This window comes from Saccopteryx bilineata, chromosome 4, assembly GCF_036850765.1.
Source record: "Saccopteryx bilineata isolate mSacBil1 chromosome 4, mSacBil1_pri_phased_curated, whole genome shotgun sequence".
Lineage (NCBI taxonomy): Eukaryota > Metazoa > Chordata > Mammalia > Chiroptera > Emballonuridae > Saccopteryx > Saccopteryx bilineata.
Window position 1 is genome coordinate 80,333,403 of NC_089493.1, and position 265,692 is coordinate 80,599,094.

Genomic DNA, 265,692 nt, shown 5'->3' on the forward strand with positions numbered 1-265,692 from the left:
GTGCAATAGTACATTATCATGTTAACCTTTTCTTTTTATAGTGTTTTTTTTCTGATATGATTTCACTGGCATGTTATTCTGCTTCTTATTCTCTCTCTTTTTCTCTTGTAGGTTTGTCTGGGATTTGAGTAGCACATTTCTCTGTTGTCCATCTATATAAATAAAAATGTAAATGTTTGATTGTTCAAAATCTTAAATCTCCGAAAGTTCTTCACTGACTGCTTTGAAATTTTGACACAACATTGCATTCAAATATGCACATGTTTTTATGTTTTTATATACCTACTCTTATATAGATGTCACACCTGTGACAGGTAAAAACATACTTTTTTTGAAAAACAGCGCCATCTGTTGGACGTAAAAGCAACATATGCTACACTAAATATTGTACGATTCCATTTCAGTGTTATGGGAGAAATATAAATCACACATGGCTGAAGACATTTTCTGTCAAATACACAAGGAAAATTCAAATATAAACATGGATTTCACAGCAGAAATCTACAATGAAGCGTTGATAATGATTGAAGATTTGTGCTTAGAAATCACAAAGTTCTCAGCTGAACAATCAATTGGGAATGCCATCACTGAATTCATCTGCTGCTGTTTCGTTCAATGTGGAATTGCGTCATGAACAAAATTACAATGCAGGTGATCTTTTGTCATATGTGCAATCAAATATTCCTAAGCTAACACTTGAGCAAAAAGGCATTTATGATTAAATAATGCAAACTGTCAATAACGGAGTTGGAGAAATCTTCTTAGATGTGTCAGGAGGAACTTGTAAAATGTTCCTAATTAGATTGATTCTGGCAGCAATTCGATCCCAAAATGACATAGCCTTAGCTCTTGCATCATCTGGAATAGCTGCGACATTGCTACCAGGTGGAAGAACTGCTCATTCTACTTTGAAATTGCCATTGAACATGCAATTCATTGAAACTCCCATGTGCAACATTTCCAAAGCATTCGTCATGGGAAAAGTATTACAGAAATGCAGACTTATTGTTTGGAATGAATGCATAATGGCGCAGAAAAAATCACTCAAGGCTCTTGATCGATTACTGCAAGATTTGCATGAAAACATCAGACCATTTGGGAACGCATTAATATTGCTTGCAGGAGATTTCAGGCAAACATTACCTGTAATTCCTTGATCGACACCAGTAGATGAAATAAATGCTTGCCTGAAATACTCTACTTTGTGGCGACACATAAAGATGTTAAAATTAACTACAAATATGCGTGTCCAGCTGCAAAACAATTGATCAGCTGAGATATTCTCACATCAATTGCTAGAAATTGGGAATGGAAAGGTGCCGGTTGATCTGACCTCAGGAAGAATTTCATCGCCTCATAACTTCTGCAAATTAGTGACATCAAAAGAAGAATTGATTGAAAAAGTATTTCCCAATATTCAAACCAATTATAAGGATCACGATTGGCTGAGTGAACAAGCTATTCTTGCGGCCAAGAACAAAGACGTCTACGAACTTAACAATATTATTCAGTCTAACATTCAAAGCGAGGCAGTTACATACTAGTCCATTGACACTGTTGTGGAAGCAGATGAAGTGGTTAATTATCCAACAGAATTTTTAGGCCCTGGCTGGTTGGCTCAGTCGTAGAGCATCGGCCTGGCGTGCAGTAGTCCTGGGTTCAATTCCCGGCCAGGGCACACAGGAGAAGCGCCCATCTGCTTCTCCACCCCTCCCCCTCTCCTTCCTCTCTGTCTCTCTCTTCCCCTTCCGCAGCCAAGGCTCCATTGGAGCAAAGTTGGCCTGGGCGCTGAGGATGGCTCTATGGCCTCTGCCTCAGGCACTAGAATGGCTCTGGTTGCAACAGAGCGACGCCCCAGATGGGCAGAGCATCGCCCCCTGGTGGGCATGCCGGGTAGATCCCAGGTGGGCGCATGTGGGAGTCTGTCTGACTGCCTCCCCATTTCCAACTTCAGAAAAATACAAAAAAAAAAATTATCCAACAGAATTTTTGAATACACTCAATCTGCCAGGGATGCCACTGCACGTATTGCAATTGAAAATTGGTGTGCCAATTATTATGTTGTGAAATATCAGCCAGCCAAAGCTTTTCAACGGCACATGGCTTGCAGTAAAAAAATTAATGAGCAACGTCGTAGAAGCAACAATCTTGACAGGACCTTTAAAAGGTGAAGATGTCCTCATTCCTCCCATTCTTATGATTACAACGGATATGCCATTTCAATTTAAAAGATTGCAGTTCCCAATTCGATTGGCGTTTGCAATCACCATCAACCAAGCTCAGGGCCAATCTTTAGAATTGTGCGGTTTAGATCTAGACACAGATTGCTTCTCACATGGACAATTATATGTTGCGTGTTCTAGAGTCTGCAAACCAGACAGTCTCTATACCTGCACAGACAATGGAACAACAAAAAATATTGTATACCCACAAACATTGTGAAATTAAACATATTAGAAATACACACTTTCTCTTTTCTTTCTTTTCCATTTAACCAGACTGAGCCACAGCAACGCGTAGCCAGGTACAGCTAGTATTTATATGAAATTAGTTTTTCTACAAATTTGGAAGGAGGCTTGGTTTGATCTTTTTTTTTTTTTTTTTTTTTTTAAGCTTCACAGAGCTCCCTCTTTTACTGTTTTTGTACAGTGTTAAACGAGGATGGTTTGGTTTCTGAAATTTCCTGGCTCTATTTTCATGCTCCACTTTCATCTGGACTTTCTCTTTCCTTTTTTCTTGTTGTCCCTGCCCTGCTCAATTTTGATTCCATTTCAGCAGTTTGTTCCCAGTGTGGGACCCTGTCCTGGAAAGGAGCCATGGTGGGTTATTCTCTAGAGAATAGGGTCTAAACTGCTCTAGCCTTCAAAGACCTTTGTACTGTGATATCCTTATACTCACTTGCTTTTGGGGTTTTGCCCTTAACACTTCTAGTAAAGGCCTTATTGGCTATTTTAGGATTTTCTTGTAAGGGCTGTCAAATGCCTCATTGCTCCCTTCTGCCTTTTTTTTTTCTTCTGTGGATGACAGTAGCTCCTTGCAGTTTGTTCTCCATCTGCTTGTTATTTCATGTTTAAGGGATAGCTGGTCACCTAGTTTTGTTGTAAATACTGTTCAAGGGTTTTGGGTTTTGCTATCTAATTCTTGTGTTTTTGTGGGGGAATTTGGGATGATCTAAAAACTATGCCACCATAACCATTGCTGCTATCTTCCCAGAATCTTGCTATGTACTTTTATTTTCACTAAACGGTCTGATACTGTGGCTTCCTTTTTGAGTGCACTCTGTCCCTCAGATCACTTGTTGAGGGAAGTCAGCTGCCATGTAGGAAGGACACTCAGGCAGCCTTGTGAGAGGTCAACCTGGCAATGATCTGAGGACTCCAGCCAACATCCTATGAGGAACTATGTCCTGCCAACAACCACATGAATGAGCTAGTAAGTACATCTTTCCCAGTCCAGCCTGTAGATGACTGCAGGACCAGCTTGACTGAAACCTCATTAGAGACTCTGAACCAGAACCAATCTGAGATTCCTAATCCTCAGAAGCTGTGAGACATTTGCTGCTTTAAGTGCTAAATTGTAGAGTAATCTGTTACCAAGCAATGGAGAACAAATACATTTATGAACAGACGATTTCATTTTGTAGGCCTATATGTTTTGCTCACTTCAATGATGTTTCTTCAACATTTATTATAGAACTTTCAAACATGCAGCAAAGTCATATGATTTTACAGTGAATAACCATATACCCTCTACCTAGATTCTATAAAAAATTTTCTGTGGCTTTAATGGCATCATATATAGAACGTGTAGGAAAACATTACATTTGAAATATTTCAAAATATTTACCAAATTATGAACTCTATAGGGCCAGTGGCCACCACCATGGCCATGCAGGTTCTCACTGGATTCGGGTAGATGGTAAAGGAACTGTGGAGCCAGAAAATGGTGGGCCATTCCATTTATTAAAGTCTCATAACGGCGGACAAGCAAACAGGCAGGGAAGACCACTTCCCTTTCCAGACTCACTGGACTCATAGGCCCCCACCAGCCTCAGCACTCCCCAGACAAATTGGCCTGGCCAAAATCTCAGGGCTTCCAAGCCCTTCAGCTCTCTCTCTCTCTCTCTCTCTCTCTCTCTCTGGACTCTCCAGCAAAACAGGCCAGGCAGAATAGCAAACAATCACCCCTCCGCACAAGCAGGTAGTCTGCAATTTGCAGTCTGCCTCCCTGAGGGCAAGTACCACAGCCTTCCATAGACTATACACACATGGCGCTGCCCCATACAAGTGAGCAAACCTAAGAACATTTGTTACAAACTTGTTTGCCCAACAAACTTTGAGATTGTCACTTTATTTTTAAATGTTAAAAAAGTTATTTACTGATTTTAGTGAGAAAGGAAGGGAAAGAGAGAAACAGGAACATCAATCTCTTCCTGTAAGTGCCCTGACTGGGGATTGAATCAGCAATCACTGCACTTTGGGATGAAGCACTAACCAACTGAGCTATCTGGCCAGGGTCAAGATTGTCACTTTTCAAGGCAAACGATTCCCCCTTTCAGTCTATTTTATTTATTTATTTATTTATTTTCCAAGTGAGAGGAGGGGATATAGAGAGACAGAGTCCTTCATGTGTCCTGGTCAGGATATACCTGGCAGCTCCCATCTGGGGCCATGCTCGCAACTGACCTATTTTTAGCACCAGAGGCAGAGGCTCCATGAGCCACCTCAGTGCCAGACTCATGTGCTTGAATCAATTGAGCCATTGCTGTGGGAGGGGAGAAGAGGGGGGGAAGAAGGGCGAGGGTGGGGTGGAGAAGCAGATGGTCACTTCTGCTGAGTGCCCTGACTGGAAATCTGACCCAGGACATCCACACGCCAGCTGACACTTTACCACTGAGCCAACCATCCAGGGCCAGACAGTTTGCTTATTTAAATATTCTTTCTTATTTTGAATTTAAATTTGTTTTACTTAATTTTTCATCTGTTGATCCTACCATGGTGCCATGGAAAATAAATTCATTCCCTCTCCCATATGATAGACATTTGACTATTTGGAGAAAACTGTTATGACTTCTCTGAATCCCCTTTCCTCTGTAGTCCCTTCATTTCTTGCACTTGACCCGTTCTCTGGTTTCTGCTGTTTTTCAGCTGATTCCAGATAATGAGAAGCACTGGTTTAAGATTAGGAAGGGAGAAGTCAGAATATTCACTATTTACACAGTCCCCCTCTTTCTGCCCTGGGTGGAATCTCCAACAATGACTGCATGTGCTCCATGGTTTCATTACCAGCTTGACAGTCCTGCCATGGTTTCAGCTTCTACAGGGTGATCCTCTTCCCAGTAATACTACTTCCTCTCTGTTTCTCCAGCCTAGGTGTAGTAGAGTCTTTCTTCTGTTGATAATCTCTGGGCTACCTAACAGTAGATACTGTTGGCTTCTAAACTCCATCAGCTGTGTAATTCATTTCCTGCATTAAATTCCCTCTGTTTCAAATACTTAGATTGCTTTCTGTTTTCCTGATCAGATCCTGACTGATAAAAGGGTATCCCACATAATATTTTAAAGAGGATATGTCATAAAAGGGTATCTACAGTGTTTACAACAATCATCTGTGATTTCTTTCAGAGTCAGGAAATTATATTGCATGGATATGCTGTCTTATCTGTGCCCTGACACTCCAGCAACGCCTGGAGGTATAAGAGAGACCCCGTTTCCAGAGAAGCTGTTTAAATTAGTTGATGAAAACTTACAATAATAATATTTTGGAAAACAACTTATTAATGAGTTGTAACTGTAGGAAAGGAAGTGGTCTTTGGAATGATGTCCTGTAAATAAAATTAGAAGAAACTTGATAAGCAAGGAGAAATTAGGAAATTAAAGTCAGGCAGAGGACCAAAGAGCTGAATGTACAATGAAAATCTACCTTCAGCCTGACCAGGTGGTGGCACAGTGGATAGAGCGTCGGACTGGGATGCGGAGGACCCAGGTTCGAGACCCCGAGGTCGCCAGCTTGAGTGCGGGCTCATCTATCTGGTTTGAGCAGAAAGCTCACCAGCTTGAGCCCAAATTCGCTGGTTTGAGCAAGGGGTCACTCAGTCTGCTGTAGCCCCCCAGTCAAGGCACATATGAGAAGGCAATCAATGAACAACTAAAGTGCTGCAACAAAGAATTGATGCTTCTCGTCTCTCTCCCTTCCTGTCTAACTGTCCCTATCTGTCCCTCTCTCTGACTCTCTCTGTCACTCACACACACACACACACACACACACACACACACACACACACACACATCTACCTTCAGTATGAAAAACAAAAAAGACCCAGTCATGAATGAAATGTAAACACCAGTAATACTATATGACTCATTGCTAATGTTTAAAAAACAACAGGGAAATCAAAGCATCGTCCATTAGTGTGCTTCTAATATGACATAGATTAAATATTCTATTTATTGTAATTTAAAAATCTCAACAGTATGTCATTGTTATTTTTATTCATCTCCATCTACACTGCAGGTGCTGAATGCATAGTAGGAATTAGGGAAGAATGAGGATTAATACATGAATTTTTAAAAAATGTATCTGGAAATCACCATCGTGCAACTATGATCTCAACATTCAATAAAATAGTGGAATAAATATTTAAAAAGAAAAAATGTGTAAGCCTCTAAAGGATGAAGGATTCTGACTAATCAACAGCAATGATGAATTATAAATAGCAGACTTTGCCAGACTGGTGTGAGTGGTTTTCTGGGGGGTTTCTGAATTATGAATTCCAGGAACAAGAGGAGAAGAGAAGTATTAGATATTCTAGACTGGGCTATCAGGAAAGCATTTTGGTCTATCATGTTGTGAAATCTGAATTACGAAATTAATTTATAGTGATTTCCAGGTGAGAGTGATAACTGGAAATTTTCAAGGAAGGCTTAGAGGAACAAATGAGCAATGACTGGGAATTTTTAAAAAACCTTTTAAATTGTGAAATGTACATAGAAGTTTATATAATGAAAATGCACTGTTTAAAGAAAACTTGAGGCGCTGGCCAATTAGCTCAGTCAGTTAAAGTGTCATCCCGAAACACCAAAGTAGTGGATTTGATCCCCAGACAGGGCACGTACGGGAAGCAAACAATGAATGCACAACTAAGAACAACAAATGAATGTGTGTGTGTGTGTGTGTGTGTGTGTCCTTCTTGTCTGTCTCTCAAAAATCAATCAATAATTTTTTAAAAAATAAGAAAAATCAAAAGTAAATACTTAGTTCAAGAAGTAGAACATTGCCCATACCATAGAATCTATTCATTTTCCATCACAACTCCTTTCTACCTTTCCCACTCCCAGAGATAGCCATTATCCCAACTTTTATGACAATCATGTCCTTGCTTTTTCTTTTTACAGCATCACTGTCCACCTATGAATTCCCCAACAGTAAAGTAGCTTTGCCTGTTTTGAACTTTATATACATGGAATCATACTGTACATAATATTTTGTATCTGTTTTTTGTATTCAATATTATTTTGTTGTTATATGTTGTGTGTGTCAATGGCTCATTCATTTTCACTGCTGTATGGTATTCCATCTTTGGTATATATACCATCATTTACTTACTCTTAGTTGTGTATTAGCTTTCTGCAGTAAACAACCCTTCCATCACACTGGCTTCAATAACATTTGCTTCTTGCTCTTGAGACTTTTATACTGTATAAATTTCAGTTCTTTTCCATGAGTTTTGTCATTTAAGGACACAGACTAAAGAAGCAAACTCTGTCTGGAACAGAGTATTTTACTTTTTTTTTTTAAGCAAGAGGAGGGGAGATAGTGAGACAGATTTCCGCATGCACCCTGACTGGGACCCACCAGGCAACCCTGTCTGGGGCTGATACTCAAATCAACTGAGTTATGAGCATGCATTTAAAAAAATCTTTTTTATTTATTGACTTTAGTGAGAGAGGGAGGGAGAGAGAGAAAGAGAGAGAGAGAGAAAGAGAGAGAGAGACAGACAGACAGGAACATTGATCTGTTCCTGTATGTGCCCTGACCAGAGATCGAACCAGCAACCTCTGTGCTTCAGGAGGATGCTCTACAACCAAGCTTTCTGGCCAGGGTTGAGACATGCATTTTTGTGACAGAGGTAGAAGCCATAGCTTTAACAGAGATTCATTAAAACTCTTATGGATGATATATATATTAGGTCTGCTCTGCTCACATTCTATTGACCAAGACATGTCTCATGGCCAAGCCAAAAGTCAGTTTGATGGTATGTATACTTCTCCCACAGGAGGCATGGAAGTTCACATGTTAGGGAGAGATGTATAGTTCTTTTCAGAGCAAAGGTGGTGCAGTTTGCCACCACTATCAATGCTCCCATATTTGGTCAGCACAGAGTTTTCTTGTGTATATATCCTGATGCAAATGTGTATGAATTTTTCCAGGAGTGGAATTGCTAGTTATGTGTGTTTTCAACTTTTTTTAGATGATGCAAACTGTTCTGCAAAATGGTTTCCTTGATTTATACACTAAGAGTGTAAGACAGTTCTAAATGTGACACAGTCTCACTGACTTTAGGTATAATTTTTTAAAATTTTAGGTAATATAATTTGTTGAATAAGCGGTTGTAGCTTGATATGGCTTTAATTTGCATTTCCCCAAGCACTAATGAAATTAAATAGTGTTTTGACTAAGAATTTTTAAGTGCCTGTTCAAATCTTTTGCCCATTTTTCTGTTGATGATGTGTCTTTTACTTAATGAATTTTGGGAGTTCTTTATTCTATATAAATATGTTCTTTGTCAGATATAGTATTGCAAATATTTTCTCCTGCTCTTTTAAAAATATTTTTTAAACTTGTTGATTTTAGCGAGAGACAAGGGAGAAAGAGAGAGAGAAACATTGATATCTGTTCCTGTATGTGCCCTGACCAGGGATGAAACCGGCAACCTCTGCGCTTCAGGATGATGCTCTAACCAACCAAACTATTCGTCCAGGGCTCCTCTCTTGCTCTTTTAGTTCCTTTTTCACTAGTAATGGTATCCTTTGATGAATGGAAGTTTTGAACTTTGATGGTGTCTGATATATCATTGCTTTCTTTCATAGTTAGTGCTTTTGTCTTGTTTAAGAAATCTTTTTTTTGCCTGACCTGTGGTGGACCAGTGGATAAAGCATCAACCTGGAATGCTGAGGTCGCTGGTTCAAAACCCTGGGCTTGCTGGGTGAAGGCATATACGAGAAGCAACTACTATGAATTGATGCTTCCCACTCCTTCCCTCTCCCTTTCTCTCCCTCTCTTCTCTCTAAAATCAGTAAGTAAAACCTAAATAAATAAATAAAGAGAGAGAAAGAATTTTTTTTTTTACTTCAAGGGTCTGAAGGTATTTCTTTTGTTATGTTCTTTTTGTTTTGCCACTCACACTTAGGTCTATAATACACCTGGAATTTACTTTTAAATATAGTATGATGTCTGTATCTAATTTTACCAATTTCTGTATACAAAAACTTGTTTGGCACCATTTACTGAAAAACTGCAGTGTGCCTACTATCATATATATAGTGTTGCTAAATCCAGTGCTGCTAAACTCTTCTGTTTATTGGATTTTTGTCTATCTCATGTCAAAAAACAGTCTTAATTATAGTCTCTTTATAATAGATCTTGATGTTCCAAAAACCAACTCATTATTCTTTTTCAAAAGTATCTTGGCTCTTCTTGGCCTTTTGTATATCCATAAAAATGTTAAGCATGTAAGCCCTGGTAAAGTAGCTCAGTTAGTTAGAGTGTCATCCCAATATGTCAAGGTTGCAGGTCCTATCCAATGAATGTATGTATGAATTAGTGGCACAGCAGATAGATGCTTCTCTCTCTCTCTCTCTCTCTCTCTCTCTCAAATCAACCAATAAGTAATTTTTTAAAAAATGTTAAGCGTATAAATTCCACAAAACTTTTAGAGTGTTGCTTGGGATTGTAGCGAATCTATAAATACTTTGGGGGGAATTGACATCGTTATGAAATGATGAATTCTAAAACATGAATTTGGTATACCTCTCCATTTATTTAGGTTTTCTTTAATAAGTCTCTATGAAGTTTTGCACCATTTCCCATAGAGATCTTACACATCTTTGTATCTAGAAGATTATATGGTACATGCAACGTGCTCCATAAATGTTTATTTAATAAACGAATAGGCAAATCTATAGAGACAAAAAGTAGATTAGTAGTTGCAAGGGGCTAGAGGGGAAAAGAATGGTTGCAGGGTTTTTTTTGGTGGGGTGATAAGAATATTTAGGATTTAGATAGAGGTGATGGTTGAACAACCTTGTGAGTATACTTAAAACCTCTCAACTGTACACTATTAAAGGGTAAATTTTATATGTGAATTATCTCAAAAAATTTTGCCTTTAGTAGAATAAGTTATTAGCTCTGGCCAGTTGGCTCAGTGGATAGACCATCAACATGGTGAGCAGACGTCCTGGATCTGATCCCTAGACAGGGAACACATAAGAAGCGACCATCTACTTCACTTCCCCCTCTCTCTCCCTTTTCTCTCTCTTCCTCTCTCACAGCCACTGGCTCGATTGGTTCCAGCATCGGCCCCAGGCACTGATGATAGCTTGGTTGATTTGATCATTGGCCCCAGACAGGGGTTGCCAGTGGATCTTGGTTGGGGAGCATGCAAGAGCCTGTCTCTCTGTCCGCCCTCCTCTCATTTAAAAAAATAAAATAAATAAAATAAAATAAAAAATAATAATGCTACTCTCTTTTCTGAGTACACATAAACAGTCCTTAAGTAGAATAGAATTTTATGAATGCAGCTCATTTTATAAACCACACCCCAACCTTATAAATAGCTATTTCAGTTCCTCAGTAATCAAGGACTGTGGGTCAGTTCCTCAGTAATCAAGGTCTTGAGATGATACATGCATTTTTTCCTTCTCATTAAGGTTTTTAGAGCAGTTTTAGGCTCACAGAAAAATTGAGCAAAGGTATAGAGAGTACTCCCTGCTCCCTCACATACAGAGCCTCCTCCATTAACAACACCCCCACCAGAGTGATATATTTGTTACACTTGGTGAACCTACATGGACACATCATAATCACCTTAAGTCCATAGCTTACATAGGGTTCACTCACAGTGTTGTACACTCTATGGGTTAGGACAAATGTATAATGACATGTATCCATCATTATAGCATATGTAATTATCTTCCCTAAAAATTGTCTTTGCTTCACTAATTTATCCCTCCTCTTCCTTCCACCTTTGAATCCCTGCCAACCACTGGCAATTTTACTGTCTCCATAGTTTTGCCTTTTCCAGAATGTCATATAGCTGGAATCATACAGTATATAGCTTTTTCAGATTGGCTACTATCACTTAGTAATGTGCATTTAAAGTTTCTGCATGTCTTTTCATGACTTAATAGCTTATTTCTTTTTAGTACTATTCATCTATTGAAGGATGTCTTGGTTGCTTACATACAGTGCAGGTTTTCGTGTGGACATAGTTTTCAGCCTCTTTGGGCAAATATTAAGGAGTGCAATTGCTGGATCATATGCTAAGAGCATGTTTAATTTTGTAGGAAACTGCAAAACTGCCTTTCAAAGTTGCTATACATTTTGCATTCCCATTTCAATGAATGTTTCTTTTCTTCCGCACTTTCACCACCATTTGGTGTTTTCAGTGTTCCAGATTTTAGCCCTTGTAATAGGTATATAGTGGTATCTCACTGTTTTTTTAATTTGCATTTCCCTGATGACATCTGATGTGAAACATCTTTTCACATACTAAATTGCCATCTGCATGTCTTCTTTGGTGTGTCAAGGTCTTTGGCCCATTTTAAAATCAGATTTTTTCCCCCTTTTTATTAGCGAGCGAGCGAGCGAGAGAGACATATAGACAGGGAGGGAGAGAGATGAGAAGGATCAACTCATAGTTGCGCCACCTTAGTTATTCACTGATTGCTTTCTCATATGTGCCTTGACCAAGGGGCTTTAGCCGAGCCAGTGACCCCTTGTTCAAGCCAGCAACCTTGGCCTCAAGCCAGCCACCATGGGGTCATGTCTATGATCCCACGCTCAAGCTGGTGAGCCTGTGCTCAAGCCAGTGACCTCGGGGTTTCAAACCTGGGTCCTCAGCATCCCAAGCCAACGCTCTATCTATGGCACCACCACCTGGTCAGGCAGATTGTTTGTTTTAATGTTGAGTTTTAAGAATTCTTTGTATATTTTGGCTTGCAGCCAGTCCTTTATTAGTTGTGTCTTTTCCAAATATTTTCTCCCAGTCTGTGGCTTATTGTGGGACAGTTGTGTTAGGCTTGCTCACAGGTTTACCAGCTGCAAGCACTTTGCTTGATTAGTGTGTGAGCACATGGCAGAGGCACGTGTGCATAGCCTATATAAGGCTATGGGTGCTTACCCTAGGCGGAGATTCTTCCAGATCACTCTCCCATCATTGTGAGGTGCAGTTGTCCTTGCTCCCTTGCCCTTACTACAAATAGCAGATTTTCCTTTGTTTATTAGCTCTTTCACTTTTGTTGTTTATTTGCTTGCCTGTCCTTGTGAGCCTCCAATAAACAGCTATGGCCTGACGATTTCCGGCTCTACAGTTTCTCCACCGTCGGCCCAAATCCAATGTGGACCTGCCTGGCCTTGGCCACTGGCATACACTTATCTTCTCATTCTCTTTTCATTGTTTTTCACAGATCAGAAGTTATTAATTTTAATGAAATCCAGCTTATCAATTATTTCTTTCATGGATCATGGCTTTGGTGTTGTATCTAAAAAGTCATCACCTTCTCCAAGGTCATCTAGGTTTTATCCTATATGTTCTCCTATTTTCTCCTTTATAGTTTTGCATTTTACATTTAGGTCCGTGATCCATTTTGAGTTAATATTTGTGAAGAGTGTATGGTCTGTGCCTAGATTCTTTTTTCTTCCTTTTTTTTTTGCAAGTGCATATCCAGTTGTTTTAGCACCATTTGTTGAGATTTTATTATAGCTATATAACATTTTATATAGCTATATATATTTTTCTGCTACTGAGTACCAGTCCCTGCTTCCTCTTCCCTCTCAAATTTTAAAAAGATCACAGACGAAAGTAAAAAGAACAGCCTCCGTGGAAACTGTTAACCGGAACGAGCTGGGTTCAGGGCAACTGATTGTATTCAGTCAATCAAAAGAGACAAACTGGACTAAGTATGTAAGAGTGTCTTTGATTCAGAAATACTGGTTCCCTGGAAGGCAGGGGAGTCCTGTCCACAAAGCTGCCTTAACACTCTCCTAGTGCTGGCAGTTTTTATATGGTTCAGGAAAAAAGAAAAAGAAGTAAGAAGTCTATGCAGTTAGTCACGTAACAGTGTTCAGGAGGTAGAATGTTCAGCTGCAGAAACATTTCCTCGGCAAGTTCTTCTGACGTAGCACAGGCCTAATCAGCATGGCCCTATCTGATGTTCTTGGTAAATCTTTTTTTTTTTTTGTATTTTTCTGAAGCTGGAAACGGGGAGGCAGTCAGACAGACTCCCGCATGCGCCCGACCGGGATCCATCTGGCATGCCCACCAGGGGGCGACGCTCTGCCCATCTGGGACGCTGCTCTGCTGCAACCAGAGGCATTCTAGTGCCTGAGGCAGAGGCCATGGAGCCATCCTCAGCGCCCAGGCCAACTTTGCTCCAATGGAGCCTTGGCTGCGGAAGGAGAAGAGAGAGACAGAGAAGAAGGAGAGAGGGAGGGGTGGAGAAGCAGATGGGCGCTTCTCCTGTGTGCTCTGGCTGGGAATCGAACCCGGGACTCCTGCACGCCAGGCCGATGCTCTACCACTGAGCCATCCGGCCAGGGCCCTTGGTAAATCTTCAAATCAGCATAGGTCAGGTGTCTCCCAGGAACAGCTGAGACCTGGCTCCTCTGGAACCATCTGCCTCTGGGAATTATCTGTGAAAAAAAAACCTCCCTGTTTTCTTAGGATACAAAGTAAAGATTTAAACCTGACCAGGTGGTGGCACAGTAGATAGAGTATCAGACTGGGATGCAGAGGCCCCAGGTTCGAGGCCCCAAGATCGCCAGTTTACGTGTGGGCTCATCTGGTTTGAGCACAGATCACCAGCTTGAACAACCCAAGTTACTGGTTTGAGCAAGGGGTCACTTGGTCTGCTGTAGCCCTCCAGTCAAGGCACATATGAGAAAGCAATCAATGAACTAAGGTTTTGCAACAAAGACTTGATGCTTCTCATCTTTCTCCCTTCCTGTCTGTCTGTCCCTCTCTCTGTCTGTCACACACACACACAAAAAAAGATTTAAGATTGGTGAACTAAGTTTTTTTTTTTTTTTTGGTTTTTTACAGAGACAGAGAGAGAGTCAGAGAGAGGGATAGACAGGGACAGACAGACAGGAACGGAAAGAGATGAGAAGCATCAATCATTAGTTTTTCGTTGCGCATTGCAACACCTTAGTTGTTCATTGATTGCTTTCTCATATGTGCCTTGACCGTGGGGCTTCAGCAGACCGAGTAACCCCTTGCTCGAGCCAGTGATCTTGGGTCCAAGCTGGTGAGCTTTTGCTCAAACCAGATGAGCCTGCGCTCAAGCTGGGGACCTCAGGGTCTCGAACCTGGGTCCTCGGCATCCCGGTCCTATCCACTGCGCCACCACCTGGTCAGGCAGATTGGTGAATTAAGTTTTAATTACTGTATTTCCCCATATATAAGACATACCCATTTTTAAAAAATTTGGGGTCTAAAAATTAGGTGTGTCTTATACAGTGGTTGTGGCATTTCCAATGCCATAGATGGAACTGAGGATGAGGCAATATATGAAGACAGTGATTCATCATCAGACACAGATGAGGACAAGCTAATGAATTTTATGATGAATAAAATTTGAGTTCAATAACTTTATGTAATACATTTTTTGTTCAAATTTTGGACCCCCAAATTAATGTACATCTTATACATGGGGAAATACAGTAATTTCTAGGCCTTAACTTTTCACAGAAAATCCTATAGCTAGGCTTTTACAAACAACTTTTGTGATTTAAACTCCCCTAATTTTCAGGTCTTTCCCCAATGTAAGCTTTCCCTGACATGCCTGCAAAGGTAAACTTTTTGCTACATTTCAAAGTTTAAGGCTAGAAAGCCATTAAGAGAGACTAGCAAGCCGGTTAACTATTTCCTAACCCTTACATATCTCCTACTCATTACAACTAAAAGGCTACTTATTACTGAAGCCAAATTTCTCACTTTTGGGCTCCCTTATCAAAACTGGTATGACCATTTGAAAGGTCAACTTAATAATAATGTAAGAGATATAAAAATGTTTGAACTCGTTGATTTGTAATTCCATTGGATAAAAAAAACAGTTCTAAGAATTTAAATGTAAACGCATACACAGATGTTCACCACAGCATTACTATTAACTGTGAAAAAATTTGGAAATAGCCTAGCTTTTATGGGAATACTTCAACAAATTACGGTAAGTCTAAATGATGCATTCATTAAAATGCTTTTGAAACATTTTGATAATGTGGAAAAATGCTCATACTATATGATGTTTTAGAAAGCAATAGTCAAAATTACAATCAATTTGTTTTTAAAAAATCTATATTGGAACAAGGTGGGAAGAAAATGCACTCAAACATTATCAGTGGTCATCTCTGAATTGTAGAATTATGGCTGAGTTTTTTTAAAGCTCTTCATACAATTTTTCTATAATGAATACATAGTAATACTTTCTTTTTTTAAGTGAGAGGAGGGGGAGATAGACAGAGTCCCACATGCACCCTGACTGGGATACACTCAGCAATTTCCTTCTGGGGCTGATATTCAATCAACAGAGCTATTTTTAGCACCTGAGGGCGAAGATACATCCTCAGCACCCAGGGCTGACACTTGAACCAATTGAGCCACTGGCTATGAGACAGGTAGAGGGATAGAGGGGGATAGAAGCAGATGATGGCTTCTTTTGTGTGCCCTGACTAGGAATTGAACCTGGGATGTCCATACGCTGGGCCAATGCTCTATCCACTGAGCCAACTGGTCAGGGCCATAGTAAGACTTTTTAAATCTGAGTGTGTACTGGAAAAAAATCATATCTCTTGTTAGGTAAATAATGTTAAAGCCAGGAAGAAATTGTATACAATCAAGTATGTGTTCTTGGTTCCCCATCTCACCACATTCTAAGAAGAAATCCTTAAGTAATTGTATAATAAGTTCCGGAGAGACCTCAGGATTGGAACAGCTGTTATCTTCTACAACTAGGATAATGTTTATCTATTATGGCTGATTTGCTAATGTTTTTTCAGGCTAGTAAGCTTGATTTGTCTGGGTTGATAGCACTTAGGTAGTTTCTTGAGTGACAGTGATATAGTCTTACAGGTTTTCTAAAGTGATTTATCTGAGGAAAAGAGGATTGTGCCTTACAGTTGGTGGTACAATGGATAGAGCGTGAGCTGGGAACACTGAGGTCCCCTGGCTTGAGCACGGGACCATCGACATGATCCTAAGGTCTCTGGCTTCAGCCCAAGGTCACTGGCTTGAGAAAGGGGTCACTGGTTTGGCTTGAGCCCCCCAGTCAAGGCACATATGAGAAGCAATCAGTGAACAACTAAAATGATGCAACTACAAGTTGATGCTTTTCATCTCTCTCCCTGCCTGCCTGTCTCGCTCTCTCAAATCAATTAAAAAAATTTTTTATTTTATTTTATTTTTTCATGCATTTAATACTTAAATAAGAACAATAAAGGAGGTACACAAAACTAGATTATGTTATAAGAGTTTTAAAATATTAATGAAAAAATATTAAGAAATACCTGACAAACACAATAAAACTGTTATTCAAGTTATTTTCATATGACATCCTCACTTGTGATTTTTTTTTTTTATAATTTTATTTTTTTAATGGAGTGACATCAATAAATCAGGATACATATATTCAAAGATAACAAGTCCAGGTTATCTTGTCGTTCAATTATGTTGCATACCCACCACCCAAAGTCAGATTGTCCTCTGTCACCTTCTATCTTGTTCTCTCTGTGCCCCTCCCCACCCCCTATCCCTCTCCCATTCCCCCCTCCCCCCCGTAACCACCACACTCTTGTCAATGTCTCTTAGTTTCAGTATTATGTCCCACCTACGTATGGAATAATACAGTTCCTGTTTTTTTCTGATTTACTTATTTCGCTTCGTATCATGTTATCAAGATCCCACCATTTTGCTGTAAATGTTCCGATGTCATCATTTCTTATGGCTGAGTAGTATTCCATAGTGTATATGTGCCACATCTTCTTTATCCAGTCATCTATTGATGGGCTTTTTGGTTGTTTCCATGTCTTGGCCACTGTGAACAATGCTGCAATAAACATGGGGCTGCATGTGTCTTTACGTATCAATGTTTCTGAGTTTTGGGGATATATACCCAGTAGAGGGATTGCTGGGTCATAAGGTAGTTCTATTTGCAGTTTTTTGAGGAACCACAATACTTTCTTCCATAATGGTTGTACTACTTTACATTCCCACCAACAGTGTATGAGGGTTCCTTTTTCTCCACAGCCTCTCCAACATTTGCTATTACCTGACTTGCTAATAACAGCTAATCGAACAGGTGTGAGGTGGTATCTCATTGCCGTTTTGATTTGCATTTCTCTAATAGCTAAAGAAGATGAGCATCTTTTCATATATCTGTTGGCCATTTGTATTTCTTCCTGGGAGAAGTGTCTATTCATATCCTCTTCCCATTTTTTTATTGGATTGTTTGTTTGTTTGTTGTTGAGTTTTATGAGTTCTTTGTATATTTTGGATATTAGGCCCTTATCTGAGCTGTTGTTTGAAAATATCATTTCCCATTTAGTTGGCTTTCTGTTTATTTTGTTATCAGTTTCTCTTGCTGAGCAAAAACTTCTTAGTCTGATGTAGTCCCATTCATTAATTTGAAGGTAAAAAAATTTTTAATAAAAAAAGAAAGAGAGGATTGAAAACTCCTACTCACCTTTCAAGTCCAGTCCAGATATTCTGTCCTTCAGGAAAACTGTGATGCCCACACCACCACCACCATCCTAGACTGGGTTAGGTGTATCATTTAGCTCTTCATACTCATTAGTTTGGAGCTGGTAGAGTGGGGCTGGTGTGTGTGTGACTGGAGGATCTGTGCCTACAAATGTCTGGGGCAGGAGCTGGATAAAACTGGAAGCAGTTCATGTAAGAATGTGATTTTGTGTAAGAAAGGTATAGATCCAAATTGACTGGAGTTAACAAAAGAGAAGTGGGAGTTAGGATAAGTTTCTTGAATGAGTGAGAATTTGAAAAGAACTTGGAAACCAGACTAAGTATAAAATGAAACTTACTGGTCTGAGTTAACAAAGTCACTTCTGGAGCCTTTCTTATTCTTAGGAGGTATGTAGCAATTCATTAAAATCTTGGCCCACTGACAGAGTTAAATATTTTCATTGTGTGTATGCAATTGAATCCTAGAATTTTTCAAAAATCCTGAAAGTATGCCATTTAATTCCAGTGACTTTTTCCCAGGTATCTTACTATTAAAAATGTCAAATACGCACAGAAATTATTTTACAGTTTTCTGGAGATTTGTCTAGGTTGTTGCATGCATCAATAGTTCCCTCTTGCTGAGTAGTATTTCATGGTATTAATCTACCACAGTTTGCTTAACCATTCACTGTAGAAAAACATCTGGGTTGTTTTCAGTTTTTTACAATTATGAATAAAGCTGCTATAAATATTTGAGTACAGATTTTTCTGTGAACCTAAAGAAATAAGTCTTTATTTCTCTGGGATAAATGCCTACATGTGCAAACTACTGGGTTGCATGATTGTGATAGGTTTAGTTTTTTTCTTTTTCTTTCTTTTTAGAAACTGCCAGGTTGTTTTCCACAGTGGCTGTACCATTTGCATTTCCAAGAGCAATGTATGAGTAATCTAGTTTCTCCAAATCCTCAGTGACATTTGGTACTGTCTGTATTTTTTTCCTTTTTAATGAATTTATTGGGATGATACTGGTTAACAAAATTATACAGGTTTCAGGTGCACAATTCTACAGTATATCATTTGTACACTGTATTGTGTGCTCACCAGCCCAAGTCAAGTCTTCATCCACCACCATTTATTCCTCCTATACCCTCTACTACCTGCTACCCCCATCTCATGCAATCAGCACACTGTTGTTTAGGTATTGTCTGTACTATTTATTTTAGCAGTGTGAGTGCAGTGAGGTGGTATCTCATTGTGATTTTAGTTTGCATTTCCCTAATGGTTAATGATGTTGAACATCTTCATGATCTTGACATCTGTTTATCTTTTTCTTTAATTTTTAAAAATTTTTCTGAAGTGAGAAGCAAGGAGGAGGGGAGGCAGACTCCCACATGCACCTGACTAGGATCCACCCAGCATGTCCACCAGAGGGTGATGCTCTGCCCATCTGGGGCACTGCTCTGTTGCAGCTGGAGCCATTCTGGCAGCTGAGGCGGAGGCCATGGAGCCATCCTCAGTGCCCGGGCCAACTTTGCTCCAGTGGAGCCTTGGATGCGGGAGGGAAAAAGAGAGATAGAGAGGAAGATGGGGAACGGTGGAGAAGCAGATGGACACTTTCTGTGTGCCATGGCTGTTAATTGCACCTGGAACTTCCACATGCTGAGTTGATGCTCTACCACTGAGCCAGCTGGCCAGGGCCCGACATCTGTTTATCTTTGTTGAAATGTATCTTCATTTCTTTTGTCCCTGGATTGTTTGCTGTTTGGATAGTTTCCTTTTTTACTTTTGAGTTTGTTGTTTAATGTACAAAGAACTAGCATCAATTATTTGTCTGCTAGATGGCTGTGATGATCCATTCAAAGAAGATTGCTTAGTCTATCATGATGAAATCTATAACCTTTGCATACTGATGTGAACACTGATGGCACTTATTGAGTCCATATTTCCAGATCAGATTGTGCTGGTTTGAGCACAGGTGGCAAGAGTGAGAACCTTGGCTGAATTTTCCCAAGCGGCCCCAGTAGAACTGTTGGTGACTTACTTTGCTTTCATGGGTAAGTAGAGACAAAATGCTGCTGTTGAATTTTGAGAATTTTTAATGTGTTTTAGGTATTTGCTTTTTTGTCATATATGTGGTTTACAAACATTTTCCTCTAGTCTATAGCTTGTCTTATCTTTTCTTTAAATTAATAAATAAATAAGTAAATTTCTTTTCCAAGCGAGAGGAGGGGAGATAGACTCCCACATGCACACCGACCAGGATTCACCAGGCAGCCCCCCCCCCAACCCCAACCCCCTGCATCCACCCCATCTGGGGCCATGCTCACAACCAAGCTATTTTTAGCACCTGAGGTGGAAGCTCCAAAGAGCCATCCTCCGCACCTCAGCACTGGAGCCAATCGAGCTATGGCTATGGGAGGGAAAGGAAGATAGAGAGAAGGGAGAGGGAGAAGGGTGGAGAAGCAGATGGTAGCTTCTCCTGTGTGCCCTGACCCAGGATTGAACCTGGTGCATTCACACTTCCAGTGAACACCTTACCACTGAGCTGACAGGCCAAGGCCTGTAGTTTGTCTTTTCATCCTTTTAACAGGCTTTTAAAAGAGCAAATGTTTTTCATTTGATGCAGTAAAATTTATCAGTTTATTTTTTTGGATAATTCTTTTGGTTTCAAGTAAAAAAACTTTTTGCCTAGTTTTATATTTCAAAGGTTTTCTGCTACATTTTCCCTAAAAGTGTTATGATTTTACAATTTACATTTAACTCCATGATCCACTTTGAGATTAATTCTGCAAATGGTGTGAGACTCACACCGAGGTTCATTGTTCTGCCCAGAAATGCCCAGTCCCATTCGTTAAAAAGGCTGCTTTTCCCATTGATTTGCTTTTGCAATTCAATTGGCCTTTGAGACCTTGGATTAGGCAATGACTACCTAGATATCACATCAAAGCACAGGTAACAAAGAAAAAATATATATGAAGTGTACTTTATTAAAATTAAAAACTTTTGAACTTTGTAGGACAAAATGTTAGATTTATACCTAAGTATTTTTCTTTCTCTTTGAGTGATTTAAATGGTATTGTATTTTAATTTTGGCATCTATTTGTTCATTGCTAGTATATAAAAACTTAGTAATTGAGGCTGACCTGTAGTGGTGCAGTGGATAGAGCATCCAGCTAGAACATTGAGGTCGCTGTTTTGAAGCCCTAGGCTTGCCTGGTCGAGGCACATATGGGAGTTGATGCTTCCTGTTCCTCCCCATTTCTCTCTCTCCTCTCTAAAATAAATAAGTAAAATCTTTTAAAAAGATTACTAATTGATTTTTGTATGGTTATCTTGTATCCTAAAATCTTGCTGACCTCACATACTAGTTTTTAGATTTTTTTTTGGTAGAATCTTTGGTTTCTGTGTAGACATTCATGTCACCTGCAAACGGAACAGTTTTATTTCATTTCTGCCTAAATAGCTTTTATTTCCTTGACTTGCCTTATTGCACTTCTCAAACTTCCAGCATTCTGTTTTCTTAACTATTACTTCTACATATACTTAGAGCATCAGACAGTGATTACCTTAGTCCATTTGGCCTGCTATAACAACAACAACAACAACAACAAAAACCATAGAATGAGTAGCTTATAAATAACAAAAATTTATTTCTCACCCTTCTGGAGGCGGATAGTCCAAGGTCAGTGTGCAAGCATGGGCAGGTTCTGGAGAAGACCCTCTTCTGGGTTGCAAAATGCCAACTTCTTGCTGTGTCCTCATGTGCTAGAAGGGGATACAGAACCCTATGGGGTTTCTTTAATACAAGCACTACTCCCCTTTCTTTTCTTAAGTGAGAAGTAGGGAGGCAGAAAGACAGACTCCTGCATGCATCCCGACTGGGATCCACCCAGCAAGCCCCCTACCCGGGGGTGTTTTGTCCATCTGGGGTTGTTGCTCCTTTGCTCAGCAACCAAGCTATTTTAGCACCTGAGACAAGGCCATGGGACCATCCTGAGCATCCGGGCCAACTTGCTCCAACCGAGCCATGGCTGCGGGAGAAGAAGAAGAAGAAGAAGAGGAGGAGGAGGGGGGGGGGAGGAAGAAAAAGAAGGAGGGGGAGGGTGAAAGGAAGAAGAAAGAGAGAGAGAGAAGCAAAAGGGGAGGGGTGGAGAAGAAGAGGGACGCTTCTCCTATGTGCCCTGACTGGGAATCAAACCTGGGATATCCACACACCAGGCTGACGCTCTACCACTGAACCAACCAAGGTTGTATTTTTCAATTACAATTTACATTCAATATTATTTTGTACAGTATAGTGGTTAGGCAATCATATACTTTACAAAATGACTCCCCAATATTTCAAGTACTCCCCTGGCATTATACATAGTTATTACAATGTTATTGACCATATTCCCTATGCTGTACTTTACTTCCCTGTGTATATTTTGTAACTGCTAATTTGTACTTCTTTTTTTAGTGCATGTGAGAGAGACAGAAACAGAGACAGAGAGAGATAGAAAGGGAGAGAGATGAGAAGCATCAACCTCATAGTTGTGACACTATAGTTGTTCATTGATTGCTTTCTCATATGTGTTTTGATCAGAGGGCTCCAGTTGAGCCAGTGACCCCTTGCTCAAGCCAGTGACCTTGGGCTTCAAGCCAGCAACCTTTGGACTAAAGCCAGTGACCAAAGCCAGCAACTCCATGCTCAAGCTAGTGAGCCTGTGCTCAAGCCAGATGAGTTTGTGCTCAGGCCAATAACCTTGGGATTTCAAAAGTAGGTCCTCAGCATCCCAGGTTGACACTATCCACTGTGCCACCACCTGGTCAGGCCAATTTATACTTCTTAATGCCTTCACTTTTTTCACCTAGCCCCACAATCCTTCATGGTTTCTGATAAGAAATTCACTGTTATTCAAATTGTTTTCCCTGAATAGGTAATGTATCATCTCTGATAATCTTAGTGTTGGCTTCTATTGATTGTCCTTTTTTACTCCAGTTGAGATTTTGGATCTTGGTGATTTTCCATTGAAACATGACACTTCCATATTATATCTTTAAATATAATTCTGGGTCTTATTTATTTATTTTAAATTTATTGATTAATTTTAGAGAGAGAGGAATGGAAAGAGAGACAGAAACATCGATCTGTTTCTGTATGTGCCCTGGCCAGGGATTGAACCAGCAACATTTGCATATTAGGACAATGCTCTAATCAATTGAGCTACCTGGCCAGGGACTTATTGAAACTTATTTTAGCCTGACCAGGTGGTGGCGCAGTAGATAGAACATTGGACTGGGATGCAGAGGACCCAGGTTCGAGATCCTGAGGTCGCCAGCTTGAGCCCAAGGTCTCTGGCTCGAGCAAGGGGTTACTCGGTCTGCTGAAGGCCCACGGTCAAGGCACATATGAGAAAGCAATCAATGAACAACTAAGGTGTCACAACAAAAAACTGATGATTGATACTTCTCATCTCTCTTCGTTCCTGTCTGTCTGTCCCTATCTATCCCTCTCTCTGACTCTCTCTGTCTCTGTAAACAAAACAAAACAAAACAAAAAAACAAAAATAAAAACAAACAATCAAAAAAACCAAAAAAAACCCTTATTTTAGTAGGCTTTCTCTTACAGTATTCCAAGAGAGGTTGGGGATTATACTACCTTGTTACTACTAGTTAGGAGTTAGAATTCTGGATTGCCACATGGTCTCTACTGATACTATGAGGAAAGGAGTTCTTGTTATTCCTATCTGGGGATGAAAGGCCTGGCTCCCTACTTGGCTTTCTTTGATGCCACTTGGCAGGGGTGTTGAGGTACCTGGTTACGGAGTGGAAGAGTAGAAGTCTTGGCTCCCTATTCAGCCTTTGCTGGCATGGATGTGTGCTGGGCCACAGTTTTTTTCTGTGGAATTTAGCTGAAGTAAAGTGGTTGTTGTGTAAAATTTTTTTTTCTTGTTTGACTGCCCTTTTCTTGGTCCTTTGGCTAAAGAAACAGGCTTTTGTTGGGATTTTTTTGTTGTTGTTGTTCATTGAGAGGAGGGGAAGCAGAGACAGACTCCCACATGCACCCTGACCGGGATCCACCTGGCAATCCCTAGGTGGTGATGCTCTGCCCATCTTGGGAGGTTACTTCATTGCTCAGCAACCAAGCTCTTCTTAGCGCCTCAGGTGGAGGCCATGGAGCCATCCTCACTGCTTGGGGCCAACTCGCTTCAATTAAGCCATGAAGTTACTATTTTACCTTTTAAGGTTAATAAGTGTTTGTAGGGAAATACTTTGAGACTGTGCTAATATCCTCTTACTCTTCAACCTTTCATCCACTAGTGTTATTATCAAACACTGATGACATTTGTCTGAATCAACTATTATGATGGTTTTCGAATGATAATTTTCCAATTCTATCATTCCTTTGTTATTTATTAATTCATGTTTATCCAAAAGAAAAGCCTTTCTTTTTCTACTATTCATTCACTCACTCATTCATTTATCTGTATATCTATTTATATCAGGTGGTAAATTCTTTTTTTTTAAGGTTTTATTTTTTATTTTTATTTTAGAGAGAGAGTGGCAGAGGAAGGAGCAAAAGTTTAATTCTTTGAAAACACTTTTTTTACTTAAAATTATTAGTATTTCTTGAGTTTACTGAGAGAGGAAAGGACAGAAAGTGAGACAGAAACATAAATCTGTTCTTTTTGTTTTGTATTGTATTCTTCTGAAGTGAGAAGCAGGGAGACAGAGAGACAGACTCCCGTAAGCGCCTGACCGGGATCCACCTGGCATGCCCACTAGGGGGTGATACTCTGCCCATCTGGGGTGTTGCTCCATTGCAACCAGAGCCATTCTAGCACCTGAGACATAGGCCATGGAGCCATCCTCAGTGCTGGGCCAACATTGCTCCAATGGAGCCTTGGCTGCAGGAAGGGAAGAGAAAGATAGAGAGAAAGGAGAGGGGGAAGGATGGAGAAGCAGATGGGCGCTTCTCCTGTGCCCTAGCTGGGAATTGAACCTGGGACTTCCACATGCCGGGCCAATGCTCTCTACCACTGAGCCAACCGGCCAGGGCCCATAAATCGGTTCTTGTATGTGCCCTGACTGGGGATTGAACTGACAACCTCTGTACTTTGGGATGATGTTCTAACAAACCAAGCTATCCAGCCAGGGTTTAAAAAAAATTATGGGAGAGAAGGAGAGAGAGAGAGAAGAAAGAAACATCAATTTGTTGTTCCATTTATTTATGCCTTATTGGTTGTGTGCCCTGATGGGATCGAACCTGCAACCTTCTCATATGTGCCTTGACAGGAGGGGGTGAGCTCCAGTGGAGCCAGCGACCTTTGGGCTCAAGCCAGCGACCATGAAGTCATGTCTATGATCCCACATTCAAGCCAGCGAACCTGTGCTCAAGTCAGATGAGCCCACTCTCAAGTCAGTGACTTTGGGGTTTCAAACCCAGGACCCTAGTGTCCCAAGTTGATGCTCCATCCACTGCACCACCACTGGTCAGGCCTAATTTTATTCTTTGTACTTCTCTGAGATTCCCCTCACAATTGGCTGCTTTTCCTTCTGAAATGACTTGAATCTTTCGCTGATGCCCATTCTAAAACTGTCAAGAAATTCCATCTTCTACTTTTAACATGCCTCTCCTTGAGTTTGACTTTCACTGCACCTTAACTATTATGTGATAAAAATTCATCTCATCATTTCAACTGGGGTAGTTCCTTCATCAAATATTTCCCAAGTGTTGCCTGACCTGTGGTGACACAGTGGATGAAGCATTGACTTGGAATACTGAGGTTGCTGGTTCAAAACCCTGGACTTGCCAGGTCAAGGCACATATGAGAAGCAACTACTATGAGTTGATGCTTCCCACTCTTCCCTCCTCCCTTTTTCTCACTCCCTCTCTTTTCTCTCTAAAATCAATAAATAAAATCTTTTTAAAAAATTTCCCAAGTGTTGTTATTATTCACAGAGCACTTTCAGTTGAAGATGAATACACCCTAGATGAAAGATGGAATATACCCTAGAGAAACTTCCGCAAGTGCATGAGAAAGATGTACGTCATAAAAGATAAAACAACTCTTACAATTTATTTATTAATAAATAATACAAAATAGCCTGACCAGGCAGTGGCGCAGTGGATAGAGCGTCGGACTGGAATGCAGAGGACCCAGGTTCAAGACCCCGAGGTCACCAGCTTGAGTGCAGGCTCATCTGGTTTGAGGAAAAGCCCACCAGCTTGAACCCAAGGTCGCTGGCTCCAGCAAGGGGTTACTCGGTCTGCTGAAGGCCCACGGTCAAGGCACATATGAGAAAGCAATCAATGAACAACTAAGGTGTTGCAACACGCAATGAAAAACTAATGATTGACTGACCTGGGGTGGCGCAGTGGATAAAGCGTCGACCTGGAAATGCTGAGGTCGCCGGTTTGAAACCCTGGGCTTGCCTGGTCAAGGTACATATGGGAGTTGATGCTTCCAGCTCCTCCCCACCTTCTCCCTCTCTGTCTCTCTCTCTTCCTTTCCCTCTCCTCTCTAAAATGAATAAATAAAAACAAACAAACAAACAAACAAAAAACCTAATAATTGATGCTTCTCATCTCTCTCCGTTCCTGTCTGTCTGTCCCTGTCTATCCCTCTGTCTGACTCACTCTCTGTCTCTGTAAAAAATAAATAAATAAAAATTAAAATCTTTAAAAAAATACAAAATAATATCTGAGACTGTAAAATAATTAGGAATAAATCTAACAAAAGTGGTCCAAGGTTTCTATAGAAAAAACTATAAAATGTTGTTAAGTAGTAGTAAAGTGGATCTAGATAGAAAGATTTAATATCATGGAATGTCAGCTCCCTTCTAATTGATCTATGGTTTCAATGAGAAAAATAAAAATACCAACCATATTTTTCATCAAAATTTAGATAATACTAAAACTTAAATGGAATAGTAAAGCACCAAAAATAGCCGAATACTTCTGAAGAAGAAGGGAAAGGGACTTGCCTACCAGGTATCAGAACTAATATTGAAATTGTGGTAATTAAGTCAATGTGGCATTGGCACAGGGAAAGACAAACCAACCACTGGAATAGAAGAGAGTCCAGAAACAGACCATTGCAGTGTGAAACTTTAGTAAACAACAGATTGTATGTTGGAACAGTGGGAAGGAGGGACCAGCTGTTCACTAAATGGCTTTGGAAAAAATAGATATCTATATAGGTAAAGACATAATTGGATTCTTATCTTACAACATATTTTTAAAATGCAATTGGATTAAATATTTAAATGTTACAAAATTGAAACTCTTAGTAGAAAATATTGGGGGATTTAAATTTTTTAAAATTCATTTTAGAGAGGAAAGGACAAAGAGAGAGACATTATTTGTTCCACCATCTATGCATTCATCGGTTGATTCTTGTATGTGCTCTGACCAGGATCGAACCCAAAACCTTGCTGTATTAGGACAACACTAACCAAAGGAGCTACCCAGGTAGGGCTGGTGGGTTTTATAAACTTGATATAGAGAAAAGTATCTTAAGCAAAATATAAAAGACATTTAATATAGAAGAAAAGATTAATAACTTTGACTATTAGTGTTTCCTTTACATTTAAAAAGACACTAAAGGCCTGACCTGTGGTGGTGCAGTGGATAAAGCATCGACCTGGAAATGCTGAGGTCGCCGGTTCGAAACCCTGGGCTTGCCTGGTCAAGGCACATATGGGAGTTGATGCTTCCAGCTCCTCCCCACCTTCTCTCTCTGTCTCTCTCTCCTCTCTCTCTCTCTCTGTCTCTCTGTCTCTCTCTCTCTCTCAAATGAATTAAAAAATAAATAAAAATAAAAAGACACTAAAGTGAATAGATCACTAGCAAACTGGGGGAAGATATTTACAACAGACAGAAGTAGCAAAGATTTGTATCAAGAATAAATTAAGGACACCTACAAATCAACTTGAAAACACACACATCAACACACACACACAAATAACAATACAAACACAGGCAAAAGGCATAAACAAGAATTTCACAGGAGCAACAGAAATGATCAATAAATATTTGAAGAGGTGTTCAACATTATAAGTGATCAATACAAAATTTTGGAGAGCAATTAACCCATAGGATCTATTTTTTATTGCTGATGAGAGTGTAAATTTGCACCACTACTTTGGAATATGATTTCCAAGTATTGTTAATTATTTCCTATACTCAAACACTCACATATCCATGATTCTATAAGCCTACTATTATGTGTACAATAAGAAAAACTTTTGGACATACATGAGAATGTCGATACAAGACTGTTCAAACCAACACTAGTCATGACAGCAAAAACCTGGAAAATATTCCAAATATCCACCATTGGGAGAGTGGATAAATAAACTGTAGCATAAACAAAATAAAATTATACAATATTAAAAATTAGTGAAATAATCTATAGATACAGAAATATTAGTGATTACTTGAGGTAGAGGGGGGTTGGGAATGAGGAGTGAAGCTAATGGATTTGGGTGTTTTTGGAATGATGAAAATGTTCTAAAATTAGATTATAGTGATGTCTGCATAGCTCTGAAGTTACTAAGAACCACTCATGCCCCCCCCCCCGCCTTTTTTTTTTTTTTGACAGAGACAGAGAGTAACAGAGAGGAACAGATAGGGGCAGACAGGCAGGAAGGGAGAAAGATGAGAAGCATCAATTCTTCATTGTGCACCTTAGTTGTTCACTGATTGCTTTCTCATATGTGCCTTGACTGGGGTGCTAGAGCTGAGCGAGTGACCGCTTGCTCAACCAATGGCCTTGGGCTCAAGCTAGTGACCATGGGGTCAGGTCTATGACCCCACGCTCAAGCCAGCAAACCTGTGCTCAACCCAGATGAACCCGCACTCAAGCTAGCGACTTCAGGGTTTCGAACCTGGTCCTCTGCTTCCCAGTCTGACGCTCTATCCACCGTGCCACTGCTTGGTCAGGCTGAACCTCTTGAATAGGTGAATTTTTCTGGTATGTGAGTTATATCCCAATAAATCTGCTTTTAAAAGTACAAACTCCATACTTACCTGGCAGAGGAGATACCATGATCATGAGGGTGGTTTTCCCAGGATAAGGCTTATCCATTGCACTGCACTTGGATGTGCTGACCTCTTTGATTTCCCCATAAGTGGAAAACTAGACTATATACCGTAATTCTGGTATGCGGAAAAATAAGTTAAAGTACAAACTGCAGGAATACCTAACAGTTGTGATAAATTTCATCAATAGTAAATATATAGAAAAGTTAAGTCCCAAAATGTTACATATAACAAGGTACATTTTAAACTATATTTTGACATAATTTTAGACTTAGAGAAAAGTTTCAAGAATATCACAATTGTCTTACACCTTTTACCTAGATTTCCCAGATATTAACATTAATTATTTTTTTCTCTCTTTGTATCTTCTCTCACAAACACATACACACACAATTTTTGTATAGATATACATTTTTGCTCAATTGTTAGTTTCAAAGGTGAATGTAATGGCCCTTTACCCCTAAATACTTCAAAGAATAAATTTCTTTAAAACAAGGTATTATTGTCCCTGGCTGGTTGGCTCAATGGTAGAGCGTAGTCCTGGTGTGTGGATGTTCTGGGTTTGATTCCTGGTCAGGGCATACAGGAGAAGTGGCCATCTCCTTCTCTACCCCTTCTCCTTCTCTATATCTCTTTTCCCCTCCCACAATGCTGCTTGATTGATTTGAGCACATTGGCCTGGGGCTCTGAGGATGGCTCCATAGAGCCTCTGCCTCAGATGTTAAAAATAACTTGGTTGTGATCATGGCCCCAGATAGGCAGAGTATCAGCCCTAGATGGGGGTCACCAGGTAGATAGATCCCAGTCGGGGCACATGAGGGAGTCTGTCTCTCTATCTTCCCTCCTCTCACTTGGAAAGAAAGAAACAAACAAATAAACAAAACAAAACAAAACAAACCCAAGGGATTATCTTAGGTAAGACAATTATTAAAATAAAAAAATTAACATCAATAGATTACTATCATCTAATCTACAGATCTTACTCAAATTTTTCCAGTTGTCCTATTAATATTCTTTATAGTGCCACCCCCCAAAAAATTCCTGGGTCACTTATTGCATTAAGGTGTAATATATCTTAAGTTGTAATATATCTATTACTGAAAATATTAGTTTTGATAATGTGGGTTAAGATGATGTATATCATATCTGTGTGAAGATATTTTGAGACTATGGTGCTACCATCTTTTACATCGGTTAAAACATCTAAAATTGGCCCTGGCTGGTTTGCTCAGTCGATAGAACACCGACCTGGCATGCGAATGTGCCAGGTTTGATCCCTGGTCAGGGCATACATGTGAAGTGGCCGTTTGCTTCTCTTCCCCTCCCTTTCCCCTTCTCTCTTTCTCTTCCCCTCTTGCAGTCAGTGGCTCAACTGGTCCAAGATCAGCCTCAGGTATTGAGGATAGTTTGGTTTATACAAGCTTTTTCCCCAGATGGGGGTTGCAAGGTGGATCCGATCCCGGTTGGGGCAAATGCAGGAGTCTGTCTCTCTATTTGCACTCTTCTCACTTAAAAAACATCTACAATTAAAAATATATACTTTTTATAAATATACATAGATCCAATGGAAAGCAAGAGAATGATGAAGATGTGATTCAGGATGATGGTTATGTCAGGAGGCAGAGGGTAGAGTTTTGGGTTGAGATATGGTTAAACGCAATTGGTTGTCCCGGGCCTAGATTTTGTTTATTACAATATTAAAAGAAAGCTTAATAAAAAGGAGCCACTGACAGACCTCTGATATGTCATGAACTAAGGATTGTGATTAATCCAATTTTATGAACCTGAAGCTATCCCACCAAATTTAAAAATAATAAAAATATAAAATAAATCAATTAAAGTTTTACATATTAACATGGATAAATATCAAAATTATAATGACTAAAAAGAGCAAGTGGAGAGATGACGTCAGAGTAATGGCGGAGTAGGAAGCGATACCGATAAATCTCCCCCAAAACTCAACAAGATCTTCAACCAGAAACAGAAAAACCTATACTTGGAGCTTCCAGATTCTTCGCAATACACCCAAAGGTATGATTGAGTGAAAAATTGGCTAAATATATAACCAAACCCCGAAGGAAATAGGGAGTAAGAAATGCTCCGCCTTCCTCACTAACCTAAACAGGGCGGCTTTCTCTGGTAACTGTGAATATAGAAACTGAGGCGGGCAAAGGGGGTGAATAGATCCAGGCCGCCGCAGCAAAAACGGCTGAACCAGGCTGTGGCCCAGAGATCCAAGCCAAGGAAAATCTGATCCTGTGGCAACCCGGGCAATACAAGCTAACACTCGCGCCAAACCCAAACAAAGAAAGACAAGCGGAGCGGCCATTTTACCCGGTCTCCTGGTCGGTGCGCAGTTAGTGGAAGAGAGATTTCTTCCTAAGCCGCGGAAGTGGGTGCCCGTGTTGCCCCACGGAGAGGCAGGGTCAGAGGCCTTTCTGTGGGCTGAGGGCAGAGTCTCTGGGCAGCCCCAGCGCCCTGGGAAATCCACGCACGGGAGGGAGTGAGAACTAATCCCAACGGTGGAGATTTTCCGTGCTGGAGGCTGTTTCACTCAGAGGGAACCGCGGCTGGCCTCATATCCTGGTTTGCGCGCGCAGATAAGGAGTGAGCGATTCCTCCGAGTGCCTCGGCAGTGCGCGCCCGTGTTATCGCACAGAGGGGCAGAGTCAGGGGCCTTTGTGTGGGCCAAAGCGGAATCTCGGGCCGCCCCAGCGCCTTGCAAAAGCCGCACACGGGGACGGAGCGAGACTCAATTCCAACGCTGCAACTTTTCCCTGCGGTTGGGGGTTTCACTCAGAGCGTGAGACTGCTGGCCGGATATCCTGGTCTGCGCGCGCAGATAGTGAATGAGAGTTTCCTCCAAGCGCCCCCCGGAAGTGGGCGCCCGCTTGTGTTACCGGATAGAGTGGCAGAGCCAGAGGTCTTCGAGTGGGCGGAAAGCCCGCCTGATTATGCTAGCAGCTCTGACTGACTGAGCCTTACCCAGAGCCCTGTGCTGAGTGGAAATAGAGTGGGGAGTTGCCAGCAATTTGAGCCTCTTACTATCCAGGCAGAGGCAGCAGCAACCCCATACCTGGACTATCAGGCTACTAATTGAGGAAGGAAAGACTAGGAGAAAGGCTCCAGGAACACGGACTCTCTCACTGTCGGAGCCTATAAATGCTAATGAGCCTCGACTCCCAACGAGAATAAAGCACAATACATGACATTGCCATAGAGACTTATCAACTGCAAACCTCTACCTGAGCGTGCCAAAGGGGCAGAACCCGGGGTACAGAGTCACCGACCAGGAAGAGGGAGAGAAAAGAAAAAGCAAGAAGATAACCTCTCAAAATCAAGAATAATCTGCAGACTTTATAACCTATCCCATTTTATTATATTTGTTCGTTTGTTTCTCTTATCTTCATTCTTGAGACTTTTTTTTCCTCCTCCAATTTGGCCGATTAACTCTCTACCGGTCTTACTCTCTCCTCTCCCTGAACTACACTACCCATAAGTGTTATATCTCCCATTATCATTTCTCTTCTCTTCCTTTCTCTCTATGAGGGTTGCACTCCAAAACCCTTAACTCTCTCTCTCTCTCTCTCCTTTCTTTTTTCTTCTTTTAGTGGTTCCCTCTTTTTTTCTCTCTCTCTCTTTCTTTTCTCCCTCTATATTAGTTTCTTCCTTTCTCCTTTACATCTCCTCTCATTCAAACCTCAATAACAAACAAATTATCTTATCTGGGACTCAAACCTATGTTTGTGGCATTTTGGGGGGTTTTTACTTCACCTTTTTAACTCACTAGCTGTGCTCCCATCCCTGGCTCTCCATATTATCTAGTTCTTGTTCCACTAAATACAATAGTAAGTTTTTAATTTGTCCCCCCATTTTTCCATTTTCCTCTTATTCCTCTCATCATAACTCTTAGAAAACCAACACCTAAAAGCAAATCATTTTATTCTTGACCCAAATTTTTTCCTTATTTGCTTTTTGTGGGTCCATACGCTCTTTTTTTTTTCTTTTTTCTTTTTTTTTTTTTTCCTTTTTTTTTTTTTTTTTCTTTCTCTCTTTTTTGCCCCTTTATTACTTTTCCCCAATTCAGGCCCTCCATCACAGGCATTGTTTGTTATAACTCACAGTCCACCACAAGATTTTCTCAAGAAAGAGGGGAGAGGAGAGGAGAGGAAAAAAAGAGGGGGGGAATAATTTCCTTTTTTAAAAAATTTTTATTTTATTTTATTTTTCTTTATTTCATTATTAATTTTTTTTAAAAAAAACAACTCTTTTCGATTTGTTATTTTTTTTAACTTTTTATTCTTTATTAAATCTCATTAATACTATCAACAAAACCACCCTCAGATGCCATTAAGGAAGAGAAAATCGAATATCATGGATACAAAAGAAAGAGAGGTAACACAGCTAGATGAGGAAAAATCTATGGAGAAAAAATTTAATATATTGGAAACCTTGGAGCTAAATGACAGAGAATTCAAGATAGAAATCCTAAAAATCCTCCGAGATATACAAGAAAACACAGAAAGGCAATATAGGGAGCTCAGAAAACAACTTCATGAACACAAAGAATATATGGCCAAGGAAATTGAAACTATAAAAACAAATCAAACAGAGATGAAAAACTCAATTCACGAGCTGAAAAACGAAGTAACAAGCTTAGCTAATAGAACAGGTCAGATAGAAGAGAGGATTAGTGAAATAGAAGACAAGCAACTTGAGGCACAACAGAGAGAAGAAGAAAGAGACTCAAAAATTAAAAAAAATGAGATAGCCCTACAAGAATTATCTGACTCCATCAAAAAGAATAACATAAGAATAATAGGTATATCAGAGGGAGAAGAGAGAGAAAATGGAATGGAGAACATACTTAAACAAATAATTGATGAGAACTTCCCAAGCCTGTGGAAAGAACTAAAGCCTCAAGTTCAAGAAGCAAACAGAACTCCAAGTTTTCTTAACCCCAACAAACCTACTCCAAGGCATATCATAATGAAATTGACACAAACCAACAGCAAAGAAAAAATTCTCAAGGCAGCCAGGGAAAAGAAGAATACAACATATAAAGGAAGGCCCATTAGATTATCATCAGATTTCTCAGCAGAAACTCTACAAGCTAGAAGAGAGTGGACCCCAATATTTAAAGTCCTGAAAGAGAGGAACTTTCAGCCACGAATACTATACCCATCAAAGCTATCCTTCAAATACGAAGGAGAAATAAAAACATTCACAGATACAGAAAAGATGAGGGAATTTATCATCAGAAAACCCCCACTCCAGGAATTACTAAAGGGGGTTCTCCAATCAGATACAAAGAACAAAAAAAAAAACAGAGCCACAAGTAAAAGCTCCAAGAAGAACACAATAAAACCAAATTTAAACTGTGACAACAACAAAAAGAAAGAGGGGGAGAAGACAGAGATTAACAGTAACAAAGGACGATGGAGTGCAAAAGTACTCACAAAATAGTTCGCTACAATGAACAGGGTAGGGACCCTTTTCATTACTCAAAGGTAACCACCATTGAAAAAACCACCACAGAAGCACATGAGATAAAAAAGATAGCAACAGAGGAAAGATGTATGGAATACAACCAAATAAAAACAAAAGATAGAAAAACGAAAGAGAAGGATCAAACAAGACACAAAACTAACAGAAAGCAAGATATAAAATGGCAATAGGGAACTCACAAGTATCAATAATTACACTAAATGTAAATGGATTAAACTCACCAATAAAAAGGCACAGAGTAGCAGAATGGATTAAAAAAGAAAATCCAACTGTATGCTGCCTACAGGAAACTCATCTAAGTAACAAGGATAAAAACAAATTCAAAGTGAAAGGCTGGAAAACAATACTCCAAGCAAATAACATCCAAAAAAAAGCAGGTGTAGCAATACTCATATTGGATAATGCTGACTACAAGACAGGAAAAGTGCTTAGAGACAAAAATGGCCATTTCATAATGGCTAAGGGGACACTGAACCAAGAAGACATAACAATTCTTAATATATATGCACCAAACCAAGGAGCACCAAAATATATAAGACAGCTACTTATTGATCTTAAAACAAAAACTGACAAAAATACAATCATACTTGGAGACCTCAATACACCGCTGACGGCTCTAGATCGGTCATCCAAACAGAGAATCAACAAAGACATAGTGGCCTTAAACAAAACACTAGAGCACCTGGATATGATAGACATCTACAGGACATTTCATCCCAAAGTGACTGAGTATACATTTTTCTCCAGTGTACATGGATCATTCTCAAGAATTGACCATATGTTGGGCCACAAAAACAATATCAGCAAATTCAGAAAAATTGAAGTTGTACCAAGCATATTTTCTGATCATAAAGCCTTGAAACTAGAATTCAACTGCAAAAAAGAGGAAAAAAATCCCACAAAAATGTGGAAACTAAACAACATACTTTTAAAAAATGAATGGGTCAAAGAAGAAATAAGTGCAGAGATCAAAAGATATATACAGACTAATGAAAATGACAATACGACATATCAGAATCTATGGGATGCAGCAAAAGCAGTGATAAGAGGGAAGTTCATATCGCTTCAGGCATATATGAACAAACAAGAGAGAGCCCAAGTGAACCACTTAACTTCCCACCTTAAGGAACTAGAAAAAGAAGAACAAAGACAACCCAAAACCAGCCGAAGAAAGGAGATAATAAAAATCAGAGCAGAAATAAATGAATTAGAGAACAGAAAAATTATAGAAAAAATTAATAGAACAAGGAGCTGGTTCTTTGAAAAGATCAACAAAATTGACAAACCCTTGGCAAGACTTACCAAGGAAAAAAGAGAAAGAACTCATATAAACAAAATCCAAAATGAAAGAGGAGAAATCACCACGGACACCGTAGATATACAAAGAATTATTGTAGAATACTATGAAAAACTTTATGCCACTAAATTCAACAACCTAGAAGAAATGGATAAATTCCTAGAACAATACAACCTTCCTAGACTGAGTCAAGAAGAAGCAGAAAGCCTAAACAGACCTATCAGTAGAGAAGAAATAGAAAAAACCATTAAAAACCTCCCCAAAAATAAAAGTCCAGGCCCTGACGGCTATACCAGCGAATTTTATCAAACATTCAAAGAAGACTTGGTTCCTATTCTACTCAAAGTCTTCCAAAAAATTGAAGAAGAAGCAATACTTCCAAACACATTTTATGAGGCCAACATAACCCTCATACCAAAACCAGGCAAAGATGGCACAAAAAAAGAAAACTACAGACCAATATCTCTAATGAATACAGATGCTAAAATACTAAACAAAATACTAGCAAATCGAATACAACAACATATTAAAAAAATAATACATCATGATCAAGTGGGATTCATCCCAGAATCTCAAGGATGGTTCAACATACGTAAAACGGTTAATGTAATACACCATATCAACAAAACAAAGAACAAAAACCACATGATCTTATCAATAGACGCAGAAAAGGCTTTCGATAAAATACAACACAATTTTATGTTTAAGACTCTCAACAAAATGGGTATAGAAGGAAAATATCTCAACATGATAAAGGCCATATATGATAAACCATCAGCTAACATCATATTAAATGGCACTAAACTGAAGGCTTTCCCCCTTAAATCAGGAACAAGACAGGGTTGTCCACTCTCTCCACTCTTATTTAATGTGGTACTAGAGGTTCTAGCCAGAGCAATCAGACAAGACAAAGAAATAAAAGGCATCCATATCGGAAAAGAAGAAGTAAAGGTATCACTTTTTGCAGATGATATGATCCTATACATCGAAAACCCCAAAGAATCCACAAAAAGGCTACTAGAAACAATAAGCCAATACAGTAAGGTCGCAGGATACAAAATTAACGTACAGAAGTCAATAGCCTTTCTATATGCCAACAATGAAACAACTGAGAAGGAACTCAAAAGAATAATCCCCTTCACGATTGCAACAAAAAAAATAAAATACTTAGGAATAAACATAACAAAGAATGTAAAAGACTTATATAATGAAAACTATAAACCATTGTTAAGGGAAATCGAAAAAGATATAATGAGATGGAAGAATATACCTTGTTCTTGGCTAGGAAGAATAAATATAATCAAGATGGCTATATTACCCAAAGCAATATACAAATTTAATGCAATTCCCATCAAAATTCCAATGACATTTTTTAAAGAAATAGAGCAAAAAATCATCAGATTTATATGGAACTATAAAAAACCCCGAATAGCCAAAGCAATCCTAAAGAAAAAGAATGAAGCTGGGGGCATAACAATACCTGACTTCAAACTCTATTATAGGGCCACGACAATCAAAACAGCATGGTATTGGCAGAAAAATAGACACTCAGACCAATGGAACAGAATAGAAAGTCCAGAAATAAAACCACATATATATAGTCAAATAATTTTCGATAAAGGGGCCAACAACACACAATGGAGAAAAGAAAGCCTCTTCAATAAATGGTGCTGGGAAAACTGGAAAGCCACATGCAAAAGAATGAAACTGGACTACAGTCTCTCCCCCTGTACAAAAATTAACTCAAAATGGATCAAAGATCTAAACATAAGACCTGAAACAATTAAGTACATAGAAGAAGACATAGGTACTCAACTCATGGACCTGGGTTTTAAAGAGCATTTTATGAATTTGACTCCAATGGCAAGAGAAGTGAAGGCAAAAATTAATGAATGGGACTACATCAGACTAAGAAGTTTTTGCTCAGCAAGAGAAACTGATAACAAAATAAACAGAAAGCCAACTAAATGGGAAATGATATTTTCAAACAACAGCTCAGATAAGGGCCTAATATCCAAAATATACAAAGAACTCATAAAACTCAACAACAAACAAACAAACAATCCAATAAAAAAATGGGAAGAGGATATGAATAGACACTTCTCCCAGGAAGAAATACAAATGGCCAACAGATATATGAAAAGATGCTCATCTTCTTTAGCTATTAGAGAAATGCAAATCAAAACGGCAATGAGATACCACCTCACACCTGTTCGATTAGCTGTTATTAGCAAGTCAGGTAATAGCAAATGTTGGAGAGGCTGTGGAGAAAAAGGAACCCTCATACACTGTTGGTGGGAATGTAAAGTAGTACAACCATTATGGAAGAAAGTATGGTGGTTCCTCAAAAAACTGAAAATAGAACTACCTTATGACCCAGCAATCCCTCTACTGGGTATATATCCCCAAAACTCAGAAACATTGATACGTAAAGACACATGCAGCCCCATGTTTATTGCAGCATTGTTCACAGTGGCCAGGACATGGAAACAACCAAAAAGCCCATCAATAGATGACTGGATAAAGAAGATGTGGCACATATACACTATGGAATACTACTCAGCCATAAGAAATGATGACATCGGAACATTTACAGCAAAATGGTGGGATCTTGATAACATGATACGAAGCGAAATAAGTAAATCAGAAAAAAACAGGAACTGTATTATTCCATACGTAGGTGGGACATAATAGTGAAACTAAGAGACATTGATAAGAGTGTGGTGGTTACGGGGGGGAGGGGGGAATGGGAGAGGGATAGGGGGTGGGGAGGGGCACAAAGAAAACAAGATAGAAGGTGACAGAGGACAATCTGACTTTGGGTGGTGGGTATGCAACATAATTGAACGACAAGATAACCTGGACTTGTTATCTTTGAATATATGTATCCTGATTTATTGATGTCACCCCATTAAAAAAATAAAATTATATAAAAAAAAAGAAAAAAAGAAAAAGAAAAAGAAAAAAAAAATAAAAAAATAAAATTATAAAATAAAAAAAATAAAAAATAAAAAGAGCAAGTGAAGATATAGATATGTATAGTGTTAGTTTTATGAATATATACACACACACACACACACACACACACACACACACAAAACATGGAAGGGTATTGCTGATAATAAATTCAGGATAGTGGTTACCTCTGGGAGTGGGGAGAAAGGGGCCATGGGATACAAAAAGACTATATAGACAGTGTCAACTATGCTTGTATTGTTTTATTAGTAAACAAATATGCCAAAATATTAAGATTTGACAGATCTGGTGGTGGATATTCAAATGTTTATTTTATTTTTCTCTATACTTTGTGCTGGTATATACTTCACAATTTAAAAATGAAACAAAGGAGTGATAGTATCAAAGATTACAGATAGGTAACCAAGTAAGTATAGCAAATAGAAGTGATGAAAGCAAATGTTTGGTGTAAGTGTAAGAATACAGAATTTGGCATCTTAAGACCTGTGTTGAATCTCTGCTTTATCACTTTATGTCTGAGCTCAAACATGTTTCTTAGTTATTACTTAATGATGTTAAGCTTCAGTTCTCTCTTTGTAAAATGCAAATAAAGGGCTTTTATACAGGTTAAATGGGTATTTCTCCTAGAGCTTTGCCCAGCAAATTATAGTTAGCTGCTATTATGTTTGTGTTTTCATAACAGTATTTACTAACTCATACTAGTTAGAAGAAAAACCATCTCAATGATAGTGACAAATTCAAATAAACAAAAACTATCTTTTTTTAATTGTAGGAATTGCAAACTGAAGTCTCTGCAGAAGCTGGGCATTATGGAGACAGTGTCAGTGGATTGGGTTTAAGTAGTACTGTTACTATAGTAATTGGGACTCAGGTGAGTGAGAGAGCACATGCTATGTCCAAAGGAAGAAGCAACTATTCACTATTCACTTTCATTCAGTGGTTGGACTGACACTGTTAGATCTTTTTAGTAAAAAAACAACAAAAAAACAACTTTTAAAAATAAAAAAAAATAAAAACACACACCTTGAGGGCAGTTATAGCCAAAGACCAATAGTTTCTGGCCCTTGTTTCAACGGTTAAAATATGTCTGCTGCAGATTCCAAGCAGAATGCATTTGCTCTTCACCTGCTTGTCGTCTTAGAATTCCAGATGGCAGTCAGGATTGTGGGAACTATCCACTTTGGAGTTGGTGGTTGGTGGGTGCAGCTTCATGATTATTGTTGTTCAAATTGTCATCTCTGTTATATCTGAAGAAAGCTTGAATTTATACTTCTAGCTCCTCATAAGTGAAGTCCCCTTGTTTTTCCTGTGATTTCAAGTTAGGTAAGGACTTTGAGAACAGTGTGTTTTAAAATATTTTTCTACCATTATGTAGTTCCTGTCATTCCATAATTTGTCAAGACCAGAATCTATGAACAGTGTCCAAAGAGCAAGAGTGTCTTAGAAAACTAGGAGAACATCTTGATTCAAGAAAATACAGTATTTCAAGAATATATGAATACAGTTGGTAAGTGAAATGGAATAAAATTTTTAAAAACTTTTTATTTTGAATTAATTTTAGATTTACAGAAAAGATGTAAAGCCTGACCAGGTGGTGGCGCAGTGGATAGAGTGTTGGACTGGGATGCAGAGGACCCAGGTTCAAGACTCTGAGGTCGCCAGCTTGAGTACGTGCTCATCTGGTTTAAGCAAAGCTCATCAGCTTGGACCCAAGGTCGCTGGCTCGAGCAAGGGGTTACTCGGTCTGCTGAAGGCCTGCAGTCAAGGCACATATGAGAAAGCAATCAATGAACAACCAAGGTGTTGCAACGTGCAATGAAAAAAACTAATGATTGATGCTTCTCATCTCTCTCCGTTCCTGTCTGTCTGTCCCTATCTATCCCTCTCTCTGACACTCTATCTCTGTAAAAAAACAACAACAACAAAAAAACCCACAAAAAACAAAGATGTAAAAAGATTTCCTTTATATTTTTACCCAGTTTCTTCAATGTGAACATCTCACATAACCTTAGTACAATGATCATAACAAGGAAATTAATATTGGTGCAATATTATGAACTAGAGACCTTATACAAATGTCACCAGCTTTTCCACCCATGTTCCTTTTCTGTTCTAGGACTCTTTCCAGGACTCTACACTGCATTTACTTATTATTTCTCCTTAGTCTCCAGCAATCTGTAAGAGCTGCAGTGGTGGGATTCAAATAATTTAACCACTGGTTCTCTGCCCCAATAACCTTTTTATTTATAAAAAAATGATATACCAAAAGGTACTTTATTATTTCATGCATTTAATACTTAAATAAGAACAACAAAAGAGGTACACAAAACTAGATTATAAGAAAGTTTTAAAATATTAATGGAAAAATACTAAATAACACCTGACAAAAAATAATAAAACTGTTATTTAAGATATACTTCCATATTGCTTCTTGATTGGCATCCTCACTTGCAATATTTTTCACCTATGGACAAATGAACAGGTGCTTAGAATATGCTGTTGGGCAGATGAACATTAAAAAAGAGTAAGGAATGTAAATTTGTGATTTTCACATTGGATGGCTGCCCAGGCTCCCACCTTAGAGAGAACCGTGATTATAAGTGCCATTTTAACAACCAGTTTGCCAAACTCAAGAAATTAGGTATCACCCTGGCCAGTTGGCTCAGTGGTAGAGCGTCGGCCTGGCGTGCAGAAGTCCCGGGTTCGATTTCCGGCCAGGGCACACAGGAGAAGCGCCCATCTGCTTCTCCACCCCTCCCCCTCTCCTTCCTCTCTGTCTCTCTCTTCCTCTCCCGCAGCCGAGGCTCCATGGGAGCAAAGATGGCCCGGACACTGGGGATGGCTCCTTGGCCTCTGCCTCAGGCGCTAGAGTGGCTCTGGTTGCAACAGAGCAACGCCTCGGAGGGGCAGAGCGTCGCCCCCTGGTGGGCGTGCCGGGTGGATCCCGGTCGGGCGCATGTGAGAGTCTGTCTGTCTATCCCCGTTTCCAGCTTCAGAAAAATACAAAAAAAAAAAAAAAAAAAAATTAGGTTTCAGTTCTGCCAAGTGTGAAATGGCTGAATCCAACCACTGAAGAGCTACCACATCTTTCCAGGTCTTTCATTACCTTGACAGTTTTGAAAAGTATTGATTATTTTTTGGAAAGTCCCCCAATTTCAGATTGTGTAATTTTTTTTCATGATTGAACTGAGGTTATATATTTTTAATTTTATTGATTTTAGAGAAAGAGAAACGGGGGGTAAGAGAGGAAGGGAAACATTAATTTGTTGTTTCACTTATTTATGCATTCATTGGTTGATTCTTGCATGTGTCATGACCAGGGATCAAAACCACAACCTTCATGTATCACGACAATGCTCTAATACATAGCTAAACAGCCAGGGCCTGAGGTTATGTATTTTTAACAATAATACCACAGAAACAATATTGTGTCCTTCTCAATGCAAAATATCAAGGTACTCATGATGTAAATATGTCTTGTTACTGATGATGTTTACCTTGATCACTTGGTTGAGGTGGTTTCTTGTTTCACCATTATAATGTTACTATCTTTCCCTTTGTGCTAAAATATATCATGGACGAGACACTTTGACTCTGTAAATTCTGGTTTTCTGCAACAGTTATTACTGTGGTGTTTGCCTAATGGTGACTTTTTTTGTTATCTTCTTTTCCTTGTCCTTCTACATTTATTAATTGAAATTCTCTAGCTCTGGCCAGTTGGCTCAGCGGTACAGCGTTGGCCTGGCATGCAGGAGTCCCAGGTTCGATTCCCGGCCAGAGCACACAGGAGAAGCGCCCATCTGCTTCTCCACCCCTCCCCCTCTCCTTCCTCTCTGTCTCTCTCTTCCCCTCCCGCAGCCGAGGCTCCATGGGAGCAAAGATGGCCCGGGCGCTGGGGATGGCTCTGTGGCTTTTGCCTCAGGCGCTAGAATGGCTCTGGATGCAACAGAGCAATGCCCCAGAGGGGCAGAACATCGCCCCCTGGTGGGCATGCTGGGTGGATCCCGGTCGGGCGCATGCGGGAGTCTGTCTGACTGAACCCCCCCCCCCCGTTTCCAGCTTCAGAAAAATGAAAAAAAAAAAAAAGAAATTCTCTAAAAGGAGTTGCCCCTTCTCCCCCATTCATTTAAATAACCAATTATTTATATCAATATGGGTACATGAATATTAAAAATAAATGTCCATGGGTTTATGGATCATAATACAATACTATCATTATTTATTCTGTAGCTTTGGCCATTAGGAGCTCGTTCAGGTTGACACCTGTGTTCTTGTGACATCCTTTTTATTTTTGTGACATCCTTTTTTGAGCATTATTTTCTGGCACAACACAATAGTTTAGGCTCATCTTTGTTTCTTTTTATTTTACATTTCATTTTTTTATTTAAAAGGCATGAGAGGCACTGGCTGGTTGGCTCAGTGGTAGAGCGTCAGCCGGCATGTAAAAGTCCTGGGTTCGATTCCTGGCCAGGGCACACAGGAGAAGTGCCCATCTGCTTCTCCACCCTTTCTCCTCTCCTTTCTCTCTGTTTCTCTCTTCCCCTCCTGCAGCTAAGGCTCTATTGGAGCAAAGTTGGCCTGGGCACTGAGGATGGCTCCATGGCTTCCGCCTCAGATGTTAAAATGGCTCCAGTCGAATTGGAGCAATGATGCAGAGCATTGCCCCCTAGTGGGCATTCTGGGTGGATTCCAGTTGGGCGCCTGTGGGAGTGTTTGTCTGCCTCTCTGCTTCTCACTTCAGAAAAATACAAAATAATAATAATAATAATAATAAATAAATAAATAAATAAATAAAAGGCATGAGTTGTGGCCTGATGTGTGGTGGCACAGTGGATAAAGTGTTGACCTGGAATGCTGATGTCATTGGTTCAAAACCCCAGGCTTGCCAGGTCAAGGCATATACAAGAAGCAAGTACTAGTTGATGCTTCCTGCTCCTCCCCCACCCCTTTTTGTTTCTGTCTCTCCACTCAAAACAATAAATAAAATCTTTTTCTTTTTTTTTTTTAGCGAGGGTGGGGGGGGGGAAGGAGAGAGGGAGGAACAGAGAGGGACAGACCAACAGGAAGGGAAAGAGATGAGAAGCATCAACTCATACTTGTGGCACCTTAGTTGTTCATTGATGGCTCTCTCATATGTGCTTTGATGGAGTGGGGGTGGGAGGCTGTAAGCTCCAGCCGAGCCAGTGACCTTTGCTCAAGCTGGCAACCTTGGTCTCAAGCCAGCAACCATAGGGTCATGGCTATGATCCCATGATCAAGCTGGTGACTCCACACTCAAGCTGATGAGCCCGTGCTCAAGCCAGTGACCTCAGGCTTTGGATCCTGGGTTCCCAGGGTCCCAAGCTGACACTCCATCTACTGTTCTACCACCTGGTCAGGCAATAAATAAAATGTTTAAAAAAAAAAAGGAGCAAGTTGTGTACAGGCAGTTAAATGCTTTATAGACAAGGGAATAAACTGTGCTAGAACTTACTCACCATCTTCTTCATTGTCATTTACTTTATCTTCCTCCTCTTCATTTTCATTGTCTTCTTCTTTTTCTTGCTTTTTTCAGCCTTTTTTTTTTTTTTTTTGCTGCACTAGGCTTTCCTTTAACTCAGTATGCAGCAATATCCTTTTCATATTTTTCCTTCAGCTTAGCAGCCATTTTCATAAGGCTGTTTGTCACCTGCAGCAGTGGTACTCCACACATCTCCCAGCTTCTTTGCAACATCACCAATGCATAGGCAAAGAGGCTCCCCTTTGATTTTTGGGCAATACGCAGAAGAAAACAAGAAAAAGGCCAAAGGAGGCCTCTTGGGTAACTGGGATCCTTGAACTTTCTTGTTTCCCCCTTAGGAGGGACATAGCTTTCATTTCTCTTTCATAATGGGCTTTGTCTGCCCTTGCCATGTCTTCAACATTTCCTTTCTCTCTCTCTCTCTCTTTTTCCCTTTAAGTGAGAAGCAGGGAGGCAGAGAGACAGACTCCCTCACGTGCCCCAACTGAGATCCACCCTGGACTGGGTGATGCTCTGCACATCTGAAGCTGTTGCCCCGTTGCTTGGCAACTGAGCTATTTCAGTACTTGAGGTGAGGCTGTGGAGCTATCCTCAGTGCCCAAGGTCAACTTGCTCCAACAGAGCCATGGCTACAGTAGGGGAAGAGAGAGATAGAGAGAAGGGAGAGGGGGAGGGATGGAGAAGCAGATGGGCACTTCTCCTGTGTGCCCTGAATGGGACTCAAACCTGGGACATCCACATGCTGGGCCAACTCTCTACCATTGATCCAAGTGACCAGAGCCAAAATTTCCTTTTTTGTAAGCAGACATGGTCTTTCAGTTCTTGGAACACTTTTTAGAAAACTCTGAGAAATTAACTGAAGCATCCATGTGTTGCTTCTTGTGCTCTTCCCGGCAAATTTGCACAAAGGAAGCATATGATGACATTTTTGCCTCTTGGCTTCTTAGGATCTCCTTTACCCATATTTAATGACTTTCCCTCAGTGAGCATAGAGTTTCCCAGTGCCTGTCCAGCTCGCACTTGCCCTGGTACTGTCTCTGTGGAGTTCAGTGTACTGTAGTGTTGTAAGACTAGGCTCATACTGTATTTTCCTTGCCTCAGCTCAGGAATCAATTATTTCTCGAAGGTTCTTCTGTTCTTTTTATTGGAGAATGGTGTTTAGAAATAAATATCTGGGCCCTGGCTGGTTGGCTGAATTAATAAATGGCATAGGCTATGCAGATTAAATATGATAGAATAATGTGTACAACAAACCTGTTAGTCATGGGAAAGTTGTACACATTCTTCCATGGCTTCTGAAATGGGCAATAAGATAACCCTTGAAATCTATAGGTTTCTTGTATCCTCACTTCCTATTTGTTTCACCTTTGGGGAACACCAGCACACTCATAATATCTTGGGGGAATTTTGGGTGTAACAGAAAGCTGAAACAAATGACAGCTTGTCACTCCCTGGCTCTTTGGCACTTTTTCTCTTTACATTAGGTTTGTTTACTGAAGTAATAAATGTGAGGGAATTACAATGTAGCATTTCATTAAAGGTATAATGAGTTTTATGAAATAGATAAATAAATATTACAAACTTAGTTCCATCAAATTTTTTTCACCTATGGACAGAATAAACATTACTACGGATATTTAGAATATGCTGTTGCACAGATGAACATTAAAAAAGAGTATAGAATCTAAATTTATAATTTCCACATTGGGTGGCTGCCCAAGTGCCCAGCTTAAAGAGAAACTTGATTACAAGTGCCATTTTAATGACCGGTTCGCTGAACTGAACAAAAAATTAAAATTAGGTATCGGTTCTACTGAACCAGTGCAAACTGGCTGAATCCCACCACTGCTTTGGTGTGAAAGTTATAGATCAAAGATATAGTAAGTTGTACATCATAAGTTCTATGACAGAGGGGGGAGCAGAATAATGCCTTTCCACCCCCTTCTAAGGATGTCCACAGGACCTGTGAATATGTTAGGCTACTTGGCAAAGGGAAATTAAAGTGACAAGTGGTATTAAGGTTGCTAATCACTTGATTTTAAAATGGGGAGATTATCCTGGGTTATCTGGGTGGGCCTGATGTAGTCACAAAGATCCTTTTTTTTTTTTTCCTTTTAGAGGGAGCAAAAAAGAGGACAGACAGGAAGGGAGAGAGAGGGAGGAGAGAGATGAGAAATATCAACTCATAGTTGCTTCTCTTTACTTGTTCATTGCTTCTCATACATGCCTTAAGGAGCTCCATCTGATTCAGTGACCCCTTGCTCAAGCCAGCAACCTTAGACTCAAGTCAATGATGCCACGCTCAGGCCAGCGACCCTACACTGAAGCTGGCAACCTCGGGTTTCAAACAGGGAACCTCAGCATTCTCAGTTGATGCTCGAACCCCTGCACCACTTCCAGTCAGTTGTCACAAGGATCCTTTAAAAAAAACATTTTATGCCTGACCAGGTTGTGGTGCAGTGGATAGAATGTCGGCCTGAGATGCTGAGGACCTAGGCTCGAAACCCTGAGGTCGCCAGCTTGAGTGTGGGCCCATTGGGTTTGAGCATGGGATCAGTGGCTTGGGTGTGGGATCATAGACATGACTCATAGACGCTGGTTTGAGCCTAAAGGTTGCTGGCTTGAGTAAGGAGTCACTAGCTTGGCTGGAGCCCCTTGATCAAGGCACATATGAGAAAGCAATCAATGAACAACTAAAGTGCTATAACAATGAGTTGATGCTTTTCATCTCTTTCTACCTTCCTGTCTATTTCTCTTTTGCTAAAATATATATTTAAGTTTTTAAATTAAATTTATTGTGGTGACATTGGTTAATAAAATTATACAGTTTTCAGGGTTAAAAAAAGTTTTTTACAAGGATCCTTAAAAAAATAAGAGTTGGTCAGATTTGTGAGATGGACCCAACCTTCCATTGCTGGCAGCCTGCAACCAAGGGATGCAAGTGGCTTATGGAAGCTAGAAAAGAAGCTAAATTCCTCCCCAGAGCTCTACCAATACCTGGATTTTAGCCCAGTGAGACTGTTGTCAAACTGAACTCTAAGATAATACATTGGATTGGTTTAAGCCACTGTTTGTGGTCATTGTTAGCACAGCAAAAGGGAATGAAAACAATCTACATTTGAACTTTGGAGACTGGTCTCTGTCTAGATTACTTTCTTCCTTTTATTCTTTTCCTTTTGGTCTATGCAGAAGCGACAGCTCATTGTTACTGATATATTATCCTATTGGGCTGTAGGTGTTCATTGTGGGGTGGGGAATATGAAACATTACTGTGGTTTTAACATGCACTCCAATACAAAAAGATTTGCTAATCCCTCATCAACTCTCTACCTTGTTCTCATCCCTTCCCTTCTTCCTACTTTTTCCATAGAGGAAATCCATCATTTTAATTTCTGGTCTATTCTTGCATTTCTTTCTCATAAATGAGCAGATAGGGGAGTTTTCTTATGTTCCCTTCTTTCTTACACAAAGGGTAATATTTTGCCTTTAAGCAAATTTTTTTTAAAAAGTCCAGTGAATTTAATGCTTAATCTTAAGCAAATGCTGTTATGCTTACATACTTGAAATGAATTAAAGATTGAGACTCAAGGTAACTGAAACAGCAGTTAACTTCCAGGAAGTTCGAATCCTTATCTGGAGTTGGGTTACATACGTGTATATAGTTGGTCTTCTCATTACAGAGCCTGGTAATTCAGTTCATTAACTTAAATAAATAGAAGTAGCAGGGGGCTCAAACTGCCGAGTTGGCAGAGACAAATCAATTATTGCCTTTTCAGAGGCTCATTGGGTGACAGATCTGTGTTCTCAAGTCCCTGAATCCTAAAGCCCTCACTTAGACGTCTTGCCTAACATTGTAACAAGATCGCAGTGTTGCTCTCTGAGCCTCAAGAGGAACCCAATATTAATGTATAAGATTGTCCCACAAAAAAAAAAAAAAAAAAAAAAAAAGCTCTTCACAGCAGGCACTTCCCTGGCGATGTACAACCCTGCCCAAAAGGGCCAGAAACAGAATATTACAACCAAACCTATCCTTTCCCTTAAGTGGATCTTCCCGGTGTTTGGTCACCCCTAACACACCGGTAACAAGAATCCTCCCATCTTCTGCCTGTAGGAACGAGTATCCCCTGGATCTCAGGCCGTTTGGACTGACGTTACTTCCGGGAAAAGTAACCTTTCTACGGCGGTTGCAAGCCTGGAGAAGTCTCGCGACACTTAATCCCGCGAGATCTGCTTGCTCACTCTGGCGATGACATCCTCCTCCTCCTCCCCGCCGCCTTTCGGCAATCTTCGCCAGTTCCAGCCCCGACCAATCTGCACTCAGATGGCATGGATCAGGATTTCCCCCCGAACCCCGGTCCACGACGGGCGTCAGGCGGCAGCGGCGGGGTGCGAGCTGCTCGAGGCCGACGGTAGCGGCACTGAGGGAGGCCACGGGCTGGCGACGAGCAGTGAGCGTGGGCGGAGCAGCGGTAAGCCAGCTGAGTAGCGGCTCGATTGTTCTGGCCTGGCTATGGCGCCTCTCCTCCCCCCCGCCATGGCTCCCCGTGTCCCTGCTCCGCTCCTCTCAGTGAGCGAAAGTGGCCGCCGCCGCCGCCGGCCCAGCGCCCGCAGCCGCCTCAGCGCCGCCGCCATCTTGGGGTCCCAGGAGCCGCCGAGGGAGCGGGCTAGGAGTGTCCACGCCCAACGCAGTCACCGGCCTACGGCCTCTGAGGGCGAACCGCGGCTCCACCGTCGGCGGGCGACCCCCCCCTCCGGACCCCGCCCGCACCCCGCCCCCCCTCCGCCGCCGCCGCTGCGGCGGCGGGGCCAGGCAGCCCGAGGTGAGGCGACTAGACGTGGGCGGGCGAACGGAAGGGGGGTTGTGTAGGCCCGGTTGTGCCCCTCTCAGCGGGCGACGACTGGGCCGCGTCTTAAAGGGGCCGTCGCCCCCGGCCCTTGGATTTGTTGGGTTAGTGGGGAGGATGGGTGTGAACACTCTACGCAGGGTTGGGACCTCAGGGATCTGGGCCTTGGCCTTGTCCTTCTTCTCTCATACCTCCGGAGACCAGGGGTCACACAGTGACCTCAGCCAGTCGAGGAAGCCCGTGGGGCGCCCACATGTGGGGAGTGTGTTAGACCAGGTGCACGTGGGACCCGATGGGGCGGTGTCGGGCTAACACGTGTGTGGGTTTGGGGGTGGGATGGGGCAGGGCGGGCGCTGGTTGGGCTCGAGTGGTAACTCGGGGGGTTATACCTGTCCTTTAAAGCAGTTGAGATCTAAGGGCTTGGTGGTGGGTGAATTTATGGGGAGGAAGCTGGGATATGGGGCTACGGTGCATGCTGCTTGTTGGTGTTGGGTGGGGGCAGCCTAACACGTGCACAGTCTTAGGAGTGTGTAGGTGACACTCCTGGTCTTTCAGGCTTTCGTAGGGCGTCTGTCTAGGCAAGTGTCATTCTATCTGACATTCCTTCTTGAGCTTGATGATGAAAACTACTACTTCCGCAATCACCGAGGCTAGAAGCCCCCTACAGTTTGGGAGTGATAGAGCCTAAGAAGGCACTCACTATTTTAGTTAACAGCCAACTCTGTCGAATTCTTCTTTGATTCATACACTTGAGTTTCGTGTTCCTATACTTGGTAAGAACAGGAGAGGGAATTAGGGGGTGACCTCGCTAACATCACTAGTAATCAGCTTACTTTTCCCCATCTGTGATGTCCGTGATTTTCTTTTCCCAAGGAAATTTTCATTGTGGTTTACTAGTGGGGGCTTTTAATTCATTTTTTAAAAAATGTAACTGCTTTATTAACATACAATTCACATGCCAAAAAACTCACTTTTTTGGAGTGTACAATTCGGTGATTTTTAGTGTGCTCGTAGACTTGTACAGCTGTCACCACTGTCAGATTCGCCACACCAGAAAGAAGCCCCTTTAGCAGTCACTCCCCATTCCTCCACACCACAGCCGCTAGCAACTAAGCTATCCTCTGTCATTGTAGATTTGCCTATTCTGGATATTTTGTATAAATGGAATCACATGTGTACTTTTATGACTGGCTTCTTTTAACAGGTTTTCAAGGTTTATGTTGTAGGCATGTTTAGAATTTTGTTCCTTTTTATTGCCAAATATTTACATTCATATTGTGTTTTATGTTTGAAATTGGCAAGCTTTTCATATAAAACAATTTGAAATTATTATATATGTTAAAAGTTGTACCTACTATATTCTAAAGTGAATTTGTTTTTTAGGATTAAATTCCACTATTTAAGTTTACTGTGTTCTTTTCCTCTACATTTTTGTTTCAAAATAATCCAAATCAATTTTTAAAGATCTTTGTTTTTTGATGGGAAATAACTGTTAACAGCAAAAATGTGATTAGAAAAGTGTATGACTAATAAAAACATTTTGAGTACATCAAGGTGGAACTGTGATTGTCTAAGCAACAGCTCATAAACAACGGTGTTATAATTTCACTTAATAATTTGTCATAGTTCTACTGAGGAAAGGTATCATATCAGCTTCTGACTGTTACTTGTGTAGACATCGGGCTAGGAAAAGACACCTCTTCTGCCCACAAGAAAGTTAAAAGTGGCTTGGGGATTTAACCTGTAAGCATACAAGTTTACATAAGACATAAATGCTGGGATGCAGTGGATTTTAGAGAGGGCAGAATGAAATAGTGTTAATAGGAGACTTTGACTTTTGTAGGAAAAATAAGTGAAATTGATGAGAAGTTTTAAAGGTGCATCTTAAGTATAGGGATCATCAAATTACAACACATTTCCAGTTCCTACAACAGTGATTTAACCTGAATTTTGGTATAAGTCGAAACACACCCTAGCCTAAGTCACTTACCTATCCTAACACAGTTGTAAAATCATAATTTAGAACGTAAAAACACAACTAAGCCACAGAAAAAGGAAAAGGACCTAAATATATTGTACTGTGGACATAAATATACTGTACTGTATACTGTACTTATTCACAGAAAAAATGACAAAAAAATGAGTGTAATAAAAGTTCCTTACCTTTATTTTTACAGTTGGCTTGTACACTGGAAGGGGCCAACTCCCTCACTCACATCCTGCATTACTGTGTAGTCTTCCTCTGTGCCCAACAAACTAGTTTGCCCACGTAGTCCGTAAGTAAGACGCTAATGGTATAAGCCAAAACATTCACGTCTCAAATTTTTTAAGTTTTTATGGGTCTTGGCTGGTTGGCTCTGTGGTAGAGCATCGGCCAGGCGTGTGGAAGTCCTGATTCAATTCCTGGTCAGGGCACACAGGAGAAATGCCATCTGCTTCTCCACCCCACCCCCTCTCTCTTCTCTTTCTATCTCTCTCTCTTTTTCTCTTTTTCTTCACCTCCTGCAGCCATGGCTCAATTGGAGCGAGTTGGCCCAGGGCACTGAGGATGGGCTCCATGGCCTCACTGCCTCAAGCCCTAAAAAGAGCTCGGTTGCTGAGGCTCATGTGGGAGTCTGTCTCTGCCTCCCCTTCTCTCACTGAATAAAAAAAAAAAAAGTTTTTATGGGGGTGAGTAAACTCAAAATATTGTATGTTCAGACTGTCTAACCAGAGGACCCCCGTATAAGAATTTTGAAATGATAGGCTATAGCAGGCAGAGGATGAAAAGAGCATTAGTTGCTAATACTTACTTAAATACATTTTATGGGCACGAATCCTAATCATGAAGGCTTCGATCCCACCTCCTGATAACATTACCTTGGGGGTAGGATTTCAACTTGTGAACTTGGGGAGGGCACAAACATTCAGACCATGGCTGTACATTAAGTCAGAAATTCACTTAGGCATTGGATTCACTTGCTAATGATGATACAGTAGGTTTGCTTAGGATTGAAAAGTTGGTCATGAAGATGTTTACTGCCTGTGTTTAATAACTGCATAAGAGGCCCTGGCCGGTTGGCTCAGTGGTAGAGCATCGGCCTGGCGTGCAGAAATCCCAGGTTCGATTCCCGGCCAGGGCACACAGGAGAAGCGCCCATCTGCTTCTCCACCTCTTCCCCTCTCCTTCCTCTCTGTCTCTCTCTTCCCCTCCCGCAGCGAGGCTCCATTGGAGCAAAGATGGCCCGGGCGCTGGGGATGGCTCCTTGGCCTCTGCCCCAGGCGCTAGAGTGGCTCTGGTTGCAACAGAGCAATGCCCCGGAGGGGCAGAGCATTGCCCCCTGGTGGGCAGAGCGTCGCCCCCTGGTGGGCGTGCCAGGTGGATCCCGGTCGGGTGCATGCGGGAGTCCAGCTTCAGAAAAATACAAAAAAAAAAAAAAAAAAAAAGAACTGCAGAAGAGATTTTTGTATATGTTAGGTCAGAAGTAGAAAATCAGTAACAGTAAATGTAGTTGACAACTTAAATATTAAAAAATAACAGACCAAATGTTACTCAGATTTGAATGGACTAGAGGACAGTGAGTAAACTGTAACATGCTTTTATAAACCTTCACTACCAAGGATTCACAGACAGCCTGTGTGATAGTCTCTAGAGCATGCAGGGTTCTTTTTGTGTGTGTGTGACAGAGACAGAGAGAGGGACTGAGAGGGACAGACAGACAGGAAGGGAGAGAGATGAGAAGCATCAATTCTTCTTTGTGGCACCCTATTTGTTCATTGATTACTTTCTCATATGTGCCTTGACTGGGGGGCTACAGCAGATCGAGTGACCCCTTGTTCAAGCCAGTGACCTTGGGACCTTGGGCTCAAGCTGGTTAGCTATGTTTAAACCAGATGAGCCCGGGCTCAAGCCAGTGACTTCGGGTCTTCAAACCTGGGTACTACACGTCCCAGTCCGATGCTCTATCCACTGTGCCACTACCTGGTCAGGTGAGCGTGCAGGGTTCTTATAATTATTTTATTTTTTAAGTGAGAGGAGGGGAGATAGACTCCCACATGAGTCCAAACTGGGATCCACCAGGCAACACCCATCTGGGGTCGATGCTTGAATCAACTAGGCTATCCTCAGCACCTGGGGCCAACACTAAAATCAGTTGAGCCACTGGTGGAGAGAGGGGAAGAGAAGCAGATAGTTACTTCTTGTGTGTTCCCTGATTGGGGATCAAACCTGGGATGTCCACATACTGGGCCAATGCTCTACCCACTTGCCAACTGGCCAGGGCTACAATTTTTTTAGTATTTATTTTTTTGATTTTAGAGAAAGAAAGGGAGAGAGCGAGACAAAGAAATGTCAATCTTTTCCTGTATGTACTCTGACTAGGGATTGAATTTGGCAACCTCTGTGCTTCAGGATGATGATCTAACCAACCAAGGTATCTGGTCAGGGCCTTTATATATATTTTTTAATGTGCCCTGGACCCCTTTGCAGTCTAAAGAAGCCTGTGAACCTCTTCTCAGAATATGACTTTTAAGTTCAAATAATTAAATTTATGATCTAAGAAATATACTTTTACTATTGAGTTAAATAACAAACTAATGATAGTCCTGCTAATAATATTGCTGTGGTGTGCTGCCTACATTCAGAATTGAAGGAAATGCTAATTTCAGTTATAGTTTAGTGAAAAGGATGTACATTTTTTTCATCCTAATTCATGGGTCCATAGTTTCAAGATTCATAGTTGGTATTTTTTTGTGACAGAGACAGAGAGAGGGACAGACAGTCTGGAAGGGAGAGAGATGAGAAGCATGAATTCTTCGTTGCGGCACCTTAGTTCATTGATTACTTTCTCATATGTGCCTTGCCTGGGAGGCTACAACAGAGCGAGTGACCCCTTGCTCAAGGCAGTGACTATGGGGTCATGTCTGTGATCCCATGCTCAAGCCAATGACCCCATCCTCAAGCTGGTGACCCTGCGCTTGAGCTGGATGAGCCCCTGCTCAAGCCAGTGACCTTGGGTTTCAAACCTGAATCCTCTACATCTAAGTCCCATGCTCTATCCACTGCACCACCACCTGGTCAGGCAGATTATGGTCTGTTAAATTCATGTTCACAGAAACATGACTTTTTTTTTTTTTTAATTTTTTTATTGAGAGGAGGGGAGGCAGAAACAGTTCTGCATGCGCCCAGACCAGGATCCATCTAGCAAGCCCATCTAGAACATCACTAGGGGGGTGATGTTCTGCCCACCTGGGGCTGCTGTTCTGTTGCAACCAGAGCTGTTTTTTAGCGCCTGAGGTGGAGGCCATGGAACCATCCTCAGCTCCCAGAGCCAACTCACTGTAATCGAGCCATGGCTACAGGAGGAGCAGGGAGAGAGAGAAGCAAGAAGGGTAGGGGTGGAGAAGCAGATGAGTGCTTCTCCTGTATGCCATGACTGGGAATCGAACCTGAGATTTCCACACGCTGGGCCAACGCTCTACCACTGAGCCAACCAGCTAGGGCAGGGGTCGGGAACCTATGGCTCGCGAGCCAGATGTGGCTCTTTTAATGGCTGCATCTGGCTCACAGACAAATCTTTAATAAAAAAAAAATATATAATAACATTAAAAATAGAAAACATTCTCATGTATTACAATCCATTCATTTCCTACCGCTCATGTTCATGGTTGTGGGTGGCTGGAGCCAATCACAGCTGTCCTCTAGGAAAACACCAATTTTTATTGGATAATGCGTAACATACACGGGTCATTGTATGGCTCTCACGGAATTACATTTTAAAATATGTGGTGTTCATGGCTCTCTCAGCCAAAAAAGTTCCTGATCCCTGAGCTAGGGCCTGAACGTGACTTCTTACAGGAATATCAAAGATAGTTTAAGGAGAAAACTGGTTGTATACTGGAAAGACAATGGTTTTGGCGATAAAAAGACTTGAGTTTGAGTCCTGCTTACCACTGGGTAAGTTACAGAACTTTGAGTTTTAGTTCTCCTTATCTGTAAAATAGAGATAATAATTTTTAGTTCTTAGATTAAATGACATATTAATTAATAAACTTTTTTTTTAAGTGAGGGAGAGATGGACAGATAGGGACAGACTGACAGGAAGAAGCAAGATGAGAAGCATCAACTCATAGTTGTGGTACCTTAGTTTATTGAGTGCTTTCTCATATGTGCCTTAATGGTGTGGGGGGTGGAAGGCTAATTGAGCCAGTGAGCCCTTGCTCAAGCCATCAACCTTTGGGCTCAAGCCATCAACCTTTAGGCTCAAGCCATCATGGGATCATGCCTGCACTCAAACTGGTGAGCCTGAGCTCAAGCTGGATGAGCCCATGCTCAAGCCGGCAACCTTGGGGTTTTAAACCTGGGTCCTCAGCATTGCAGACTGATGCTTTATCCATTGCACCACCTCCTGGTCAGGCTGAAACAGCATATTGAATGTTGATTTATTTTCATCTCTGAAGAAATAAACATACCAAAGGCTGTCACAAACATTTAGTTTTGATTTAGAAGAGGGGAAACTTGTTATGTAGTAGGAAGGAATAATATGTATGACATGTAGAGTTTTCTCAGGGTATTCAAGTAGAGTTCACCTTTTGGTCATGGTACTAAAACTGTTCTTAATTCTTGTGAAAGAACAGATAAGGTGCCTTCAGTTTGCATGTGATGACTAGCTTTTCAGGGTAAGTTAGTAGCTAAGTAGGATAAACTGGGTGAATCTCATATTGTTGTGTATAAACAGAAAAATGGCTAGTGACCATGAATATGGTAAAAAGAATACTAGGCCAAGTGGTCACTTGGGAATGTTGCCTGAAAGGCCAACAAAATATCAGTCATTCCCAAGAGAGGTATGGAAAGTAAAATTTAAAAATGGACTGCATTATCTCCATATGAAACCGCAGTAGACTATTCCACTCTTAGACTATTGAATGGGTTCTAATTGTACCTCAGGGAAGAGCAAATTAAGCAAGAGGGAAGTTTCCAGAAAACAGCATTATAAATGATGTAGGCAATGGTGAGGCTTTTGTATGAAGATAAAGAAATGAGACTCGACTGACCAAGCCGTGTCGGACTGGGACATGGAGGACCCAGGTTTGAAATCCCAAGGATACCAGCTTGAGCATGGGCTCATCTGGCTTGGGCACAGGCTTACCAGCTTGAGATGGAGTCACTGACTTGAGCAAGGGATCACTCACTCTGTTGTAACCCTCTGGTCAAGGCACAAATGAGAAAACAATCACTGAACAACTAAGGTGCTGCAACAAAGAATTGATGCTTCTCATCTCCCTTCCTTTCTGTCCCTATCTCTCCCTCCTCTGACACTCTCTCTGTCTCTGTCAAAAAAATAAATAAAATAAAATAAATTAGACCCTACAGTGGAATTATGAAGACTGAAATAAACTGTGATTAAATTGTATTGAATTAGGAAAAGCATATATAATAATCCTGGAAAATTAGAAGTAGCTTGAAAGAAGAAAATAGTTTGACAGGACTTGAGTAATGAATGAGTGATTCCATAAAAGGCAGAGACTTTTGTGATCCAGTCCTAGTGCATTTCAGGTCAATCAGACATTTAATTAATGATTTACCTTGTATCTAATGCTAATAAAATTCCTTGTTCTGTTCATTCATTCAATAAATATTTATTGGAATGCCTGGTGAATACTTTTTGATCTTTCCAGTAACAATTTGCTGAGCATCTGCCACACTCAAGGGACTATGGTAGACTTTAAGGGTATATAGTGGATCAATAGAGTTGTAACATTATGTATGGAGGGTACAGAATGGCTCTGCAAAGATGCAGTTATTCAAATTTGAAGTGTTGTGGAGAAGTATTAACCTAAAGATTTCTCTGAGATATTTATGCCTTACCTAGGGTTTTAAAAACAAACAAACATTGAAACATTTTTTTCTTTTATTTAAAGGCCCTACTCTGCCTTGTTGACAGAAGCATTATAAATTTTGTGGCAGTGTGGTATGACCAAACCTTTTCTGGGTCCCAGAGTCAGGTAACCTGGGTTCAAATTTTGGCCATCTTATTAACTGTGGACGCTATTTAAACTTCAACTTCTTCATCTGTTAAATTGGGATAATATAGTACCTGCTTCACAGAGATAAGTGTGAAAAAACAAAGAGTAAATGGAACTACTTAGAATGGTACCTGGCTGGCAACAGTGTTTTCAACAAGTGTTAGCTATAATTAGCCATTTTATTTTGACAGTTTAATTAAGAGTTTATAGGGTTTGCCTGACCAGGTGGTGGTGCAGTGGATAGAGTGTTGGACTGGGATGCAGGTTCGAGACCCCGAGGTCACCAGCTTGAGTGCGGGCTCATCTGGTTTGAGCAAACCTCAACAGCTTGGACTCAAGATCGCTGGCTTGAGCAAGGGGTTACTCGGTCTGCTGTAGGCTCACGGTCAAGGCACATATCAGAAAGCAATTAACAACTAAAGTGCCACAACGAAAAATTGATGCTTTTCATCTCTCTCCTTTCCTGTCTGTCTATCCTTCTCTCTGACTCTCTGTCTTTGTTAAAAAGACAAACAAACAAAAAACAGTTTATAGGGCTTTATAGAAATCAGGACCTTTTTGTTATGAATAGAAAATATCTCAAATCTTTTTTTAGGTAGGGCAGAGAAAAATATACCAATAAAGAAAAGAGCAATTATGCATTAACCTTTGTGGTTATATAATGAATACCAGTAGATCTTAATATAAATATTTTTCTATTTAAGATTATAATTCAAAACAAGGAGCTGGTGTTTTTGTAACAGAACTTTTTAATTCAGGCTCTAAAATATTTCTATCCAGGATATCATTCTAATGTTCTAATACTTTGGCCTTTTTTTTTTTTTTAAGATTTCTTTTTTATTTATTCATTTTAGAGAGGAGAGAGAGACAGAATTGGGGAAGAGCAGGAAGCATCAACTCTCACATGTGCCTTGACCAGGGAAGCCCAGGGTTTCTAACTGGTGACCTCAGCGTTCCAGGTCGATGATTTATCTACTGCGCCACCACAGGTCAGGCTACTTTGGCCTTTTAAGAATCATTCTCAGAATATAATAGGCCAAACTTCTAGAGCAGGGTTTGGGAAAGCTTTTCTCTAAAGGGTTAAGTAATAGATCATAGGCTTTGCTAGTCTTGCTTTCTCTGTTGCAGCTACAACTCTCATTGTCGAATGAAAGCAGCCTTAGTCAATATGTGAATAAGTAGGGCTGTGTTTCAAGAAAACTTTATTTATAGACATTGAAATTGTATTTTTTTATAATTTTCATGTGTCATAAAATAAGATTTGCCCCTCAATTATTTAAAAATGTAAAAACTATTCTTACCTGTCAGGGTTTACAGAAACGGACAGTGGGCTGGATTTGATATGCAGACCATACTGTGCTGACTCCTACTCTAGAGTCTTGGCTCTACAACTCCCTGGTGAGGTGATCTTGTGCAAGTTAATATAAATATTAAGCCTTAATTCCATCTTTTAAATATGGGATGATAATAATAGTATTTATTTTATACAGAGAGTTGTTAGAAATAAGTGAGGTAATCTATTTGAAGCACTTAGCACCATCCCTGACACATAGTAAAGGTTTAGTAAATGCTGTGTATTATTATAATCTAATTGAACCCCCTCATTTTACAGTGAGGCTCTTGGGACCTTGAGAGGATAGGATAGCTGATTTTTCTAAAGTCTGTTTATGGCATTAAACTCATGGCCTTTTTTTCCCTTTTTTTTCTTTTTTTTTTAGTGAGAGAGAGGAAGCAGACAGGCAGAGAGAAAAATGAGAAGCATCAACTTGTAGTTGTGTCACTTTAGTTGTTCCTTGATTGTTGGCAAGCCTGTGCTTAAGCTAGATGAGCCTGCGCTCAAGCCGGCGACGGCTGGGTTTCAAACCTGGTTCCTCAGCGTCCCAGGTCAATGCTCTAGCCACTGCACCATCACCAGTCAGGCGAAACTCACAGTTCTTGACTTAAGCTTCTCTTTCTACCCAACCATGATGCTTTCATAGAGGACATAATTCAGTTAAAATATCATACCATTTAATTCAGTTTAAATACTGCTTGATAAAAACTATTCTATTGTATTCCATCATGATGGATACCTGGTATTATGCGTTTATCAAAACCCATAAGAGAGGCCCTGGCCGGTTGGCTCAGTGGTAGAGCGTCAGCCTGGCGTGCAGAAGTCCCGGGTTCGATTCCCGGCCAGGGCACACAGGAGAAGTGCCCATCTGCTTCTCCACCCCTCCTCCTCTCCTTCCTCTCTGTTTCTCTCTTCCCCTCCCGCAACCGAGACTCCATTGGAGCAAAGATGGCCCGGGTGCTGGGGATGGCTCCTTTGCCTCTGCCCCAGGCGCTAGAGTGACTCTGGTCGCAACAGAGTGATGCCCCGGAGGGGCATAGCATTGCCCCCTGGTGGGCGTGCCGGGTGGATCCCGGTCGGGCGCATGCAGGAGTCTGTCTGACTGTCTCTCCCTGTTTCCAGCTTCAGAAAAATACAAAAAACAAAACAAAACAAAAAAAACCCATAAGAGAGCCTTACCTGTGGTGGCACAGTGGATCAAGTGTCAACCTGAAACAATGAGGTCGCCGGTTCAAAACCGTGCACTTGTCTGGTCAAGGCACATATGGGAGTTGATGCTTCCTGCTCCTCCCCCCCCTTTCTCTCTCTCTCTCTCTCTCTCTCTCTCTCTCTCTCTCTTTCTCTTTTTCTCTCACTCACTCTCTCATTCTCCTCTCTAAAAGGAATTAAAAAAAAACCCAAAAAACAAAACAAAAAACCCGTAAGAGCCTGCCTGGTCAGGGCACATACGAGAAGCAATTACTATGAGCTGATAATTCCCACTTTTTCCCCTTCTCCTTCTTTCTAAAATTAATAAAATCTTAAAAAAAAACCCATTGGGCTTTACAGCACAAAAAGTAAACTCTAATGTGTACAAATCAAGCAAAAATCAGTTAGGAGGTATGGGATTTCAGAAAGGAATGCAAACTGACAAGAGAATCTAATTGAATTACAAATGTATGAAACTTTACAGGGGAAGAGGGTAGTGTTGACCTAAGTAACCTAGGAAATAAGTGGAATCTAAGACAAAAGGAACTGCACATCAACACTGTTTAATTGATAAAGTTGTATCCCATGGGGATACAGGTTAATCTGATACTGATATATACAGTGGTCATGGTGCACTTTTGACCAGTCACAGGAAAGCAACAAAAGATGATAGAAATGTGAAATCTGCACCAAATAAAAGGAAACTCTCCCAGTTTCATACCTATTCAATGCAGTTCGATGTGGGCTCACGCACAAATATTTTAGGGCTCCTTAGGTAGCTATCCCATAAAGCCTCTACAGACTCGTCACTAACTGATGGCCTACCAGAACGGGGTTTCTCCATCAAACTGCTGGTTTCCTTCAACTGCTTATCCCACCGAGTAATGTTATTCCTATGTAGTGGCGCTTCATTATAAATGTGCCAATATTCACGTTGCACTTTGGTCATGGATTCGAATTTAGTCAGCCACAGAACACACTGAACTTTCCTCTGTACCGTCCACTTCTCAACTGGCATGGCCGTGGGCTGCTCTGCTATATACATGGTGTTACATCATCATCTGCGCATGCGCACATGCTGCCACATCATCCTACAGAAACTGGGAGGGTTTTCCTTTTATTTGGTGTAGATTTCACATTTCTATCGTCTTTTGTTGCTTTCCTGTGACCAGTCAAAAGTGTACCCTGGCCCTGACCGGTTGGCTCAGTGGTAGAGCATTGGCCTGGTGTGCAGGAATCCCAGGTTCGATTGCTGGCCAGGGCACACAGGAGAAGCGCCCATCTGCTTCTCCACCCCTCCCCCTCTCCTTTCTCTCTGTCTCTCTCTTCCCCTCCTGCAGCCAAGGCTCCATTGGAGCAAAGTTGGCCCGGGCCCTGAGGATGGCTCCATGGCCTCTGTCTCAGGCACTAGAATGGCCCTGGTTGCAGTAGAGTGATGCCCCAGATGGGCAGAGCATCGCCCCCTGGTGGGTGTGCCGGATGGATCCTGGTCGCATGCATGCGGGAGTCTGACTGCCTCCTCATTTCCAACTTCAGAAAAATACAAAAAAAAAAAAAAAAGTGCACCATGACTTTACAGACACATTGTATGTATACTACAATTGAATAATGAAGGAAATGGATAGTGGGAGACAGGCTTCTGAGAGTAGGAATTTACAGATAACACTGGGGAACAATTTTTTTTTTCTATTTTCTGTTGTATGAGGTTTTAGAACTGTTTCTATATATTTCTGCATCGCTGATTCCAAATCTGAAATCTGTTTTTTGGTGCATATTCTAGTTTTTATGCAATTTTAATTTTTTTTACAGTTAATGGTATGCATTGGTTTTTAAATTGGAGTTAAAGGGCAACGGCTTGGATTTTATATAACCACAAAGCAATTAATGTTTTACAAACATCACTTTTACATAATTGTAGTTGTTTTTAAACGTAAAAAATTATTATCTGATAAAAACACCCTCTTATTTTGTTTTAAGATTAAATCATGGCTTTTTCGAGTAGGTGTAAATGTAAGAATAGTTCTGACACCTTCTGTTATATATGTGGCTATTACACACTTCAACGTCAAAGACGCAATATTTAATCATTTGTGACACGTGCATATATTGCCTATTTTCAAGTTTCCCTTGGCAATCAAGACAAGAATTGGGCTCCTCATATTGTGTGTCATAATTGTGCGGAAATGCTTCGTGACTGGACAAAAGGAAAATGCAAATGAATGCCTTTTGGTATTCCCACAGTTTGGCGTGAACCTAAGGACCACAGCAGTGACTGTTATTTCTGTCTGATCCATACAAAGGGCATCGGCAAGAAAAAACGGCATACGATCGCATATCGTAATATTCCTTCAGCAGTATGACCTATCCCACACTCTGAGACACTCCCGGTTCCAGTTTTCAATGGTTTTATTTCTTCTAAGGATGAAGAAAGTGAACATGGTGATCAAGTGTATTTTGATAAGATGCATGAGGAAATGGTTGTAGAATCTGAAGGGTCTTCTGATGCCAAGCAGTCATTAACCCCTCAGCAGTTTAGCCAACCTGAATTGAATGACTTAGTAAAAGGCTTGGGCCTATCAAAGAAAGCAGCTGAATTATTAGCCTCCAGACTTCAAGAAAACAATGTACTTCACAGGTTAGCTAAAGTATCCCATTTCAGGAAGTGTGAACAAATTTTTGTGGATTTTTTTTCCTAAGAGAAACACTTTTTTTACTGTCATGGTATCAGTAGTCTTAGCCAGCTAGGTGTTACCACTTAGAGTCCAACAGAATTGCGGCTATTTCTTGACAGCTTTAAATAGAGTCTGAAATGTGTTCTCCTACACAACGGTAATGTTTATGCAGCGGTTCCAATTGGTTATTCGACTCACCTGCGAGAAGATTATAATGACATAAAAATTGTCCTCGACTTTCTGAAGTATGAGGAGCATATTTGGATCATTTGTGTGAATCTTAAAATGGTAAATTTCCTGCTAGGACAACAGAGAGGTTTCACAAAGTATCCTTGCTTTCTGTGTTTATGGGACAGCCGAGCTCAGGAGAAACACTGGACACAGAAGGAGTGGCCGAAATGTAAAGCTCTTGAAGTAGGGATGCACAATATTGTGAATGAACCTGTAGTTAATTGAGACAGGATCATTTTTCCCCCACTTCACATCAAACTTGGCTTAATGAAGCAGTTTGTTCAGGCTTTGAATAGAGGAAGTGAATGCTTTCACTTTTCACTTCTGCTTTTCGTGCGTTGTCTTTCAAGAAGATGAAAGCAGGTATATTCGATGGACCTCAAATTTGAACCCTCATACATGACAAAGAATTTGCCAGGAAGATGAATAAGGAGGAGAAAGCAGCATGGCAGTCTTTTGTGGCAGTTACAAAGAACTTCCTTGGCAACAAAAAAGAAAACTATGAACTTCTGGTTCAAAGGATGCTGTTGGCTTTCCGCGACATTGGATGTAACGTGAGTGTTAAGATTCACTTCCTGAACAGTCACCTTGATAAGTTTCCCGAAAATCTTGGAGCTGTTAGTGATAATCAGACTACTGCTGGAGCATCAAATGAGATTGTCCTCAACAAGTACATAAACGCAAGAGCTACAAATGCAAATTTTTGCCTGAATAGAATTTAAATAAATTTTGCACAAATTTTATTATCAAAATAAGTGTTTTAATATGTTCTATTTTGAAATTGTAGATAAATTCTGATACAATCATATCTTTTAGTGTATTTACTGCATTATATAAGTTATATTTTCACAAAGATGATGCCCAAGAAGACATTCTACTTCATTATATTAAACTAAATGTTGAAAATTTTACAATAAGATGAAAACCTAAAATCTTGAATTGCAAAAGAACTGTAGCTTACAGAGAAAAACTAATGTCAGATTTGAGATCAGCACACTCGAGTTAGGTAAGAACAAGTGTTTTTTGTGGATGCAACAAAAATTTAGTTCCCCAGTGTAAGCAAAGGGAGGAGGCCTGAATGCTCCATGTGGTGATGGATTAGTTGGAGACATGAGTATGAATCCATGTTTAGCTTAATACAGATATAGATGGTTACATATGGAATATTTACAGATAAGTATACACATTGAGGTTTATATACAGATACATTTCTGTGCTCTTATCAGCTGAGAAAATTAAAAGAAGTCCAGGAGCACACCCGAATACCCAGATCTTGATTTCTAATACCATTGTCCAGTAAAAGGAAGCCATTTCTCTAGCTCCTTGGAAAAATGACTGATTCTAGAACTGGGGCAAGAAATATACAAGATGAGCCTGGAGCATCTTATGGTGCCAGAAAATAGGGAAGTTCTTCAACCACCACAACCACAATCCCATATTGATGAGGATATGTCAAAGGAACACAGGAGACAACTGAAAGAGTTCCCAATTGCCAAAAGTGAGACAGTTTGAGCAGCAGACTAAACAAAGCAGCATTGGATTATATAACCCATAATATAAAAATATTTAAGACTTTATAGTGACCTAAATAAATGATTGAATAAATGAGTATACTGTTTGGAATATGCCATTAACCTGATTTTATGCATTAGGAGCCTCTGCTTCACTGGAGGTCCTTCAGACAACGTTGGAGTTATTAAGTATGTGGGATTTTGAAGTTAGACTTCTCAGATTCCAGTCCTGGCTCTACCATTTCTGGCTGTGTGTCTTTGGTTAGTACTTAAGCTCTCTATCTGTAAAACGGAGGTTATAACAGTGTCTATGCTATAAAAGGATTAAATAAGTTCATGCATATATAAAGCAGACATACATATAAAATGTTTGGCACATAGCTCAAATGAATTTATATACAGCCTTACTACAGCAGCATTCAAAGAATTTGGATTCCCACTTGGAATTCTTTGTCATTGAGTCTCTCTCCCCAATACTCCAAGTTGCTGCTGCTGCTCCTCCTTCTCCTCCTCCTCCTCCTTCTTTTTTTCTTTTTAACAAGAGAGATAGATACAGACAGAAAGACAAGAAAAAAAAGAGATGAGAATCATCACCTCTTAGTTGTGTCATTTTTAGTTGTTCATTGATTCCTTCTCATACGTGCCTTGACCCGGGGATGGGGAGGTGCTCCAACCAAATCAGTGACCCTTTGCTCAAGCCAGAGAGCCTGGGTTCATGTTTATGATTCCACACTCAAGCTGGTGACCCTGTGCTCAAGCTGTTGAACCTGAACTCAAGCCAAGGGACCTCGGGGTTTTGAACCTGGGTCCTAAGAGTCCTTGGTTGATGCTCTATCCACTGTAACACCACCTGGTCAGGTTTAAGCTTTTTGCTTGAGGAAAAGTCTAACTTTAATTCCACAAATGTTTATTGAACACCTAGTCTGATGTAAATATACCTGTCTTGTTTAAATTGACAGTGTAGACTCTATAGTGAAGAGAATAATATATATTTGGTGTTATTAAAATCATCACACATCTAAATGACTGGAATATTCAATGATTGAAAAGTAATATCCATTTAACATACAATTCAACTCATGTTTATTTACACATGATTTGTCCCTAGGATGAATTACCTGAGCTAATTTTTCAGGTTTCCTTGGAGAACACAGTTCTACATAACTTCTTTGTTACCACCCACACCAGATAATGTATTTATTCTTAAAAGAAAACTGACTTTTAGTATAGGAAAGCTAAATATAAAAGTAACTTTTGGCCTGACCTGTGGTGGCGCAGTGGATAACGTGTTGACCTGGAATGCTGAGGTTGCCAGTTCAAAACCCTGGGCTTGCCCAGTCAAGGCACACATGGGAGTTGATGCTTCCTGCTCCTCCTTCTCTCTCTCTCTCTCTCTCTTCTTTTCTCTCCTCTATAAAAATGAATAAAAATTAAAATGTAAAAGTAACTTTTGGAGTATTAGCTGTTTATGGATGTCTCTTAACATTTTATTCTCAATAATAACCTCTCACCATTACTCATGTAATAATGTAGAGTTAACTATACAGAACTGATAATTAAAATTTCCCAGTGCTTTATGTGGATCTTTGTTTTTCACATGTAACTATCAAGTAAGCTAATGTTACCTTATCTTTGTTGAGGAATGAACTGAGTTGCCCAAGACTTTGTGGGCTGAGAATTCAGTCCTTTACATCTTCTGCAGGAGCATTTTTTTTCTTAGCTATCTCATTCCCTGAAAAAGTAAGTGTTTTTATGGCTCTAGCTGTGAAAGTTGTTGAAGTTACTGGTTCTTTCATAAGGAGGATTTTTAGCTATGTTCTCAAATTTTTTATGTGAAAAATTGTTATTAATTCAGATAGGGTGCTTTTCACCAGAAGACTTATGGAATTTATAGCCTAGGGACCTTCTAACATAGCCTAACTAAAAAAAAATAAAAATTTGACCCTGGCTGGTTTGCTTAGTGTATAGAGCATCAGCCTGGTGTATGGACATCCTGGGTTCAGTTCATAGGACACACAAGAGAAGTGACCATCTGCTTCTCTTCTCCCTCTCCCTCTTCTCTCCCTCTTCCCCTCCTGTAGCCAGTGGCTCAGTTGGTCCAAGCTTGGCCCCGGGCACTGAGGATGGCTCCATTGGTCCAAGTACATCAGCCTCAGGCACTAAAAATAGCTTCCTCGGTTGAGCATAGGCCCAATACCAGGTTACTGGGTGGATCCCAGTCCAGGTGCCTGCAGGAGTCTGTCTCACCATCTCCCCTCCTCTCACTTAAAAAAAAAAAAAAAAAAAAAAAAAAAATATATATATATATATATATATATATATATATATATATATATATATAAAATTTTTTTACTTACCATGTGAAAGGTCTGCCAACTACCTCAGGAAACATTTCATCCCTTTTGGATTTTTTGATTTAGTGATATTTAGAATTCAAATGCTTAATAAATAGGGATTAAACTTGTTTGACTAAATCCTCTCTGTGGGTATAAAGAACTTTCTGGAGGCAGTTGTGCTAGTAAGGCTATTTTATTACTCTGATAAAATATTTTTGTTCCTCGTTGTGGTAAAGACATTCTAGGAAGTTGAAATAATTCCCAGAAGAAAGCAAATGCATTGTAATTGATTTTTAAAAAACAACAACTTAGTAACATCCTCTTTGGCAGGGGCCCCCAAACTTTTTACACAGGGGGCCAGTTCACTGTTCCTCAGACCGTTGGAGGGCTGGACTATAAATAAAACTATGAACAAATCCCAGTGCACACTGCACATTTTATTTTAAAGTAAAAAACCAAAACGGGAACACATACAATATTTAAAATAAAGAACAAGTAAATTTAAATCAACAAACTGACCAGTATTTCAATGGGAACTGACCAGTATTTCAATGCTCCTCTCACTGACCACCAATGAAAGAGGTGCCCCTTCTGGAGGTGCAGCCCATGGGCCGTAGTTTGGGGACCCCTGCTCTTTGGTATAATATTCCAATTTCATTAAGGTTGAAAAGTAGGAAAGGTAAAATGTGCATAAGCATTTTTTTCTTTCTCACAATATACCTATGAAGTAGGCAAAAATACTTTCCCTTTGCCAATTGAGAAATTTATGAAAGGACCACCATTTTAAAGTCAGGAGTTTTTCATTCTATTTAAATGCAGGTGTTATTTTTACCTCTGAAACTTTCTGCTTTGGATAACTCTGGGCTTAATTGCTAGACTGTTATGGTGATCTCTTTGGTTGAGCAGGTTGTTTTCAACTCCACATGTGAGCTCTGTTAACCTCTGCTCCTTGGGGGCAAGATCTTTTCTTCCTAGTGTTTAATTCAGTATCTGGTATATAGTAGTCTCAGTAAATATTCAGTGGTCTGAATGGAAAGTTTGGATTCATGCCTGACTGGTGGTGGTGCAGCTGATACAGCATGGACCTAGAATGCTGAGGTCACCTGTTCAAAACACACAAGCTTGCTGGCTCTGAGCGCAGGTTTGTCAGCATGGGGTCTCTGGTTTGAGCAGGGGATCATCCACCCGATCTCAAAGCTTGCCAGCTTGTGCCCAGTTCTCTGGCGTGAAAAGCCCAAGGTCTCTGGCTTTAGCAAGGGGACACTGGCATGGCCCCATCATGGCATGTATGAGAAGCTCTGTGTACAACTAAAGTGAAAGCAGCCACAAGTTCATGCTTCCTACACCCTCTCTCCATTCCTGCCCCCCTCTCAAAAAAACAAAAAAGAAAGTTTGAGTTCAACTAGAATATTTAAAAAGTACTTTGTGATTTACTTACCTCCTATTTGCCATGTGTAAGGTGACCAAAAATTTATTGTTCAAAATGTGGATACGTTTGAAAGCATAGGGAGAGTAGTGACTATTAGTAATTATGCTTAGGACAATAGGTATAAGCTTGAACTATCTTGACAAACCATCTAGGCAGTTTGGTCACCCTAGTCATAATGCTTTTTTATTTTGTTATAGCAGAGTCTGGGGCTTTTAGAACCGGGGCTTTGGAGTCAGTGTTAATAGAATTGTGTTCTAATTTTAGCTTGGGCAAGTTATTGAACTTGACTAAAATGAGGATAAGATTTAAATTATTATGAGGATTAAACAAGCTTGTATTATTAATATTAAAGCACCTACCCAGGACAGAAAAGCCCCTCACTCTAGTATGCTCTTACTCAGCGTTAGGTCCCTTGTTCTCTCTTTCCATCATGCCATAGCTCGTTTTTACTTTAGACTGAGGCTGGCTTTGAAAGCTTTTGTTATGGTTCAGATTAATTGAAACATTTCAGGGAATGAAGAAATGTTTTTTAGCTGAGCTGTTGAGGTTGGTTTTTGTTAAAGTTGTATAATTTATGGTAGGAAGAATTGAATGCACTATCAAACCTAATTAACACTCTCAAAATATTCATGAAAAACTTTTTCTCCTAGTTTTTTTCTCAGAATTGCTAAAAGGTATATATATATTTTTTTGTATTTTTCTGAAGCTGGAAACGGGGAGAGACAATCAGACAGACTCCCACATGCGCCCAGCCGGGATCCACCCGGCACGCCCACCAGGGGCGAAGCTCTGCCCACCAGGGGGCGATGCTCTGCCCCTCTGTGGCATCGCTCTGCCCCTACCAGAGCCACTCTAGCGCCTGGGGCAGAGGCCAAGGAGCCATCCCCAGCGCCCGGGCCATCTTTGCTCCAATGGAGCCTTGGCTGCGGGAGGGGAAGAGAGAGAGGAAGGAGGGGGGCGGTGGAGAAGCAAATGGGCGCTTCTCCTATGTGCCCTGGCCGGGAATCGAACCCGGGTCCCCCGCACGCCAGGCTGACGCTCTACCGCTGAGCCAACCGGCCAGGACCAGATATCTTAATAGTTTAGCGAAATAGAGAAGTCACTGATAATCTTTATATTCAACTAAATGGAGTGATACAAATTTTATTGGTTAGTGAAAAAAATGATTTAGATAAGAATTTTATTATCATTATACTATCAGAATAATGTATTTTGGTATTTGAATTATTTTCCCCCTGTATTTTTTATATTTTGCTAAGTTTATCTATATTATTATTATTATTATTATTGATTTAATTCAGTGAGAGGAGGGGAGGCAAAGAGACTCTGGAATGCACCCCAATGGGAATCCACTGGGAAAGCCCACTAGAGGGCGATATTCTGCCCATCTGGGGCCATGCTCTCAACTGAGTTCTTTTTTAGAGCCTGAGGCAGAGGCGATGGAGCCATCCTCAGGGCCTGGGGCCAACCTGCTGCAATCAGTCCATGGCTGCAGGAGGGGAAAAGAGAGAGAGAGAGAGAGAGAGATGGGTGAGAGGGGAAGGGGTGGAGAAGCAGATAGTCGCTTCTCCTGTGTACAATGATGGGGTATCAAACCCAGGACATCCACATGCCAGGCCGACACTCTACCACTGAGCCAACCAGCCAAGGCCTATTTAAATTATTTGTAATTTGCCTTGGTTAGATAGCTTGGTTGGTTGGAGCATCATTTCGAGATGCAGAGGTTGCTGGTTCAATCCCTGGTCAGGGCACAAACAGGAACCAATCTATGTTTCTTTCTCTCTCTCCCCTCCTCTCTCGTTAAGTCAATTAAAAAATATATTTTTTTAAATATTTGTGATTTTCAAATAAAAGAAAGCTTCAGTCCCTAGTCAGGTCGCATGTAGGAACAGATCTATGTCTCTCTCTCTCTCTCTCTCTCTCTCTCTCCCTTCCTCTCTCTATAAAATCAATTTAAAAAAGAAAAAGGAAACTGTAGAAAAGTAGTTTTTTTATACTTTGTTCATTAGTACAAGTATCTGCATTGTGAACCAAGGGGAATTATTCTCATACTAAGACTTGGCTACTTCTGGTATTGCATAACATTCTTATTATATAGACAGCTAAATAAGATAAAGGTAGAAAGACCTAAGTGTAAAGAATAATAAGAATGGTAAAGGCCCAACTAAGAGAACTAAGAGAAATGGGGATTATTTGCCCATTAAGTATACAATAAATACCTGCTTTCTTAAAATATTGGAGAATTATGCCGGTTCAATCCCTGGTCAGGGGACATACAGGAACGCATAGATGTTCTTGTCTGTCCTTTCCTCTTTTGCTAATATCAATAAATAAAATATTTTAAAAATATATATTGGAGAGTTGGTAAAGATACTTTTACTTTTTTTTTTTTTTTTTTTTGCACTGATAAGCACAGCATATGCTATGGGAGTTTTAGTGTCCTCCTTAGACTGGAACTGGAGAACAATACTTTTAAGGGCCATGGTTGAAAATTGAATCTTAATCTTAGCTGCAGAAGAAAGGGTGAACTGGGATCTTCTGGAATAATTCTTGGTGGCTCTAGAACCCATCAGACTTCCATTAGAATACTGATAAGATTATGATAATTTGTGTTAGAGGAAATTTGCACCTTTTTTTGGTGGAGTTCCAAAGGTGGCGACTTAGTCTGACTTCATATTATTTGCAGTGCTCTCTGCAGACTGATTTTTTAATACCCCCTGAAAACTGATAAAGAGTAAAACCAAGCAAAAAGACATCGAACACTTTTTTTAATGAGAAAGTTTTTAATTTTGACGAGATCAATATTTTCTTTTGTGGTTAGTGCTTTCTGTGTCCTAAGAAAATTTTCTCTACATCTGAAACTAACACAAAATAATATTGAGTGTAAACTGTAATTAAAAAACTATATTAGAAAATTTTTTACTTCATGGTCAGATATGTTCTTATGTTTTCTTCTCCTGTGTACAATGATGGGGTATTAAACCCAGGACATCCACATGCCGGGCCGACACTCTACCACTGAGCCAACCAGCCAAGGCTTTCTTCTGAAGCTCTATCATTTTACCTTTATACATATTGAAATCTGTGATTCATCTCTCAACTTCATTTTTGTCTATGGTATGAGGTAGGGGTTTAAGGTTTACCATTTTCCTCCCAAATGGATTTTCAGCAACATTTGTTGGAAAAACTATTCTTTCCCTATTGGATTGTTTTAGTGCTTTTTTCAGGTATTAGTGTGACCAAATGACTGGGTCTCTTTCTGGACTCTATTCTTTTTTTTTTTTTTGTATTTTTCTGAAGCTGGAAACGGGGAGGCAGTCAGACAGGCTCCCACATGCGCCCGACTGGGATCCACCCGGCACGCCCACCAGGGGGCGATGCTCTGCCCATCCAGGGCGTCACTCTGTCGCGACGAGAGCCACTCTAGCGCCTGGGGCAGAGGCCAAGGAGCCATCCCCAGTGCCCGGGCCATCTTTTTGCTCCAATGGAGCTTCAGCTGTGGGAGGGGAAGAGAGAGACAGAGAGGAAGGAGAGGGAGAGGGGCGGAGAAGCAGATGGGCGCCTCTCCTGTGTGCCCTGGCCGGGAATCGAACCCGGGACTTCCGCACGCCAGGCCGACGCTCTACCACTGAGCCAACCAGCCAGGGCCCTGGACTTTATTCTGTATCATTGTTTTATTTGTTAACCCTTGTGGCAGTACAGTATCATCATGATTAACTTTTTATCAGTCTTGAAATCCAATAGTATAAACAACTCTGTTCATCTTTTTCATACTTGTTTGGACTCTTTTAGCCTCTGTATTTCTGTAAAAAGAAGCTTATTAGCTTTTTTAAAAAAAACTCTTTTGGGCCCTGGCCAGTTGGCTCAGTGGTAGAGCGTTGGCCTGGCATGCAGGAGTCCGGGTTCGATTCCCGGCCAGGGCACACAGGAGAAGCGCCCATCTGCTTCTCCACCCCTCCCCCTCTCCTTCCTCTCTGTCTCTCTCTTCCCCTCCCGCAGCCAAGGCTCCATTGGAGCAAAGTTTGCCCGGGCGCTGAGGATGGCTCTGTGGCCTCTACCTCAGGCGCTAGAATGGCTCTGGTTGCAACAGAGTGATGCCCCAGAGGGGCAGAACATCGCCCCCTGGTGGGCATGCCGGGTGGATCCTGGTCGGGCGCATGTGGGAGTCTGACTGCCTCCCTGTTTCCAGCTTCGGAAAAATGCAAAAAAAAAAACCCAAAACCCAAAAACCTCTTTTGTAAAAAAAAACCAAAAAAAACTCTTTTGGCCTGACCAGGCATTAGCACAGTGGATAGAGCATCATACTGGAACTCAGTGGACCCAGGTTTGAAAACACAGGGTCGCTGGCTGGAGCCCAAAGGTCACTGGCTTGAAATTCAAGGTTGCTGGCTTGAGCAAGGGGGTCACTGGCTTGGCTGCGCCCCCCCCCCTCCCCCCGTCAAGGCACATAACAGGAAGCAATCAATGTGCTGCAACGAAGAATTTATGCTTCTTATCTATCTCCCTTCCTGTCTGTCTGTGCCTCTCTGTCTTCCTGAAAAATAAACAACCCCAGAAAAACCTCTTCTGGGATTTGATTTGGAATCTGTAGATGAATTAAGGGAGAATTGATACCTTAATCATAATAAATACATATTTCAGTTCATTTATATATAGTGGTAGTAACCTGGCAAAGGAATTGTATATGTAATGTATAAAGGACTTCTAAAATTCAGTGATAATTTTTTTCAAATGTGGTAAAAAAACTAATAGACATTTTTACAAAGGACGTTTTACATATGGTTATAATACATGTGAAATGATTCTCAACTTTATTAGTCATTAGAGATGTACAAATTAAAACTACAATGATTTTGAGATTAGAGATACCATTAACACCAAGTGTTGGCAAAGGTGGGAAGCCGCTAGGCCTCTGTTGGTGGGAGTATAAAATAGTAGAACCATTTTGGAAAATTATTTGGTGGTTTCTTATAAGGTAAAACATATACCTGCTTTGATCTAGTAGTTCCATTCCCAGGAATTAACCAAAAGAATGAAAATCTAAATATCCATCAATAGGTGAATAGATAAATTGTGATTATATTCATTCTTATAATGGAATCTGATCCAGCAGCAGAAAGAAGTGAACTACTACTGATACGTACACTAACATGGGTAAATGGCAAGAAATGCTAAAAAGAAACAAAACACCCAGACATAAACATATACATGCAGTGTGAGTCCCTTTATATAAATTTCTAAAGTGTACTTGAAGAATTTTTAGCCTGACCAGTGGTGGCACAGTGGATAGGACATCAACCTGGAACACTGGGGTCCCAGGTTCAAAACTACGGGGCTGCTGGCTCAGAACCCAAAGGTCATTGGCTTGAGCAGGGGCCATTGGCTTGGCTTGAGACCCTCCCCACCCATCAAGGCACATATGGGAAGCAATCAATGAACAACTAAACTGAAGCAACTACGAGTTGGTGCTTCTCACTCTCTTTCCTCTCTCCCTCTCTCAAAGTCAATAAAAAAATTAAAAATTAAAAAATGTAAAATAAAAACATAATTAAAAAATAGAGAGTAGAGGTCTCTTTTAGTTTAATTTCCAGAAATAAACCCCTTCGCTTATTTGGGGTATAACTTTCCAGACATTTTCTAGTCTTACAGTATAGTGGTTAAAAGTGAGGGGTCAGATTATCTGGATTCTAATCGACATTTTCTGTTAAATTGTGTGAATTTGGGCAAGTTACTTAATGTTTAAGTTTTTTGGTTTCTTATCTGTAAGTGGGATAATAATAGTAAAAATCAGAAAATTATTGGGTTGGTTCTCTGTGCTGGTTGTGTTATATACTACTACAACTAGAATTTTGTAAGAATTTAAATTTACAAAGTGTTGAATATATTTTTCTTAATTTATCATTTAATTTCTAAGTATATTTGTTTTTTTTCTACACAGAAGTGATTCATTAACATGTTTCTTCATGTTTATTGAGATATGATTCTCAGTCTAAAAAATTCACCTAAAGTGTATATGGTTTTAATACATTCATTGATTTTAGCCTACTATGTTCACAGAGTTGCAACAATCATCATAGTCTAAGTTTAGAACATTTTCTTTTCTTTTTTTTTTTTCATTTTTCTGAAGCTGGAAACAGGGAGAGACAGTCAGACTCCCGCATGCGCCCGACCGGGATCCACCCGGCCCGCCCACCAGGGGCGGTGCTCTGCCCCCCAGGGGGCGATGCTCTGCCCATCCTGGGCGTCGCCATATTGCGACCAGAGCCACTCTAGCGCCTGAGGCAGAGGCCACAGAGCCATGCCCAGCGCCCGGGCCATCTCTGCTCCAATGGAGCCTTGGCTGCGGGAGGGGAAGAGAGAGACAGAGAGGAAAGCGCGGCGGAGGGGTGGAGAAGCAAATGGGCGCTTCTCCTGTGTGCCCTGGCCGGGAATCGAACCCGGGTCCTCCGCACGCTAGGCCGACGCTCTACCGCTGAGCCAGCCGGCCAGGGCCCAGTTTAGAACATTTTCATCAGCCTCCAAAGAAACTACTACCCATTAGCAGTCACTCACCCCGCCTCTCCTCTCTTCTCCCCACCTCTCCTCTGCCTTCCCCACCCCTCCCTACAGTAATCCATTTTCTGTTTCTATAGAGTTGCCTTTTCTGGATATTTCATAGAACTAGAATCATACAATATGAAGCCTTTGTTGACTGGCTTGTTTACTTAGCATAATGTTTTTAAGTTTCATCCATGTTGTAGCATCTATCAGTATTTTATTCCTTTCTATTGCCAAATAATATTCCATTATATGGGTATACCGCATTTTATTTATCCACTGATCAGTTGATGGACATTTGGGTTGTTTACCCCTTTTGGCTATTGTGAAATATGTTATGAAGATTCATGTCTAAGTTTATTTTGTGGATAAGCATTTTCAATTCTCTTTGGCATACCTAGAACTGAAATTGCTGGGTCATATGGTAACTATGTTTAACCTTTTGTGGAACTGCCAGACATTTATGAAATGGCTGTACCATTTTATATTCTCTCTAGCAATAGTATGTGAAGGTTCCATTTTCTCCACATCCTTGTCAACACATTGTTACAATATATTTTATATAATAATCCTAGTGGGTAATAAGAAGTATCTCATTGTGGTTCTGATTTTTATTTACATAATGGTTAATGGTATTAAAGCATCTTTTCATGTGCTTATTAGCCATTGGTATATCAGCTTTGGAGAAATATCTATTCACATCCTTTACCCATTTTAAAATTGGGTTATTTGTTTTTTTATTATTGAGTTTCAAGAGTTTTTAAAAATAGCCTGACCAGGCAGTGGCTCAGTGGATAGAGTGTTGGACTGGGATGCTGAGGACCCAGGTTCAAGCTCTGAGGTCGCTTGCTGGAGTGCAGGCTCCTCTGGCTTGAGCACGGGCCCACTGGCTTGAGCGTGGAATCATAGACATGATCCCATGGTTGCTGGCTTGAGCCTAAAGGTTGCTGGCTTGAAGCCCAAGGTCACTGACTTGAGCCCAAGGTCTTTGGCTTGAGCAAGAGGTCACTTGCTCTGCTGTAGCCCCCCATCCCCCTTCCAAGGCACATATGAGAAAGCAGTCAATGAGCAACTAAGGTGCTGCATCGAATAATTGATGTTTCTCATTTCCCTTCCTGTCTGTCTGTCCCTATCTGTCCCTTTTCTCTGTTTCTCTGTCTCTGTCACTAAAGACAAAAAAAAGTTACCCTGCCCAAGTAGCTAAGTTGGTTAAGAGTGTTGTCATGATATATCAAGGTTGCGGGTTTGATCCTCAGGTCAGGGAAAATACAAGAGTCAACCAATGAGTGCATAAATGGATGAAACAGTGGATTGATGTTTCTCTCTCTTTCTAAAATCAATACATAACATATATGTATATTCTGGTTATCAATCCCATATATCAGATACATGATTTGCAAATATTTTCTCTTGTTTTGCATTTTTAATTTCTTAATATTATCATTTATTGCCACTCTCAAACTGGCAATCTTGGAGTTTTGAACCTGGATCCTCCGTGTCCCAATCTGATGCTTGATCCACTGCACCACCACCTGGTCAGGCTAAAGTAAATTTTGATAATGGCCAGTTTATCTATTTTCGTCATTGCTTTTGCTATGGTATAATATTTAAGAAACCATTAGCTTATCTAGGCTTATGAAGATTTACCCTGGTGTTTTCTTTTAATAGGTTTATAGATTTAGCTCTTAAGTTTAGGACTGTGATCTTCTTTGAGTTAATTTTTGTGTGTAGTGTAAGGAAGAGGTCCAAATTCATTCTTTTGCATGTAACTACCAGTTTTCATAGCAGCATTTGTTAAAAAGGCTATTCTTTTCTCCATTGAATTATTTTGACACCCTTGTTGGAAATAGTTGACTCTAAATATGTTTATTTCTGGACTCTGAATTCTCTTTTATTCATCGATCTATATGTCTAGCCAATATCAGTACCATACATCTTAAATCATAAGTATGAGGCCTCAAACTTTGTTCTTCATTTTCAAGATTGTTTTGTTTATTCTAAGTCCCTTGCATTTCCATAAGAATTTTAGGATCAGCTTGTCTATTTCTGGAATAAAAAAGTTAGCTTGGATTTGAATAATGACTCATGAATCATGAGATGTCTTTTCATTTATTTAGTTATTTAATTTTTTTCAACAATGTCTTGCTTGACGTGTGGTGGCACAGTGGACAAAGCATATACCTGGCTCAGGTCACCATTTCAAAACCCTGGGCTTGCCCGGTCAAGGCACATACGAGAAGCAACTAGTGTGAGTTGATGCTTCCCACACTTCCCCCACCCTTTCTCTCTCTCTGCCTTTGTCTCTCTCCCCCCCCCCCTCTAAAATCAATAAATCTTAAAAAAAAATAAAACAATGTCTTGTTTTCAGTATATTTAACTCTTTGGTTAAATTTATTCCTGTGTTTTGTTCTTTCTGATGTTAATAGAATTATTCATTACTAGTAAAAAGAAACAATTGATTTTTGTATCTCAAGCTTGAACCTGAAAAAATTACTGAGTTTATTTATTTAGTTTTAATTTTTATTTATTCATTTTAGAGAGGCAAAGGGGAGAGAGCAAGGAGTGGGGCGAGGAGCAGGAAGCATCAACTCCCATATGTGCCCTGACCAGGAAAGCCCAGGGTTTTGAACCGACAACCTCAGTGTTCCAGGTCAACCCTTTATCCACTTTGCCACCACAGGTCAGGCCCTGAGTTTGTTTATTTTAATCATTTTTAGCACATGATCTCTGTATATAAGATCATGTCATCTGTATATATAGTTTTCTTTCTTTCCAATCTGAAGGCTTTTTTATTTCTTTTTTTTTTTTCAATTGCTCTGGCTAGAACTTTGGTACAGTTTTGAATAGAAGTTGTGAAAGTGGACTTTGTCTTGTTTCTGATTTTATGAGGGATAGCTTTCTGTCTTTCAACATGATGTTAGCTGTGAATTTTTCATAGGTACTCTATCAGGTTGAGGGAGTCCCCTTCTAGTCTTTTTTAGAGTGTTTTTATTTTGAATAGTGTTGGACTTTGTCAAATAATTTCTCTGTGTCTATTGAGATGATTAAGTGGGTTTTATCTTTTGTTCTATTAATGTCTAATATATTGATTGATTTGTAGATATTGTACCATCCTTGTATTTGTAGTGTGAATTGTATTTAATAATGGTGTTTAGTCCTTTTTAAATGTTGCTAGATTCAGTCTTTAATTTTATTTATTTTTTGTATTTATCCAAAGTTAGAAGCTGGGAGGCAGACAGACAGACTCCTGCATGTGCCTGACTGGGATCCACCCGACATGCCTACCAGGGGGCGATGCTCTGCCCATCTGGGGCGTTGTTCCATTGAGGCCAGAGCCATTCTAGCATCTGAGGCAGAGGCCACAGAGCCATCCTCAGTGCCCGGGCCAACTTTGCTCCAGTGGATCCTTGGCTGCAGGAGGGGAAGAGAAAGATAGAGAGAAAGGAGAGGGAGAAGGGTGGAAAAGCAGATGGGCACTTCTCCTGTGTGCCCTGACTAGGAATCGAACCCCAGACTTCCACAGGCTAGGCAAACGCTCTACTGTTGAGCCAACCAGCCAGGGCCAGTCTTTAATATTTTGTTGAGGATTTTTGTGTCTGTATTATAAAAGAAATTATCTTATAATTTTTTTTTTTTTTTTGTATTTTTCTGAAGCTGTAAACGGGGAGAGACAGACAGACTCCCGCATGCGCTGGACCGGGATCCACTCGGCACGCCCACCTGGGGCTACGCTCTGCCCACCAGGGGGCGATGCTCTGCCCCTCCTGGGCGTCGCTCTGCCGTGACCAGAGCCACTCTAGCGCCTGGGGCAGAGGCCAAGGAGCCATCCCCAGCACCCGGGCCATCTTTGCTCCAATGGAGCGTTGGCTGCAGGAGGGGAAGAGAGAGACAGAGAGGAAGGAGGGGGGGGGGGTGGAGAAGCAAACGGGCGCTTCTCCTATGTGCCCTGGCCGGGAATCGAACCTGGGTCCCCCGCACGCCAGGCTGACGCTCTACCACTGAGCCAACCGGCCAGGGCCTATCTTATAATTTTATTGTGATGTCTTTGCCTGGTCTGGGAATCAGGGTAATACCAGACTCATCGAATGATGTATCACATGTTCTTTTCTCTTCAGTTACTTGAGTCTGTGATGGATTCATATTAATTCTACTTAAATGTTTGAAAAAATTCACCAGTGGAGCCATTTGACCTGGACTCTTCTTTGTGGGAAGTTGGAAGTATTAAATTAAATTTTATATGATCATATTCATCAGACTTTCATTTTGGTTGTACATACATGGAAGACTCTTCCATCCTAACCTGCAGTTTCCTCATCAAGTTGTAAATATTTATAAATAATGCAGTCAGTAGGAGTTGGAAATTCCTCATATAACATTTAACATGGTGGACCACTCATAAGTAATTCTCTTCCTGAACTCTCCTGGCACTTTATACATCTTTTAAGTACTTTCTGTGTACTTTTTATTGTTATTTATGTTCTAGCCTTGCCTCCTCTAGTAAAGGTAATTCTCTGAAGGAAATACCTTTTCCTATACTGCACTAGAGTTCAACAATTGAATGGCTGAGTGAATGAGATGTTATTCTAGTGTTTGTCTGATAATACCTTCTCACTTTTTTGGGTCTTATTTCCATCTATTAAAATATTTTAAAATTCATTTATTTGATTTTGTTATTTTTTGCCATAGTGCTGAAAATTATCAGCATAACCTGTGGATCTGATTTGGTAAGATCATATTTAGTCATGTTAGGTTTTGCAGTGTTTCCCAACGTGGGGCCCATGCCCCACAGGGCAATTCGATAGTTAAGGGGGGCAATTTGAAAATGGACTCGACAGGACTTTAACTCTTTCTCCCCGGGCCTTTTAAATGCAATGCTAGATATCGGTGCCAAATTTAACAAAAAATGCAATTCTTAAGTAATTGAGGTAAATAATTATTAAGTATAATTTCGTTTGACGAGACCAAAATATCAACTGGGTGATTGGCGTCGTCAAGTAAACTTCGTCCTGGGTTCACCACGGAGCGTGCCGTCTGCCGCGGGGAACCCCGGACGTTTTAAAAACTCGCTAAACAATGCAGTTATTCTCACCTAATTGGCCCATCACAACTTCTGTAGTGTTTCACATCATTCAGTTGGTGTTAATTTGAAATAAGTGTCAGTCAAAACTGTTGTAAAAGCTCGTTGCTTTAATAAATATACATATATATATTGCATAGATATAATTGGTAAGTATTTGATTTTATTTTTATCAATATTAAACTCTTTATTAAGTACTTCTTGCATCAGGGCTAGAAAGCAATAATATTTTATAAATATTATTGGGGCTGTAATAGTGCATGCATGACAATTTTAATTTTAGAAGCATAACTTTCCAGAAAATTTTGTCAAGTGGAAAAAATATAGATACCTTTTGATTTGCGGTGGTAGTGTAGTAAATGTGTTATATACATTTAAATAAATATGAATTTTTAGTATATGTTTACTCTATGTCACATTGAATATATTTTCACACATATTTTAATATTAGTTTTTAATTGATCTTATTTTTATTATAGCCCATAGTAAAGTGAGTGGTGCAAGCAAGAAAAAAACTCGTCAATATTCAGAGGAATATTTAAAATTTGAGTTCATACCCGCTGTTCACTATGAGCGGATTCCTTTTTGTCTTTTATGCCAGCAATGCTTGACCAATGAATCAATGAAACAAAGTCGTCTTGAGGCGCATTTGAAGGCGAAACATAGTGCTCATATTAATTCAGATTTGAGTTACTTTAAAACTTTATTTTTTTTTATTTATTTATTTTTTTTTTTAAATATTTTATTGATTGATTTTTTTTAGAGAGAGAGGAGTGAGAGAGAGAGACAGAGAGAGAGAGAGAAGGGGGAGGAGCAGGAAGCATCAACTCCCATATGTGCCTTGACCAGGCAAGCCCAAGGTTTCGAACCGGCGACCTCAGTGTTCCAGGTCGACGCTTTATCCCACTGCGCCACCACAGGTCAGGCCTACTTTAAAACTTTAAAGAAAATTTTTGAAAAAAGAACATTAAAGACTCTATTTACTGCTCATACTTCAACTAATAATCGTGTTCTTGAGGCTAGTTATCAAATTTCTTTATTCATTGCTAAAACTGGAGAAAATCACACTATAGGAGAGAATTTAATAAAACCGTCAATATCAGCATTTCTTAAAACAGTTCTTGAAAAAGAGACAAAGATGTAAAAGCTATGCCACTCAGTAACAATTCTGTTAGCAGAAGAATAGACGAAATGAGTGAGGATATTGAAAAACAACTTATTGAAAAGCTGAAAACAAGAAAATTCTCCTTGCAGATGGATGAATCAACTTGGAGAGACAGTGAGGCAGTATTGATAACTTACGTAAGATATATTGATAAAGGACATTTTGCTGAAGAAATGTTGTTCTGTAAAAGATTAGAAAGCACCACTACCTCCAAAGATATATATATAATATGCTAAAAAACTACTTAGATGTCAATGATATACCAATGAAAAATATAACATCTTGTGCTGCAGATAGTGCTCCCAATATGATGGGCAAGAAAAATGGCTGCTTAAAATTGATGAAAGATGCGAATCCAGAAATGATTCTTGTGCATTGTGTTATTCATAGGAAAAACTTGGTAGCTAAAAACATCTTGCCTGTTCTGAATGAAGTATTACATAGAGTAATAAAGTGTGTTAATGCTATTAAAGCTAGTGCCAAATGTGAGTGTCTTTTCAAGCTATTTTGTGAAGAACAAAATGAAGACCATGTGAGACTTTTACTTCATACTGAAGTAAGATGGCTATCTAAAGGAAACTTTGAAAAGATTTATGGAACTGTTTGATACCCTTAGTGATTTTTTAAGTGACAAACCTGAAATGAAGTATCTGTTAACAATAGATGGTAAAGCATTTGTGAGTTATTTAGCCGATATCTTTGAAAAACTAAATATATTAAATAAGCAACTTCAAGGAACAAATAAAACTCTTGTCGATGCAAAAGCAAAGATATTTGGTTTCATTACCAATATTGAGTTATGTCAGAAACATATTAACAACAAAAACTTGAAACAGTTTCATTGGCTCCAAAAATGTGAAGTAACTGATACCGCTTTACTTGTTATTGTCAATCATTTGAATATTCTATCGGCTGATTTAAAAGAAAGATTTTCTGATTTAAAACAAATTGATTTCCCAACATGGATGATGCAGCCAATGTTATGGATTTGTCTGATATATCAAATATACAGTATCAAGAAGAACTCGCAGAATTGCAAAATGATGAGTCAGTTAAAGCTTTATTTAATATCAAAGGAGCGATGGCATGGCTTTGTGAGGAAACAGAAATCAAATACCCAAATTCAACCAAATGTGCAAGAAAACTATCACTATTGTTTCCATCTTCATTTTTAACTGAATGTGGATTTAGTGCTGTCAATGATTTACTGGTAAAAAAAAGAAATCGGCTGGATATAACACAACGTGGAGACTTGAGACTAAAGCTAACCAAATTGGAACCTACTATGAAATCTCTGTGCAGCAAGCATGAAGTACAAGGATCACACTAAATTAAAATAATAAATTAATAAAGAAAAATCTGTATTAAAATTATTTGGAATTTAAATTTCTGTTTTTCTTTATATGTTTTGAAATTTTACTTACTGTGTTTTGTTAACAATTTCATAGTGATTTCTTCCTAGAACCTATCATTTATGTTTATTAAGTGAACAAATCAATTTTTTAATGTTAAAAATTATGTATGTTACATGGGGGGGACATAAAAATTTTAGAAAGGTTAAGGTGGGGCATGGCACAAAAAAGGTTGGGAAACACTGGGCTAAAGAGTGTCTGTGTTAAAGGAAGCAGAGGGGAACTCAGTTATTTTGTTCCCTTAATGTTTGACTTTTGTGTGAGCTACAGCACATAACCTACTCAGACTATGTTTAGTCCTTTAAAAGTTTTGAAGCTATGGCCTGACCAGGAGGTGGCGCAGTGGATAGAGTGTCGGACTGGGATGCGGAGGACCCAGGTTTGAGACCCCGAGGTTGTCAGCTTGAGCACGGGCTCATCTGGCTTGAGCAAAAAGCTCACCAGCTTGGACCCAAGGTTGCTGGCTCGAGCAAGGGGTTACTTGGTCTGCTGATGGCCCGCGGTCAAGGCATATATGAGAAAGCAATCAATGAACAACTAAGGTGTCGCAATGAAAAACTGGTGATTGATGCTTCTCATCTCTCTCCGTTCCTGTCTGTCTGTCCCTATCTATCCCTCTCTTTGACTCTCTCTCTGTCCCTGAAAAAAGAAAAAGTTTTGAAGCTATACTTCTCATAGGAGCTGTACCCTTATTCAGATTTTCTGTACTAATCTTGGTAAGTTTAGGATTTACGTTTTAAAGGCAGATATGATTGAATTCTTTTTAGTTGACTAAATCAGTGATTCCTAATCTGGTCTTCTGAGATATTTTTATAGGTGTTTTGCCAAAGTATGGACAAATAAGTTTGGAATTTTTCTTAGAGAAATACTAAGAGCACATTAGGCAATTGAGGACTAAAACTATTAGATCTATTAATGCTTTAATATTTTTAATATTAATTAACATTTGTTAATATCTTGAGCTAGTTTTCAGAAATGCTTCTCTAAATGATTGGTATGAAACAAGTTTTAGACAGCATCTATAAAGAGAAATGAGAAGTTGAAAAAACACTTGGAAAAACTAAATGTGTAAATCTTTTTTTTTTTTTTTGTATTTTTCTGAAGCTGGAAATGGGGAGAGACAGACAGACTTCTGCATGCTCCCGACCGGGATCCACCCGGCATGCCCACCAGGGGCGACGCTCTGCCCACCAGGGGGCGATGCTCTGCCCCTCCGGGGCGTCGCTCTGCCGCCACCAGAGCCACTCTAGTGCCTGGGGCAGAGGCCAAGGAGCCATCCCCAGCGCCCGGGCCATCTTTGCTCCAATGGAGCCTTGGCTGCGGGAGGGGAAGAGAGAGACAGAGAGGAAGGGGGGGGGGGTGTGGAGAAGCAAATGGGCGCTTCTCCTATGTGCCCTGGCCGGGAATCAAACCCAGGTCCCCTGCACGCCAGGCCGACGCTCTACCGCTGAGCCAACCGGTCATGGCCTAAATGTGTAAATCTTAGGACAAATATTTATTTAAAGGCTGTCATTGTAATTATAGTGCTTTATGAGGTGGTCAGTATATAATATTTTTAAACCAAACTAAAAACTGTTAGACTCGGCTGCCATTGGAGCAGTGTGTCTTAGGTCATCTCCAGAGATGGGATGGTTTTTTCTCTAAGTAGATATCTTTCTTAGGCTTTTCATTTGGAAGAAGATGAAAATGTTATTATTCTAAGGTAAAAATTGGCAATTGGTGCAGGTGTCCTTAGGTCAGTGGTCTCAAACTTTTTGAAATCAGGGCGCATTTAAAATCCCACAAATAATTGTAGGTGCACTATATACAAATTTCTGAGAAATATGTTATAATAATTAAGTCAAATATTAAAAAAATATAAAGTCCAAGCGTGCTTTTATGGTACTTAAACAAAATAAATACAACAAAATTAAATTTATTCTGACATTAAAAAACATTTTTATGTTACATTTTTTGAGTTATGCTTTTTAGAATTCGTAAAAAAGGGGTTAAAAATTAAAAAATGACAAAAATGTTAACTTTTTATATATATAGATACATTCTTAGTAAGAATTAGTAAATTAGGCGGGTCCTGGCGCTAATGTGTTAAGTTTTTCATTCTTGTGTTTATGAGAAACATGAGCCTGATGTGTCCTAGTGATTTCTTCAATGTTTGGGCATATATTAGAAAGGCAAACTCTCATTTCCTTGTCAATACATTGAAGAATTCCTCTCTTTTTACTCTTAATTGTATTGAGGGTAGAAAATCCTAATTCATATAAATAGGATGTTGAACATTGTAGTAAAATGTTCAAAGGTTTTTAAGATATTGTCACATATTCTTCTTTTATAGAAATCCAAAAGGCTTCAAGAGACAATTCCTTACGTTTAATCATCAATCCAAAACCCCCACCATAATATCATCTTAACTTTACACCAAACAAAGGATAAAAGAAACTTGCCTCCAGTCTTTCCAGGGAACGTGGGCAGTAGTGTAAACAATCCAGCACCACAGCTTAACAGCCTTTTGCAACCTAATCAGGCAAGTGAGGTGGGGGGTTGGGCAGACTTGTCAGCTGACAGCCAATTCCCCACACCTCTGTCCCCCAAAAATCTAAACTCCGAAAACCCTGTTGGTTTTTTTGTCCCCAACAGGCACATATTTCTCTGGAATACCATAGGCCACACCTGGAAATCTTCTAGTGTGCATCAGTATGCCCTGGCAAACACTTTGAGAACCACTGCCTTAGGTTGTTGTCGAGAAGTAACATCTTGATCGCTCATCTCCCAATATTTATTGGTTGACCAAAAGACAATTTTTCTGGAGGATTGTTTGAAAGATTGTCAGTTCATGCATCCTCCTGTCCTTGTTTGTCAAGGTTGGATAATGAATGATTTGAGCCCATTCTGCTTACATTTTTGTTACCTGACCTTTGTATCTTTTGATTTTTTAAAAAAAGATTTATTGATTTTACAGAAAGGGATGGGGAGCGAGAAGAATCAACTCATAGTTACTTCACTTTAGTTATTCATTTATTGATTGATTGTTGTATGTGCCTTGAGCAGGCAAGCTTAGGGTTTCCAACCAGCATAAGTGTTCCAGGTCGGCACTGTTCATTGCACCACTACAAGCCAGGCTCTTTTGATTTGTTTTATTTAAACTTTTGTCCCCAAATCATGTGTCCAAGATGAGGGTAGAGGCCCATGACCATTGACTACAGATTGTCTTTATGTAGAATGTAACATAAGAACTGAGTTTTATAATCTTGACATTTAAGACTATGCATGTAAAAGCAAGTTAATATGCCATTTGTAAATATCAGGACCAAATATGTTCATGAGGTAGGGACTCTTTCCTCAGATAGTTTATAGTTTAGTAAGGGAGAGAAGCCATGCATGTATATGGTAAGCAGACAGATGGCTCTCGCATGCACCCAACCGAGATCCACCCAGCATGCCCACCATGGGGCGATGCTCGGCCCCTCTAGGGCGTTGCTCTGCTGCAATCGGAGCCATTCTAGCGCCTGAGGCGGAGGCCATGGAGCCATCTTCAGTGCCCAGGCCAACTTTGCTCCAATGGAACCTTGGCTGTGGGAGGGGAACAGAGAGTAAGGAGAGGGGGAAGGGTAGAGAAGCAGATGGGCGCTTCTCCTGTGTGCCCTGGCCGGGAATTGAACCCGGGACTTCCACATACCAGGCCGATGCTCTACTGCTGAGCTAACTGGCCAGGGTGAAAATATAAGGAATTTATAACAACACAATGTGTATTTTAAAATATGACTTCATGGACACGACTCACTGTAAATGAAATTAAAAAATAGTCATATCTTTGCATCAGTATGCAAAATCACTTTGAAGAATTATGAATATAGATTGATAAAGTCTACTTGTATTTGAGATTAATACACCACAAATATTAAGAACGGAAAATAGTGCCTGACTGGTGGTGGTGCAGTGGACAGAGCATTGACCCGGGATGCTGAGGACCCAGGTTTAAAACCCCCAGGTTGCCAGCTTGAGTGCAGACTCATCTGGTTTGAGCATAAGATTATTGGCATGATTCCATGGTTGCTGGCTTGAGCCTAAGGTTACTGGCTTGAGCAAGGGGTCACTGGCTTAGCTGGAGTTTCCCCAGTCAAGGCACATATGAGAAGCAATCAGTGAACAACCGAAGTGCTGCCAGTACGAGTTGATACTCTCTCCTTTTCTCTCTCTTTCTTGCAAAAAAAAAAAAAGTGAGCTAAGGTGGAATAAAAAGGATGGAGAGATTTGCTTTTCAAGCCTTCCCAATATGAAAGGGAATAAGTTTAGAATTTTGAGGAAGAGGGAAATGATTGAAATAATCTTTGTAGAGAATGAGAAACAGTTGATAAGAGGTGGGTGAAAAGAATTGTTAAGAAATATCGGCCTGACCTGTGGTGGCGCAGTGGATAAAGCGTCGACCTGGAAATGCTGAGGTCGCCGGTTCGAAACCCTGGGCTAGCCTGGTCAAGGCACATATGGGAGTTGATGCTTCCTGCTCTTCCCCCCTTCTTTCTCTCTTGGTCTTTCTCTCCTCTCTCTCTCTCTCTCTCTCTGTGTCTCTTTCTCTCCTTTCTAAAATAAATAAAAAAAGACCAAACAAACAAAAAACTTTAAAAAAAAAAAAAAAAAAAAGAAATATCATATGGCCCTGGTTGTTGGCTCAGTGGATAGAGTGTCACCCTGGTATATGGACGTCCTATGTAGGATTTCCAGTCAGGGTATACAGGAGAAGTGACCATCTGGTCCCCTGCCCCCCAACCAGTGGCTCTATTAGTTCAAGCATAGCCCTGGGTGCTGAGGATAGCTCTGTTGGAGTGCATCAGCCTTAGGTGCTGAAAATAGCTTGATACTCGAGCATCGGTCCTAGATTGGGTTGCTGGGTCAATCCTGGTTAGGGTGCATGTGGGAGTCTGCCTAACAATCTTCCCTCCTCTCACCTAGAAACAAAGAAGTGTGATGTGCTCTGTGTAAGTAACAACAGTGGGTCAGGTTAGCATGACCCTATAGTTTTCTTGTAGAGAAGGACAAAAATATAGGAGTTGAAAATATAGATTATTAGAGTAGCAGCTTTTAACAAACTAGCTAAGGCGTCTGGGTTAATAGAGGCCACCAATCTTAGGAGGTTAAAAAAATAATTAAGGATGGTGGTGATGGTTGGCACAAGAATATGAATGTACTTAATGCCACTAAACTGTACATCTCAAAATGATTAAAATGGTAAATTTTATGTTATGTGTATTTTACCTCAATAAAAAAATCTAACTGAACACTTGAAAAATATTCCTTGACTCTCCAAGTATCATAAGACTTCTTGTGGATATGTGCCAAGAACTTCATGCTTATAGATCCTCCTCCTTTTGGCCTAATGGTAATAAGGGAGTGTATCACGGTTGCAATTTCAGCCATCAGTGGTGATATGGTATAAGGATAATTCTGGGAGAATCAGACTACAGGATTGATGTATATTACATATTGGGTGTCACGAGAGGCCATATATTGAGTGTAGTAACACCGTAAAAGTAACTGATCTTTTCTGGACAAATTATTTTTTAGAAAAAGTGAGAGAGAAAGAGGAGGGAGAAGTGAGAAGCATCAGCTTGTAGTAGTCACTTCCGGTGTGTGCCTTGAGCAGGCAATCCCAGTATTTCGAACCAGCAACCTCAGTGTTCCAGGTCGGCAATTTATCCACTGCACCACCACAGGTTGGGCTGGAGAAATTGGTTTTGACTTCTTTGGTTGTATACAGTCTAGTTAGTGAGAAATTAATTTTGAAAACGGTCAGTTCTGTTTAATTATCTAGTGCTACTTTGCAGTCAGACCTTCATACCCCTTAAATTAGGACCATTTTAATTATCAACCAAAATAAACTGAACATGAGAGTGCTTATTTTGTAACAAAACCATATGAGGAGCTAAGCAGCAATTTTATATGCTTTCATTTATAGTATATGTACATACATCAAGATGAATTATGTATTCTATAATTAAGAGAGTTTTGCTGTATTTTTAAAACCAGGTTTCTTTGCCTGTGGTGACACTGGATAGAGCTTTGACCTGGAATGCTGAGGTCACTGGTTCGAAACTCCAGACTTGCCGGGTCAAGGCACATATGAGAAGTAATTATAAGTTGATGCTTCTTGCTCCCCTGCCCTCCCTCCTGTCATTCTTTCTAAAATCAATTTTAAAAATTATTTTTAAAGTTTCTTTGAAAACCTTTGGAATGGGTATGTGTTAAATGTCACTTTGAAAAGTAGGACTATTGAAGTCTTGAAAAAAACTTTTTTTAACATTCTTTTTTCTTTAACCATGTTACCAAGACTGGTGTTTTACATACCATGAAATTCACCTTATTTAAATTCAATTCAGTGATTTTTAGCACATTTACAGAATTGTGCAACTATTACCACAATGTGAGTTTAGAAGATTTTCAATGATTCTAAGAAAGATCTCCCTTATCAATTTATAGTCAATCACCTTTTGTACGCCCAGTCAGTCACTAATGTACTTTTTGTTTCTATAGATTTTCTTTTCTGAATATTTCATATAAATGAATTGTACATTATGGTCTTTTGTGTCTGGTTCTTTCATATGTGTCTTGACCTGTGGGAGGGGGTTGCTCCACCAGTGCCAGTAACCCCTTGCTCAAGCCAGTGACATTAGAGTCAAGCCAGTGACCTTGGGCTTCAAGCCAGCAACCTTCAGGCTCAAGCCCGCGACCATGGGGTCATGTCTATGATCTCATACTCAAACCAGCAACCCCACGCTCAAGCTGGTGAGCCCATGCTCAAGCCAGATGAGCCCGTGCTCAAGCTGGCGACCTCAGGGTTTTGAACCAGGTCCTCAGCATCCTACCTAGGCCAATGCTTTATCCACTACACCACTGCCTGGTCAGGCAGATTATTTCACTTTTTGACTATTATGAATAATACTGCTATGAACATTCACAGAAAATGCTTTGGGTGCATATATCTTTTTATTTTTCTTGAGTAGAAAACTAGGAATAGAAGTGCTAGGTAATGTAGTAACTTTATATTCAATATTTTAAGAAACCACTAAACTGTTTTCTGTAGTGACTGTAATGTTATATTTTCACCAGCAATGTATGAGAGTTTCACATCCTCTCCCGCAAGTGTTATTATATATCTTTTTATTTTATTTTTTCAGTGAGAGGAGGGGTGGCAGAGACAGGCAACTGCATGCGCCCTGAGGGGGGTCCACCCATCAAGCCCACTAGGGGAGATTCTCTGCCCCTCTGGGATGTTGCTCCATTGCTCAGTAACTGAGCCCTTCTTAGCTCCTGAGGCGAGGCCATGGAGCCATCCTCAGCTCCATGGGCCAACTCGCTCCAATCAGGCCATGGCTGCAGGAGGGGAAGAGAGAGAGAGGTGAGAGGGGAAGGGGTAGAGAATCAGATGGGCACTTCTCCTTTGTGCCCTGATGGGGATCGAACCTTGGATAGCCGCCACATGCCGGGCTGACGCTTTATCACAGAGCCAACTGGCCAGGGCTTACCTATATTTTTTTTAAGTAATTTTTTTCTTTTTAGATTTTATTTATTAATTTTTCAGAGAGAGAGAGGAAAGAGAAAGAAAAGAGGAGGAGTAGGAAGCATCAACTCCCATATGTGCCTTGACCAGGCAAGCCCAGGGTTTTGAACTGGCGACCTTTGTGTTCCAGGTCAACAGTTGATCCACTGTGCCACCACAGGTCAGGCAGGGCTTACTTATTTTTTATTATAGTCATTGTAATTGCTGTAAAGTAGCATCTTGATGTAATTTTAATTTACTGTATTTTTTTGTTCCATAAGACACTTCCCCCCCCCCCAAAAAAAAAGTGGAGGGGAAAATGCCCATGCGTCTTATGGAGCAAAAAATATGGTATTTTATTAAATATTTTAACCCACCATTTGTTTCAGATTTTTTTTTTTTAATTTTACTCCTTAAAACCCTAGGTGTAAGTTATGAGCAGGTGTGTCTTATGGAGCTAAAAATACGGTAATTTTTTTGATGTTGAGCATCTTCATATATCTATTAGCCATTTGTATATCATCTTTGGTGAAATGTCTGTTCAAGGTCTTTTGCCAATTTTTAGCTGAGTTGTCCTCTTACTGAGTTATAAGAGTTCTTTAGCCTGACCTGTGGTGGCCCAGTGGATAACGCATCGACCTGGAAATGCTGAGGTCGCCGGTTCGAAACCCTGGGCTTGCCTGGTCAAGGCACATATGGGAGTTGATGCTTCCAGCTCCTCCCCCCTTCTCTCTCTCTGTCTCTCTCTCCCTCTCTCTCTCCTCTCTAAAAATGAATAAAGAAAAAAAGAAAAAAAAAGATTAAAAAAAAAAAGAGTTCTTTATATATTGTAGATAGAAATCCTTTTTCAGATACCCAACTTGTAGATATTTTCTCTTAGTCTGTGGCTTCCTTTGTTTTCTTATTGGTATCTTTTGAAACATAAAAGTTTAAAATTTTGGTGGTCTTAATTTATCAGGGTTTTTTTTTTTAATGGGTTGTGCTTTTGAGGTTATATGTAAAGACATACTTTTGCTTGCCCTGGGTAGATAAGAGATAGCTCAGTTGGTTAGAGCATTGTCTCAATACACAACGGTTGTGGGTTTTATCTCTAGTCAGAGTATATACAGGAATAGAATGATGTTTCTCTCTGTCTCCCTTGATTCCTCTCTAAAATCAATACATTAAAAAAAATTTTTAAAAACTTACCTTTGTTTAACCAAGATCATGAAGATTTTCTCCTATGTTTTCTTGTAGAGAAGTTTTACAGTTTGGGGCTTGACACTTGTCTTTCAGTCTTTAGATATGTGACCCATTTTGAGGTGCTTTTTGTGCATGGTATGAGGTGAGGGTTTAAATTGATCTTTTTAAATGTAGATAGCCAGTTGTCCACAATTCGTTGAAAAGACTCCTTTTTCCCATTGAAACTGCCTTGGCACCTTCATTGAATATTGACCATAGAAATTCAGAGAGATGCAGGCCTGCCTTAAGAAACAAGAAAAGTCTCAAAAAAAAAAAATGAAACAAGAAAAGTCTCCATTAAACAATCTAACCTTACTTCTAAAGGAACTAGAAAAAAAAAAGAACAAAATAAAGCCTAAAGTGAGTAGAAGGAAGAAAATAATAAATATGAGAGAGGAAATAAATGAAATAGAGTCTTAAAAAAAAAAAACAGTACAAAAGATCAATGAAACCAAGAACTGGGTACTTGAAAAGATAAACAAGATTGATAAACCCAGACTTAACAAGAAAAAGAGAGAAAGGAGCCAAATAAATAAAATGAGAAGTGAAAGAGAAGTGACAACTGATGCCACAGATATAGAAAGGGTTATAAGTACTATGAACAATTAAAGAAATGGATAAATTCCTATAAATATACAATCTTCCAAGACTTAATTAAGAAGAAGCATCTGAATAGACTGGTAAGTACTAACAAAATTGAATTAGTAATCAAAAAACTTTGAATAAACAAATGTCCTGGATTAGATAGCTTCACAGGTGCATTTTACCAAGCATTCAGAGGAGGATTAACACCTATCCTTCTCAAACTATTCCAAAAACTTGAAGAATAGGGAAGCCTCCCAAGCTCATTTTACGAGGCCAGCATTACCCAAATTCTAAAACTAAAGATGTTACAAAGAAAATTTTTGTAAAAAGGAAAGAAATTATAGGCTAATATCCCTGATGAATATAGATGCAAAGTCCTCAACAAAATATTATCACACCAAATTCAACAATACATCAAAAAGATGATACACCATGATCAAGTGGGATTTGTTTCTGGGATGCAAGGTTGGCTCTATATCCACAAATCAGTTAACATGATGCACTACGTGATAAGACTGTATGATCATATCAACAGATGCACAAAAAGCACTTGATAAAATTCAGCACAAATTTATAAAAAAAACACTCTAAGCAAAGTGGGAATAATCGGAACATGCCTCAACATAATAGAGGGCACATACTATGACAACCCACAGCTAACATAGTCAACAGTAAAAGCTAAAAGTGATTTTCTTAGGATTAGAAAGAAGACAAGGATGTCCACTTTTACGAAACATAGTATTGGAAGTCCTAGCCACAGCAATCAAACAGGAAAAAGAAATAAAATGGCATTTTGCCTGAGCTGTGGTGGTGCAGTGGATAAAGCATTGCCCTGGAATGCTGAGGTCGCTGGTTTGAATCCCTGGGCTTGCCAGGTCAAGGCACATACAGGAAGCAACTACTATGAGTTGATGCTTCCTGCTTCCCCCCCCCCCCCCCACTTTCTGTCTCCTCTCTCTAAAAATCAATAAATAAAATCTAAAAAAAAAAAGGCATCCAAATTGGAAAGGAAGACATAAAACTGTTATTATTTGTAGATGACACAATACTGTGTAGACAGAATCCTGAAGATTCCACCAAAACACTATTAGAAGCAATAAATTCAGTTAAGTGGCAGGATACAAAATTAGTATTCAGAAATTGGTTGCATTTTTATTCACCAATAATGAACTATTAGAGAAATTAAGAAAACAATCTTATTTTTAGATGATTAAAAATACACTTAATAAATTTAACCAAGGGGGTAAAAGACCTGTACTCAGAAAATTATAAGACATTGAAGAAGTTGAAGAAACTATAAATAAAAGGAAGTATCTGCTGTGCTCATTAATAGGAAGAATTAACATTCTTAAAATGTCCATACTACCCAAAGCAATCTATAGATTCAGTGCAATCTCTATAAAAATATCAATGGCGCCTGACCAGACGGTGGCGCAGTGGATAGAGCGTCGGACTGGGATGCGGAGGACCCAGGTTCAAGACCCTGAGGTCGCCAACTTGAGCATGGGCTCATCTGGTTTGAGCACAGCTTCACCAGCTTGGACCTAAGGTCACTGTCTTGAGGTTGCTCAGTCTGCTGAAGGCCCACGGTCAAGGCACATATGAGAAAGCAATCAATGAACAACTAAGGTGTCGCAACAAAAAACTGGTGATTGATGCTTCTCATCTCTCCATTCCTGTCTGTCTGTCCCTGTCTATCCCTCTCTCTGACTCTCTCTGTTAAAAAAAAAACAAAAACCAATGGTATTTTTCACAGAACTAGAACAAATAATCCTAAAATTTAGATGGAACCATAAAAGACCCCAAATAATAGCCACAGCAATCTTAAGAAGAACAAAGTTGGAGGTATCATGCAACCTGATACCAAGGCTGTAATACTCAGAACAGCATGGTACATGCATTAAGACTGACACATAGATGAATGGAACAGAATAGAGAGCCCAGAAATAAACCCATGCGTAGAGGGTCAGTTAATGTATGACAAAGGAGACAAGAGTATACAATGGGGTCAAGACAGTATGTTTATTAAATTGTGTTGGGAAAACTGGATAGATAAATGCAATATGAAACTAGATCACTCTTATACTATATACAAGAGTAAACTATTTTTACTTATTAATTTTTTAAGTGAGAGGAGGGGAGATAGACTCCTGCATGCACCCTGACTAGGCTCCACCCAGCAACCCCCATCTGGGGCTGATGCTTAAATCAGCCCAGCTATCCTCAGCACCTGAGGCAGATGTTCTGACCAACTGAGCCATCCTCAGTGCCTGGGGCCAGCACTCAAACCAATCAAGCCACTGGCTGTGGAAGTGGAAGAGGGAGATAAGGGGGAGAGAAAGGGGGCGAGAAGCAGATGGTCGCTTCTCATGTGTGCCCTCACTAGGAATCAAATCCAGGATATCTGTATGCCAGGCTGACACTCTATCTACTGAGCCAGCTGGCCAGGGCCACAAGAATAAATTCAAAATGGATTAAAGAGCCTGACCTTGAGTGGTGCAGTGGATAGAGTATCAACCTGGAATGCTGAGGTCACCAGTTTGAAGCCCTGGGCTTGTTTTAAGGGGCATACCAAAAACAACTATGAGTTGATGCTTCTCGCTTCTCCCTCCCCCCATTGCCCCCCCTCTCTCCTCCCTAAAATCAACAAATAAAATCATTAAAAAAAGAAAAACTTGGGAGGGGTACTTTCTTTTTGTCTTTTTTTAATGAATTAAAAACTTAAATATAAGGTCTGAAACCATAAAACTTCTAGAAGAAAACAGGCAGCCAACTTCTTGACATCGCTTTTAGTAATATTCTTTTGACTATGTCTCTGCAGGCAAGGAATACAAAAGAAAAGGTAAATAAGTGAGACTACATCAAACTAAAGAGTTTTTGCACAGAAAAGGAAAACGACAAAACAAAGACATCCTACTGAATGGGAGCAGATATTTGCCATGATACATCTGATGGGTTAATATCCAAAATATATAAAGAATTCCTACAACACAACCAAAAAAAAATCTGATTTAAAAATTGTCAGAGGGCTTGAGTAGACATTTCTCCATAGAAGACAATCAGATGGCCATTCAACATGAAAAGATACTCATGTCACTAAAAATCAGAGAAGTGCTAATTAAAACCACAGTGAGATACCACCTCACACCTGGAAAGAATGACTATCATCAATAAATCAACAAACAAGTGACAACAGTTGTTGGTGAGGAAGGGAACTTTCATGCACTGTTGTTAAGATTGCAAATTGGAGCAGCCCCTGCAAAAAACAGTTTGGAGGTTCTTCAAAAATTTTAAATTCGAACTACCATATGACCCAGCAGTCCTACTTCTGGGTATTTATTTGAAGAAATCCAAAACACTAATTTGAAAAGATATATGTATCCCTATGTTCATTGCAGCAGTCTTTATAATAGCCAAGATATGAAAGCAATCCAGTGTCCATTGATAGATGATTAGATAAAGAAGAGGTGTTACATATATAATGAAAAATTATTCTGCCATAAAAAATAATGAAATCTTTTACCATTTATGACAATATAGATGAACCTAGAAGATGTTATGCTAATTGAAATAAGCCAGATAGACAAATACCATGTGATTTCACTTATCTGTAGAATCTAAAAAACAAATGAACAAACAAAATCAGAACAAACTCATAGATACAGAGAATAAACTGATGGTTGCTAGACAGAAGGAGGTTTGGAGAGCTGGTTGAAAAAGTGAACAGCTTGAGTGTGGGATCATAGACATGACACCATGGTCCCTGGCTTGAAGCCTAAGGTTACTGGCTTGAGCAAGGGGTCACTGGCTTGGCTGGAGCTCCCCCACCCCGTGAAAGCAATCAATGAACAACTAATTAAGATACCATAACTACATGTTGATGCTTCTCATCTCTCTCCCTTCCTGTCTGTCTCTATCTCACTAAATTAAAAAACGAAAGTGATGGGAATGTATATTGTAATAATTCTGTATGGTGTCAGGTGAGTATTAGATTTATGGTGGGATTATTTTATAAGTTATTTAAATGTCTAACCAGCATGCTGTACACCTGAAACTAGTATAATATTGAATATCAACTGTAATTGAAGAAAATTTTAATTACAAATGAAATTATTTTAGAATTAAAAAAATAATTGACATTATGTAAGGGTTTATTTCTGGATTCTTAGGTATGTTCTATTAGTTTATGCTGTTATTCTTATTCCAGTACCACACTGTCCTGATTACTGTGGCTTTAAAATATGTTTTAAAATCAGGAAGTGTACATTGTCCATCCTTATTCTTTTTTTCTTTTTTAGTGTGCTGAGAGAGAGAGACAGACAGACAGACAGACAGGAAGGGAGAGAAATGAGAAACATTAACTCGTAGTTGCGGCACTTTAGTTGTTCACTGATTGCTTTCTCATGTGTGCCTTGACACAGGGGTGTTCTAGCCGAGCCATTTGGGCTCAAGCCAGCAGACTTGGGCTTTAAGCTAGCGACCTTTGGGCTCAAGCCAGCGACCATGGGATCATGTCTAAGATCCACGCTCAAGCTGGCAATCCCACACTTGAGCTGGTGGTGAGCCTGTGCTCAAGCCGGATGAACTCATGCTCAAGCCAGTGATCTCAGGGTTTTGAACCTGGGTCTTCAGTGTCCCTGGCCAATGCTCTGTCCACTGAACCACTTCCTGGTCAAGCCCAACTTATTCTTTTTAAAAATTCTTTTAACTAGTCTGGTTTCTTTGTGTTTCCATATAAATTATAATAATCAGCTTGTCAATTTCTGAAAAAAAAGCAGCTGAGAAATTGGTGGGGTTGGTGTTGAATCTGTAGATCAGTTTGGGGAGATTTCTAACATTCCTGTAATCAGTGGTTCTCAACCTGTGGGTCGCGACCCCGGCGGGGGGTCAAACGACCAAAACACAGGGGTCGCCTAAAGCCATTGGAAATACATATTTTATTTAGGCGACCCCTGTGTTTTGGTCGTTCGACCCCGCCGGGGTCGCGACCCACAGGTTGAGAACCACTGCTGTAAGTAGAAAGATAATATTAGGAAGTTTAAAAGAAATATAATAAAAAGGTGATTACTCAAGGTAAAAGTATAGTTTCCTTTAAAGCTTATATTTTAGTTTGTTAGCTTATGAAGTTTTGAAACATTTACCATTTATTGGTCAGATGGAAGTCTAATTACTCTGTGTTAATCCTGACTTAACCTCTTAATTTTTTGATAAAATGGTATAAGGCAGAATATATTACATGGAAGTTGGAAAGTTGATTTATTGTTTCTCTAGTGTAGATATTCTGACTCTAACATTGTCTTTAACAACTTAAAGTAGCAAAGAGAACTCTCAGGCTCTACCTATGTTTCTCATTCTCACTTTTATTCTTTTTGCTCCAGTTTTCTAAATCATTTATTTTTTTTATGTTTATATTATTACTTTTAAAGAGAGGAAGGGAGAGACAGAGACAGGAACATCAGTCTGTTCCTGTATATATATGCCCTAACTAGGGATCTAGTCGGCAACCTCTGCACTTTGGATGACACCCCAACCAGCCAAGCTATCCAGCCAGGGTTCTAAATCATATCTAATTCTTATACTTTATGGCATGTTTACAAGGAATTGTAAAATACTCTGCCAATATCCCTTGTGAATGGAATACCTCCCACATATGTACAAATGTAAATACAAAATGAAAAAAGGGAGCAGCTGTTTTGAAGGTGATGCCAAGAACAATGTGGTAATGCTTTTCTATGAGTTGTACAGCAATGAGCTAGCTTGTGGTTTTTATTTGGATTAATGTGAGTAATTGTAAATTGTAGGGCAAAAGAGAAATAGGTAGACATTTTAAGGTATTATTTCAAAAAAGTGTACTATGAATTTCCATTGCAACTTATGACAGTTTTTTTGTAATTTTGATGTTCTCATCCTTTTAACTTCTGCCTCTACATTAGAAAGCAGTGCCTGTTGTGAGCTTTATAGTGATCTTTCTGCAGACAAGGTCTGATTTCATTTTCACATTGGTAACAAGGAGGCTAGGTAAAGGGAGAATAATAGTATTTCATCTTTCACTACTGATTTCTATTCTACAGCCGAGCAGTCGGAGACCCTTGTGCATGAAGACAGATTTGTTCTATGGCCTCGGAGTTGGGTGCCGGGGACGATGGCGGCTGCACTGAGCTGGCAAAGCCCCTCTATCTTCAGTACCTGGAGAGGGCCCTCCGGTTGGACCATTTCCTGCGACAAACATCAGCCATCTTCAACAGGAATATATCTAGGTGTGCTAGTCCATCTTCCCACTTTGAAGTTCAGCTGTATTCCTGATTCCCGTTGTTGCTGTAGATTTTAGGGTTAAAATACTTTATGGTTTTTAGCATGTTTGATATTCTTTTTTTTTTTCAAATAAAACATGGTGAACTTATTTAAAGGATCAATTTCTTCTATAAAATGTTTAGTCTAGCCTGACCAGGTGATGGCGCAGTGGGTAGAGCGTCGAACTGGGATGTGGAGGACCCAGGTTCAAGACCCTGCTGAGGTTGCCAGCTTGAGCGTGGGCTCATCTGGTTTGAGCAGAGCTCACCAGCTTGGACCCAAGGTTGCTGGCTTGAGCAAGGGGTTACTCTGTCTGCTGTAGCCCCACGGTCAAGGCACATATGAGAAATCAATGAACAATGAAGGTGTCGCAACGAAAAACTAATGATTGATGCTTCTCATCTCTCTCTGTTCCTGTCTGTCCGTATCCCTCTCTCTGACTCTCTCTCTGTCTCTGAAAAAAAAAAAAGTTTAGACTACTAAATATTTTGCTGGGTTAGCTCTGATTGTGGATTTACTATGCTTCAATTTATAGTGATGAAAGTGAAGATGGACTGGATGATAATAATCCCTTATTGCCTCAGTCTGGGGATCCCTTAATACAAGTTAAAGAAGAACCTCCAAATTCATTGCTTGGTGAAACTTCTGGAGCAAGCAGTTCTGGAATGTTAAACACCTACTCACTAAATGGAGTTCTACAGTCAGGTCAGTGTGGTGCGAGATCCCTCTTGAACTATCAGTTCTTTTGAGGCAGTCATCCTTTTATTTTATTATTCTTTATGTTTCTTTACACAGAATCAAAATCTGACAAAGGGAATTTATATAACTTCTCTAAGTTGAAGAAAAGCAGGAAGTGGCTAAAGGTAAGAGAAGACAGATTGTTTAGAATTCCAGTAACCTACTAACTACAAGTAAAAGGGAAATAGATTGATGCATTCTGGTACAGTGGCAGAGATTTTTGTAGACATGAGTCTTTTATTCTGAATGTGGTTTTTTGCAAAGATTACAGAGAAGAATCTATAGAACTCAATGAAGTTCATGTTAGTAAACATTGTTGAATACGAAGCACTGTGAATCAAGGGAGTACAAGTATATATTCGATCCTGCCGTCAATGGCTCGAGATATTTAATCTACTTTTCATCAGACCTTGAGTAGTTTATTCATTCACTACATGTTGATTGAGCGTATCCTATGATCCATATCCTATTGCACATAGACAGGATTCCTGCCCTGTGGAGCTTACATGCTACTGGAGGGAGGAGTAAGTAATCCTGTAAACAAATAAATATGTCTTTAAAGAAGTAACATTTTGCTTGACCTGGGGTGGCACAGTGGATAAAGCGTTGACTTGGAATGCTGAGGTTGCTGGTTTTAAACCCTGGGCTTTCCTGGTCAAGGCACATATGGGAAGCAACTACTATGAGTTGATGCTTCCTGCCTCTCCTCCTTCTCTCTCTCTCGCTCTCTCCCCCCCCCCTATCTTAAAAAAAAAAAATCAATAAAAATAAGTAACATTTCGGCCCTGGCTGTTTGGCTCAGTGGTAGAGCATCGGCCTGGCGTGCAGAAGTCCCAGGTTCGATTCCCGGCCAGGGCACACAGGAGAAGCGCCCATCTGCTTCTCCACTCCTCCCCCTCTCCTTCCTCTCTGTCTCTCTCTTCCCCTCCCGCAGCCGAGGCTCCATTGGAGCAAAGATGGCCTGGGCGCTGGGGATGGCTCCTTGGCCTCTGCCCCAGGCGCTAGAGTGGCTCTGGTCTCAACAGAGCGATGCCCCGGAGGGGCAGAGCATCGCCCCCTGGTGGGCGTGCCGGGTGGATCCCGGTCGGGCGCATGCGGGAGTCTGTCTGACTGTCTCTCCCCGTTTCTGGCTTCAGAAAAATACAAAAACAACAACAACAAAAATAAGTAACATTTCAACGGATGTCTGAATGATCAGACAGAACTATGTGAAGGTTTAAGATGTGAGCATTTCAGTCAGAAGAAATGACTACAGAATTTCTGAGAAAGGAAGCAACTCAACATGTTTGGGGGAGAAAGAAGGCTGCAATGGCTAGAGGAGAGAGAATGAGGACATGGTAGAAGATGAGGTTAGAGAGCCTGATCTTTTAGGGCTTTTGTACACCATGTGAAGGAATTTGTATTTTACTCTAGTTACATTGGTAAGCCATTGAAGTCTTTATAAACAAGGGAGTGGCACCATCTGGTTAACCCTCTTAGAAGATTACTATAATTGGCCAAACTGAGTTAAGGATAACATTTCTGTTGAAATTAATTATTTCTCTGTTTCATAATTCTCTTGTGAAGAGTGCAAAGTAACTTAAAGATATTCTTTTATTATTGTCACTAGGCCCTTTAAAAAACTTATGTGTAAAAGACCCGATTTGCTTCATATGAGGCTTTAAGTTCTTGGGAATGCAGAAAACTTTGCTTAGCCATCACATTTAAAAATTGAGGTGTAATTCCATAAAATCTACTTTTTTAAAGGGTATGATTTAGTAATTTCTAGTATATTTATAAAGTTTTGTGCATCTATCACTACTTTCTAATTCCAGGACATTTTCATCAGAAACACTTATGAAAGAAAGAAAGCTTGTACACATTAGCAGTAATTCTACATTCTCTACACCAACACTAATCTGTTTTCTGTCTCTACGATTTTGCCTATTCTGGACATGTCCTATACATGGAATCATGTAAATATGTTGCCTTTTGTGTCTGGTTTTTTTCACTTAGCATAATGTTTTCAAAGTTCATTCATGTTGTGGCTTATATTAGTACTTTATTCCCTTTTATCAATGAATAATATTTCATTATCTGTTTAATAACACATTATTCATCGATTCATCAGTGGATTTGGGGATTGTTTCTTTATTGGCCATCACATCTCACTTTCTACATTTCTTTATATCATATAGGTAGTTCTTTTGTATAGGTTTTTGTTTTTTTTTGCTTTGGTATTTGACATTTAGTTAAACTATCTTATGTATAGGGTAATTCCTTAGTAAAATCTAGCTTTGTTGATGTTTATAGTATTTTTCATGTTTTAGTGCTCTTTAATTTGTGTCCACTGGGGTTAATTGGTATCATGTTGTTTTTCAGTTGAATTGGCAAAGAATAGTATTAGGGAAATTGGAGTGACTGTCCTCCAGCTTTTTTTGTGATTATTTTGGGATCTGGGGAAAAAAGCTTGTATTATAAAGGAATTGCTTCATAGCAGAAGTTCCATTTCCATTTCCTCCCTTTTTCAGAGCATTCTGCTAAGTGATGAGTCCAGTGAGGCAGAGTCTCAGAGTGAAGACAATGATGAAGAGGAGGAGGAAGAAGAAGAAGAAGAAGAGGAAGAAGAGCTCAATCTCAGTAGAGAAGAACTTCATAACATGTTGCGGCTGCACAAATATAAGAAACTTCACCAGAATAAGTACAGTAAAGACAAGGAGGTAAGAATTTCTGGAGCCTCCTCAGATCTTCATGCTGGGTATTTATTCCTTGGGTTACATTCATTGAAGATACATTATTTTAACTTTATGTTTAGATGGTGGTGAATGACAGCTTTATTAATATATATTTCACATACCAAAATAATTTCAGCCTTCTAATGTACACAGTTCATTGGTTTTTAGTATATTCATAGAGTTTTTTTATTTTTTAGAGATACAGAGAGTGTCAGAGAGAAGGATAGATAGGGACAGACAGGAATGGAGAGAGATGAGAAGCATCAATCATCAATTTTTCATTGTGACACCTTAGTTGTTCATTGATTGCTTTCTCATATGTGCCTTGACCGTGAGCCTTCAGCAGACCAAGTAACCCCTTGCTCGAGCCAGTGACCCTGGGTCCAAGCTGGTGAGCTTTACCCAAACCAGATGAGCCAGCACTCAAGCTGGGGACCTTGGGGTCTCGAACCTGTATCCTCCGCATCCCAGTCTGATGCTCTATCCACTGTGCTACCTCCTGGTCAGGCTCATAGAGTTGTTTAACTGTTATCACTATCTAATTCAGATTATTTTCTCTAAAAAGAAACTCTACTTTCCTTAGCTGTAGTCCCCATTCTCCTTTTCTTTTAGCTCTAGGCAGTCATCAGTTCACCACTTGTCTCTATAAATAAACTATTCCAAATAGTTCCTACAAATGGAAAACTATGTCCTTTGTATCAGCTTCTCTCACTTAGCACAATGTTTTTAAGGTTCACTTATACTGTAGCATATATCAGTACTTTGCTTCTTTTTATTGCCAAATAACATTCCATTGTATGGGCATACCACATTTTATTTATCCATGCATAAGATGATGAACTAATTGGGTTGTTTATACATTTTGGTTTTTATGAGTCTTATGTATGAATAGTGAGTTGCTTCCACTTTTGGCTATTACGAATAATGCTGCCATGAAGATTTAATTTCAAGTTTTTGATATGGACATTTTCATTTCTCTTGAGTATATATATATAGGAGAGGAGTCACTGGGTCATAAAGTAATTTTATGCTTACCATTGTAAGGAACTATAGACTATTCTCTAAAGTGGCCACACCATTTTAAATTTAGTGGGCTTTTTCTTTTAAATATGGTTGTTCTTTGGAAGTATTCTGCCTTGAAAAAAACTCCCTTTCTTCACACACTGATATGAGATTGATGATAGTTTTAAATGGCAGTTATTTGAATGTTGTTACCAAAACCTTCTAATTCTTTTTAAAAACTTTTTAAAAACTTTTTTTTTTAATTTTGGGGTAAGGAGAGCAAGAAAGAGGGAGACAGAGAGAGAGAGAGAGAGAGAGAGAAGGGTAGGAGGAACAGGAAGCATCAATTTCCATATGTGCCTTGACCACAGGCCTTCAGCAGACCAAGTAACCCCTTGCTCGAGCCAGCAACCTTGGGTCCAAGCTGGTGAGCTTTTTTTTTTTTTTTTTTCTCAAGCCAGATGAGCCCGCGCTCAAGCTGGCAACCTCGGGGTCTCGAACCTGCATCCTTCCTCATCCCAGTCTGATGCTCTATCCACTGCGCCACCACCTGGTCAGGCAAAGACTTTTGATTTTTGACAGAAGTGTAGCACTTTGTACATAATGAGCAATATAGCATATTTGAAAATCTAAAAACTTCCCAGCAATTTGTTAAGGTTCAGAGTGAGTTCAGGAAGCTTTGAATAATATGCTAAAGGTTGTAAGCTTATAGAAGTGATAAAAATAAGATATCTGACTGTTTTAAGACAAAGAGTTTCTTCTTAAGGTACAGTGCTAAAGCATTCAATGCTCGAAAAAAATAATTTTTTTTTTTTTGAGAGAGGCAGGGGGAAAGACAGGAACATCAAGTTGCTCTTGTATGTGCCCTGACTGGGAAATTGAACCGGCAACTCTCGTGCTCCAGGACAACACTCCAACCAACCGAGCTGTCTGGCCAGGGCTTAATTTTTTATTGATTTTTAGAGAGACAGTGTAAGGAAGAGAAGGGGGGGGGGGGACGGGAAGCTTTCATTTGTTGTTCCACTCAGTTGTGCATTCTTTGGTTGCTTCCCTTGTGTGCTCTGACCGTTGATTGAACCTGCAACCTTGTTGTTTTGGGATGACACTTAACCGACTAAGCTACCAGCCAAGGCTTTTTTTTTTAATTGAAGTAAAAATGTACATATGGGAAAGTCCACAGATTTTAAGTATACAGCATGATGAATGCTCATTTAATTTTGACCTTTGGCAGAGAACCTTGTAAGAGTTCTCGATGTCACTCTTCTTTCCTAATTTCAGTCCTTGAACAACTCATTTGGCTATAATTCAGGAAAAGAGATTTGATAGTAGATGACCTAATTTTAATTTATATTCATATTTACTCATTAGTAATAAATGTGATGGAATTAATGTGAGAATTGGTCATCAATTTGAATGAAATGTTTAAAAGGATTAACTACTCCCAGGAAAGAAAAAAAAATAGATTATTCATATGTTATAATTCTGGCAATTATAGGCACTATTCATAATACTGTCAGACTCCCTTAGTGGGAGATGAAGAGAGAAGACTTGAAAGATTGAAGAGTTGGGATGCCTGGTAATCATTTGAACCAAATGTAAGACTATAACAACAGGCATCAGAAATCTTGGAGAATCTGAGGACCTGTTGGTAACAGAAATATGATTTATATCTTGTTGATGAATTTCAAAAGGAGATCTTTCTGCGATGAATTGCATCTCAAATACAGAGTGGGGCAAAAGTAGATTTATAGTTGTAAGTGAAATACAGAGTTTATTCTTGTAGTATTATTTATTATTATTATATCATTTTCCAAATGAACAACTGTAAACCTCTTTTTGCTCCACTCCTGGTGTGTTAAGATGAAGTAAATACTCTGGTGGAGATTCAGAAGCATGAGAGTTTTCCTTTCTTAATTTCCAACAATTTGCCATGTGCATAGCTGATGAATCCATTTTGTTTTGAAGTTTAGGAAATAATTCACTTTGATGAACTTAATCTTTATTGGTCTCTTTATGGAAAGAATACTAGTATTTAGGAGCTATGGTTTTTCTCCGGCTCAGCTTTTTGTAGTAAAGATGATTGGAAGACTGGGCTATAGAACACAGGCCTTATAAGGATCACTGTCTTTGCCTGCTTCAGTTGCAGCAGTACCAGTACTACAGTGCAGGCCTGCTCTCCACGTATGACCCTTTCTATGAGCAACAACGTCACCTTCTTGGACCCAAAAAAAAGAAATTTAAGGAGGAAAAAAAACTTAAAGGTGAGCATATTGACCTGCCTTCCACATTTACTCATTCTTAGTTCCAGGATTTTGTATGGCCTCCTGATACATTTGGACATTGAACATAATCCATTTACTTTATCTGAAAAACATTAGTCTCCCCTATCTAATTAGGGTTTTTTTGTTTGTATTTTTGTTTTTTTGGGTTTTTTTTGTATTTTTCTGAAGTTGGAAATGGGGAGGCAGGCAGACTCCCGCATGCGCCCGACCCGGAATCACCTGGCATGCCCACCAGAGGGCGAGGCTCCGCCCATCTGGGCCGTTGCTCTGTTGCAACCAGAGCCATTCTAGCACCTGAGGCAGAGGCCATAGATCCATCCTCAGCGCCTGGGGTCAACTTTGCTCCAATGGAGCCTTGGCTGCGGGAGGGGAAGAGAGAGACAGAGAGGAAGGAGAGGGGGAGGGGTGGAGAAGCAGATGGATGCTTCTCCTGTGTGCCCTGGCCGGGAATCGAACCCGGGACTCCTGCACGCTAGGCCGACGCTCTACCACTGAGCCAACCAGCCAGGGCCTATCTATTTAGTTTTAAGTATTATTAACTTTATTTCATATTTGGTTTATGATCTTTTCTGGAATTATGAAGACAAAAGAACTATGGATTTCTAGTTTATTTCAATTAGTTTATTTCTTTTTTTTTTCTATTTACTCTTCAAATGTCGAAAATGCTCTGGGAGTCGAAGAAGTTGGTTATGCACTAAAGAGAAACCTGAAGTGTTGGGAATAAGTTATAATTGTTGCTATATGTGGTGATTTAAAAGACATGACCTGATACTTTTCTGTAGTATTCTTTGCATGTTTGCCAGGAAGTATCCTTTCCTGTCTTACTGAGCTTTAAGCTGCTGGAAATCAGGAAGGAAATAGGAAGGGAAAGTTAAACTAGCTGTACAAGGTTGATTTTATTCCCTTGAAGGTATGAACTCAGACTCTTTTCAGCCTTCTTCCCTTCTTTCTCCCACACCTCCTTGTTTATCTCTCTTTCCTCATCCTTTACATCCTCCTTCTCCAATTAAGTTTTTGTTCCATGTGTAATTTTCTCCTCACAGGTTAGCATCATATTAATACAGTTTTTCTTTTGTTATTTCTCTTTATAGTTACCTTACACTGCCACCAAGTAGAAATGTTGCCTTCCTTTTGACCATTATTTGAGCCCATTATACTTTGTAAACTTTATTTCCTGTTGTTGAATTAAAAAGAAATTCAGTTTCTAGGTTTTATGTATTCTCTGTCATGTAAATAGAGGGAGTATCCAATATTCCCTCCAAGGCAGTGAGATCTTCCTCTTGGAATGTTCATAGGCCTGAATAGATAAAGGGATAAACATTGTCAGCCTCAGGTGGAATGAGGGAAGAATCTTGAATTTTCTGAAAAGTGATGAGGTTGTTTTATTGCTGTCCCCTGTGGAAGGGAAGAAATGCAGGTTTCTGAGAGTCTGTTTCCTTTGCAGCCAAGTTGAAAAAAGTGAAGAAAAAAAGGCGAAGAGATGAAGAACTTTCCTCTGAAGAATCCCCTCGTCGCCACCACCACCAGACCAAAGTCTTTGCAAAATTCTCTCATGATGCACCTCCTCCTGGCATCAAGAAGAAGCACTTATCCATTGAGCAGCTTAATGCTCGTCGCAGGAAAGTATGGCTCAGCATTGTGAAAAAGGAACTACCAAAGGTAAATGAGTGCCTCCAGTTATAGCTGACGGCAAGAGTGTTTTCTCTGCCTGCCTTTGAAAGAGGAGCTGTGAGAGGTAGATACCGTCACACTTCAGAAGGGAAACTCATCTGCTGGAATGAAGAAAATGCTGAGAAGTACTCTCTTCAGTTAACTATTTTTCTAGAACTTGATTAGAATTCACAAGACACATAATTGTGTGATGCTTCTTGGCCAAAAAAATGGAGAGAAAACTCCGTGAGGAAGAAACTCAGTATTTTTACATACAGCAATAGAGATTGACTATAAATAGATAGGTAATAATAGAGGAAATGAAAATAAAATGATGGAGATAGATTTCTTAGAGAATTTACAAACATTTGGATGTTACTGAATAATCTTAGGCATTAGAAAACAGTATGAATGATTCAAGGGAAACGTATGTAAGCATTTTTTGTTGTTGTTATTTCAGTAAGTGGTGCTGGTACAACAGGGTAGCCATGTGGAAAAATATAAAATTAGATCTGTGTCTCCCACTTACAGTCCGAATGGATTAGGGATTGCCATGTAAAAAAATGAACGAAACCATCCAAATACTAGAAGAGAACAATTGCATTCCTGTTTAACCTTTGCTTAGAAAAAGAGTTTCTAACTGTGATTAAGCATTCAAAAACAGTGAAAGAAAATATTGATATATTTGACTACACAGAATTTTGAATGAAGAAAGACAACTGGCAAGCTAGGAGAGGTTATTTACAGTATATATACCACTAGAAAACCCGGCGGTCATACGAAATGACCGCTGTTCTAGATATTATAAATTGTAATTAAAATGATTTGTGCAAAGGTGTCTGCTAATTCAAACTGAATTACCCAGGGCAGGCGGCGAGGACGCCCCTTTGCTTAGTGCCCCACGGGGTTTCCCCCTTCTGCTTGCTTAATTGCTTAAAGTAGAGTGCAATGAAGGAAACCACTGGTGGTACATTTCTTAAGAGCCACCGCTAGCTCAATAAATAAAGGTGATTTAAATATGTTTTAATCCTTTTTGTGTTTCGGTCAGCATTACTCTGTCATTTTTTTTGCATTTCTCTCCTGCCTTTGTTCAAGGGACTCATTTTGTCGAGACAGGCTTTTTTGTCTTGCATCTGAGGCAAGCCTTGTTTCTCTATGCTCATCAGTCTCATTTTGCCGAGAAAGACGCATTTGCTCTGCGACTGAAACAAGCCTTGTCTTTCTCTGCTCAGTGGTTTCTTTTTGTCGAGAAAGCCATTTTTGTGCAGCTTTAGCTCTTTTTCTGTCCTCTTCAGTGCTGTATTTTCTAGGAGGCATTCTTAAAAGAAATTACATTAAGACGTAGTTTTTATGTAAAACAGATGATTGCCAGTGCAAACAAATGTTCACCTTCCCCCTGACATGCTCAATTTGCATTCAGCCTTAAATTGTTTCAAAAGCAGATGATTGCCAATGCAAACAAATGTTCACCTTCCCCCTGACCCGCTCAATATGCGTTCAGCCGTAGCAACTTCACCCCATTGGCTAGTACAGTTACGCAAGCAACCAATAAGCTATCGGTGACAGACACTTAAGCCGCATATAATAAAGATGTCAAAGAGCAATTATTGCTAATATATAAATAACTTAAAATTTTAGGGACAAAGGACCACAAATTCAGTAGACAAATTGGAAATGACATAAATAGACAATTCACAAAGATATAAAAATGACCCTCAAACATAGTAAAAATTTTCCAAATCCCTCATAATTGGAGTAATACAAATTAAAATAACATATATATACCATTTGTTATCTATTACACAGGCACAAATTTAAAAATATGAGAACACATTCTGTTAAGGAGGCTATAGGGAAATAGGCACTCTCATGCAATGCAGCTAGGATTGCAAATTGGAAGGAAAGTTGGCAGTACCTAGCAGTCCACATATGCACTTACCTTTCAAACTAGCACTTCCATTTTAGTAATCCACCCTGAAACTTAACCTTCAACAATACAAAATACATGTAAGCAAGGTTATTCATTGCAGCATTATAGAAACATTCCACATGTCCATATATGGGGCTTGAATTAAACAATGGTAGATCTACACAGTGGATTATTATGCTGCTGTGAAAAGAACAAAGACAACCTCTCTGAACTAATATGAAGAATTTCATATTGTTATGTGCAAAAAAGTAAAACACAAGTATTTACCTTTTTTATTTTAATTTATTGATTTTAGAGAAAGAAGAAAAGAGAACAAACATCAATTTGTTCCATTTATTTATGCATTCATTGATGTCAGAGATAGAGAGGAAGGGGAGGTAGAGAGAGGGGGAGAAAAAAAGAAGGACAGGGAACCATTGATTTGCTGATTCACTTAGTTTTGCATTTAACGGTTGCTTCCTGGCCCGGGGTCAATTCTGTAACCTTGATGTATCGGGACAACACTCTTAACCAACTGGACAAACTGGCCAGGGCTAATTTAGAGTAGTAATTACCTTTTATATAAGAAAAAGAGAATATAGAAAATGCACAAGTATATGCTCATTTGTACAAAATAAATTCAAGAAGGATAAACCAGAAATTAAAGTGATTGATTCCTTATAGGAAGAGATGGGAAAAGGGTAGGAAAAGGGAAGGAATAGGAACAGGGTAGCAGGGATCAGGAGGGAGTCTTTGGGTATATCTGTTTGTATAGTGCTGATTTTTAGAACCATAGTAATGTTTTACATAGTCCTGATATATATCCCCAAAATAAACAAAAGTTAAACCAACCAAGATGTAGGTGGAGATGGAGGTTGGTTGTATATGTAGATAAAAGGAATAAAAGCAGGAAAAAATGAACTGAATTATATTAGAAATGATTAACACTCAAGTTGAGTGACTGGGTAATAAAAAGACTCACTTAAGCCCTGGCCAGGTAGCTTAGTTGGTTAGAGCATTATCCTGATAATGCCAAGGTTGCAGGTTTGACCCCTACCTAGTCAGGGCACATACAAGAAGTAACTGATGAATGCATAAATAAGTGGAACAACAAATTGATGTCTCTCTCTCTCTCTAAAATAAAAAAAAACTCACCCAAGTGAGAACAGTATTTTGACCGAATATGTAAAGCTAAAGAACAAAAGAGCTATACATAAATGCCATGACTGACAAAGTAAAAGTGTTTCTCACAGGCAAATGATTTAGCACTTTTGAAACTACTTTACCTGGCTGGCTGGCTCAGTGGAAGAGTGTCAGCCTGACATAGAAGTCCCAGGTTTGATTTCTGGTTAGGGCAGATAGGAGAAATGACCATCTGCTTCTCCACAATTCCCCTTCTCCCTCTCTCTTCCTCCCCTTTCCCACAGCCATGGCTCAAATAGTTGGAGCAAAGTTGGCCCCTGGTGCTGAGCATGGCTCCAGGGCCTCACCTCAGGCACTAAAAATAGCTTGGTTGCTGAGAAACAAAGCAGCAGCCCCAGATGGGCAGAGCATCGCCCTAGTAGGAGGCTTGCTGGGTGGATCCTCATCAGGGTGTATGTAGGAGTTTGTCTTTCTGCCTCCCCGCCTTTCAGTTAAAAACAAAACAAAACAACTAGTTTATATATAATATACATATTAGGATTGAACAAATAAATATATTGTAGTGAGAGCCTGTTTCTCACTGTTGAAGAAAGAAATTATAAGTAAGGAAAAGGGAAGAGGAAAGATAAAATGAAATTTGTGAAGTTTAGAACCAGAGATATCAGTATAAATTCATGTTTTTTTCCTTTAAAATTTATTGTGTTTACATGGTTTTCATGTGTCCCACTCAGTATAACATCCTCCACACACCGCATTGTGCTCCCCTACATATATATAGTAAATACAGAAATACAGATGTGTATGTATGCATGGATTTAGTGTGCATTTATTTTTTTTTCTAACTGTTTGCTGAGAGGGCCTAAGAGCAGTGACACCCCAGTAACAATGTGTACACCTAGCATCTAGACCTTGATTTCTAAACACCTTATATTCTCTAGTAAAAAGAACTAGGGCCTGCCTGGTGGCAGCGCAGTGGATAAAGTGTTGATCTGAGAACTAAGGTCCCGGGTTTGAAACCCCGAGGTTGCCAGTTTGAGCGCTGGCTCATCTGACTTGAGCAAGGGGTCACTCGCTCAGCTAGAGCCTCAGCTCAGGGCACATACGAGAAGCAATCAAGAGAGAAAAAGAACTAGTGCTCCTAGTTCCTGGAGGAGTAGTTTATTCCAGAACTTGGCAGGGAAAATACAAAGTAAGCCTTAAACATCTGTGGTGCCAGAATGTAAGGGAAGGCTTGAAAAAAGATGGGGGGAGGGGTTGTCAGAGCACAGGAGCTGAATTGAGGGAGCCACTTATGACCAAAGTTAGAGTTATTTGAGCAACAAAATATGATAATTCTGTATTTTAACCCATAGTATAAAGAAATATTTTTGAGTTCATACTGTTATAAATAAATGAATAAACAAAAAGATAAGGTAGAAGGAACAACTCTTCTTTACAGTAGAATTCCAATGAATACGTATAGAAGGAAGGAATGCAATATAGAATCATTATGCAGTAATAATTATTGCAGACTGAATCCATTGATGAGTGCTGAAATTAGAGAGCAAAAGTTAAAGGAGAAAGCACTTGCGTAGACTCAAAGCATCTGTCCCAGCATACATAGTAGTACAAAGGGAAAGATAGTAACTAAGTGTAAATGGTAAAAACTGACAGAATGCACTTTAACCAAGTGATCAATGTAAACATCACTAGTAATACAAATTTTGACATCATGAACTCCTTGATGTGATGTGCTGAGAATAATACATCAAATTCTGTGGAGTTCTGCCAAAATGCATAATGTCATTTCATTCATGAGGAAATACCAGAAAACCACAAATTTTGGGACATTCTAAAGAATAACTGGTTGGTGCCTTTCAAAAGTGTCAAAGACATGAAAGAGATTGAGGACATGTTACATACCGGAAAATACTAAGGAGAATAGCATCTAAATGCAATGTGGGAATCCTGTATAGAATCATGGATCAGTAAAAGGATATTAGTGGAAAAATTGATGACATTCAAATAAGACTTGTGGTTTAGTTAATATTTTACCATTATTAAATTCCTTTCTTAAAAATTGTACTATGGTTGCCTGACCTGTGGTGGCGCAGTGGGTAAAAGCATCGACCTGGAACACTGAGGTCGCCAGTTCAAAACCCCAGGCTTGCCTGGTCAAGGCACATATGAGAGTTGATTCTTTCTGCTCCTCCCTCTGTTCTTTCTATCTCTTTCCTCTCTCTGTCTCTTTCTCTCTCTGTGTCTCCTCTCTCTAAAAAAATGAATAAAATGTAAAAAAAAATAAATTGTAAAAAAATAAAAGAATTATTAAAAAAATATATTGTACTATGATTATATAACGTGCTAAAATTAGGGAAAGCAAGTGAAGGGATGTAAGGGAACTGTACTACACTGCTCAGGGGGATACTTCAAAATAAATATGAAGTGATTAAAAAAAGAAGCATTTGATTTTTTTTTATTAAACAAGAACATTAGAAAAGCAAACAACCAGTCAAAGTTGTTCAATTATGCAAATGAGTTGCAAAACCAACTTTTATTTCATTGATGAAAATATACTATACAAAAGGCTGAAAGTACTAAAGTGTCCACGCTTTCATATTCATTTTGAAATACCCCTAATTTTTGTGAGCAGTATTTTTTTACAAATTTTCTATAAGTCTAAAATTAGTTCAAAACAAAAAGTTTAAAAAAATATATGGAAAGAATAAAACGAGGAACTGCCAGATACCCTTTACTCATATATGGCAATTGTTTGTGTCATTTGCTTTTTTTACATAAATAAATGTGTCCTTTTTTCTCCCCCATTTTGAAAGTTTGAGACTTTGTACTAAACTCACTCCTAATAATTCATTGTGAGTTTCCTATGAAAAAGGACATCTTGTCATATATAACCAGAATGGAGCTATAAAAATGATGTGATCCACAGACCATATTCAGATTTCATCAGTTGTCTCAACAATATTCTCGACAGTGCTTTTTTTCTTGACTGATTTAATCCAGGATACAGATTCAGTCTAGAACAGGGGTCCCCAAACTTTTTACACGGGGCCAGTTCACTGTCCCTCAGACCATTGGAGGGCCGGACTATAAAAAAAACTATGAACAAATCCCTATGCACACTGCACATATCTTATTTTAAAGTAAAAAAATAAAACGGGAACAAATACAATATTTAAAATAAAGAACAAGTAAATTTAAATCAACAAACTGACCAATATTTCAATGGGAACTATGCTCCTCTCACTGACCACCAATGAAAGAGGTGCCCTTCCAGAAGTGCGGCGGGGGCCGGATAAATGGCCTCAGGGGGCCACATGTGGCCCGCGGGCCGTAGTTTGGGGACCCCTGGTCTAGAACTACATGTTGCATTTAGTTTTCAAGTCTCTAATCTCCTTTAGTCTAAAACAGTTTCTCAGATTTCATTTTTCATGTCATTGTTAATTTTGAAGAGTATAGGCCAGTTATTTTGTAGAATGTCTCTGAGTTTGGGTTTGTGTGATGTTACCTCATGCTTAGATTTAAATTATGCATTTTTGGCTAAATTACCAGGATAGTGACGTGTCCTCTGTATATCACATCAGGAGACACATATTGGTGTTACTAGCTTTGATCCCTTGTTAATGGTGGTTTTTCTCTATTGTACAATTACTACTTTTCCTCTAGAAATTTATGAGTATTCTGGAAAGAGCATGTATGAGTATTGCTGAGAAAAGTTATGAGGAAACATGCTTTGTATCTGCTGTAGAGGCTTCAGATGATGTCCTTTCTATGATAAGGAATTGAATGGAAATATTTGAGATTCTTGTTTTTAAAGTGACAATAGCTGCTTAAGAATTAGTAAGAGAAAGTTTTGATAAAATGCCTTAAAAATTCCTTAAGCAAGGCCCTAGCCGGTTGGCTCAGTGGTAGAGTGTTGATCTGGTGCGTAGATGTCCCCATGTTCAATTCCTGGTCAGGGCACACAGGAGAAGCGACTATCTGTCCCTTTTCCTGTCCCTTTCCCTCTCTCCCTTCTCTCTTTTTCTATCTCTTCATCTCACACAGCTATGGCTCAGTTGATTCAAGTGCATCAGCCCCAGGTGCTGAGGATGGCTCCTCCACCTTCGGTGCTTGGTTACAAGCATGGCCCCAGATGGGCAGAGCATCAGCCCTAGACAGGGTTGTTGGCTGGATCCTGGTCGGGGTGCATGCAGGAGTCTGTTTCTCTATCTCTCCTCCTCTAACTTGGAAAACAAGAAAAAAAAATTCCTTAAGACAGTGAGTTGGGAATATTATATATAGAAACAGTTTCCATGCCCTCTGTAACTTTGAACTCATTGTTTCTTCAGAATCAGAGGGAGAGCTCATTAATAGAGAGCCACTCAGCTCTGCCTCTTCGGTTTCTTCTCCCATGACAAATGAACCGTCATGGGAAATTTGGTTTTTTATTGAGATTTTTTTTTTAACTGAAGAGGAAGACATAAAAAAATAGCTTGAGGTTGCTGAGTCATCTTCTGTTAGTTCTGCCTCAGAATTTTTTGTTGTAGAAGAGGTTGCTTAAGTGGTGGCAGAAATTGAGTAATAGGGGCAGCAGGTTTGCCCTGACTGGAGGTGGGGCTAAAATCACAAACTGGGAGGCTAGTTTACCTTCTAATAATTTTTGTATCTGAGTGCCCTGCTATCTCAATTTCTTTGCAGATCGGCCTAGGAAAGCAGTATATTTTAATCAGGATGATACTAGGGTTAGAGTGTGGTATTAGATTTTCCTAGGCCACTTCAAACCTTAAACTTAAATTCTCTCCAAAAGTGTACATACAGAGGACTCTAGGGCAGTGACAGCACCAGGTTCTTCTTCTTTAGTAGTTTTATGTGTGGTTCTTGAGTCAATAATGTATCTTGAATATGCTTCACTTGATGCTTTATTTTTTAATCCTCAAGTTGAATAAAAGATAGTGTTAGTACATAATCTCTTCTCAAAAAGGAATTCTAAATGAAATACTGTTTTTAAATATTTTAGGCCAACAAACAGAAAGCTTCAGCTCGTAACCTGTTTCTCACCAATAGCCGAAAGGTAAAATTGTAGTTTTATATTTTCCATTTTATATTTTGCTGGAATGTGTTCTTGTTCTTTGGATCCATGCTTGCTGCTCCTATCTCTGGTGACCTACGTGAATTACCTAAGAGAGTTTCTACATGTTCTCAATCTATTTTATAAATAAAATGTTCTTACTCACATTTCTGGTAATTGAACTTTTTCTGGTAAGATCATAACCCACTCCAATTCCTTGGGTAGGCCACGGAATCTTCCTGTGCTCAGTCTCTTTTATCTAAGAGATGGTGTTAATAATACCTTCCCTGAGAGGGCATTAACACAGCTTCCTATGAGAGTTGTAAGGCTAAGATGAGGTAGTGTTCGTAGTTGATTTTCCCTGTAAAATGATGATAATAATAACTTCATAAACTTTTTGTGAAGAATAAATTAGCTTAATATATGTTAAGCTTAGAATAGTATTTAGTGTATAATAAGCATTGATAGTTATTATTATTAATATATGTGATAACAATTTGTAACTTCCCAGCACATCTCAGATCATTATACTTTTTTTTCATCTTCTAAGGCATTATGTCTACAAATTTTTCATCCCTGATACTACCTTGGGGTCTGGGACTGAATCATGCTACTATATAGGGTTGTTAATCAGACTAGGGAAGAAAGAGATGTGGCCATAGGAGGACTGTGTGCACTGAACAGAATGAGTAGTGCTGTGGTTTGGAGCTTAGGGATCACTGGCCTCTTGTTGGGTCCTCCATTGTGATAATATTGCCATCTGCAGCTCGCCCACCAGTGCATGAAGGAGGTGCGTCGAGCCGCCTTGCAGGCCCAGAAGAACTGTAAGGAGACCTTGCCTCGTGCCCGCCGCCTTACCAAGGAGATGCTTCTATACTGGAAGAAGTATGAGAAGGTGGAGAAAGAACACCGTAAGCGTGCTGAGAAGGAAGCCTTAGAGCAACGGAAGTTGGATGAGGAAATGCGGGAGGTAGGACAATAGCATAAAATTTTGAAAACTAATTGCTGTAGCCATATCAAGAGATTGGTTTGCCCTTTATAAATTATAAATCTAACCAATGAAATTTTGTAAAAATGTTTTAAAACTTAACTTTGAGGATAGTGATTTTAGTCCAGGAAACCAATTCTGTTCTTATTTTTTCAATAAGGTCCTCTCCCTGGCCTTCTCCTTTCTATGTTCATTTCTTCTATTCTTTGCAGCCTATTCCTTTGTATATTTTTAGAAGGCCAAAAAAGAAAATAAATAAAAATGAATAAAAATAAAAGAAAATAGCTTACAGCTTATCTTGTCTTGGTTTCAAGAGCTGGCTACAGTTTTGATTTGTTGGAAGATAGAGGCTGGTTGTCAAATTTAGGGCTAGATGGGGACAATGGACAACTAGCCTGTTTCCTAAGACCCACTCCCAACCTATTTTGCTGTTTTAACTTGCAGATACTACCTTTGTTAAGTCTGATGTCACCTCATGTAGGCTGCATATATTGTTCAGGGAAACAAGGAGGAGAGAATAAGAGGACAAAGTTACTGTGTTCCCACTGATAAACCAGTCGGGATGAGTAGAAGGAAAGTTGAGGTCTGGAGAAGGATTAGATGTTTTCTTTCAGTATAGGTAGTACTCTTGCCAAAGCAGAACACTGGAGCTTCTCCTGAGATTTTGATTGTCCTTCCTTTATCATGCCTTTGAGATTGAATATGGATTTTACCCAGTTCTCTTAAGTCCCCTGAGTAACTCGTATCTTTGCATGCAAGATAAACATATGTCTTAGTTAACACTGATGCTTTTGGGGATACTTACTGAGTTTAGAGGCATTTAAGAGTTAGTCACAGCCTGACTGGGCAGTGGCTCAGTGGATAGAGCGTTGGCCTGGGATGCAGAGGACCCAGGTTCAAAACCTTAAGGCAGGGGTCCCCAAACTTTTTACACAGGGGGCCAGTTCACTGTCCCTCAGACCATTGGAGAGCCGGACTATAAAAAAAACTATGAACAAATCCCTATGCACACTGCACATATCTTATTTTAAAGTAAAAAAACAAAACGGGAACAAATACAATATTTAAAATAAAGAACAAGTAAATTTAAACCAACAAACTGACCAGTATTTCAGTGGGAACTATGCTCCTCTCACTGACCACCAATGAAAGAGGTGCCCCTTCCGGAAGTGCGGTGGGGCCGGATAAATGGCCTCAGGGGGCCGCATGCGGCCCGCGGGCCGCAGTTTGGGGACCCCTGCCTTAAGGTTTCTGGCTTGAGTGCGGGCTCATCTGGCTTGAGCGCGGGCTCATCCCGGTAGAGCACCGGGTTGCTTGCTTGAGCATGGGATCATAGACATGACCCTATGGTCTCTAGCTTGAAGCCCAAGGTCGCTGGCTTGAGCAAGGGGTCACTGACTCGGCTGTAACTCCCTCCCTCTCCCCACCATCAAGGCACATACGAGAAAGCAGTCAGTGAACAATTAAGGTGCTGCAACAAAGAATTGATGCTTCTCATCTCTCTCCCTTCCTGTGTATCTGTCCTTATCTGTCCCTCTCGCTAAAAAATGGAGGGGGAGAGGTTAGTCACAGATCTTAGAGTTTTGAAAGGTTTGTGAGATTCTCTTAATTATGTTGGTAGCTAATCGATGACAGTTTCCTGTGGTTATGTTGACTTGCATGTCTTTTTCTCTGAACTTTTAAAATAAAACAGTTTTTTTCTTTTTTTCCAAGTGAGAGGAGGGGAGATAGAGAGATAGATTCCTGCATGTGCCCTGACCAGGATCCACCCGGCAACCGCCATCTGGGGCCCATGCTCTGCCCATCTGGGGCCATGCACTCAAATGAGCTATTTTTAGTGCCTAAGGCGGAGGCTCCAGGGAGCCATCCTCAGCGTCTGGGGCCTATGCACTCAAACCATTCAAGCCATGGCTGTGGGAAAGGAAGAGAGAGAGAAGGGAAAGGGTGAGGGGTGGAGAACCACATGGTCACTTCTCCTGTGTGCCCTGACCAGGAATCAAACCTGGGACATCCATACACTGGGTCGATGTTCTACCACTGAGTCAGCTGGCCAGGGCCAATAAATCTGTTTTGATGGATCTTTATTGTTCCTTTAATTTATCTTGTTTATTTAAACATGTAGTAGTTGCCCTCTTTAAAGTGAAAGACATTACTGTTTTGTTTTTTTTTATTTAGAAAGGTTTTCTTGACTATACTTCAGCTTTGGAACATGAGCATTTGTATCTGTTATGAAAACTGTTTTCTCAAACTCTTTCAGATTTTTTTTTAATTTGAATCTGGCTCAAGTGCTGTAAAACCCTAAGAAAAAATTTTATGTGGCATACTTTGGAACTTGTGTTCTTTCTTGGCTTTTTTACTTATATTATTGCCTGTTTTCTTTTGGAGTAGATCATAGCATAAATCAAATACACTTCATAGGAATTTTATTATGAAATAGTTAATGAAAAATAATGACTTTAGTTTCGTATTTATTGTGTATACTATATTCCATATAATTTGGTCTTTGGGAGTATTTGTTTACTTGTTTTATTGTTTATTTAAATGAATGATTTTATTGACAGTAATTATTTTCCTTACTGTGTTATTTCAGAGGCACTTTGAATTTAGCTTTTCACATTTAAGAAAAGTATGTTTGTGTGTGTGTATGTGGTCTATATTCATATATTGTAACTGCTATTATCACAGATAAACTATAAATTGTTTTCGGAGAGCATTTTCTTCCTTTGATTGGCTTCTCGGATACCTCCTACAATGACTTTAAGAATAATTTATAGCTCCCAGTCACTTTGACTTTTGGTGATAAAGATGAGTTTTTGACAGGTTTACATTTTTTTAAAAGAAAGAAGCTCTACAAATGTATCTACCACCCAGGTTATAAAATAAAATATGTAGCTTGAATTTAGTTGGTATCGTAGTGCCACTAAAAAAAAGTAATACAGTAAAGAAATAAACATTTTAGACAGAAGCCTAATGGAGAAAAGATTTCATATTATAAAGAAGAGCAAAACTTATTTGCTTTTAGTACCACTGACTTGGTTATTATAAAATTATTCATTAGCAGTTTTTACATTTCTAAAGGTAAAGAATTTGTAAAGGAATTATATGCAAATTCGATTCTATATAGGTTTGGTGAATTCTGTTGACTACTTCATATATGTGATTAATGATGTGACTGTATTTTCACTTCAACTTTTTGACTTAGGCCAAGAGGCAACAGCGAAAATTGAACTTCCTGATCACTCAGACAGAGTTGTATGCCCATTTTATGAGTCGCAAACGAGACATGAGTCATGATGGGATCCAGGAAGAGATCCTGAGGAAACTGGAAGACAGTTCTACCCAGAGACAAATTGACATTGGTGGAGGGGTGGTAGTTAACATTACACAAGAGGATTATGGTGAGTCCTAAATCAGGAGTTAGAGGAAGCAGATACCCTCAATTTTTTCACGTTAATTCTTGCAAGTTTTGTCTTGACTGATAGGCAATATCAATTAGTAAATGTGTATTTATTGTACTGGAGTAGGAAAATGTGAATGTTTCTATCAAACAAACATATAAAATAACTTAGTAAAGAATTTCAAAAGAAAATGGTCAGGTTATATGATATTATAAGTTTGGGAGTATTTTATATGTTTTTATTTGTTAGTAGAAATAGAAGGTACTAAATCAGGAGACTTTGGTGAACATGTTTCAGAAGAGAACATCATCTCACATTAAAAGGCTGTTGGTGATGCAAGTTAAGCATGAGAAAGAAACTGCTCAGTTTTGGTGTTTTTGTGACCACATGGGAAGGAGGAATGGAGGAAGTTTGAGAGGAATTTCACAGAACAGTTATCAAGGTCATGTTGAGCTACAATAAAAGAGAATGAGGGAGCTTCAGGGTCTCTTGGGGGTTACATGTGTCTGTATTTCTTCTTTTGGAATAATTTTACTAGGTATAAATATATCACAATTTTGAATCCTTATTGTCTTGCTTTCCTGGCTTTGGCATTGCTTCCTGCGAGAAACCCAGGATTGGAATATTGGAGCTCAGTCCCGGAGATTTTTGTGAGCTGGCTTTGGCTATTGGAGATTGTGGCAACCCTCTGCCTCCAGTGCCACTTCCAGGTCCTTACCTCTGACAAGTAATTTGAGCCTTTCTGCTCCCTCATTCTCTATGAACCTAGGGATAAGTAGAATGGGGGAATCAGGGATCCAGACATGTTGATGTGAATTATATCTTTGAATGAGATCAATTTATGAGGTAGATAATCTATAAATTTTCTTTTTCAGATAGTAACCATTTCAAAGCCCAGGCCCTGAAGAATGCTGAAAATGCTTACCATATTCATCAAGCTAGGGTGAGTCTTAAAAATGAAAAGATAGTCTGACCAGGTGGTGGCGCAGTGGATAGAGCGTCAGACTGGGATGCGGAAGGACCCAGGTTTGAGACTCCATGGTCGCCAGCTTGAGCGCAGGCTCATCTGGTTTGAGCAAAGCTCACCAGCTTGGACCCAAGGTGACTGGCTCGAGCAAGGGGTTACTCGGTCTGCTGAAGGCCCCCAGTCAAGGCACATATGAGAAAGCAATCAATGAACAACTAAGGTGTCACAACAAAAAACTGATGATTGATGCTTCTCATCTCTCTTTGTTCCTGTCTGTCTGTCCCTATCTATCCCTCTCTTTCTCTGTCTCTGTAAAAAAAAAAAGGCCCTGGCCGGTTGGCTCAGCAGTAGAGCATCGGCCTGGCATGCGGGGGACTCGGGTTCGATTCCCGGCCAGGGCACATAGGAGAAGCGCCCATTTGCTTCTCCACCCCCCCCCCTCCTTCCTTTCTGTCTCTCTCTTCCCCTCCCGGAGCCGAGGCTCCATTGGAGCAAAGATGGCCCGGGCGCTGGGGATGGCTCCTTGGCCTCTGCCCCAGGCGCTGGAGTGGCTCTGCTTGCGACAGAGCGACGCCTCGGAGGGGCAGAGCATCGCCCCCTGGTGGGCAGAGCGTCGCCCCCTGGTGGGCGTGCCGGGTGGATCCCGGTGGGCGCATGCGGGAGTCTGTCTGACTGTCTCTCCCCGTTTCCAGCTTCAGAAAAATACAAAAAAGAAAAAAAAGAAAAAAAAAGAAAAGATAAGCTGTGATGAGCCCTAGCAATACCCCACAACCTTTTACTTGGGTGTTCTTCCTTTAGACTTACTCATATTTTCAATTCATAAAAACATTGGCGAACCTGACCAGGCAGTAGCACAGTGGATAGAGCGTCAGCCTGGGAGCAGGTCCCAGGTTCAAACCCCAAGGTCGCTGGTTTGAGCGTGGGGTCACTGGCTTGAGTGTGGGATCATAGTTGTGACCCCATTATCACTGGCTTGAAACCTTAGGTCGCTGGCTTGAGCAAGAGGTCACTAACTCAACTGAAGTCCCCCCCCACCCTGGTTAAGGCACATGTGAGAAAGCATTCAATGAACAACTAAGGTGCCGCATTGAAGAATTGATGCTTCTCATCTCTCTCCCTTCCTGTCTGTCCCTATCTGTCCCTCTCTCTCCCTCTCTCTGTCTCTATGTCTCTGTCTCTCTCTCAATAAAAAAATAGAAAATAAAAACATTGGCAAATCTGTTTATATTATAGGTATTTGAAGAAAGATGGAAAATAAGCATTCATTTGTTTAAACTTCAGGAGTGTGTTGAGTGAAGCTACTTTGTATATATTGCATATATGCATACATACATATATATATATTTTTTTTATTTTTTATTTTTGTCCTCTTGAGAGATCATGGGAAACAGTAGAAAATCTATCATGGTTGTTTAGTGAAAAGATGACATTCTTGTTTGTTAAGAGTGGTATACTATGCCTTTAAGAAAACTGCTAAGGTTCTGGCCAGTTGGCTCAACAGTACAGTGTTGGCCCAGCGTGTGGAAGTTTCAGGTTTGATTCCCTGCTAGGGCACATAGGACAAGCGCCCATCTGTTTCTCCACCCTTTCCCCCTCCTTTCTCTCTATCTCTCTCTTCCCCTTCTGCAGCCAAGGCTCCATTGGAGCAGAGTTAGCCTGGGCGCTGAGGATGGCTCCATGGCCTCTGCCTCAGGTGCTAGAATGGCTCCAGTTGCAATGGAGCAATGCCCCAGATGGGCAGAGCATCACCCCCTGGTGGGCATGCCGGTGGATCCCGGTTGGGCGCATGCAGGAGTCTGTCTCTCTGCCTCCCTGCTTCTCACTTCAGAAAAATACCAAAAAAAAAAAAAAAAAGATAATTGCTAAATTAGTACCTTCTTTCACTTCAGTAATAATTTGCTTATTCATGATATAGTCATAATTTAAATATAACCAGAAAGAAACTGCAGTTAGGTTGAAAAAAAAAACAACAGTTCAATATATTGCATGGGAACCCATATATGACTTAACTTCAGTGGCATTCAAGTCAAGGATAGATACAGAATTAATCTTTTTTCCACAAACCCCAACCAAATTTTATATCAAAACTTTAATAAATTTTTTGAAGAAGCAAGTAATTACATATAAGGCTAAGTATCTGCCTATCAAAAGTTTTTTTTTTTTTCTGAAGTTGGAAACGGGGAGGCAGTCAGACAGACTCCTGCATGCGCCCGACTGGGATCCACCCGGCATGCCCACCAGGGGCGATGCTCTGCCCATCTGGGGCGCTGCTCTGTTGCAACCAGAGCAATTCTAGTGCCTGAGGCAGAGGCCATAGAGCCATCCTCAGCGCCTGGGCCAACCCTGCTCCAATGGAGCCTTAGCTGCAGGAGGGGAAGAGAGAGACAGAGAGGAAGGAGAGGGGGAGGGGTGGAGAAGCAGATGGGCACTTCTTCTGTGTGCCCTGGCCGGGAATCGAACCCAGGACTCCCACACGCCAGGCCGATGCTCCACCACTGAGCCAACCGGCCAAGGCCAAAAGCATATTTTTAATATAATTGTTAAATTGATTTAAAAATAGTATATGCTTTATTTATATCATATGATATATTATTTTACAGTACACTATCAGATTGTATCAGATTTTGTTCTAAATTAGCTCAAAAGAGATATGTTGTCGTGAATTTTATTTGGGTTTTATTTTATTTTCTTACGTATTTTTTCTAATACATTTTTATTTTCCAGACAAGGTCATTTGATGAAGATGCGAAAGAAAGCCGAGCAGCTGCTCTGCGAGCAGCAAACAAGTCTGGCAGTGGTTTCGGAGAGAGTTACAGTCTGGCGAATCCTTCTATCCGCGCTGGTGAAGATATTCCACAGCCCACAATTTTTAATGGCAAATTAAAAGGTTATCAGCTGAAAGGCATGAATTGGTTGGCAAATCTCTATGAACAGGTAAATTTTAGAACTATGTTATACCCATTCTGTTTTGCTTGTTGCCTGTTTTTCTTAGGTCACAGGTTCAGCATATTGTAAAATGAGCACAGGGTAATGTTTTAGATTTCATTCCTTTTAAAAGCTTTGTCCTGGTCCTGGCCGGTTAGCTCAGTCAGTTAGAGTATTGTTCTGAACACCAATCCCTGGTCAGGGCAAACAAGGGAAGCAACCAATGAACACACAACTGTAAGTGGAACAATAAATGAATGCTTTCTTCTCTCTCTTTGTCTTTCTCTATCCCCACCCCCCTTCCACTCTCTGTCTCTCTAAAATCAATAAAAATAAATAAATTAAAAAGCTTCATCCTTTGACAAGAATCAAAAAGATATCTCTCTCTATATTTTTTTTAAATAATTTTATTTTTTTAATGGGGTGACATCAATAAATCAGGATACATATATTCAAAGATAACAAGTCCAGGGTATCTTGTTGTTCAATTATGTTGCATACCCATCACCCAAAGTCAGATTGTCCTCTGTCACCTTCTATCTTGTTTTCTTTGTGCCCCTCCCCCTCCCCCTTTCCCTCTCCCATTCCCCCCTCCCCCCCGTAACCACCACACTCTTATCAGTGTCTCTTAGTTTCACTTTTATGTCCCACCTACGTATGGAATAATGCAGTTCCTGGTTTTTTCTGATTTACTTATTTCGCTTAGTATCATGTTATCAAGATCCCACCATTTTGCTGTAAATGTTCCGATGTCGTCATTTCTTATGGCTGAGTAGTATTCTTTTATGGCTGAGTAGTATTCAAATATCTCTATATTTTTAACCTGGAGATTTTATTGGAGAAGATTTGTGTCATATATATAGGTTGTCTTAGGTGGTCTTAGTAAGCTTTATGGTTTGCATTTGTGCCTTGGTTACATTAGCTAAAAAACTGGCTTCGTGATTCACAGTTATAGCTGTGGAGTTGGCAAAAGGAATCATTATAGCAGTGGATAAGGTGCTGAAACTGGGTATCTCTAGTTACTTTTGTTTGAACAAGTTTAACATTTTTGTTAGTTCTTTTTGACATTAGGTTGAACCCTGTATAATGGAATGTGAGAGGTGTTGACTCTGTGTGTTTTTTCCCCTAGGGGATTAATGGCATTCTTGCAGATGAAATGGGCCTTGGTAAAACGGTACAGAGCATTGCCCTTCTGGCCCATCTGGCTGAGGTGGGTAGTTGCTGTCTTTCCATTTTTCTTCCTCTAGATCCTGCGTTCATTTTCTGTTGAGAATCAGCTATTATCAAGCACTATGTTAGGTTCTGTAGCATACCAAGACAGTAGGACTTGCTCCTTGCTTTCAGGGCCTTTACAAAGTGACATAATGTAGTGAAGGATTTTTATTTTTAAGAAGACTAGGACAATTTTTGAGCATGTGTGGTTTGGAAACCTCCCATTACCATATCTGTCCCAATTGAGAACCACCAGGGTGGTGTCAAAGACAATTCCTGATTAAATCAGAGGACCTGAATTCAGATCTCAACTCTACACTTAATAGCTGTGTAGACTTGGGCAATTCACGTAACTTCTTTGACATGACTTTACCTTAACTCTCTGAGGTGAGAATTAAATGAGAAAATATGTGTAAAAGCATTTTGAAAAAAGCAAAAGCTCTGTACCCATTAGATAATAGTGAAACTGTTATGATCATCTAGTATAGGGGAATGTAACAGATACAAGTCCATATGTTCTAAGTACTTTCTTTGTGAATGATACAAATTTAGCCTGACTAGGCGGTGGCGCAATGGATAAAGCATCAGACTGGGATGCAGAGGACCCAGGTTCGAGACCCCGAGGTTGCCAGCTTGAGCGTGGATTCATTTGGTTTGAACAAAGCTCACCAGCTTGGACCCAAGGTCGCTGGCTCGAGCAAGGGGTTACTCGATCTGCTGAAGGCCCCCAGTCAAGGCACATATGAGAAAGCAATCAATGAACAACTAAGGTGTCGCAACGAAAAACTAATGATTGATGCTTCTCATTTCTCTCCGTTCCCGTCTGTCTGTCCCTATCTATCCCTCTCTCTGACTCTCTGTCTCTGTAAAAAAAAAAAAAAAAGAAAAAGGTACAAATTTAAGGCCTATTTGAGGTGGCAGGGGATGGCAGTAATAGCTTGCTATTTTTTCTCAAAGTGTGTGTGAGCAACTTCCTTCCTATGTAATTATTAATGTAGAATATTGTAGATTATGCAGATAATGGTGGATAAACACCATTTCTCTTGTTAACAGTGTACTTCCTATTCTTAACTTGCTCTGGTCATTAATTGTAATTTTGAATTTAAGTATCATCAGTTTTCCTGCAGTTGGCTAACCCATTTTTTCTGTTTCAGAGAGAGAACATCTGGGGGCCTTTCTTAATAATTTCACCTGCTTCTACACTTAACAATTGGCATCAGGAGTTTACAAGATTTGTTCCTAAATTCAAGGTAAAAATCACTCCAACAGAAAATTCTATTGCTTTTTAAAGTTTCTGACATTTTGCTGCCTTGCTTATTTAATTAGTCATAATAATTTTTAAATTTTTTTCAAGTAACTTGCATACAGTTCCTGTTAAAGTCACAATGGGAGCAATAAGAGAGCATATTACATCTTTATGCATCATAATTGAGAAAGCCAAAGTCCATTTTGAAGGATTTTGTACATTGGCCACGAGAATTGATGCTCTTGGTCGAATTACCATAATAGAAAATATGTACTTTGCTGGTTTAACCGTTTGAGTAGTACAAACGTTCATGTATGTCCTCGTGCCTCCTGACCACCCAGAGTATGATCGTACATATATGATGGCAACATTAAAAAAAGCAAATGTATGTTCTTGTTCCCATACATCGGTTATCAAACAAACATGATTTTAAGTTAATAAAACTGTAACTAGAACTAATTTCATTTTTTGAAAAAAAAAACTCACTCCCGGGGGTCAGCGAGCATGAAAAAAACTCACTACTCAAAAGGTTAATGTAGATTTTTGGCAAATCATCATCAGGGCACATATCTTAAAATTTGTGGCATTGTCATCTTTCCCCTACCCCCATATATTCATAAATTATCCATTTTCTTATTTGTGGCATTGTCATCTTTCCCCTACCCCCATAGGTCAGTTAAATATAGTCTTTGGGCCAATTCCAGTTACCACTTGTTTGTCCCAATTTTTAAAAATTGTGATAAAATACACATAACAAGAAATATACTAGCCCTGGCCGGGTTGGCTCAGCGGTAGAGCGTCGGCCTAGCGTGCGGAGGACCCGGGTTCGATTCCCGGCCAGGGCACATAGGAGAAGCGCCCATTTGCTTCTCCACCCCTCCGCCGCGCTTTCCTCTCTGTCTCTCTCTTCCCCTCCCGCAGCCAAGGCTCCATTGGAGCAAAGATGGCCCGGGCGCTGGGGATGGCTCTGTGGCCTCTGCCTCAGGCGCTGGAGTGGCTCTGGTCGCAACATGGCGACGCCCAGGATGGGCAGAGCATCGCCCCCTGGTGGGCAGAGCATCGCCCCTGGTGGGCGTGCCGGGTGGATCCCGGTCGGGCGCATGCGGGAGTCTGTCTGACTGTCTCTCCCCGTTTCCAGCTTCAGTAAAAAAAAAAAAAAAAAAAAAGAAATATACCAATTTAAGGACCTGGCTGGTTGGCTTAGTGGTAGAGTGTCGGCCCGGTGTGTGGATGTCCTGGGTTCGATTCCCGGTCAGGTCACACAGGAGAATCAACCATCTGTTTCTCTACCTTCCTCCTCTCCTTTCTGTCTGTCATCTCTCTCTCTCTCTCTCTCTTTCCCCCTCCCACAGCCAAGGCTCCACTGGAGCAAGTTGGCCCCAGGCCCTGAGGATGGCACCATGGCCTCTGCTTCAGAGATGCTAAAATGGCTCTGATTGCAACAGCCCCAGAGGGGTCAAGCATCGCTTCCTAGTGGGCTGCCAGGTGGATCCTGGTTAGCTGCATGCAGGAGCCTGTCTCTCTGCTTCTCACTTAAGAAGAAATTAAACATATACCAATTTAAAGTGTACAATGAAGTAGCATTAAGTACATTTACACTGTGGTGCAGTGATCACTGGTATCTGGTTGCAGAATCTTCTCTTCATCCCAAACAGAAATTTACTCCCAGTTAAGCAGTAACTCTCTAATTACCCCTTTTTTACAGACCCTTACTGCCACAAATCTTCTTTCTGTCTCCATGGATTTGCTTTTTCTGGATATTTCATATAACTTTAATTATACAAGATATGGACTTTTACATCTGGCGTCTTTCCACTTAATGTTTTCAGGGTTTATCTGTGTCATAGGATATATCAGTACATCATTCCTTTTTATGACAATAATATTTTATTATCTGGATTTACCTTACTTTGTGTATCCATTCATCTATTAATGGATACTTGTGTTGTTTCTAGTACCTTTTGGTTATTGTCAATAGCACTGCATGAATATTCATGTACAGGTTTTTGTTTGAACACCTGTCTTGTTTTCAGTTCTTTTGGGTATATACTTAGGAGCAGAATTGCTAGGTCATTCTGTATTTAACTTATTGAGGAATCTGCTACCTGTAGTTTTTATACAGATTGTATGCTAGGAATAGTTTTTACATTTTTAAATTGTTGATTAAAAATACTTCATTACAAATTATATATGAAACTTAAATCTCACGTATTGGAACATGGTTATGCTCTTTTGTTAATGTATTATTCATGGCTGAATTCTCACTACAACAGCAGAGTTTAGTAGTTGTGACAGAATACATGGCCTGCAAAGCAGAAATATTTACTCTCTGGCCATTTACAGGAAAGGTTTGATGATCTCTGCTCTATCAACTCATTGTTTCTACAGGTATTACTTCTTTAGATTATCAGAAATATGTTCACTTCCCTACAGAACATAGCTGTAGACTCTGCTCAGCTTTATAGTTACATTCAAACGATGCTTAGATCTATAATGATAACATCTGAAAGCTCATTTTATTTGGCAATTATCTGAATAACACTTGCTTTATACTTCTAGTATGGTCAGTGCCTCTGAATTCCTCCTTTTTTGTGAAATATGATCTATATATATTTTTTTAACTGAGGAGGGGTGATAATAAGACAGACTCCCACATGTGCCCTGACCAGGATTTACCCAACAACCTCATCTGGGGCTGACTCTTGAATCAGCAGAGCTATTTTTAGTGTCTGTGGCTGACACACTCAGACCAACCAAGCTCTCCTCAGCACCTGTGGCCATGCTTGAACCAATCAAGCCACTGGCTGTGGGAGAAAAGAGGGGGAGAGGGGAGAGAGGGAGGCAGAGAAAAGTAGATGGTTATATCTCTTTTATGCCCTGACTGGGAATTAAACCCAGGGTGTCCATACACCAGGCCTATGCTGTATACCCTAAGCCACCAGCTAGGTCCAATCTGGGTTTTTTTATAGTTAATGTACCACTTTTCATCCCTGAAATTGGTAATTCTGTATGTTTTTGTTTTTTTTACAGAGACAGAGAGAGTCAGAGAGAGGGATAGACAGACAGGAACGGAGAGAGATGAGAAGAATCAATCATTAGTTTTTTCTTGCGACTCCTTAGTTGTTCATTGATTGCTTTCTCATATGTGCCCTGACCGTGGGGCTACAGCAGACTGAATAATCCCTTGCTCAAGCCAGCGACCTTGGGTCCAAGCTGGTGAGCTTACTCAAACCAGATGAGCCTGTGCTCAAGCTGGTGACCTCGAGGTCTTGAACCTGGGTCCTCCGCATCCCAGTCCGATGCTCTATCCACTGCGCTACCGCCTGGTCAGGCTCTGTATGTTTTCTGTTTCATTTATTTATTATTCTTGTCTATTTCTTTGGTAAACTTTTAAATTTTTCTGATCTTGAATTGGAGCTTAGATTGTTGGTTTTCAGCTTTTTCTATGCTTTCTAAGCATGACTACAGTCACCCAAAGGTTTGATGGGTCACATTTTCGTTATTTTTTTTTTAAGTGAGAGGAGGGGAGATAGTGAGACCAACTCCCATGTGTCCTGTGACTGGGATTTACCAGCAACCATGTCTGGGGCCAATGCTTTAATCAACCGAGCTACTTTTAGTGCCTGAAGCTGATACAGTAGGAACAACTGAGCTGTCCTCAGCGCCTGAAGTCATGCTTGTACCAATCAAGCCACTAGCTGCAGGAAGGGAAAGGAGAGAGAAGGTAGAGAAGGAAGGGAAGAGAAGCAGAAGGTCTTGTGTGCCCTGACTGGTAATTGAACCTGGGATGTTTATACGCTGGGCTGATGCTCTGTCCACTGAGCAACCAGCCAGGGCCTCATTATCTTTCAATTCAAAATAATTTCTAGCTCCTACTGCAAGTTCTTATAGACTCATGGGTTATTTAAAAGTGTGTTTCTTAATTTCTGAACAAAGGATAGTTTGCTAGATACCTTTTTATTATTAATTTATAGTTTAAACCCACTGTTATAAGAAAACATATTTTTTGTTATTTTAATCTTTTGAAATTTTTTGAACTTTGCTTTTATGGCCCAGCATATGGTCAGTTTTTATAAAAATCCTCTATGTATTTGAAAATAATATATATTCTACAGTTGTGAACGTGGTGTTGTTTATATGTTGATTAAGTCTGCCTTTCCTATTACTGACTGAAAGAGGTATTGTTAAAAATTTCCACAGTTAGGCCCTAGCTATTTTGCTCAGTGGATAGAGCATCAGCCTGGTGTGGATAGCTTGGTTGATTCAAGTGTTGGCCCCAGATGGGGATTGCCGGATGGATCCTGGTCAGGGTGCTTACAGGAATTTGTCTATCCCTCTACCTCCCCTCCTTTTACTTAAAAAAAATTTTTTTCCTCCCACAATTACAGATTTATTCATTTTTGCTTTATATAATTTGAGGCATTGTGTATATATACAAATTTACAATTGTTTTATAATCCTGTTGAATTGAACCTTTTATTGTTATAAAATTCCCCTCTTTAAGACATTTTACACCTGACAAGGTGCTGGTGCAGTGGTTAGAGCATCGGACTGGGATGCAGAGGATCCAGGTTCAAAACCCCGAGGTTGTTGGCTTGAATGCAGCAGAGTCACTGGCTTGAGTGTGGGATCATGGACATAACCCCATGGTCACTAGCTTAAGTCCAGGGATTGCTGGTTTGAAGCCCAAGGGTGCTGGCTTTAGCAAGGGCTCAGCTAGAGCCCTCTGGTCAAGGCACATATAAGAAAACAGTCAATGAACAACTAAGGAGCTATAATGAAGAATTGATGCTTCTCATCTCTCTCCCTTCCTGTCTGTCTGTCCCTCATTCATTCTCTCTCTTTCTGTCTCTGTCACCAAAAAACCCCCCAAAATCTTCTTACTTTAAAACCTATCTCTCTGATAGCAAGTAAATTAACGTTTTGGGGGTTTTTTGTTGTTTTTCTTTATTTTTGTATTTTTCTGAAGTGAGAAGCAGGGACACAGAGAGACAGACTCTCACATGTGCCCAACCGGGATCTATCCCCTGGCAAGCCCACTAGACAGCAATGCTTTGCCCATCTGGTTTTAGGTTCTTTTTAATCTTTCTGAATGACATATATGTGATGATAGTTTTTAGATTATTAATAGGAAATAATCTATATATTGGTCCTTTTCCTAGGTGCTACCATATTGGGGAAATCCTCATGATAGAAAAGTTATAAGGAGGTTCTGGAGTCAGGTAACTTTCAGTTTACTGTATATATATATACATGCACTCACATATACATATGCAATTATTATTTCTTCAGGTGATTTAATTTCTCATGTATAAAATCTTCTTATATATTCCTGGGTACTAGGCAAGTGCATTCTTTTTCCCTTTTACGATATTACAGTACTTTTACTGTTATAGATAGTTGGATTTGAAGTCTAAGATTAAATAAGAACTTTTTTCTTTAATAAACTGAATGCTTGTTTTTAACATGACTTGTGATTAAGGTTACTATTTTAAAAATAGTTGTGGTTTATACTTCTTGGCCTTAGAAAATATAATCCATTCTTTATTTTCTTATGAATTGTTAGGTATCTCTTTTCACCTTTGCCCTCTTCTATTTACAGAAGACCCTTTACACTCAGGATGCTCCCTTTCATGTGGTTATCACCAGTTACCAGTTGGTGGTGCAGGATGTGAAGTATTTCCAGCGGGTCAAGTGGCAGTATATGGTACTGGATGAGGCTCAGGCTCTCAAGAGTAGTTCCAGGTAACATGGCTAGCAGAAACCAAGCTCCATGGACTGAGGCTATATAGATGTATGATATATAGTTGACCCTTGAACAATCCAGTGGTTAGGGGTGCCAGTATCCCCTACTCGCTGGAGTTGAAAATTCATTTATAAATTTTGACTCTCCAAATACTTTTATTAATAGCCTACTGTTGACTGGAAGTTTAGTCAATAACAAAGTTGATTAACACATATTTTGTATGTTTTATGTATTGTGTACTGTATTCTTATAGTAAGCTACAGAAAAGAAAACGTTACTAAGAAAATGATAAGAAAACATGAATTTACTTTATTGAAAAAATCTACACGTTAGTGGACCCTTACTATTCAAACCTGTGTTTTTCAAGGGTTGCTGTTGTATCTGTTTGATACATACACATATGAAAATAAAGATCAGAGAGATTTTAGAATGTGTCATGATATGATCTCTCCATAAAGGCATGTATCTGACCAGAAGTCAAAAATTCCTTTTTGCATTTTTCATGTAACAAATGCATTAATGTTTTGAATACAAGGATATTTCTCAGCATCTATCTTTGTTCTCGATAATTTTGACATTTTGACATATCTTTGTTCTTCAAGGAGAATTTCTGTGGAGGAAGGGGTGTCTTCCCTTTCCTTGAGGGATTATTTTAGAAAGGAAGTCTTAGTAGGCAATAGAATGTTGCATTATGTGGATTGCAGATTCTCACTGCTTTATGCAAGTTGTCCTAGTCCCTGGATGGTTATTAGAATTCCTCAAGAATCCTTTTATTGGATGCTATATGTTTAAAATATTTTAATACCTTGAAGGTCCCAAACTGAACAGTAAATGAGTGCTTGACTATATAGTGTTATTTAGTGATATTAAATCTTGGGTTTGATGTATTTTTATTAACTGTTGGTGAGTGCATAGGACTTCCTTAAAGGTTCATGTTAACTGTCAGGATGGTATTTTCCATGGAACTGTCACCTAGAGGGTATTACTTCATACTGTACTTTTTTTGAAGTAGGACATGCTCAAAGCCATAGACTCTCAATTGCATTTGCTTCTCATATGCTTCCCCTTTCTTCAGTGCTCTCTCCAAACTCACTGGAAGCACACAAATCAATAATTTTAAAGTTCCTACTACAGATAAGTGCCTTATAATGAAATGGTTTTTGTTAACATGAAAAGGACTTTATCAAACCAGAAAGGATACTACTATACCTATTTGAGGGCTTTTTTTCCTAAACCCTAATACCATATTTTCAGAACAGAGGAGTCAATTCCTTTGAAATTTCCTGTTCTCAGCTTTGTTGAATAATGTTTTTCAATTGCGTACGTGGGAGAGTACTAGATTCTGAGTGTTTGTTGCTTTATTTTTTGGAAAACATTTTTAGAAATATGGGGATCTGGTAGGGCGGAGAAAGGTTTATTGCTAACTTGGAGTTTGTAATTCCTCTTATTGAACAGTGTACGTTGGAAGATCCTCTTGCAGTTCCAGTGTCGGAATCGGCTTTTGCTAACTGGCACCCCTATCCAGAACACTATGGCAGAGGTAGGCACTAGAAATGGTCTCAGTTTCAGGTCTACATTAAACAGAGTGGTTCCAGCAGTAGAATTCTTTACCCATGCCAACCTGGAGTGTTAATGCTCTGTACAAATTACAATCCCCACAGAAGAGGAAGAATTTGAACGTAGCTTGCTCTAACTGGTTTTTCTGGCATCATTCCTATTTTCTTATTCTCTGGCAAAAAGCAATAAATTACTTTATTTCTTTGTACTTATATAATATATAATAAATAGTGACTGCATTTGGAATGCTACCCATCCAGTGCAGAGATGTTTTTATGCTAGAATGAAAGGTAACCTTCTTTAACACTGAAAGGAACTAAAATAATTTCTTTCAGAAAGATAATTGACCATCTACAACAAGGGTCAGAAAATTTTCTGTAGAGTCAGATAGTAAATATTTTAGACTTTACAGGTCATACAGTCACTGTCACAATTATTTAACCTTGCTGTTGTAACATGAAAACAGCCATATGATACATAAATGAAAAAATAGGTGTGGTTATTTTCCAATATAACTTTATTTGTAAAACTAGGTGGCCAACCAGACTTGTCACCACAGATTATAATTTGCTAACTCCCGATTTAGGGTTATTATTAGCAAGTTATGCTACCTCAGATTGTGTACAATTTTGGGATAGATTTTTAAATATTTATAAGACCTTTAAAACGAGCGCAATGCAAAATCTGAGCTGGACTTGCACTTTCCAACTTTTAGTTTGAAATTAATTGAAAAAAATAACTACATCTTGCTATAGCATCTTATAGAATTAGGGTTGGTTGATGAGGCATGTTCTTGTACACTGTTTCTGTCTCTCTTATTCACTCGCACATGCACATGGACTGAGACACAAACATACACTCATACCTGCAACTTCACTGTCTCTCCAAACCCTCATTATATCCTTACACACTGTCATTTTGTTACCCTACAGAGATTTCACTTTTCTTTTTTCCCAGCTCTGGGCTCTGCTGCATTTCATTATGCCAACGTTATTTGATTCACATGAAGAGTTTAATGAATGGTTTTCCAAGGACATTGAGAGCCATGCTGAAAACAAATCCGCCATTGATGAGAGTGAGTATTTTTATGAACTTTCTTCTACATATCAGTATAAGCAACCACATAATAGTATGTTTTTTCTATATGAAGAATTTTTCTCCTAGTATACTTATAAGGATCAGGGGGGAAAGTTTTTTCTGTTATAAAATAATTGTGTACTTTATGTTTAAAAGAATTTTTTAAATGGCCTGACCAGGTGGTGGCGCAGTAGGTAGAGCATCGACCTGGGACGCTGAGGACCCAAGTTTGAAACCCTGAGGTCACCTACTTGAGCTTGGGATCATAGACATGACCCCATGGTCACTGGCTTGAGCCCCAGGTCACTGGCTTGAGCAAGGGGTCACTGGCTTACCTGGAGCTCACCCCCTTCAGCAAGGCACATATGAGAAGCAGTCAATGAACAGCTAAAGTACCACAACTACAAGTTGATGCTTCTCATCTCTCTTTTTTTCTGCCTGTCTCTTTCTCACTCCCTAAAAAAAAAATTTTAAGTGACTTCTTTAGGTTATGTTTCTGTATTGTTGGCTAATCAAGGCAGAACATGCAGAGTCATAAAGTACCACATTTTAGCTTACAGAATCCTCATTTTCCACATAGATTCTGAAAAATTCCTGTCAGAATTATGTTCTCTGTGGAATGATATAAGGCTTTCCTCCTATAATTAAAACCCAAAAATACTAGAAGGGGACATTTTTAATAGTTTCTGAAAAATTTCTGTTAGAATTATGTTCTTTGTGGAATGATGTAAAGGCCTTCCTCCTGTTATTAAAAACTAAAAATATTAGAAGGGACATTTTTGTTAGGTTCTGTGTATATTAGAATTTGTTTCTACTGGGAACATTTTTAACCTTGTGTATCAATACTTTTGACCTTATTAAATGTTACCTTTTAAGAGAATCATAAGGTATTTATTATATAGACATGAAGTGACATGTTAACTATTAGAAAAGTCCTTAGGGCCTGATTAGGGGGTGGTACAGTTAATAGAGCATCCACCTGGGATGCTGAGGTCCCAGGTTCAAAACCCTGAGTTTGCCAATTTGAGCTGGGATTATCACCTTGAGCCAAAAGGTCGCTGGCTTGAGCCCAGTGTCATTGGCTTGGCTGGAGTCCCTCCTCCACATCAAGTCATATATGAAAACAATCAATAAACAACTGAAGTGCCGCAACTATGAGTTGATGCTTCTCCTCTCTCCCCCTTCCTGTCTGTCTCTTTCTCTCTTGCTTGCTAATAAAAAAAAAAAGAAAAAAGGAAAAAGAAAAGTCCTTATGTATTTCTTATACTACAAGTTGTTATTTGCTATTATACTTTGAAAAAATTATTTTGGGGAAACACTGGGAGTCACAGATAGCTTGTGTTAGACCAATTATTGATTAAAATGTTCCTTAAACACTCTACATGTGAATTCTAGTAAAAATAAGGTGATCTTGTCTGAGCGGTGCTGGCGCAGTGAATAGAGCAGCAACCAGGAACTCTGAGGTCCTAAGTTCAAAACCTCAAGGTCAGTGGCTTAAGCGCAGGCTTATCAGCTTGAGCATGGGATCATCAACTTGATTCCATGGTTGCTGGCTTAAGCCCATAGTTTGCTGGCTTGAAGCCCAAAGTCACTGCCTTGAACCAAGGGGTCACTGTCTTGACTTGAGCCCCTGGTCAAGGCACGTGTGAGTAGCAATCGATGAACAACTAGAACAACTAATGTGCCGCAACTATGAGTCAATGCTTCTTATCTCTCTCCCTTCCTGTCTCTGTCTCTCTCACTAAAACTCAATCAATCAATCAATAAAAATAAGGTGGTCCTTGTTCTGAGAGCAAAATGCATTTACCCAATTGACTATAGGAAGATGCTGTGGAAAACTCAGATTCCTTGGTTTCCTACTTGGAAAAAAAAATTGTTTCAGTCTTTTTTTTTTTTTTTTACAGAGACAGAGTCAGAGAGAGTGATAGATAGGGACAGACTGACAGGAACAGAGAGAGATGAGAAGCATCAATCATTACTTTTTCATTGCAACACCTTAGTTGTTCATTGATTGCTTTCTCATATGTGCCTTGACCGTGGGGCTACAGCAAACTGAGTAACCTCTTGCTCAAGCCAGTGACCTTGGGTCCAAGCTGATGAGCTTTGCTCCAACCAGATGAGCCCGTGCTCAAGCTGGCGACCTCGGGGTCTTGAACCTGGGTCCTCTGCATCCCAGTCCGATGCTCTATCCACTGTGCCAGGTCAGGCTGTTTCAGTCTTGCAGAAAATCATTAAACCAAAAGTTGTTAAAACAATGTAATGAGAGATGTTTGACTTTTGTTTGTATTAAATTAATAGAATGTATTACTTATGGGGGGCCTTCTGGCATTTCAGATCAACTCTCTCGCTTACACATGATCTTGAAGCCATTTATGCTGAGGAGGATCAAGAAAGATGTAGAAAATGAATTGTCTGATAAGGTAAGAGGAAAGAAAACGCCATGAGTATATTAAGCACCAACTTAGGGTTCCAGGGAGAATAAAGTTCCTTGATAAATATTTAGTAGAAGAGTCATTAGCTTGTTTGACAGGAGACCTTAAACCTCAGTAGATCAAAGGAGATTTAATATGAGTCAAATAATCACGGTAAGTAATATTTTTTTCATTTTGTTTTATACTTGTTATTTTGAAACATTACAAAAGTGGAAAGCAGCATAGTATATTGAACCTTCTTGTAACCACATTACGGCTTCAACAGTTATCAACTCATGGTCATCCCCATCCTTCCATATTATTCTGAAACAAATCCCAGTTGTCTATTTCATTTAAAATTTTTATATGTATCTCTAAAAGACTTGGTCTTTTAAAAAATATATAACCACAAATCATTATTGCCTGTACTGAAAATGACAGTTATTTTATTGTAGTATCACATACCCAGTCAGTGCTTAGGTATCCACAGTTGTCTCTGTATCTCTCCTTTCTCTTCCCTCTCTGTCTCCTTCCCTCCTTCCCCTCCCCTCTTCCTCTCTCCCATCCCTTTCACCCTTTCTACCTTTCTCCCTCTCTCCCTCTCTCTGAATTATATTTTTGAAATCAAAATCCAAGCAAGATCCTCACATAGCATTTGGGTGACATATCTCTTAAATATCTTTTAATCTGTCCCTTCTGTTTTCACTTGCAGTTTTTTCTGGAAGAAACTGGGTTATATGTCCTGTAGAGTTTCCCATATACTGGATTTTGCTAATTACATCATTGTGGTATTAAACATGTTCCTCTGTCTCCAGTGTTTCTGCAAACTCAAAGTTAGAGTTAGAAGTTTAATGTGCTTTGGGTTGTAATATTTTTTCTCATACAAAGCCAATAATTTTGGTTTATAAATATCTTTTTTGCTTCTTTTTTTGTTGTTGTATCTTTCTGAAGTTGGAAACGGGGAGGCAGTCAGACAGACTCCCGCATGCACCCGACCTGGATCCACCCGGCACGCCCACCAGGGGGCGATGCTCTGCCCATCTGGGGCGTCACTCTGTTGCAACCAGAGCCATTCTAGCGCCTGAGGCAGAGGCCACAGAGCCATCCTCAGCGCCTGGGCCAACCTTGCTCCAATAGAGCCTTGGCTGCGGGAGGGGAAGAGAGAGACAGAGAGGAAGGAGAGGGGGAGGGGTGGAGAAGCAGATGGGCGCGACTCCTGCACACCAGGCCGATGCTCTACCACTGAGCCAACCATCCAGGGCTGCTTTTTGACTTCTGTTATTTTCTCTGATCTCCTTTGAATTCTCTCTATATCCTCCTTCCTTTTTTTTTCCCCTGCCAGTTCCCAGTCCTTTGGAGTTTTTCCCCATATTCCAAAAAGTCCTCCTGTTTCTCACAATTCTCTGTGCCTAAAAGGCAGCTTTCCAGATCCTTCATAATATCAGGTAGTTCTTCTCTATCACTATCAGAAGGATGGATTATTTTGAAATTAGTAACTCTTTGGAAGATGGTGGTGGGGATGTTTACCTTCAGAGAGAGAGACATGTACCTTTGTTTTATTTCTTTAAAAAAAATCTTTGTGGCTATTTTGTGAAACTGGCATAGTATAAATTTCTTAAACATCACTAATGTTTATGATCTGTTAAATAATATGCTTATTTATTGAACTCATATTGCTTGCCATCCACTGGTACATGAAGATGCCTTCTCCAACTTCTGTTTAGATTTCCAAGGGAGATAAATACATAAATAACTATAATACTTGTCATAGAGATATAATAATGATATGTATAACTATAATGGGAACATGGATAGGGAGTGGTTCTGTTCGGGAAGGTTAGAGAAGGCATCAGAGCAGATGTGAGGTGGATCCAGAATAATGAGTTGGCATTTACTAGGAAAATATGATTGAAAGGGGGTGTTAGGCAACAGTAGTGTGAACACAGGTAGATCAACATTGAAATATGCAGTATGTTTGACAAACCTTATTCAGACCATAATTGCTAAGGTAAATAGGAGGACATGATAATGAGACTGGGACAATTGGGTCGGTTAGATTATGGGAAGTCTTCTGCACCTATGGAAGAATTTTTAATATTTTACTATAGGCAATAATATACATTGAAGGTTTTTTAGCAGTTGAATTGCCATTCAAGATTTGTATGGAAAGTTTCTTAGAATCAGGAGAGAATAGAGGCAGGAAGACTCCAAAGTAATAGCAGGCTAGATTAATATGATGAGATTCTTCAGTAAGGTAATGGCAATGGTCAGAAAGGGTGGTTAGAAGTGAATTTTCTAGGTTGAACAAAGTGACTTAGGAAATGATAGAACATGGGGTATGAGAGAGAGAGAAATCAGACTTGACTAAAGTTTCTCTTTGGGCAACTGAATGAATGGTATGCTGTTAATTTAGTAAATTGTGGAAAAGATTATTTTTTCTTATATGTCACGTATAAAACTGCTGCACACTCTCTGAGTGGTACTGTTATAGTAGGTAGTTCAAAGTATGGGGGTAGGGGAGTATAGGAATATATTTTTGTTGTGATGGGTCCGTGGTCGGCAAACTCATTAGTCATCAGAGCCAAATATCAACCCAGTACAATGATTGAAATTTCTTTTGAGAGCCAAATTTTTTAAACTTAAACTATATAGGTAGGTACATTGTTATTAACTTAATTAGGGTACTCCTAAGCTGGCCAAAGAGCCGCATGTGGCTTGCGAGCCACGGTTTGCCGACCACTGTAGATGGGTGATAATTGGTACTATTAGAAATGTAAGAGATCAGCACAGGAACAGCATGTGGATTGAGTTGACAAGGGAAAGAGGATCAAGGAAAAAAACATTTTGGATAATTAACCACATCACAAATTTAGAGTTACTGTGTTCCTAGAGATACATATATTGTTTTCTTCAATAATCTGGCTTGTATGTGTTTTCAACTTTATGTTGATACTGAATTTTCTTTAAACTGTTATTCAAAATATAAATGTTCTCACTGATTTTTAGATTGAAATTTTAATGTATTGCCAACTGACCAGTCGACAGAAGTTGCTGTATCAGGCACTAAAGAACAAAATTTCTATTGAGGATTTATTGCAGTCTTCTATGGGTTCTACCCAGCAAGCTCAGACCACCACCAGCAGCCTCATGAATCTGGTCATGCAGTTTAGGAAGGTAAGAGCTTGGGTCAGCTGCCTGGGAGTTATCTTTATTAATGCAGTTCAAGAAAAGGCCTCTAGCCTGACCAAGTATTGGTGCAGTGGATAGCTTCTTGGACTGGGACGGAAAGGACCCAGGTTTGAAACCCTGAGGTTTCTGGCTTGAGCATGGGATCATAGACGTGACCCCATGGTCGCTGGCTTAAGCAAGGGGTCACTCGCTTTGTTGGAGCCCCCCAGTTAAGGCACATATGAGAAAGCAATCTGAACAACTAAGGAGCTGCAAGAAGAATTGATGCTTCTCATCTCTCTCCCTTCCTGTCTGTCTGTCCCTATCTGTCCCTCTCTCTGTCTCTGTCACAAAAAAATAGAAAAAAGAAAAGGCCTCTAGCCTTGATGCCAAATAAATGCTGTTAAAAAGAGGTGAAAATGCGAAAGTATTTATTCACAAAGGTAAACATTCAGGGTTTGGGATGCCCCAACACTTCATAGAGTGATGTCTGCACATAACAATGTTGTCTTCTTTTTCTTTCTCTTAGGTGTGTAATCACCCAGAGTTATTTGAAAGGCAAGAAACTTGGTCTCCATTTCATATTTCCTTAAAGCCATATCAGATTTCAAAGTTTATCTACCATCATGGACAGATCAGGGTTTTCAACCATTCACGAGACAGGTGAGTAAATATTAAGATCTATTTACTTCTAAGAGTGTTTTTGGTATTTAGGAAATTGTGGAGATAAATTTAGTGGAGAGTGTTTTAATTCCTCAACAGAAGATGATTAAACAAAGGGTAGACAACTATTTGTTGAAGGATCTTGTGGTAGTAGAATCTGTGCACTTCAGGGGTTTAACTGGATGACCTTAAAGGCCCTAACCACTTCTAGTTGCTTTTGCAAATGAGGAATATGCACCTGTGCACAAATACATACACCAAAGGAGATCAGCAAATGTCTGTGCCCTGGTGTTGGATTTGCTTTGTGATGACTTCTTTTATACTTGGAATAGCACTTGTGGGAAAACTGATTGGATTTCAAATTAATCAAATTTACCTTCTCAGATCAGCAATGACAGATTTGGGTAAAGGTGAAGTGCTTATTAATGGCAATATGCTAGCCATTTACTGAGAAAAGAGGTGTGTAGGTCCATCCTACATCTGTGAGGATGGTTGTGACTTCTGGGGTTTTTTTAACAGGCTCCCAGAGGATTCTTATGAACTCCCACATTTGAGAACCATGGATTTAGAAAGCTCCTTCTGAAGCAAAACAATATAAACAATACTATCAAAATAATTATTGACAACATTTAGCCTAATGAAACTGAAATTGAGAAATTTCTTGGGTTTAATTTTAAGAATTCTACGTCTGTGATAGCTCCAGCCTAATACCTGACTAGATAGATGAGCAGAAGGAAGCAGACAAGAGATGTAGTGCTTTCTTTTATAGTGTATGATAAGTTTAGAGTGCTAACATATTGAGTATCTGAAATAAGACTGCTTTAAACTTGTATTATCTTCTTATACCTTTATTAAGTACTTATGACTTCTGACATTTATGCCATGATTTTTGCCTGGTAATAACAAACTTCTTAAAAGTATAGTGAGTTTCAAACCTAAAAGATTACTTTTAGTTTGGAACCTTCAGTCTAACTTCCCAATATTAATGTTTGGATTTGGATTTATTTTACTTACCTATTTTACAGGTGGTTAAGGGTTCTTCTTTCTCCATTTGCACCAGACTATATCCAACAGTCTCTCTTTCACAGAAAAGGTAGGTGTTTTTATCTTTGGGAAGGAAAGTATGCCAAGAATTTACCAGATGCTTTTCTTTGTTTTGCTGAGTGGCTGATTTGGAACTAATAGTGGTTTGCCTGCATGCTGGGTTTATTTTATTTTATTGTTATTTGTTGATTGATTCTAGAGAGAGAGGAAGGGAGAAAGTTAGGGAGAGAGAGAGAAACATTGATTTGTTGTTCTACCTATTGATGTATTCCTTGGTTGATTCTTTTATGTGCCTTGACAAGGGATCAAACCTATAACCTTGGTGTATTGGAGGATGCTCTAACCAACTGAGCTACCTGGCCAGGCCCTGCATGATAAGTTTTTATTTATGAAGTCTTGATAAGATTTGAGTAAATTAGCCTGACCAGTGGTGGCACAGTGGATAGATCATTGACCTGGGACACTGAAGTCACAGGTTCGAACCCAGAGCCCTGCTTGAGCACAGGCTCACCAGTTTGAGCATGGGATCATCGACATGACCCCATGGTTGCTGGCTTCGGCCAAAGGTCACTGGCTTGAGCAAGGGGCGACTGGCTCAGATGGAGCCCCCTGGTCAAGGCACATATGAGAAATAATCAGTGAACAACTAAATCAGTGAATCAGTAAAGTGCCACAACTACAAGTTGATGCATCTCATCTCTCTCCCTTCCTGTCTCTCTCTCTCTCTCTCCCTCTCCAAAATAAATAAATAAAGATTTAAGTAAATTAGTCATCTTCATCTATAGGTGCTATGATTTGTGACTATAACAGGAAAGCAAAAAAAAATTATTAAATTGATCTTCTGTCTTTATTTTATACCTGACTCTTAAGAATTTTTTACACTCTTAAAATTGATGTGCAGGATTTTTTTTTAAAGATTTTAAAAATGTATTCATTTTAGAGAGGGAGGAAAGAGAGAGAGAGAGAGAGAGAGAGAGAGAGAGAGAGAGAGAAGGGGGGAAGAGCAGGAAGCATCAACTCCCATATGTGCCTTAACCAGGCAAGCCCAGGGTTTCAGACCGGCAACCTTGGTGTTCAGGTTGACGCTTTATCCACTGCACCACCACAGGTCAGGTGCAGAATTCTTATTAATGTGGCTTAGTTCTCTCTCAGTCTAAGGAAAAGAAGCTGCTCAACTTAGAACATTGTCCAAAGTATTAGACAAAGGTTCAGAATCTTTTACCTCTGTCCTTTCCTTTTTTTTTCTCTTGACACAATAAAAAGAGGAAGGCAGGCAGTTAACTAAGGATCCAAAAACCCCAAACATAACTGATGAGCCAACTTCACTCTCTTGATTTATGCCTTTTACTTACGATTATAGTATAAGATAGGACATTCTGACTTTGATTAAAGTAGCTTTTGTTCAGAACCTTTAAAAATACGTTTTGATTATTAAGCCCAAATTGAGCAGTTCAGCAGTCAGGCTTTAGTTGAGTATTGTCTCTTGGTTTGCTGAGTTTAAGTTTGTCCTTTGATATTCTAGGTGTTAATGAAGAAAGCTGTTTCTCTTTCCTTCGCTTTATTGATGTATCTCCAGCAGAAATGGCAAACCTCATGCTTCAGGGACTTTTGGCCAGGTGAGAAGTTTGCTCGTTGTTTGATGAATAGCCATTGGAAAGAAATAAGAACAAAGGTTGAATACTGTGAAGCTTAAAAAGTTAATGTTATATCATCTTAGAGAACTCATTCTTTCTCTGATGTTAAAAATAAAAATTTTCATTAGAGAATCATAATTTTCTCAAAATTAGGGGATCGTTTAATAAATTACGTGATGCCTTGTGATATACCTTACATAAAAACTATTCAGGCTCCTCTCCCAAATGCTACCAGGCTGTCAAGTCTTCTTAATTATAGTTAAACAAAATTAGTCTACTGTATTTTATGTGCTTCCTATAGGACAAATGATGGCTGATGATTCCTTTAGTTAACAATGATTGCAGCATAGCCTGCCTTAAGTGTTTTGGGAAACTTAGTTCTTTGTCCTTATTCTTTGGAATAACGGCTTTCACTTACCTTACTACCTCTCTATTTCTGTAATAAATAGTGGCCTCATTAGAAAAGACTCTCCCAACTATGACGATTTTTTTATGAGTATTTGTGATAGAATTAAATACAGAGATGGGCTTTTACAGAGGATTTTAGTTCTCATATTAGCAAACCAAGTCATGCCAAAGTTAGAATTTATAGAACAAAATAGGAAAGAACTGTTTCTAAAATGCTCAGGATTTACAAAAGAGTCATGTTAATGAGAGACAATGTTCCTTGCTGCTTGCTATATAAACTACCTTCAAACCTCCACAGAGTACTGAATAAGCATGTCTGCTGTGATTTGTTTCAGATGGTTAGCTCTTTTCCTGTCTCTGAAAGCCTCCTACAGGCTCCATCAGCTGCGTTCCTGGGGAGAGCCAGAAGGGGAGAGCCAGCAGAGATATCTGAGAAACAAGGATTTCCTTCTTGGGGTTAACTTTCCACTCTCCTTTCCCAACCTTTGCAGCTGCCCTTTGTTAAAGGTAAGTGGTTATTTCAGCATCAGCTATCCACATAGTATCCCATTCCCTTTTCTTTGAATCAGTAAAAGTAGCAATAAAGTAAATGATGGCCTAATAGAGCCAAAAACTTCCCAGAGGAGTAGGAGCAGTATATTGATTTATGATTTACTATAAATATCTTAATAGACATTTTGTGTTTGTATATGTGATATGTATATATATTTGTGTGTGTTAAATATATATTTTGTATATAACTTTACTGTAACGCAGATCTTAAATGTACAACTTTCTGAATTTATACATGTTTAAAACACTGCGAGACAGCTATTTACATTAAAGTATAGAATATTTTCAGCAACCAGAAGTCTCTTTCATGCTAATTCCCATTTAATACCAGTAATTCAGAACAAACCAACAAATACAGGTACTTACTCTTGTATTTCTGTTATCACAGATTATTTTTGCCTGTTTTTGAACTTTAGCAAATAGAATTTTCTAGTATGTACTCTTTTGTGTCTGTTTCTTTACTTCAATATTATATCTATGAGATTCGTCCATGCTGCATTATACTATTCTTTTTTTTAAAAAAAAGCATTTTAATTTTATTTATTTTGTGACAGAGTCAGAGAGAGGGACAGACAGGAAGGGAGAGAGATGAAAAGCATCAATTCTTCGTTGCAGCACCTTAGTTGTTCATTGATTGCTTTCTCATATGTGCCTTGACCATGGGGCTACAGCAGACTGAGTGACTCTTTGCTCGAGCCAGCAACCTTGGGCTCAAACTGGTGAGCCTTGCTCAAACCAGATGAGCCCATGCTCAAGCTGGTGACCTCGGGGTCTCGAACCTGAGTCCTCCGCATCCCAGTCTGACGCTCTATCCACTGCACCACTGCCCGGTCAGGCTGCATTATAGTATTCTTTTTTAATGCTAGAAGGGTTGCATTGTCTGAACAGACCACAGTTTAACTTATTAATCTATTCTTCTGTTGGTGGGTATTTAGGATGCTTCCAGTTTGGAGCTATCATGAATAAAAGTGCTATGCATATTCTTGTTCATGTCTTTTTATAAACATAAGCACTAAATACTTTGGGGTTTTTATCCCAAAGGAGTGAGGTTGCTGTATAATCAGGTATGTGTATGTTTAGGTTTAGTAGCCACTGCAAAACATTTTCCAGAAGGGTTTTACAATTTACACTTCCAACAGCAGTGTGAGAAAATTGTTGTTATGTTCGTCATCCTTGCCTACACCTGGTATTTTCAGCCCATCTTTTTGAATTTGTGGTGGTATCTTGTGATTTTAAATTGCATTATCATGCAAAGTAATGATGTTGAGTATTTTTTCATATAATTGTTGGCCACTATAAAGTAAGTGGATAGGAAAGTGACAGGAAATAAGGTAATAGGTGTAGGTCCAGATTCTATGGGGCCTCACAAATTATTACTAAGGATTCAGATTTTATTCTGAAAGAAATGGGTGGCACTAGAGAGTTTAAAAGCAATTTGCATATTTATATTATAGTTCAACTAGATTAGAAGGTAGAACCTTTTTTCTTGTATCTTTTGGAACATTTAATGGGTCATGATCTTTTTTTTTGTTGTTAGTGAAAGACAGACAGCAAGGGAGAGAGATGAAAAGCATCAACTCATAGTTGCGGCACCTTAGTTGTTCATTGATTGCTTTCTCATATGTGCCTTGACCAGAGGGGCTGCAGCTGAGTCAGTGACCCCTTGCTCAAGCCAGCAACCTTGGGCTTCAAGCCAGCAACCTCTGGGCTCAAGCTAGCAACCATGGAGTTATGTCTGTGATCCCTCGCTCAAGCCAGTGACCCCACATTCAAGCTGGTGAACCTATGCTCAAGCTGGTGACCTCAGGGTTTCAAAACTGGGTTCTCAGTGTCCCCAGCTGACACTCTATCCACTGTGCCATTGCTTGGTCAGACAATGGGTCTTAGTTTTAACTGTTATCAAGTGCAGTATGTTCTTTGGCTTGATCTGGTGTGTACCCTGTACATTGGAGAACCCATATGATTTTTTTTTTTTTTTTTTTTTTTTACAGAGACAGAGCAAGGGGGGGGGACAAACAGGAACGCAGAGAGATGAGAAGCATCAATCATCAGTTTTTCGTTGTGGCACTTTAGTTGTTCATTGACACATTGTGTTACGGACACATTGCTTTCTCATATGTGCCTTGACCGTGGTGTTATAGCAGACCAAGTAACCCCTTGCTCAAGCCAGCAACCTTGGGTCCAAGCTGGTGAGCTTTTGCTTAAACCAGATGAGCCTGCACTTAAGCTGGCGACCTCAGGATCTTGAACCTGGGTCCTCTGCATCCCAATCCAACACTCTATCCACTGTGCCACCATCTGGTCAGGCTGATTTCTTTCTCTTCTGTTTTTTCAGTTGGATTCTCAAGCATTGCTCCATGTACTTATTTGGACTCTGGGGATAAGATCAGTAGTGCAAAAAGGGAATGGTATTGGGCTCTAGCCTGTTTGGAATAATGTCAGTGGTAACAGAATGACTTCCTACTAGTGCAATATTAATATGTCTGATGAATTGGTCCTTAGACATTGGGTAATATACAGTGTGTCCGTAAAGTCATAGTGCACTTTTGACCAGTCACAGGAAAACAACAAAAGACGACAGAAATGTGAAATCTGCACCAAATAGAAGGAAAACCCTCCCAGTTTCTGTAGGATGATGTGGCAGTATGTGCGCATGCTCAGATGATGACATAACACCATGTATACAGCGAAGCAGTCCACGGCCATGCCAGTCGAGATGTGGACGGTACAAAGGAAAGTTCAGTGTGTTCTGTGGCTCGCTAAATTCAAATCCATGACCAAAGTGCAACGTGAATATCGGCACGTTTATAACGAAGCACCACCACATAGGAATAACATTACTCGGTGGGATAAGCAGTTGAAGGAAACCAGCAGTTTGATGGAGAAACCCCGTTATGGTAGGCCATCAGTCAGTGACAAGTCTGTAGAGGCTATACGGGATAGCTACCTAAGGAGCCCTAAAAAATCTGTGTGTGAGCCCACATCGAACTGCACTGAATAGGTATGAAACTGGGAGAGTTTTCCTTTTATTTGGTGCAGATTTCACATTTCTATCGTCTTTTGTTCCTTTCCTGTGACCGATCAAAAGTGCACTATGACTTTACGGACACATTGTATATAACACTACAGTTATTAAAACTTACTAGTTTTACTTTTGCTACAGAAAGCACCATCCTCCCAAAGGTTTATTATACCCTTTTATGTAGACACCTGCATCTTATTTAACACTCAAAGATATGCATCAGTTATTTGTATATTTATGTTTTATGAAAATATAGTAGTGTGTTCAGAGCACCTGTTCAGTGAGGCCTTTATATCAATGAATTTCCTGAGAAATCCAGATGTGGGCAACATGCTTTATGGGAAATCGATAGTGAAATCTGCAAGTTTTTCTAATTGAAGTTAGATTCACTTCCATTTCCTCTTTTTAAATTTTATTTTCTACTGTAAATAGTAATTTGCTCTTGTAGTGGCTTTAAATATACACTGAGTTACAGGTAGCTGAAAGCTAATTATATAAGTGTAAAAACACTCTTCAGCTTTTGATCTCCAACATACATATACTGAAATTACCAACCATGCAGTGTATTTTGAAGTTTGTTGATATATCTATTCTAAGAGATCTCTGCTTTCAAATAAGCAGAATGATCTTTTTTTTTTTAAGATTTTATTTATTGATTTTTGGTGCAGCGAAGTGGGAAGCATCCACTCCTAGTAGTTGCTTCTCTTAGGTGTGTTGACCAGGCAAGCCCAGGGTTTTGAACTGGCGATGTCAGTGTTCCAGGTCAACACTTTATCCACTAAGAATGATCTTTACATGGTACCTAGCCTAAAATGTTAGCCTACGTTCTGAAAAAAGAATTATGTTGTTGAAGCTTCATGTGTAACAATTATTAAAAATATAATAAAGCCTATTATATCTGTGGCTATTGAAGTGTGATCATGACTCAATTCAAGAATGTTTTGCTTTGGCTGGATAACTTGGTTGGTTAGAGCACCATCCATTGTGCAAAAATTGTGTGTTTGATCCCTGGTCTGGGCACATTCAGGAACAGAGGAACAGATGTTTCTATCTCTCTCTCTTTCTTTCTCTCTAAAAATAAATAAATAAAAATTTTTAAAAAGAATATTTTAGCCCTGGCCGGTTGGCTCAGTGGTAAAGCGTCGGCCTGGTGTGCAGAAGTCCCAGGTTCGATTCCCGGCCAGGGCATACAGGAGAAGCACCCATCTGCTTCTGCACCCCTCCCCCCCTCCTTCCTCTCTGTCTCTCTCTTCCCCTCCCGCAGCGAGGCTCCATTGGAGCAAAGATGGCCCGGGCGCTGGGGATGGCTCCTTGGCCTCTGCCCCAGGCGCTGGAGTGGCTCTGCTTGCAACAGAGCGACGCCTTGGAGGGGCAGAGCATCGCCCCCTGGTGGGCAGAGCGTCGCCCCCTGGTGGGCGTGCCGGGTGGATCCCGGTGGGCGCATGCGGGAGTTTGTCTGACTGTCTCTCCCCGTTTCCAGCTTCAGAAAAATACAAAAAAATAAAAAAGTTCTGCCATTCTCTAGGGCCTGGCAGACCTCTTGGTTCTCTGCAGAAGGCCAGCAAGAGAGGGAAGAAATAGGATGGGGGACCCTTCAAGGGTCTTAGAGGCCAGGCCTGGGGATGGCTAACTAACACACACACACACACACACACACACACACAAAATATTTTATATTGCTACTGGTATGCATGTAGATATACCAGATATACATACACAGTTTTTAAAATATTTACAAAACAATACCCATATATACAATACACCCTGGTTATTTTTTATTCTTTTTTTAAATGATAATGGGAACCTACTAAAAAATTATATGACTATCACTACTCGCAGTTTGAAAAATACAGCATTAGATGACTGCACAATATTAGAATAGCTAGCTAGAATAATGGAGAAGTAGAAGATTGATGCCAGTTGGCCAGTGATGCTATAGGGGTATTCTACTGGCTGTCCTCTGATTTATGTTAGTGCCATTAGGTCTGTGACTAGCAGCCAGAACAGGCATGGACTGAGTGGGCAGAATGTAATGCTGCGTTATTTTGAGGTGTGCAGTATTGGGACGATGGCAAGGATTAGAATGGATAAGACTAAGACTAACACTCCTAGATTGTTGGGGATAGATCATAGGATGGTGTAGGCAAATAGGAAATATCATTCTGGCTTGATGTGTGGGGGAGTGTTTAGTGGTTTGACAGGGATGTTATCTGGGTCTCCTAGTAAGTCAGGGGCAAATAGGACTAATGCTAGGAAGGCTGTTAGTATTATTAGGAACCCTAAGTTGTCCTTGATTGTATATTAGGGGTAGAAAGGGATTATGTCTGTATTAGAGGGGATGCCTGTTGGGTTGTTGGAATTTGTCTCATGAAGGAATAATAAGTGTACTATAACTAAGGCTGCGATGGTGAATGGAAGGAGAAAGTGGAAGGCCAAAAATCGGGTTAAAGTGGCTTTATCTACTGAGAAACCACCTCAGATTCATTTTACTAGATTTGTTCCAGTGTAAGGGATAGTGGAGAGTAGATTCATGATGACTGTGGCACCTCAGAAAGATATCTGTCCTCATGGTAGAACATATCCTATAAAGGCCATTGCTATAACTGCAGCTAGTAGGAGGATACCCACATTTCTTGTTTCTGTGAAGGTGTAGGATTCCTAGAAGAAGCCTCGTGCTACATGAAGATACAGGCAGATAAAGAATATAGAGGCTCCATTTGCATGGAGATAACGAAGTCATTAGCCATAATTCACGTCTTGACAGATGTGTTACAGAGTTGAATGCTGTGGTATCTGAAGTGTAGTGCATGGCAAGATATAGGCCTGTTAGAATTTGCACTGCTAGACAAACTCCTAGGATGGAACCAAAATATCATCAGGAGGAAATGCTTGAGGGAGCGGGGAGGTCAACGAATGAGTCATTAATAATTTTGAAAAGTGGGTGAGATTTTTGGATATTGGTCATTTATTCTTAGAGTTGAAATATAACCATGATTTTTCATGTCATTGGTCATGGATAGAGGTCATGTAGGAATTATGATGACATACATTGCATTTATTATAAGTGTGATTTTTATAATTGATACTGTAGGGCTTTCTTCTAAATCTTTGCTGATCTGTCGGGGGTTGGGGTTCATTGTAAGAGGAGGGGTTGAATGTGGTATTGTACTTAGTTTTGACAGGCCTTTTTTAGGTCTTACAGTATTTTTAATTTATTTGGGGGGAATGTTGGTAGTTTTTGGTTATACAATGGCAATAGCAACCAAGCAGTATCCTGAGGTATAGGTTTCTAATAAAACAGTTTTGGGGTCTCTTATAACTGGGTTAACTATGGGCCTGACCTGTGGTGGCGCAGTGGGATAAAGCGTACACCTGGAACACTGAGGTTGCTGGTTCAAAACCTGGGCTTGCCTGGTCAAGGCACATATGGGAGTTGATGCTTCCTGCTCCTCCCTCTTCTCTCTCTCTCTCTTTCTCTCTATCCCCTCTCTCTAAAAATCAATAAATAAAATATAAAAAAAAAATAACTGGGTTAACTATGGAAGCAGGGTTGATTTTTAATGTGCTCAAGAATGAAAATATAGAAGTGGAAGTAGTTTTAAAATTTAATGGCATGGGAGATTGGGTAATTTATGATACTGGTGACTGGGTTTTTTGGTAAAGAGGCCATGGGTATTGCTGAGTTTATATAGCTATGATGACTTGATTAGTGGTAGTTACAGGGTGGTCATTGCTTATTGGAGTTGTAGTGATTTATGGAGATTACTTGTGGAAATTAAATATTATTATATTGAGGGCTAGGGTGATAAGAAATGAAAGGAAATATAGTTTAACTAGGCCTTTTTGATTTGTGACTGTTGTGGAAGTTTTCGTTTGAATTTGTGAGATTGATTTTGGTAGTAGCATTTCTAATCACATTTGGGCCAGCAGGAGAGAGGTGGGTTTTTTGGCTGGTTGTGAGGCTTATAAGTGGTTGGAGATGGTACATGATGGTTGGACAATAGCCAGTAAGACTGGAGAACTTGAATAGGTTTGATGGTTTATTAAACTTCAGGTTTTGTGTGATCTGGCTTAACTCTAGGGCCATGATGAAACCTAGCAAGGTTACGCCAAGGGCCATGAGTTTTAGATAGGATAGCATGGTTATTTGTGGGATGTTGGTTGGGGGAATGTTGTTTGAGATTAGGAAACCTGTGAAAATACTTCTGATTAAAAGATGTTTAATGGAGTTTATTAGAAGGGGGTTGTTTTCATTGATTAGGATTAGGGTGGGAAATCGTGGCTGTCCTAGTAATGTGGAAAAGATAATTCGGGTGCTATAGATGGCTGTGAGGGAGGTTGCTATGAGGGTGATGAGTAGGGCTCGGGTGTTGGTATATGATGTGTTGTTGGCTTCGATAATTAGTTCTTTGGAATAAAAGCCTGTCAGAAATGGATTCCTGTCAGGGTGAGGCTTCCAGTAATTAGTGCAGTAGTGGTAAAGGGTAGAGTTTTAATAATCCTCCCATTTTTCACATATCCTGTTTGTCGCTTAAGCTGTGAATAATTGACCTAGATAATACTGCTTTAAAGAATGTGTATGTACAGATGTGGAGGAATGCAAGGTGGGGTTGGTTAATTCCAATAGTTACTATTATCAGGCCTAATTGACTAGAGGTGGAGAAGGTGACGATTTTTATGTCATTTTGGGTGAGTGTGCAGATTGCTGTGAACAGGGTGGTAATTTCCCTTAGACATAGGATTATGGTTTGCGCCAGTTTGTTTTCTGTTGTGGGGTGGAATTGGATTAAGAGTATAACACCTGCTAGGACTATAGTGCTTGAGTGGAATAGGGCAGAGACAGGGGTTGGGCCTTCTATGGCAGAAGGAGGGCATGAGTGCAGTCCAAATTGGGCCCATGTTCCAGTGGTAGTGAGGAACAGAGCTATTAGTGGAAAATAGGTATTATTTAGGTTTTAATAGGAAGATTTGTTGAAGTTCTCATGTGTTAACATTAGTTATAAATCATGCTATAGATATAATAAAGCCATTGTCTCTAATGCGATTATATAAAATTGCTTGGAGGGCATTGGTGTTTATATCTGCGTGGCCGTATGATCAGCCAATGAGCAGAAAAGATATGATTCCTACCCCTTCTCAACTGATGAAGAGTTGGAACAGATTACTAGCAGTAACTAAGATTAATATTGTAATTAAGAATATTGCCTGACCAGGCCCTGGCCGGCTGGCTCAGCGGTAGAGCGTCGGCCTGGCGTGCGGGGGACCCAGGTTCGATTTCCAGCCAGGGCACATAGGAGAAGCGCCCATTTGCTTCTCCACCCCCCCCCCTCCTTCCTATCTCTCTCTTCCCCTCCTGCAGCCAAGGCTCCATTGGAGCAAAGATGGCCCGGGCGCTGGGGATGGCTCCTTGGCCTCTGCCCCAGGCGCTAGAGTGGCACTGGTCACGGCAGAGTGACGCCCCAGAGGGGCAGAGCATCGCCCCCTGGTGGGCAGAGCGTCGCCCCTGGTGGGTGTGCTGGGTGGATCCCAGTCGGGCGCATGCAGGAGTCTGTCTGACTGTCTCTCCCCGTTTCCAGCTTCAGAAAAAAAAAATACAAAAAAAAAAAAAAAAAAGGATATTGCCTGACCAAACAATGGCGCAGTGGATAGAGTATTGGCCTGGGACACTGAGGACCCGGGTTCGAAACCCTGAGATCACCGGCTTGAGCACAGGCTCACCAATTTGAGTGTGGGGTCACCAGCTTGAGGGGGTCACAGACAGAATATCAGTCAATACTTAAAGAATCAGTTGATGTTGGGGTCTGAGTGTATATATCATATGGAACTCTATAGTGGACCATGTAACAAATAGTCCTATAGGCATAAAAGGTATTGAAAAGTAATCAAATTTGAAGCTGAGGGATAATTTTAGTTTGAATTGTAATTCAGTGTCAATTTGAGATTACTGTTTCTTGACCGGAGTTGATAAAGAGCATGTTGGAATAAGGCTTGCCATAAAAGAGTAAGAGATAGATAGTTTTGACATAGTTTGGATAAGCAGGTTGTTTGTCTAGATTAAATGCTGTTGCTATGATTGGTATGATTAATATGAGTAATGAGAGTATGATTGACAAATAGATTTATTACTTTTATTTGGAGTTGTACCAATTTTTTGTTCCTAAGCCCAATGGATAACTTCTATCCTTTAAAAGTTTGAAAAAGCTGCATTTTTAGATATGGTTGCATAAGTTAGCAGTTCTTGCATACTCCTTCAGTAAATAGGAGGTTTTAGACTCTATTGCTAAATTCACAATTTAGTGTTTTTGTTAAACTATATTTACAATATAAAGTTCCCAAAATCATTTTTTGATTGATTGATAGGAGAAGAATCATATGAATAGCCATGAGTGTGTTTTCTCGTGTAAAGTTTGGTTTAATTGATATGGTGTGTATGTTTGCCTCGCTGGGTCATAATTAGTATGTAGAGGGAGTATAGTGTGGTAATAATGATGATATTAAGTCCTATGAGAATAATGCACAGGTTTGATCAAGAAAATGTTGCTATTACTACAAATAGTTCTCCAATTAAGTTTATGGTGGATGGTAGGGCTAGGTTAGTAAGACTTGCTAGGAGTCATCAGGAGGCTATAAGGGGTAAAATTGTTTATAAACCTCATGCTAAAATTATGGTTCAGCTGTGGATTCATTTGTAGTTGTAGTTAGCTAGACAGAATAGTACTGAGGAAGTTAGGCCATGTGCAGTTATTAGGGCAGTTGCTTTATGGAGATTGGATAAGGATTGCTACAATTACTAGAGCCATATGACTCACTGACGAGTACACATTGAGTGATTTTAGATCTGTTTGACATAAATAGATTGAACTTGTTTTAATTATACCCCATAGAGATAGTATTTTGAAGGGATATGCTATGTCATTTGTTAGTGGATTAAGTATTGTAATTCATAATATTCCATAACCACCTAATTTTAATAGTACTGCAGCAAGTACCGTAAAGCCTGCAATGGGGGTCACTATGTAGAAGATTCTGGATCATTCTTGTAATAGCGGGAAAAGAAAGAAACTGACATTTTGAACCTTACAGATGAGTCTCACTTTCTGAATGTGAAAGAAGACTAGAAGTTGCTCAGAAAGCAGTATGCATATTTCATTCCAGTTACCCTGACATGTAGCAAGTGATCAAGGTCTGCCTTTGTCTTTTCTTTTCTTTCTCCCAGAAAAAGATGAGAAGCATCAACTCATAATAACGTCACTTTAGTTGTTCATTGATTGCTTCTCGTACGTGCCTTGACCAGAGGATGTTAGCTGAGCCAGTGACCCCTTGCTTAAGTCAGCGACCTTTGGGCTCAAGCCATTAACCTAGCGCTCAAACTGGCAAGCCTGCACTCAAGCCAGATGAGCTCTCATTCAGGCCAGGGACCTAAGGGTATTGAACCTGGGACTTCATCATCCTAGGTCAACGCTCTATCCACTGTGCCACCTCTGGTCAAGCTCATCTGTGTCAATATATTCTAGTATATATCTATTATATCCCTGATATTCCAAGATTGTATAAATAAAAATAAGTAACTTTTAAAGTACCAACTGATTTACATTTGAACAAAGTAGTTTATTATAGGAACTATTTCCCCCAAGAATGGCCTTGTTAGAAATATCTATTACCATTACTGTGCTGTTTCTTATACTGGTTTCTTTTGAACTGAAGTTTTCTAATTCAAGGAACATTCAATTTCTTATTCTTCTTTTTTTTTTTTTTTTGCATTTTTCTGAAGCTGGAAACAGGGAGAGACAGTCAGACAGACTCCCGCATGCGCCCGACCGGGATCCACCCGGCATGCCCACCATGGGGCAACGCTCTGCCCACCAGGGGGCAATGCTCTGCCCATCCTGGGCGTTGCCATGTTGCGACCAGAGCCACTCTAGCGCCTGAGGCAGAGGCCACAGAGCCATCCCCAGCGCCCGGGCCATCTCTGCTCCAATGGAGCCTTGGCTGCGGGAGGGGAAGAGAGAGAGAGGAAGGCGCGGCGGAGGGGTAGAGAAGCAAATGGGCGCTTCTCCTGTGTGCCCTGGCCGGGAATCGAACCCGGGTCCTCCGCACGCTAGGCCAACGCTCTACCGCTGAGCCAACCGGCCAGGGCCCAATTTCTTATTCAAGAACATTGGTTTTGTTTGCTTTTCAAAGAAGAGTAGATAAGGACATTTTGAACACCTAATCCTTTAGAACAAATTTCCAAAATTTATTAGTTAAGAGTATAAAAGTTAAAATTTAAGATGCATGATATTTTAGCATACATTCACACATCAAAACGACACTTCTAAATTGCATAGTCTAATTTTATAGGTTTTTAATTTTTATTTTTTTTTATTTTTATTTTTTTTAAATTTTTTTTATTTATTTATTCATTTTAGAGAGGAGAGGGAGGGAGAGACAGAGAGAGAGAGAGAAGTAGGGGAGGAGCTGGAAGCATCAACTCCCATATGTGCCTTGACCAGGCAAGCCCAGGGTTTCGAACCGGTAACCTCAGCATTTCCAGGTTGACGCTTTATCCACTGCGCCACCACAGGTCAGGCAATTTTTATTTTTTTTATTAAGTGAAAGGCAGGGAGGCAGACAGATAAACACCCACATGTACCCCAACTGGGAGCCACCTGGCAAGCCCTTCTACAAGGCAATAAATACTCTGCCCATCTGAGGCCACTGCTCTATTGCTTGGCAACTGAGCTATTTTAGCACCTGAGATGAGGCCATGGAGCCATCCTCAGCACCTGGAGCCAACTTGCTTAAACCTTTTGATCCATGGCTCTGGGAGAAGGGGAAAGAGAGAGAGAGAAGGGGGAGGGATGGAGACACAGATGTTCACTTCTCTTGTGTGCCCTGGCTGGGAATCGAACCTGGGACTTCCACATGCCAGGCTGATGAACTACTGCTGAGCCAACTGGCCAGGGCCAAGTTTTTAATTTTTTTAAAAAAAATTAATAAAAATTAGTCTATTAAAAATTAATTCATCAAATATTGACAGCAGTGCTGAGACTTAAATGTAATACTTATCTGTTTTGCTAATGTTTTAATTTGTTGCTTGGTTTTAAATACAAGATCTTGAGTTCTTTTTGTTTGTTGCTTTGTGTGGGGTAAATTTATGACGCATGTGCTTTGTGCCTTTCAGTCCTGAAATGACTTGTTTGCTGTCGTTGAGGTCTACAAAAATACGTTAGCCATTGTTTGTACAATTTATAAATCCTATGAAAGACCCCTTTGCTTAAATAGGAGTCCTACTACTGTGACATCAGAGAGAAAAATTTTTTTCACAAAAAACAAACTTATGCTTACTATTTTCAGCAAGTATCCTGAAAATATGACTTGAGAAGTATTTGCTATAATTCATAAGGTGAGCTAGAAACTCAGAAAACAAGAAACGTCTTGAAAGATTAGGAAAGGGTCAATGTATAAATGTGGGGTCTATCTTTAAAGCTTGAGGGGGTGAGAAACTTGGAGATGATAACCAAGTACCCTAAGTTACTGGAGCAGTTTAAATTTTTTTTTCTGACAAAATTAATTAGTAACTATTTGGTTTTTGTTTTTGTTTTGTATTTTTCTGAAGTTGGAAACGCGGAGGCAGGCAGACAGACTCGCGCATGCGCCCGACCGGGATCCACCCGGCACGCCCACTAGGGGGCTATGCTCTGACATCTTGGGGCATCGCTCTGCCGCAATCAGAGCCATTCTAGCGCCTGAGGAAGAGGCCATAGAGCCATCCTCAGCATCTGGGCAAACTTTGTTCCAATGAAGCCTTGGCTGTGGGAGGGGAAGAGAGAGACAGAGAGGAAGGAGAGGGGGAGGGGTGGAGAAGCAGATGGGCGCTTCTCCTGTGTGCCCTGGCTGGGAATCGAACCCGGGACTCCTGCACGCCAGGCCAACTCTCTACCACTGAGCCAACCGGCCAGGGCCTAATTAATAACTATTTGAACTCATGGTTCCAATAACCATAACTTGATTCTGAAAAGATGACCATTTGTTTTACTTTAGTAAATAACAGGTCAAGTAGAGAGACGAGGAGGAGTAGGTATAATATATTAAAATTGTTAAGCCTTTTTTCTTGTTGCCTGGGCTGTCCTTGAGATATTAACATGCATATAAGAAAGTGCATAAGGCCTGACCAGGCAGTGGCGCAGTGGATAGAGCATCAGACTGGGACGCAGACGACCCAGGTTCAAAACCCTGAGGTCGCCAGCTTGAACGTGGGATTATCTGGCTTGAGCGCAGGCTCACCAGCTTGCTTAAGCACAGTGTCACTGGCTTGAGCGTGGGATCATAGATATGATCCCATGGTCTCTTGCTTGAGCCCAAGGTCACTGGCTTGAACAAGGGGTCACTCACTCTGCTGTAGCTCTTCCCACCCATCAAGGCACATATGAGAAAGCAATCAATGAACAACTAAGGAGCCACAACAAGGAATTGATGCTTCTCACCTCTCTCCCTTCTGGTCTATTTGTCCCTATCTGTCTCTGTCTTACACACACACACACACACACCACACACACACACACACACCACACACATACACACACACAGAATTACATAAGTCATAAGTATAAATACAGCTTAATGACTTCACAAAACACTTTCAGAACTCTACTCTAGAGGCTCCTTTGTGCCCATTTCCATTCACTGTTCCTCTCAAGTACCCTCCCCAAAAGTTACTGTAGGCAAATATTTTAGTTACTTCTAGTTTTTGATACTACAAAATAGTGCTGCTAGTCCTGGCCGGTTGGCTCAGTGGTAGAGCATCAGCATGGCGTGTGGAAGTCAAGGTCACTGGCTTGAGCAAGAGGTCACTGGAGCCCCCCAGTCAAGACACGTATGAGAAAGCAATCAATGAACAACTGAGATGCCACAACTATAAGTTGATGCTTCTCATCTCTCTCCCTTTCTGTCTGTCTCTCTCTAAAAAAAAAAAAAAGTGTCAAGGGACTCCAATTAAGTTGGATATGGATGAGCACTGGTGGTGGAGGAATCACTACTAAAACCTAGAGTTCAAGAATGGATCAAGAAGGAGTGGTAAATTCTATGTCAACTTTAAAGATAATACTTTGGCATGAGATTAGGAGCTCTTTGATGGTAGGAGTGCAGAAAAAAAACAAAGGCCCAGGTACAGGGATTCACAGGGAGAAATACTGACTTGAAAGTGTAGAGAGTAGATAGTGAAGTATGACAAAAAGAAAAATAGGGCCTGACCTGTGGTGGTGCAATGTATAAAGCACAACCTGGAATGCTGATGTTGCCAGTTCGAAACCCTGGGTTTGCTGATCAAAGCACATACTAGAAGCAACTACGAGTTGATGTTTCCTGCTCCTCCCTCCACCCCTTCTCTCTCTCTCTCTCTCTCCTCTCTCTCTCTCTCTCTAAAATGAATAAATAAATCTTTAAAAAGAAGAAGAATAGGAAGCCTGACCGGTGGCGGTGCAGTGGATAGCACATTAGCCTGGGACACTGAGGTCCCCAGTTCGAAACCCCAAGGTTACCAAGTTGAGCACAGCTTCTCCTGCTTGAGCATGGGACCATCAATATTACACCATGGTCACTGGCTTGACCTCAAAGGTTGCTAGCTTGAAGCCCAAGGTTGCTGGCTTGAGCAAGGAGGGGTCACTGGCTCCCCTAGAGCTCTCTGGTCAAGGCACATATGGGAAGCAATCAATGAATAGCTAAGGTGATGCAGCTTTGAGTTGATGCTTCTCATCTCTCTTCCTTCCTGTCTCTCTCTCTCTCTAAAAAAAAAGAAGAAGAAAAAGAATCGGAAGGTATTTCAGGAAGGATAGTTGAGTTTAAGTCAAAGTTGAGTTTGTAAGAGGGAGGAAACTCAGATTTGAAAACTGAAAAGGAAGAAGGCAGCAAGAGGGAACTTGAACATAAAAAAGTCAATTGACAGAGATGCTAAAGTAGTGTTTAATTACCCAATTTATGTGGTAGAAAAATCTAGCGAATATTAGTAAGAGCTCTATAATTAACAAAAAGATACTTCTCTAACATAGCAAATGTTTTATAATGTCCAGAGAGGCAAACTAAGCTTAATTAACATGAAGAAAAGGGCACTGTTAGCAGTTGTCTTTTTTATTCTTCATTCCATTTTCTCCCACAAGTGAGAATGCAATATAGATGTTTGAGCTTTTCTTTTTTTTCCTCAGAGACAGAGTCAGAGATAGATGTTTTAGCATTTTTTATAGTCTTTCTTGACTTTGTGGTCTGCTTATTTTAGGCACCTTGTACCTATAAGTTACATAAATGTTTGCTGAATGACTTAGTGAGTGTTGGTTTATTGTATTATTGATGCTTTTTCCTTTACAACTTGGTGGTATACTTTTCATCTCAGGGAATGTCCTGCAGCCTAAAATTAAAAGTATCTTCTTACTCAGTATTTAAAATAGAATTTGTGAAGAGTTCTAACTTTTCCTTATGGGTTGGGAAATATGCGTAGCTTGTTTAGTCATTTCTTGATATTTTAAATATATATATCAGTTATTTTTGTCCTGCATTTGAGCTGAGAACTAGATGCATTTTTCTTGGCACTGAGGAATATCAGCAGGAGAAGTTAATGTATAGAAATCTCAAGAGTAATTGCAAAAAGAATTAATTGTGAATGTTAGCCCCTGTAGTAATCTATACCTACGTACCAAATTACCCTAAAACCTAGCAGCTTAAAACAATAAACATTTAATATCTCACAGTTTCTGTTGGTCAGGAACTTGGGACCAGATCAGGTAGGTGGTTCTAAGCTCTTATAAAGTCAAGATATCAGCTAGGGTTACAGGTATCTGTGAGATTGACCAGAGCCATAGGATCTGCTTCTAGGGTAGCTAATTTTCATGCCTGGCAAGTTGGTGTTGGCTGTTGACTGGAGGCTTCAGTTCCTTGCTGTGTGGACTTTTTCATGAAGCTGCTTGAGTGTCCTCATGACATGGCAGCTGGCTTCCCCCAGAGTGAGGGACTCAAGGGAAAGAGAGAGCAAGGAGGAGCCAGTGTCTTATAAGCTAGTTTTTGCGAGTCATTAAGTCTTACTCTCAGCCCAGGGGGGGGAGGGGTGTAGGCTCTACCTTTTGAAGAGAGAGGTTTCAAAATATTTGTGGACATATCTCAAAAGGACCCTACTGCTGGACTGATACATTTATATTAGTTACTTCATTTTAAAAATTGTTTTGGTATTCGCTGTCCTGAAATTTTGGCTTAGCTATAGACAAGTTCTGACTGTGACATCATGAAAGTTCTTAAACTGGAAAAGATGTTGGTATGTCTCTCTGCTCTCCAGGTCACCCATCTGTGTACAGTTTTGTTAACCAGAGCAAATGTCAGCTGTTTTTACATTAAATACAGTACAGTGCCTGGCTTTCATCTTCAACGGGAATTCATTGTTCATAAGGTCTAACTCCAGGGGAGCAAAACTTTTCCTAGCAAGCTCTGTTCTATTCGGTATTTTGCATTTTAATTGGATAAAACCAGTTTAGTTCTGATTATATAACTTTTATTATTCATAAATATAATGCTGAAGAGATGCTGTTTTTCCATTCTCTGTTTTGCTTTCTTTTGTGGTACAAGGAAGTGGAGTGCCCTTGTGTTAATATGCAAAATAAACACAAATTATGTTTCATAGTTTTGATGGAAGAACATGTGAGTTGAATCCAGATTCCGTGTTCAAGATCAGTCTTTAAAGTAAAATTTGAGGTTATTGTCAAGCAGATAGACCTGGAAAAAGAGACAGGAGAAATGCTAAAATCAGAAGCAAGTGTCAGGGATCTTTCTCTGGTATTATTCAAGTAATAATTTTGAATAAAATTCTTTTAGCTCTACCAAATTAGCTTTGAATTAATTTCTCCATACTCAGCATTATCCTCTTAAGACAGAAAATCCTTCATTCTCTTCCTTTTGGTGCCTTCATTTGTTTTATAATTAGTAGGCATTGTTTCACCAGCCTCTCTCCTAAATACAGCTTCCTATCATCAAAACAAAGTGAAGACTTTGTTCTTTTTCCTCTGAAGACAGATAGTGAGTGTTGACTTAGCTATGCGTTGTCTTGTTTTTGGTAAACTATCTCAGGTCAGATACTACTTGAGATCATATTCAGCAGTCTAACGCAATCCTGACGTCTTCCTTCCCCTAATGGATGTAATGAATCTGGACAGTGAGAACCTCTCCTCTTCCTGCTCTCCCCCACCCCCTTGCCCCAAATATTGCTATAAAACCCTTGTTCTCACCCAGCAGTGAATATTAAATTTGAATTTGATGTCACAGAGTTTAAGGAAGTACTAGTCTTCATCAAGGAACTAAGAACTAGGCTAAGGACATAAATTAGATAACCGTTTGGGTTGTTTTGAACAAAGTTTAGGGCTTTTAAAAGTCTCTTACTTGATAAGTATGATTATCTAGTATTTTCTTCTCTTGTGATGCTATGTTCTACATAATTTCATTGTGCTCCACCCTGCTTTGTTGATGAGAATTTCAAGAAGGAATAGTATTTATTTAGTTCAAAACTTTCATAAATTTATTCTCACACACCTCCCTCCCCATTGTGGCCTTTGGCCAGAACTCTTTTCTTGTACAGTTTTGCAGGGAATAAAGAACGCAAGTCTTGGCCCTGGCGGTTTGCTCAGTGGTAGAGCGTTGGTCTGGCGTGTGGAAGTCCTGAGTTCGATTCCCGGCCAGGGAACACAGGAGAAATGCCCATCTGCTTCTCCACCCTTCCCCCTCTACTTTCTCTCTATCTCTCTCTTCCCCTCCCGCAGCCAAAGCTCCATTGGAGCAAAGTTGGCCCCGGGCGCTGAGGATGGCTCTATGGCTTCCACTTCAGGCACTAGAATGGCTCCAGTTGCAACGGAGCAACGCCCCAGATGGGCAAAGCATTGCCCTCCTAGTGGGCTTGCCAGGTGGATCCTGGTCTGGCACATGCGAGAGTCTGTCTCTTTGCCTCCCCACTTCTCACTTCAGAAAAATACAAAAAAAAAAAAAAAAAAGAATGCAAGTCTTACACATATGAATCCTTTTTATTTTTAATCTTATTTTGAGAAGAATAAAGACAAAGACCAGAATCTGTAGGAAATATACCATTTGGCCATCTTTTGGGAGGGAAGAACAGATTTTATACTATAACTGGATAAATTTTACATTAAGAATGATAATTGGGCCCTGGCTGATTAGGTTAGTGCAGTGTTTGGCAAACTCATTAGTCAACAGAGCCAAATATCAATAGGACAACGATTGAAATTTCTTTTGAGAGCCAAATTTTTTAAACTTAAACTATATAGAGGTAGTTTAAGTTTAAACTTATACCTTACCAAGGTAGCACCCGCACGTGGTATTTTGTGGAAGAGCCACACTCAAGGGCCAAAGAGCCACATGTGGCTCACAAGCCACAGTTTGCTGACCAAGGGATTAGTGGATAAAGCATCGGCTTGGCATGTGGATGTCCCAGGTTAGTTCGATCCCTGGTCAGGGCAGACATGAGAAGTGACCATCTGTCATCTGTTTCTCTCCCCTTTCTTTCTCTCTTTCCTTATCACAGCCAGTGGCTCAATTAGTTCAAGCATTGGCCCCAGACAGGGCTTGCTGGGTGGATCCTGGTTGAGGCACATGCAGGAATCTGTCTCACTATCCCCCTTCTTTTCACTTAAAAAAGAAAAAAGAATGACAACCCTGGCCCGTTGGCTCAGTGGCAAAGTGTCAGCCAGTATGTGTATGTCCTGGGTTTGATTCCCAGTTAGGGTACACAGGAGAAGTGTCCATCTGCTTCTCCACCCTTCCCCTTCTTCTCTTTTTCTCTCTCTTCTCCTCCCACAGCCATGGCTCAATTAGTTTGAGTGCATCGGCCTGGGGCACTAAGGATGGCTCCCTGGAGCCTCCACTTCAGGTGCTGAAAATAGCGTGGTTGTTAGCATGATCACAGATAGGCAGAGCATCAGCCCCAGACAGGGGTTGCCAGGTTGATCCTGGTCAGGGTGTATGTGGGAGTCTGTCTCACTATCTCCCCTCCTCTCACTTGGAAAAGAAGAAAAAATTAATAAAAAAGAATGGTAATTGACAAACAGATACCAGCACTGATTCTATCTCCTTAGTCCCAATGAAACTGTTGTCATGGCCCTGGCCTGGCCAGTGGCTCAGTGGATAGAGAGCGTCAGCCTGGTGTATGGACGTCCTGGGTTCAATTTCTGTTCAGGGCACACAGGAGAAATGACCATCTGCTTATCTTCCCCTCCCTCTCCCCGTTTTCTCCCTCTTCCCCTCTCACAGCCAGTGGCTCTATTGGTTCGAGCATGGCCCCAGAACTGAGTGAGGATGCCTTGGTTGGTTCGAGTGCATCAGCCTTGGGTGCTACAAATATCTCAATACGAGCATTGGCCCCAGACAGGGTTTCCGGGTGGATCCCAGTTGGGGTTCAAGTGGGGGTCTGTCATGGTAATGGCCTACTTAGGTGTCATATGTGTTGGAAGCTTATATACTCTACAACTCTAGTAAGCCAACTTGCTCATGAAATTGGGGGCATTTCAGATTTTGCTATTTAAAATACACAAAAGGATCTAAAAATAACTTTTTTGAAAAAGTGGAATGTGTTTAAGTTCTTAACACTGTTCTCTATTAAATGCTTACAGAGCTTTGACTGACTAGTGATAAAGAATCCTCCAAACAGGAAGTTTTCAGAAACTTTTGCTAAATGTTAATTTGCAACTATAGTGTCTATCTGTCATCATTTCCTTAGATCATGAGACCTCCCAACACCCTTTGTAGAAAGCTCTGGGAACCCATTGTGTTCAGGGTTTTTCTTATTTTCCCTGCTTTGTTTGGTCACTTAGAATATCTGTGAAAATAAAAATTGATATAGTGTAGCAGTTGATCTATAAACATTACGACATTACGCCCTTTCATTTAAAGTGAGACCTTTTCTCTACATCAAAATTTGATGTGTCATTTAAGAAGAAAAATAATCTATTTCTAAATAGCAAAGACCTAATGTTAACATAGTATTCTTTTTGATTTTAAACAAGACATGGAGAGCAAAGTGTGGACCCTTCTTAAATGGGTAAGTCTGTATCTGATGAGGAAACAGATCTGTATCTGTTTTTTATGCTGTAATCTGGCAAGAATTGCACGGCTGTGGGCCTATCATTCTGTCCTATTTATTTTCATTTAAGGCTTTTACATGAGGCCAAAGATCCTACAAAAAAAGCTTGACTTCACTGCTATGTACATATGGTGGTGCTGACAGCAAGATGCATACTGCTACTGGTGTGTACAGTATACCAAGACGTTCAAGAACATAAGGAAGGGACAACAAATAGCAACACCTGTGACCACATTTTAACCAAGTCACATCTCTTATAGTGTGACATTGTTTCTTTTTTCCTAATTAGTTTTAGGACAAAATAGATTAAAGGAGTAATGAAATGAATCAGGTTTTTTTTAATTACTTTTTTTATTTTTATTTTTGGTATTTTTTTTGAAGTTAGAAGCGGGGAGGCAGACAGACAGACTCCCACATGTGTTCAACGGGGAACCACCTGGCATGCCCACCAGGGGGTGATGCTCTGCCCATCTGGGGCATTGCTCTGTTGCAGCTGGAGCCATTCTAGCGCCTGAGGTGGAGGCCATAGAGCTGTCCTAAGCGCCCAGGCCAACTTTGCTCCATTGGAGCTTTGGCTGCAGGAAGGGAAGAGAGAGACAGAGAAGAAGGAGAGGGGGAAGGGTAGAGAAGCAGATGGGTGCCTCTCTTGTGTGCCCTGACCGGGAATCGAACCCATGATTTCCACATGCTGGGCCGACGCTATACTACTGAGCCAACTGACCAGGGTAGTAATGAATCTTTTTTTCTGTCTTGTCCCCTTAAGCACCCTACATAATGGTGTTTACAGTGTCCTTTATGTTCTTTGTGACATGTTGGATTTTTCTTTGTCTAGCAGTTCATGTCATTTATGTGAAGGGAAGGTGGGTAGTGTAGAACCAAGGATTAACTATACTAAGAAAGGTTTGATGGAACCAATGTTAAAAGAAAATAATCTAGAAAAATATATGTTGAGTAAAATTCGCTGGGGGTTGTTGGGTTTCTCTAAAGCTAAGGCTATGAATGTTGAATGTTTTTAGCTAGTGAATTATTATTTTATGTTTTTTGAGGGTATGTTTGTTAATGCTGGAAACAGTAAAGCAAGGAAGGGCCTTGGAAAGAAGCAGCAGCAGAAGAGCCTCCGCGGGGCTGCTTTGGCTCCCTGGAAACGGTGGGGAAAAGAAGTGAGCCGAAACGGGTGCTGTCAGTCACTGGAAAGTCATAGGAAAATCGGCCTTAGACACAGGTTCAGGGGGTTAGATTGAGACGAGCTGCCGCTGCCCAGTACTCCCTGGTTGCAAGTTTTGTGGGGACCTTTAGAGTTTAGGAGAAAGAAAATTCACTTGAAAAGGAGATTCGAGTGAGCATGCCCCAAGGAAGGCAGGCCTGAATTATTTTGTTTTTAAATCTGGACTAGAAGAGTATGAATCACCCTGACTTAGTGACTTCCAGTGAGACCACTGTCTTAACCTAGCTCGTACGGGACAAGTGAACATGTCCTAATTTAGGAATGACCACCTCTGGAAATAGAGCTGTTGGACTTTCTCCAAAAAGGTATCCCCAATGACATACTGTGTTAAAAGAACTTCCTACAGTGAAAATTGTATCCCTTTTTATTAATAACTGTGTTTGTTGAGAAAATTAATTAAAGGAAATATTTGTTCTTTCATCTTTTACCTTTATTTTATACTATATGAGTAAAGTAAAAAACAGGTTTCTATTGGTTTTTGCCTTCTGAGAATACTTAATGTGAGGGTAACTTTAAGAGATCCCTGACAGAGTCATTGTTTAGTTATTTTTCTTTGGAAATTATTAAAGAATTCAGAAGTCCTTAGGTCAGCTACTGCTGCTACCTCAGCCAGCTGGGTGGCAGTGGACATGCTAACTAGCAGCCCTGTGCTACTAGGACTGGAGTTGGATGGCACGAGCAGGGGTTGCTAGACTTTTGTCATCTCTTCTCTCCCCCTCTAGGGAGGGGCAAGAGGAGCTGCTGCTGCTAATCAAAATTGCACTTTCAGAAAATGAAAGTTGGCTACATTTTTTTACTTTTATCTGTACATAATTAATAAGGTTTTTATGTAATATTCCTTGCTATTCAGTATTCAAAGAATTAGATGACACTCAGTCTAATAATCTTCATAATTATCCTCACACTAGACACTCAGGCGATAATGGACATAAACATGTAGAAAGATGGGTGGACTTCAGTGTAGATGCTAGCCAACATAAAGATGAATACACAGATAATGTTGAAAAACTATCAGAAGCTTAAAACTCTTTCATGGGTAATAACAAGAACCTCAACATCTATAGACAAAGGTCAAACACATCAAAGCTACATGGACCCACCATTGTACTAAAGTGTGAAGACTTGCCTATGGTTTGATTAGAAACCACTGGAGACAGCCCAACTCTACTGGAAACAGTTAAAGCCTTTCCATTTTCTTCATGACCAGTATTTAGAAGATGCTGACTGTTCCATGGAAGCAGATTAGGATACACAATTTGAGGTGACTTTTCTCAAACTATGATCCTGAAGAACTCACTTTAGGAGAAGATATGTACCGAAGAGAGAAGCCTTGAAGAGATTTGGTACTGGATTGTAACTATTGTTCTTTAGCAAAGGATGTGAGTTACTGTTCATCTTAACTACAACAGTGCATAAATTTGACTACATTGTATATTAATGTCATCTATATGGTTGTTTAAGTTATCAATCTGCCTTATTTAAGAAACCAGTAAAACACAAGTAAAGTTATCAAGAATGAAGATCCAACAATATAACATCTAACACTGAAGGAAGAACTTCCCCTGCAATGTAGAGCACTATTAGTAACACTGACAAATTCTTTGTATGTGAATATTCCATACTTTAAATCTTTCATAGGAATGGCTGTAAACTGAAGTTTTAACATGAGCTATGAAGTCTATGAAAATGTATTTTTGATACAGTAATGTAAATGAAGAATTTATCGTTAAAGTGGTGGTCAGGTAGAGGGAACTAAGGAGATATTGTTTCCTCTTTCTGGCCACTTGTACTGATGTCACCCAATAAATAAACTAGCTAACCTTGCTAGAACTACACCGCATTATGTTAGTCTACACACGTGATGCTAAACAGATTTCCCTCAAAGAAAAATTTAGAAGGAAATATTGTTAGTCCTCTTTATTTTTTAACTCAAGATATGAATTTGTATCCATGGTATAAAAATGAACCAAACTTTCCCCTACATACATACATAGTGTTTTGTCTAATAAAGGTTTTGCTATTAGCATTTATTTAACAGTGTCTCTTCCAGAAAAAGGTAGAATTAGAAATGATACTTCCTTAGGGTCCATTAATAAAACCACATTTTGAAATGTGGTTTCAAAGACCAGTATGGACTTTGTCTATATTATACATTTGGTTCTAAATCGTTTTATTAGAATTAATAATATTCACCAAAAAAAGGAATAATATTCACTAGGAAGAATTGTTTGGGTTTTGTTGTTGTTTTTGTAAGAATATTTTTAAGTCGGATGTTTACTATGTGACATTTTCCCCATTTTGATTACATTAAATATAATTATCAATGGCACTAATTTGACTTTTTGTTTTATAGTCTCTGGTATTCAGCAGCCACTGTGAAGCAGTGAGTGGCTACTCAGATCAGGTCATCCATCAGCGGAGATCAGCTACCTCCTCACTTCGTTGCTGCCTGCTCACTGATCTGCCATCTTTTTTATGTGTGGCCTGTCCACGAGTAAGTGCCACAGGAGGGAGGAGACAAAACAGATGTTATTTGAAGAAATAAACCAGTTTTCAAGGGATTCATTTCTTAAACAACTGTTTTAGCGTGTTTGATCCTTGAGAAACATATAAATCTTTAGTATTTAGAAAGGACAGCCATGCCACAGTCCTGGCTTCCCCAGACAGCACTTCTCACTTTGAACTGGGTTGGTTTAAGTATCGTTGTACAGTAGGGAGGAGTGGTTTTTCTACCCTGACCTGCTTTCTCCTCTGTAGTTCCTCTCATTTAGTCAGGGTGTCTAATCAAGCATCAGTCAGGTAGATTATCACACGACAGCAGGGTCAGGGACAGTGGAATGTTCAAGAAGGAAAGGGAGCCATTTGTCACCTGCATTGAGGTTTTTGAGGCTTTCTCAGAGGAGGGGACCAAATTGGCAGGAAAATTTTTTTTTTACATTTTATTTATTGATTTTTGGGGAGAGTGAGAAAGAGGTGGGGAGAATCAAGAAGCATTTACTCGTAGTCTTTGCTTCCTGTCTGTGCCTTGACCGGGCAAGCCCAAGGATTTGAACTGGCAACTTCAGCATTCCAGGTCAGTGCTTTATCCACTGTATCACACCACAGGTCAAGCTGGTAGAGAGATTTGATCTGGCCTTATCACCTCAGTATAGTCTCCAAATAACAAAAGGAAACAACACACTGGCATCAAGAAACTTCTTAGTCTGGCGTTTTCTCAGTTTCTTCAGTAGTGCTGCCTGAATTGTGGTTCACTAGTATGTTCCCTCTGAAAAGTTACTGTTGCGCAGGACTTGCCATTTAGCAGTCTCGCCTTATTTATAGGATGAGGGTAATTTCTATTGCGGTTTCGGCTTTGAGCAGCTGTTGGATTCTTCCTATACCCTGTTTATCAAAAGAGGGCACTGTGGTGATTGTTGACAGTATTGCCGCAAAGGCTGCCCTTGGCACACTGCAGTCATTTGCTTACATCTTCTTCTTTCTAGTCCTTACTGATCAGTGCTAGTCAGAAGCTCTCTTGCAACCTCAAAGAAGTACATGAAGGGAAGGGAGGCAGAATAGAGATGTGGCCAGACTCTGGGTTGAGCAAAAATCAAGTATCTGTCTTTTCATCTTGTTTCCTTTTGCTTTAAGGGGCAACTTACAGTTAGCCCGGAAGGTGAAAAAACACCAGACTAAGAGGCTGACATTTCTGACCTTTCTGTGTTATTTTGTTTCCTCCACTCATCGCAGCAAGTTTACTATTGTCATAGTACTATACAAAGAAAGTAGAGCCTTTTGAATCCTCCTTTATGATATCTTTCTACCATTATTTACATCAGCTTACATCCTTACTTTATTATCAAAGATAAGAATCTGGCAGAGGGTCTAAAGAAAGATGATAGTATTGAGTCCCATTAAGTCCTTTCTGCTGGGCCTTTGTTACATGAATTTGATGTCCTTGCCACTGTCATCTTCATTTGATTTACATTGACTATTCAGAAAGAATTTAGATTTTGTATGTATCCAACTCTTCAAAGCATACTTGGTCTTTGAAGTTTAAGTTGATGCAGAAAAAGGCACTTTTTCTGGGAAACATCTGAAGCCAAGTGCTTCCATAGAAATTAGCCTTCAGGCTTCATGGTTGTGTGGTTTGTTTACTTCTCATTCTCCTAAAATGATGTGTGTACCAAGAGGCTGATAAGAGGAAGTCTAGATGTTTGAAAGCAATATGTCAAAACATTTGTACTTCTCATATTCCCAGTACTTTATAGAGCTAATAAAAAGTGAACTGCCTTAAATTGTAATTGTATTTATGGACATAAAAATTCCTTGTCCATTTCAAGCCTTATAACCAACCACTCTGAAGAACAGCCCCACTCCCAAACATATTCACACACACGCTCTCCTACTGTACTTTAGAGTGTTGTTTTCTGAAGAGCTAGATGTGCGATGCTGCTATTTCCCTAAAGAACAATACACAGTAGCTTGAAGAAGACTATAATAGTGTATAAAGATGTGTCAGTCAGCAAATAGGAGAAAGCTTTTATCATTTGACTGAAGGACTCCTTTTTAACATCCTACTCAGCCCCTCCTCCCATATTTATTTGTAGGGTTTCTTCACACAGCATGTTCTAAACTAGAAAATGGGAGTGATTACCCCGTGGTTATGAGGACAGGAAAAAGTTTTAAACATGTCTGGATAATTTGTACGTACATACACAAATTCTTACCTTTCAGATCAGGGCTTGGTTGTAAGTAAGGCAACATTTCATGAGATACCTTAATTATATGATTTCTCACCCATCTGTGATGCACAGAAACTTGATTTCCTTTGAAGCCTCAACCTTTGTCTTGAGTTAAGACAAAGTAATTTTCTTGGCACATGCTATAAAAACTTGAGGAAGAACTGTGCCATTAAGGAAGGAATTATAGGAGCTGTTTTCTCATTAGCCAAGAAAATAATTCTGCAGTGGTCTTCAACTAAGACCCTGGGAATTCATCTTACAGAAAATACTGTAGCGCTTGGAGCAGTTACGCTTCCTAGAGCTAGAGCAGGAATATACATGTCCTCAGGAAGGACGCGCTGATTTATGCTAGAGGAGGCAGCCCCTGAAAATATTATAGCTTAGGAAGTTAATGAAGCAAGAGACAGAGATTAGCTTACGTGGCACTGAAGGTACTGCATTTCCATTTGAGGGGAGGGGGAGACTGGTTGTTCTTCATCTCCCGGTTCAGGAAGGCCACTTGGCCGGAGGCTGTCTTGGATAGAGCTGACTTGGAAAGCAGGGTTTAAGTAGAAATGGACTTATTTGCCCCCCTTTGGGACCTCCTGCATTTGCTGCTTACGTATTTACAAGATGACATTCTATGATTCTGCATATATCTTGATACAGGGCTCCTGCCAAAGAAGCTTATCAAAACATTAAAAAAACATTTCACTAAGAACTATGCCTTGCAAACCTCCCAGTTTCAATCCTGGACTTGGAAAGATATCAGCAAAATGAAAATTGGAAAATAGGTGGAAATTTATAACTGGAAAATGTTGGGGTTTTTGTTTTTTTTTTAAGTGAGAGGAGGGGAGAAAGTGAGACAGACTCCCACATGCACGCCAACCAGGATCCATCCAGAAAACCCATCTGGGGCCAATGCTTGAATCAACCAAAGTAGTTTTAGTGCTTGAGGCTGATGCTCAGACCAACTGAGCTATCCTCAGTGCCAGGGGCCACACTTGAACCAATCAAGCCCACTGCTTACAGGAGGGGAAAAAGAAGAGGAGGAGGAAAAGAGAAGCACATGGTTACCTCGTGTGTGTGCCCTGACTGGGAATCAAACCCAGATGTCCATATACTAGGCCAGCGTTTGGTCTACTGAACCACCAGCCAGGGCCAAGTTGGTTGGTTTTTAAACTTTTTTTTTCTTCTTTTCCAAGTGAGAGAAGGGGAGATAGAGACAGACTCCCGCATGTGTCCCGACTGGGATCCACCTAGCAACCCCCATCTGGGCCTGATGCTCTGCCCGTCTGGGGCCATGCTTGCAACTGAGCTATTTTTAATGCCTGAGGCAGAGGTTCCACGGAGCCATCCTCAGTGCTCTGGGCCGATGCACTCAAACCTATCAAGCCATGGCTGCAGGAGGAAAAGAGAGAGAGAAGCAAGAGGGGGAAAAGGAAGAAGCAGATGGTTGCTTCTCCTGTGTGCCGACTGGGAATTGAACCCAGGGCATCACACACCGGGCCAACACTCTACCACTGAACCAACTGGCCAAGGCCTATATTTAAACTATTAAAATAGCCTTGCCACTCTTCACCCTCTTCCTTCAGGCTGAATTTCTGGTTTTGATTTTTCATCTTAACTGTGGACCCAGTTTTTATACTGTATAATTCCAATGTAAGTTCTGCTCTACAAAGTAAGCAAAGAAACAAACAAAAAACTCAAAAGCTATTATCCTGGAGTATAAAATTGGCTAGTATGACTCTCTCATAAACCTAAACTTTACTCATCCAAGAGTGTGCATACTATTTGAGATACATACTTCTGTAGTCCAGATCACTGCTTCTCTAACCATTTTTATGGAATTAGCAGCTGTTGATTGTAAGGTTCTGGAACTCATACCCTAGATCAGGGGTCCCCAAACTATGGCCCGCGGGCCGCATGCAGCCCCCTAAGGCCGTTTATCTGGCCCCCACTGCACTTCCGGAAGGGGCACCTCTCATTGGTGGTCAGCGAGAGGAGCATAGTTCCCATTGAAATACTGGTCAGTTTGTTGATTTAAATTTACTTGTTCTTTATTTTAAATATTGTATTTGTTCCCATTTTATTTTTTTACTTTAAAATAAGATATGTGCAGTGTGCATAGGGATTTGTTCATAGTTTTTTTTATAGTCCGGCCCTCCAACGGTCTGAGGGACAGTGAACTGGCCCCCTGTGTAAAAAGTTTGGGGACCCCTGCCCTAGATGGTAGATGTCTGCTCTGATTCAGTATCTGCTGGGCCACTGCCAGGACAAACCATAGCAGAGAGAGACCCAATTTTTATCCGCCTACTTTGTATTTTAGTTTCTTTGCCTTTGTCGTGGGAGAAAATGAAAACTTGGAAATGAGAACAAACTCCTTTTGGAGAGGGTAGAGGGTAGAGGTAATATGTTATTACCAATACCTCCTAGTAATGTCTGTTTAAACCAATTTCTGTGTGACTGGATTTTAGACCTCTAGGGACCCAGCTTGCTGTGACCCTCTGTAGTTTGGCCTCTGGACCATAGATGGCACTGCACCCTAGCAAACTCAGGTCAGCTTCATCTGTAAGACAGAGTATCATATTCTCTGGTTATTGATAAATAATGCTCTTTCTCTGGTTTTGGTATTTTCTAGTCCCCAGCAGAGGCACCTGCAGCTCCATAGTAAGCTAACTGACTGTTTATGTGTGCCATAGCATTTTTTTTCAAGGTTCAGTGTAAGATGCTGGGATGCTTGTTAAAAATCTACATCTTTTGGCTTCTCCCATCTGAATACACAGCTGCTTATTAAGATGGGAATACATCCAGAGATAAATGAAGAAGAATAAAGCCTGTGTTTTTGTGTTGACAGGAACCTTCTGTTCTATTGGAAGAGAGAGCATTTGAGTGTTGTTGCACCTAGTAATGAGATAAGAATTTGTGCATAGTGTCTACCCTAGCCAAGGAATGAATCTGCCCTGGCCTAGGTAGCTTGGTTAGAGTGTCATCTCAAAACACCAAGGTTGTGGGTTCAATCACCAGTCAGTGCACATATAAGAATCAACCACTGAATGCATAAATAAGTGGGAGAACAAATTGATATTACTCTTTCTCATTCTTTTTTCTCTCTAAAATCAATTTTTTTAAAGTTATAGAAAAAAAGAAAGAAATGAATCTACTTCTCACAGTTGTTTTCCCCATTCTCAGCTTATGCCCTGAAAGAAAGATTCTTTTATTTTCCAAAAGGTTTGCCAATCAGCAGCTAGGTCAAGGAAGAGGAGAAAGAAGTGTTAATAAACATGGGATCTTTGCCCTAGAATCATTAAAAATAGTTTCAAGTGTACCAAGCAGTACTCTGCACTTTAATGATGGCTTCCTAGCTCCAGCTCCCTTTCTGACCTCACAATCTTATGTATGGCAAATAGAACTTTGCCAAAAGCAACATCCAGCAGTGAACGGAGGTGCAAGGCAGTGTGTGTGTGTGTCTGTGTGTGTGTGTGAGAGAGAGAGAGAGAGAGAGAGAGAGAGAGAGAGAGAATTATTCCTAACCTGGTATCCTAGTTTATTTCCAAACTCCAGCAACTCTTTGGAGCCTTAGTTTTGTTGTAGGTTCATGTTATAAGAGGTTGGCCTTTTACCTAGGAAGGCTCACTAAATTATTTTTAAAAAACCTTAGTGGGTGTGGAAAATGTGAAAAAAAAACACATCTCATTTGACTCTTTGACTGCAGGTCACTGCAGTGCCATTGGATTCTTACTGCAATGACCGAAGTGCAGAATATGAGCGGCAAGTGCTGAAGGAAGGAGGGAGTCCAGCAGCCAAGCAGTGTTTGTTGAATGGGGCCCCTGAACTGGCAGCAGACTGGCTAAATCGACGGTCCCAGTTCTTCCCAGAGCCAGTTGGAGGACTGTGGAGCATCAGGCCTCAGAATGGCTGGTCTTTCATCAGGATTCCAGGTGAGTACTCCGTTTTCTTGAAATCTGTTCCCCACTTTTGCAAGGGGAGAACCAGGGAGATGCTGCATATAGTGGTTTCAGGTATTTGTAACCCAAAAGTTTTGGCTATTTCTGCTTCTTCTGGATTATAAACTTATAGGTAAGTATATATAAGTACACTTGAGTAGAGAGAAATGTGTTCTGGACTTGAGCTTAAATACTGTCCTTTGACAAGCTTATAGCTGAGAAAGGAATGCCATCTTACAAAAGGGAGGAGACAGAAATAAACTTGGTAGGAGAGGCTCCAACTCGAATGAGTACAGTTGTCTTGTGCCATTGCCACTGGAATGAATAAGAATGTCATCACTCATAGAAAGCCTAGTTTAAGTAGCATAAACAGTGTCCTGCACGAAGCACTAGAGATTTGAATGATAACCAGAAGAAAAACAGTGGGTTTTGTGCCAAAGTGCTAGCAGATTCCCAGACCTACAGGGTCATGGTCATGGGTTGGAAAGAAACTAAGTTTTCATCTTTGCTTCAGTGAGACTACTTTTAAGGAAATTGAACACAGGGTTCATAGGCTCATATTTTTTGCTTACACCTGCTGGCAGACTGGAGCAGTAGCTGAAAGCGACCATGTTAGTTTTTGGTTGTCCAAATTCTCTGATACTTTGCTTGTATTCATCTTATTGGCATGTAGTGGAAGTAAACTAGAGCTAAGCACTAAAGAGAAAATCTGCTGTTTCTAAGAGATAACTGGATTCAGGATGTAAGGCCTGGCTTTTCCATTTTAGTGTGAACTTTGTCAAGTGTCAAGAGACTTCAGTTCAACTTGCTCTAGTGGCTTTGGGGTGCTTTGAACTGGAAGGTACCATTTTGGGTATATGAGAATAGTGTTGTAAATGGCCTCATAGCTGACTTAGAACATGTAAAGCAGTGAATGGAGATATATTGTTGGAAAATAAAGGAAAACCCTAAGTATAAAGAATGCCTGAATATTGGTGCAAATAGAGGGATAGAATCCAGCAGGTATGGAAACCACAGACTTCTAGGCAGAAGATTAACCATAGGTATTAAAAGAAGCAAGATGACACCTTATTTCTTCATTTCTCCCTTTTCATTCTGGCTGCTTAGTTCCCAGTACAGCAGTAGAAGGCTTATTGCTGGCGCTGTGGGAATCTCTTGTGGCTTTTCCTGTTCTTTGAAAGAAAAATGGACTTTGTTTAAATAGCAGGAAGTGTCTGAGTTCTTTTCGCATCGATAAAAAGCACCAGCCTCATGGGCTGTTTACTGTGAGAACCAACCAGCTCCTCACTGACCCTATTGTGCTCTGCAGACTGGCTGGGACATGGCAGCAAGGGTGGGGGGTAGGTCACTGGAACCTATATTTTCTCTCTCTTTACTCTGTACTTTTTCATTTTCTTTTTCCTTGAATTGGTTCCATTACATTCCTTGAGAGACTAACCAAAATCTTGATTTCACACATTGAACACATCTCCATGTTTCACTGGGAGAAGGATCTGCAGTCCCTTCAAAAGTCTAATCTCTTCTCCTTGGTAAAAGGAGATATTGTGTACTATGTTACCTGGTTTTACTACTATGGGATACATTCATTTTGTCTCTGAGCAGGATCTTACACTGTGATTAGTAAGAACCTATATCTAAGTGAAAATACTATAAGACTGTACCATAGAATTATGGGGAAGATTGCAAGAAAGTAGGTCTGTTTCCTTCAACATTTTTTGGAGCTCCTATTTTTAAAGAAGGGGCTGGACAAGGGTTTGGCTTGGCAGAATCAGCCTAATATCTAGGAAATTGTGCTCTTCTTGGCTCTGTGCCCTGCTTAGCAATAGGTTGTGCTGTTGTCCAGTGCAACTTGGGTAGCTCCTAAAAAATTGGGTCATGGATGCCAGACCCAGAAGACATTGGTATGTACAGAGAAAGAAACCAATTTTTCTGTATTTCTTTCTAAGGACAAATACTGGAAGCTTACTACTTCTGTCTAGTATGCTTACCAGAGAAACAGAAATACTGCTTATTGCTTATGTGTTTTAAGGCTATTGCTGAAGTCTCTTTCTTCTTAGGCCTTTCCTTAAGGGCAGTCCAAAGAAATCCACTCTGCTCACTTCCACTTCCCCCACCTACACAAGAACGGCTAGCAACAGGTACCACTTCTTACTTCTCTCAGTGCATCAGAGTTGTACCCATCCAGGTATATGCCCATCATCATTTCTGAGCTTTCTGAATCTTAGCCTCAGTTCATTCTGGTTAGTTAAATAAAGTAGATGTGGGAAGGAGGAATGTGTGGAAAACATTGAATCATGACTCTGAGATGAATTGAAATGTCTAAAAATTCAGACACAAGAGGTATGCGCTCCCTCCCAGGAGCATGCCTATACTTTTTTTCCTTCTCAAGTATGCACCTCCTGTATTCTAAGGCTCCCTTTGAGACTTGCAAGCAGGGGAGCAAGGGGCAGCAGCAGCTCCTCCTGGACTAGCCCCGAACCTGTCTCCAAGGCCCCCTTTCTCTGACTTCCCAGTGGGCCATAGCAGGCCTGCTAGGCTCTCTGGTTGCTTCTTCTATCCTAAGTGCTTCCTTGTTTCACTGTCCCCACCTTTAATGAACATACTTTCAGAAAAAAAATTTTTCAGGCACAAGACAGATTTATATATGCTTATATATTTGTGTTGAGGGAGTATATGCAAATGGAGAGAGAAGCAAACTGCTGAAATTTGGTGAGTTTAGCTTGCCCACTCTTGCTCAGTGACTGGAAAATATATAGGCCTTTTTTTTTTTCACCTTCCTGTGCTTTTAATGAGAAAAAAAAATTTATTTTCTAAAATTGGTAGCTCTATGGGGAATGTGTAGGAGCTATCCAAATTGAAGGACCATAGAGGATCCACTTAAAGGAGAAGGGCAATTGTGACAGAAGAAAACCTTGAAGTTGTTATGAAAGTGTTTCTGCCTCATCAGACTTGGAATTTATACAGGACTCCTTGTCTGGTGCCAGAGAGAGGGCTTAGCAATCGGTTCTGTCCCAGCTGCAGTCATTTGATTGTGTTGGTAAGGAGACCAACAAAAAGAAGAGCATTGCAATAATCTAAACAGGACCAAACAAAGAGGCTGAACAAAGGTGTGTGCCACAGCCTCAGGGAGGGGTGGTGGAGGGAGAGATGTGGCCTGGCAGCATTCCGAAGGTGGGAAAAGGCAGGCTGCAGTGCAGAGGAGTAAACATCCAGGACCTGTGGCTTAGTAGCAAACACAGTGGCTGATGATTTGTTATGGTGCTGTCAGCACATCCGTTCTTGTTCAGTTTATACAATAATTGTGCACTTGGCAAATAGTGGCAAGAACTGAGACATGACCATTGAGAACTCTTGGATTGCTCTGCAGTTCTAAGGAAAAACCATAGGTTCAAACCCAGAAGCTAAGGATAGACAGTATCATTTTCTTAACAATTTTCTTTTTTGCTTTTATGGTTAGTTGTGTAATATCTCTAGCCTTTCGCTCTCCCTTTTTTTTTGTTCCACAGTCACTTCCACATATACTCTTAAATCTCCCAGCCCCATAACCCTCATCTCTTCCCCTCTTAATAACAGCAATTGTTCAGGGCATGTTTATGGACCAGTCTGCAAACAGGAAACTCTACTTCCTGAAATGTGATGGGAGTTGAATGATGCTGAATGGATAAGATGAAAATTTGTGAGTTAAGTATTCTTAAAAGATCTTTGACTGAAAGATTGTTTTGGTTTTTTTTTAATGGGAGGAGGAAGGAGACAGCACAAGTGAGTGAGTGAAAACAGCTTCCATTTCACAGAAACCCAAAGTCAATCTTTTTGAAAAGCTGAACAAACCCTATAGACCAGGGGTCCCCAAACTACAGCCCGCGGGCCGCATGCGGCCCCCTGAGGCCATTTATCTGGCCCCCGCTGCACTTCCGGAAGGGGCACCTCTTTCATTGGTGGTCAGTGAGAGGAGCATAGTTCCCATTGAAATACTGGTCGGTTTGTTGATTTAAATTCACTTGTTCTTTATTTTAAATATTGTATTTGTTCCCGTTTTGTTTTTTTACTTTAAAATAAGATATGTGCAGTGTGCATAGGGATTTGTTCATAGTTTTTTTTATAGTCCGGCCCTCAAACGGTCTGAGGAACAGTGAACTGGCCCCCTGTGTAAAAAGTTTGGGGACCCCTGCTATAGACCTTTTATTGAATTACAGCTTTACCAGCCCACCTATTTGAAATCATTCAGTAGGAGTTTTTGGTTTATAAAAAAAAAGGCAGAAGAGGGTATGTTTAGTTGCATTTCTTGATGTGTAAGTGTCTCTAGGGACAGGCAGGAGCAGGCCTTGTTTCTTCACATTCTTGTGCTTCCAGAAAGGAAACCACTTAGTCACAGAACTAGCAGAAACAGATATCCAGACGTAATATGGACACAGAAACAAAAGGTTTCTCAGGTTACTTACAGGTCACTTAGATGTGTACCTGCTGTCTTCTGAGTAAGAATTAGAGCAGAAAAGTGGCAGATGCCTGTGTCTGATTGAGAATTGTCAACTGAGAAGGAACCTACACATCCCACTTTCAGGATATATCTTCCCAGAGCACTATTGGATCAGAATTTAACAGTGCTTTGCATTCTTCTCTAAAGTACTTTCCTCTTCCCATGATGATAAGCATCCTGGTTGTAGTGATTTTGGCTGCATACAGCTTTGCAGTGAGTGATTTTGCTGCTTCAATTAAATACAGTTTTCCCCTTCCCCCTTTTCTTCTCCCTAGGCAAGGAGAGCCTCATCACTGACAGTGGAAAGCTGTATGCCCTTGATGTCCTGCTAACTCGGCTCAAGTCTCAAGGACATAGGGTCCTTATCTACTCCCAGATGACCAGGATGATAGACCTACTGGAGGTAGGAGAAGGAACCTTGGGACCTAGGATACCTTGATATTTAACTTATAGGAATCAGATGTTTATGACTAATATCTGTCCTGCCTAATGAGAACTCAAAACCTCTTTGTGATTTTACTGTCTGTAAAGGAAGAGAAGCGGCGCTGGCAGATGTGAGAGTATGCAAAGGATTTCTGCCTTCTTCTTATATCAGTGAAGTAAAACACCCCTACTCCCTTTCTTTACTAGGAAAGAAATTCCCTAAAATTAAAGTAGATCAGGGCCTTGGCTGGTTGGCTCAGTGGTAGAGTGTTGGCCTGGAGTGTGGATGTCTAGGTTCAATTCCCAGTCAGGTCACACAGGAGAAGCAATTATCTACTTCTTCATCCCTTCCCCCACCTCTCTTCCCCTCCTGCAGCCATGGCTCCATTGGTTCAAGTGCATCAGCCCTGGGCACTGAGGATAGCTCCGTGGAGCCTCTGCCTCAGGTGCTAAAAATAGCTGGCATGACCCCAGATGGGCTGATCATAGGCCCCAGACGGGGGTTGCTGGATGGATCCCAGTTGGGATGCATCTCTATCTCCTCTCCTCTCACTTGAAAACAATGGGAAAAAAAATAATAAAGTATAGATCAGAGCCTAAGAATTTCTTGAAAAGTCCTCTGAAATAGTATATGGAATACAAGGTTTGGGGTTACTTCTCTGTAAAAAATCAGAAAACAGCTATTCATCCTGAGTTGATGTAATAGTTTCAACTTGACTACATATTGCAGTCTCATGGGGTAACTTTACCAAATATTGATGTCTGTTCTCATCCTCAGAGATTCTTATTTAGTAAATTTGGAATGAGATCTAGGCATAGGATATTTAAAAGCTCCTAAGGTAATTCTAGTTTGCAACCAAAATTGACAACCACTGGGTTATAATGAAGGATACAGCAGTCTTACTGTACAGGCAGCTTTTCTGATGACATTCTCTCTGCTTTCTTGTTGTCTGAGTAGTTACTTCTTACTTGAGGGAGAGGAAGTCATGGACATCGAAACAGGAGAGTGAAAGTGAGGATGAATAATCACCAACCACTAGAGTAAACTTGAGTGCAAGAAGGTTGGGAAGCCACTTGGAAAGAAGCTAAAACTCCTGGATATCAGTAGTGTATAAATATTCTTATGTTTTCCTGTGGGTTTTATATATCTAAGGTTTCCTATTCTAACCCTACTACTCCAAGGAATAGTTGGTAATGAGTGGAAATTGAACCATGATTATCCCTATCTAGGAATAAGGGAGTAGGGATCATATCAGTACAGCAGAAATAAAGGGTAGCAGTAGGGAAGGATTTTTAGGTTTTTTTGGAAGCCAAGGCTGGCTTGTTGAACTTTGCAATGAGTTTATTTGAATTTGGTGGCAGGCTCTTCTTTAAATAATTGGGAAACTTTTTTTAGCAAAAGACATAAATAATATTTGAGGTTAGTTTAATCACTAAGTCTTATGTTTTATGTAGTATTTAGCCCCAGAATGCTACCAACAGGCCACACTTTCTGCTTTGTATTATAAGTAGGTTACTTATTTTTAAATGATGGAGAATGCTTGCTTAGCAGTGACTGTAAGTCACTGTAAGAGAGGTGGTTAAGCCATTGTATTTGATAAAAATCTTGACTGGGTTCAAGGTCCTAATAGTGATAATTTAAAACAAAAGGACAGCCTGCATCTTTAATGTTCTGTTAAAGCAGGTGATGCCAGCAGCCAAAACCATGAATTAACTCTCCTTCAGTAGGACTCTTTTTTTCTTTTTCATTTTTCCGAAGCTGGAAATGGGGAGGCAGTCAGACAGACTCCCACATGTGCCCGACCGGGATCTACCCAGCATGCCCGCCAGGGGGCGATGTTCTGCCCCTCTGGGGCTTCGCTCTGTTGCATCCAGAGCCATTCTAGCGCCTGAGGCAGAGGCCACAGAGCCATCCCCAGTGCCCAGGCCATCTTTGCTCCAATGGAGCCTCGGCTGCCAGAGGGGAAGAGAGAGACAGAGAGGAAGGAGAGGGGGAGGGGTGGAGAAGCAGATGGGCGCTTCTCCTGTGTGCTCTGGCCGGGAATCGAACCCGGGACTCCTGCACACCAGGCCGACGCTCTACCGCTAAGCCAACCGGCCAAGGCAGTAGGACTCTTTTTATTTAAAGATTTTATTTTTTTATTTTATGGGGTGGGGCAAGAAGTATCAACTCATAGTTGTTTCACTTTAGTTATTCATTGATTGGTTGTCATGTGTGCCTTGACTAGGCAAGCCCAGGGTTTCAAACCAGCAACCTCAGCGTTCTATGTCTACGCCTTATCCACTGCGCCACCACAGGTCAGGCCAGCGGGACTCTTTTTAGATGACGTGCACTTGCTTGTCCCAAAGAGTCAGGGAAGTATAGATGAAATAGTGATCTTACATTGCTAAGAATTACAGAAAAAGCAATATATTAAGGATTTTGTAAGGGAGGTGATGATCTTTCTTTTCTAAGGTTATATAAGAGTAATAGAGTCCTAAAAGTTGATTCATATTAAAGGAAAGTTCCAAGGGAAAGTGGACAAACCACCAAAAAAGAAGCTAACTCTAGTAGAAGAAGGTGAGTGTGGATGATTTAAATTTGATAGTGTCCTATGTTTCAGTTCCTCACCCTGTATATTGCACACTTCTAAGTACATAAACATTACTAAAATAAGTAAATCAAAGTGTGAACATGAAGTTTTTTTCAGGATGAGTGCTATAATCCTTACCTACCGCAGTCGCTTCCTATCTCTCTAATCCAGTAGGGTTTTTGGACAAGGTGGAGGGGGAGGTTGGACTTTGCGGGTAGTTTGCAAACAAGGCAGCTTGAAAACCTTCTCTAAGTATAGTTGCATATGTCTATGGGGAATTCTGAATTAGGGGAAAGCAGATTCAAAGCCTGAATTTCACAACTGTTAACATTCTTTATCCATATGTATAACATGCATCTAGGATACTAAAGCCAAAAATGTTCCAGCTGTTTTTATGTTTTACTGAAAAACTAAAATGAAACTGTTGTGTGTTTCTTAATACTATTCTAGTCTTTTTCAACAATAAATTTCCTAAAACTTTGTTTTTTCTTTTGTTGGGATTTTTGGCTATTTAATGTTATTTACCCAAATAAATCACATCCTGTATTCAAAGAGCATAGTCTTAGTATATATCTAATCATTTCATTTCTTTATCTTTTCAAAGTGTATTTGGAGATTTTTCAGTCATTTCATAATGGGATCTTTCACTGTAAACATCCATTAGAGCCATTCAGCTTTAAAGCATGACCTGGTGCATGTACCCTAAAGATCATGTTATAGAAGAGCTCTTCTGTATAGGTGCTTTTCCTTAAGTACACTTAACCTTTTCTTTAAAGAAATACCTTGACTCTTGCCTTGCTTCTTTATTTACAAAATGTTGTGATTTTTATTTGTGTGTTAGATTTTCTTTTTTAACATTTCTTTTGGGGTTTTTTTTTTCCTTTGACTTCCTGTACCCTGTGTGTCAGGGAGGGAAAGAAAAGCTTTCAGTAGGGTCAGAGTGAGAAACTCTCCAGGCCTTGAAGCTGTCCTGTGGAGCGTGTCAGCATTGTCTTTCATGCAGTAGCCTTTGGCAGGGGCACTGTGTGTGTGTGCTTTATAGCTTTGGCCATCTGACTGTTTCTTGAGACTCAGAAGAACTAGAAGACAGTAATTCACAGAAATTTCCATTTTTTGAGAAATACTAGTTCTGGGCACTTAGCATTTGCTCAGTATTTTCTAAAGTGATTGATAACCTCCTTCACTTAGGCAAAAATCTGACTTCAATTTAAATTTCTTGTGAATATATCAGATCTTCTTCCAAATAGAATTCTGTATTCTGAAATGTTGTCTCCTTTCCCATGGTATCCATAATAGTATTTCTGGATAGGGATAAAAAAGAGACTGCTTAATATCCAAAGCCAAGAATTTTCAGTGTGCCACGGGCAGAAGTTAAGAACATAAATAGAGGAGGATATGATAGATCACTAAATGTAATATTATGGGTTTATATTTGCTAAGTCATCTATAGGATCTTGGCTGGTAAGGGTACTATGGAAACAGATACAGCCCATGTGCAATGGGGATGGTGGTGTTCAACTGGATGTCAGAAAAACTTTTCCTACCACCATCATTTTCATTCTAGTTTGGGATTTTGCAGAGAGCTTTTTAACTCCATACATGTGACTTACATTATCTCTGGGTCGTCTCTTTTGAGACTCATTCCTATTGCATCAAGCAACTGAGTCTGTAGTTTAAGGAAATAAGCCTCAGTATTTTCTATGCAATACAATAGAAGTACTTGGAAAGGGTCAGCCAACTGGTGCTGTATGTGGTGTGATTGTTAAGTACTAAAACCCAGACAAATCTTGAATTACACCAACATATGAAAACAGTACAACTCAGAACTAAATCCAGATAATCCATAGCTAATAATGACATTTGAGAGACTGGGTTGTATAACTTGCCCAGTCAGCAGGTACATTACTAGGGAAGGATTCATCCTGGCCAGACGTTCTATTGTTTATGAGCTGGCTTCTCATAAATGTAACTTCAAGTTACCTTTGGGAACTGTGATTCTGAACACACTGGAAAGCTGGATATTCTAAAATTGTCCCATGGAATGTAAAGCAAATTGGAGTCACTGTTGACTAACATTTCATTAGGTCTTAAGAATAAAGGACATGTGTTACAGTCATCCTATATTCTGTTTAGCTGATTTCTTTTTCATGCCAACTATGAGTAAGGCATTGTGCTAGGCAGATGTAACTATCAGTTCAATGTGGTCTTTGACTGCAAGGACTGTATCTAGTGTGTGTGTATGTTTATTACAAACTCAAATAACTGTCAAGTGTACCCTGATACTGATGCAAAAAATGAAGCATAAACTGCTGAACATAGCAGGAGGGATACATTTATTTCTAAAGGGGTCACTTGAGGAAGGTTTTACGTAGTCAGTGAACTTAACTTAAATAGAACTGAACTTAAATAGAATTTCAGCCATCAAGGAGGAGGGCATTCCAGACTAAGGAAGCCAGATGTAAAAAGGCAGGGATGAGGAAGTAGAAGACATTTGAGGGAGGTGTGACTGCAGCAAGTGGTTTAGGAGGAAAAGAAATAACACAAGTAGTTTGAAGTCAGATTATGGTGGGCCCATGAATGCCTTGTGATTAGTTCTCACTTCAAAGGACTCTGTGTTAGATATAGGAGGGATGGCTGCCATATTTCATTCACTTGGTGCAACTTACCTGGACAACAGAGAGGTTGTAATAGATGTTGAGAGGAGTCTCACTTTTTGGTGGAGTTCGATCCCAACAATGGAAAAGGGCATGTCTAGGAAAATAGTTATGCCACATCTGCAGGTTTGTGGATCATACTGAGTCTTTCCCCAAAAAATGGTTTATGAAAGTGAAATTGCATTAAAGCGAATGTCAGAGGCAACTTTAAAATGAAAAGGAAGTCTCAGAATGGAAGTTCATGTTATAGACATATAAACATTTTCTTTTATTTTTTCAAGTGCCCAATTATCCTTTCTTTATTTGACAATGGATGAAGGTTATGGACAGAATATATTAAGAACCTTATGAGGCTTCTCTCCCCATCCCACCCTCTTTTATTCCCTAGTGTTGGTGTGCTTCTGTTTCATTTGAGAAGCAATAGAGGGGTTAAGCCAAAGACTCTGGAACCAGTCTACCTGAGTTCCAATCCTAGCTCCATTACTGCCTTTGTCACTTTACAGACCTTACTTAACATCTGTAAAATTGGAGTAACAGTAATAACACCTACCTTTGAAGGCTATGGTGAGGATTAGATAGGCAAACTCAGGTAAAATACATAGAATAATGATTGTCACTTAGTAAATGTTCAATAAATGCTGGCCATCATCATTATCACTACTACTTCAAGATGAACCTAGTCCCTCTGTATTACACCATTGAGTATGTGAATGTTTGCTTTTATTTGGTATCTTTTAAGGAGTTAGAGGCACTTGCTTAACCTATATTTTGAGTTATCCTAACACTTCTGTTTCCTTGCCACTGCTATAAAAAGTAGGACTTATGGATGTGGTCCAGAACTGAGCTGTCTTCTCAACTTGTAGTCTACGGTGGTGGTTTTCAAACTGGTGGAGTAGGTTAGAGGGTAGGAGACCTAAATAGAAATTAAGCAGGTGGGGACCTGAACTCCCTACCCTTCTTCACCAACCAGAATAGTAATGCTTCTTATCTATTTTATATTAGAGGGCTTTCCTATAAGATTTTGCTTGAAAATAATGTTTCAGTGCTTTAAAAATAGCATAAGAATATGTTATACAACAGTGTTTCTCAAACTTAAATGTACTTACAAGGCACACATGTTAAAATGCAAATTCTGATTCACTAGGTTATGGATGTTACCCCTCTATTCTGCATTTCTAACAAACTTCAGGTGTTGCCAGTGCTGCTCATCTGAGGGCCATCCTTGAAATAGTAAGATTCTAACAGACCCTGCTTTGCCTTTTCTCTGTAGTGCTTGTTCTTAACTGCAGATGCAAGGTATCTATTGTAGTCATCTTTGGAGCTTTTCAACAATAAACTGGTCCAGGCCCTAGCCCAGACCGACAGAATCCCTGGGGTGGGTCTATGCACAGGTATTTTTAATCCTGGTTGAGAACCACCACTCAAATGCCAAGAGTACACTTGTCCACAACCCCTTTGACTTCTTCAGTGATTTTTTAAAAAATAGTATCTACTAGACTATAGGTCTCAAGACTTCTTAAATGTTAAAAGCCATAATTTTTATTTTATTAGTTTAATTGTATTAGAGATTACTGTAGTTATTGATCCACATGAATCCACTTGGGAGTACTGGTTGTTGCTTTTTTAAGGAGGATACTAAATTATGAGACCTCTGGGAGAGGAAGAAAGTCTACATTTGGTGTCTCTCTTTGCTACTCTAAGTGGAGCTAAAGGAATTCTTGGGACAAGACTCCAGGAAATTTAATTATTCTGGTGATTATTTTCTAAGCCTCTCAAAAGCGGACTTGAGTGAGAGATACCCTTGGTTTCTGCAGGGTACCTAATGTAAGGAAGGACTGGATAATGGTTGGTCTTTCTGTCCCATCAGCCCTCATTAATGTACAGGAGTAATAAGCATAACACAGTTCCTATAAACCACAGTAAAGTCAACCAGCAAGTGGTAACCATCCAGCAGTGGTCCTCAGACATGTGAATGTACCACAGTGAGTTGAGGAATGACTGGGAACATTGTGCTATCTTATTTTCTAACTAACCAGACTCAGTTGCTGGCTGTGAAAAGAATGTATTGCCCTGGGTGGCTGGTTCAGTAGATAGAGCGTCGGCCTGGCGTATGGACGTCCCAGGTTCGATCCCTGGTCAGGGCACACAGGAGAAGAGACATCTGCTTCTCTCTCCTGCCCTCTCCCCCTTCTCTCCCTCTTTGTCTCAGGCAGCCAGTGGCTCGGTTGGTCCAAGATGGGAGTTGCCGGGTGGATCCCAGTCGGGGCACATGCAGGAGTCTGTCTCACTATCTCTCCTCATCTCACTTTAAAAAATATGTGTATATATATATGTTAAGCAAGACTCTTAAAGTTGAATCTTAGAAAACCTTTTGATGTTTTTATTAAGGTAGATATTTTTAGATCAATTTTTAAAATACATTTTCAAAAGTACATTGAGAACTATCAAATCATTTGTTAGAATTTGTGTTTTTATTTTAACAAAATAGAATTGAATTGTGTGCTAAGTCATTAGATGTTTTTAGGATTATAGGAAAACTGAACTAGGAATAAGAATAGGCACAGGGCCCTGGCCAGATAGCAAAATTGGTTAGAGCATTATCCCAAAGTGCAGAGGTTGCTGGTTCAATCCCTGGTCAGGGCACATACAGGAACAGTACAATGTTCCTGTCCCTCTCTGTCTCTCTCTCTCTCCCTTCCTCTGTTGCTGAAATCAATAAATTAAAAAAAAAAAAATAGGCACAGGTTTTTAAAATTTACAGAAGAAATTAGGTATTTCTTTTCAGATAAACATTTGATTAAGTATCTTTTCTAAACAGTCTAAACTTTGAGAGACAGCTAGAATAACTTTGGTATAACCAGAATTTGTGAATGAAAGAAATATTAAATTGCTTTTTTAGCTCAGTCTTTATCTTTTTAGCTGTTTTTCTGTGGCTTGGCATGAGAATGTAGACATTCCTCTATTCTGCTTTTAATTTCTTTTTCCATGTCCATTTACTTGTTTTGAAGCTATCTGCTGAAATAGGATCTAAACTCATTTAAATCTGAAATCCCACTACTCTCCTGAGTGGGAAAGCACAGGCTTAAGCAGTAAGCAGAAAAGATTCGCTTTTGTTGCCTTAGTAACAGGCTGTCTATAATCAGTGTTGGTTTGATTATGGTCTAGGATTAATATATATCTCTGGCATTGTGCTAACCTTGATATATAAATGATGTGAACAGCAAGATCTACAGAAGACTCATTCATTCAGTGTTCTCACTGAGGTTAGAAGTTCTGGTTTAAAAGGCAAAACAGTGTCTTACAAGAAGCCCACCTTTTGGTTAAAGTCCCAGTTTGTAGGATGTCTGTCTGTGTAGTCTCATTACTTTGTTGGTCTGGATGGCAGCATTCCCCGCCTTCATCATTTTTTATTTTCTTTCCTGAATTTCACCTTATCTAAAACCCCCCTACTTGTCTGTCCTTAACCCCATTCCATTATAGGGTTATACCTCTAAATGTGAACATGAATATTTTTTGCCCCTCTTTGATTATCAGAGTCCTTAGAGAACTAGCTGAAGACAGAAAGAAATAGTAAAAATATATATATATTTATACATAGATAAAACAGAGTGAAGAGGTGTACCTTAATGAACATTGTCTACCAGCTCCACTTCACAGTTACCCTAGCCAGAGACCTCTGCCAAGACATGAAGGAGCTCTAAGAGTAGGCTGCCACATAACTGCACCAGCTGTGCCAAACGGTAGCAGCCTTGTGTGCTGAAAAACCCAGCCAGCTCTAAGGAGCTGTGTATGAGAATCTGGTCATAAAAGAACATTTGACCACAGAAAAGTAATTAACATATACATCTCCCAAATGTAGAAATGGTTAGTTTTTTTCAATAAGGAGAAGTTACTTTAGAACCAAAATGACTGTTTTATGGTGTTTCTTGTAAGTAGGCATCTGTGTTGAATTTTTATAATAGTTTCTGTACAAATGGACTTCTTGAATTGTAATCCAGTAATCAGGAGTAAAGAAAGAGGAAATCAGTGCTCATTTGGATGTCATCTGTAAGAATAATTGCAATTTCTAAGAATGCAGATAGGCCCTCTTCCATTGTATCTCTTGAAGTCTCTTCTCTATACTTAAAAGCTGTGATTCGTCTTACACATGATATTAGGAACATTCTCTGCTATAGAAAGTTACCTTGTCTTCTCTTCACTCTGATGCTTCGGCCTCAACAGTGATGCATTTTCTGCTGGAAAAGGAAGTTTAGGCTGTAAATTCAAGGACTTTAGTCAGCAAGGGTTTGCTGGGAGAAACCCTCTGGGCAAGTGCTTTTTACTGAAAGAAAACTAGATAGTCTATCTGTGAGAAACATCTGGCTGGTGACTGAAAAGCCATTTTGGTTTGGAGATTTCATTTTGTTTATTTGTTTGTTTTTTGTTTTTTCTGAAACCTATAGATATCTACAGAAATAAGATTAGTTTCCAAGTTGAAATTGAGGGTGGTTGTAGTCTTCAGATTACCCTCAATTTTTCCACACTGGCAGCACACCCATTTACAAATTAAATTCCTGTACTTTTGAGATTGCTTTCTCCTCATTCTGGATGTAATGACTTGCCTGCTGTATGGATGAGGCAGAAGGTGGGTAGATGCTTGTGGGAACTGGAATACAGTTATTTGCATCAGACTGATTATTTACTCTTGATTGGCAGGAATATATGGTTTACAGGAAGCATACCTATATGAGGCTTGATGGCTCATCAAAGATCTCGGAGAGGCGGGACATGGTTGCTGATTTTCAGAACAGGTAATTTTAATAGGAATTAACAAAAATCCTCATTTTGGTTTTTCTCTAGTGCTTGAGATAGTGAGTTTAAAAGAAATACCAATACTTTTAAGATTAAGTGATCATAGTAGTTCCTGCCATTTTAAGAAGTAGCTAAATCTGCTTATAGCAGCTCAGATCTTTGTGAGAGAGAAGAAATGAATACTTGGTAATTATTGTGTTTCAAATCTGCTTTCTTACCTAATTGGTGCTAATTTCTTTGGGCGATAGAAGTAATGATTTCTGAGTATGGAGTAAAACCCTCCTCTATGTGAATAATATATATGTAGAAAAAGTTCACAAGGCGATATTCCTAAATGTTAACAGTGCCTGCCTCTGGGTCTTAACTTTTATACTTGATTTTAGTTTGTTTTTGCTTATGTGTTTCACTTTGTATGAGTTTTTTAAAAATACCTTCCTTTTTCCTGCTTTTGCTTCAGCGCTATAGTATACAGTGCAGCGTGACAACTTGTAGTCGTGTGCAATCTAGTTAGTTGGCAGCTCTCAGTTACAGTACTCCTACCTGATAATGAGCCTATGAAATTTCAAATACTGCCTGCTAGATACTGATGGCTTACGGGGCCATAATTATCCTAAGTGCAGGTTCTCAGTGTAATAAGCAGAGTCGGGTTACTGCTCTCTCCAAGGAGAAAGCCAAGCTTTGCTAGTGACAGGTCTGCTAAATTCCACTCTTTATTTTCTTCCTTAAACCTGGAGAACTAAGGAATAGAGTAGATCTTAATGTTCTAGAAATCTGAACATTCTGAATTTTTGGCCTTTAATTGCATAATCCGTTAATATTTACTTTAGAGTTCTTGGGAAGAAAATTAAGCACATAGCTATTGTACTTAGGTTACAATTTAAAAAAATTTTTTTTTTAGTTTTAATGCATAGCTTACTTCAAATGTAAAATAATTTAGTATAAAACAAATCCATAGTTCAACATAAAATGTCCTCTATGAGCCTGACCTGTGGTGGCGCAGTGGGATAAAGCGTCGACCTGGAACACTGAGGTCGCCGGTTCGAAACCTTGGGCTTGCCTGGTCAAGGCACATATGGGAGTTGATGCTTCCTGCTCCTCCCCCTTCTCTCTCTCTCTCTGTCTCTCTCTCTCACTCCTCTCTCTCTAAAAAAAATCAATCAATAAAATATTTAAAAAAAAAAAAAAAAAAAAAAAGAAAATAAATTATTAAAAAAAAAAAAAAAATGTCCTCTATGACATTTTTTTTTTTTTTGCTATTGCACAATCCTTTACAATAGAGCACAGGTAAGGAAATATTTCCTGACATTTTGGTTAACAGTGTATATTCAGGACAGTAACTTCTTAGCTGAAACTATACATCTGAATTTAGGTGGCTATTTGACCAACAGTGGAGGGGAAGATCTGCTTTGGACCTATTTCAGTTTGTAACCTTGCATCAACTGTGTACATAGCCTTAGATTTTCACCTAGCAGAAGCTATTAGCAGATTTTTATTTATTTATTTTTTAAGTGAGAGGACTGGAGACAGAGAGACAGACTCCCACATGTGCCCTGACGGAGATCCACCAGACAAGCCCCCTACAGGTGATGCTCTGCCCATCTAGGGCCATTGCGGGGCAACCGCACTATTTTTAGCCCCTGACGCGAGGCTCCAGGGAGCCATCCTCAGTGCCCTGGGCCAACTTGCTGGAACTAACTGAAGCATGGCTATGGGAGGGGAAGACAGAGAGAAGGAGGAACGGGAGGGGTGGAAAAGCAGATGATCACTTCTGTGTGCCCTGACCAGGAATCAAACTCAGGACATCCACATGCCAGGCCGAAGCTCTACCATTGAGCCAACTGGCCAGGGCCTGTCCGCAGATTTTTAAATTGATTATTTGAGACATGTATAAGCCTCCTAGCCCCACCACGTTGTTTGCCCTCCCAAAAAAAGTCTACTAGCTGATCTTCATCTTTTCATGATTCTGATGAATCACAGATGATTCTGAAATCAAATGAAACATATCTACTGTGTCCTTACCTACTCCAGCCTAAAAGCACTAACAGACAAGAATCTTACAGGCCCTGGCCAGTTGGCTCAGCGGTAGAGCGTCGGCCTGGCGTGCGGGGGACCCGGGTTTGATTCCCGGCCAGGGCACATAGGAGAAGCGCCCATTTGCTTCTCCACCCCCACCCCCTCCTTCCTCTCTGTCTCTCTCTTCCCCTCCCGCAGCCAAGGCTCCATTGGAGCAAAGATGGCCCGGGCGCTGGGGATGGCTCCTTGGCCTCTGCCCCAGGCGCTAGAGTGGCTCTGGTCGCGGCAGAGTGGCTCTGGTCGCGGCAGAGTGACGCCCCGGAGGGGCAGAGCATCGCCCCCTGGTGGGCAGAGCGTCGCCCCTGGTGGGCGTGCCGGGTGGATCCCGGTTGGGCGCATGCGGGAGTCTGTCTTGACTGTCTCTCCCCGTTTCCAGCTTCAGAAAAATACAAAAAAAAAAAAAAAAGAATCTTACATATAGCCTGACCACTGGTGGCACAGTGGATAGAGTGTCAACCTGGGATGCTAAGATCCCAGGTTCAAAACCCAGAGGTTGCTGGCTTGAGCATGGTATCTCTGGCTTGACTGTGGGATCTTCAACATCCTGTGATTGCTGCCTTGAGCCCAAAGGTTGCTGGTTTGAAGCCTAAGGTTTCTGGCTTCAGCAGGGGTCACTGACTCAGTTGAAGCGCCCTGGTCAAGGTACATATGAGAAAGCAATCAATGAACAACTAAAGTGCCACAACTATGAGTTGATGTTTCTCATCTCTCTCCTTTCCTGCCTTTCTCTTTCTCTCTCACTAAAAAATGAATCTTATGTACAACATCTATAAACTTTGTTTTTCCCAAGGAAACAGGCATGCCAGCACCTCTGTGAAGTGGGCACACTGGTATGAAGTGGCATGAGTTGTTAAAAGAAATGCCATTAAATAATGGGTATTTCACCTGCTACTATTTGCATTTATTTTCCACTAATATGTTTGATATTATACCTTTGAGGATCTCATTAACAAAATTATTTTTTTCTGGTAATAACTGGCATCATAATGTTATAATAAAATACCTATTGAGGAAAATTTGAGAAATATTTAATGAAGAAAATAAAATTCACCCACAATCCCATTACTAGTAACATTTTAGAGTATCCGTCTAGTTTTGTTTTGTTTTTTTAGCAAGAGACAGACAGACAGACAGGGACAGACAGGAAGGGAGAGAGATGAGAAGCATCAATTCTTCATTGCAGCACTTCAGTTGCTCATTGATTGCTTTCTCATATGTGCCTTTACTGGGGGGTTCCAGCTAAGCCAGCGACCATGGGGTCTCTGATCCCAAGCTCAAGCTGGTGAATCTGTGCTGAAGCCAAATTAGCCCATGCTCAAGCTGGCGACCTCAGGGTTTCATAGTTGTTACTTCTCATATGTGCTTTAACCAGGCAAGCCCAGGGTTTTGAACCCACGACCTCAGCATTCCAGGCCAACACTCTATCCACTGTGCCACCACAAGTCAAGGCCCTCTAATCTTTAATGTGTATGTGTGTGGTTATATTTACATGTTGATACCATGTTATAGATATGATTGTGTGTCCTGATTTCTTCTACTTACTATATCATAAACATTTTGTGTGAGTGAATATCTTTGTTTATAAAGCTTTTGTCAGCATCTTAGATTATTAATATAGATTCAAACAAGGTAAATCACACTGAGTGAAGGGATATGAACATTTAAGACTGTGCATATTGTCAGGTTGCTTTGTAGAAACTTCTAGTGATTTGAGTTTCTGAGTTGTAGAGCTATAGCTGTTTTCTGGTTGACCCACTTCCCAGAAAACTGGACTATGAGATGCAGAGCTCAGTATATTTTAGTGACCCTTTAGTGGGAAAAAAATCAGTAGCTATATCTAATTAATAGTTCCTAAAATCTTTTTTTTAACAGTATATTTCTTTTAATTTTTATTTATTGATTTTTATAGAGGGGGAGAGAAACACCGTTTGTTGCTCTGCCCATTCATGCATTCACCATTTGCTTGTGTGCACCCTGATCAGAGATCAGGTCCACAACTTTGGCATGGACACTGCTCTAACCAACTGACCTACCTGGCCAGTGTTCTCCGAAAATCTTTTATTTAACTTGTGAAGCAGTAATTTGGGTAATCCCAGCAGCACACAATAGTTTTTAAAAGCTTAGCTCCAAAAGAGTAGAATATTTTTACCATTGAATTGTAATACTCTTTATGTAGTGAATACCTTATTTTACACAGCTTCTCTGGGAAACCTCACTTGACCTTTCAACCCTACACCTGAGAATTACTTAGGGAGCAGTGTTTTTTAGTTTTTAGAGTCAACATCTGAATAACCATTACTTTAATACCCTGCATCTAATATTAGTCAAACTAACATCTCCTTTCCTGCCTACATTATGAGCTAAATGATTAGAGTTGGGATTATGGCTAAGAACTAATTTCCTATATCTCGTGTGAAGAAATGAACTGTGCCTGTGCTGACCAGACTCCTTGAGATGGGGGGAGGTTCTGAGTGGCTACAGTAGGCCAATATATAGAGAAATAGACAGCTGCTTTTGAAAACATAAAAAGCATGCTTTGCCAAATATTTTCATTATTGTTAATGAAAAGACATCAAAAGAAAAAATTGTAGTTTCACCTAGAAAGCTCGTGGCTCAAAGGTCAGCCAGAGTAAAGAAGAACTCCTGTTATAAAAAGCCATTTGCGTTCCCTTCATACAATATTTATTTATTAGGGATCCTTCCAGGAAAGAGTCTGACTGAGACTAAAGACTGTTTGCCAGGATGTCCTGACTGGGCAACATTCAGAACATGTGACCAGTGCATGATCTTAGAAGCCATTCACAAGGTCTTTGCTCTGGGGTGCCTTTGCCTTAGCTTCACTTCTTCCTACCCCATGGTATTTACCAAATGGATCCCCAATTATCTAACCACTCAGGGTGGGCCTTGGAAAAACATGAGGAAAAAATGAGTGTGCTGTGGATTTTTCTTTCTTAGTGAGAGTGTTGTAGATTTCCAGTGTCGTCTTTCATGCTGGCCCAGCAAGTCTTTATTTACTGCAGTCAGCTGCATGCTCAGTACTATTTGGGTATTTTGGTGCAAAGTAGCTTTAGTGGGTGATTAACTCCAGAAGAGTAAGTGTATGACTTAGACATTTCTTTACAACATGATTTTGTAGACTACCTGGAAGCCTGTTCTCTAAGGCCTCTTGCATCACAGACCCTGAGTTGAGATTCCTTTTCAGCCCCTTAGAGGGCACCCAAACCATCATGCCTTAAGTTTTGCTAATTTATTTTTACCTAGCTCTGTTCACTAATGGTTTTATTTGTTTTGTTTTGTTTCTTTCCTGTGTATAGTCCCTATTTATAAGTGGTTACCACCTCTGGGGTCTTATCTGTCTGGCTGTCCAGACTATGGAAATGACTCATTTTTTTGCCTCTACCTTTTCTTTTATTGTAGTTACCAACTGCCTTCTACCTCCTTCCCTGTCTCTCCTTGTTCCCCAGCCCCCACCCAAGCTGGACTTTTTCTGGAATTACCAAAAAAGTTCTAGCTATTGGGTGACTCGTCAGTTCTCACACAAGTCAGGGAGAGAAGCCTTTGACCCCTGACCTCACCTTTGTACTCACCAAGAGAGGGAGAGATGTATGGGAAAGAGCAATCTTCTCAGGGCAGGAGTGGGAAAGGTTATTCTGGAAAGATTAGTACAGCCTAGAAAGCTCAATTTTTATTTGAAGAGTTAATTGTGGTTAAGTATTCTCCTTTGGGCTGTGAGGAATGAAGCTTCCGTTTATATCATCCCACATCTATGGGAAAATGTTGTTTATAAACTGAAAGATAGATGCCTTTTAACTTTTTGGTTTGCCCTGTATGATTTAATCATGAAAATGACATCTTATAAATTATATAAATAAAATTATGAAATATAAACATCATGATAAAATTAAAGGACAAACAGTAAAACTTCCATAAGAGTACAGAGTTTCTGGAATCATGTCCTACAAGACACCTCCAAACATGCTTCGTTATCCACACGTGCTTCTAGGAAAGCTGTGTCTAATTAAATGCAGATAATGAACAGATTTCTACTAGGACCTGTCCAGCTTAGTGATTAACCAGGATGCTTATTTCAGAATAGCTTCTTCTCTGATATTCATGTTTGCTGTTGATGTCATCACTTAAGTCACTTCAGCTGCATGCAAAACATTTCTATTTTATATCCAGGAAATAGACCTTCAGCAGTCAAGTGATGGTATCAAGGATAAAAGCATCCTGATGTCAGCGTGCTTTTCTATTTTTTTTTACTTGAATCCACAGAATAAAATTAATTTTACATCGGGATTTAGTACCTGTATACCATATCTGATATTTCAGAAAGTAATACTTCTCCTTATGACCTGGGATGATGTATTATAATATTTTCTAATCTGTTCTATTTCTTTCTTTAAATTATCTCTTAGTCCTGGGATCTTGGCTCATTTTTCTGAGACTGACTTACTTCATCTGAAAACGAGTGCTTTGGAATTATAATTAATACTCAAATTACTGGAAGTTATGTTCCGGGGGAAGCACCAGAAAATACTGATTTATTTGTCTCCTTTGTGTGAACTACAAATGGTTTGACTTGTTAAAAATATGACTTAAATACAAAGAAAAGCCTCTACTTCCATGATACCATACTTTTCTATTATATGTATTTGCTACATGTTTATAATTATATTATATAATGCCTATCAGTTGGTATTAGTAAGCAGCAAAAATATATCTTCAAATTGGAAGATGATAACCCTGGTTTGATCTTAGCAAAGTGTCAAAGAAATGTTAGATCAGGCCTGGTGAAATCTCTTTCTAGCCCTAGATGTGTTCTGTATTCAAAGATTCCTCTCGTGCCACATGCCATTTTTCTTTTCCAGCTTTTCCTCTTAACATATCTCTTCCTCTTCTGCAGAAATGACATCTTTGTGTTCCTGTTAAGCACACGAGCTGGAGGACTGGGTATCAATCTCACTGCTGCAGATACGGTAAGTCATGAGAGCATAGTACAACAGATATGCAGGTTTTCTAGTATGAATATATTACTCTGTTTGTATTAACCTTTGCTTTGTGTCAGAAACATTTATTTCTTTGCCTTCAGTTATGTAATGAGAGTGGTTGTGCTTTGCCTAGAACTGGAACATTTTAGCTTTCTTTTGGACTTTTCTATCCATTCTGTTGAAATAAATGTCTTATACACTCACTCAGCAAATAGTTAGTGAGTACTTACTGTGTATGTGACACTATTCTAAACACTTGGAATATGTCAGTGAATAAACAGATTGAAGAAAATTAGTCATTCCAACCAGGAGTGATAACTGAACAATTCAGGAAGGGGTTTTTATGTTTGTTTTAAGATTTAATTTATTGATTTTACAGAGAGAGAGAGAGAGAGAGAGGATGGGATGGAGCGAGAAGTATCAACTCGTGGTTGCTTCACTTAAGTTGTTCATTCTTTGCTTGTTGTATGTGCCTTAACCAGGCACACCCAGGGTTTCGAACCAGCAACTTCAGCATTCCACGTCGACACTGTATCTGCTGCGCATAGACCAGGCAAAATTGGTTTCATTTTTTTATTTATTTCTTTTTCACTTTTTAAATTTAAGTGAAAGGAGCGGAGATAGAGAGACAGACTCCCATATGTGTCCCAACCAGGATCTATCTGGCAACCCCTGTCTGGGGCTGATATTCTGCCCATCTGGGGCCATGCTTGTGACCAAGCTATTTTTAGCTCCTGAGGTGAAGGCTCCATGGAGCCATCCTCAGCACCCAGGACCAGTGCACTCAAATCAATCAAGCCATGGCTGTGGGAGGAGAAGAGAGAGAAAAAGCGAAGGAGGAGCTGTGGAGAAGGTGATGGTCACTTCCCCTGTGTACCCTGACGGGGAATCAAACCCAGGACTTCCATACACCGGGTCGATGCTCTACCTCTGAGCCAACTGGCCAGGGCCAAAATTGGTAATATAAAAAAATAAAATAGTACTGGCTGGATAGCTTGGTTAGAGCATTGTCCCAAAGCACAGAGGTTGCTGGTTTGATCCCCAGTCAGGGCACATACAGGAACAACTCGATGTACCTATCTCTCTCTCTCTCTCCCCCTTCCTATCTTGCTGAAATCAATAAATTAAAAATTTTTTTTAATAAAATAAAATAAGGCATTTCATCAAATGATCTATCCTTTCATACCCAATCTCCTTGGAGGAATATTTTACTATCTGAAAGGGAGAAGAAAACATTTCTTTTGAATCTCATGAGTATTTCCAGGATTCAAATATATTTAATAACAATTCCAGTAATCTTTTTTTTTTTCATTTTTTTAAACTTTACTTATTCATTTTTAGAGAGGAGAGAGAGAGGAGAGATAGAGAGAGAGAGAAGGGGGGAGGAGCTGGAAGCATCAACTCTCATATGTGCCTTGACCAGGCAAGCCCAGGGTTTCGAACCGGCAACCTCAGCATTTCCAGGTCAACACTTTATCCACTGCACCACCACAGGTCAGGCAATTCCAGTAATCTTTTTTTTTTTTTTTTGGTGGGCCATAGTCTTTAATTCTAGCTTGCACCCGGCAGGCAAGTAAAAACACACACTGGGCTCCAAAACCCACTCACATTCAGGGCTCACAAAGCCACTGACTTATCCGAGTTTCCTAGAATCAAAGGTTTCTAGCTCACCAGCCTTATTCTCCTCAGTTCCCCATCTCCTTCCTTATCCCAGATACAAACTCTGCACAAACTGGTATCTCACTCAGCACTCCACCATCTTGGCTGCTTCTCCTGGTCACATGGCCTCTTTTTGCTCTCTGCTCTGCTCCTTCTGCTCTCTCATGCTAATCATCCCAGGAACCAAGAGAGGATTTCCAGTAATCTTGAGACATAAAAATGCATAAATGAAGAATTGTTTTGTAGAAGCCATGCTTCTAAAAATGTCATTTTTTTCTTTTTTTTAAAGATTTTATCTATTAATTTCCCCAGGGGTTAGGGTGGGGACATGAAGTAGTTGCTTCACTCTAGCTGTCCATTGGTTGCTTGTCATATGTGCCGTGACCAAGCGAGCCCAGGGCTTCAAACCAGTGACCTCAGCACTCCAGGTTGGCGCTCCATCCACTGCGCCACCACAGGTCAGGCTAAAAATGTCATTTTAATTGGCTATTGTGGTGCATCTCTCTGAAATACAGAACATCAAAATTCCTACTAATATGAGGATACAAAGCCTGGAGGGTCATGAACAAATGAAGTACAAGGGTGTGGATGCCATAATAGACTCACAGCAGCAGAGCTGGAACTAGATCTTATATTTCACAGTCTCCACTCCTAGGCTGTTCCATCTTTTCTCCTTATTCACTACTATACCATAGAATTGCCTACTTTCTTTTTTTTCTTTTTTTGTATCTTTCTGAAGTTGGAAATGGGGAGGCAGACAGACTCACGCATGCGCACGACCGGGATCCACCCGGCATGCCCACCAGGGGGCAATGCTCTGCCCATCTGGGGTGTCACTCTGTTGCAACCAGAGCCATTCTAGTGCCTGAGGCAGAGGCCACAAAGCCATCCTCAGCGCCCGGACCAACTTTGCTCCAATGGAGCCTCGGCTGCGGGAGGGGAAGAGAGAGACAGAGAGGAAGGAGAGAGGGAGGGGTGGAGAAGCAGATGGGCGCTTCTCCTGTGTGCCCTGGCCGGGAATCGAACCCAGGACTCCTGCACGCCAGGCCAACGCTCTATCACTGAGCCAACCGGCCAGGGCCTAGAATTGCCTACTTTCAAGAATGAAAAACAGATTCTATAATATCACTAAGTAGAATATCAGCCATAGTATTCAGGTATACCTTCTTTGGCATCTAAACTTCTTCAGGCAGTTAATTGTGCTGGGACATGGCTCCAGGGCCTGAGAACCGCTGTTCCATAGCTAGGTAGATTCTCTGTCTTATGTGCATGCACATCATCAGCCTCAGGCACCTTAAAGGAAAGCTGTCATTGTTGGTAGGTGCTGTTCTTATGAGTTTTCTGATGTGGTGGCTCATTTGGTGCCCTGTTGGATGGCAGAAAGTTGGCTTTCTCTTTGCCCCTTACTTCTGTGTAAGCATTTCATAGAGTCCCAACTTTGTCATACTCTCAATGTAAGTACAAGAGTCATCACCTTCCCTAGCTGATCTTTTGGACTCCAGTCTTAGCCCCCAGGACAGGCCCCATATCCTGTGAATATCCTTCTTCACTAACCATGCTGCTCTCTTGCTTAAAACTCTTCAGGAAGTCTCCATCATCTACAAGATAAAGTATCCTTTATGTGCCATAAAAAGCCCTCATTTTGTGGCCTTTATCTTCCTTTCCAAACTAATTCCCCTTCTAAAATTTATGTTATAGAAATAATGATTGACTTGTAGTTTTCCTGAACACACCATCCTGTATCACAGAGTTTTTTCAACCGCCAGTCTGCAGACCAGCCCACCAGAAACTTCATGCAGGCCCACAAAAAAGTTAACCACCCAGCCTGGGCTGTACAGTAGATAAAGCATCGACCTGGAATGCTAAGGTTGCCGGTTTGTAACCCTGGGCTTGCCCAGTCAAGGGCAAGGGCACATATGGGAATTGATGCTTCCTGCTCCTCCTCCCCTTCTCCCTCCGCCCCTGTCCTCTCTAAAATGAATAAATAAAATCTTAAAAACAAAAAAGTTAACCACCTTGATGTTGTATGAAGATTATAGACCCAATGATCTTAGTCGAATTTGCTTTTACTCCGGCTGATTTTTGCCTTAGCAGTCCCCAAAATAATCCTATTTTCACCGGTTCCCAAGTATGAAAAGATTGAAAACCACTATTGTATCACACTGTTGCATCAACTGTTCTCTCAGCATAGATCATTCTTCTTCCACCTGGTAAACTTCAAAACCGCATTTTTGATCAGGGATTGTTGTGTTATATGGGCTGGTAAAGCTTCTCTGGTAAGGTGACATTTGAGTCGAGATCAAATGAAGAAGGTGAGGAAGCAAGCCAAACATATATCTGGCAGAAAGAAGGGCATTCCAGTCAGAGGAGATAAATGCAAAGCCCCGAGGTGAGAACATGCTTGGCACAATCAAGCAACCGCAAGCAGCCCTGTGTAAGTGGAACAGAATGAATGAGGGGGGAGAGTGGTGTGAGGTAAGTGTTGAGGAACAGATTATGTAGGACTTAGGGCATGGTAAGAATTTTGAGATGGAAACCCACTGAAAGAATTAGAACAGAGGTCTAACATGATTTGGCTTAGGCTTTAAATGTGACCCTCTGGCTTGGGGTTGTGGTAGGAGTGGGGAAAACTATAAAGAGAAAGGTAGAGGCAAAAAGTTCAGTTAGTATTTAGACACAGAGGATGGTGACTTGGACAAGGTTTGAAGCAGTGACAGTGGTGAGAAATAATTGGAATCTGCATGTATTTTGAAAGTACAGCCAGTGTGGTTTGCTGCTAGATTGGATGTGGGGCATGCAGTGTGAAAGAGAACTCCAAGCTATTTGAGCTGAGCAACTGGAATGATGCAGATACCAGTACTGATTAAGGGGAATACTGGGGGGATGGGGACTGGTTTGATTGGGAGACTGAAAAGTATGTTTTGGGGTGCGTTAAGTTCAAGAATCTTAGCCAGTTCTAAGTGGCTATGTCACCCAGGCAACTGGGTTTGGAGTTCAGAAGATTAAGGCTGAAAATGTATTTTGGAATCAAGTCAGAGATGATCATTTAAGACTATGAGGCTGGGTAAGTTCCTTTGATCAAAATGTATGTTCCTTTGCAGCCTATTTCACTTTGGTCTGTGGTTTCTTAAGGAATGGTTCCCCTATTCATTCAAATGTCAAAAAAATAAGCAGCCTGATCAGGAGTGGCGCAGTGGATAGAGCGTTAGACTGGGATGCAGAGGACCCAGGTTCGAGACCCCGAGGTCACCAACTTGAGCGCGGGTTCACCTAGTTTGAGCAAAAGCTCACCAGCTTGGACCCAAGGTCGCTGGCTCAAGCAAGGGGTTACTCGGTCTGCTGAAGGCCCGCAGTCAAGGCACATATGAGAAAGCAATCAGTGAACAACTAAGGTCTCGCAACAAAAAACTGATGATTGATGCTTCTTGTCTCTCTCCGTTTCTGTCTGTCCCTGTCTATCCGTCTTTCTGACTCTCTCTCTCTGTTTCTGTAAAAAAAAAAAAAAAAAAAAAGCAGATATGGGGTTGGGGTCTGCATCATGCTTTCCATGTTCATATAGTTTGCCTTGTGTGGGTAAGAGCTCCTGCCAGCCACAACAAAGAACCAAAATCAGCCCGTAACTCATAGCTAGAGTAATAGAAATAGGAATTCCCTTTTCTTCCTGGGGCTAGAGAAGCTCTGAATATCTGAGTTCCCAATTCAAAAATTATTTACATTTACTTTTGAAGCAGGGAGGGGCTTAGTCACTTGTAAATTAAAACCTTCTGGACTGCTCCTCAGAAAAATGAGACCACAGATTGAAATGAATTCCTAGGTTATGCTTTGTGTGAAGTCAGGTTATACTCTGTATGTGTGTATTATTAGAGAAACAATAGGCTTAACTGCTTGCCTGGCATTTTCCCTTTGTCCTGAGATTTATTTAGCTTTGGAAGATCCCCAGAACCATTTATGGACAAGGAAGAGGTTAGTCAGCCTAAAATGTCAGGAAAAATTCAATCTCTTGTGATTGAGAATGCATATAAAACATGTATTTATAAATAGTGGGACTCTGGCCCACTCTGTTAGTAAAAACATGGTTTTAGCATGTGATTAATGGCAGCTGCCCGTTACTCTGTGTTGTTCTTTGTGCATTCTTCCTGAAGTAAGGAACTCTTTGCATTTGACTCTGTTTAGTGAGGGGTTGTTATAATCTGCCCTGTTTCTATGTCAGACTTGTTTTAAATATTTACATGTAGAAAGAGAACAAGGAGCTCTGTCTCTTGGTAGCAGTGTGAGAAGTCCTGTGTCCCGTGAGACAACATGGAACAGCTTTCAGCTCTCCCAAGGGGCTAAACTTCCACCCTTTCTCTTGGGGGAAAAAAAGAGTTGTACTAATCCATCTTTTTCTGGTCCCTCTTAAAATTTTCCTTTTTTCCATTTCAGTTTCTTATCCCCTGAAACTACTTCTTACTGACCTATATGTAGATAGCTAGGTGCTTCACCTCATCTCAACTCTTACCTCCTCTGTCATTCCTGTCCAGCGTGGTGTTTACAACCCATGAAGGTGCTATTAATATATTTCCCCTTAGTCATCGCTGGGCCACGCTTTGTGGATTGACTTGCTTTAACCTTTCCTAATTGAGTCAGTTATTCTAATCCTTTTGTTGTTGTTTTTCTCTAGAATGTCTCGCTGAGTTCTATGAACCTGATTACCAAATACAGGTGCTTCTTTGTTCCACTGAGATGGGCATTGTCTCCTCGATTCCCCGCCCCCATCTCCATCCCAACTTCCTGTCATGGTTGATTCAGTGTTCATTTTATTGTCAAATTAGATAATTACCATATGTCTAGCTTGGTTTTTAGTTCTCATTTTTCTTTTAACTAACTTATGCAAATTTCACATTCTTTTTCCCTGGGCAAGTATTTTTCTACATAGAATTTTCTTCTCTTCCTCCCAAATTTATCACCTCTTTTAATCCATTTAAATGATATATAGCCACTAAATTTGGCAGGGGGAGTGGGGAGGTTCAAGTTAAATGCAAGCTTGTCTCCGTAGGCTTTAATCTTCTTACTGTTTATGAGTTCAAAAGAACCCAAGCTGAAGCGGATTTGGTTGTTACTGAGACTTCCAGGAAAAATGTAAATGTTAAGGAAGCACCTATAAAATGATTCATAATATAGAACTTCCCACTGTGAACTCATACTGAACCATTGTCTCAGGCGTGGACAACTAAAAGTACTATATATTGGGTGTGACATCAGCTCTCTTTCCCACATAAGTAGTCATTTTAGGTAAGCTAGGCAAGTACTGTCGTCATCCCCCCCCCCAGTCCAATTGGCAGTCTCCTCTTCGTTAACTTTGTCTTTTCTTCCTCTTGAAAATTTAAACTGGATTTTCTAGAATTTTGCATATCTTATTGAAGCTCCAAAATGTCCTATGGTCAGGTTTGCTATGGTCCTCTCCAAGTGACACAGTGTGCACTTGTAAATCCTAGGTTTGTGGACACTGTGGATTAACCTTAAGCTTTCACAGTGACTTATTTTTTGGGCAGGCAGTTTATAATTTTCTCCCCAGGAATTCTAACCTATACTAAAAATTGAGGGAATATAAAAAGCAAGACAAAGGGAGTATCTGTAACGGTTGTTATTAGGAGAGGCACGAGCGTTTTGTTCATCTTCATCCAAAGTCTGAATTCTGCAGAGAATGGCAGAAGAATTGCCTCTATTTTTAAATGAGAAAACAGGAATAGTGTTAAGCAATAAGAAAAACATCATAGAAAAACTGTTTCAAGAGAGATAAATCACTCTTCAGTTTACATTTTTAGGCTCTGTCTAGTGTCAATCAGCTAGTATCTATGGGATTCTTATTTACACGGATGGAGTTTGTCCTCAAATAAGACTAGATGGAAGGATATTTTAAATAATATACATGAAATAATTGAGCACCCATAGAAGATAGGCAGTGATTAAGTAGAAACTTGGTCTAGGATAGGTACAGTGAGACTGTAAGAAAGGATAGGTTCTGAAGTAGCTCTGGCTGGATTTGGTGACTTGATTAAATATACAGGAGGATGAATGAGAGATGAGGGCCATTCTGAACTGGCTTTCTTTCAGGGAGTCTGCTGTATTAGGAGGTTCAGGAATCTTCAGGTCTGCTGAAGACCCAGGAATCTTGGTTTTAGAATCATTTGTAGGATGGGGAAGGGGCGGTACATTTTACTGTTGTTTGTGTTTGTTGTTTAGCAAACTAGAAGTAGCTTCCAGGGAACTACTAAACATTTCTTCCCTGGGATTCAGGATAGGAAATGACCCAGTTGATGGAAGCCTGGAATGCCAGGAAAGCCAAGTCTCTCTTAGCAAGGTAGGCCTAATGTTAAAGAGAAGGCTTTCACATTCCTCACATCTCAGGCTTACAGCTTACTTAGACTGTATAATCTTGGACAAATTCTCTAATTCCTCTGTGCCTCGGTTTCCTTATTATAAAAGGGGTTTTAATGTAGTAGTACCTAAATTATAGTGATTATGGGATGTGAGTGAATACACATAAAACACCTAGAACGATGATTAGCAAATAATAAGCACTAAGTGTTAACTATTAATATTATTGCCATTCCCCCTCTTTAAAATCCCAGAGTATGTCTCTTGCCCAGGACAAGTGAAGGACTGGCTTGGATTTTTTTTTTTAGGTGAGAGGAAGGGAAATAGGCAGCCTCCTGCATGCACCCCAACTGGGATCCACCTGGCAACCCCATCTGGGGCCGATGCTTGAGTACTGAGTTAATTTTAGTGCCTGAGGATGATGGGCTCCAACAGAGCTATCCTCAGTGCCTAGGGCCACACTAGAACCAATCGAGCCACTGGCTGCAGGAAGGGAAGAAGGAGAGAAGGGGGAGAGGGTGTGAGGCAGAAGCAGATGGTCACTTCTCTTGTGTATCCTGACCAGGAATTGAATCTGGGACGTCTATACACTGGGCTGATGCTCTATCCACTGAGCCACTGGCTGGGGCCTGGCTTGGTTTTATAAATGGAAACCTGCTCATCTTAATGTCTTAGAAAAAAATTTGACATCAAACTATTGCAAAGAGATGAGTGGTTGGGTTGCTCTCAGAATTCCTGGTTTTGCCTGAGATTGCCTCAGTCTTTGCTATATTGTTGTCCTGCCTCTGCAGGTGATTTTTTATGATAGCGACTGGAACCCCACTGTGGACCAGCAGGCCATGGACCGAGCCCACCGCTTGGGGCAGACAAAGCAGGTCACTGTATACCGGCTTATCTGTAAAGGCACCATTGAAGAACGCATTCTACAGAGAGCCAAGGAGAAGAGTGAGGTAAGCATGAGGCAAAAGAAGTACTTTACTGGTGGAGAAAACAGGAAGTCCAACCACATTGACAAGACTAAGATACTCTTGCCTTTTGTTAGTCTGAAGGGGCTAAATTTCTTCTGATAGAAAATAAAATAAAAAAGAAAGGAAAACCAGGTTCTATACGTAATCTCTGCTGCACTGGCTTTTACTCTCAGTTTGATCTGTCTCTGAATTATATGACAAATATGCTAATTTTCAAAGAAATTATTTTTTTTAGGGAGAGAGAGATGAGAAGCATCAACTCATAGTTGCTTCACTTTAGTTGTTTCTTTTGTTGATTGCTTCTCATATGTACCTTGGGGGGTGGTGCTCTAGCCCAAGACCTGGGATTTCTAACCAGGGTTGTCAGCATCCCAGGATCACACTCAATCCACTGTGCCGCTGCTGGTCAGGCCAGGATTTGTTTGTTTTTTTTTATCTTGATTTAGTACTGTGGATCTTCTAGCTATCAGTTAGTTGCCTCAAGCAAAGAAGTTCTTACTGTCCTTTCTTTTGGAAAGGGAATAATCTGGATGAGCTAGAATAATGGAATAATCTGAATGAAAAGAAATAGGGAATCTGGGAGCCTCTCTGAAAGAGTGAGGAAGATGTTTCTCTCTTTTGAAGATTTGCCATAATGGAATGGATGTGCCTCATTGTGACATTTTAATCTGCTTTGTATAGATTCAGCGGATGGTGATTTCTGGAGGGAACTTCAAACCAGATACCTTGAAACCCAAAGAGGTGGTTAGTCTTCTTCTAGACGATGAAGAATTAGAGAAGAAACGTATGTACTCTAAATGTCTTATTAATGCTCTCTCCTCCCTACAATAAAATGTTTTTCTGGCCCCACACATCTGAAAATGGAAGTCACCCTCGGCTGAGTGCCAAGGGTAGACAAAGCCAAAGACTATTTGGGGAAAAAACACTTTAATGTTAGTATTTTATATTAAAACAAAAATAAAGATGTGTTATGGAGCCTGACCTGTGGTGGCGCGGTGGATAAAGCGTCGACCTGGAAATGCTGAGGTCGCCGGTTCGAAACCCTGGGCTTGCCTGGTCAAGGCACATATGGGAGTTGATGCTTCCAGCTCCTACCCCCTTTTCTCTCTCTGTCTCTCCTCTCTAAAAAATGAATAAATAAAATAAATAAATAAAAATGAAGTGGATGCCTATGTTGATCCTGCAACACGGGGAGGTCCTGAGAGGTCATTACAACTGTAGGCTTTAAAAAAAAAAAAAAGATGTGTTATGGAGTAGAAGGTAAAATTTATATAAATGTTTAAAGTAATATGACTTCAAATAAATTTGCACCAGGAAGGCTATATCTTAGACTCCTCAGTGGTAATAAATTTACTCTGCCCAGAGGAATCTTTTTCTGGAGAAGATATAGAAACATGCTGTCATCACATAGAAACCGTTCTCTTATGTATTTTTGGCTTTTGAAAACAGTCCTGGGTGGTTGGCTCAGTGGTAGAGTGTTGGCCCAGTATGTAGATGTCCCAGTTTGATTCCTATTCAGGGCACACATGAGAAGCAACCGTCTGCTTTTCTACCCCTCCCCCTCCCTCCTCTCTCTCTCTCTCTCTCTCTCTCTCTCTCTCTCTCTCTCTCCCCCTCTTTCCTGTTCTCCTCCTGAAGCCATCACTCCTTTGGTTCGAGTGCATTGTCCCTACACCTGAGGACAGCTCCATGAAGCCTCCACCTCAGGCTCTAGAAATAGCTCAGTTACAGACGTAGCCCCAGGTGGGGGTTGCTGGGTGGATCCCAGTTGGGGAGCATGAAGGGAGTCTGACTCTCTTACCTCCCTTATTCTCACTTGGAAAAAGAAGAAAAGGGAAAAAATATATATAATTAAAAAAAGAAAAAAATAGGTTTTAGGCTTCCTTTGTGAGCTTCTGAGGACTTCCACAGCCTCACCTCAGAAAATAGATGAGGCCCTGGCCAGTTGGCTCAGTGGTAGACTGCCAGCCCAGCATGTGGATGTCCCGGGTTCAATTCCTAGTCAGGGTACACAGGAGAAGCAACCATCTGCTTTTCCACCCTTCCCCCCTCTTTTCTCTCTCTTTCCTCTCTCTCTCTCTCTCTCTCTCACTCTCTTCCCCACCCATAGCTATGGCTTGATTGGTTCCAGTGCATTGGCCCTGGGCGCTGAGGATGGCTCCATGGTGCCTCTGCCTCAGGCTCTAAAAATAGCTCGGTTGTGAGCATGGCCCCAGATAGGCAGAGCAACAGCCCTAGATGGGGCTTGCTAGGTGGATCCTGGTCAGGGCACATACAGGAGTCTGTCTCTCTATCTCCCCTCCTCTTACTTGGAAAAGAAGGAAAAAAAATAGACAAAGCTCCTTTCTTATGTGTTCACATTTGCCACAGCTGTCTAAAGACCTTCTAGGCCTGACCAATGGTGGTGTGCAGTGCATAAAGTGTCGACCTGAGACGCTGAGGACTCAGGTGCAAAACCCTGAGATCACTGGCTTGTGCAGGTTCACAAACTGAAGCATGGGGTCACCACCTGGAGCATGGGATCATATAAATCAGGGGTCCCCAAACTACGGCCCGCGGGCCACATGCGGCCCCCTGAGGCCATTTATCCGGCCCCCGCTGCACTTCCGGAAGGGGCACCTCTTTCATTGGTGGTCAATGAAAGGAGCACATTGACCATCTCATTAGCCAAAAGCAGGCCCATAGTTCCCATTGAAATACTGGTCAGTTTCTTGATTTAAATTTACTTGTTTTTTATTTTAAATATTATATTTGTTCCCGTTTTGTTTTTTTACTTTAAAATAAGATCTGTGCAGTGTGCATAGGGATTTGTTCATAGTTTTTTTATAGTCCGGCCCTCTAACGGTCTAAGGGACAGTGAACTGGCCCCCTGTGTAAAAAGTTTGGGGACTCCTGATATAAGTGATCCTGTGATTGCTGACTTGAGTCCAAAGGTGTTTGGCTTGAGCAAGGGGTTACTGGCTTGGCTGGAAACCCCTCCCCTCTCAATAAAAGCACATATGAGAAGCAGTCAGTGAACAACTAAAGGGCTGCAACTATGAGTTGATGCTTCTTATCTCTCTCCCTGTCTGTCTCTCTCTCCCCCCCCCTCAAATAAATAAAGATCTTTTGGGATTCTACACCCACACTTGATCTATGCAGTGCAGAAATATTGAAAGGCTGAAAAGAAAATAAAAAGAGGCCTGACCCGTGATGGTGCAGTAGATAAAGTGCCAACCTGGAACACTGAAGTCACTAGTTCAAAACCCTAGGCTTGCCTGGTCAAGGCACATATAAGAGTTGATGCATCCTGCTCCTCTCCTCCTTCTGTCTTTCTCTCTCTAAAGTGAATAAGTAAAAGTTAAAAAGAATAAAAACAAGGAGAGGCTCATAGTAATTAGATTGAACCATGGTTTGAACCAAAAACTATTAAGATTCCAAGAACTCTGTTCCTTCCCCAAGATGGAAAAACCACCAGTTATCTATGTTGGACAGATAGAAGTAATACTTTGGAATATAAATATCAAAGGATATGCCTGCTCTAATTTTTAAGAATGAAGATTATGATTGCCTCAGGTACTTCATCAGATTTTTTTTTGGGGGGGTAGTAAGATTGCGACAAGAAGAGAAACGCCAGCAGGAAGAAACAAACCGAGTCAAAGAGCGCAAGCGCAAGCGGGAAAAGTACGCAGAGAAGGTATGTCAAACTTGGGGTGGCTGACGGACTGGTGGGGTGGTGCTTACATAAAAGGCTTCAGAACACATAGTTTGTCATTGTGGTTACTGGCTGGTTATCCAGCTGCAGCTGTGTGTAATAGCATGGCTGTCTATGCTTACTGACATTGGATGAAGAGAAATGCAGCCTTGGCAAACCTGTCCTTCCCACACAAACCCACCCTGTCTGTAGTCATGCCTAATTATGGAAACCATTTGTTGGGATGTTATAAATCATAAGGCTATTGTAGGTAGAATGGATGTCACTTATATTATTAGAGTCCATAGACTCTTAGAAAGGGCTTTAAGAGGCCATTAGATCCAATCCTTCTCCCATGATTCTGCTAGAAGAATACCTTCTATTTTTCCATTGGAAAAATAAATCTCTGACCAGTCTAGTCTGTACATCTCTTTCACTTTAATTTACACCAAGAATTTGAGCTGGGTTTTTTTTTTTTTGTCTCCGTTCTGACATTGTTGCTTGAGCCACCCAGGCTAACTGCAAGTGGGATGTAGTTCCCCTACATTTCTCCCTATGTTGCTGTTTCTACTAAAGTTTATATCAGGGCCTTGGCCAATTGGCTCAGTGAATGTCTCATCGTCCCAATGGACGATGGGACATCCCACGTCCCATCCCCAGTCCAGCCATGTATGAGAAGCGACCATCTGCTTCTTTTCCCCTTTCTCTCCCCTTCTCGTTCTCTTTCCGTCTCATAGCCAGTGGCTCAATTGGTTCGAGCATCAGCCTCAGGCACTGAGGATAGCTGGGTTGATTCAAGCATTGGCCCCAGACAGGGGTTGCAGAGTGGATCCCAGTCAGGGCACATGCAGAAGTCTGTCTCTCTATCTCCCCTCCTCTCACTTAAAGTATTAGGTCAGTCATTCTTATCCCTGGCCCTCATTGATTTGTAAATCGAAGTGAGGCCTTCAGGACTTGTCCTTATTTCAGGAGTTAGTCATTAGTTCCAGCTAGTTTCCCAGACTACTAAATGTCCGAGGATTGTTGGTTTGGAACCACTTTACTACCTTATAGAAAGATATTTTTTCTAGTGAGCTTAGCTTATCTTTGGTTTATACTGCTCTCCTCATCTTCCCCAACTCTGGTTTGGCCCCTGCTCTTGAACAAGGCAGCCATATGATCTCCAGGCATCTCTATAGCTCTTGAGCCCTCGAGTCTGACTATTGCATGTGCCTCGTTTCCTTGGACTCTTTGGTTTATCTACATCATATTGATTGTCTGACCACATGTTAAAGTTGGTTGTTTTAAGTGGAGATCCGTTTCTTCCTCTTACCCATGCTTGTATTGGACCTTGTGTCAAATAGGCCGTATAGCCTTCATGATCAGCAGCCTAGTTGCCTGTGTATATTATATGATCTTCCAGTTCAGACACTAGCTCTTTCTACTGTAAAATTCATACCCTCGATTGTACCTTCTGCTTAGCAAAACTGTTTCCAGCCTGAAGGATGCCCCTGATAGTTACTATAGTTATAAACCTGAAAAGCCCCAGTAATGAAGAACCATGTTCCTCCTGGGCTACCCAGTACCTCAGATTCTCCTTTAAGACTCCATCATCAAATCTCTCCCATTATTTAGTACTTTTTAGAATTAAAATAGCTTTAACATTCAGAAACAATACCACAGTTTTCTCATACAGGAGACTGTAGGGTTTACTGGGTTTGTATCAGATGTCATCCCTACTTTGAGCATAGAACTTTCAGATAAATATCCAGTGATAATATATATAAACTACACAAAGATATACCATATTAATCCTAATGAAGGTATAGCAACAAAGGCAGTTAGGTAAGTAGGTGGGTATGATTCCCAGAATTTTCCAAGCACATTGTATGATGGATTCCAGGTCCCTAATCTGTGACCAAGCCCTACTGAACTTGGTTCTAGAACTGCTATTGTAGTTTAGTCACGCAACCCTTAAATTTTTATATATAAATTGAGGAAATAATGACTGAAAAAGTTTTGACAAATACTATTATTCCTTGGGTATGATAAGAATCTTCATTTTCCTTATGCATATTTAAAAAGAAGGCAAAATAAAAAAGATGTGCAGAAAATATACAATAGGCATTAGGCCTCCCTCTTGTCGGACTGCATCAGCTCGACCCCTGAGCAGTCTGCACACGTACCACTGAGGACACCTGGGCGCCGCGTTGTCCCACGCAGCTGCCCTTTCACCTCTGTGTTATGGTAGAATATACATAACTTATTAACCCACCCCTTTCTCCTTTCTTAAGAGGTTTTTCCCTTAAAAATATACTAACTAGCCTGACCAGGCAGTGGCACAGTGGATAGAGCGTTGGACTGGGATGTGGAGGACCCAGGTTCGAGACCCCGAGGTTGCCAGCTTGAGCGCGGGCTCATCTGGCTTGAGCAAAGCTCACCAGCTTGGACCCAAGTTTGCTGGCTTGAGCAAGGGATCACTCGGTCTGCTGTAGCCCCACAGTCAAGGCACATATGAGAAAGCAATCAATGAACAACTAAGGTGTCGCAAGGAAAAACTGATGATTGATGCTTCTCATCTCTCTCCGTTCCTGTCTGTCTGTCCCTATCTATCCCTCTCTCTCTGACTCTCTCTCTGTCTCTGTAATAAAAAAAAGCAGGCCCTGGCCAGTTGGCTCAGTGGTAGAGCATCAGCCTGGCGTGCAGGAGTCTTGGGTTTGATTCCCGGCCAGGGCACACAGGAGAAGCGCCCATCTGCTTCTCCACCCCTCCCCCTCTCCTTACTCTCTGCCTCTCTCTTCCCCTCCTTTCCCTTCCCGCAGCCTAGGCTCCATTGGAGCAAAGATGGCCCTGGGCACTGAGGATGGCTCTGTGGCCTCTGCCTCAGGCGCTAGGATGGCTCTGGATGCAACAGAGCCACGCCCCAGAGGGGCAGAGCATCGCCCCCTGGTGGGCATGCCGGGTGGATCCCTGTCAAGCGCATGCGGGAGTCTGTCTGACTGCCTCCCTGTTTCCAGCTTCGGAAAAATGCAAAAAAACAAACAAGAAAAAACCACTAAAAAAAATGAAACCTAGACATTTACTAAGTCAAATTTCTATCATCACTTTCTTCCCTGACTCCACTTTGCTTTTGATGCTTGTACTCATCTTTGTCCATATTTCTTGTTTTATGTTCCCAGAAGAAGAAGGAAGATGAATTGGATGGGAAAAGGAGAAAGGAGAGTGTGAACTTGGTGATTCCATTTGTTCCCTCGGCTGATAATTCCAACCTCTCTGCTGACGGAGACGACTCCTTCATTAGCGTGGACTCAGCCATGCCCAGCCCGTTTAGTGAGGTGAGGCTCCTTTTAGATGCCTGCATCGCAGCAGGGGGACTGTCCTGACCCGGTAGCCTTTGCTTCGCCTGGAGTCCTCCTGAATTTTAGAAGGGATTGCACATGGAATCCATAAGGAAAAAAAGCAAATGAGGACAGGCTGGCTTCTCTGGAGTCAAAGCAAGGGATTTAACCCTCAGGAGTAAAGTCAGGCAGGAGAGGGAAATAGTGGCAAGACCTGAGGAGCACATCCTCACATACATACAAGGGCCGTGGGCTGTGGGCGCAAAAAATAGTGGCGACGCTACCTTTCCTCTTCTAGATCTCTATCAGCAGTGAGCTGCACACCGGCTCCATTCCCCCCGATGAGAGCAGCAGTGACATGCTGGTCATTGTGGATGACCCAGCCTCTTCAGCACCTCAGTCTCGAGCCACCAACTCTCCTGCTTCTATAACAGGCTCTGTTTCGGATACCGTGAATGGTAAGTGATACTTCTGCCCATTACCACTTGGGCCTGTCCACTGCCTCAAGGAAGGCATTGCTTTAGTTGTGGGATGAGGTCCGATTACTTCTAAGATAATGTCGTTTTCTACTTTCTTTAAAGAAGAGTGGAATGGAGCTAGAGGAATGTGTAGTCTCATTCTTTCATTAGCACTGTGAAGAGAAAGGGAGAAAGAGAAGGTTTAGGGAAAGCAAAATAAGAACATAAAGATTTCAAAATTCTTTGTAGTCATCCCAGTCTTTCATAATTCACTCTTATTTTTGCTAGTTGAGTTAGCTTCTCTGGGCCTTTCCTCACGTTATTTTGTGGGCCCAGCATTGCTGGTGTTCCACGAGGAGCTCCAGGTTTAAAACTTGGGAGTAAAAGGTGACTCTGAAGCAGGAGCATGCTGGAGCATGCAGGTGGATCTCAGGTAGCCAGTTCCTGGAGTTCATTTAGTAATTAGCTCATTTAGAGAAGAGATTCAGGAGCAAAGGAACCACTCTTGAGAAGTCAGCCTGTTTTAGCTGTTTAGAATCCTTACCAACTCTGTGTGACTTGATGGCCCAGCCATCAAATGAGGACATAGACTCCTGTGGAAGCCCTGAAGCACAAATACCCTGTGAGCCAGTCTTCCTGGTTAGGGGAAGAGTCTGTTAACATATGAAGAGATTGATATTTTTTCTTTTTGACCCATTTATCTCCACAGGAATTTCCATTCAGGAAATGCCAACAGCAGGACGCGGTCACTCAGCCCGAAGCCGAGGCCGCCCCAAAGGTTCAGGAAGCACAGCCAAAGCAACAGGGAAAGGCCGGAGCAGGAAGTCCACTGCAGGCAGTGCTGCTGCAATGGCAGGAGCCAAAGCAGGGGCTGCGGCGGCCTCCGCGGCTGCTTATGCTGCATATGGGTACAACGTGTCTAAAGGTATGGAGGCCCAGGGCAGGGGCAGGCTCCATTCTGAACCGGGGCAATCTGGAGGGTCTATTGAGCACTCTGCCAGGCAGAGCAGGTAGGACACCCCCAGGCCAGATGCTTCTTCCCAGAGCTTGTATTGGGTCTGCTTCTGCGTTGAAGAGTCCTGATTCTCCCTTGTCCTTGTGACTTAGTGCAGTGCTGTTTTCAAGGTGGAATAGTTCTGAAAAGAGCTGAATTTCTAGACTATTCTACTTTAAAAAGAACTTTTTTAAAATGAGAGAGACAGACAGACATAAAGGGAGAGATGAGAAGCATCTATTCATAGTTGCGGCACTTTAGTTGTCCATTGATTGCTTCTCATATGTGCCTTGACCAGGGTGTTTCAGCTAAGTCAGTGACCCCTTGCTCAAGCCAGCGAGCTTGGACTCAAGCCAGCGACCATGAGGTTATGTCTATGATCCCACGCTCAAGTCACCTGAGCCCACAGTCAAGCCAGTGACCTTGGGGTTTCAAACCTGGTTCCTCAGCATCCCAAGCCATTGCTCTGCACCACCACCTGGTCAGGCTAAACAGAATTTTTCCTGCTTTAAAAACTGATGTTTTTCCTGAGACCCATATTTCAGTAATTACATTTAAGTAGTCCAGGCCAGCATAGTTAACATTTACCTTGAAATGTGATCCGTTACTGTACGTATTAAGCACCTGCTGTGTGCATAACAGTATAACATTATGGACCCTACTCATGAGTGTATAATAAGAGTAAGAAGGGGAAGCTGTATGCGGACTAGGTTGAACAGCAATATATAAATACATGTACTGAACAGAAAACGAGGGAGAGAGGCCTTAATTGTGGTGAGATCAGGAGGAACCATGGACCTGATTACGAGTGGCCAGACTGTAATCCAGAGAAGAGAAGGAAGATGATGATTTGGATTGGCTACAGAGAGTTGCCAATGACCAAGGTGTATCAGGGTTCACTGAGAACAAGTCAGTTAGGCTCTCAAAGGAACAGTGGGAGCAGCAGGAGTCAAGGTTGGCAACACATGGCAAGACCTGATGGGCAAGAGTTTATCAGGGGTATAACGAGGGCCTCTGGAAAGTTGGAGAAGGAAGTGGTTGTTGTGACCATGACAAGTGGAGAATGGTTGTAGCAATGGAACGTAGGACATCCAAGATGGTAGAAGGTGAGCTCCCATTTACAGACCTCTCTCCGTTTAAAACATGGGCTTACTATTTAGCTCATAGGATTTTTGTAGCAAATAAGGGCATTAATGAATTAAGAGTGTTCAATAAGTGGTGGTCACCTCCCCTTCCTCCTGTTGCAGAGATGTCAGCTTTCATTTATTTGTTCACTCAACACATGTGAAGATAATAGTTTAGGCCAGTGTGTCTTAACTCTTATCACATTTTTGGGAAACAGTCTTGCTAGTAGTCAAGGCTGCGGTGGCAGGGTCTCACCCACAGTGGGCAGAGCATGGTACTCATCAGGCTTTCTTCTAGAGAGCCAACCTGAGAAGGGGGCAGTAGGGGCAAAAGAGGCAACAAGGGGCACAGTGTTGCAAGAAAATTCAACAGTGCTTGATAACTAGGAATGGACATCAAGGGAAAGGGCTGCCTCAGAGATCACCTGCAGTTCCTCCGAATGAAAGACGTATGTCAGCCCAGCAAGTACTTTGAGTTCTTTTTAGGAAAGTAAATCCAGTACATGAAAAACAGTTGAAGCATCATATTAGATGTCTTATCAGCCCTGGCCAGTTCACTTAATGGTAGAGCGTTGGCCCAGCATGTGGAAGTCCTAGGTTCAATTCCCAGTCGGCACACAGGAGAAGCGACCATGTGCTTCTCCACAGCTTCCTCTCCCACTTTGCTCTCTCTCTCTCTCTCTCTCTCTCTTCTCCTCCCACAGTCGTGACTTGATTGGTTTGAGTGTATCAGTCCCAGGCTCTGAATATGGCTCTGTGGAGCCTCTGCCTCAGTCACTAAAATTAACTCTGTTGGGAGCATGGCCCCAGGTGGGCAGAGCATTGGCCCAGATGGGAGTCTCCAGGTGGATCCCGGTCAGGGCACATGTGGAAGTCTATCTCCCCTCCTCTCATTTGGGAAAAGAAGGAGAAAAAATGACAGTGTGTTATATATAAGTGGATTTACCCCATACAAGATGAAAAGGGAGTTCACTGTTGCCCAAGAAGCTGTCACTGAAGATGGGAGATTTGAACTGGGTCCTTGAAGTGGCAGTGCTTGGAGAACAGGGCAAGGATGAGTGGGCAAACTTGCGCCCTCTAGTCAGACTGGGGAGTGAGGAACATCCCCTGACATGAAGAAGCACCTCATCACAAGTGGTGTCCCAAGTGGTGTGGGAAGAGGAAGTTAAAGCTCATCCCTCACCCTTGGTTTCCCCACATTGTGTAATGTGTGCTCTATCCTTGAGCACCAAGGTGATATCTTACTCCCTGTTGTGGAAGTAATGTAGAGATGGCTGGGTAGGTGTCCTACTTCTCTTAAAAATACATCCCTCTTACTGGAAAAAAAGCCTGACTAGGCAGTGGTGCAGTGGAGAGCATCAGACTGGGACGCAGAGGACCCAGGTTCAAAACCCCGAGATCACTGGCTTGAGCATGGGCTCATCCAGATTGAGTGTGGGCTCACCAGCTTGAGCACAGGGTCACCAGCTTGAGCATGGGATCATAGACATGACCCCATGGGCACTGGCTTGAAGCCCAAGGTCGCTGGCTTGAGCAAGGGTTCATTCACTCTGCTATAGCCCCCGGTCAAGGCATGTATGAGAAAGCAATTAATGAACAACGAAGGAGACTAAAGGAGCTGCATTGAAGAAGTAATGCTTCTCATCTCCCTTCCTGTTTGTCTGTTCCTCTCTCTGTCTCTCTCTGTCTCTCTCTACCTCTGTCGCAATAAAAAAGAGAGAACAAGCAAATATGTTAATAAGAGATTGGCAGGGAGATTGGTATGACCTCTCCTCCAGCCCAGGCTCCAGTAAAAAAGGTCCGGCTTTGAGGCGCTCAGACAGGATGGTGCTCATGCTGTTGTCTTCTCCATCCCCACAGGAATCTCTGCCAGCAGTCCTCTGCAGACATCTATGGTTCGGCCTCCTGGCCTTGCTGACTTTGGACCTTCAAGCGCCTCTTCTCCCTTGAGTTCCCCTTTGAGCAAAGGAAATAATGTTCCTGGGACTCCCAAGAACCTCCACTTGACAAGCAGCCTAGCCCCAGACTCTCTAGTCCGGAAACAGGGCAAAGGCGCCAACCCCTCTGGAGGACGGTAACTACCTGGGCCCTCCAACTTCCTTCAGCCAAACCACGGGCTAGAGTTCCGGCCTGCAGATGGTCTTTGGATGACTTGCCCAGTGCAGCATCTTGCATCCCAGGTCAGAGGGCTGAGATGACCAGTCGTAGCAAGTGAAAGACAGGCAGGTGGTTACTGTGAGCACTTTTACCACCTGTGTCTCAAGAGGAGTGCTTTGGGTTTGCCCACAGGAAGAAGGCCCAAGGGCAGGGATCCACCCCCAGCATCTCAGATGAACTTCATAGCCACGTCCTAAACCTCATACTGGGGAGGGCCTGACATAGATCCCCTATAGATGCCCAGGCACACTGTCCCCATCCCCATTCCACTCTTCAGTTCTGGTCATGTCCTTTGCAAAGGCTCCACAAGTGCTGTGAAGCCTTCCATGGTGGGAACTTCCTTTAGGGCTGGGATTTCTTACAGGGCTAGGAAGGGAGGAAATCATGTATCTGGCATCCCATCTTTGGGCAGCTCCCCAGGTCTCCAAACCCTATTGTCAGAGTGTCACCATTGAAGAGAGCAGTGAGTGCAAAGAAGGTAGCAGCTTGTGAGGGTGACAGATGGCTAGAGTAACCATGCCTAGAGGCTGTTTTCCTAGCATTTCCTCCCATGTCTTGCATGGTTCACACCAGAGAATCTTCAGGTTCCACCAGCAACAGTAGCAGCAGCTCCCACCTTGGGACTCTCAGAAGCCAGTAAAGAGACCAGGAGCCACCTCAATCAGCAGGACATCTTCACTGCCCCTCCTACAGTCTCTCCTTACCCTTCCTGAATGCACAGTCTCCCCACCCTTGCCCTTCAGCCCCCTGCTTGGCTGTATGCACTGTCTGTATTGCACTGAGAAAGGAAGGGACAGCAGGAGTGAGGAGGAGAGGATGGAGAGGGCAGCTCAGCGCTGACTCTCCTGGCCCTGGCCCCGGCAGCCTGAGCTTGCTTCCCTCCAAGAGAGGCAGAGGGGTGGTATTTGCATGGAAGGTGTTTCTGCCTGCCCCCAGCCTGATGTTCATGGTGGAGCAGGTGCTTCCAGGCAAGCCAGCCTCTAATTTGCACACCTGAAAATCGCGGAATTGAGTTTAGATAGATTGATTTTTAAAACTTCTTTCGGAGTAGGGGTGGTAGGGGAATCATTTAATTTAAATCATTAAGATTCTCCTGCCAAACCCAGACTCCTGTGTACAGATGCTATTTAGAGGGAATCAGAAAAATGCCAAGCTTTTTTTCTCTTTGAATGTGCTGTCTATTTTTATAACTGAACTTGTACATATGTATAAAGAGAGACACATCTTTCTTTTACTAACTGGAGAAAAAAATCTTAAATAAAATGGAGTGAGATAATTTTATGTAAATTGGTGTGTGTGTGGTCTTTGCAGCTACCTCTCCTTGAAGGCATTTGGGCTCTTGGGGTGTGTGGCAGGATAAAGGGGAGACAGCCTCCAACATCACTCCTGTGGCCAGAGAAGATGGGTAGTCCGTAGGACAAGGATGTTTCTGTGGTGCTTCCTCAGTGGCAGTCTGTAATGGGGTTTAGGAATTTGCCTGGTAGGCCAAGGCCAAGGTCCTCTGGGCGTGGGCTCACTGTGACTCAGGACCTAGACTCCAGGACTTAGGTGTGGGTAGCTTGGCTAGTCCACGATCAGGCAATTACATAGAGGTAATACTGATGGGTTCTTTCTCCTATCCACAAGTGACAGGTTATCCTGGTTGTGTGCAATGCTATGTAAATCTCCAACTAACAAGAACTTCATGGTTTCAATTTCTGAAACGGTGATATGTGTCCAAATACATGTGCATAAACACCAGAAACCAGCCCATTTGAAGTCCCAGTACACACTGTCTGGATCAGTTAAGCCAGTGGGAATATAGTAAGTCTTTTTTTTTTTTTAATTTTTATTAATTTTAATTTATTGTGTGAACATGGATTCAAGTGTCCCACTCAATATAACTCCCTCACCCCCACCCCTTTGTCCCCCATTGCACCCCTTTAGTCCCCCTCCTCCTAATTTCCTTCCCCCCTTCCCTCTGGGATTTGCTGTCCTGTTACCTGTATCTATGTGTTATGTATATATGTATATAATTTCACTAATCCCTTCACCTTCTCTGATCCCATCTCCTCACCCCCCTTCCCTCTGACAGCTGTCCCTCTGCTCCCTGTGACCCCGCCTCTGCCTCTATTCCATTCCACAGTTCACTTTGTTCATTAGATTCCACATATAAGTGAGATCATATGATATTTGTCTTTCTCTGCCTGGCTTATTTCACTTAGCATAATAATCTCCAGGTCCATCTATGCCATTGCAAAAGGTAACATTTCCATTTTCATGGCCACGTAGTATTCCATTGTGTATATGCACCACAGCTTTTTATCCACTGCGCCACCACCGGTCACTGCACCACAGCTTTTTAATCCACTCGTCTACTGATGGACACTTGGACTGTTTCCAGATCTTGGCTATTGTAAACAATGCTGCAATAAGTATGGGAATATAGTAAGTCTTCAAACATCTTTGATAGGTTCTTGGGAACTGAAACTAAGCAACATGAGAATTCAGAAAAGCAACTTTACCGTATGCTAATTGAGATAAAGAAGAGTGAAGTTCTTATAGCATATCTGTGGCCAGAAAACATCATCAAACTTTTAAATAGAGACCCAAAACATTTTTTATGTTAAACATTGGAATAAATGTGAGCTATACATTTAATAAAGATGAGTAAAAACAAGTAAGGTAATTATTTTTCGACCAACTTATTCCAGTTTAGGGTCTTTGGTGGCTGGGGCCTCTCCTGGTAGCTAAGGGTGCGAGAGGGACCCAACCCTGGACAGGACACCCTTCCATCAAAGGGCACACTCACTCAGACTGGAGCAGCTCAGACTGCCACTTCACCTTCTGTGTGCTCTTTGGGGTGGGGAAGGAAGCCAGAGTACCCCGCAGACACCCCGCAGACCAGGTAGAACACGCAAACCACACAGACTGGCCCCAGCCGGGAATCCTTTTCTTTTTTCATTCTCAGTGTTAAAAATGAACAACGTTTGAGGACCTGCTGTACTGTGAAAGGAACTCACTATTCTCAGACTTAGCTGTACCTGTAAGAATCATGAGAGAAAGCAGTGAAAAGCGAGTTCCCAACCTGGACTGGCAGTTGGTGTTTCTCTGAGCTAAAACACTGATACGCTCTTAGCATCACCTCTGCGCAGGGCTCATGTTGTTCCCAAGTTTGCTGGAAGCATGGTCTCACAAGCCTTGATTCACCATGTGCACCCTTGATCAGGGTGGGCTGGCTCTTGGGCACTGCTGCTCACTCAGTGTGGGGCAGCTGTGTTAGGCTTGCTCACAGGATTACCAGGTGTAAGCACTTGGCCTAATTAGTGCGTGAGCACGTAGCAGCGTCATGTGTATATGGCCTATATAAGGCTATGGTTGCTTGCACTCGGGGACTGCAAATGTACAGATGCGTGGGTTGCCTGCCCACCACTGTGAGGGGCCATTGTGTTTCTCTGAGAGGCAGTTGCCCTTGCCTGTGTGCTTGTCTGCCATTTTGAGACAGGTTTTTGTGTGTGTGTGTGTGTGTATGAGACAGAGACAGACAGAGGGACAAATAGGGACAGACAGGAAGGGAGAGAGATGAGAAGCATCAATTCTTTGTTGCCGCACCCTAGTTGTTCATTGATTGCTCTCTCATATGTGCCTTGACTGGGGGCTACAGCAAAGTGAGTGACCCCTTGCTCAAGCCAGCAACCTTGGGTCCAAACTGGTGAGCCTTGCTCAAACCAGATGAGCCTGCGCTCAAGCTGACAACCTCAGGGTCTCAAACCTGGGTCCTCTGCATCCCAGTCTGATGCTGTATCCACTGCGCCACTGCCTGGTCAGGCCGTTGTGAGACTATTAAAAGAATGCCCCCCCAAAAAATAAAAATAAAAAAAGAAATGGCCCAACCCTTTCTGGCTCCACAGTTTCTCTACAGTCTGTTTGAATCCTGCCTGGCCTCAGCCATCGGCATTACATCTGGTATAGTGGGCAGGGTTCAAAGCAGATTGGTTTGGAGCCACTGACACCCTTGAGGGGTGGAATAGAGGAGTGGCTGTTCCCAGTGGCCCTCCTGGTGGGGACTGTGGGCTGGGTATTTTTTACTATCTTGCGAGAAGAAACTGAGAGCTCTGTGCGAGAAGCTGAGCGAGGTCGAAAGCTCCAGGATCAGCGCATACTGAGCGCCAACAACGATATGAACTGGAGCAAGTGCTGGAGAAGGCTGACCAGGAGTTGCAGTGTGAGGTGCAGGATGAGCCCCAATGGCTCCTGGAACCGGAGCAGTCTCTGGACAGAGTTATGGGTTTGCGAGTTGCAGTTTGCCCTGGAAGGTGAATGTTGGCTGTTGGAGAAACTACTGTTTTTTCAGGAGCTTGAGAGTCAGCTTCAGGCTGAGAGCTGGCAGCCTCAGGAGCCAAAGCAGGCGTGGAAGATGGAGCTGCATTCGTGCCAACAGAGGGGCTCTGAGTTGGCGATAGCAGGTGTTTCTGACTACTCTTCGGAGGGGAAGGCTCAGGCTGCAACTGCTGTCCGCAAACTCAGAGCCTGGCTGGTGGTCACCAAGAAGGTAAAAACCCAGCAGCAGCAGCCCCCTCCCCAGGTAGTGGAGCACTCTGTGGTCTGGCCCTACACCCAGGCACAGCTGATGGAGTTGGGGGTGAAATTCAGGCAGAAACCCACTGAGCCCCTGGCAGCCTGCTTGGTGTGGCTGCGGGACAGGGGGTGGATGGCATCATGTTGTCTGGAGCAGAGGTGGATCGTAAGGCTCTGAGGGCTGCTGGCCATGCTGCCGCCCCCCACTTCACCCCCACCCCCACCAACTAACAAGAAACGAACGAGCTGTGAAAGTTACCCAAACACAGATGTGGGTAGGGCTGATTGTGGCCGGGGCAGATAGAGAGAAATTAGATGGCAAGCCTAATAAAGTCTTGTTGGCGCTTTGGTGGCAGCTTGAGTCAGAACAGAGGTTCCAGCTGCTGAAAAAGCAGGGGAAGCGGGTGACCCAGCATCTGCCAGGAAAATGGCTGGCATTCAGGTTACAGGATCCCCAAGACCCTCAGTTCCAGTTTGAACAGGGGGGAGGGCGAGGGACCCGTCCAACAGGGACAGGTGGGGGCCAGAGGCCCCATGTGAAATTGGCCATCCACTGGTCCCCTTCTAATGTGCAGCAGGTGTTGGCATTAGAAGGTAATAGGTGCTTTTTTTTTTTACAGCAGCAGCAGCAGCAGCAGCTAAGAAAACTGTTAAGGTGACACAGCCCTTGAATGCATTTGACCCCACCAGGCCCTGTGAGCTTGTTGAGGGGTTTGGATGGGGCTTGTGGCAATGGACAGCACACTGTGGAAAGGTGCTGAGGTCCGTTAATACAGAGCTGTATGGCTAGTTACCTGTAATGGACCTTTACCTTGGTGATTTGCACAGACAGCTGGGCTGTCTATAGTGGACTGACTCTTGGACTGTGACCAGAGGGGGCACCGGCTCCCTTGATGGATGAACACGTCACTTGTGGACAGTTCTATGAAAGATTCTGATGGGGAGGCAGCTCCAAGTGGACGTCCTCCTGCACTGGGAAGCTGCTCTCATCCTGCAGAGATGCACCAAGGACACTTTAAGGTTTCCATGAACACAGCCCTGGAATATACAGGCCCTCCCACTACCATGGAGTAGGGGGCTAGAGAAAGGCCTCCAGTTTGCACCTTGGGCAAAGTGCTCAGGAAGACATTGTGAAGGACACCTTTGTTATTATTGTGTAACTTTTGCTGTTGCCGTTGTCTCTGATGTCATGTAGATTGTGAAGCAAGCAACCCTAACGGGGTGGAATGTGGGGCAGCTGTGCTAGGCTTGCTGAAGGGGTTACCAGGTATAAGCCTTTTGTCTGATTAGTGTGTGAGCACGTAGCAAAGGCAAATGTGCATGGCCTATAAAAGGCTATGGGTGCTTGTGATCAGGGGGATTGCGGATGGCGGATTGCCTGCCCGCCACTGTGAGGGGCCATTTTGCTGTTTGTTTGCCTGAGAGGCAGTTTCCCCTGCCTGTGTGCTTGTCCATCGTCAGACTTTATTAAACAAAATGGCCCAGTACTTTCCAGCTCCGCAGTTCCTCTACCATCTGCCCAAATCCTATGTGAACCTGCCTGGCCTTGGCCACCAGCATTACACCCAGTCACAAGATTCAGCCTTTTCATTTTATCTCAGGTAGCACAGTCAGATACGCTGGGTCTTGTAAATGACCAGGGTTTCATACAAAACAAACCAGTGTCAGTTTCTCAATTAACCTTGCCCTGTTGTCACCACTGACCTCTGGTCAACAAGCCCACTTGTTGGGTCCTCTCCAGTTATTACTCAGCAAGGAACCCGGTGACCTTACTGCCAGAGCCTTGCCAAGGTCAGCATGACTGCCTTGGTATCAGATCCTTGCACAGCTTTGCCCAGACGTAGATAAGCTAGTGCTCTCTCCTGGGAATTTTGGATCTGAGCCCTCCATCCTTCTCTGTCTCCAAACATACTACAGTACTCCCCTTTGACTCATTTTCAGTCCAATCCCTGAAGAAACAGCTAACAGCCTTAATGTTCCTCCTCACCTGTCCCTCCCTTACCTCAGGGTGGAGGGGTAGGACTTGAATCTTAAAAGTGGAGGTTTCAAACTCATTTACAACTTGAGTCCAGTCTGAAAGCTATGATGCATATCCTGTTTACCCACTTTCTGAAGACTTGCCCATCTCCCATGTGAGAGCTAGTGTAATGCTGGTGACCGAGGCCAGGCAGGTTCACATTGGATTCGGGAAGACAGTAGAAAAACTGTGGAGCCAGAAAGGGTTGGGCCATTCCGTTTAATAGTCTCACAATGGCAGACAAGCACACAAGCAGGGGAAACCATCACTCAGGCAAACAAACAGCAAAATGGCCCCTCACAGTGGCGGGCAGGCAACCTGCCATCCACAATCCCCCATCTCTAATCTCTCTCAAGCACAAGCACCCATAGCCTTACATAGGCTATGCACACGTGCCTCTGCCACGTGCTCACGCATTAATCAGGTAAAGTGCTTACAGCTGGTACACCAGCGAGAAAGCCTAACACAGCTACCCCACAATCAGTTTGGCTCAAATACCGTATTTCCCCATGTATAAGATGCACCTTTTTTCAAAAAAATTTGGGATCTAAAAACTATGTGCGTTTGGGTTCGATTCCTGGCCAGGGCACACAGGAGAGGCGCCCATTTGCTTCTCCACCCCTCCCCCTCTCCTTCCTCTCTTTCTCTCTCTTCCCCTCCCACAGCCGAGGCTCCATTGGAGCAAAGATGGCCCGGGCGCTGAGGATGGCTCTGTGGCCTCTGCCTCAGGCGCCGGAATGGCTCTGGACGCAACAGAGCAACGCCCCAGAGGGGCAGAGCATCACCCCCTGGTGGGCATGCCAGGTGGATCCCGGTCGGGCGCATGCGGGAGTCTGCCTCCCCGTTTCCAGCTTCGGAAAAATGAAAATAAATAAATAAATAAAAACTATGTGCATGTTATACAGTGGTGGTAGATTTTTTTAACCTCCATTACCCACTTTTTTATGCTTGTTGGAAAGTTGTATGAATTTTATGATGAATAAAACTTGAGTTCTGCCTAACCAGGCGGTGGCGCAGTGGATAGAGCATTGGACTGGGATGCGGAAGACCCAGGTTCGAGACCCCAAGGTCACCAGCTTGAGCGCAGGCTCATCTGGCTTTAGCAGAAAGCTCACCAGCTTGGACCCAAGGTCGCTGGCTCAAGCAAGGGGTTACTCGGTCTGCTGAAGGCCCACGGTCAAGGCACATATGAGAAAGCAATCAATGAACAACTAAGGTGTTGCAATGAAAAACTGATGATTGATGCTTCTCATCTCTCTCCATTCCTGTCTGTCTGTCCCTATCTATCCCTCTCTCTGACTCTCTCTCTATCTCTGTTAAAAAAAAAATTATAAAAAAAAAAACACTTGAGCCTGACCTGTGGTGGCGCAGTGGATAAAGCGTCGACCTGGAAATGCTGAGGTCGCCGGTTCGAAACCCTGGGCTTGCCTGGTCAAGGCACATATGGGAGTTGATGCTTCCAGCTCCTCCCCTCCTTCTCTCTCTCTGTCTTTCCCTCTCCTCTCTAAAAAATGAATAAATAAATAAATAAAAAAAAAACCCAAAAAGCAACAACAAAAAAACTAAGGAAAAAAAAAAAAAAAAAAAAAAAAAACACTTGAGAGCCTGACCTGTGGTGGCGCAGTAGATAAAGCGTCGACCTGGAAATGCTGAGGTCGCCGGTTCGAAACCCTGGGCTTGCCTGGTCAAGGCACATATGGGAGTTGATGTTTCCTGCTCCTCCCCCTTCTCTCTCTCCTTTCTAAAATGAATAAATAAATTAAAAAAAAAAACACTTGAGTTCAATAACATTATGGAATACATTTTTTTTCAAATTTTGGGCCCCAAAATTAAGGTGTGTCTTATACATGGGATTGTCTTATACATGGGGAAATATGGTAAACACATTAAAAAAAAATTTTTTTTGTATTTTTCCTTAGTTAGAGGTGGCAAGGCAGTCAGACTCCCGTATGTGCCCAACTAGGATCCACCTGGCATGCCCACCAGGTGGCGATGCTCTGCCTATCTGGGGCGTTGCTCCGTTGGGGTCGGAGCCATTCTAGTGCCTGAGGCGGAGGCCATGGAGCCATCCTCAGTGCCCCAGCCAACTTTGCTCCAATGGAGCCTTGGCTGCAGGAGGGGAAGAGAGAGACAGAGAGGAGAGGGGGAAGGGTGGAGAAGCAGATGGGTGCTTCTCCTGTGTGCTCTCCTGGGAATCAAACCCTGGACTTCCACACATTGGGCCAATGCTCTACCGCTGAGCCAACCGGCCAAGGCCAAAATTTGTTTTTTTTTAAGTCTGTTATAAGGCCAGTGTCCGTGGCCATGTAGGTTCACATTGGATTCGGGTAGATGGTAAAGGAACTGTGGAGCTGGAAAATGGTGGGCCATTTTGTTTATTGGAGTCTCGCAATGATGGATGAGCAAGCAGTCAGGGATAACCACTTCTCTCTCAGGACTGCCGAGCAAACAGCCTGGGAGGGCAGGCAGGGGGGACCCTTCTCTGGCAAACAATAGCAAAAAATGGCCCCTCTTAATGGCAGTAGGCAATCCACAATCTACAATCTGCCGCCCTGAGGGAAGCACCTGCAGCCTTACATAAATTATACACACATGGTGCTGCCCCAAGCTCATGCACAAATCAGGCAAAGCACAAGCAAGCAAGCCTAACACACTTGTTTGCCCAACATCTGTCAATTGCCTGACCAGGGGGTGGCTCCGTGGATAGAGTGTTGGCCTGGGCCGCTGAGGACCCAGGATTGAAACCCTGAGGTCACCAGCTTGAGCATACGCCAGTGTTTCTCAAAGTGTGTGCCAGGGCGCACTGGAGTGCCCTAAAAGATTTCCAGGTGTGCCCTATGGTATTCCAGAGAAATATGTGCCTGTTGGGGACAAAAATACCAACAGGGTTTATGGAGTTTAGATTTTTTGGGGGACAGAGGTGTAGGGTATTGGCTATAAGCTGACAGTCTGCCCAATCCCCCATCTCACTTGCCTGATTAGGTTGCAAAAGGCTGTTAAGCTGTGGTGCTGGATTGTTTACACTACCCCCCATGTTCCCTGAAAAGACTGGAGGCAAGTTTCTTCTATCCTTTGTTTGGTGTAAAGTTAAGATGATATGCATGGTGGGAGTTTTCGGTACTCAACACAATTAAGAGTAAAAAGAGAGGAATTCTTCAATGTATTGATGAGGAAGTGAGAGTTTGCCTTTCTAATATATGCCCAAACATTGAAGAAATCACTAGGACACATCAGGCTCATGTTTCTCATAAACACAAGAATGAAAAAACTTAATACATTAGCACCAGGACCTGCCGAATTTACTAAATCTTACTAAGAATGTATCTATCTATATATATAAAAAGATAACTTTTTTGTCGTTTTTTTATTTTTTTAATCCCTTTTTTACGAATTCTAAAAGCATAACAAAAAGTGTAACATAAAAATGTTCTTTAATGTCAGAATAAATTTAATTTTGTCATATTTATTTTGTTTATTTACCATAAAAGCATGCTTGGACTTTTTTTTTTTTTTTTTTTTCTGAAGCTGGAAACAGGGAGAGACAGTCAGACAGACTCCCGCATGCGCCCGACCAGGATCCACCCGGCACACCCACCAGGGTACGATGCTCTGCCCACCAGGGGGCGATGCTCTGCCCCTCAGGGGCGTCGCTCTGTTGCGACCAGAGCCACTCTAGCGCCTGGGGCAGAGGCCAAGGAGCCATCCTCAGCGCCCGGGCCATCTTTGCTCCAATGGAGCCTCGCTGCGGGAGGGGAAGAGAGAGACAGAGAGGAAGGAGAGGGGGAGGGGTGGAGAAGCAGATGGGCGCCTCTCCTGTGTGCCCTGGCCAGGAATCGAACCTGGGACTTCTGCATGCCAGGCCGACGCTCTACCACTGAGCCAACCAGCCAGGGCCGGACTTTGTTTTTTTCTTTAATATTTGACTTATTATAACATATTTCTCAGAAATTAGTATATAGTGTGCTTACAATTATTTGTAGGATTTTAAATGTGCCCGACTTCAAAAAGTTTGAGAACCAAAAAAAAAAAAATCCCCATATGTGGGCTCCCTGGAGAGTCCCTAAGAGTGACAGCAATCACAGCTCTCAAGTTTTTGTAGGACAGCACAAATGTAATATAATTCCCAACAAAAGTCAATCATTAAGTGTGTATAGCACTGTCTGAATTGTTATCTCTTCAGAAGAATTTTAGCCTTTAAGTCCTTTTTAACAACTTTATTAAGATATGATTTACATAGCATAATATTTACTCATTGTAAGTGTACAATGAATTTTTTTGTTTGTTTCAGTAAGTTTATGGTTGTGCAGCTGTCACTACAATCCAGTTTGGGAACATTTCCATCACCCCAGAAAGTTTCTTTTTTTAAAATATTTATTTTTAAATTGAATTTATTGGGGTGCCACTCAATAAAACATCATTTGTACCCTGAAAAAAAAAAGTTTGAGAACCACTGGCCTAGTGCCAAGGGCTAGCATGGCCTCTCTGGTTCTCACCTGGACCAGGATTAGGCTACAGTAGCCTCTGAAGGAAAAAAAGAAGCAGGGACACAGAATCAAAGGAGCCAGTGGGGAGTCTTCTAAGCACCTCCAGCCTAAGAGCAGCTCTCCGGAAGAATGTTTCACCCCCTCCACTGCCACCAGCATCCATCCACAAACACCACCCAGAATCAGGCCCACCTGTGGCTGTTCCTGCCAGCAGAGAAGAGAGAAGGATCTCCCTTAACACTTCCCAGGGGAGAAGTCCTGGAAGACTTCCAGGCAGGTCCACTCCTTGCACCTGTGAGCCTTGAGAGAGACTCTATCTACTGAGAGGGGCTCCTCTTGGTTAACTGGGCTCAAATTTATAACCGGAGTCTAGCAGCCACTGCTAACAGGCCTCTCCTGCAGCCTGCAGTTCCCAGAAAAGCCGTAGACTGAGCTTTCAACTTCCCACCACCTGAGTCAGCCCTTGTCCCAGTTTCATCTTTCTACTGAGACTTGCCTATCCAATCAGAATCATGCAACTATATCCTCATTTGCATCTATGCCAGCTAATCAGAACTATTCCATAATGACCCATCAGAATTTAAGATGCCAACAAATCGTAACTGCACAACTTGGACCAATGAGAACTCTACAAATGTAGATACTTCATTTGCATAAAACTGGACCACTTAGGAATCAGGGCAGGAATTTCCTCTGTAAAAGGCAGCCTCAGCTCTCTCCCTTCTGGAGCGTGCCTGCACCTCTCCCTTCCCGCCCCTTATTCCCTCCCAAGTGTGTCCTCGAAGACTTGCACCAGGGGAGCAGTTCGCAATGGCAGCAATAGCAGCTCCTCCGGGGCTAACACCGTGATCCTGTCTCCAAGGCCCCCTTTTCTCTGACTTCCCAGTGAGCCAAGGCAGCCCGCCTAGGCTCTCTTATTGCTTCTTCTTTTCTAGGCCCTTTCTTGTTTTACTGTCCCCAGCTTTAATAAATTTACTCTCAAAAATAAAAAATAAAAAACTTGTGGTGGCACAGTGGATAGATTGTAGACCTGGAACACTGAGGTCACTGGTTCAAAACCCTGGGCTTGCCTGGTGAAGGCACACATAGTAAGCAACCACTATGAGTTGATGCTCCCCACTCCTCCTTTCCTCCTTTTCTCTCCCTCTCTCCATTCTCTCTAAAAATCAATATTAAAAAAAAAAAGAAGGGGAGGGGGAGGGGGAGGGACAAAAAAACTAGATAGAAGGTGACGGAGGACAATCTGACTTAGGGTGATGTGTATGCAACATAATTGAATGACAAGATAACCTGGACATGTTTCCTTTGAATATATGTACCCTGATTTCTTGATGTCACCCCATTAAAATTAATAAAAATTTATTTATTTAAAAAAAAAAAAAAGAAGAAGGCAGCCTTCCCTTTGTCTTGGTGGAGCACAACTTTCAGTTTCCACCTGAGGCTATGCTTCCCAAGTTTGCAAACTATGCAGCTGAATAAAATCTCTCCTGTTTCTTCACCTCAGGTTGGCAATTTTTGTAGACACACCTTTGAAAATTCATGAAAAGCTACTTGCCTGGGAACATCTGAGGAGAGCAGTTTTTGAGAAAGGGCAGGGATTTGGAGGGCCGTGTAGTGCAGTGGTCTCAGTTTGACTTCAGCCCAGTGGATTTGGAAAAGGCAGCATAAACTGTTAACCAGAATCTTTCAGATTAGCTAAATCTTTCAGAGAGCTGACATTTAATTCTTTGGAGAACCAGGATTTATCTTGGCTAGAACTTTAAGAGTTTGTTTGTTTGGTTGGTTGGTTTAGTGAGGGAGATAGAGAGAGAGGGACAGACAAAGACAGACAGACAGGAAGGGAGAGAGATGAGAAGCATCAGCTTGTGGCACTTTTAGTTGTTCACTGTAAAGCCAGTAGCCGCGGCCACCATCACAGTCGCCTGACTCTTGCAGGTTCCCATTTAATTTGGGCAGATCGTAATGAATCAACGGAGCCAAGAACTGGTGGGCCATCCTTTATTTCTGCTCTCAACTGGCGGATGAGAAAATACACACAGCAGGAAAACACTTCCCTTTCTATTCAGGGCTCCCAAAGCCACTGACTCTCTCTGGTTTTTTCCTAGGATCAGAGGCCTCACTTAGCCCCCTCTGCATGCCTCCATCTTGCTCCCTGCCTCCTCTGAAACCACGTGGCCTCTCTCTCTCAAAATGCCCTCCTAGCTCCTCCTTTTAAAACTTTCAGGTATGAAAGCCCTCCCCAGCACACATTAGCATAACCAACCCCCTTCCCAAGCATGAAGGCAATCAGCTGCCCCACGTGGGCAGTGCCATTTCTAATAAAAGTAAGCAAAACCAAACAACACAAATTCCACAAACTTATTTGCCCAACATTCACTGATTGTTTTCTCATATGTGCCTTGACCAGGGGGCTCCAAATGAGCCAGTGACACCTTACTCCAGCCAGCGATCTTGAGTTCAAACTACAGACCTTGGACTTTAAGCCAACAATCTTTGGGCTTGAGCCAGTGACCATGGAGTCATGTATATGATCCCACACTCAAGCCACTGACCCTGCACTCAAGCTACCGACCCTGCACTCAAGCTGGTGACCTCAGGGTTCGCGAACTTGGGTCCTCAGTGTCCCAGGTCAACGCTCTATCCACTGCGCCACCACCTGGTCAAGCTAAGAGATTTTTTGGATATCACTGTTTATTTTTATTATTTTTTTTTAAGTGAGAGTAGGGAAGATAGAGAGACAGACTCCTGCATGTGCCCCGACCGGGATCCACCTGGTGACCCCATCTGGGGCCAATGCTCTGCCCATCTGGGACCATGCTCACACTGAGCTATTTTTAGCACCTGAGGCGGAGGCTCCAGAGAGCTATCCTCAGCGTCTGGGGCCTACTTGCTCAAATCAATCAAGCCATGGCTGCGGGAGGAGAAGAGAGAGAGAGAAGGGGAAAGGGAAGGGTGGAGAATCAGATGGTCACCTCTCCTATGTGCCCTTACTGCGAATCGAACCCAGGACATCCACACACTAGGCCGAAGTTATACTGCTGAGCCAACCAGCCAGGGCCATCACTGTTTAAATCAGGGGTTCTCAAACTTTTTACATAGGGGGCCAGTTCACTGTCCCTCAGACCATTGGAGGGCCAGACTATAAAAAAAACTATGAACAAATCCCTATGCACACTGCACATATCTTATTTTAAAGTAAAAAAACAAAACAGGAACAAATACAATATTTAAAATAAAGAACAAGTAAATTTAAATCAACAAACTGACCAGTATTTCAATGGGAACTATGGGCCTGCTTTTGGCTAATGAGATGGTCAATGTGCTCCTCTCACTGACCACCAATGAAAGAGGTACCTCTTCCGGAAGTGCAGCGGGGGGGCCAGATAAATGGTCTCAGGGGGCCGTATGCGGCCCGCGGGCCATAGTTTGAGGACCCCTGGTTTAAACAAACCATACTGAACATATTCTTTCCAGAGGAGCTGGCTCGTGTAAGTGTCTGGCACTCAGGTTCACTGCAATGGGGCTGCCTTGTGTCCAACACTAAATGATACTGACAGCTACACTGGTGCGATTAAGTCTGCTTTGAATAGGATCTGTGCAACTTCAGTGTTTTTATGCTGATAGGAGGCAACCCTCCTTTTTCTAACTTACCTTTCCCAAATTCTTGGGGTCTTAGAAACCATTTTACCTAATTTGAAACTTCTGAACCAATGAAAGGTATGCTGAAGGAGAAATTGTGGGATCTCCTAGGAATAAAGTAATTGGGCTCAGTGCCCACCTTCTGTCTGGCCTGCCATCTGATCCTCCTCTGGGCTCCAGCACCTTAATGTTCTAGAAAAGCCAAGTGTTTTAAATAGGCATGTTCTGGTTTGAACCAGTTCACTAAATCTTGTTGATTCCCCCCGCCTCTTTCTCTGTATTGATACACTTAAATACCTAGGAACATGTCTGCTAAGGGTCTAGGCAATAGATTGTTGCATGCCCTCTAATGGAAGGCAGACTGAAGGCAATGTACGCAAATGTAGTCCATCATTCACGTTTAGTGAGAGAAAGGACAATGAAATGGGTGATCTCAAAGGCCAGTGTCATTGAAACTGATCTCCTGATCTCCCCTCCTTCATGCTTTATCTTTATGGGAACAGGTTGGTCACCCTTAGGGACCACTTGTTACCCACATTGAGGTTCTTGTGTACCCCAAGATAGAAATCAAAAGGAAACCCCAGACTGACCTATAGTGGCACAGAGGATAGAGCACTGACTTGGAATGCTGAGGTCACTGGTTCAAAACCCTGGGCTTGCCCAGTCAAGGCACGTATGACAAGCAAGCAATGAACAACTATAGTGAAGCAACTATGAGTTGATACTTCTCATTCCCCCCATCTCTGCCTCACCTCTCTCTCTGTAAAATCAATATATACAATCATTAAAGAAAGAAAGAAAGAAAGAAAACCTCAGAGGAATTTTCAGACAGATTCTATTAAGCTTATGCACAAGCACAAGGGAGGCAGCACAGAGGAAAGGAAGGTCCTCTGATCTGTGTGGGGGGTGGGTTCTGCTTGCTTCCCCCCCCCCCCAGCAGGAGAGAGATGAGAGGCATCAACTCATAGTTTCGTCTCTTTTTAGTTGTTCATTGATTGCTTCTCATAGGTGCCTTGACCGGGGCTCAAGCTGAGCCAGTGAAGCTTTGCTCAAGTCAGCGACCTTGGGCTTCAAGCAGCAACTTTGGGATTATGTTTATGATCCTGCACTCAAGCTGTTGAGCCTGTGCTCAAGCTAGATGAACCACACTCAAGCTAGTGAACTCGGAGCCCTGGCCGGATGGCTAAGTGGATAGAATGTCAGCCCAGTGTATGGATGTCCCGGGTTCAATTCCTGGTCAGGGCACACAAGAGAAGTGACCATCTGCTTCTCTCCCCTTCTCTCTCACCCTTCTCGCCCTCATCCCCTCCCACAGGCAATGGCTCAATTGGTTCAAGCTTCAGCCCCAGACAGGGTTGTGGGTGGAACCCAGTTGGAGTACATGCGGAGTTTGTCTCACTATCTCCCCTCTTCTCACTTAAAAAAAAACTGGTGAGCTTGATGTTTTGAACCTGGGACCTCAGTGTCCCAGGAAAATGCTCTCTCCACTGTTCCACCACCAGTCTGGCGCTACTTGGCTCTTTTTTGTTTGTTTGTTTGTTTGTTTCTTTTTTTAAGTGAGAGGAGGGGAGATAAAGAGACAGATTTCTGCATGTGCCCTGACCAGGATCCACCCAGCAACTTCCGTCGAGGCCAATGCTTGAATCAATGGAGCTATCCTCAGTGCCTGAGGCCAATGCTGGGATTAACAAAGCTCTCCTCAGTGCCCAGGGCTGACTGGCTGCAAAAGGGGAAAAGAAAGAGAAGGGAGAGAGGGAAGGGAAGAGAAGCAGATGGTCACTTCTCATGTGTTCTCTGACTGGGGATCAAACCCAGGATGTCTGCATGCCAGGCTAATGCTCTAGCCACTTAGCCAACTAGCAGGGCTGTTTGGGTGATTTTATAAGCTAGGACAAAGCAGGCTTGTGTGAAAAGGCAGGCCTTTTTTTTTCTTTTTAGATAGAGGGAGGAGGAGAGAAAGAGAAACATCAATTTCTTTTAACACTTAATGCATTCATTGGTTGACTCTTTTATGTGCCCTGACTGGGGATCAAACATGCAAACTTGGTTATTGAGACATGCTCTGACCAACAGTTACCCAGCCAGGGCTCCGGCGGGCTTTTTTGGAAAAGGTGGGCTTGATGAATTCTCCATTTCAGAGTGGGGTGACTTCCTTTTCCAGCTGTGTTGCTTGGTAACTATGTTTGCACCTGCACTGTGGGGCCACGATGATAGACTGCTCATTACCTCCACCTTAGAAAAGCTCTTACAAGGGTCAAAGCTTGATCTACTGCACGTGCAAGCCTTTCGTTTAAGCAGGCAATTAAAAGGGAGATAAACTCAGCTACCTCTGCATTTTTGAGTGGGGAGTGGAACGCTGATGACATTTTGCCTTAGTTCCTTCTGACCTCCTAGTCTCAACTTGGCTTTCTGGCCACATGATATTATCTAAGCCAGGGCCCAAACTCCGCTTTCTCACACTGGTTGGGCCATAAATCCTCTTAACAAATGATATTACTGCTTACATTGGTTAGAACAGCATACACTGATGTAACAGAGACCCTAAATGCGATGGTTCAAATAAGATATAAATCCATCTCTCTCACTTAAGTGAGTTTGAATTTGTATCTGTTCTACACAATCATTTAAGGTTCCAGGTTCTTTTCATCTTGTTTCTCTGCCATCTCCATGCTTGTCCTTATCTGCATGGTCAATACTGGTTTGTAGAAACATCTTTTCTTTTCTTTTTTCTTTTTTAATTTTAAAAAGAGAGGAAGGGACCCGGGACTTCCACATGCCAGGCCGATGCTCTACCACTGAGCCAACCACAGGAGAAGTGCCCACCTGCTTCTCCACCCCTCCCCCTCTCCTTCCTCTCTGTCTCTTTCTTCCCCTCCCGCAGCCAAGGCTCCATTGGAGCAAAGTTGGCCTGGGCGCTGAGGATGGCTCTGTGGCCTCTGCCCCAGGCACTAGAGTGGCTCTGGTTGCAACAGAGTGACGCCCCAAATGGGCAGAGCATCGCCCCTTGGTGGGCGTGCCGGGTGGATCCCGGTCAGGTGCATGCGGGAGTCTGTCTGACTGCCTTCCCGTTTCCAGCTTCAGAAAAAAAATGCAAAAAAAAAAAAAAAAAAAAAGAGAGAGGAAGGGAGTGGAGAGAGAGACAGAACCATTGACCTGTCTCCCCTGATCAGGGCTGGAACTGGCAACCTCTCCATATCCAGATGATGCTCTAACCAACCAGCCATCTGGCCAGGGCTGTAGGAATGTCTTATAGGAAGGGGAAAACTGTGGAGAAGGTTCACCTGCTCTCTTAAGAGGTAGACTGTTAAATGGCTCACAGTACTTTGGCTCATATTCTATCAGAGAAAGCTTCAGTTAGACCCAAAGACCCACTTAACCGCAAAGGAGGCTACCATATGGAAGAAAACAACAGATTTAAATGAACAGCTATTGCCTAACCTGTGGTGGCGCAGTGGATAAAGCGTCGACCTGGAAATGCTGAGGTCGCTGGTTCGAAACCCTGGGCTTGCCTGGTCAAGGCACATATGGGAGTTGATGCTTCCAGCTCCTCCCCCCCTTCTCTCTCTCTGTCTCTCCCTCTCCTCTCTAAAATGAATAAATAAAAAAAATAAAAAATAAATTAAAAATAAATAAATAAATGAACAGCTATTAGACAAAGCATCCCAAAGGAAAATTAGAAAATATATTTATTCAAGATTTATTTATTAAGCACCTTCTTATGTGCTAGACCCTGTACATGAATAGAAAATGTGTGCACACACACATGCAAATGGTACTAATCTTATGAAGAAATGTTCAACCTCATTAATAATCAAAGATGGGCAAAATAAAGCAACAATGAAATTCTAAGCTTTTCTTATCAGATTGGCTGAGATTTATTGTTAAATGACAAGAGCCAGAGTTGGGGGAAGAACAAGGAGAAGGGCTTTATCACAAATGTCTTGTGGAATCAGATGCTGATTTACCGTGAAACATTGGAGTTTAAGCTTTAGGACGCCTCACTTTGCATGGGCCCTCTCTGCACAGATGGCATGGAATGCTGCTGCAGCCTAGAGGACTCCGTTTATGCCTTGGAAAAGGTGATCCTGGGGCTATTCCTCGACCCCCAGTGGTAATCTGCCCTTGGTGGCCCTCATCAAGTATCCAGACCCCACTGTCAACCTTACAGAGAATGATCTGAACAAGACACTGTTTCATCTTGACCCAGGCTCTATGGCCAAGAAGTCCCCCAAGTACTGGCAGAGTTGAGGGTACCAGCTCATCAAGGGAAACTTGCTTACTGAGATCAGTGAGCAAGGCCAAGCCTGAGCAGGCATCTCTGACGAAGTTACAGAGAATACTTTACAAAACTCTCAATAACAAAAAATGAATATGAAACATGGTTTAAAAAGACATTTTCACCATGGTCAGGTAGCTCAATTGGTTACTGTCATCTTGATACACCAAGATTGCAGGTTCAGTCCTTGTCAGAGCACATAGAAGAGTCAACCAATGAATGCACAGATAGGCGGGGCAGCAAATCGATGTTTCTCTCTCTCTCAAATAAATTTTAAAAAGACATTTTCTTCTTATTCTTTTATAGAAAGTGAAACTGTAATATTATTTTTGCTTGAAAAGGCAAAGAATATGCAGCTTTTCACACCCACTAGGACGGCTATAATGAAAAAGACAAATGTTGGCCCTGACCATGTACTAGCTCAGTTGGTTAGAGCACTGTCCCAATATTCCAAGGTTTTGGGTTCAATCTTCGGTCAGGACACATAAAAGAATCAACCAATGCATAAGTGCATAAATAAATGGAACAAGCCTGATGACGTGTGGTGGCTCAGTGGATAAAGTGTCCACCTGGAATGCTGGGGTTGTCCGTTCAAGGCCCTGGACTTACTTGGTCAAGGCATATACAAGAAGCAACTGCTATGAGTTGGTTCTTCCTGATCCTCCCCTCTCTTCCTTCTCTCTCCTCTCTCTAAAAAGTGAAAATCAATAAATAAAGTCTTTTAAAAAAATAGTGTCTGTAAAGTCATGGTGCACTTTTGACCGGTCACAGGAAAGCAACAAAAGATGATAGAAATGTGAAATCTACACCAAATAAAAGGAAAATCCTTCCAGTTTCTGTAGGATGATGTGGCAGCATGTGTGCATGCGCAGATGATGACGTAACACCATGTATTCAGCGGAGCAGCCCACGGCCATGCCAGTCGAGATGTGGACGGTATAGAGGAAAGTTCAGTGTGTTCTGTGGCTCGCTAAATTTGAATCCATGACCAAAGTGCAACATGAATATCGGCGCGTTTATAATGAAGCGCCACCACATAGGAATAACATTACTTGGTGGGTGGGATAAGCAGTTGAAGGAAACCGGCAGTTTGGTGGAGAAACCCCGTTCTGGTAGGCCATCAGTCAGTGACGAGTCTGTAGAGGCTATACGGGATAGCTACCTAAGGAGCCCTAAAAAATCTGTGCGTGAGCCCACATTGAACTGCACTGAATAGGTATGAACCTGGGAGAGTTTTCCTTTTATTTGGTGCAGATTTCACTTTTCTATCGTCTTTTGTTGCTTTCCTGTGACCAGTCAAAAGTGCACCATGACTTTACAGACACATTGTAAGTGAAACAAGTCAATGTTTCTCTTCTTTCTCCCTTTCTCTCTCTAAAATCAATAAATTAAAAAAAAATTTTTTAGCCTGACCAGGTGGTGGCTCAGTGAATAGAGCATCGACTGGGATGCAGAGGACCCAGGTTCGAGACCCCGAGGTCACTAGCTTGAGCGCGGGCTCATCTGGTTTGAGCAAAGCTCACCAGCTTGGACCCAAGATCGCTGGCTTGAGCAAGGGGTTACTTGGTCTGCTGTAGCCCCACAGTCAAGGCACATATGAGAAAGCAATCAATGGACAACTAAGGTGTCGCAACGAAAAACTGATGATTGATGCTTCTCATCTTTCTCTGTTCCTGTCTGTCTGTCCCTATATATTCCTCTCTCTGACTTTCTCTCTAAAGAAAAAAGAAAAAAAAATTAAAGACAAGTGTTGATGAGGATGTGGAGAACTGGAATCACTTATTACTTGTGGTAATGTAAAATGCTGCAGGTAAGTTGGAAAACAGCTTGGCAGCCCCCGAAAAAATTTAAAGAGTAAACAAAAGTTACTATGATGGTTAATTTTATGTACACATTGACTGGACCACAGATTACCCAGACATTTGGTTAAACATTATTCTGGGTATTGCTGTGAGGTTTTTTTGAATAAAATTAATATTTAAGTCAGTAGACTGAGTAAAGCAGATTGCCCTCCATAATGCGGTGGACCTCATCTAATAAACTGAAAACTTCAATAGAATGAGGTTGACCCTTCCTCCATTAGGAGAGAATCCCTTCTGCCTGACTGCCTCTGAAAGGGAACATTGCCTTTCTCCTGTCTTCAGACTAGAATTGAAACAGTAACTCTGCTAGCCTTCAGCCTAAACTATACCATTGGCTAACCTGTGTCTTTAGTTTGCTGACTGATCTTGGAACTTTTCAGCTTCCATAATCACACAAGCCAATTATATTCTATCTATCTATCTATCTATCTATCTATCTATCTATCTATCTATCTATCTATCCTATTGGTTCTGTATCTCTGAAAACCCCTGATGAATATATTATAATAATATATAAATATATATAAATAATAATAATATCATTTCCTTCCTAGGTATATCCCCAAGAGAAATGAAAACACATTTACACAGAACCTGTACACACAAATGTTCACAGAAGCATTGTTCATAATAGCCAAAAAATAGAAACAACCCAATGTCCATCAATTGATGAATGAATAAATAAAATGTGGTGTATTCATACAAAGCAATATTATTCAGCAATAAAATGGAATGACATGTTGATACTACTACAATGTGGATAAAACTTGAAAACATTATGTTAAGTGAAATAATCCAAACACATAAAATCAGGTATCATGAAATGTCCAAAACAGTTAAATTTATAGAGACAGAAAACACATTTGTAGTGGTCTAGGTCTGGGAGTTTGAGGGGGGGTAATAAAAAAGGGGTGTGAGGTTTCATTTTGAGCTAATAAAAATGTTATAAAATTGATTGTGGTAATAGTTGCATAACTATAAATATATAGTAAAAGTTACTGAATTGTATACTTTAAAGGATGAATTGTGTGGTATGTGAATTGTATTTCTAATAAAGTTGTTTAAAAAAAAACAATTGGCCCTGGCCGATTGGCTCAGTGGTAGAGCGTTGGCCTGGCGTGCGGAGGTCCTGGGTTCGATTCCCAGCCAGGGCACACAGGAGAAGCACCCATCTGCTTCTCCACCCCTCCTCCTCTCATTCCTCTCTGTCTCTCTCTTCCCCTCCCGCAGCCAAGGCTCCATTGGAGCAAAGATGGCCCGGGCGCTGGGGATGGCTCCTTGGCCTCTGCCCCAGGCGCTAGAGTGGCTCTGGTCGCAACAGAGCGACGCCCCCGGAGGGGCAGAGCATTGCCCCCTGGAGGGCAGAGCATCGCCCCCTGGTGGGCATGCCAGGTGGATCCCGGTCGGGCGCAAGTGGGAGTCTGTCTGACTGCCTCCCCATTTCCAGCTTCAGAAAAATACACACACAAAAAAAATTGCCCTGGCTTCTCCACCTCCCTCCCCTTTCTCTCTCTCTCTCTCCCTCCCCTCCCCCCCTCCCTGTGCCGCAGCCATGGATTGATTGGTTCGAGAGCATCAGCTGGGGTGCTGAGGACAGCTCCGTGGAGCCTCTGTCTCAGGCGCTAAAAATAGCTCATTGGAGCATGGCCCCATATGGCCAGAGCATTGACCCTAGACAAAGGTTGCCAGGTGCATCCCTGTTGGGGCACATGTGGGACTCTGTCTCTCTATCTCCCCTCCTTTTACTTGGAAAAGAAAAAAAATGTCACCTACCTGACTTGTGGAGGCACAGTGGATAAGGCATTGACCTGGAACACTGGGATGGCTGTTTGAAACCCCAGGCTTGCCAGGTCAAGGTACATACGAGAAGCAACTACTACAAGTTGATGCTTCCTACTCCTCTAGCCCTTTCTCTCTCCTCTATCCTCTCTCTAAAACAATAAATAAAATCTAAAAAATAATAAAGTAAAAAATCAACTTAAAAAAAAGATGCAGGCAAAAATGCAGAGGGGAAAGTGGTAGGCTGAACACCATGAAATTGCTTTTAACCATATGTGACTTTTTTATCCTAAAAATATGGCAGTTTCATATGTTTCAACCTATTGATAATTAAACATAATGTTATTTTATGATTTTTGAAGTATTTGTCAGATTTCCTGCTTGTTTTTCTAAATATTAGCTTTTATATTTACTTTTGTATCTTCTTCCTAAAGAGGACTCTCCCAAATTGCCTAAGTTCTAGGCCTCACACACCCAGATCCCAGGGTGGGACTATAAAGTGATTTAGCTTCATATAGGACAATTTAATGTTACATGTCAAGAATTTTAGAAATATACATGACCTCTGACCCAGCCACTAACTTAATAGAGATCTATTTTCGGAGAATAATCAAGTAAAATAGGGCTGCTAACTTTAATGCATAATCTCCTAAGTGGGGCTCTTACTAAATGGCAGAATCCTATTTAGTCGGTGTGAGGAGGTCCTGGGACACTGAGTACCCAGATTCAAAACCCCAAGGTGCCCTGGCCAGTTGGCTCAGTGGTAGAGCATCGGCCTGGCGTGCAGGAGTCCTGGGTTTGATTCCCGGCCAGGGCACACTGGAGAAGCACCCATCTACTTCTCCACCCCTCCCCCTCTCCTTCCTCTCTGTCTTTCTCTTCCCCTCCCGCAGCGAAGGCTCCACTGGAGCAAAGTTGGTCTGGGCGCTGAGGATGGCTCTGTGGCCTCTGCCTCAGGCACTAGAATGGCTCTGATTGCGGCAGAGCGACGCCCCAGATGGGCAGAGCATCACCCCCAGAGGGGCGTGCTGGGTGGATCCCGGTCCGGCGCATGCGGGAGTCTGTTTGACTGCCTCCCCGTTTCTAACTTCATAAAAAAACAAAAAACCCAAGGTCACCGGCTTGAACACGGGCTCCTCAGGCTTGAGTGTAGGCTCACCAGCTTGAGTGCAGGGTCGCCACCTTGAGCATGGGATCATAGCTATGACCTCGTGGTCACTGGCTCGGCTTGAGGCCCCTGGTCAGGGCACGTATGAGAAGCAATCGATGAACAACTAAAGTGACACAACTACAAGTTAATGCTTCTCATCTCTCCCCCTTCCCATTTCTCTCTCTCCCAAAACAAAAACAAAAACAAATTTTCAAGAATATTTGATGACACAGGAAATGGCTCACAATTTAATCTTCTTTCTTTCTTTCTTTCTTTCTTTTTTTCTTTCTTTCTTTCATTCTTTTTTTTTTTTTTTTAGAGAGGAGAGAGAGAGGGAGAGAGAGAAACAGAGAGAGAGAAGGGGGAGGAACTGGAAGCATCAACTCCCATATGTGCCTTGACTAGGCAAGCCCAGGGTTTCGAACCGGCGACCTCAGCATTTCCAGATTGACGCTTTATCCACTGCGCCACCACGGGTCAGGTTCTTTTTTTTTTTTTTTGAGAGAGAGAGAGAGGAACATAGATCTGTTCCTGTATGTGTCCTGACCAGGGATGAAACTGGCAACCTCTGCACTTTGGGATGACGTTCTAACCAACCGAGCTATCTGGCCAGGGCTGTATGTACATATGTTTTTTAATAGAGTTGTAAGAGGTAGAATAAAAAGGAAGTAAACTTTCCTGAATGGTGAAATGTCAAATGAATTTTTAATTCTTTAAACCATTCAGTATTTTCCAAAACTTCTACTATGAGCATGTTATTTTATATATAATAAACACTATTGATGAACAAGTATATGTTTTTAAGGGAAATTAAAAAAAAAAAAACCTCAAAGGCAAAGAAGACAGTAAGATATTTCCCACAATCAAAGCTTCCTTACAGTCTGTCTCCCTATTCTAATTCAGTTCATGTGGTAAAATGACAACATGAAAACAACCCCCTCACCTTGATGTTTTCATGGGGACTTTAGAGAAGCTGTACTTCAGGCAAAGGCAAGTGCTGGGATTTCAGACACTATGGAGAGATATTTTAAGGTAGGTATGTCTCTTTTTCATGCCTCAGGTTTGATTCTTTCTTTTTTTGGTGTCTGACAGAGACAGAAAGAGGGACAGATAGGAAGTTAGAGAGATGAGAAGGATCAACTCCTGGCTGGAGCACCTTCGTTGTTCATTGATTATCCTCCCACATATGGCTTGACGGGGGGGGGGGGGGGGGGGGGGGGGTTATAGCAGACTGAGTGACCCTTGCTCAAGCCAGCGACCCTGGTCTCAAGCTGGTGAGCCTTGCTCAAACCAGATGAACCCAGGCTCAAGCTGGCGACCTCTGGGTTTTGAACCTGGGTCCTCTGCGTCCCAGTCGGATGCTCTATCCACTGTGCCACTGCCTGGTCAGGCTCAGGTTTGATTCTGAGCATTGATAGACCCCTGCTCCAGTTTGCAAAGCCGACATTCTGGTTTACCTGGGCAGAGGGCTGGTTTTCCTCTGGATAGAAAAGGGAGCCTCCTACATGGCCCATCACCCAAATAAGTGCTTTTTACCTCTGAGGGTTATTTCTAGTGCCCCTTTGTGCATAAACCTTTTCTTTTGCAGATCTGCATTTCATTTTATTATATATTTGACTTATTTGCTTATAAATAAGTAGTAAATTCAGACAGTTCAAAATAAAAAACATACAAAAGGGTATAAGAAGAAAAAGTCTCTCTCCCACCTCATCCCCTGGCCCCCAATTCCTTCCTAGGAGGCAAATTATGTTGACAGTTTCTGGTGATTTCTTCCAGACATATTGCTATGCTTTTAAAATACATGATTTTATTCATACTACAATCTAATTTTGTATGCACTTTTTCCCACTTAACATTATGTAGTAATGTTAAGAGAGTACTATAGGCCTGACCTGTGGTGGTGCAGTGGATAAAGCGTTGACCTGGAATGCTGAGGTCACCTGTTCAAAACCCTGGGCTTGCCTGGTCAAGGCACATATGGAAGTTGATACTTCTTGCTCCTCTCCCGCTTCTCTCTCTCTCCTCTCTAAAATGAATAAAGTCTTTTTTTATATAATTTTTAAAAAAAGACAGAGAGAGAGAATACTGTAGAGAGAGCAAAGTGTTTCCCTAACTTTGAACGTTCATGACTGCAAACACGCCACTGAAGGGAGATAAGCCCTTTGGTAGTCCTACTGCTGGACAATAAGTGTTTTCCCCCTTTCAGTCTTGTGACTCTGTCTCAGTGAAGCTTTCTGCTTGGGTTCAGCCAGGGATTGCTTTTGGTTTATACCCTGATTGGCCCTGGGCTCCCTGAGGACACAGGGCCCTGGGGTCAGGAGGAAGCCCAGCGCACAACCCAAATGGATGAGCAGGTGGTCTCTGGCCTTCGGGGCCCGCTGCGTGGTCCCAGCCAGCAGAGGAGATATATCTAGCTGGGTCAGATGCTGCTGACACTGTGACCCACGAGGACTGTGCTGTTGGTAAACTAACCAGAAGGGCCTGGCTTCGGCCAGCCCTCCTTCCTCCTCCCTCTCTCCAGCTTGCTGGCAGGACAGAAGCTATCTCTGCAAGGCAGAAGAAGGCCCTGACCACAGAGGGCCACCTGTGAGACACTCTGCCCCAGAAGGTTCTAAAGAGGCCTCCTTTCACTGCCCCACATTTGTTTCCTGTCATTTCCCCTCTTGCTTTTCTTGCCCACCTTCCCCAACACGGCAGTTCCTGGGCAGCCCAAGGAAGATTACCTCCTCCTGTGCCTCCTCCATTTCCCTTTCTCCCTTCACTCCAGTTAACTGGATTTGTTCTCAGTGCTCTGCTAAGTGAGTGGAGCTCATCATGTAGTCCCTCATCCAAGTCAACTCCTTTATCCACTTGCTTGTCTAGCAAATATTTTTTGAGGGCCGAGATAAGCTGTGCTCTGTGCTGAGCACCTAGGAGACAGCAATGAAGAGGGAGGAGCTGGTTCTGGCTCTCGTGGAGCTAAGACTCTAGTGAGGTTTGAGATATTCAAGTAACTAAGTAGTGTTGGTGAGAAATCATAGTGTTAAGTAATAATCACAACCAACATCCACGTAGAACTTCAAAGCATATAGAGTTTTCACCAATAGCACCCAAGAATCTGAGATTTAGTTATGACTATCAGTCCTGCTTTAAAGATGAGGAAATTGTTGGTCAGGTATACAGTGTGTCCGTAAAGTCATGCTGCACTTTTGACCAGCCACAGGAAAGCAACAAAAGACGATAGAAAAGTGAAATCTGCACCAAATAAAAGGAAAACTCTCCCAGGTTCATACCTATTCAGTGCAGTTCAATGTGGGCTCACGCACAGATTTTTTAGGGCTCCTTAGGTAGCTATCCCATATAGCCTCTACAGACTCGTCACTGACTGATGGCCTACCAGAACGGGGTTTCTCCACCAAACTGCCGGTTTCCTTCAACTGCTTATCCCACCCACCAAGTAATGTTATTCCTATGTGGTGGTGCTTCGTTATAAACGGTCCGATATTCACATTGCACTTTGGTCATGGATTCAAATTTAGCGAACCACAGAACACACTGAACTTTCTCTGTACCGTCCCATCTCGACTGGCATGGCCGTGGGCTGCTCTGCTATATACACGGTATTACATCATGATCTGCGCATGCACACATGCTGCCACATCATCCTATAGAAACTGAGAGGGTTTTCCTTTTTTTTTTTTTTTTTTTATTTTAGAGAGGAGAGGGAGAGACAGAGAGAGAGAAGGGGGGGAGGAGCTGGAAGCATCAACTCCCATATGTGCCTTGACCAGGCCAGCCTAGGGTTTTGAACCGGCGACCTCAGCACTTCCAGGTCGACGCTTTATCCCACTGCGCCACCACAGGTCAGGCCGAGAGGGTTTTCCTTTTATTTGGTGTAGATTTCACATTTCTATCATCTTTTGTTGCTTTCCTGTGACCGGTCAAAAGTGCACCATGACTTTACAAACACACTGTATTAAATAACCTGACCAAGGATTCACAGGGTACTTGGAGCCCTGGTTCTCAAACCTAGTCCCTCTGACCTCCAGCCCATGTCCTTCCTGAAAAAGAGGAACCACTGGAACTGTGTGAGAACTGATTTTTGGTGCAGCTCTTCATGTTAAACTTGAGGAGACGGAAGCCTAGAGAGAGGGAAAGTGCCAGGAGATTAAAACAGAGACTGGACCCTCTGGATCTCAGCCCAGTGCTCTTTCCTCTCAACTGAACAGCAGATCAGTGCCCTGACCAGTTTATGAGGCCCTGGCAGATTTAGGGTGGGGGTGGTGATGGTAAGTCTGGCTCCTCCCCTTCCCTGACCCCCCCCCCCCCCGCCAGCCTACTCCCATACCCCCCCCCTGCATAGTCCCTCATGAGGAGAGACAGCCCCATCCTTCCCTCACCAGTGCCTTCTTCTTGCTGACTGAGTGGGCGTTCATTCAACAAATGCTAGCAACACAGTGCTGTCAAAACTGCAAAGCACGGGTGTCAGAGATGTATGGCAGGGTCTGAAGTTGGGCCTTGGTGGTCAGGTAGAGGAGGCTCAGGGAGACTTCCTAGAGGAGGTGGCATCTCAACTGAGCCCTGAAATCTAAGTGACAAATTAGCCAGGTTAGAGCCAGCAGGGAAGAGACTGAAGGATAGGAGACTAAAAGAAGCAGGTCAAGGTAAGAAGGCATCCTGCACGTGGCAGGCTGGTGGCAGGCTGCTGCCAGGTCAGCTCCCATCCAGCTGTTCAGTGTGTGTCGTGCCTCTCAGGGCTGCAAGTGGCCTGTGAGCAGGAACTGGGTCTCCCTTCCTATGGAAACCCCCATGGGCGGGGGCCTACTCTGGTGGACAGATGACTCACGCACTCCACCTGAGTGAGCCGCTTGTCATCAGCTTTTACCCCCGTGGAGTCACCTCCTTTCCCGCCAGAGCCACCTGCCTCTGGCACTCCCCATTTCCTGCCACCCTCCTGACCTGGCACAGACAGGACTAGGCCCAGGAGGAGCTGCACCTGGCTGGAGGCTTTGACTGATGGTAGGGGGAAGTCACAGGTGGGTACATACTGGCCCCTTCCTCCCCTAGTCACAAACGCCCTTAGGCTGTGAAGGCCAAGCCCCCCTCCTGTGGGGACAGGGAGCATCACCACCTGAGAGAGGCACACACAGCCCTCCAGCTCGTTGCCAGGAGTAGGGAGGACTAGCGAGGGAATGGACTCTGCCCCGATATGCCCTCCAATGGGCAGCCCTTCCCTCAGTGTGTGCTTAGGGCTTGGCCTCTCTTGACTGACGGAGATAGAGAGGGGCCAGCCCAGGATGGCAGCCCAGGTCAATGCTGCCCCAGTGAGGCATGCACTGGGCTCCCCATGCCCAGCTGCTCTGCCCTTGCCCAGTGGCTCCCAGTCCCACATTCCTGGGCTGTGCACATAAACATTCAGATTGAAGATTAGCCTGGGTAGGCAGCTTGGCATTCTCCCTTGGCTGTGAGTGAAGTTTTCACAGGGTCTGACCCTCCAAGAGGACATGTGACATTGTGTTCAGAAGGGTGTCTCATTAAACGCTATTTCCCATAGGTCCTCTGAGCTGCTATATGAGGCCCCAGAATTGTGTTACATGTTAGAATACACACAGTTCCTGCCCTGGGAACAGGGAGGGAAGGGTCAGTTTAGTGGGGACAGACTTGCAAGCAGATCACACCAAAACAACGTGCTGGACAAAAACAGAGGGGGTGGGCAAGAGGGGCCCTGGCAGCTGAGGGTCAGCAGCAGCTTATGGGGGGATGATGCCAGTCCTGAGTACTTACTGAAGGATAAGAGGGTTGGGCAAAGTTGTTGGGTGGGACCCTGGCCAGTTGGCTCAGTGGATAGAGCATCGGTCTGGCATGCAGATGCCTTAGGCTCAGGCCCTGGTCAGCACATACACCACAGGAGAAGCAACCATCTGCTTCTCTCCCCCCTTTATCCTTCTCTTCCTCTCGCAGCCAGTGTCTTGACTGGTTCAAGCGTCGGTGGGGGATGCCGGTTGGATCCTGGTCTTGGCACATGTGGGAGTCTATATCCCCTCCTTTCACTTAAAAAATTAAAAAAAAAAAACAAAAAACGTTGTCAGGTGGGGAAAGCAGTTTGGAGCAAAGGTTTGGTGGCCAGAAATAGCATGAGGTGGGAGAAGACAGCAGGCGGTACGGACACGGTGGGGGGGGAGGCACGGAGGGCCCCAGGGGGGCTGAGGCTGGAAAGTAGCGCAAGGGGCCAGGCAGTTCATCCGAAGGCTGTGAGTGCAGCCAGAGTCTGTCAGTGTGGAGGGTCGTGGCCAGAGCTGCATTCTACATTATATGGAGAATGAATATCCAGGGAGGGTACTACTGGGGAAGGTGGGTCAGTTGGAGGGCCTAATAATCATCCTAGGAAAGAGGAGTATTAGGGCCAGGGTGGTAGGGGGCATACAGGAAGCAGCATGCGTGGAGATGTGAGGAAGAAGGCTGGGTCCCACCACCATCGTGGGTGAGAGGGGCGGGCTCAGCCTGGGCTCTCCTTACTGGTAGGGGGTAGTCCAGGGAGAGGCAGGCTCCAGCACAGAGACAAGGAAGGGACTGAAGCCCCAAGTGAGGGAGAGTGTGCACTGGTGGCTCCCAGACCAAGGAGCAGCAGACACAGGGCAAGAGCGAAAGTCGTGGGTTCAGATGGTGCCCTCTCCCTCCTGAGGGGGAAGGGCCAGTGACCAGACAGCAGCTCTGTCACTGAGTCCTCAGGGTGTGACCAGCTTTCTCTCAAACCCAAGGAAATGCCTGAGGCAGGGGGCAGAACTGAACCAGGAAGAGAGGACCTGGTGTGGGCTCTTCCAGGCGACCAGAGAAGGACAGAAAAGAGTGGCCTCCCTGGGCCGCTGGGCTGGGTGGGGGTGAGGACAAAGGACAGGACTGGTCAGGGGCTTTGGTCAACCCCCTCTGACTGCCACCTGATAAAGCAAACTTGCTTGGTCCCAATTTCCACAGCCACCATGCAATTTACTGTCCAAACCTAGATGCTTTTGAGAATGAAAGCAATAATTACTCTAGACAACAGGAGTAAATTAGGCATGTTTTGAGCACACTGGGGCATGTGGCCACCCTAGCCAGGAGGTGGGAGGCTGGCCCTTGTGCTCTGCTCATGGTCCTCAGAGACACTCTCCCTGTGACTGCTGCCTCCCCTAACCCGTGCCGGGGAACTGAATTTGGAGCACCCAACCCTCCTCAGAGCCAGGCCTGGGGAAAGGGGAGGTCTTCTTCATTCGAGTCCATCTCCACACACCCTCTGCTTCTCTGATGACTGACATGGCTGCCACCACTGTCTTCAGGGCAACGACAGACCCTAGAAGTTTGTGTTCCTTCTTGGGGCCCGTGGCAAGCAACCTGGAGAACCCTTAGGAGCCTGACGGCCCTGGAAGGGTGCATGGAGGCCAGTGTCCACCCACGTCCCCCTGCATCGTCCATGCCCCCTCTCAGCAAAACCCTGACCCCTAGTCTTCTCCCTCCCACTTGGTCCCCCTTTGCCACAGGCTGCAGATGTCCCCACATTCTGGGGTCTTGGTTTAGTTCAGCCATCCCCAGAACCTTCCTCGAAGGTTACAACAGGCGCTCTCAGGTTGTGCAGCCCTCAGCCACCTTTTCCCTGCCCTAGGCTCAAGCCTCCTTTAACCCAGGCCTGAACAAAACGCCTGCTTCACAAACAGACAAAAGAACAAAAACAAAGACCCTTCCAAGGGAGGAAAAATCAAAAACATTATCACAGAGTTCAATTTCCTTACAAGATAAAGACTACAACTTCCTTCATGAACTGACTCCAAAGTAGTTTTCAGCCTGGCCCCCCAAACCAAAAGGCTCCCTTTACACAGCTTTTTGCCAAAGTCCTGTAGCTCCCTCATTTGCTGGAGCTATCCCCACACACCTAGAATGCCTTCCCTCTCCAGCTGGAGGGTTCCTGAGGCTTGAGTCCTTCCCACACCTGACCGCCTCTACTCCATTCCCCGGAGCTCCTGGAGTGGCCCTCACCCCAGATCAGGTGCGAGGGGGATTCTGTGTTTGACTATATCCCACAGCTGGAGGTCCAGGCCTCTGTTGCCTTTGTAGACCCAATAAAGAGGGATTGGGCCTGACACAGTGGCACATCAGACTGGGACGCAGAGAATCCATATTCGAAACCCCAAGGTCGCAAGCTTAAGCACAGGCTCACCAGCTGGAGCGCAGGGTCACTGGCTGGAGTGTGGGATCATAGAAATGACCCCATGGTTGCTGGCTTGAGCAAAGGGTCACTCATTCTGCTGAAGCCCCCGGTCAAGGCACATATGAGGAAGCAATCAATGAACAACTAAGGTGCTGCAATGAAAAATTGATGTTTCTTATCTCTCCTTTCCCGTCCTTCCTCTCTCTCTCACCAAATAAATAATTAAATAAATAAACAGGGATTACATTAGCTGGTTTTTTCTGCTCAGTCCTGGTTCTCCAGGATGCCCTCAAGGGATGAGCAGGTGGATCCTGAGGTCTTTGCTAACTCTGAAATTCCTTAATGCTGCAGTCTCATGTTGGGTGTTCACCCATCACCCTGCTTGAATTCCTCCAAGTAAAAAATAAACCAAAAAAAATTTTTTTAATGATCTTATACCAGAAGTCCTCAAAAAATGGCCTAGGAAACCCTGAGGGTCCCCAAAACCCTCTGAGGAAGTCTACAAGGTCATAAATATTTTCATAATAATACTAAGAGGTTATTTGCCTTTTAACTGTCATTTCCTCATAAGCGTACAATGGAGTTTTCAGAGCTAGATTTGCAAAAGATTGAATGCAGAAGAGATGAGAATCCAGCTGCTTCCACTGTCAGACATTAAAAAAATATAACAAACCATGGCTGGCCTGACCAGGTGGTGGCGCAGTGGATAGAGTGTCGGACTGGGATGCAGAGGACCCAGGTTCAAGACCTCGAGATCTCCAGCTTGAGCGCGGGCTCATCTGATTTGAGCAAAAGCTCACCAGCTTGGACCCAAGGTCGTTGGCTTGAGCAAGGGGTTACTCGGTCTGCTGAAGGCCCGCGGTCAAGGCACATAGGAGAAAGCAATCAATGAACAACTAAGGTGCCGCAACGAAAAACTGATTATTGATGCTTCTCATCTCTCTCCATTCCTGTCTGTCCCTATCTATCCCTCTCTGTCTCTGTCTCTCTCTGTCTCTGTAGAAAAAAGAAACAAAAACAAAAAACAAAAAACCATGGCTGGACATTTCAATTGGTTAGAGCATCATCCTGAAACACAAAGGTTGTCCGTTTGATCCTCAGTCAGGACACATACAGGAACAAATCAATGTTTCTGTATCTCTCCCTCTCTCTCCCTCTCCCTCCCTCTCTCTCTAAAACCAATAAATAAAAATTTTAAAATAAGCAATGGCCCTGGTCGGTGGCTCAGTGGATAGAGCATCAACCTGGCTTATGGACTTTCCAGGTTGATTCTCAGTCAGAGCACACAAGAGAAGCAACCATCTGCTTCTCTCTCCCTGCCTCTCCCCTTCCCACAGCCAGTGGCTCAGTTAGTTCAAGCGTGACCAATTGGTGCTGAGGATTGCTCAGTTGGTCCAAGTGAGTCAGCTTCAGGCACTAAAAAATAGCTCGGTACTTGAGCATTGACCCTAGACAGGCGTGGGGGGATTGCCAGGTAGATCCAGGTCAGGACACATGGAGGAGTCTATCTCTCTATCTCCCCTCCTCTCACCTAAAAAAATAAACAATAAATAAATAAATAAATAAATATTTGTATAAAACAATGCCACTCTTTTCACTAAATATTTTGTTTTGGAAAATAGGATCATTTTTTTTTTTAATATGGTAACATGCAATAAATTTTTTCTTTTTCTTACTTTTTTTTTAAAGAGACAAAGATTCAGAGAGGGACAGATAAGGAAAGACAGGAAGGGAGAGAGATGAGAAGCATCAATTCTTTGTTGCAGCACCTTAGTTGTTCATTGACTGCTTCCTCATATGTCCCTTGACTAGGGGGCTACAGCAGAGCGAGTGACCCTTTGCTGAAGTCAGCGATCTTGGGCTCAAGCCACACCATGGGGTCATGTCTATGATACCACGCTCAAGCCAGTGACCCCGTGTTCAAGCTGGATGAGCCCACGCTCAAGCTGGCAACTTCCGGGGTTTTTTGTTTTGTTTTGTTTTTTTGTAATAGAGACAGAGAGAGGGACAGATAGGGATAGACAAGAAGGGAGAGAAATGAAAAGCATCAGTTCTTCATTGTGGCACCTTAGTTGTACATTGACTGTTTTCTCATATGTGCCTTGACTGGGGTGAGAGGAGCAGACTACAGCAGAGCAAGTGACCCCTTGCTCAAGCCAGTGACCTTGGGTTTCAAGCCAGCAACCCTGTGCTCAAGCTGCTGAGCCTGCGCTCAAGCCTACGATCTCGGGGTTTCGAACCTGGGTCCTCTGCATCCCAGTCCGATGCTCTATCCACTGCACCACTGCCTGATCAGGTAACCTCCGAGTTTTGAACCTGGGTCCTCTGCCTCCCAGTCTGATGCTCTATCCATTGTGCAACCGCCTCATCAGGCTCTTTCTAGTTTAATAAATATATTTTTAACTTCTCAATTTCTAATTCACTACATGTTATCAATAGCTCTATCCCACATAAACAAAAGCTCTTGGGGTCCTCAATAATTTTTAATTTGTAAAGGGGTCCTGAGACCCATACACCTTCCCCATGCCCTCCATAACCCCTCTGCTTCTCTCCTGTTAGCAGTCAAATTTCTTGAGAGCTGTCCACGTTCCCCACCCCCTCCACTGATTCCTCAGCTCTGTCTTTGGCTTCAAGCACCACCTCAACATGTATGTCTCCAAATCTCTTAACTCCAGCCCAGATTTCTCTCCCGAGTCCCTATCTATATTCAGCTGCCTCCTACAAGTCCACCTGGATGACACTGCCCCACACTGGCACCCCCAACTCAAGCACTCTACCACCCTGCCCATTCTGACTCTGAACCTTAGCTTGCTCTTCTCTCCCCTCTCCCTCACTCTCATCACCAGCCACACCAAGCCCTGCTGACCTCATCCCTAAACCTGCTCTCAAATCCACCCTCCTGTCCATGCCCACTGCCAAACCCAGCTCAGGCCACCTTTACCTCTTCCTGGCCTCCTTTTGGCCTTCCTCCTTCAACTGACAGAGCAGCCAGTGTTGCTTCTAGAGCAGTCTCTTCCCTGCCCAGAACCCACGAAGGCCCTGTCGACCTAGGAGGAATGCCCCCTCCACAGCACCAGGCTGGCCAGCAGGATACAGGAGGTAGTCCTGCCACGTGCCCAGCCCATGGACCCTCTGCCATGTCACTCTGTCCCAGCTGGTCTGACCTTGCTTCCCCTCTCTAGCACAAGCTATTCACTGCCTCTGTTCACTGAAAATCCATTCTCAGGCTTGGGACTCGGAACAATCATTCCCACCATGTCCAGGCAAGGAGCCCTTTCTAAGCTAAGTGCCCTATTCTCTTCCCATCACAGCACATTTTCTGAATAGTCACCATTCAGTTTCCAGACATTGAGTCCCTTAAGGAGGATGATTCCCCACTCTTTTTTAGAGAGAGAGAGAGTGAGAAGGACAGACAGGAAGGAGAGAGATGAGAAGAATCAACTTTTTGCTGTGGCACTTTAGTTGTTCATTGATTGTTTCCTCATGTGCCTTTACCAGGGGGCTCCTGCTGAGCCAGTGACCTCTTGCTCAAGCCAGTGACCCCTTGCTCAGACTAGCAACCTTGGGCTTCAAGCCAGCGACCTTGGACTTCAAGCCAGTGACCATGGGGTCATGTTTATGATCCCACGCTCAAGCCAGCGACCCCACACTCAAGCCGATGACCTTGAGGTTTCGAACCTGGGTCCTCAGCATCCCAGGTCAACGCTCTATCCACTGCACCACTACATGGTCAGGCACAAGGAGGATTTTTTGACTGCTGTATCCCCAGTGCCTAGATCAGGGCCTGGCCTATAGCAGCTTAGGAAATACAGTGGTCTCTTGTCAATTGCGGGGGTTAGGTTCCAGAACCCCCAACGATAAGCGAAAATCTGTGAAGTAGCGACCTTATACTTATTATTTATATATATTTTAAGGCTTTATAAACCCCCGCACCCTTATAAACCTTTCCCACACTCTTATCAATACTTCCTATGCTCTTAAACACATTCTATATTCTAGAAAATGCTTATTTAACCACAAAAATAATTAATATATAAAAATACCTATAGCCTGACCAGGCAGTGGTGCAGTGAATAGAGTGACGGACTGGGATGTGGAGGACCCAGGTTTGAGACCCCGAGGTCACCAGCTTGAGCGCAGGCTCATCTGGTTTGAGCAAAATTCACCAGCTTGGACCCAAGGTCGCTGGCTCGAGCAAGGGGTTACTCGGTCTGCTAAAGGCCTGCAGACAAGGCACATATGAGAAAGCAATCAATGAACAACTAAGGCGTCACAACAAAAAACTAATGATTGACGCCTGACCTGTGGTGGTGCAGTGGATAAAGCGTCGACCTAGAAATGCTGAGGTCACCGGTTCAAAACCCTGGGCTTACCTGGTCAAGGCACATATGGGAGTTGATGCTTCCAGCTCCTCCCCCCTTCTCTCTATCTCTCTCTTTCCTCTCTAAAAATTAATAAATTAAAAATAAACAAACAAACAAATAAATAAATAAAAACTGATGATTGATGCTTCTCGTCTCTCTCCCTTCCTGTCTGTCTGTCCCTATCTATCCCTCTCTCTGACTCTCTGTCTCTGGGAAAAAAACAAACAAAAACCTAGATACCGGAAAATCCCGCAACATAGCAAAAAATCTGTGGTACAAAATTAGATAAATACAATTTTAAAATTAACGATACAGTGAGACCACAAAAAGTGAACTGCAATATGGCGAGGGACAACTGCACCGCCCTGAGTTCCCAGAAGAACCTGAGTAGATGCCACGTGTAGTAGTAGCCAAGACATGAGGCTGTCAACACATGGGCACACTCCCCAGGCACAACACCACCCAACATGGTTGGAGCTAACCCTGCTGGGGACACTCAGACCAATCCAGGACACAGCCACAAGAGCAGCAGCAACACACAGCACACATCTTAGTGCAAACTAATGCTCAGAGGGCTACTTTTCTGGAGGTCACTGGGCAAGTGAGGAAAGGGGCTGGGTTGGAGCGAAGCTCTTCTGCTATTAAAGCCTATTGTCTGGGTCCCACACCCACTCTTGGAGGTCCAGGAGCAGAGGCTGAGCCCAGTGAGGGGCCATTCCCAGTGTGGAGCTCAGGGTCTGGCCGAGATCCTAGAACCAAGGATTTGCACCTGGGGTTCAGGGTGGGAAGGAGTAGCCAAGGGCAGGCACTGGTGAACAAGCAGTTTCCCAGAGGGCATCCCAGCAACTCATTCCATTGAGAAAGTCCTGGCAGGTCAGGGTAAAAGCAAGGCACAATCCATACCCCAGAGGAAGAAAGTGAGCACCCAGACCTCAGCAGTCAAAGGGCCACTAGGTCCTTCAGGCCACAGGTCTTCACTGTCAGCATCATCCAGAACTTGTCAAGATCCAACCCTAACCCACATGCTCCTCTAGCAGGACACCTGAGATTGAGCTTCACCATCAAAAAGAGGCAGACACTGGCCCAGGAGAAAGACCTGGTCTGAGCTCCAAATCTGCCCGGTTCCTTGGGGAAGGAGACAAAGGCACCAGGTCAGTGGTAAAAATACTTCTCACAGAGCTGCCAAGTACAGCTGCACAGGCTGAAATCTGCATGACTCGGTGGTATTCTTCATGCACGAAAACATGAACAGTGCCCATGGGAGTGGTGTAACTGGCAGTCCTGCCTGCTCCCTGGGAGAGAGATGAGACAAAGAGGGTGCCCTTCCTCTTTTATGAGATTTCTAGGGCTTTAGCACCTCACTTGCCCCCAATGCTCCCATCTGAAAAAAGAACCACATTCTAGCACAGCACAGATAAAAAGAGATCAGTTTATGGGTAATAGTATAGACAGACTGGGATGGTGCCAGGACCTACAGCGATGGGTTCTCCAGGAATAGATAAACAGATAGGATTGGCACAGACATACAGGACAGGGAAACAAGCCAAATGGATCAGAGGCCCTGGCCCAGCCTCAGCAGCTGTGCCTGGGCTCAGATCTAGCTTTTCCCTGGGGACCTGGGGGATGAGCAGGGCTGACAGGGGCCTTAGTTCCTGTAGGGCCCCCTCTCCTCAATCCCTCCTATCTCTCGGCAGTAGGCTGAGACCTTTCAAAGGTGGTATTTCTGGGACTACAGAATGGTTACACTGGGGTTAAGGGGTTAGAGGGTCAAGGCTCTTGGAGGCTCCCTCGGGAGGTGGAGGCCTGGGTGATGTGGGGTTAGCAGCAGCACTGAAGGGAATCTGGTCAGGCACCAGGCACCTGGGGTGGGCACTGCTCAGCAGGGCCCATGTGTCCAGGGAAGCCCCCCACCCCGCCTACCACACTAACATGGTACAATAAATAGTTTCAAGTAGTAAGTCAGTGTCAGGCAGGACACAGCTAGAGACTGATGGACAGGCAGAGGCTTAAGGAGAGGAGCCACCACTGCCCACTGAGTCTTCTTAGTGAGCTCCAGTTGTATCGAGTCTGTCTGTACGCACAGGAGTGGAGATTTGGCCACCATATTCATGCAAGCACTCGCTGCAGGGGCTCAACCCCTCAGACCAGTGCCAAAGCCTGCTCGGTGGGGCAGAAGCAGGGCAGCATTGTGCCCACAGCATCCACAATGGCTGCCAGGTGCTCGTCCTGTGCTTGGGGCCCACAGAGCTGCATGAAGTCCGCCAGGCGTAGCAAGTACTCGAGGTTGTGGCCGGAGGAGCCATGGCAGGCCAGGATCTGCGTAGCAATGGCCTTCTCAGGTGCAGGGCCCAAGTAGCCAGGGTTCTGTGGGGTGGCCACATAAGCCAGTGCCTTGAGTGGTTGGTCAGGGGTATCTTGAGGGTAGAAGGTGACCTCCTTGGTATCATAGCCACCGAGCACTGCTTCCCGCACGTTTAGGTACTTGAGAGCCTCGCTCACCTGTTCATCTCGCACCTGGTATGCCACGCCCCAAGTGCAGCCCTAGGAGGAAACATGGGTACAGGGGTCAGTCACGAAGTCACCACAGCTCTTTGCTGGTCCCACCCCAGGACTCTGCTATCTAAGAAAGATGAGAGGAGAGCTGATGAGCCATCTAATTAAAAGCAATACATCAAGCCCTCCTCCCTTTCTTAACAAGGTAACAAGGTGGTCTAGCCCCAGGGTGAAGAGGATTACTATTCACAGTGTGGTCTAAGTAGCATCACTTGTAAACATGTCAGGAATGTGTTTCGGGCTTTAATAAGATTCTCAGGAAATTCTTGTGAGAAGCACCAAACTAGACCACCCTTTCCTTCTGCCAGAGGGACATCTAATCTGCAGCCAAGGACCCACAAACTCTGTCTGTTGGCACCCCTCCAAGCTCAGCCCCAGGGCCTCTCTCTTCACTCAGGCACTTACCTCATGATCTTCAAGAAGGGTCACCACACGGCCAGGCTAGGAAAGGAAGAAAGATTTTGAGAAAGACAAGTTAGCAATCAGCTGTGCCATCAGAGCCAGAGATTTAGCAACCCTGCTAGCACAGGCCTCAGAGATCCCCACTCATCCAGGAGAGAGAGGTGGGAGTGATGCATGGATGCAGGAGAAATAGACACATGGCAGTAGCCCGGATTGATAATCAGAAATATTCATCAACACGGTTAACCATAGGACCAGACTCCAGCCATCACACAATGATCTGCTGGGCACACATATTTAAGTAACAAACCCTGGGCACTGGTTTACCTATTTCCCCCATCAGCAAGGAGTCTGCCCAGAAAACCCTGGACAGCCCACTATCCCGCCTCTTCTATCCCCCAACCCAACCCATCCGTATTCCCTGGGGCACGGTCGTATGCTCACCATCTTGTCGCTGCCCCGATGGAAGGTGTCTCCCTGCCAGAACCGGCGGCTGTAGCCGCGTACGAAGCCCACACGGCTATCGCTATAGGCGAAGTCGGGCCTCCACACTAGAGAGCCGTACCCGAAAATCCACAGCGCTTGAGGGTCGCCGTCGTCCCGGGGGTGCTGCGCGGGCGGCGAGGCAGGCGAGGTGTTTTGAGTTGCAGACTCCTGCTTCATGGTGCCGGGCACAGGGACCGGCCCGGGCGGCCTTCCGGGCAGCTGTCCGGCGCAGGTATCGAGGGACTGACGGACACGCACACCTGCCTGGCACCACTTAGTCGCTCCAGCTGCGCAGCCCCTGACAAGGCCCTTTTAAAACCCTCGGGCTGGCAGGCACCGCCCACCTCGTCCAGCTGCTGCGGTGATTGGGGCGGGGCAAATCCCCTCTAAACCAATTACGTTTGGATTTTGGTATCCGCTTAACCGCTCCGCCCTGTGAGTGGGTAATTGAGCGGCCTGCTCCCAGCCCACCGCGCCCGCTGATTGGTTCGGCTGCACCTCTGTAGCAAACCTGTCAGGAGTGATGCAACCGCGGGGGAGGTTTCCCCAGCTCTGGCATGCAGCAAGGGCGTCTCGGATTGCGTCAGGCAGTGGGCACAGACATGGGCATTGGCCGTATGCCCCGCAGCCTCTTCATGGCCTGGGCCTTTCAAGAACCTGAGCGGGCGGGTCCCAGGCGGGTATCTCCCCGGCAGTCCTGCCGGTGAACCTCACCTGGTGTTGCACTGCCACCCCAGGCAGCATGGACTCGCCAGGGCCAGTCCAGGACAGGGCCAGAAGGAGCGCTCGGGGCGCTGTAAATCCCCGTCTCTGGGGCTCCGCCTAGGAGCACGCATTCTGGAGAAGCTGTTGGAGGCCCCCTCCGCATTCCACACAGGTGTTTCACGCCGTAAGCCCGCGTGAGCAAAGGAAGAAACTGAGTCACGGGGCTAACAAGGGGTTCTACAGAGGCTGAGTCAGGCCGGGAGTCCGAACCTTGAGGGCCTCACGTGAGGGCTACACCTTGAGCCAGGAGTGGGACCCCCTGAGCTCACGTAGGCTGGGGAAGAGCCAATCATAGCTCTGCCTTGTTGACCGGACCTGAGGAGAGAGACCATAACGACAGGAAAGCCAGGCCAGTTCTGCCCTGAGATAGCAGGTTTAGTTCTGCCTGGAAGTGAGACTTTTGCAGCAATGTTGGATTAATCCTTAACAAGGAGATTCCTGGAGTCACTAACAAGAAGAGCTGAAATTAGCATATATGACCTTCTCCCTTGGCTACTGACCTCCCAACTGACTGAGAGGATCCTCAGGCCACTTGGGGTTGACCCTCTAAGCATCTGCAAGGGGCTGTCCCCTTGGGGACACCTTTGGCTGGAAAAGAGCAACAGAGACAGCAGAAGGCCTATCCTTCAAAGGGGAGTGCTGAGAGGTTTGAGGTGAGCTCTCTGGCAGGGGAAATGAACAATGTTGCTTCTCATTCTATTCTAATTAGATATTTAAACTAACTTTTTTTTTTTTTACAGAGACAGAGTCAGAGAGAGGGATAGATAGGGACAGACAGCAAAGGAGAGAGATGAGAAGCATCAATCATTAGTTTTTTGTTGCGACACCTTAGTTGTTCATTGATTGCTTTCTTTTTTTTCTTTTTTTAATTTATGTTTGTTTGTTTGTTTTCTGAAGTTGGAAACAGGGAGGCAGTCAGACAGACTCCCGCATGCGCCCAACTGGGGTCCACCCGGCATGCCCACCAGGGGGCAATGCTCTGCCCATCTGGTGCGTTGCTCTGTTGCAACCAGAACCATTCTAGCGCCTGAGGCAGAGGCTACAGAGCCATCCTCAGCTCCGGGGCCAACTTTATTCCAATGGAGCCTTGGCTGCAGGAGGGGAAGAGAGAGACAGAGAGGAAGGAGAGGGGGAGGGGTGGAGAAGCAGATGGGCACTTTTCCTGTGTGCCCTGGCTGGGAATCAAACCCGGGACTCCTGCACACCAGGCCGACGCTCTACCACTGAGCCAATTGGCCAGGGCCGATTGCTTTCTCATATGTGTCTTGACCGGGGCTACAGCAGATCGAGTAACCTCTTGCTCAAGCCAGCGACCTTGGGTCCAAGTTGGTGAGCTTTTGCTCAAACCAGATGAGCCCGCGCTCAAGCTGGAGACCTCGGGGTCTTGAACCTGGGTTCTTTGCATCCTAGCCCGACGCTCTATCCCAGGGGTCCCCAAACTTTTATACAGGGGGCCAGTTCACTGTCCCTCAGACCATTGGAGGGCCAGACTATAAAAAAACTATGAACAAATCCCTGTGCACAGTGCATATATCTTATTTTAAAGTAAAAAAACAAAACGGGAACAAATACAATATTTAAAAGAAAGAACAAGTAAATTTAAATCAACAAATTGACTTGTTTCAATGGGAACTATGGGCCTGCTTTTGGCTAATGAGATGGTCAATGTGCTCCTCTCACTGACCACCAATGAAAGAGGTTCCCCTTCTGGAAGTGCAGCAGGGTCCAGATAATTGGCCTCACGGGCTGTAGTTTGAGGACTCCTGCTCTATCCACTGCACCAATGCCTGGTCAGGCTAAACTAAATTTATCTGCACATTTAAAGTACTGGTAATCATTCCAAAAGTGTCTAAGATATTGATATATTCTCCAGTAGGAATGTTGTACTATGGTGTGTGCAGTATGGAGCTAGTTCTTTTTTTTTATTTGTATGTGCCCTGACCAGGGATCGAACCTGCAGCTTTGGTACATCAGGAGGATGCTCCAACCAACTAAGCCACCTGGCTAGGGCTGAAGCTAGTTCTTTAAAAACAAAGCAAGTCAGCCCTGGCTGGTTGGCTCAGTGGTAGAGCGTCGGCCTGGCGTGCAGGAGTCCTGGGTTCGATTCCCAGCCAGGGCACACAGGAGAAGCACCCATCTGCTTCTCCACCCCTCCCCCTCTCCTTCCTCTCTGTCTCTCTCTTCCCCTCCCGCAGCCAAGGCTCTGTTGGAGCAAAGTTGGCCCCGGGTGCTGAGGATGGCTCTGTGGCCTCTGCCTCAGGCACTAGAGTGGCTCTGGATGCAACGGAGCAGCAGCCCAGATGGGCGGAGCATTGCTCCCTGGTGGGCATGCCAGGTGGACCCCAGTCGGGTGCATGCGGGAGTCTGTCTCCCCATTTCCAACTTCAGAAAAATACAAAAAAAAAATACAAAAACAAACAAACAAAAAAACCAAAGCAAGTCATATATTAATGTTTGTAAATAATAATAATATGCAAGAATATACCTAAATTGTCAGCAGAACTTGTCAGCAGAGGAGAACTTTCAATATAAAATGCAAACATTTATGGAAAAGTTTGGGCTTTAAAAATTTTTTTAACCTTTTTTTAAATTTTATTTATTCATTTTTAGAGAAGAGAGAGAGAGGAAGAGAGAGAAGCAGAGAGAGAGAAGGGGGGGAGGAGCTGGAAGCATCAACTCCCATATGTGCCTTGACCAGGCAAGCCCAGGGTTTCGAACCGGCAACCTCAGCATTTCCAGGTCGATGCTTTATCCACTGCACCACCACAGGTCAGGCTGGGCTTTTAAAATTTTTTATATTGAATTTATTGAGGTGACATTGGTTAATAAAATGAAACAGGGTTCAGGTGCACAATTCTACAACCCTTCATCTCTATACTGTAGTGTGTTGACCACCTTAAGTCAAGTTTCCATCACCAACTATCCCCCCTATCCTCCTCAACCTCTCCCTACCCCCTTTTCCTCCTGCAGTTTTTTACAAAAAGCATGAATTAGTTTTTCAACTGGAAAAAAATGCAAACAAAATTTTTTTTTCGAGTCATTTCTTTCTCTTTCCCTCCATTTCCCATATTCACTCTCTCCCCTTCTCTCTTCTCCATCCTGTCCCCTTTAGTCTATATGACACCTCCCTTGCTGCTGGCTTCTTAGGGAGAATACCCCCCTCCACCTACCACCTTTGGGTAGTGGGGTGGCAGGCAGGAAACTAGTACCAGCACATTACTGAATTGGCACAAACAACCCTTTGAAAAAACAGCTTGGTGATACAAATCAAGAATCATAAAATGTCCCTGCCCTTTGACCCAATACTTCCACTCCAGGAAATTGTTTTTAAAAATGGGGAAAGCCATAAGCCTGAAGATTTTTCAATGCATTGTTATTTATTATAGCAAAAACAAAAGAAGAAAACCACTTAAATATCCAGAAATAACTCAATGTTTAAGTAAATTATGGTCAATCCGCATGGTAGAGAAATATGCAAACACACACAGGCACACACACATACAAAAAACCCACAAATATCCAACAATAGGTGATTAGTTACATAAATTTTATATAAACAAAATTAAATCTATGCAGTCATTAGAAAATTATCTTTGATATATAAGTGAAAAAGCAAGTTATAAAATAACCTAATATAACTTTAAATTTAAAAAGTCTGTATGTCTTTCTTTTTTCTTTATTGACTTTAGAGAGAGAGAAAGGGGGGGAGAGAGAGAGAGAGACAGGAACATTGATCTGCTCCTGTTTGTGCCCTGACCAGGAAGGTGCCACACCGGCACCTCTATGTGCCAAATCGCAACTTCTGCACTTCAGGAGGATGCTCCAACTAACCAAGCTAGCTGGCCAGGGCTGTTTGTATTTCTTTGCTTAGAAAAATAATCTGGAAGGACACATAAACATGGTAGTGGTTAAATCTAAGTAGTAGGATTATATGAGATTTGTACTTCCTTTTTTATACCTCTTCAGATTAGGATTTTTTTTTTCATTGATTTTGAGGGGAAGGTTGGGGAAGGGGGGAGAGAAGTAACAATTTGTTGTTCCACTTATTTATGCACCCAGTGATTGCTCCTCATAGGTGCCCTGACCGGGGCTCGAACCAGTGACCTCGGTTTCAAGCTGGCACCCTTGGGATTGAGCCAGTGACCCCGAAATCCATCCAGCGACCCTGGGGTGAAGTCTGTGATCTCATGCTCCAGGACAACACTCTATCCACAGCACTGGCTAGAGCTGTCTGGGATTTTTTTTAAAAGAAAACAAAAACCACTTCTATTTAGAAACAAAAGAGTTAAAATTATTTTTTTTCATTTAAAAAATTTTAATTGATATTTGAGAGAATGAAAGGAGGGAGAGAGACAGGAACATAGAGCTGTTCCTGTATGTGCCCTAATTGGAGATCAAACTGGCAACTCTGTGCTTCGGGACGAAGCTCCAGCTAACTGAGTTATTTAGCCAGGGCAACAGTTAAAATAAAACTCCATTATGAAAACAACATACTAATAATGTCTATGATTGCATAGTAAGGCAAAAATGCAAAGTGTGATATCACTTGTGCTACGATTAAAACTCTTAAAACAGCCTGACCAGGCAGTGGCGCAGTGGATAGAGTGTTGGACTGGGATGTGGAGGACCCAGGTTCAAGACCCTGAGGTCGCTAGCTTGAGCGCAGGCTCATCTGGTTTGAGCAAGGCTCACCAGCTTGAGCCCAAGGTTGCTGGCTTGAACAAGGAGTCACTCAGTCTGCTGCAGCCCCCCAATCAAGGCACATATGAGAAATCAATGAATAAGGAGCCACAACAAAGAATTGATGTTTCTCATCTCTCTCCCTTCCTGTCTGTCCCTACCTGTTCCTCTCTCTGACTCTGTCTCTGCCACACAAAAACAAAACAAAACAAAAAAAAACCTCTTAAGACAGCAAAAACAGGATGATTAGGAAAAATGGAGGGACACCATATACTAATGATGAACATGTTGGAGTATTGGGATTATGGGTGATTCTTTTCTCTATTTTCCAAGGTGTATGAAGTGTACTTTTTAATAATAAAATGTTTCCTTTAAAGAAGAGTAATTAACGGTTTTCTGGTAGCTAAGGGGCAGATAGCATAGCAGAACCACCTGGGGAACATATGCAAGATACCCATTCTGAGAACTCCTCCCACTAAGACCGAAACCCCGGGTTTTAGTAACTCTCGGTGAGCTCCTACTCAGGCAGAGTTAGGCACCGCCTCCTCTGTGCTTCTACAGCCCCGTACCTCACTTCTGTTTATATTTTTGTTCCCACCACCTCAGACTTACAACAGAAACAGTCATTTATCTCAAGTTTACCACAAGCTAGGCAGTTTTGTTAAATGCTTTTACATTTATTCTGATTACAAACTGCACTACTTTGTGAGAAAAATATAATTTCACATCTGGGAAAGCTGGAACACAGAAAAGTTAGGTGATCCACTCACAGTGACACACAACTGGTGAAGCCTGGGACTGAAGACAGACAATCCAACCCCAGACAGCCTTGCAATGAGCATTTGACATTCTGCGTCTAGTGAACCTGAGAGCTCCTTGAGAGCAGAGGCCCAGGTGAAGGAACACAGTGCTGGCTTATGGAAGGTTCTCCTTGGTAGAAGGGAAGCTCTTACTTTAAAAAACCCAGGGCAAGGCCCTGGTTGGTTGGCTCAGTGGTAGAGCATCAGCCTGGCGTGCAGAAGTCCTGGGTTCGATTCCCAGCCAGGGCACATAGGAGAAGTGCCCATCTGCTTCTCCACCCCTCCCCCTCTTCTTCCTCTCTGTCTCTCTCTTCCCCTCCCGCAGCCAAGGCTCCATTGGAGCAAAGGTGGCCCGGGCACTGGGGATGGCTCCTTGGCCTCTGCCTCAGGCGCTAGAGTGGCTCTGGTCGCGACAGAGCGACACCCTGGAGGGGCAGAGCATCACCCCCTGGTGGGCAGAGCGTCGCCCCCTGCTGGGCATGCCAGGTGGATCCCGGTCGGGCGCATGCAGGAGTCTGTCTGACTGTCTCTCCCCGTTTCCAGCTTCAGAAAAATACAAAAATAAAATAAAATAAAATAAAATAAAAAACCTAGGGCAGACCCTGGCTGGTTGGCTCAGTGGTAGAGCATCGGCCTGGCGTGTAGGAATCCTAGGTTTGATTCCCGGCCAGGGCACACAGGAGAAGTGCCCATCTGCTTCTCCACCCCTCCCCCTCTCCTTCCTCTCTGTCTCTCTCTTCCCCTCCTGCAACCAAGGCTCCATTGGAGCAAAAGTTGGCCCGGGTGCTGAGGATGGCTCTGTGGCCTCTACCTCAGGCACTAGAATGGCTCTGGTTGCAACAGAGCGATGCCCCAGATGGGCAGAGCATCGCCCCCTGGTGGGCGTGCCGGGTGGATCCCGGTCAGGCGCATGTGGGAGTCTGTCTGACTACCTCCCCGTTTCCAACTTCAGGAAAAAAAAAATTTTTTTTTAATAATAATAATAAAAAAACGCCAGGGCAGCCTGACCAGGCGGTGGTATAGTGGATAGAGCGTCGGAGTGGGATGCAGAAGACCCAGGTTCAAGACCCCGAGGTCACCAGCTTGAGCGCGGGCTCATCTGGCTTGAGCAAAGCTCACCAGCTTGGACCCAAGGTCGCTGGCTTGAGCAACCTTGCTCAAGAGGTTACTCGATCTGCTGAAGGCCCATGGTCAAGGCACATATGATAACAAACAAACAAACAAAAAAACCCAGGGCACCTGGGGTTTCAGAAGAGGAGGAATCCTGTAAGACACAGATTCAACCATGACCCTCCCAAAATAAGAATCCCCGCAAAAGTTGGCCTGGGAGTCTTGGCCGCCTTCCCAGGAATATGTCTTGTTCCCATTCCTTGCTTATCCTTACTATTAGGAAAACAACTGTTGATAGGCTTGCTTGTTTGTGCTTTGCCTGATTAGTGTGTGAGCATGTGGCAGCACCACGTGTGTATAGTCTATGTAAGGCTACAGGTGCTTGCCCTCAGGGCAGATTGCGGATCACTTGCCCGCCACTGTGAGGAGCCATGTTGCTGTTCGTTTGCCTGACAAGCAGTTCTCCCTGCCCTGTATCATCTTCTGCCGAGACTCTGTTAAACGAGAATGGCCCAACGCTTTCTGGCTCTGCAGTTTCTCTACCATCTGCCCGAATCTGATGTGAACCTGCCTGGCCTCAACTACCAGCATTACACTTAGCAACAACATCTGTCTCTTTCCCTCCCAGTGGGACACTCCCAGGCAGTAAACTACCCACTCAGCTGGTTCCTCTCTAATATCTGCAGTAACCATTCCATCTTTTCACATAAAATTCTCTCAGGGAAGGGCTGCGGATGACATGCCCACAGAGGTACCAACTCGTAAAAGGTGATGAGAGAGCCATCATCTCCGCCTTGAAGACTTGCACATGATTTGCATGTGATCACACATGGTGACTTCCTCTTTTGGACATTTCCCAAATTAATCTTTCCTTATTGTTCCCATTCAGGCAGTCACTTCTCATTTCCTTATGACCTGTTCCTTCTCACTTCTCATTCCAGTCACTGCAATTAATTCCTAGTGTTATCTGAAACAATGGAACAATGTGTTTTAGAAGCTAAGAAATCATGCTAAGGTATTAGGCTAAATGATGAAGTTGCTTTATAAAGCTGCTGATTCCAGAAGGATGAAAATCCCTCCCAGACATGGGCTCTAAGTTCAGCTTGCCCAGATTTGAGCATTACTCCATCACTGACCATCTGAATGACCCAGGCACACTCTTCCTGGTCCTTGGTTTTCTCAACTGTGAAATGGGAAATAATAGTATCTACCTTATAGCTGCTGATGAGGATTGTGTAAGGTTTGGGTTCAGGGCAACTTTAAAACCAAAGACCCCTTTAAAACTAAAATTCTCCTCACCCAATATCTTACCCTGGCTCAAAGCAGCACATTTTCCACCCCCACTGTGAGGTTGTAGTTAATTGGCTTGCTATTGTGGTAAGGTGCCAGAGAACTGTAAAACTTATTATTGGCGGCACCATTTTTTTTTATTTTTTATTTTTTTTATTTATTGATTTTAGAGAGGAGAAGGAGAGACAGAGGGAGAGAGAGAAGGGGGGAGGAGCTGGAAGCATCAATTCCCATATGTGCCTTGACCAGGCAAGCCCAGGGTTTCGAACCGGCGACCTCAGCATTTCCAGGTCAACGTTTTATCCACTGCACCACCACAGGTCAGGTCTGGCGGCACCATTTTAAAGAGGAAAAGTCAGGCTTTCTGTCCTGTCCTTTCTTTGGAAAATGGAGGAAAAGGGATATAGAAATCTCCTGATTTACAAGGACAACTGGGTCATTTAATTTTAGTTCTCTGAAAGGATTAAGGTTATCTGAAGAACTTCCTTTCCCTTTCAATAAAAGACAAAGTTTACATACCACCCTACACTGATTTTAGCTCTCCCTCCCTTCCTAGAATCCTGAGATTAATGTGTACCTCTAGGCAAAGGCAGAGAGATAGACACTAAAAGGTTTATGATTGTATTTTGATATGTAAAATGACATCACCATTGTGTTACCTTGAAAATTTTAAGGTTTTTTTTTTAATTCCTTAGACCTGTGATGGCGAACCTTTTTATAAAAATCACCCACTTTTGCAGTGCTGGTCAACCTGGTCGCTCCTGCCCACTAGTGGGCATTCTAGCTTTCACGGTGCGCCAATTGTGGCATTGTTTGGTTGCTCCGCTGTCGCTGTCGGACTGGGATGCGAAATACCCAGGTTCGAGGACCCCAAGGTCACCAGCTTGAGCACAGGCTCATCTGGTTTGAGCAAAAGCTCACCAGCTTGGACTCAATTCAAGGTCACTGGTTCAAGCAAGGAGTTACTCGGTCTGCTGAAGGCCCACAGTCAGGGCACATATGAGAAAGCAATCAATGAACAACTAAGGTGTTGCAACGAAAAACTGCTGATTGATGCTTCTCATCTCTCTCTGTTCCTGTCTGTCTGTCCCTATCTATCCCTCTCTCTGACTCTCTCTCTGTCTCTGTAAAAAAAAAAAAAAGGTTCACCATCATGGCCCTAGACAAATGTTATAATCTTATTAATGATTGTGTCATGCTGTCATGCTCCCCCCAACCTGTATATAACCGGCTTCTGAGATGTATTTGGGGCTGCACAATTTAGGTCAGATATGCCTCATGTCAGTCATATGCGACTGGCATATTAATAAATCTTCTCCTTTTAATAAAACTCCTTCAAAATTCATCTGGACTTGGTGTCTCTACATAAACCCACAGAAGTGAGGTACAGTACTTTACAACATTTGCTGTACGGTACTTTACAACACTCTTCTCTTGCTTAATGGCTTCCTGGCCTTCACTTTGAAATATAGCAAAAAGTTTACCTTTGCGCCTGACCAGGTGGTGGCGCAGTGGATAGAGCGTCAGACTG

The 265,692-nt window shown here is 41.8% G+C and overlaps 3 protein-coding genes and 2 pseudogenes across 9 annotated transcripts; 2 read left to right on the forward strand and 3 right to left on the reverse strand.

The window, feature by feature from the left end:
* Nucleotides 1-19,823: 19,823 nt before the first annotated feature.
* Nucleotides 19,824-21,715, reverse strand: LOC136335467 (small ribosomal subunit protein uS14-like). Its single transcript, XM_066276698.1, has 2 exons — nucleotides 21,612-21,715; nucleotides 19,824-20,028 (listed from the first exon to the last, which is right to left on the reverse strand). Exons 1-2 carry the CDS (start codon nucleotides 21,713-21,715, stop codon nucleotides 19,824-19,826), a joined length of 309 nt encoding a protein of 102 aa, XP_066132795.1.
* A 7,247-nt stretch (nucleotides 21,716-28,962) lies between these two features.
* Nucleotides 28,963-29,093, forward strand: LOC136336779 (U1 spliceosomal RNA; annotated as a pseudogene).
* A 15,139-nt stretch (nucleotides 29,094-44,232) lies between these two features.
* On the reverse strand, nucleotides 44,233-45,226 carry LOC136335168 (high mobility group protein B1-like; annotated as a pseudogene).
* Nucleotides 45,227-48,608: 3,382 nt separating this feature from the next.
* Nucleotides 48,609-217,076, forward strand: INO80 (INO80 complex ATPase subunit). 7 transcript variants are annotated; one of them, XM_066277063.1, is made up of 37 exons: nucleotides 48,609-49,083; nucleotides 51,285-51,383; nucleotides 97,408-97,593; nucleotides 98,163-98,332; nucleotides 98,423-98,490; nucleotides 100,876-101,064; nucleotides 104,222-104,342; nucleotides 105,808-106,022; nucleotides 114,062-114,115; nucleotides 114,879-115,082; nucleotides 118,303-118,498; nucleotides 119,374-119,441; nucleotides 122,190-122,399; nucleotides 123,520-123,600; nucleotides 124,757-124,852; nucleotides 130,011-130,070; nucleotides 130,451-130,593; nucleotides 132,050-132,134; nucleotides 133,109-133,226; nucleotides 135,563-135,648; nucleotides 138,646-138,813; nucleotides 139,337-139,470; nucleotides 140,496-140,563; nucleotides 142,037-142,130; nucleotides 142,892-143,063; nucleotides 166,807-166,947; nucleotides 172,872-173,097; nucleotides 177,853-177,980; nucleotides 187,923-188,017; nucleotides 194,998-195,070; nucleotides 203,890-204,048; nucleotides 204,748-204,850; nucleotides 207,654-207,742; nucleotides 210,898-211,053; nucleotides 211,355-211,514; nucleotides 212,224-212,439; nucleotides 215,493-217,076. In XM_066277063.1, exons 3-37 carry the CDS (start codon nucleotides 97,451-97,453, stop codon nucleotides 215,708-215,710), a joined length of 4,707 nt encoding a protein of 1,568 aa, XP_066133160.1. In that variant the 5' UTR covers nucleotides 48,609-49,083; nucleotides 51,285-51,383; nucleotides 97,408-97,450; the 3' UTR covers nucleotides 215,711-217,076. The 7 variants fall into 7 exon arrangements, with proteins under 7 accessions (XP_066133160.1, XP_066133159.1, XP_066133166.1 ...); XM_066277062.1 differs by lacking the exon at nucleotides 51,285-51,383; XM_066277069.1 differs by lacking the exon at nucleotides 51,285-51,383 and having other exon boundaries at nucleotides 210,901-211,053.
* Nucleotides 217,077-253,490: 36,414 nt separating this feature from the next.
* Nucleotides 253,491-255,885, reverse strand: CHAC1 (ChaC glutathione specific gamma-glutamylcyclotransferase 1). The gene is made up of 3 exons (XM_066277044.1): nucleotides 255,475-255,885; nucleotides 255,034-255,069; nucleotides 253,491-254,616 (listed from the first exon to the last, which is right to left on the reverse strand). Exons 1-3 carry the CDS (start codon nucleotides 255,691-255,693, stop codon nucleotides 254,215-254,217), a joined length of 657 nt encoding a protein of 218 aa, XP_066133141.1. The 5' UTR covers nucleotides 255,694-255,885; the 3' UTR covers nucleotides 253,491-254,214.
* Nucleotides 255,886-265,692: the final 9,807 nt, after the last annotated feature.

Coding starts and splice junctions, on each gene's coding strand:
- LOC136335467 (XM_066276698.1), bottom strand. CDS start 21,715: ATGAGGACACAGCAAGAAGTTGGCATTTTGCAACCCAGAAGAGGGTCT. Junction 20,029..21,611: donor GACTATCCGCCTCCAGAAGG/GTGAGAAATAAA, acceptor AAAATTCAACAG/CAGCATTTTGTCTCTACTTA.
- INO80 (XM_066277063.1), top strand. CDS start 97,451: ATGGCCTCGGAGTTGGGTGCCGGGGACGATGGCGGCTGCACTGAGCTG. Junction 133,227..135,562: donor CAAATCCGCCATTGATGAGA/GTGAGTATTTTT, acceptor CTGGCATTTCAG/ATCAACTCTCTCGCTTACAC. Junction 204,851..207,653: donor TGAAGAATTAGAGAAGAAAC/GTATGTACTCTA, acceptor TTGGGGGGGTAG/TAAGATTGCGACAAGAAGAG.
- CHAC1 (XM_066277044.1), bottom strand. CDS start 255,693: ATGAAGCAGGAGTCTGCAACTCAAAACACCTCGCCTGCCTCGCCGCCC. Junction 255,070..255,474: donor ATCGGGGCAGCGACAAGATG/GTGAGCATACGA, acceptor TTCCTTTCCTAG/CCTGGCCGTGTGGTGACCCT. Junction 254,617..255,033: donor CCCTTCTTGAAGATCATGAG/GTAAGTGCCTGA, acceptor GTTTCCTCCTAG/GGCTGCACTTGGGGCGTGGC.